Source organism: Heterodontus francisci, chromosome 17 (genome assembly GCF_036365525.1).
Source record: "Heterodontus francisci isolate sHetFra1 chromosome 17, sHetFra1.hap1, whole genome shotgun sequence".
Classification (NCBI taxonomy): Eukaryota; Metazoa; Chordata; class Chondrichthyes; order Heterodontiformes; family Heterodontidae; genus Heterodontus; species Heterodontus francisci.
Window position 1 is genome coordinate 4178781 of NC_090387.1, and position 251768 is coordinate 4430548.

The 251768-nt window shown below is 47.7% G+C and overlaps 1 protein-coding gene across 1 annotated transcript; it reads right to left on the minus strand.

Moving 5' to 3' along the window:
- Positions 1–13718: 13718 nt before the first annotated feature.
- On the minus strand, positions 13719–194292 carry pepd (peptidase D). Its single transcript, XM_068049026.1, has 15 exons — positions 194207–194292; positions 180761–180944; positions 172054–172181; positions 163012–163075; positions 148389–148436; positions 147652–147713; positions 128970–129014; positions 118673–118748; positions 112044–112090; positions 85087–85155; positions 78847–78924; positions 53615–53763; positions 28032–28216; positions 26098–26289; positions 13719–14784 (listed from the first exon to the last, which is right to left on the minus strand). The coding sequence occupies exons 1-15, from the start codon at positions 194290–194292 to the stop codon at positions 14635–14637; spliced, it is 1563 nt and encodes a 520-aa protein (XP_067905127.1). The 3' UTR covers positions 13719–14634.
- Between the last annotated feature and the right edge of the window lie 57476 nt (positions 194293–251768).

Below are 251768 nucleotides of genomic sequence, written 5' to 3' on the forward strand. Positions count from 1 at the left end.
CTTGGTTAAAGAAGTAGCTTTTAAGGTGTGTCTTTATGGAGAAGAGAGAGATAGTGAGGTTTGGGGAGGGAATTCCAGAGCTGAGGGCCCAGGCAGCTAAAGGCACAGCCACCAATGATGGAGCAATAGAAATCGGGTTTGTGCAAGGCCAGAATTAGTTGAGTGCAGAGATCTTGGAGGGTTGTGGGGCTGGAGGAGGTTGCAGATATAGGGAGGGGTGAGGCCATGGAGGGATTGAAAACTATAGGATGAGAATGTTAAAATTGGCATTGCTGGACCAGGCATCATTGTAGATCAGGGAGCACAGGGGTGATGGGACATAGTGTGAGTTAGGATATGGGTAGCAGAACTTTGGATGGGCTGTACAGAGGGTGGAAGATGGGAGGCTGGCCAGGTGGAGTCTGGAGGTAGTAGGTTTAGTAGGAGTGTGAGACTGGGAGATTAGTGTCTGCCTGAACAGTCGATATCCTTGCTCAAATCAGTGTTGATGACAATATCGTTCACAATGGGTGAAATCTAGGCCTCTCGTATGGCTCAGTTTGGTTTGCTGTTGGGAACTACAACCCAACCTATTTAATCACCTCCAGGAAACAGATGATCAGAAGTTTTTTTTTATTTGATCATGGAATGTAGACAAGGGAACATCTATTGCCCATCCTAAGTTTCCTTCAGGGGTTTGAGAGTCAACACCATAGTATGGAACTGGAGCTACACGCAGGCTAGATTGGGTATTCCCACACTGGTGAATCAGTAGGGTTCTTAGTTTCTTTATCTGATACTGTCCCACAAATAACCAATTTACTGAATTCTGTTTCACAGCTTCTTCTACTGAGATTTGAACTCATGACGCTCTGGTTTACTAATCCAGTACTATAAATACTATTCAGAGATAGAACCATAGAAAAGTTACAACACGGAAGGAGTTCATTCAGCTCATCGTCTCTGTGCCAGCTGAAAAAAATTGCTGCCCAATCTAATCCCACCTTCCAGCGCCTGGTCTGTAGCCTTGCAGGTACCTTTTTAAAATGATGAGATGAGAAGTCACTTGGAGCCTCCTTTCTGGAAGACTTCCCAATTCACAAGTCCTATTGTTGGATTTGGTTTATTTTGACTTGAGATGACAATGAGAAACCTTCTAGGGTGCAATCATGGATTCAATGGGCAGAGTGGCCTCTTTTTGTGTCGTAATGATTATTTACAATGTAGTGAAAACTGTAACGTGGATTTTAAAATCTGTAATATGGATAATAAAAGCACAAACTTGTTTCTTGTTCAGATAAACCTAAAACTATTTGAAAAATGTGAAGAATTCAGTGCAGGAGATAAAGTCTGTCTGTGTCGGGTACTATTCTATTTAAAAAATGATTTGCAATTTTATAGCACTTCTCCAGTACAGAGACTTGTGGACACTGAGCAGGAAGCAAAGGAATGTCGGAGGAGAAGATCGAAGACATAGTCAAGGAGCTGAGTTCTTAGGAGGCTCCGGATGCTGGTGAGAGGTAGCAAAGAATCAGTGGTTTTGGAAGAAAGTTTCAGTGGGACAAGACTGGAGCAACTAAGATTGCCCTCCAATGCTGGAAGGAGGTGTTTGAGACACCACAGGAGTAACCTGCATGATGTAGGCTGGGATGTCACACTGGAGATTACTCCACGAGGAATGGGATGAGGATCTGGGAGTCAACTTGCTGGGGCAGCTTGAGTTGGGAGGTGGATGAAGAAAGGTTCAGGAAAGGATTTGAGCCAGTGTTACAACTTTGCCAAGGTTTCTGAAGGATGGAGGTTGGAAGGTCAGAAGAACATTCAGAATGGTGATCCTTGAGGCAATGGTTGAGGCTTTAGTGGAGAGTGTAAGGGTGCAAGCAGACACTGTTCTGAAGATGGAAAGGGGTCATCCTGGAAATGGGCCAAATTTTGATGAAAAGCTTAACTCAGGACTGAAAGTATTTCACAGCCTGGGTGGGGATGATGGAGTAGTTGAGGTGCAAAACATAGATGCATTGAATGGGAAGGTGGAGAAACATGAGGGAGAAAGGAAGGATATGCTGATAAAGTGAGATGAACAGCGGTAGGAACAGGTTTATGTGAAGCATAAAGACCAGCAGAGATCAATCGGGCAGAATGGCCTGTTTCTAGGCTGTACTTTCTGTGGAATTTTCCCAAAGGAACAAGGCTAAGTTATCTTCCTTGATGTAACAACTTCTCCACTTGCCTGGATGGGTGCAGCTCCAACAACACTCAAGAAGCTCGACACCATCCAGGACAAAGCAGCCCGCTTGATTGGCACCCCATCTACAAACATTCACTCTCTCCACCACCGACGCACAGTGGCAGCAGTGTGTACCATCTACAAGATGCACTGCAGCAACTCACCAAAGCTCCTCAGACAGCACCTTCCAAACCCGCGACCTCTACCAACTAGAAGGCCAAGGGAAGCAAATGCATGGGAACACCACCACCTGCAAGTTCCCCTCCAAGCCACACACCATCCTGACTTGGAACTATATCGCTGTTCCTTCACTGTCGCTGGGTCAAAATCCTGGAACTCCCTTCCTAACAGCACTGTGGGTGTACCTACCCCACATGGACTGCAGCGGTTCAAGAAGGCAGCTCACCACCACCTTCTCAAGGGCAATTAGGGATGGGCAATAAATGCTGGCCTGGCCAGTGATGCCCACATCCCATGAATGAATAAAAAAAGGTAACTCATTCAAATCTTCTTTGGATCGTTTCTAAAACCTTACCCACCACTGATATTAAACTGATTGGCCTGTAGTTGCTAGGAATGTCCTTACACCCTTTCCTGAATAAGGGTTTGCCACTCTCCAATCCTCTGGCACCTCTCCCAGTACCTAGGGAAGATTGTGACAAGCCCTTCCGCTATCTCCACTCCCACTTCCTTTAGCATCCTGGGATGCAAGCCATCTGGATCAGGCGACTTATCCACTCTAAGCATAGCCAGCCTTTCCAGTACATCCGGCCTATTAATTTTCACACCATTCATTACCTCTACCAGCTCCTCTTCCTGAGTAAACACTGATACAAAGTATTCATTAAGTATTCTAGCCTTGCCCTGCGCCTCGAAGTATATATTACCCTCTTTGTCCCTAAAAGACTCCACTCCTCCTCTTACTACTCGTTTACTATTTACATGCCAGTTGAAGATTTTTGCATTCCCTTGTATGTTAACTGCCATTCTATGGGAAAATGGCATTGAGGTAGAAGATCAGCCATGATTGAGGGGCCGAATGGCCTACTCCTGTTCCTAGTTCCTATTATTTCTGGGGAGTCGGATGATGTTCTGTTTTACAAAGATGTATAACTATGTTTTCAGGTGGAGTGGTTAAGTAAACATGGGGTAACTGGCCATTTAAAAGTTTCAGACATCCTGGCTGGATGTACCCTTCACCACCACTGCCTCAAATTGGGCAACATAGTGGTGGCAATGGGGGAATATTGAGCAGAGAGATCTCCAGCTGTCTCCCGCTTGTTTTCTCCTCCTGCCGCTCCTCGCCCCAGCAGAGAAAGTTGCTGGCACATCCCCAATTTACAATCTGACAGGAGGTGGGTCACAGTCTCCCATCCAAGCTTCCAGGCCTCTGCCACTACTGGTGCCAACCCCAGCGATTTCCTCAGGCAGGGTCAGAACAGTCCCTAGGGATCAGCAGCAGGAATGAGCACCACTCTCTCACCTCAGGCCCTTAAACCTCACCAAACGTTTAGGCCTCGAGCCTGTAAAACACAATATGGTGACAGATCTGGGAGGGGGAGGGGGGGGGGGGTCTTCTGCCTCTTTAAAGGGGGTCCCATCTCTCTGGTGCTGTAGCATCAGCAGCTCTCCTCCTTGCTGACCCTGGAGCTCAGGAGGTCCTGGCTCTCAAACTATTTCTTGCAGAGCTGAGAACGGTGGAAGTGTTTGATAATGTTTCCGAGAAAGGAACAGCCAGTAAAAGGTTGTGTGAAACCTGGGCACCTTACTGTGGGTAAATAATGAAAGATGGAGGGCAAGTGGGGAATGACAGAAGAGAAAGCAGGATATTTACTGGAAAATCCAAGTGAGAAGAAGTAGGAATGTTCTTAAACTGAGGGCTATTAGACTGTGGGATCCTTCATCACATGGTTATTGAGATAGAGACTTAAACTTTGCTTCAAACAGAATGGGATTACATATTTCAAAAGGAGGAAAAGATCTTTGGAGAGATAATGGAGTTCCAGGTGTTAACGAGTGCTTCCATTCATTTTGTTACATTTTTTTTGAGACCTTGGGTTTTAAAATGATTCCATAGCTGCTGGAACTGTGTGTGTTTTTAAAACAGATCATCAGAAGGACTTTTGGACCAAGCTTGGTTTGAAAATAAACAATTACTGGAAGAATCAAGGAATGCTAAAAACAAGCCCTTACTAGAACATACAAACATATGAATTAGGAGCAGGAGTAGGCCACTCAGCCCTTCGAGCCTGCTCCACCATTCAATAAGTTCATGGCTGAACTGATTACTCCACATTTCCACCTACCCCCGATAACCTTCCACCCTCTTGCTTATCAAGAATCTATCTACCTCTGCCTTAAAAATATTTAAAGACTCTGCTTCTACCGCCTTTTGAGGAAGAGAATTCCGAAGACTCACAACCCTCAGAGAAAAAATTACTCCTCATCTCTGTCTTAAATGGGTGACCCCTTATTTTTAAACAGTTTTTAAAAAAAAAACCCAAGTCCAGCATCTATGGAATCTCTTCAGTCTTTCAAATGCATCAATTCCCACAATTTTTAAACAGAAGTCCTCAAAAAAATACTAAACAATGGAAGCACTTTCATAACACACACCAGTGCGAAAGATAAGGCAGAAGCATTTGCAACCATCTTCAGTCAGAAGTGCCGAGTTGATGATCCATCTCGGCCTCCTCCTGAGGACCCCAGCATCACAGATGCCAGACTTCAGCCAATTCAATTCACTTCACATGATGTCAAGAAATGGCTGAAAGTACTGGATACTGCAAAGACTATGGGCCTTGATAACATCCTGGCTGTAGTGCTGAAGACTTGTGCTGCAGAACTAACTGTGCCCTTAGCCAAGCTGTTCCAGTACAGCTACGACAATGGCATCTACCCTGCAATATGGGAAATTGCCCAGGTTTGTCCTGTCCATAAAAAGCAAGACAAATCCAATTCGTCCAATTACCGCCCCATCAGTCTACTCTCGCTCATCAGCAAAGTGATGGAAGGGGTCATCAACAGTGCTATCAAGTGGCACAAACTCACCAATAACTTGCTAACGGATGTATAGTTTGGGTTTCACCAGGGCCACTTGGCTTCAGACTCATTACAGCCTTTGTCCAAACATGGACAAAGAGCTGAACTCCAGAGGTGAGGTGAGAGTGACATCAAGGCAGCAACTGACTGAGTGTGGCAGCAAGGAGCCCTAGTACAATTGAAGTGAATGGGAATGAGGGGGAAAACTCTCCACTGTAGCGCAAAGGAAGATGGTTGTGGTTGTTGGAGGCCAATCATCTCAACTCCAGGACATCACTGCAGGAGTTCCTCAAGGTAGTGTCCTCGGCCCAACAATTCCATCAGGAGTGTGATGGAATACTCTCCACTTGCCTGGATGGGTGCAGCTCCAACAACACTCAAGAAGCTCGACACCATCCAGGACAAAGCAGCCCGCTTGATTGGCACCCCTACAAACATTCACTCCCTCCACCACCGACGCACAGTGGCAGCAGTGTGTACCATCTACAAGATGCACTGCAGCAATGCACCAAGGCTCCTCAGACAGCACCTTCCAAACCCGCGACCTCTACCAACTAGAAGGACGAGGGCAGCAAATACATGGGAACACCACCACCTGCAAGTTCCCCTCCAAGTCACACACCATCCCGACTTGGAACTATATCGTCGTTCCTTCACTGTCGCTGGGTCAAAATCCTGGAACTCCCTTCCTAACAGCACTGTGGGTGTACCTACCCCACACGGACTGCAGTGGTTCAAGAAGGCAGCTCACCACCACCTTCTCAAGGGCAATTAGGGATGGGCAATAAATGCTGAAATAATAACAGAAAATGCTGGAAATCCTCAGCATCTGTGGAGAGAGAAACAAAGTTAACATTTCAGATCTGTGACCTTTCATCAGAACTGGGAAAAGTTAGAAATTTAGTAGGTTTTAAGTAAGTGAAAGAGGTGGGGGGAGGGGGAGAACAAAAGGGAAGGTCTGTGATAGTGCAGAGGGAGGAGACATTCAATGAATAGCTGCCATTCAAAAGCATAAACAAGGGAAAAAGAGGGAAACAAACCAGCAAAGATAAAGGAACAAAATGGGGGCAGAAGTTATGATCTGAAATTGTTGAACTCAATGTTGAGTCTGGAAGGCTGCACAGTGCCCAGTTGAAAGATGAGGTGCTGTTTCTCGAGCTTGCGGTGAGCTTTATAGGAACACTGTATCAGACCAAGGACAGAAATGTCAGAGTGGGAGCAAGGTAGAGAATTGAAATGACAAGTGATCGGAAGCTCGGGGTCGTGCTTGCAGACTGAATGGAGATGTTCCACAGAACAGACACCCAGTCTGCGTTTGGTCTCCCCAGTGTAGAGGAGACCACATTGTGAGCAGCGAATACAGTATACTACATTGAAAGAAGTACAAGTAAATCGCTGCTTCACTTGAAAGGAGTGTTTGGAGCCCTGGACGGTGGGAAGGGAGGAGGTAAAAGGGCAGGTGTTGCATCTCCTGCGCTTGCGTGGAAAGGTGCCGTAGGAAAGGGTGGAGGTGTTGAGGGTAACTGAGGAGTGGACCAGAGTGTCATGGAGGGAAAGGTCTCTTCGGAATGCTGAAAGGGGAGGGATGGGGAATAAATACTGGCCTTGCCAGTGATACCCACATCCCATGAACCAGTGCATCTCAATCAATAACAATATGCAGAACTCTCCCTCCCTCCCTCCCCTTAGCCCCATGCCCCAGGGAGGGGGACAAGGCTGGGGGATGGGAGGAAGTGTTCAGTCCTGATACTCTGGTCAGTCTGTGTGAGGCTTGATGGGTCAGTTGTTCCTCATGTTCGTATCACCTCATTACTGGTGCAATGTCACAACTGCTTTGTACAGAGGAACCTGGCTCACTGCAATTAATTCAACACCGACATGAAACCATTGGCTGAGAATATTCCAGAACTGTCCCAGGATCAATTAGACAGGAACTAATTCTTGATTCTTACTTCAGGCAAGGTTTAAACCCTGGGGAATTTTATAAACTGTTCTAAGTCTAAAGTGCATGCTGGTTATAGAGAGCTGGATGTAGACAAGTGAGCTTGGCGTTCAAATACCCTCTCTAAGTCTATTTTCACCCCATTGCTCAGGATCCAAAATGTTTTGTGGGAGTCCTATCAAAACCAGCAATTACGCTTTTCAAGAGAGATGAAGAGGTTATTTTGCATCCATTGAAAGGAGAATAAAAAAAACAGATTGTTAAAGTATATAGGAAAGATGTGATTGCACTGGAGAGGGTGCAGAGGAGATTCACCAGGATGTTGCCTGGGCTGGAGCATTTCAGCTATGAAGAGAGACTGGATAGGCTAGGGTTGTTTTCCTTAGAGCAGAGAAGGCTGAGGGGGGACCTGATTGAGGTATACAAAATTATGAGGGGCATATATAGGGGAGATAGGAAGAAACTTTTTGCCTTAGCGGAAGTGTCAATAACCAGGGGGCACAGATTTAAGGTAAGGGGCAGGAGGTTTAGAGGGGACTTGAGGAAAAAAATTTTCACCCAGAAGGTGGTTGGAATCTGGAAAACACTGCCTGAAAGAGTGGTAGAGGCAGGAACCCTCACAACGTTTAAGAAGTATTTAGATGAGCACTTGAAACGCCATAGCATACAAGGCTACGGGCCAAGTGCTGGAAAATGGGATTAGGATAGATAGATGCTTGATGGCCGGCATGGACATGATGGGCCGAAGGGCCTGTTTCTGTGCTGTATAACTCTATGACTCTAAGTTTGTAAAATGGGAAGTGATTAGCAAAAGTAAACATGGGTCGCTTACAGGCAGTGACAGGAGAAATTATAATGGGGAATAAGGACATGGAAGAGATATTTGTATTTAGAGATACAGCACTGAAACAGGCCCTTCGGCCCACCCAGTCTGTGCCGACCAACAACCACCCATTTATACTAATCCTACATTAACCCCATATTCCCTACCACATCCCCACCTTCCCTCAATTCTCCTACCACCTACCTACACTAGGGGCAATTTATAATGGCCAATTTACCTATCAACCTGCAAGTCTTTGGCTGTGGGAGGAAACCGGAGCACCCGGCAGAAACCCACGCGGTCACAGGGAGAACTTGCAAACTCCGCACAGGCAGTACCCAGAACTGAACCTGGGTCCCTGGAGCTGTGAGGCTGCGGTGCTAACCACTGCGCCACCTCACATAGGGCACTTGCTTTTAGTGTGGCAGTAAAGCTCCCTCCACATTATTCCAACAACCTGCCTTGGCTGTAATCTTCGAGCCTTCACTTGTAAACCAGTGTAGCATTTCCAGGCTCTTGATTTTGATATATTGCCATTCATTTCAGCCCCTTGTACTGGACTAGTGCTAGCTCTCTCCTGCAGTCCCATTTCCCCACTCCTCACTGTGCAGCTCTGGGCGACTTGAGTTTTTGTGTCAAGTAGGACAAGAGTGAAGTTCCTGCATTGTCGGATCAGGAGCGATGCACAATTTTCATTCTCTTGGTCCATGATGAATTGAGATCCAGAGGTGAAATGTCAATGTGTGACCATCCAATTCCTCATTGGGAATAAACACAGCAGCCACATCCTGAGAACAAAATGCTAACAATAAATTCTGAATCTTTGGAGGTGAGATTGCTGCTGTACCTGGGTGGGGGGGGGGGGGGGCGTGGCATGGGGTGGGTCAGTACAGGTTAGGGGGTGGGGCAGTGCAGGTTGGGGGGCACAGTGAGAGGTGAGGGGTGTGGGGTGCAGAGTGAGGGAGGGGGTTTGGGTAGTAGAAACGGCCAAAGGTCCTTTGGAAAGCCCGGGGAGGGGGGCTGTGAGTGGGGGGGACAGCACCAGGCAGCCATGGATGAGTTACTGTGGAGGTCTGGAGCTACATATGGTCTCCTTGCCCCTCCCCCTCGCACACCCCACTCTCCTCCTCCCTCATGTCTCCACCCTCACAAACTCAATACCAAAATGGAATTAGGGATACAAGATTGTGGGGATTTGAGGAGCGAGGGAATGGAAGGGCATCAAGCTGCCTTCACAGGATTGGTCGCCTGGAGTCTTGGGCCTGCCCTGTGGGTCTGGGTGATGATTCCCTCTACCTCCCCTCCCCCAATACACTTCAATATTAGAGTTCAGTCTAAGGTTCTACTATTGAGAGTCCAAGTCTGCTGCTCATAAAAAAAATTAATAATTAACTTTGTTCTTTTAAGGTACATGGGAACAGTCACTCTGTAAACTGATATTTGCAGTGAAGGGTTTATTAGAGACTTGGATTAACCCCTTCAGGCTCATGTACTGTTGTTGAGTTGAAGCCCCTGAACTGCAGACTCCACATTCACATTACAAAGAGGATCCAGTCGTGGGCAGAAGCTGCAGTTTGGAAATAATGGAGGCCGTTTGTTTTCCCTTCCCCTTCCCCACTCAACCTAAATTGGGGAATTCACCTTTCAAACCTGCCCATCTACATGTGCTGGAACCCAGCGGAGATGCGGACAAACCATCAGCAGAGGTCTGGGATTCTGCCCTTCACAGAGACATGGAGCAGGAAGCCACATGGAGTCACCCTCAAAAAGTTGCTGGAGGGGTTCCTGAGAGCAGGAGAACAGCTCGAGTTGTAGTCGAGGGCTTCAGCCCTCAGGCCGCAATCTCCCGGAGCTGACTCAATCACTATTGGAGGTTCAGATAGGAAATTCCCAGAGTTTTACCATAAAGAGACAGAATTTTTTTGTGCTTCTCTCGGGAGATTCTGTGGCTGGGCGGTGGATTTGATGGAAGACAGAGGCTGCACCACGTTTGGACAGAGTTGCCAATTCTAGTTGGATTGATCATGTGACATTCTGACCATGTGACATTTGACATGATGCCCGCACTCAGGACATCTGATCATGTGACATCCTCAGATGTTGTTGCATTTACCTTGTAACGGTTCGGTCCCCTGTCGTTGAGAATTGTTGCTGTATTGTGTCAGCAGTTGTTGTACGAGAAGTTCAGAGAAACAGGAGACCTTTCCATGAGCATCAGGTGGGGAAACTGAGGCGAAAAACTGAGTACATTTTGTGCCCTTGATGAGTACTGACTCATCAGCCAAGGAGACGGTAGGTGGTAATTAGCAGGCGGTTTCCTTGCCCATGTTTGACCTGATGCCATGAGGATGTAACTAGTAGAATAGATAAGGGAGAACCAGTGGATGTGGTGTATTTGGACTTTCGGAAGGCTTCGATAAGGTCCCACATAAGAGATTAGCGTGCAAAATTAAAGCACATGGGATTGGGGGTAAGGTACTGACATGGATAGAGAACTGATTGGCAGACAGGAAACAAAGAGTAGGAATAAACGGGTCTTTTTCCGAGTGGCAGGCAGTGACTAGTGGGGTACCGCAGGGATCAGTGCTAGGACTCCAGCTATTCACAATATATATTAATGATATAGATGAAGGAATTAAATTAATGCATCCAAGTTTGCAGAAGACACAAAGCTGGATGGGAGTGTGAGCTGTGAGGAGGATGCAGAGAAGCTCCAGTGTGATTTGGACAGGTTGAGTGAGTGGGCAAATACATGGCAGATGCAGTATAATGTGGATAAATGTGAGGTTATCCACTTTGGTGGCAAAAACAGAAAGGCAGATTATTATCTGAACGTTGATAGATTGGGAAAGGGGGAGGTGCAGCAAGACCTGGGTGTCCTTGTGCACCAGTCGCTGAAAGTAAGCATGCAGGTGCAGCAGGCAGTTATGAAGGCAAATGGTATGTTGGCCTTCATAGCGTGAGGATTCAAGTACAGGAGCAAGGATGTCTTGCTGCAATTATACAAGACCTTGGTGAGACCACATCTGGAGTACTGTGTGCAGTTTTGGTCTCCTTATCTGAGGAAGAATGTTCTTGCTATGGAGGGAGTGCAGCGAAGGTTTATCAGACTGATTCCTGGGATGGCAGGACTGACGTATGAAGAGAGATTGGGTCGATTAGGCTTGTATTCACTAGAGTTTAGAAAAATGAGAGGGGATCTCGTAGAAACCTACAAAATTCCAACAGGACTGGACAGACTAGATGCAGGAAGGATGTTCCTGATGGCGGGGGAGTCCAGGACGAGGGGTCACAATCTAAGGATAAGGGTAAGCCATTTAGGACGGAGATGAGGAGAGATTTCTTCACCCAGAGAGTGGTGAGCCTGTGGAATTCTCTACCACGGAGAGCAATTGAGGCCAAATCATTAAATATATTCTAGAAAGAGTTAGATATAGTTCTTAGGGCTAAAGGGATCAAGGGATATGGGGAGAAAGTGGGAACAGGGTACTGATTTTGGATGATGAGCCATGATCGTATTGAATGGCGGTGCAGACTCGAAGGGCCTACTCCTGCTCCAATTTTTCTATGGGGTCTGGAGTCAATGTTGAGGACACCAAGGGCAACTCCCTCCTAACTGCATACCACTGTGCGGCCACCTCTGGTGGGTCTGTCCTGCTAGTGGGACGGGACATATTTGCAGTAATTCGGCCCATTGAGTCCATGCTGGCTCGCCGCTGACCAATTCAGTCAGTCCCACTCCCTTGCTCGATCCCCGTAGTCCTGCAAGTTTATTTCCTTCAAGCGGCCCCAGCCTATTTCTTTTTGAAGTCATTGATTGTTTTCACTACCTTTATAGGCAGCAGATTCCAGGTCCGTCCTGTTTTATTTTCGACTTTGCTGTAGCGGTTTTATACAATTGAATGGTTGGTCATTTCAGAGGGCAGTTAAGAGTCAACCACATTGCTGTGGGTCTGGAGTCACATGTAGGCCAGACCAGGTAAGGACAGCAGATTTCCTTCCCCAAAGGACATTAGTGAACCAGATGGGTTTTTTTACAACAATCTGATAGTGTGAAAATGATCGTCACTGATGCTCGCTTTGTCTGCCAGATTTATTACATTAACTGAATTTAAATACCCAAGTTGCCATGGTGGGATTTTAAACTCCTCTCTCTCTGGATCATTTGTCCAGGCCTCTGGATTACTAGCCCAATAACAAAACCACTATGTTACAACATGCAATTAAACAGCTAAATTGAGCAGTGATGGGAAGTTTAGGGCCCACCTGCACACGGATCAGGGAATGGCTTCACTCTACATTCATTGCATTTGAGAATTGCACAGCAGGACTGGGAAATCTATTTCCTATTTGTAATCCAAACATTTTAATTTTGAATTTGTTGATATTAGGGCAGTGAGAGGCTGATTTTCAGAGAGCGAATGTTGAAGTGGGCAGTGAGATTGACCCCAAACCCTGGGCAATAGCTCTGCCTTGGACCATTGAGTACTGGTACTGAAATTTTTGTGCAACATGAATAGCATTTACTCCCACCCTCTCTGGGCTTTCATTCCAGGGGCCACCTCCTCGTCTTCAACCTTCACTTGGAATCAGAACTGAATTCACTGGAGAATTACAGCAGAAATGATTCATACTGATACACAGGATGCACATAATGGGTACAGGAGACTTAACCCATCATTAGATAAGAAACCAGCTGCTCTCAAACCCTGCTCCAATATTGAACTGAGTACGCGAGTTAAGCCAGTGTTTACTGCCGCTGTACAGGAGCGGACATCAAGTTACAGGAGCTGTACAGTACCAGACAGGAGAGATGTTGCCTTTTGATCTGTTGCATACTGTATATATACAGAAACACACTAAGACAGTGTACAGTACAACAGTTCGCACCCCATGATCTGTACACAGTGCAGGAATTTGTTACCTCTAGACTTGACAATTCTAACGTTCTCCTGGCCTATCTCCCACCTTACACTCTCCATAAACCTGAACTTATCCAAAACTTTGCTACCCTTGTCCTAACTCACACCAAGTCCTATTCACCCAGCCCCCCTGTGCTCGCTGACCTACATTAGCTCCTGGCCCCGCAACGTCTCAATGTTAAAATCCCTTCATGGCCTCGCCCTCCCTATCTCAGTAACTTCCTTCAGTCCCACAACCCTGAGATCTCTGCACTCCTCCAATTTTGGCCTCCTGAGCATCCTCGATTTGAATCACTCCACCACTGGCGGCTGTGCCTTGCTCTGTTTGAGCCCCAATCTCCAGAATTCTCTATTCCCCTTTAAGATACTGCTCAAAACCTACCTCGGACCAAGCTTTTGATCATGTGATCTAATATCTCCTTATGTAGCTCAGTGTCATTTTTTTTATTGATAACGCTTTGGGATGTTTTACTACATTAAAGTTGCTATATAAATGCAAGAGGTTGTTTTGAGGCCAGGTTCTGCCTGAGGGTCGGGGTTTGCAGGTCAGGGGTCAGACTCCCTCCAAGCTCCGTGATGTCCTGTTTGAGCCCCAGTGAAAGTGATTTACAAACTGACCGATTGGCGTGGAGTCTGGGAATTTCACTCTCTTCCAGTAATTAACAGCCCCTCCCTCCCACCCACCCCATTGGACTTCGCCACCGTGTGATGTTACTTGTGAAGGACTTGAACCTCCGAACAGCCCCCTCCTCTCCCAACACAGACACACAGCAACACACTTGCTGAAAACAAAGCAGCTTTATTGCAGAAAGATACAAAAGAATTTACAGCAATTATCATTTTAAAGAGAATTTCTGCCTCATTTGTCAGACCCAGAAGAAGATTTCTGTCTGTGCTGATGTTTAGTTTGCAAGAGTGTGGACCTGATCGAGACCAGCCCGCTCCCCCTGTCTCTTTGACTTTCCCCATGCTAGGTCACCAATCTCAGTGAGTTATCTATCAAGAGGGCCCTCTAGCCAGCAGCACCCCCACCTCACACCCACCCCCTCCCCCCGCACAATCCTCAGGCACGAGCACGACAGTTATTGAACGAGGATTTACTCCTCGGAGGATGTTGTTACTGGGTTTACAGGCACAGGAAGTGATTGCTGGTGCTTGTTGCATTGGGTGGAGAGAAGATGAATGGAGAAGTGGAGGGGCCTGGGCTCACAGCTTCCCCTTAGCAAGGCTATGAGGCAAAGATCGGGAACAGCCTACGGCCGACAGACCCAATAAATGGAGAGCTGGGGTCCTAGTGTCAACATAACACAGACCAAAGCCGGTCCTGGATTTACATACAACTCAGTCACATACAGATCAGCCATTCTTTGTGTATGGGTATGTGTGTGCCTGCATGTCTGTGTACATGTGTGTGTGCCTGCGTGTCTGTGTACATGTCTGAGCACGAGTATACACTCATGTTTTTTTGATGAATCCGTTCCCTCTAACTGGAGCTGAGGTTTATCCTCACTGCCTCCACCATAGTCAGGAGCTCCCACTGATTGCTGCTCATTCCCCAACGGCAAAAGACCAGATTTTTGCAGCATAATTTGTGTGTACTTTGCGAGCACAAAGCTTGATTCATGTCTGAGATTCTAATCACGGAGCTACCCAGACACAGATTCAGGGCAGAATAATGCAGCCACAAGACAGCAGAGATTCAGGCTGTCTGACCTGAAAGCTGGTCAAACTGCTTGGTGGAGCCGGAACCTTCCGCCATAAAGGCCTCGATCTCCTCGACGGTGCGTGGTACACAGGTCAGTAATTCCATCCCGCTGGAGGTCACTGCAATATCGTCCTCAATACGCACCTGTGATTGGAGAAGGCAACATCAGCAAACAGCCCTGAGCTCAATCTCATCCACACAAAGCAGCTGAGTGACTGAACTCAAGACAACCTCAAAAACCACTATGTGCAGAGAAAGATTCCACAAGTAATTAAATAAATTGCCACCTATTCTATTTTCAATAGTATTAGAGGACTGAAATATTTGTCACTGCACTTTGAGAACACCTCTGCTCTTCCAATAGCACAACCACTGACCCTCCGACAGTGCGGCGCTCCCTCAGTACTGCCCCTCCGACAGTGCGGCGCTCCCTCAGTACTGCCCCTCCGACAGTGCGGCGCTCCCTCAGTACTGCCCCTCCGACAGTGCGGCGCTCCCTCAGTACTGCCCCTCCGACAGTGCGGCGCTCCCTCAGTACTGCCCCTCCGACAGTGCGGCGCTCCCTCAGTACTGCCCCTCCGACAGTGCGGCGCTCCCTCAGTACTGCCCCTCCGACAGTGCGGCGCTCCCTCAGTACTGCCCCTCCGACAGTGCGGCGCTCCCTCAGTACTGCCCCTCCGACAGTGCGGCGCTCCCTCAGTACTGCCCCTCCGACAGTGCGGCGCTCCCTCAGTACTGCCCCTCCGACAGTGCGGCGCTCCCTCAGTACTGCCCCTCCGACAGTGCGGCGCTCCCTCAGTACTGCCCCTCCGACAGTGCGGCGCTCCCTCAGTACTGCCCCTCCGACAGTGCGGCGCTCCCTCAGTACTGCCCCTCCGACAGTGCGGCGCTCCCTCAGTACTGCCCCTCCGACAGTGCGGCGCTCCCTCAGTACTGCCCCACCGACAGTGTGGCGCTCCCTCAGTACTGATCCTCCGACAGTGTGGCGCTCCCTCAGTACTGCCCCTCCGATAGCACGGCGCTCCCTCAGTACTGAACCTTGGAGGGATGGTGGTGATGACCAATGAGTGGCAAGGTTGAAGGGATGAGGGGCGAGGGGAGGAGGGGTTGGGAGGAGAGGGATGGCATGAGGAGAGAGAGGAGTGAGGGAGGGTGTGTGAGGAGGGGAAGGAGGGACCTTTGCTCCTCATCCTTCCCCCCCCTCCTGCTCAACCTTTCTAGACACAATGCTGTATCAGAGCCATCTCCACCTTCCCTGCCAACTTTAGTCCTGCACCATCTCTCTCTCTCCCTCTTAAAACTATCACTACCCCTTCAACAAGACCACCCTCAATCCATTCATTTGGGTTCCCGAAGAATCCTTCACTCACGGTAATTCCTCATCTACATGATTCCTCTTGATATCCCGGGGAAGCAGAGCTCTCTGACCCCATCACTTCCCTCAAGTGTATCTGTGATGTCCAGCTGCACGTCATGGTCAAAACCTCCCTGAACCCAACACTGGGGATAACAAAGTCTTCATGTTCATGCCTGTTTCTAAACTCCTTTCTCCAGCCACTGGATCCTCTCCCCCTTCCCCAGCTGCTCACTCCTTTCTCCAGCCACTGGATCCTCTCCCCCTTCCCCAGTTGCTCACTCAGGCTGTGGCCCAACCAGAATGGATCATTCACCAGGATTGCACATCTCCATCCCTGCTGCACCTAGCACCCCTTCTGTGGAGAAACCTGCGTACTCATCTGTCATCTCAGAGAAAGCTGGAGACTGCAGGAAGATATCAATGGACTAGTCAAGTGGGTAAATGGAGTTCAAACCAAAGAAGGAGGTGGTAATGCATTTGGAGAAGGCTAAGAAGGCAAAGGAATACACAATAAATGGTAGGATAGTAAGTATAGAGGGAACTTGGAGTGCATCTCCACAGATCCCTGAAGGTGGCTGAACAGGTAGATAAAGTGGTCAAGGTGGCATACAGGATACTTGTCTTTGTTAGCCGAGGCACAGAGTATAAAAACTGAGGGGTTATGCAGGAACTGTATTAAAGACTAGTTAGGTCACAGCAGGATTACTGTGTGCAGTTCTGGTAGCACACAATAGGAAAGATGTAATTGCACTAGAGAGGGTACAGAGGAGATTTATGAGGTTCCGAAGAAGGGTCACTGACCCGAAACGTTAACTCTGCTTCTCTTTCCACAGATGCTGCCAGACCTGCTGAGTGATTCCAGCATTTCTTGTTTTTGTTTCAGATTTCCAGCATCCGCAGTATTTTGCTTTTATATTAGATTTATGAGGATGTTGCCAGGACTGGAGATTTTTAGCTATGAGGAAAAGCTGGTTAGAGGACTGTTGTTTTCTTTGGAACAGAGGAGGCGGAGAGGAGATTTCACTGAAATGTATAAAATTGAGGGGGGACCAGGTAGAGTGGGTAGGAAAGCCCCTTGGTTGTGGGGTCCCTAACCAGGGGGCATAGATTTAGGGTAAGAGATAGATTTAGAGGGGATTCAAAGGGAAATTTTTCACCCAGAGGGTGGTGGGGATCTGGAGGCAGAAACCCTCATAACATTTTAGCACTTGGACATGCACTTGAATTGCTGTAACCCACAAGGCTACAGATCAAAGCTGGAAAGTGGGATTAGGTTGAATGGTTACTTGTAGGCTGGCACAGATACAATGGGCTGAATGGCCTTCGTCCGTGCTGAAAATTTCTGTGATTTCTATTGGTATCTCCAACGTCCTCCACACTCCATAGATTCCAACTCATTCAAAACTCATCCAATATCCCATTGTACACGAAGCCTGACCAACTCATCTCCGTATTCACCGGCTCCTCATATGCATATCCCATCACAGCATCACCCATCCTGCCTGCAACCTCTCCCAACGGAGTCTCCTCACACACCCTTTAATCCCCAACTCTCATCATCTGTCCACCCAATCACGGCCTTGCTCTCTGGAACATTCCCTCGTAAGATCCGTTCTCTCCAAAGCTTCTTACAATCCATATGTTTGTTCACTCTCCTGCCTCCACGCCAGTGCCTGCAACTTTCATATTTACCCTCTGGAACCTTTTCTGCACTAAAAGATACAAGAAACATAAATCTTCAAAAATAGCAGGGCAGATCGAGAAAGCTGTTAAAAAGCATTTCGGATCCTTGGTTTTATAAATTGAGGCACACAGTACAAAAGCAAAGAACAGCATTTAACTGAACAATCCTGAGTGTGCTAAGAATTACACTAACAACCAATTTAAGATTATGAGTCGGGCTCGCAATGTGGCTCACTTAGGCTTGCTAGAAGCTACATATATTCATACACAGGAACCTGTCCCCTGCAGCAAAAGGAAAATGTCCAGGCTTTGAGCCTTTTTTGAATTAAACAAAAGCATGGGGGACAATAGGTACCTGCTGCATTCTCCATAATGCCCTCAACCAGAGTTGACTTGGAAACTAATAGCACCCGTTTCTCACGTGGTATAAATTGTTGCTCCCTTTGAAGTTTAGCATTCTTGCGTCTGTCCTGATAAGTGCAAGACGTAAAGCTTCGACAGCATGTCTCTTTTTTCAACAATACAAAAGCAGAGAAGTTATGGTGATCCTTTATAAAACCCTGGTTCAGCAACAACTGTGTTCAATTTTGCAAACCACACTTTAGGAAGGATGGCAAGCCTTTGAGAGGGCATGGAGGAGATTTACTAGAATGGTTCCAGGGATGAGGGACTTCAGTGATGTGGTGTGACTGGAGAAGCTGGCGTTTTTCGCATTAGAGCACAGAAGGTTAAGGGGAGATTTAATGGAGGTTTTCAAAATAATGAAGGGTTTTGATGCAGTAAATTAGGAGAAACTTTCCAGAGACAGGAGGGTGAGTAACCAGAGGACAGATTAAAGATGATTGACAAACGAATCAGAGGCGACATAAGAAAACAATTGTTTACACAGGGAGGAGCTGTGATCTGGAACGCGCTGCCTGAAGGGCAGTGGAAGCAGATTCAATAGTAACTTTCAAAAGGGAATAGATAAATAACGAAAAAGGAAAAATATGCAGGGCTATGGGGAAAGAGCAGGGGGGTGGGATTAATTGTGCAGATAGTTCAAAGAGCTGGCACAGGTACAGTGGGCCGAATGGCCTCCTTCATTGCTGTAAGGGAAGTGGTTAGTGCTCATGGATTATTGTGACACTCTTATTGGGTTGCTCTGCGATTCCCCAGCCCCAGAATATTCCATCTACAAATGTGCTTCAGAGACTGGCACAGATAGAAAGGGGTTAAGTCTGCAGCTCCCAGTGACTGACACCATTTGCTGTTGCTCCTGCTGTTAACACTCATCGCAGCCAGGTCCAAATTAATATGTGATTCATTACACACCTCAACCTTCTTCAACATTATCTCCAAAAAAAAAACCCACTCACACTGATTTCATATCGTGGTATCTTATCAGCAGGTCTGTAACCAGTCACCAAGTGTTCAATAAACCTCCTATCTGATCAGGTGTAAATCCAACAGGCAGTAAAGGGGAGGTTACTCCCACGCGATTGCCGCTGTAATTATATCCTGACCTCGCACTACAGTCTGAGCAGAAATAGTCTGGGCATGCCTCACCCCACTGACCTGCTCAGTACCGACAAATTAAAACATGTCCTTGAGACACAGATGGTATCAACTCCCTTTAGTTTATATACATGACAACACTTCTATATATTTGAAAAGGTTGATGTCATCAAACACTCCCAGGACAGGTACAGTACGGGGTTAGATACAGAGTAAAACTCCCTCTACACTGTCCCCATCAAACACTCCCAGGACAGGGACAGCACTGGGATTGGCTGGGCAATTTGGAGCACTTCCTGCCTGCAATCAGGGGGAGCAGCTGCACCTGTGCTGCAGCAATTGCAGAGTGGAGAGTGCAGTAACTGGAGAGAGGTGAATGCAGAGTGGATTGAAACTATCAAGGAAGGCTGCAATTGTTTGGGAGAGGTGGGTGTCAGGGCATCTGAAGGACTCCAAGTTTGAACTATCTGGGGGAGGGAGAAGAGGCTGGAAGACTTGGGTGGGGCTGCCAAATCCAGTAGGGGCCCCTGTATTTGTATTGGTGCTTGCACACAGGGAGCTCCCTCCCCACCCCAACTGCCTGCTTGGGACAGCTGGAGTTGCCCGGGTGAAGACATTCTTGTTAAAAGCAGAAGAGGAGAGTACCGGGCGGCTCCAGCCGTCCCGGGTGAAGAAGCCCCCCCCAACTGGAATTCTACAAATAGTTTTGGACTAATTGTGATAAAGGTGCTCCAACTGGCAGTTGGAACAAACATCCTTCTCTCCCTTCCTCCACTCAGTCACCTATCCTTCCCTTTACTATCCTACCCCTATCCTCCTCTACTCCCACTCCATTTTGTTTAAAGTTTGTTTGTTTTGTTTCAATTGTGTAAATTTGCTTTGTTTCTTGGGGGTGGACGTGGCTCTTAGACCCCATGGCAAGCCCTCCTTCGCCGGTGGCGGGGCCTTCCTGTACATGTGCTGCTGCAGCTGCTGTAGCTGCACCTGTTGCCCCGTCACCGTTTGCATTAATAACATCGAAGCATGGGGTCAAGAGCTACGTCCACCCGAACATGACTATAGAGGCATGTGTGAAAGCAATGGCCGAGGTTGTCGGCCCTTCGGCCATTGTTGCAGCCTCTAAAATGTACGGGAAGGCAGTGTTTTTCCTGAGGACCGAGCGGGCGGTGTCCCTGGCTCTGAACAAGGGGCTCACCATGGGCGGGACCTTTCTGCCAGTGGATCACTGGAGGCCACTGCGCAAAGGCTCATTTTATCCAATGTCCCGCCCTTCATTCCTGGTGAGCTCCTCCTTCCCCACCTGCACCATCTGGGGGAGGTAAAGACGGGGCTCACCCCAGTCCCGCTCGGTCTTCGGGAGAACAGCCTCTGACACGTGTACTCCTTCCGCCGCCAGTTATTCATGCAGCTGGCACGGGAGGAGGTTACAGAGGGCCATTTCAATGTAGAGTTCCAGGGGACGGCCTACCGCGTCTTCTGGACCTTGGACGGGGTGCGGTGCCATGTCTAAGGGGGTGGGGCATGTTCGTAAGAACTGCCCCAACCTCCCGACTGCCAACTCCACGTCGGCAGCCCAGGTGGAGCCGCTGCACCTCCTCCCGCCCACCCCTACACCTCCACCAGATACCATTCAGTCGGTACCGGAGGCTGTGGTTTTCACGGCCTCCGGTGGGGAGGGGAGTGACCGTCCAAGTGGAAGGAAGGCGCATCCCCTGGACACCGTGACACTACCAGAGTCTGAGCTCAGCCCAAAGCCCGATCTCGGGGAGCCCACTTGCCCCAGGGCTGGGCTCAGGCCCAGGGTGAATAAAAAAAAAAACAGTGCGGAGGCGGAGGCCTCTGATGACATGGAGGTCTCTGAGCCTCCGCACCCAACGGGGAAAAAGAGGAGAAGGCACCCCTCCACCGATGTAACACAGGGTCCTGAGGAGAGGGGAGCTGTCTCCTGTTTCGGGTCCCCAGGTTTTCCCTACCACCACCACCAAAGCTACAAAATCTGGGCAGGAGCTCCCTATTCCTCAGGATGGAGGAGAGGGGGAGGCCCCCCCTGAAGGAGTAAGTGGGGCCCTGCCTGCGGTGGGGGAGCCTGGAGACGCCGCTCATTCTGCCACTGGGTCGGGTGCCCTGAGTGGAGGAGAGGGCGGGGCGGGGTCCCAAAGGGTCGGCCCTCCCTACCAGAGTCCTCCACTGACCAGGAGACACCTGACCCGGTTGCAATTGAAAATGTTGTCCCTGTGGGTGCTGGCGGAGCGGGAATGGCCTCCTCTCTCGGCACCGGCTGGATTTCCGGAGTCGGGAACTTCCGTCTCCCTTGGACCGCTCATTGGCCTGGGGACGGAGGTGGAGGGGGGTCCTGAACCGCTGGCGCCCACAGGCTCCAGTTTCAGTAGAACCCAGAGAGGACTCCTCCGCCAACGATCGTGGGAGTGGGATCGTGACGGAGGCGGTGCCAGCTGGCGCGGCCGGGACGTCCGCCCCAGTGTGTGGTGGGAGTGTCGGCCGCTGGCGGTGACGACCTGGAGGAGGATGGGTACTCTGTGTGGGGCACGGAGGATGATCTTGATTCCATCACCAGTGAGGTGGTGGAGTCCCTCGTGCCTCCCGAGTCTCCTCTCATCCCCAAGGCAGAACTCCAGGATTTCCTCGCGGCTTGCAGGGGTTGCCGCAATAAAGTTCAGCTGGCCCTCGGCCGTTGGTCGAGTCTGGCGCTGAACATCCAGTCCATCTGTGTCGCCCTCAAGAAAGCGGGCAAGGGCGCGGGCGTGAAACTGGTTGAGAGGCGCCGTTTTAATGTGTTCCTCAATGGGTTGCTGGGGGAGTGGAGGGCCAGGTGCACTTCCGCTCCCTCCTCACAGTGAGGTGTTGGTGACGGTTTTAAGTACCTTTGACAAGAAGATAACTATAGCCAGCCTCAACATCAACGGCAGCAGGGGGTCTCACTGCAGATTTCACAATCCCTCAGTCCTCAGGGAAGGGAGATACGCGGTGAGCTTTCTGCAGGAAACTCACACCGTTCCGGGAGACGAAGCCACCTGGCTCCTGGAGTGGCAGGGTGGGGTCTACATGAGTCACCTCACCGCTATTTCCAGTGGGGTGGCTATCTTGTTGGCCCCGACTTTTCAGCCGGAGATCTTGGGGGTCAAGGAGCTAGTGCCGGGCCCCTTGCTCCACCTCGCAGTTCGCCTGGGTAGCGTGCCGCTCCACTTTGTGAACGTGTACGCGCCCAGGCCCAGCGCGTTGCAAGCGCGCTTCTTTGAAGAAGTGTCCGCTCTCTTGAGCTCCATCGATAGCGGCGAGTGCATCAACCTCGGGGTGGATTTTAACTGTACCCTCGAGGTGGGGGATCGCTCCGGTCCCCAGCGCGGCCAAGCGCCAGTGGAGAAGTTGAGGGGACTGATCAGCTCCCTTAACTTGGTGGACGTCAGGCGGAATCTCCATCCCGACTCCAACACCTTCACATGGAGGTCTGGAGGAGGGGGGACCCGAATCGACCGCCTCTACTTTTCGCAGGCGTACGTCTCCCGCGTCTAGGCAGCCTCCATGCGGCTGGTGCCGTGCTCGGACCACCACCTGGTGTGGGCGGAGTTCATTCCGCTCCACACGCGGGCGGGGTCCGCGTACTGGCACTTTAACAACCGGCTGCTGGAGGACAAGCGATTCCGGGCCGACTGGAGAAGGAAGCAGGGGGGCTTCCCCTCCTTGAGGCTATGGTGGGATGTGGGCAAGACTCACATCCGCGTCTTCTGTCAGGAGTACGCGAAGGGGTCAACCAAGAGGCAGGAAGCCGAGATCGGGTGCCTAGAGAGGGAGGTGCTCGACTTGGAGTCCGGTCTCGGTCATGCTGTTGCGGACTCGGCCCTGTGGCAGGCGTATAAAGAGAAGGGCGCACTGAGGGACCTGCTGCTTATAGGGTCCTGAGGCGCATACGTGAGGTCGCGGATCCAGATCCTGGAAGATTTGGACCGCGCCTCACCCTTCTTCTACTCGCTGGAAAAATGGCGGGGGGTCCGTAAGCAGCTCGTTGAGCTGCTGGCTGACGACGGATCCTCCATCACGGATCCGGAGGGAATGGGCCTCCTGGTCCGTGCTTATTAGTGCGTTGTTCTCTCGGATCCGTCCAGCGAGGATGCACGCAGAGTTTTGTGGGAGGACCTGCGCAGGTCAGCCCGGAGGGCGCCGAAAGGTTGGAGGCTCCGCCGACATTGGCGGACCTGACCGGCACCCTCCACCAGCTCTCGAGGGGCAAATCCCCAGGGCTGGACAGGCTAACCTTGGAGTTCCTCAGGGCGTTCTGGGACGTCCTGGGGGATGATTACGCGCGGGTCCTGGGAGAAAGCCTGGCGACCGGGGAGATGCCCCTCTCGTGGCGCAGGGCGGTCATCGTCCTGCTGCCGAAGAGGGGCAATCTCCACCTGCTTAAAAACTGGCGCCCGGTCTCCCTCCTCAGCACGGATTATAAGATCTTTGCCCGGGCTATGTCTACTCGCCTGGGCTCCATGCTGGCCCACATGATCCACCCCGACCAGTCCTACACGGCCCCGGGCCGGTTCATCCAGGACAACATTCACCTGGCCCGGGACCTGATCCATCTTTCCCAAAGGACTGGTCAGTCGGTCGCCTTTCTCTCCCTCGATCAGGAGAAGGCGTTCGACAGGGTGGATCACGAATACCTTTTCGGGACTCTTTCGGATTCGGGCCGCATTTTGTGGCCCAGGTCCGACTTTTATACGCCGCCGCAGATTGTCTAGTCAAGGTTAACGGGTCCTTGACGGCGTCCCTTCGCTTTGGGAGAGGAGTGCGTCAGGGATGCCCCATGTCCGGCCGAATGTACACCATCTGCGTGGAGCCCTTCCTGTGCCTGCTTCGCAGGAGGTTGACGGGATTGGCTCTGCGTGAGCCGGCCATGCGGGTCATCCTCTCGGCTTACGCCGGCGACGTGCTCCTCGCGGTCACAGATCCCGTTGAATTGTGGAGGATGCGCGACTGCCAGCAGACCTTTTCTGCCGCGTCCTCCGCAAGGATCAATTGGGAGAAATGTTCCGGACTCCTGGTGGGTCAGTGGCGGGTGGACTCCCTGCCGGAGATGACACCTTTTGCGTAGAGCACCACGCACCTCCTCTATCTGGGAGTCCACCTTCGCCCCGCTGAGTAAGCCTGGCTGGCAAACTGGCAGGATTTGGAGGTGAAAGTCACCACTTGGCTGGGGCGCTGGACAGGACTGCTCCGAGTGCTTTCCAACAGGGGCCGAGCGCTGGTCATAAACCAACTGGTAGCCTCCATGCTGTGGTACCGGTTGGTCACTTTGGCCCCGCCCCCTGTATTTGCCACCAAGATCCAGAAGAAACACGTCGATTTCTTCTGGGGCAAGAGGAAACACTGGGTCTCTGCCGCGGTCCTGAGTCTCCCGATCGAGGAGGGCGGTCAGTCGCTGGTGTGCGTCCGCACCCAGGCTGCGACTCTCCGCCTTCGGACCCTGCAGAGATACATGTACGTCAAGCGTCCTCCCAGATGGTGTGCGCTGGCGACGTATTTTTTCCGCCAGTGTCACTGCCTTCAAGACGACACGCAGCTCCCGGTGGAGTCCGTTAGCCGCGCCTCTCTGAGGGAGTTGCCTGTCTTTTACCGGGATCTTTTCCGAGTCTGGAACATGGTCGCCTCCAGTCAAGGCGCTCCCCTGCCAGCGGAGGAGCGCGCCTCGGCTGTCCGGGCGGCCGACTCCAGGGACGGTCCGGCGGGCGGAGGAGTAGCCGAAACCCCCGGGACGTCCCTCACTGCGGGTGGCGAGGGGGCTCGGGAGTGCGGAGCGATCCCGGCCGAGCTGACCTCCGCTCGGCCGGAACTGCTCATCGGACCCAGGCCCCGAAACCCTCCTCGGGAGCCGGTCCCGCACAACCCGAGCCGCCTCTCGGAAATGCCCTCCGTGCCATTCCAATCGGCGCGGAGGGGTTTCCTGTACGGGCTGCTCCTGCACACTCTCCACTTCCTCGCCCTCGTCAGCCGGCCGGACACGCCCTGGCGGTCCGCGTTGCCATCTGGCGGCGAGGGGAAACCCCGATGGAGGTCTCTCTACGCGGGAGTCTTCCCCCTTTACATCGGGGACCTGGGGTGGAGGGTGCTGCACAGAGCAGTCCCGTGCAATAGGCTTTTAAGTAGGTTCACGGACTCCCAGGCCACCTGTACTTTCTGCGGCCTGGACGAGTCCGTGTTCCACATTTATACGGAGTGTGCGAGGTTGCAGCCCCTCTTTGAGTATCTGAAGGGGCTGCTCCTCAAATTCTGGCTGCACTTCAGTCCCACGCTCCTGATCTTTGGGCACCCGGTGCGGAGGGGCTTGGGCCGGGAGGAGGATCTCCTCGTCGGTCTGCTCCTGGGCCTGACCAAGGTGGCAATTCACAGGTCCAGGTTGCAGGCCGTCGGGGGGTCCGTCCTCCCCGATTGCCTGCCCCTCTTCCGCGGTTACGTTCGCGCCCGGGTGTCCCTGGAAAAGGAGCATGCGGTGTCCGCCGGTATGCTTGAGGCCTTCCGCGACCGGTGGGCACCGCAGGGACTGGAGTGCATCGTCGACGCCGAGAATGGCATTTTAATTTGAGTTTTTGTTTATTTATCTGGTTTTAATAAAGTTATTTTAAAAATATAAGTATTTATATAAAGGGGGCCTGAGGAATAAAGGCCCCCTCGACATAAAAAAGAAAAAAAAAAAAACGGGGTTAGATACAGAGTAAAGCTCCCTCTACACTGTCTCTATCATGAAGAAAATATATTCAGCCCTTTTCTCGGAATGAAAGGTAAGGTGACAAATATGATATACTTTCTTTTTGAAATAAAGACTTTGGTGTAACTATAGCACAGGCACGATGGGACGAACGGCTTCCTTCTGTGCTGTGTGATTCCATGGCCACCAACCATTAATGAGTACTCACCCCACCAAAGCCTCGGAATCGGGCCAGGACATCCTTATTGATGAAACAGGCCTGGGCTGGGTCTGCGAGTGCTTGGTCCAAGACATGGTCAATGAAGTAGATCCCTGGCTCGATGGTGAGTACCATCCCCTGCAGGAGGTTCCGGCTTGTGCGAAGGCTGCGCAAGCCCGGCTCATCAATACGGTCCACACCCTGGAACACACCCAACGGTCAGCAATCGAGGAGCTGGCAAAGTCACAGAGATCAGTGGAGCAACACTGGAGCGGGAAATGCCCCATTACACCCCCACTGCCCCATTACACCCCCACATTAAACCCCCCCCCTCACTGCACCACTACTAAGGGCGCCACAGTGGTGCAGTGGTTAGCACCGCAGCCTCACAGCTCCAGCGACCCGGGTTCAATTCTGGGTACTGCCTGTGTGGAGTTTGCAAGTTCTCCATGTGTCTGTGTGGGTTTCCTCCGGGTGCTCCGGTTTCCTCCCACAAGCCAAAGACTTGCAGTTTGATAGGTAAATTGGCCATTAGAAATTGCCCCTAGTATAGGTAGGTGGTAGGGAAATATAGGGACAGGTGGGGATGTGGTAGGAATATGGAATTAGTCTAGGATTAGTATAAATGGGTGGTTGATGGTCGGCACAGACTCGGTGGGCCAAAGGGCCTGTTTCAGTGCTGTATCTCTAAAACTACTCTGCCTCATTACAACCCCCGCTGCCCCAATACCCTTGCTATCCCGGTGGGGGGGGAATCCTGACCTCACTGGATTGATGTAAATACTCAGCTTGTGGTTGAGGATTTACATAAAATAAATTTACAAATACACACGACCCACTGAAACTCCAGAGGGCTAGTCCACCGGAAAATTCCTCAATGCTAAACTGCAACTGCCAAAATTAATCCTATTATAATTTATGAACTGGGAAGGATTTGTCTGTAACTTGGCATTTAATCAGCTGGAACTAAAGTTTAAAAATGAGATCTAACGCTGCTGATTATCTGAGATTTATGAATTACTGACACCCTGATCCCTTCATTCACATGGGAGTCACGGAGAGTGCAAGTGATTTACAGACTAGGGAGGGAAAGAGAGAGGACAGTGCGGAGAGGGAGGCACGGATGGGAGGGGGGTGGGCGGGGAGGGAGAGGGTGCGGGAATGTGGGGGGTGGAGGGGGGAGAGAAAGAGGTCTGTGGGAGAGAATGGGGAGGTGTTGGGAAGTGGTCAGGAGAGAGGGGGCAGGTGTGAGAAGGGGAGGGAGAGGTGGATGGACAGGACAGGGACGAGAGGGGGCAGAAGGGACAGAGGGAGTGAGAGGGTGTGTGTGAGCGCGGGACGGACGGTAAGGAGAGAGAGAAGATTCTATGGCTCCATTTGAACCAGGTCAATAATTTACCCGCAACCAACAGCAGTGAATCCAGGTGATCTGGGTATTTCTCTCACTGTGGGATCTTGCTGTCTCAAACTGGATGCCAAGTTTCCTACACTACAACACTGACTCCACTTCAAACAGTACGTCACTGGCTGTGAAACTCTTGAAATGCAAGTCTTTCTTTACTTTCTGTCCAACCTGATTTAGCAGAGCTGAGATCTACTCTTGTCCACATTGTGAGGACAATCAGCCAATGCTCCTGCTCACCATTTAAAGACCACTGCTGGTGTACAGACAAGATTTGGGCTCAGGTGTGATGCACACTGTGGTCAAACAGCTCACCAGCACTCACCGTTTTGGCTCACAAAGGATGATCACTTAGCAGAGGCACCAGCGGGCAAGCAGCCAGATTCAGTGCCTTCCAGAGAGATGGGGAGTGAGGGGGAGTGAGGAGGAGTGAGATGGTTTCTTTCTGAGAGCAGAGGCTGGGAGAGAGAGTTAAAGCTGGATTCTTTCCCCATTTTAAAACGAGGCTCCATGAGATTGAAAGAAACAAACCAGGACTGACCTCTGGGTACCCGCCAACATCATGCACATCACATCCCAGCAGATGACCCAGACCGTGAGGCATGAATATTGCTCCCAAATAGACCTTCATCATGTCCTCGACATTGCCTTTCAGAATGCCAATCCTTGTCAGCTCCTGCAGCTGTACTCTCTCAGCGAGACGATGCATGTCAGGCCAGGCAACCCCTTGTTCAAGCACAAACCAGGAGACATGTCAGGAATTCCAACAAAAATGCATGAAATAAATCTTTTGCTGAGCCTACAGTAAGTGGCAAAATCTTCACTGACACAATTCTTCCCTTCCCTCACCTCACCGTCACCCCTCATGCCCTCCAATTCCACTGCCCTCACCACCCCCCGTTCCGTTAACCCTCCCACACCCTCCATCTCCTACACCTTTCAGACTCAATTGTCCAATGGGATTGTTTTCTTTAAGGGTAGGAACTGAACACCTGGAGTGGTGGGGGGAGGGGGGAGAAAGCAAGGACGGGGAGAAGGAGGGGAGAAAGGGGGGAGTGGGATGGTTTGAAGAAAACTCCAGGGCCCAATGACATTTCTAAAACACATCTAAAACTCACAATTCCACCCCTGCAACCCAAGCCGAACCCCCCACACAGCCCCCCATGCCAACCCATCCCTCATCTCAACCCCCCACCACTGCCCAATAAGGAGAGTGCCTGATAACAATGAGAGAGAGGTTGTGGTGTGTACAGTGCCAGGATACAGAAACATCTAAGTCAATAATGTAAATATTCAGTGACATGGGCAGTTCAATCTGGAGTACAATCCCCGGGCAGCAGTGCTAACATCAGTAAACGAGCAAACTGAATTATAAAACCAGGCTAAGAAAGATCTGGGAGTTGGTAATCCAGGAGAAAAAAACTACTCACATCAGCCCCCGAATGAGAAAGGAAGGTGCAGACAGAGATCCTCCCTCTGGACCCTGGTGAAGCCCCACCCAGCCTGAAAGCCTCTCTTTTCAGATGCTGTGCATTTCTTAATTTCAATCCTCATTCTACCCGCTCCTTCAGCAGGTCATCGATCAGAGCAAGACAACAGGAATCCCAGAATGGGATAATTTACACCAGTGATTTGGAAGCTGAACAGGCAGTGGTCCCGGACACCCTATTCCCACATCAGTTCACACAGAGGCCCATAGCTGGCAGCACAACCAAACCTGGAAAATATACTCTCGAATCTCTCACTAAGGCTGAGACTGCCTGCAGAGTATGATTGTTTTTAGAGGAGCCTGTTGAGTGATGCTGATTGTAGAAGTAGGAGAGGTAATCTAATTGAAATTAAGGGGTTTAACAGGATATATGTTTCCCCTAGCTGGGGAATCTAGAACAATGGGGACACAGACTCAGGATAAGGGGTTCGGCCATTTAGGATAGAGAGGAGGAGGGTGTGAATCTGTGGAATTCTCTACTGCAGGGAGCTGTGGCTGTTCAGCCGTTGAGAATATTTAACACTGAGATCGATAGATTTTTGGGTACTAAGGGAATTAAGGGATATGGTGATGGGGCGAAAAGGTGGTGTTGAGGTAGATCAGCTATGATCTGGTTGAACAATGGAGCAGGTTCAAGGGGCTGAATGGCCTTCTCCAGCACCTAGTTCTGATGTTTTTATATATCTGAGGTAGCCGAAGTGTCCAAGGTGTGTGATGCACTGTGGGTGTACCTACCCAACATGGACTGTAGCGGATCAGGAAGGCAGCTCACTACCACCTTCTCAAGGGCAATTAGGGATGGGCAGTAAATGCTGGCCTGGCCAGTGACGCCCACATCCCACAAAACGAATTTAAAAAATCATACAAAACACCCAGAAATAAATTGGTGCAGCTAGATGTCCCTGACACTTTGAGCAGGCACTATCCTGTTGTATTTAAACAGCACATTAGAGACATCTGGAGGGCAGACTGGTATTGCAGCACCATCGCATTCCATTCTGAAGATTGGGTACAGCGGTTGGATGAACTCCTGATTTCAGAGTCCCAGATCTCAGCCTGGTATCGGACACCGGATCATAGGAACAGAAAATCAGCAACTTTCACAACCCCGGCTGCAAAACCAATCCCAAGTTTACTGAGTGCATTGTTCAGATGAATGCTGGAACATCTCTCCTGCTTTTCAGAGAAGGGAGCGCTCCCCAGCATCCTGCACCACTAGTCCTCTCTCAACCAACACCCAAAAACAGACTGGCTAGTCATTCATCTCATTACTGGTTATGGGATATCCCGGTGTGCAAATTCCCCATTGTACCTGCCCAGACAACAGTGACTAAAATTCAAAGAATTCAATGTTTTGAGATGTTAATGAGAAATACCAAGACTTTTTTATATTTTTAAAACTGTATACATTGAAAATCTAGTGCAACTTTTCAAGGGCTGCACAAGATGTTGTTAAAAACGGTAGTTGGATTCTCAGTACAGCTCACATATGAACCCAGGCAGGTGGGGCTTGTATTATGAGTTTTATGGTACCAGCGTTTCTGGATACTTTGGCAGTGCACTGGAGACTTGGTTTTACTTCACTATCAATGTCAGTCACCTGTAGAGACAGACAGGCACAGAGAGGAAACTACTTCTGTTCCAGGATCACACTGCCTGATCCCAATTTGCTTTTCGCTATCTATTTGTAACTTTTGCCTTTATTCTTTGAGCAGCTTTGTTTTTGAACACTGCGTTAAGTCCAGTAACACGGTGTCATGGTGTAAGGAGCTTATTGGCTGGATGGAGCATGGACCCTTTTGCTCAATAATAAAAACAGTAAATGCTGGAAATCCTTGTCAGGTCAAACAAGTCCATGACCTTTCATCAGAACTGTCAGACCTGAACATTTCCAGCAATTTTTGTTTTTATTTCAGATTTCCAACATTTGCAGTATTTTGCTTTTGTATTAGTATCCTTTCACTCAAAGAACAAAGAACAGTACAGCACAGGAACAGGCCATTCGGCCCTCCAAGCCTGCGCCGATCTTGATGCCTGTCTAAACTAAAACCTTCTGCACTTCCGGGGACCGTATCCCTCTATTCATGTATTTGTCAAGATGCCTCTTAAACGTCGCTATCGTACCTGCTTCCACCACCTCCCCCGGCAGCAAGTTCCAGGCACTCACCACCCTCTGTGTAAAGAACTTGCCTCACACATCCCCTCTAAACTTTGCCCCTCTCACCATAAACCTATGTCCCCTAGTAACTGACTCTTCCAATCAATCCCTGCTTTGGCCATTGTCTGAAACATTACAACCCCCAGCCCAGCATGAAGGAGAATTAAAGATTGAATCACCACCCTGTATACCTGATAACCAAGCAGAAACAGGGCAGAGGGAGGGAATAATGGAACGCGTGTAAGAAGAAAATGAGTGTGACAGGAATGGAAGGGAGAGTAAATCTATGGAACAGGCTCCCTCGGAAGACAGTGCAAACAGATAGAATTGATTCATTCAAATGAAACAGGAGATTTCTTTCAGCAAATAAGATTTTGTGATCCAGTATGTGAGGATTTTGAGACATGACCTGCAGTGACTGTAACATGCTTGGGTGGAACAGGTAACTTTGGGTCTATGGTTCCCCCCAGCTCCCCACCAGTGGCAGTTTCCTCACCTCAGGTTTGGGTCTATTATAGATTAATTGATAGAGATTGATCACTCTGATTAGTCAACAACCCCATTATAATTGTATCATGTGACTACCAAGATAGTAGTTAAACGAGATGGACCCGATTCGTCCAGCAATTTAGACATTCCGATGTCATTGAGTGTCATACATGACCTCAATCTTGTCTTCAGCTGCAATGAAACATACTGGAGTCTGATGAACATAAATCCCCTCACTAACCCACAGCTACTTGTCCCACCCTCACTCAGAGTGAGATCAGATAACTCACTCCAGACTGGCAGATCAAACCTAGTGTGTTCCAGGCCTCAAGAACTCCCTGGACAAACTCATCAAGGAGCTTGAGTCGCACAGGAATGCCTACCCTGACTAGTACCTGTTTGGCCCCTTGTGTTTATGATTAAACCGAGCCCCCCTACCCCATGCTCAGACATGAAGCACGTGCTACCTCTGAGCCATGGCCTCCTGTTCAGTGATTCCCACAGGGAGATTACAAAGATTTACATAGATGCTACAGACTCACTCCTAATCCAGGCTGACACTCCAGTGCTGAGGGAGTGCGCCCTGTCGGAGGGTCAGGGCTGAGGGAGCGCTCCCTGTCGGAGGGTCAGCGTTGAGGGAGTGCCGCGCTAGCGGAGGGTCAGTGCACAGGGAGCACCGCGCTAGCGGAGGGTCAGCAGAGAGGGAGCGCCGCGCTGTTGGAGGGTCAGTTCTGAGGGAACGCCGCGCTGTCGGAGGGTCAATGCTGAGGCCTGGAATATTGTTGGAGGGGCATTACTGAGGGAGTGCTGCACTGTCAGAGAGGCTGTCTTCCGGATGAGTGTTCAACCCCATTTGTCCTTTTGAATGGGGGCAAAAGATCCCATGGGGGATTTTTCCCAGGTGTCCTGGACAATATTTATCCCTCAACTAACATCACTAACATAAATTATCACGTCATTTTAACAGTAGAGTTTGTGGGAGCTTGCTGTGCCATATTTCCTACACTTCCAGCAGTGATTACACTTCAAAAAACCCATTTGGCTGTAAAGACCTTTGGGATAGCCTGAGGTTGTGAAAGGCACTATATAAATGCAAGTTGTTTCATTCAGATGTGCATATAACCCATGTAGGTTATTCCGTTATCTCAACTCCTTTCATAATTCCTGGAATTTGAGCTTGGCCTTTCACCTCAGTTTCAGAATTCAATAAGGATGGGAGCGTTGTGTCTAATGACATTTCTGGCATTTAAACTTACTGAACATACCCATTACAGAGGTGGCCTTTGGGGAGGAGGGGAGGTCTAGCCAGAATATCGATAAGGTGAGCTTGCCTCTCGCTTGTCGATAAAGGGCCCTGCATCATTAAACCTGGGGTTGGGGGAGGCAGAGCATTTTATTTAAAGTTGTGTACACGTTTTTAAACTCCAAGCTTCCTCTCGCTCTCTGGATTATGTGAGGTGACAATGCCTTGATCCCGCTGGAGAACGATAAGTGGTTCAGTTACACAGTAACCAGCTTTATCGGCCGCCCTGCTTACAGCTTATATGGCCATCTGACCTTGTCCGCAGTTTATTGGCGGGCAATGGTTAAATTATAACTGGCACATTCCCCGGCCAAGGGTTAGGTACATAAAGATCACTGCCTTTCTGCAGAGTAAGTGCGTATGGTGCTGCTCACCAATTGCTGACTGTGTGTCTGTGGCCAGTAACCTGTCCTTGACACTCAGCAGATCCCAGTACACAACTGGCCAGACGAACAACCCAACTGGCCTCCGGGCTGAGGGGGTGGATTCAAACCACAATTTCAGCACATTCAGAAGAGGGAGGCAGAGAGAGGGAGGGGGGGCAGGAGAGGGAGGGGGGGCAGGAGAGGGAGGGGGGGCAGGAGGGAGGTGGAGAGAGAGGGGAGGGGGGTAGGAGGGAGGTGGAGAGGGGGTAGGAGGGAGGTGGAGAGGGGGTAGGAGGGAGGTGGAGAGGGGGTAGGAGGGAGGTGGAGAGGGGGTAGGAGGGAGGTGGAGAGGGGGTAGGAGGGAGGTGGAGAGAGAGGGGTAGGAGGGAGGTGGAGGGGGGGTAGGAGGGAGGTGGAGGGGGGGTAGGAGGGAGGTGGAGGGGGGGTAGGAGGGAGGTGGAGGGGGGGTAGGAGGGAGGTGGAGAGAGAGGGGGGAGGTGGAGAGAGAGGGGGGAGGTGGAGAGAGAGGGGGGAGGTGGAGAGAGAGGGGGGAGGTGGAGAGAGAGGGGGGAGGTGGAGAGAGAGGGGGGAGGTGGAGAGAGAGGGGGGAGGTGGAGAGAGAGGGGGGAGGTGGAGAGAGAGGGGGGAGGTGGAGAGAGAGGGGGGAGGTGGAGAGAGAGGGGGGAGGTGGAGAGAGAGGGGGGAGGTGGAGAGAGAGGGGGGAGGTGGAGAGAGAGGGGGGAGGTGGAGAGAGAGGGGGGAGGTGGAGAGAGAGGGGGGAGGTGGAGAGAGAGGGGGGAGGTGGAGAGAGAGGGGGGAGGTGGAGAGAGAGGGGGGAGGTGGAGAGAGAGGGGGGAGGTGGAGAGAGAGGGGGGAGGTGGAGAGAGAGGGGGGAGGTGGAGAGAGAGGGGGGAGGTGGAGGGAGAGGGGGGAGGTGGAGGGAGAGGGGGGAGGTGGAGGGAGAGGGGGGAGGTGGAGGGAGAGGGGGGAGGTGGAGGGAGAGGGGGGAGGTGGAGGGAGAGGGGGGAGGTGGAGGGAGAGGGGGGAGGTGGAGGGAGAGGGGGGAGGTGGAGGGAGAGGGGGGAGGTGGAGAGAGAGGGGGGAGGTGGAGAGAGAGGGGGGAGGTGGAGAGAGAGGGGGGAGGTGGAGAGAGAGGGGGGAGGTGGAGAGAGAGGGGGGAGGTGGAGAGAGAGGGGGGAGGTGGAGAGAGAGGGGGGAGGTGGAGAGAGAGGGGGGAGGTGGAGAGAGAGGGGGGAGGTGGAGAGAGAGGGGGGAGGTGGAGAGAGAGGGGGGAGGTGGAGAGAGGGGGGGGAGGTGGAGAGAGGGGGGGGAGGTGGAGAGAGGGGGGGGAGGTGGAGAGAGGGGGGGGAGGTGGAGAGAGGGGGGGGAGGTGGAGAGAGGGAGGTGGAGAGAGGGAGGTGGAGAGAGGGAGGTGGAGAGAGGGAGGTGGAGGGGGGTAGGAGGGAGGTGGAGAGAGGGGAGGGGGGTAGGAGGGAGGTGGAGAGAGGGGAGGGGGGTAGGAGGGAGGTGGAGAGAGGGGAGGGGGGTAGGAGGGAGGTGGAGCGAGGGGAGGGGGGTAGGAGGGAGGTGGAGCGAGGGGAGGGGGGTAGGAGGGAGGTGGAGCGAGGGGAGGGGGGTAGGAGGGAGGTGGAGCGAGGGGAGGGGGGTAGGAGGGAGGTGGAGCGAGGGGAGGGGGGTAGGAGGGAGGGGGGTTAGGAGGGAGGTGGAGCGAGGGGAGGGGGGTAGGAGGGAGGTGGAGCGAGGGGAGGGGGGTAGGAGGGAGGTGGAGCGAGGGGAGGGGGGGTAGGAGGGAGGTGGAGCGAGGGGAGGGGGGGTAGGAGGGAGGTGGAGCGAGGGGAGGGGGGGTAGGAGGGAGGTGGAGCGAGGGGAGGGGGGTAGGAGGGAGGTGGAGCGAGGGGAGGGGGTAGGAGGGAGGTGGAGCGAGGGGAGGGGGTAGGAGGGAGGTGGAGCGAGGGGAGGGGGTAGGAGGGAGGTGGAGCGAGGGGAGGGGGTAGGAGGGAGGTGGAGCGAGGGGAGGGCGTAGGAGGGAGGTGGAGCGAGGGGAGGGGGGTAGGAGGGAGGTGGAGCGAGGGGAGGGGGGTAGGAGGGAGGTGGAGCGAGGGGAGGGGGGTAGGAGGGAGGTGGAGCGAGGGGAGGGGGGTAGGAGGGAGGTGGAGCGAGGGGAGGGGGGTAGGAGGGAGGTGGAGCGAGGGGAGGGGGGTAGGAGGGAGGTGGAGCGAGGGGAGGGGGTAGGAGGGAGGTGGAGCGAGGGGAGGGGGGTAGGAGGGAGGTGGAGCGAGGGGAGGGGGGTAGGAGGGAGGTGGAGCGAGGGGAGGGGGGTAGGAGGGAGGTGGAGCGAGGGGAGGGGGGTAGGAGGGAGGTGGAGCGAGGGGAGGGGGGGTAGGAGGGAGGTGGAGCGAGGGGAGGGGGGGTAGGAGGGAGGTGGAGCGAGGGGAGGGGGGTAGGAGGGAGGGGGGTAGGAGGGAGGTGGAGCGAGGGGAGGGGGGGTAGGAGGGAGGTGGAGCGAGGGGAGGGGGGGTAGGAGGGAGGTGGAGCGAGGGGAGGGGGGTAGGAGGGAGGTGGAGCGAGGGGAGGGGGGTAGGAGGGAGGTGGAGCGAGGGGAGGGGGGGTAGGAGGGAGGTGGAGCGAGGGGAGGGGGGGTAGGAGGGAGGTGGAGCGAGGGGAGGGGGGGTGGGGAGGGGGGGGTTAGGAAAGAAAGTTGGAGAGAGGGGAGGGGGGTAGGAGGGAGGTGAAGAGAGGGGAGGGGGGTAAGAGGGAGGTGAAGAGAGGGGAGGGGGGTAAGAGGGAGGTGAAGAGAGGGGAGGGGGGTAAGAGGGAGGTGAAGAGAGGGGAGGGGTAGGGGGGAGGTGGAGAGTGTGGAGGGGGTTAGGAGGGAGGTGGAGAGAGGGGAGGGGGGTAGGAGGGAGGTGGAGAGAGGGGAGGGGGGTAGGAGGGAGGTGGAGAAAGTGGAGAGAGGGGAGAGGGGGTAGGAGGGAGGTGGAGAAAGGGGAGGGGGGTAGGAGGGAGGTGGAGAGAGGGGGTAGGAGGGAACTGGGCAATGAAAGGGGATGGAGGGAAGGATTGGGAGGGGAAGATAAAGTGGCGAGGGGTGGTTGGAGGGACTGGGGAGGGGAAGGAGGAAGGAACTTCATAATTAATCTGTGGAAACATTTTCTATAGGTTACTGACTTGGATGATCAGTTATGATCATAATGAATGGCAGAGCAGGCTCGAAGGGCCGAATGGCCTATTCCTGCTATTATTTCATTGAGCGAGTGGTTAATCTGTGGACTGGGTCCTTCAGGAGATGGCGGAAGTAATGAATTAATTCATTCAAATGCAAATTAGATTTTTTTCCCCAGAAAAATAACATTTTGGGATCTACTGTGAGAGTAATTTGAGACACAGTGTACTGAATGGAGTGGATCGAGCTCGGGAGAAATAGGTGACTTTGGGTCCATGGTTTCCCCAGCTCTCCATCACTGGGGGGTTCTCGTCACCTCATGCCTGCGTCTGCTGTAGACTAATTGATAGAGATTGATCGCTGTAATTAGACACTACACCACTATTATTTGATTATGCAATGTCCAGCATGGTGGAGGGAAGAACTGGATGTGGTCTTTTTTCGAGCAATTGCTATGTTCTGATGAAATGGAGGGAGGACAGCAACAGTCGGAGAGAGGATGGGACTGGAATAGAGGGGAAGGAAGATGGGTCATGGGAAGGGATAGAGGCAGGTAGGAGTATAGCTAAGGAGGGGGGAGGGGTACAGAAGAATGGGTGAGGAGGGAGGGAGTGGGTGGGGATGGGAAGAGAGAGATTGGAAACAGATGGGGAGATTTCCTACTGTTATGCACTGTGCCAGTAGCTGAATAGCGGCAGTGAGATAACTCCTCCTAGAAACATAGGAGCAGAAGTAGGACATTCAGCCCATCGAGCCTGCCTCACCATTCAATACAATCATGGCCGATCATCCACTTCAATGCCCTTTTCCCCGCACTGAGTGACGGGGAACTCGTACAAACGCTGAAACCGGCTACAAATGCGCTGTGTTCATGTTTGAAGCTGCAATACATTTCCAGGCTTTGACCAACAAGTTCAATCCTCTTAGTTTCAAGACATTGATTGAATGTTGCATCTTAAATATATTCAAGAAAGAGTTAGATATTGTTCTTGGGGCTAAAGGGATCAAGGGATATGGGGAGAAAGCGGGAACAGGGTACTGAGTTTGGATGATCAGCCATGATCGTATTGAATGGTGGTGCAGGCTCGAAGGGCCGAATGGCCTACTCCTGCCCCTATTTTCTATGTTTCACTCCAAAGCCCAAGGTTTACTCTCCCCTCTGCTCCTCATCAGCTGTGTCACCGGCAACTGATAAAGACGGCCATGAAAATCATGCTTTTTTTCTCCTTTTCAATTTTTCTCTCTTGCCTCAGGCCTCCAGTACCTCACCCAAGTGGCCATCATAAGCCCAGCTTTGTAAAAACATTTCTCCATGTCGGGGGGCATTTATTGTCTATCCTAAGTTACCCTGAGATGTCGGTTCAGATCCTTCTCCTAGCAGGTAGTGAGTTGCATCACATCCAGGCTCCACCCCCTCCAGGCACTGGATAGTAACGGAGACTGGGAATCCTGGCTGGATGTCCCCCTCCCCAATCCAACTGTAGCAGCCCAAGCATCAACCAGGCCAGTCAGCCTCGACCGGGCCTGATACACCTTGCTCTCTTTTGTTATTTTCTGGGAAAAAATCTAATCTGCATTTGAATGAATTAATACTGTCTGCGCCATCTCCTGAAGGACTCATTCCAGAGATTAACCACTCACTCAATGAAATAATGCAGCAACAGTAAATTGCAATCCTGCAGAGTCTTTAACTTTAGTAAAACATCCATCCCATGGTGCTTGACAGGACTGAACACCGAGCTACAACTAGATATATTAGGACAGGTGACCAAAACCCTTGTCAAACAGGTAGGTTTTGAGGAGAGACATAAAGGACATGGGACAGGTTGCCAGGTTTAGAGAGGGAAATCCAGTGCTTGGATGGCTGAAGGCTTAGTTCTGGCGGCTGCCAAAGGTGGTGGGGAAAGGAAATCAGGGATTCGCAAAGGCCAGAGTTAGAGGAGTGCAGAACCGCGCGGCAGGTTGGGGGGGGGGGGGGGGGAGGGGGTGGTGTTGTAGGGCTGGAGGAAGTTACATCAAGTGGGGAAGGATTCTTTAATTCTTTAACATTGCATCAGGAGAGAGAGACTTTGTTTTTTTAAAGGGGTACAGAAACACTGTTGCAGTCCTCAAAGGGTTAACAACCAACCACTCATCTAGAAAGAATCCTTATAATGTAAACATCCTCTGCTGACTCCTGGGAATGTTGGAACTCGAAGGTTCGTCCTATGCGTTGACAGCAGCCAGGCAGTCCAACAGTTACAAACTCATTAATAATACAACCTCACAGTTACAACCAAACTATGGCACAGAAAGAGGCAATCGGCCCATTGCATTCAGTGAGGTTGCTAGCTCTTTAAATTCGGTCTATCGATTTACTGCCCTGTTTGCTCTCAATATAACTTATCCCACACAACTATCTGATAGTCTTTTAGAAGAATTTACAGACACTACTTGGGATTCTTTTATGCTAAAAATGCTTATATAAATACAAGTTGTTACACTTCAACAACAATCAGTGGCAGAGAATTCCACATTCTAACCTAGCTTTGCATTTAGAGAAAACTGAACTCCCCTTTAATTGCCTGTAAGTATGTTAAACATGCAACCGCACCAAGCGGCGGAGGAGTGTGTGGAGATAACGGGAGCAACAAGCAACTCATCTTCCTAAAATCCTCAGAAGCAGGAATGCAACGAAAGGACTGGTGGATGGTTCTCTAGTATAAGCTTCCCCCCCCCCCCCCAGTACTGCGGCCCACTCTTCTCAAAGGCCCCTCAACTGCTGCCCTCCTGTACAATTTCCTCTCACACCCTACACTTTTCACTAGTTAATCTGGGGGTGAACTATACCAAAAGTAAAGGTAAAAATTATTGACCCAGGTGTTGGGCGGAGCATTCAATATTGCTCAAGTCTCTGGGGTGGAAGGGAAGTTCTAAAGTAGCTGAGGAATAGCCAACATTCAGCTCACTGAAAGAATCTAATATCACAGCAAACTCATTTCACAAAGCATGTTAGTGAGACACAAGTACCAAGGAGGTTACACTGTGTCAGTCACAGCATTATTACAACCAAAGCATTGCTAGTTTATGATGGGCTGGGAGTTTCAGTGGTCTTAACAACCCGATTACAAAGACTTTACCAATGGGAAAACCCATTTGAAAAGTGTTAATATTTACCCCTAACTGATGCTGTAATCTGGCCACAAGACTGAGCCCAAAGACGCAGGAAAGGAGGTGGGGTCTTATCAGAGGCTCCCAATGTAGGATCTTTTCCCCCACAGAAAGGATTTGATTTTTTTTCCCTTCATAGGATGTGGGCATCACTGGCGAGGTCAGCATTTGTTGCCCATCCCTAATTGCCCTTGAGGAGGTGTTGATGACTCGGCTGCTTGGAATGTTGAAAGCATAGAGGTCAGGTACAACTGAGTGACTTGCTAGGCCAATTCACAGGGCAGTTAAGAGTCAACCACATTGCTGTGGGTCTGGAGTCTCATAGGCAAGACCGGGTAAGGACAGTCGATTCCTTCTCTGAAGGACATTAGAGAACCAGATGGGGTTTTACAACAATCTGGTAGTTTATGGTCACCATTACTGAGACTAGCTTTTCATTCCAGATTTATTTAATTTATTGAAATTAAATTTCCCAGCTGCCATGGTGGGATTTGACCTCATGTCACCAGATCATTAGTCTAGGCCTCTGGATTATGAGCCCAGTAACATTAAAAAAAAGGGTATGGTAGCATAGTGGTAAACAAGTACAATGAGTTTAAGAGAAAGGGTACTTAGATAAAAGGTGATTACTATGCTAAACACAGGATGCTTTCTCCAGATTAAATGTTATATGATTCATCGACTTGTGCAGTAGTAAAGATGCATGAAGGTTATCATGTCCATTGTATTAAAAAGCCCTTGGAATTTGTGAATAGAAATGAGAGAGAGGCTGGGAGTGTGTGTCTGGGAAACACAAAAGGTGCAAGAGCAGTAGGGTTTGTTAAGAGTTTAGAAATGCTAGAGATCGCTAGAAGCTCCCTTGTTCGAGTCACATAAGGCAATCTATCTTCTTTACTTTGTGTCATTGTGAAACTAGATCATATGTACTGACCTGAGTGAATCTGATGACAATTGGGGATTTGTAAGTTTACATGCTGTAAAATAAAGCAGTTTAATGAGGTTTGTCAATCCCCCTCCCTCCACAGCCAATGCATATACAGGACTTTCTATATCCACTGGTTGTAATATGTAGGTCTCAACTCCCACATGTTTTTACGCCTTCCCCCTACTGGCTGAATTTTGCAGCCATTGGGAAAAGCTCCTGGGAGTATTCCCCAAGTAGGGACAAAGTCAAAAGATCAGGAGTTCTCTGTCTCCCATCCCTTTACTGGGTCCATTACCCTTTTTCTGCCCTCTCACCCTGTGACATAAATACTGCTATTGGTCTCAAAGCCCCTATGAACAACACAATAGACCAACTGGTAATATGTTAAAAATCTTAATTCTACAGACACTTTTTGGCGGCACAGTGGTTAGCACCGCAGCCTCACAGCTCCAGCGACCCGGGTTCAATTCTGGGTACTGCCTGTGTGGAGTTTGCAAGTTCTCCCTGTGTCTGCTTGGGTTTTCTCCGAGTGCTCCGGTTTCCTCCCACATGCCAAAAGACTTGCAGGTTGGTAGGTAAATTGGCCATTATAAATTGCCCCTAGTATAGGTAGGTCGCAGGGAAATATAGGGACAGGTGGGGATGTGGTAGGAATATGGGATTAGTGTAGGATTAGTATAAATGGGTGGTTGATGGTCAGCACAGACTCGGTGGGCCGAAGGGCCTGTTTCAGTGCTGTATCTCTAAACTAAACTAAACACTTTTTGTCAACTTTTCCAAGTGTCGGAGATGAACCATGTAAAGGTGAGAAAAGGGTGGAACCGAGGATTCCCCCCCCAATGTGGTTGACAGGGCCAACTGTGTCCAACCCATTTACCACACCTCTACCCTCACCCCTTCCCCTCCCTCCCAGAACTGCGACAGGGTTCCCCTTGTCCTCACTTTCCACCCCACCAGCCCCCACATCCAGAGGATCATCCTCCGCTATTTCCTCCACCTCCAGCGTGATGCCACTACCAAACACATCTTCCCCTCCCCTCCCGCCAGCGTTCCAAAGGGATCGTTCCCTCTGCGACATCCTAGTCCACTCCTCCATTGCCCCCATCACTTCATCCCCTTCCCACAACACCTTCCCCTGCCCTTTTACCTCCTCTCTCCTCACTATCCAAGGCCCCAAACACTCCTTTCAGGTGAAGCAGTGATTTACTCGTACTTCTTTCAATGCAGTATACTGTATTCGCTGCTCATAATGTGGTCTCCTCCACATTGGGGAGACCAAACGCAGACTTGGTGACCGCTTTGCGGACACCTCTGCTCAGTCCGAAAGCAGGACCCTGAGTTTCCGGTTACTGGCCATTTCAACACTCCCCCCTGCTCTCCTGCTCACATCTCTGTCCTGGGATTGCTGTAGTGTTCCAGTGAACATCAACGCAAGCTCGAGGAACAGCATCTCATTTACCGATTAGGCACACTACAGCCTGCCGGACTGAACATTGAGTTCAATCATTTCAGAGCATGACAGGCTCCCCTTTTTATTTTTAGTTATTTTTTTCCTTTATGTGTTTATTTTATTTTAGTTGGTTTATACTGTGCCTACCCACTGTTTTTTTTCATGTTTGTGCTTGGGGCCAGGCTGTTCAGTTTTCTGTCCATTAACACCCTCTCTGTACTAATGCTTTATCTTTCAGCACACCATTAACATACCGTTTGCCTTTGCTCCATGACCTTCTGGTCAGTTATTCTGTGACCTTGTCCTATCAAAACCTTCTCTTTTGTTATGTCTTGCCTAACCCCGGTTTTACTTGCTTAAAACCTACTACATTTCTGGCTCTGCCAGTTCTGATGAAGGGTCACTGACCTGAAACGTTAACTCTGCTTCTCTTTCCACAGATGCTGCCAGACCTGCTGAGTATTTCCAGCATTTCTTATTTTTATTTCAGATTTCCAGCATCTGCAGTATTTTGCTTTTTTTTTTGATGGTGTTGATCAGGAGCCCAGGCTGACATGGTTCATAAAGACATTGCAGAGTCTTTAACGTTCACACCTCAACTGTGGCAGGGTAGGTGGATTCTCTGCTTAATATTGCAAAGGGCCACAATATCAACTCAGATCAGGATGCAAAAAAAGAGATGAGAGCTTTTATAAGTTTGCAAAAAGGAAGAGATTAGCAAAAGTAAACATAGGTTTACTATGGAAGGAGAAATTATAATGGGAAATAAGAAAATGGCAGAGAGGTTTAGCAAATATTTTGTATTCATAGTCGGAAACAAAGAACATATCTGAAATTGTGGGGAACCAAGGGGCTAATGAGAGTGAGGGGTGATCAAAGTTTTCAAAATATGAAGGAAAACAGATAGAGTAGATAGAGAGAAACTATGTCCACTGGTTGGGGAGTCTAGAGCTAGGGGACAGAGTCTAAAGATTAGAGCCAGACCTTCCAAGAGTGAAATTAGTAAATGCCTCTACGTACAAAATGTGGCCGAAGTTTTTTTTTATTCTTTCATGGGATGTGGGGCATCGCTGGCAAGGCCAGCATTTGTTGTCCACTCCTAATTGCCCTTGATACTGAGTGGCTTGCGAAACCATTTCAGAGGGCAGTTAAGAGTCAGCCATATTGCTGTGGGTCTGGAGTCACATGTAGGCCAGACCCGGTAAGGATGTCAGATTTCCTTGCCTAAAGGGCATTAGTGAACCAGATGGGTTTTTATGACAATTGTTGATAGTTTCTGGGCACCATTACTGAGGCTAGCTTTCAATTCCAGACTTTGTATTAATTAATCAGTGGTAGGGAAACTATTGGAAAAAATTCTGAGGGACAGGATTAAACTCCACTCAGAGGCAGGAATTAATCAGGGGTAGTCAGCATGGCTTTGTCAGGGGAGATCGTGCCTAATAAATTTGATTGAATTTTTCGAGGTGACTGAGTAGATGAGTGTAAAGCAGTGGATGTAGTATACATGGACTTCAGTAAGGCTTTTGATAAGGTCCCGCATGGGAGATTGGTCAAGAAGGTAAGAGCCCATGGGATCCAGGGCAATTTGGATCAAAAACTGGCTTACTGGCAGGAGGCAGAGGGTAATGGTCGAGGGTTGTTTTTGCGATTGGAAGCCTGTGACCAGTGGTATACCACAGGGATCGGTGCTGGGACCCTTGTTGTTTGTAGTGTACATGAATGATTTAGCTGTGAATATAGGAGGTATGATCAGTAAGTTCACAGATGACATGAAAATTGGTGGCGTCGTAAGTAGTGAGGAAGAAATGGATAACAGGATGATATAGATGGGCTGGTAAGATGGGCAGTGCAGTGGCAAATGGAATTTAATCCGGAGAAGCGTGAGGTGATTTTGGGAGGACTAACAAGGCAAGGGAATATACAATGGATGGTAGGACCCTAGGAAGTACAGAGGGTCAGAGGGACCTTGTGTATTTGTCCATAGATCACTGAAGGCAGCAGCACAGGTAGATAAGGTGGTTAGGAAGGCATATGAGATACTTGCCTTTATTAGCCGAGGCATAGAATATAAGAGCAGGGAGGTTATGATGGAGCTGTATAAAACACTGGTTAGGCCACAGCTGGAGTACTGTGTACAGTTCTGGGCACCACAATATAGGAAGGATGTGATTGTACTGGAGAGGGTGCAGAGGAGATTCACCAGGATGTTGCGTGGGCTGGAACATTTCAGCTATGGGGCGGGGGTGGGGGGGGGGGGGGGGTTGGTGGGGGAGACTGGTTAGGCTAGGGTTGTTTTCTCTGGAACAGAGAAGGCTGAAGGAGAACCTGATTGAGGTATACAAAATTATGAGGGGCATTGAAGATAGGAAGAAACCTTTTTCCCTTAGCAGAGGTGTCAATAACCAGGGGGCATATTTTAAGGTAAGGGGCAGGGGGTTTAGAGGGGATTTGAGGAGAAATCTTTTCACCCAGAGGGTAGTTGGAATCTGGAACACACTGCCTGAAGGGGTGGTAGAGGCAGGAACCCTCACAACATTTAAGAAGTATTTAGATGAACACTTGAAATGTCATAGCATACAAGGCTACGGGCCAAGTGCTGGAATATGGGATTAGAATAGATAGGTGCTTGATGGCCGGCATGGTCACGATGGGCCAGCTGCATGGTGGGATTTGAACCAGTGTCCCCAGGGCATTAGCCTGGACCTCTGAATTACTAGTCCAGTCTCCCCAGTAATCAATGACAGTAAAGAAAAAGTACTGGAGAAATTAATCGGAGTAAAAGCTGACAAATCCCCAGGACCTGATGGTGTACACCTAGAGTTCTAAAAGAAGTGGCTGCAGAGGCAGTGGATGCAATGGTTTTGATCTTTCAGAATTCCCTAGATTCTATGGATTTGAAGTTAGCAAACATAACCCTGCTATTCAAGAAAGGAGGGAGAGAAAACAGGGAACCACAGGTCAGTTAGCCTGACATCAGCAGTAGGGAAAATGCTAGAATCTATTATTAAGGAAGTGGTAACTTAGAAAATCACAATATAAATAGGCAAAGTCAACAGGGCTTTATGAAAGGGAAAGCTTATTTGACAAATCTATTAAGAGTTTTTTGAGAATGTAACTAGCAGAATGGATAAAGGGGAAATCAGTGGATGCAGGATATTTGGATTTCCAAAAGGAATTCGATAAGGTGCCACACAGGAGGTTATTACACAAGATTAGGGCTCATGGGATTGAAGATTGGTTAACAGACAGAAAACAGAAAGTAGGAATAAACGGATCATTTTCAGGGTGGCAGGGTATAAGGCAGTGGAGTGCTGCAAGGATCAGTACTTGGGCCTCAGTTATTTACACTCCATATTAATGACTTAGATGAGGAGATTGAGTGTAAAGTATCAAAGTTTGCTGATATAAAGCTAGATGGGAAAGTAAGCTGTGAGGAGGATGTAAAGAGGTTGCAAAGGATATAGAATGGTTGAGCGACTGGGCAAGAGGGTGGCAGATGAAGAATAAGGTGGGTAAGTTTGAAATTATCCACTTTGGTAGAAAGAATAGAAGCAAAGAATTTTTTTTTTTAAAAAGGTGAGACACTAGTAAATAGTAAAACATGCTGGTACATCAAGTAATTAGGAAGGCTGTTATCCTTCATTGCAAGGGGTTTGGAATACAAGAAGAAAGAAGTTTTGCCTCAATTCTATAGGATCTTGGCGAGACCCCTCCTGGAGTACTTTGTATAGTTTTGGTTTCCTTACCTAAGGAAGGATATACTTGCCTTAGAGGGAGTGCAAAGGTTCACTCGATTGACTCCTGGGATGAGAGGGCCATTCTATGAGGTGAAATTGAGGAGATTGCAATCTCTAGCATTTCATAGATTGAGTGGCTATCTCATTGAAACGTATAAAATTTATAAAGGGCTTGGCAGGGTAGCTGCTGAGAGGCTGTTACCCCTGTCTGGAGAGTCTAGAATTAGGGGAATAGTTTCAGGATAAGGGATCGGCCATTTAGGACTGAGATGAGGAAAAGTTTCTTCACTCAGAAGGTTGTGAATCTTTGTAATTCTCTGCTCCGGAGGACTTTGGATGCTCAGTCATTGCGTATTCAGGACAGAGATCAATAGACTTTTGGGTATCATGGGATATGGGGATTGTGTGGGAAGGTGGAGTTGAGATGATCAGCCATGATCTTATTGAATTGTGGAGCAGGCTTGAGGGGCCGAATGGTCAACTCCTGCTTCTGTTTTTTTTTTTAAGTTCTTATGTGCTCAAAGCTTAGAGCTTTGAACCTCAGTATGCAAGCTGAGGGGCGACAGGGAAGGTAAGAGTCCTGAATGGTCTCTAACTGTCCTGTAATTCCACCGCCCAATTATATTCATTTGTTTTAAATTCCATTTTGCCAAAGTTTAGAAGAGATAAAAGATGAATTAGCTTGTGTTTCTCGAATCTGGAACATTATTCATGTTTGCCTTCTAACACTGAGCAGCACTATTTAAAATGTAATTAAAGCACAAGTCAATCAGCAGTTAGAGGATGTGCTGCTGACAAGTTTTGATGTTTAAAGTCTGTCCGGCAGAGAGATCGCAGTGACAGCTCCAGTCTCAGCCAGTAGACACTCAAACTCTGCTACAATATGACACACTTAATTCAGCTCAGAGTACCAATTTATAGACTGATTATATCTTGGTGACAGCCACAGTATACAATGCTGCATTACACTACCCTTGGACTTCAGACACTTGGCCTCAGAGAAGCATGTCCACAACATAATCTGCTGATGAGTCTGCACTGTTCCCAGCTGCCTGCCAACTTGAGATACTAAACGAAAGTTAACCAATGTTACTGTAGCTCACTGGTTAATGTTAGTCCTAGGAGCTCCCCAGGGCTAAGCACAGGAAAATGTACATTTGTATTAAAAAGTGTCAGCGAGGGGCTCCTACTCGCTGTCTGAAGTGCGCAGGAACGCATCAGCTGACGACAGAATCCAGCTCAGCTGCCATATAAAGGAACAGTTCACCAACGCTCTATGTTTAAGGTCGCACAATGAATGTCTCCTTGGGCAAGGAGTAGTAGAAGCCTGAGGAACGATGCAGACCTTCGGAGAGAACACTTCAAAGTTAGCAGCTCGGTTAAGCAAGGCTTTACAGAACTACTCAACAGCAGATGCAGCGGAGGCCAGAGCTGATCAGGACATGCACATGTGTTTATATAGAGGCTACGTCTCCCAGCCAGCATAGAGACATCCTTAAATGAGGTTGAGTGGAGAACTTATAAGCAGGAGATACTCAATCAAATCTCTGTGCTGGAACAGAAAAAATATTTATAAACAAGGCAAAGTTCCCAACTAGGATCCTTCTCTTCCCCCAGTGAGAATTGGAAAAGTGAATGAAGTTGCTCTGATGTTCGCAATCCAGCTTCATACCCCATTCACAATGTTAGTATGTCAACAGACTCCTCCCTGTCCTCAGAGCTCAGTGAAGAAATCTAACAACTTGTATTTATATAAAACCTTGAACATAGTAAAATGTTCCAAGGAATGTAATCAGACAAACATTTGACAGAGGTAGATAGGAGATGTTAGGACAGGTGACTAAAAGCTTGGTCAAAGAAGTAGGTTTTAAGGAGTGACAAAGGAGAGAGAGGTAGAGAGGCGAAGAGGTTTAGGGAGGGAATTCCAGAGCTTAGGCCCAGGCAGTTGAAGGGCCGGCTAGCAGTGGTGGAATGATTAAAATTGGGGATGTGCAAGAGGCCAGACTTGGAGGGCACAGCGATCTCGGAGATAGGGAGGGGCGAGGCCATGGAGGGATTCGAAAACAAGGATGAAAATGTAAAAATCTACAAGTGTGTTTGGTACTCAACAAAACCTGCAGGGTTCCAAGTCCCAACTCCAAACTGTATTAATGGAGATCATCTCAGCCTGGAAGAATTTAAACCGAAAGCGGTTTTGAGAAGTGTCACACCGAGTCCACAGGAGATTTGCTGGGCCAAACCAGCTGTGGAACCGTGTGCTGTCAGTTTGGCTCCCACCCGAGAATGGAACCCCAAACAGAGAATTACATGAGCAGTCGCCTTGGGGGGTGGGGGTGGGGGGAGAAGGAGCAGGGAAGAAATGGCTCAGTTCTTGCTTGGGGTGAAGTAGAAAAGCAGCAGTCCAAATATGTCAGCTTTCGACTCAAACTATTTTATCCAACAGAAATCAAAATATAGTCACCTGGAATAAGAAAAATCTTGTAGAGTCATAGGCGGCCATTTGGTCCATCGTATCTGTGCATTTATGTAGTGCCTTTCGCAACCTCATGACGTCCCAAAACACGTTACTGTCAATGAAGCACTTTGGCAGCCAATTTGTGCACAATACGATCCCAAAAACAATGAAATAGACAACCTTATAACCTGTTTCAATGATGTTGGTTGAGGGATAAATATTGGTCAATATAAATATCCCAGTATGGATGGGTGGGCTGAATGGCCACCTGCTGTACCGTAAATGACTGACTCCCCTGCTCGTCTTCAAAGTAGTGCAATGTGATCTTTTAAGTCCACCTGATAAAGCAGCTGGGGCCTTGGTTTAATGTCACACCTGAAAGGCGGCTCCTCTGAAGTGCCGTACTCCCTCAATACTGCACAAATGTCAAACTGGATTATATGCTCAAGTCTTGAGGGGGACTTGAACCCACAACCGTTTGGCTCAGAGCTGAGAATGCTACCTACCGAGCCACAGCTGATACTACAATTACTTTAGGAATCTGAGTCCGAGATTACAGTTTCAAGGCCCACTCCACAATCGCAGCTGACACGACAGTTTAGTTCTATTCCTCGGATGAGACATTAAACTGAGGCAGTGTGCCCGCTCAGGTGGACGTGAAAGATCCATGGCAGCATTCTAAAATCAGGCCAGCGTTCCCAATGTTCTGGTCAACATTTGTCCCTCAAACACTATCACCAATATGACATTAACATATGCAGTTTGTGGGTCCTTGCTGTGTATTAGAATTGGCTTCATACTTTCCTTACTTAAAAGAACAGCCAAAGGTAACTCATTAGATGCAAAGAGCTTTGGGATGTGATGAAGTGCTGCAGAAATCTAAGTCTGATCTATTTTACTGAAGAGTTATTTTAGTTCCATTCCCAGTGGAGAGTCTAGACAAAGTGGGATTGTTCTTCACAGAGCAGAGAGGGGAGATTTAATACAAGTGTTCAAAATGGAAATGTTTTGATTCAGTAAATATAGAGAAACTATTTCCACTGTCAGAAGACACATATTTAAGATCATTAGAAGAATCAAATGGGATGCAAGAATGTTTTTTTATGCAGCAATTTATCATCTGGAATGCACTGCCTGAAAGGACAGTGGAAGCAGATTCAATAGTAACTTTACAAAGGAAACTGGATAAATACTTGAAAAGGAGAAATTTGCAGGACTATGTGAAAAGAGCAAGTGGAAGCAGAAATAACTGGATAGCTTTTTCAGAGAGCTGACACAGGCATGATGGACTGAATGGCCTCCTTCTGCACTGAAATTCTAAATCCTAGGAAACGGGGTGGCATCTCTATGGGAACCAGGCACAGGTACAAGATGAGTGACAGCAGCACCTCTACCGACACCAGAAAAATGACCCTCAGTTATATAATGTCCAAACATTGCTAGGTCACAAATGACCATCTCAGCTTTCTCCTCAAATAAACTGAGCAAGTTGCAGCTGGTGCAGTTGTCAAACACGGTTCTGTACACAACACATCCTGATACCTATTAAGTACAGATGATAACTATCAGTTTAGTGCAAACATTTTTAAAATCTGCCTGCACATGTATATATGAGATCAATCTTTCTCACCGTTTCCATTCTTATCAATCTAATTATAGCCAACAAATCACTTGCAATGTCTTCTCCTCCTGCTCCCACACCATTACCTCTGGTGTCCCCCAAGGATCTATCCTCAGTCCCCTCCTATTTCTCATCTACATGCTGTCCCTCGGGCGACATCATCCGAAAGCACAGTGTTAGTTTTCACATGTATGCTGATGACACTCAGCTCTACCTCACCACCACCTCTCAACTCCTTCACTGTCTCTAAATTATAAGACTGCTTATCCAATATCCAGTACTGGATGAGCTGAAATTTTCTCCAATTACATACTGGAAAGACTGAAACCATTGTTTTCAGTCTATGCTCCAAACTCTGTTCCCTTGCTACTGACTCCCATTCCTCTCCCGGCAACACTTCTGACCACATCACTAAGACCGCCTATTTCCATCTCTAACATTGCCCAACTTCGCCCCATCTCAGCCCATCTGCTGCTGAAATCTTCATTCATGCCTTTGTTACCTCTCGACTTGACTATTCCAACGCACTCCTGGCTGGTCTCCGATATTCTACCTTCGTAAACACAAGGTCATCCAAAACTCTGTTGCCTGTGTCTTAACTCGCATCCAGTCCCATTCCTCTATCACCCCTGTGCTCACTGACCTGCATTGGCTCCCGGTCAAGCAATGTCTTGATTTTAAAATTCTCATCCTTGTTTTCAAATCCATCCACAGCTTCGCCCCTCCCGATCTCTGTAATCTCCTCCAGCCCCACAACCTCCAAGATACCTACGCTCCTCTAATTCAGGCCTCTCGAGAATCTCTGATTTTAATCCCTCCACCATTGGCGGCCGTGCCTTCAACTACCTCGGTCCTAAGCGCTAGAAAACCCTCCCTACACTTCTCCACCTTGCTTTCCTCCTTTAAGGCACTCCTTAAAACCTACCACTTTGACCAAGCTTTGGGTCATCTGACCTATCTCCTTATGTGGCCCAGTGTCTCATTTTGTTTTATGATGCTCCTGTGAAGCACCTTGGCATGTGTTATTATGTTAACGGGGCGATGTTGATGCTGTTGAAACCCTTTCCCATCAAAAATCTATCCAGCTCAGACTTGAAAATTTTGCAAAACTGTCTGCAAAAGGCAAACCTGTTAAAGAGTCAGGGAAAGAAATGTAGGGAGCTCAGGGAGAAATATGGAGAGCACTTCCTTGTTCAATAAATGCACACAGACCTTTACTTTGCAGCTAGGAACAAAACATCAAAAGGCCAAGCAAAACTACATTTAAATTGTTCCTTACAAATCAGAAATGGCAGTCTTGGTCATGTTGCGTGCCATCTCGCTATAATCCAGCCCTTTAATTGGAATTTAGAGTCATTGAAAATGAGGCCTTGCAAGTTCGACCTCTTGATTTGCTAAGATGCAAGCAGATTCACAAAAAGAATGCTCAAAGTAAACCAGTCGCAACAGCAGTGAACTGCAATATAAAAACACCCAAAGCAAGTGTTCTGCTATTGGCACACATCACTGAACTGAAACAGCACAGATTAAACCTTTTGACTGAACGTCTTTTGTACGTTGCACGTTTGTTAAGTGACAAAAGCATTTTGCATGGATAGGAAACACTGGAGCTTTACAATCCTGGGGAGGCACTGCTGTCTGTGCTAAACTGGCCTGGTTTATGTCAGATACCCTGCGATTGGTCAAAGGGTTATGGGGAGCCACGTTAAAGAAAGAAGAAAATAAGTTATTTGGATCTCTGAGCTCATCCTACACGAGGTTTCCACGCTGCCGTTCACCAACCAACTGAATAAACCTCTAATTAAGGCAGTTGGGGCAAGGGCTGCATTTGCCTAGAGTCTGACTCTGAACCTGGGCCCTGGGCAGGTGAGAGTACGCAATCTGAGGGACTGAAAAAGTTGTGAAAAATGTCCAGACTCTTGTGGCCCTGCCAGAAGACTCAGGTGGGTGTCCTGACAAAAGCACTGAAGGTTGAAGGGCAAAAGTGAGGTTACATCTTAGTTATTGTCTGTCCCTCTCTTCTGCCCCTCCATATCTCATGAAGCTGAACTTATCAGATGCACAAGGACAGTCGCTGGCTCATTGTGTCAGCTTATTCAATTTCAGGAGACTCAAGTTGAAACAAAAGTCACTTTAAGCAGCGGTGGCCCCTGGGCCTGGGGTAATAATCCTGCTCGGACTCAGGGAACTACAATACAAACGGGGAAGTGAAGCATTCCTCTAGCCAGCAGACCATTCATGTGCAACTGGAGAAATCCTGGCCAGAGCACATTTACAGTGTGCACACAGATACACAACACCTTCCAGACCCTCTGCCCTGTCTGCATTTACAATTTGACACCGACATGAGACTGAAAATAAAACATCCGCTGGAAAGTATAAATCAAAATTCATTTTATTCAAATAAAATCCATAGAATTATACAGCAAAGGAGGCTGCCATTCGGCCCATCATGCCTATGCCGTCTCTTTGAAAGAGCTTTCCAATTAGTCTCACTCCCCCGCTCTTTCCCCATAGCCCTGCAGATATTTCATTTTGAACTATATATCCAATTCCCCTTTGAAAGTTACGAGTGAATCGGCTTCCACCGCCCTTTCAGGCAGTGTACAAGTTGTTTCTAGAATTTACCTTAAAAAACCCACAGCTTTTGTTCCGCTTGGATGAAATCAATGAATCAAAATTCTCCTAAATTCCAGTCACAGAGATAACATTTACAGGCAATTAATTGGTCTTCAGTTAGGCAGTCTATTGGTAAGATTCCTTTTGTGAAGAATCGAGTGTGGGATTAGGGGTCTGGGGCTTTCAATGTGTGTCTGGGTGGTGGGTGGGTCTCGTTTTTTGGGTGGGGAAGAGCTCAGGTTCTGCTTTAATTATAAGCCGTCCACCCACAGGCTGCAACACACCCCAGGGTAGGTACAGCACGGCCCCCAGCTAGAGAGCCAGTTTGTTCCCGTGCCTTGTAACCCCCACACAGAGTGGCTGCTTAGCGCCTGAAGGCTGTGGTTTGAGGTTGACACTAACCCAACTGGACAAAGCCTGGTGTTCAAGAGTTACAACAAAAGCAAATGCCCGACATGTGACCATACATCAGAATTTACTCCACAACCCAGAGATCTCTGCATTCCCTGATTTCCATCGTTTCAGCATTGGCAGCTGTGCCTACAGTAGCCCGGGCCCTAAGCTTCAGAATTCCCTCCCTGAACCTCTCCAGCTCTTTTCTCCTTTAAGATTCCTGCTTAAAACCTACCTCTAAGCAAGTTTTTGATTAACTTCCCTAATATATCAATTTGTGGCTCTGTAACGTTCAGTTTGAGAACATTCCTGTGAAACACCTTGGGCGTTTTACTACGTTGAAGGCGCTATATAAAAATAAGTTGCAAACCTACATACTAACAAAATAAAAGTATTTTTTAAATGCAGAAATGGATTGCTCAGCCACAGTGCAGGATAGGGTGAGTCAGAAGTGAGATTCAATAAAATGAAGCTTGGGTTTGAAAGCCTGCAGGCTGCGAAAGAGCAGGAGCTCACTGGGGACAGGGCAGGGAGTCATGGTCCAGGGAACAAAGGAGTTACACTGGGAGATGGCGTGAAGAGTGAAGATTCAGGAGGCTACAGGACAAAGGACTGGGAGCTTAAAAGGAAGAGAGACGACTCTGGAGGAACACTGACAACAGTGTCAATTAAAGAGGGGGAGAGGAGAGAGTGGGGGAGGACAAGGCGAGTGGAGGGGAGGGCAGAAGAGCTGGGGTGAGAGGAGAAGCAAATGTGAGGGCAAAAAGAGTGGGGGTTTCATACCTGGTCTGACAGCACTCATCACTGCTCGCGAGGCTTTCAGAACAGCCTGGTAGATGTCTCGCTGGTCAGCAGTGAATCTGCCATTGGCTGGAAATGAGCAGGTGATGTCAGAGCCATAGCAATAATATTCGCCACCCATATCGAAGAGGCTGAAAATATTAAATCAATATATTAATAAAAGATGATCACATAGCCCAGTGCTCATCCACAGGCCTACACACAGCAGGAGCTAAATACAGTGACAATTAACCATCCCAGATCAGGTACAGCACAGGATTAGATAGAGTAAAGCTCCCTCTACACTGTCCCACAAACACTCCCAGGACAGGTACAGCACGGGGTTAGATACAGAGTAAAGCTCCCTCTACACTGTCCCACAAACACTCCCAGGACAGGTACAGCACGGGGTTAGATACAGAGTAAAGCTCCCTATACACTGTCCCATCAAACACTCCCAGGACAGGTACAGCATGGGGTTAGATACAGAGTAAAGCTCCCTCTACACTGTCCCATCAAACACTCCCAGGACAGGTACAGCATGGGGTTAGATACAGAGTAAAGCTCCCTCTACACTGTCCCATCAAACACTCCCAGGACAGGTACAGCACGGGGTTAGATACAGAGTAAAGCTCCCTCTACACTGTCCCCATCAAACACTCCCAGGACAGGTACAGCACGGGGGTTAAATACAGAGTAAAGCTCCCTCTACACTGTCCCCATCAAACACTCCCAGGACAGGTACAGCACTGGGATTGGCTGCCCACTGATTTGGGAGCCTGAGTGCATCAACGAGGTGCAGCTGACAGTGCTGGTGGCAGTTGGAGGTTGCAGAGGTGGAGAGAGGTGCTACACTGAGCAAGGGAGAGCTTCTACAAACAAGCAGAGGAAAACTCCAACAACAATCACCTTTAAAAGAGAAGAAAGTGACATTCTTTTTTTGTTGGAAACAAGGCTTTGTCTGGAGGTGGGTGCTGAACACCAGTAATTTACTTTGGACTGTTGGGGGAGGAACAAGTGGCTGGAACAACAAGGGGTGGGGCTGCCAATTCAACAGGAATCTGTGCTGCTGCAAAAGCACACAGGAAAGCTCCCTCCCCACCCCAATTGCCAAGCCTGGGTCAGCTGAAGCTGCCCAGCTAAACAGACGGAAGGGGATAGATAGTGCCTGGGCAGCTTCAGCTGACCCAGGTGAAGACGACTCCCCCAACCAGAAGACCAACTTCAAAGACTGTTTTAAGTGTACTGTGAGCACCACCTCCAGAAAGCAAGTCATCCCTTCCAGCCTGCCCTTGCCTCTCCTCTATTACCTCAGCCTCTCCACTAATCTGTTGTTTGTTTGTTTGTCTTTACTACACATTCAATATTTTCAGTTAAATCGCTGATATTTGGTGTGCAAGTCCACAATTTGGGGTGGGTTTAGCTCTTGGACCCATGGCAAGCCCTTCATCACCGGTGGCGGGGCCCTCTACTACCTACGCAGCTGCAGCTTCTGTGGCTGCCCACGTGGCCCCGTCACCCTTTAAATTATTGACATGCAGCCATGGGGTGAAGAGCTATCCCCACCCCAACATGTCTATTGAGGCCTGCGTTAAGGCAATGGCCGTGGTTGTCGGCCCCTCGGCCATTGTTGCGGCCTCAAAAATGTATGGGAAGGCTGTGTTCTTTTTGAAGACCGAGCGGGCGGTGTCCCTGGCCCTGAGTAAAGGGCTCACTGTGGGGGGGACCTTCCTGCCAGTGGACCCTCTGGGGGCCACTGCGCATCGGATAATGTTGTCCAACGTCCCACCCTTCATTCCCAGTGAGCTCCTCCTCCACCACCTGCACCATCTGGGGGAGGTGAGGTCGGGGATCACCCCAGTCCGGCTTGGTCTTCGGGAGCACAGCCTCCAACATGTCTACTCCTTCCGCCGCCAGTTATTTATGCAGCTGGCGCGGGAGGAGGACACGGAGGGCCAATTTAATGTGGAGTTCCAGGGGACGGCCTACCGCGTCTTTTGGACCTCGGACGGGGCGCGGTGCCACGTCTGCAAGGGGGTGGGGCATGTTCGGAAGAACTGCCCCAACCTCCCGGCCGCCAGCTCCACCTCGGCGGCCCAGAGTGGTTCCACAGCAACTCCTCCCACTCCCCCCGCACATCCAACAGACACCGCTCAGTCGGTTCCGGAGGCTGTGGTTTTCACAGCCTCTGGCGGGGAGGGGAGCGTCCGTCCGAGCGGAAGGAAGACGCGGGGAAAAAAGAAACATCGTGAGGCGCGTCCCCTGGACACTTTGACTCAACCCGAGCCTGAGCTCAACCCAAAGCCCATTCCCATGGAATCCACCTGTCCCAGGGCTGGGCTCAGGCCCAGGGTGACTAAAAAAGGAAAAAAGGGTGCGGAGGCGGAGGCCTCTGATGACATGGAGGTCTCTGAGTCTCCGCGCCCAAGTGCGAAAAAGAGGAGAAGGCACCCCTCCACAGAAATAACACAGGGCCCTGAGGTGCAGGGCCCATCTGTTGGAGGGGAGCTGCCTCCTGTTTCTGGTCCTCAGGTGCCCCCTACCGCCACCACCAAGGCTGCTAAGTCCGGGCAGGTGCTCCCTATTCCTCAGGATGGAGGGGAGGGGATGGCCCCGGTACGTGAGGCCCCTCCTGAAGGAGTAAGTGGGGCCCTGCTTGTGGTGGGGGAGCCTGGGGAAACCGCCCATTCCGCCACTGCTACTGGGTCGGGTGTCCTGAATGAAGGGGAGGGCGAGGCCCCAGAGGGTCGGGCCTCCCAGCCGGAGTCCACCACCAACCAGGAGACACCCGACCCAGTTATAACTGAGAATGCTGCCCCATCTGCTGGGCCTGTGGGTGCTGGCGGAGCGGGAGATGGCCTCCTCTCGCCGCCTCCAGTCTCGGCTCCGGCTGGTTTCCCGGAGTCCGGAACTTCTGTCTCCCCTGGACCAGTCATTGGCCTGGGGATGGAGGTGGAGGGGGGTCCTGAACCGCTGGTGCCTACAGGCTCCAGTTTCACAATAGAACCCAGAGAGGACTCCTCCGCCATCGATCCTGGGGGTGGGATCGTGACGGAGGCGGGACCAGCTGGCGCGGCCGGGACGTCCGCCCCACAGTGTGTGGTGGATGTGTCGGCCGCTGGCGGTGACGACCCGGAGGAGGATGGGGATTCGGTGCGGGGCACGGAGGATGATCTTGATTCCATCGCCAGTGAGGTGGTGGAGTCCCTCGTGCCTCCCACCGAATCTCCTCTCATCCCCACGGCGGAACTCCGGGATTTCCTCGCGGCTTGCAGAGGTTGCCGCAATAAAGTTCAGCTGGCCCTCGACCGTTGGTCGAATCTGGCGCTGATCATCCAGTCCGTCCGTGCCGCCCTTAAGATAGCGGGCAAGCGCGCGGACGTGAAACTGGTTGAGAGGCGCCGTTTTAATGTGTTCCTCAATGGGTTGCTGGGGGAGTGGAGGGCCAGGTGCACTTCCACTCCCTCCTCACAGTGAGCTGTTGGTGACGGGTTTTACGTACCTTTGACATGAAGATAACCATAGCCAGCCTCAACATCAACGGCAGCAGAGGGGCTCACCGCAGATTTCACAATCTCTCAGTCCTTAGGGAAGGGAGATACGCGGTGAGCTTTCTGCAGGAAACCCACACCGTTCCGGGAGACGAAGCCACCTGGCTCCTGGAGTGGCAGGGTGGGGTCTACATGAGTCACCTCACCCCTATTTCTAGTGGGGTGGCTATCTTGTTGGCCCCGACTTTTCAGCCGGAGATCTTGGGGGTCAAGGAGCTAGTGCCGGGCCGCTTGCTCCACCTCGCCGTTCGCCTGGGTAGCGTGCCGCTCCACTTTGTGAACGTGTACGCGCCCAGGCCCGGCGCTTTGCAAGCGCGCTTCTTTGAAGAAGTGTCCGCTCTCTTGAGCTCCATCGATAGCGGCGAGTGCATCATCCTCGGGGGGGATTTTAACTGCACCCTCGAGGTGGGGGATCGCTCCGGTCCCCAGCGCGGCCAAGCGTCGGTGGAGAAGTTGAGGGGACTGATCAGCTCCCTTAACTTGGTGGACGTCTGGCGGAATCTCCATCCCGACTCCAGCGCCTTCACGTGGAGGTCTGGAGGAGGGGGGTCGCGAATCGACCGCCTCTACATTTCGCAGGCGTACGTCTCCCGCGTCTCGGCGGCCTCCATGCGGCTGGTGCCGTGCTCGGACCACCGCCTGGTGTGGGCGGAGTTCACTCCGCTCCGCACGCGGGCGGGGTCCGCGTACTGGCACTTTAACAACCGGCTGCTGGAGGACGTGCGATTTCGGGACTCGTTCTGTCGATTCTGGGCCGACTGGAGAAGGAAGCAGGGGGGCTTCCCCTCCTTGAGGCTATGGTGGGATGTGGGCAAGACTCACATCCGCGTCTTCTGTCAGGAGTACGCGAAGGGGTCGACCAAGAGGCGGGAAGCCGAGGTCGGGCGCCTTGAGAGGGAGGTGCTCGACTTGGAATCCCGCCTCGGTCATGCCGTCGCGGACCCGGCCCTGTGGCAGGCGTACAAAGAGAAGAAGGGCGCGCTGAGGAACCTGCAGCTCATAGGGTCCCGAGGCGCGTACGTGAGGTCGCGGATCCAGATCCTGGAAGATTTGGACCGCGCCTCACCCTTCTTCTACTCGCTGGAAAAATGGCGGGGGGTCCGTAAGCAGCTCGTCGAGCTGCTGGCCGACGACGGATCCTCCATCACGGATCCGGAGGGAATGGGCCTCCTGGTCCGGACGTATTACAGTGCGTTGTTCTCTCCGGATCCGTCCAGCGAGGATGCGCGCAGAGTTTTGTGGGAGGACCTGCCGCAGGTCAGCCCGGAGGGCGCCGAAGGATTGGAGGCTCCGCTCACGTTGGCGGAGCTGACTGGCGCCCTCCACCAGCTCTCGAGGGGCAAATCCCCAGGGCTGGATGGGTTGACCGTGGAGTTCCTCAGGGCGTTCTGGGACGTCCTGGGGGACGATTACGCGCGGGTCCTGGGGGAAAGCCTGGCGACCGGGGAGATGCCCCTCTCGTGGCGCAGGGCGGTCATCGTCCTGCTGCCGAAGAGGGGCGATCTCCGCCTGCTTAAAAACTGGCGTCCGGTCTCCCTCCTCAGCACGGATTATAAGATCTTTGCCCGGGCTATGTCTACCCGCCTGGGCTCCGTGCTGGCCCACATGATCCACCCCGACCAGTCCTACACGGTCCCGGGCCGGTCCATCCAGGACAACATCCACCTGGTCCGGGACCTGATCCATCTTTCCCAGAGGACTGGTCAGTCGGTCGCCTTTCTCTCCCTCGATCAGGAGAAGGCGTTCGACAGGGTGGATCACGATTACCTTTTCGGGACTCTGCGCGCTTTCGGACTCGGGCCGCATTTCGTGGCCCGGGTCCGACTTTTATACGCCGCCGCAGAGTGTCTAGTCAAAGTTAACGGGTCCTTGACGGCGCCCCTTCGATTTGGGAGAGGAGTGCGTCAGGGGTGCCCCATGTCCGGCCAACTGTATACCATCTGCGTGGAGCCCTTCCTGTGCCTGCTTCGCAGGAGGTTGACGGGATTGGCTCTGCCCGAGCCGGCCATGCGGGTCGTCCTCTCGGCTTACGCCGACGACGTGCTCCTCGCAATCACAGATCCCGTTGACTCGCGGAGGATGCGCGACTGCCAGCAGACCTTTTCTGCCGCGTCCTCCGCGAGGATCAATTGGGAGAAATGTTCCGGACTCCTGGTTGGTCAGTGGCGGGTGGACTCCCTGCCGGAGGAGATGACACCTTTTGCGTGGAGCACCACGCACCTCCTCTATCTGGGAGTCCACCTTAGCCCCGCTGAGGAAGCCTGGCCGGCAAACTGGCAGGAGTTGGAGGCGAAAGTCACCGCTCGGCTGGGGCGCTGGACAGGACTGCTCCGAGTGCTTTCCTACAGGGGCCGAGCGTTGGTCATAAACCAACTGGTGGCCTCCATGCTGTGGTACCGGTTGGTCACTTTGGCCCCGCCCCCTGTATTTGCCACCAAGATCCAGAAGAAACTCGTCGATTTCTTCTGGGGCAAGAGGAAACACTGGGTCTCTGCCGCGGTCCTGAGTCTCCCGATCGAGGAGGGCGGTCAGTCGCTGGTGTGCGTCCGCACCCAGGCTGCGACTCTCCGCCTTCGGACCCTGCAGAGATACCTGTACGTCGAGCGTCCTCCCAGATGGTGTGCGCTGGCGACGTATTTTTTCCGCCAGTGTCACTGCCTTCAAGACGACACGCAGCTCCCGGTGGAGTCCGTTAGCCGCGCCTCTCTGAGGGAGTTGCCTGTCTTTTACCGGGATCTTTTCCGAGTCTGGAACATGGTCGCCTCCAGTCAGGGCGCTCCCCCGCCGGCGGAGGAGAGCGCCTCGGCTGTCCGGGCGGCCGACTCCGGGGACGGTCCGGCGGGCGGAGGAGTAGCCGAAACCCCCGGGACGCCCCTCACTGCGGGTGGCGAGGGGGCTCGGGAGTGCGGAGCGCTCCCGGCCGAGCCGACCCCCGCTCGGCCGGAACTGCTCATCGGACCCAGGCCCCGAAACCCTCCTCGGGAGCCGGTCCCGCACAACCCGAGCCGCCTCTCGGAAATGCCCTCCGTGCCATTCCAATCGGCGCGGAGGGGTTTCCTGTACGGGCTGTTCCTGCACACTCTCCACTTCCTCGCCCTCGTCAGCCGGCCGGACACGCCCTGGCGGTCCGCGTTGCCATCTGGCGGCGAGGGGAAACCCCGATGGAGGTCTCTCTACGCGGGAGTCTTCCCCCTTTACATCGGGGACCTGGGGTGGAGGGTGCTGCACAGAGCAGTCCCGTGCAATAGGCTTTTAAGTAGGTTCACGGACTCCCAGGCCACCTGTACTTTCTGCGGCCTGGACGAGTCCGTGTTCCACATTTATACGGAGTGTGCGAGGTTGCAGCCCCTATTTGAGTATCTGAAGGGGCTGCTCCTCAAATTCTGGCTGCACTTCAGTCCCACGCTCCTGATCTTTGGGCACCCGGTGCGGAGGGGCTTGGGCCGGGAGGAGGATCTCCTCGTCGGTCTGCTCCTGGGCCTGGCCAAGGTGGCAATTCACAGGTCCAGGTTGCGGGCCGTCGGGGGGTCCGTCCTCCCCGATTGCCTGCCCCTCTTCCGCGGTTACGTTCGCGCCCGGGTGTCCCTGGAAAAGGAGCATGCGGTGTCCGCCGGTACGCTTGAGGCCTTCCGCGACCGGTGGGCACCGCAGGGACTGGAGTGCATTGTCAACGCCGAGAATGGCATTTTAATTTGAGTTTTTTGTTTATTTATCTGTTTTAATAAAGTTATTTTAAAACTGTAAATATGTACATAAAGGGGGCCTGAGGGATAAAGGCCCTCTCGATGTGAAAAAATATAAAAGGGGCCTGGGGTATAAAGGTCACCATAAAAAAAAAAAAAAAAAAAACAGGGTTAGACACAGAGTAAAGGTCTGGGAAGGGGAGCTGCCTTGGCCACAGTCGATTACTGTTGTTGCAGATGTCAGTGTGTTACAGGAGCTGAGTGTATCAGATTCTCAAAAATTAATGAAGTTGAGCTGATGCCAAATTGTTCCTGTAAATGTTCCCTTCCTTTGCTGAAGGCACAGAGTCATGCTGGGGCAGGAGAGGAGTCATATAGTGGGTATAAATGATTCAAACTCTAATTGGCATGTCCTCCGAAGTTTATCACATGGGGAGAAAGTCACACTCAGGAACACCTGCTCAAACAGAGGATTCTGGCTGAACTCAGACCCACATCCAGCTCACACTCCATCCTCAACAGGGTCAGCGAGTCTATGCTGACAGCATAGCACAATATCACTCAGTGAGGGACGGAGGAGGGGATGAGTGGGAGGGAGAGCAGGCACGGGATGAACCAGGAGTGAGCGTGACGGGGGATGCGAGAGAGCGGGCGAGAGGGAGAAACGCATGAACATACGAACGTGAGGAGGCCATTTAGCCCAACAAGCCTATTCACCACATTCCCACCTTTGCCCAATATCCCTTAATACCTTTAGATTAGATTAGAGATACAGCACTGAAACAGGCCCTTCGGCCCACCGAGTCTGTGCCGAACATCAACCACCCATTTATACTAATCCTACACTAATCCCATATTCCTATCAAACATCCCCACCTGTCTCTATATTTCCCTACCACCTACCTATACTAGTGACAATTTTATAATGGCCAATTTACCTATCAACCTGCAAGTCTTTTGGCTTGTGGGAGGAAACCGGAGCACCCGGAGAAAACCCACGCAGACACAGGGAGAACTTGCAAACTCCACACAGGCAGTACCCGGAATCGAACCTGGGTCCCTGGAGCTGTGAGGCTGCGGTGCTAACCACTGCGCTGCCCTAGTTCACAAAATTCTATCAATCTCAGATTTAAAATGTTCTTTTCATTCAGCATCAATTACCGATTTGCAGGGAGAGTTCCAAACTGCTATCCTCTGTTGCATTAAGGAGAATTTCCTAATTTCACTCCTGAAAGGTCTGACCTCCCCAACCAGTAGAAATAGTTTTTTCCTATCTGTTCGGCTTTATATCTTGAAAAGATCAAAACTGTACACAGTACTCTTAGGTGTGCTCTCACCAAAACCCAACATAATTGCAGCCAAAGTTCCTTATTCTTATACTCCAAGCGATTACAAGTTTAGTCTATGCAAGCTGTTCTGATAATTTAACCCTTAAAGCCCCAGTATATTTCTGGTGAATGTACGCTGCACCCCCTCCAAGGCCAACAGATCCATCCTGAGGTGGGGTGCCCAGAACTGAACCCACTTACTCCAGTTGAGGTCTGAGCAAGGCTCTGTAAAACTGATGCATCACATCCCCCGCCTTTGTATTCCAGCTCCCTTGACTTACACCGAGAGGGGTTAGACAAAGCCTCATTGTTGTAGCATGTGAGGGGTCTTTGGCAGTCAGAATTCCCACTAAAGCCCCTGTTGGCTAATGAAAACCAGGATCGTATCCAAACTCTTGCCCCGCTTCCATGAGGAAATACTGAGCTTGAGTGGGCAGCATTCCCTGTTTTCACACTGCGTCTGGCAACACAACTGAAATCAGGATTATATTCTCTGGTCAAGATTTCTAATAAATTCACAAACATGAAGACATTATTGCAGGCCAGAGAAACAGGCTCAAGAGGCTGAATGCCATCAACAACTCGCATTTATATAGTGCCTTTAACATAGGAGGAATATCCCCAGATGCTGCATAGGAACAATTATCTACCAAAATTTGACATCAAGTCGCATAAGGAGTGATTCGGTCAAGTTTGGTTGAAGAGGTAGGTTTTAAGGAATGTGTTAAAGGAGGAGAGGGGTGAAGAAGCTGAGAGGTTTAGGGAGGGAATTCCAAAGCTTAGGGCCTTGCTGGATGAAGGCACAGCCGCCAATGGTGGAGCGATGGAAATCAGGGAAACAGGGAAATGCAAGAGACCAGAAAAGGGGGAGTGCAGATATCTTGGAGGGCTGTAGATCTGGAAGGGGTTACAAAGATAGAGAGGGGCGAGGTCATGGAGCAGGAAGAAAACAAAGAGGAGAACTTTAAAACCGAGGTGTTGTGGACTGGGAGCCTGCGTAAATATGATTCAATATTCTGGGATGTCAGGACAATAGCTCTCTCCTCCCTGCACCATCTTGTTCTGTGAACACAGCGTGACATAATGAGTTATAGTTTATAGATACTGACTGATTGCACATTCAGCTGATACAGGCTGAAAGTAGATCAGTCAGGATACACCAAAAACTCCAGGTTTGTGGGAGAATGCTGTCAGTGTCGAATCACACGGTGACTCAGCTACAAAATGTACATATTGTACAAATCGAGGAGCCTGGAGCGCTGCCAGTCCCAGCCCTTTACAGAAAGGGTCAGAATTACCTACACTGATCTTTCATTCCAAACTCTTGCACACGTCATCATTCTGTTCTCTTACTAACCTGAGTCATTAACGTTTAAATGTTTTGAAGAACTCTCATTTCAGGGGAGGCCTAGCTATTTGCAGCCTGACATTGCTTACATCCCCCACTTGAATTGGATTTAACACCCGTGGACCTACAGGGGCTGGAGGTGTGAACTGAGTCCCAGCAAGATAACCTCAGGCTGTCTAACACACGGACCCGCCACTGTGCTTTTACAATCTCCCAACTAAGCTGGGAACTCCAGACAGATAGGATTCCCATTTGCCTAATACTGAGTGGGCAGTGTCACCCCATAGTGACACCCCGCTTCCCGAGTCGTTAGGCAGATCATCAGAGGCAAGGCTCAATGACCCCAGTGTGCCCAGGGGCACAGCTAGAGTTCAAGAAAGAGGGAACGTGCATTTATATAGCGCCTTTTACAACTTCAGGATGCTCCGAAGCATTTTACAGCCAATGAAGTACTTTTGAAGTGTAGTCACTGTTGTGATGTAGGAACATGGCCATTCAGCCTATCGTGTCTGTGCTGGCTTTTCTTGCAGTCTTGCAAATTTCTCCCATTCAAGTATTTATCCAATTCCCTTTTGAAAACTACCAAATCTGTTTCCACTGCCCTTTCAGACAGCATGTTCCAGATCACAACAACTCACTGCTTAAAAACACTTCCCATTGGTGATTTTTTGTTAACTCAGTGTCTACTGGTTATCATCACCTTGCAATTCTTCACATAGTGGCTGTGGGTTCTTTTACATCTACTTGAGGGCAGACCGGACCTTAGTTTAACATCTCATCTGAAAGACAGCACCTCGGACATTGCAGCACTCCCTCAGTACTGCACTGGAGAGTCAGCCTGGATTATGTGCTCAAGTCTCTGGAGAGGGATTCGAACCCATGATCTTTGACTCAGAAGCAAGTGCTACCACTGAGCCAAGCTACAGAATGCGAGGTAAACTTCATAGCGGAGCTGCCCAGCACACTATAGCAGAGTGCTGCCAGGTTATCTGGAGCCTGACCCTCAATGACAGTACTAAACCCATACCCGCCACAATGAAGCATCCCTCAGCCAGGCTGCCTGTGGTACTGCAGCCCTGCTTGCCTCAGTCCTGGTATAGTGTGTCTGGTATAGGATTCACTCGGCTGCACTCTCCCATTACCGGGCATGGCCTGCCAGCCAGCCCAGTCACACACCAATTCCCAGGAACACCCCTCCCCCACCTCCCAATAAAGTGCTCACCAGCAGATTCCAGGATGTCTCCCCACCTTACCCGCCACTCCCTCACCAAACACTGCATAGCACCAGAACACACCACAACATGTCTCCCTAACAGAATCTTGTGCTCTGATAGCTCATCTTATTGACCGAAGCGCTCAGGATAATGTAAAAAAATATTTGTCACACAAGGGCAGATGATAGTGCAAGTGATATCACCACTGGACTAGTAATCCAAAGGCCCAGGCTGATGTTCAAGGGACGTGGGTTCAAATCCTACCACGACAGCTGGTGGAGTTTAAATTCAATTAATTATTAAAAATCTGGAATTGAAAGCTAGTCTGAGCAACAGTGCCATGAAACTATCATCGATTGTTGTAAAACCACATCTGATCCACGAATGTCCTTTAGGGAAGGAAATCTGCTGTCCTTACCTGGTCTGGCCTACATTTGACTCCAGACCCACAGCAATGTGGTTGACTCTTAACCGCCCTCTGAAATGGCCTAGCAAGCCACTCAGTTGTCATGGACGATTAGGGATGGGCAACAAATGCTGACCTTGCCAGTGACACCCACATCCCATGAAAGAATCTAAAAGCGCATGTTGCAAATGGAACTTCCTGCTGTTGATGCACCAATCTGTGAAACCAGTGCACTCTACACACAATGGGGTGACTGTGGGAGCCATCATGGTATTACAGGCAATGCAAGGTCAAGAGGGGATGGTGATTGATGGAAGGGGATGCTCTGCTATTGGCACCTCAGACACAGTGCTAGGCCGCGGTGTTGCACTCCCCGAGTGGCGTACTTGCACTGGTGGCTATTCACCATCATCTACTCTATCGTATCATCCTTCCAAACTAAACACCCACTCACTGGACACAATTACAAAACACAACACCTATTGATAATAACTCATACGGGTCCAGCCTTTATCTGAATGCTCTCCTCCCTCAGGAACAACCCAGTAATCAGTCTACTCTCAATCAGCAGCAAAATGATGGAAGGTGTCATCAACAGTGCCATCAAGCAGCACTTGCTTAGCAATAACTTGCTCGGTGACACTCAGTTTGAGTTTCGACAGGGCCACTCAGCGCCTGACCTCATTAAAGCCTTGGTTCAAACATGGACAAAAGAGCTGAACTGAAGAGGTGAGGTGAGAGTGACTGCCCTTGACATCAAGGCAGCATTTGACCGAGTATGGCATCAAGGAGCCCTAGCAAAACCGAGGTCAATGGGAATCAGGGGAAAACCCTCCGCTGGCTAGAGTCATACCTAGTGCAAAGGAAGATGGTTGTGGTTGTTGGAGGTCAATCATCTGAGCTCCAGGACATCACTGCGGGAGTTCCTCAGGGTAGTGTCCTAGGCCCAACCATCTTCAGCTGCTTCATCAATGACCTTCCTTCAATCATGAGGTCAGAAGTGGGGATGTTCACTGATGATTGCACAATGTTCAGTACCATTCGTGACTCCTCAGATACTGAAGCAGTCCATGTAGAAATGCAGAAAGACCTGGACAATATCCAGGCTTGGGCTGATAAGAGGCAAGTAACATTCGCACCTTCCAAACATGTGACCTTTACCACCCAGAAAGACAAGGGCAGCAAATACATGGGATCATCACCTGCAAGTTCCCCTCCAAGTCACACACCATTCTGACTTGGAACGGTATCGCCATTCCTTCATTGTCGCTGGGTCAAGATCCTGGAACTCCCTTCCTAACAGCACTGTGAGTATACCTACCTCACATGAACTGCAGCAGTTCAAGAAAGCAGCTCACCACCACCTTCTCAAGGGTAATTAGGGATGGGCAATAAATGCTGGCCTGGCCAGTGACACCCACATCCCGGGAATGAATAAAAAAAAATACATCACTGCCTCCTTCCCATTCTCATCTGACAATGATCAAGCACCCAGGCTTCCCCTGCACCCTAAATCTGGCCAAGACCAATTGTAGAGGCCCAGCTGGCTGAGGTTAATGGTGAGGACAAATAGACTGGGCTTGTATTCTCGAGTTTACAAGATTCAGGGATAACGCAACTGAGATGTTTAAGATGACTCAAGGAGTTAATAGGGAGATAGCAGATAGAGAGAAACTATTCCCTCTGGTGGGGGGAGTCCAGGACAAGGGGGCAACACCTTAAAATTAGAGCCAGGCAATTCAGGGTGATATCAGGAAGCACTGCTTCAGAGGGTGGTGGAAACCCAGTACACTCTCCCCTAAAAGACTGCGGATGCTTGCAGACAATTAAAACATTCAAAACTGCAATGGATAGATTTTTGTTCGATAAAGGTCGAAAAGGATATGGGTCAATGTATATATCAGCCATGAATTGTCTCCTCCTGTTCCTAACCAACTCTGCACAGACCTGGGACGTTTCTGCTCAGACCCTCACAAGAGTATTTCCCCACTGACTCATCTAAGGTGGGGGAGAATTTATTTCTAACCAGTAATTGCCTTGTTCTCAGTCCAACCCCTTGTTATCAGAACAAACAGTGAGAAACAGGGAAGGTTTTCTGTCCCACTGAATGCTCCCTCCTAGATTTTTGTTGCTGATCAGTGATTGGAATGTTGCTCAGCCAGAGTGCAGTCATTAACCAAAACTGCCAGTAACCACAGCTCATGTGAGCAACTAGCAACTTCAGGTTTAACCCCTTCTCTGCCAGAAACTATTTCCAGCGTTGAAAGGGTTTCAGTTACTGAGACTGCCTGCGCCCGCTGGTCATGTCCCTGACCCCGTGAGTCTCTCTCTCTCCTGGTGCCATAGCTGCTCTCTCCACTCAGTATTTACATGAACAACTTCCAAAGCTCCTAGCTTGGACTCTGTGCCTTCTCGTCCTGTAGTTGCAATTTCACTCCATTATTACTACCTTATACGTGGTGATAATGGTCCTTTTTAGTCACTGCTGTCCCTAGGCTGAAGAACTTGAATCTCTCCCCATAACTCAGACCCGGCACGAGGGTTTGGACTGCAGGCTCTCCTCCGCTCTGCCCCAAGCATTTAGAGATCTCCCTCCATGGCCCAGCAGAGAGCAATGAGGTGCAGGGTAGCAAAGGAGGAAGCTGCTGACTGCAGAGGTTCTTCAGGCCTAGAGTGAGGAGTGAGGAGGGTAAGGGCGGGAGGGCAGGGGACAGGGGTGGGGCAGTGAGGGTGAGGAGCGGGGCTGGCGAAGCTGAGGAGCGGGGGCGGGGAGGGCACCACATCTCTGTCAGCGGCAGCTGCTTCTCCCCAGGGAAGGGGAAAGTGGCACATTAGGTTTGAGGCTGCCTGCAATACGGAACAGTAAAGTGACTGTGGGAGGGAGCATCACTGAGCTCAGGGCCCCAGTGACTCGCCCTTCACAGGGATGGGCGCGAGTTGCTCTAACGGCAGTACAGCACTGCCACCTCATGGACAGCAACATTACTCACACCATAGACAGTTTATACAGATTGTCTGAAAACAAAACAACTTGCATTTATGTAGTGCCATTAACACAGTAAAACATGGCTGCACAGGAGTGTATTCAGACGCAATTTGACACTGAGCCACAAAGAGTTAGGACAGGTGACCAAAGGCCTGGTCAAAGAGGTAGGTTTTAAGGAGGAGAGAGGCGCAGAGATGTTTAGGGAGGGAATTCCAGAGCCTGGGGTCCAAGGCAGCTGCAGGCCACGGATGGTTAAATAGGGTAGAGATCTCAGAGCATTACAGGACTGGGGGAGATTACAAAGATAAAAAAAAAATACAGACTTGCATTTATATAGTACCTTTCAAGACCTCAGATATCCAAAGCACTTTACAGCCAATGAAGGAGTTTTGATGTAGGAAACAGCAGCCAATTTGTGCACAGCAAGCTCCAACCAACAGCAATGTGATAACAATCAGATTATCTGTTTTTGTAATGTTGATTGAGGGATACATATATTGATCAAGACACCAGGGATAGGTCACCTGCTCCTCTTTGAAATAGTGCCAAGGGATCTTTTACATCCACCCAAGAAAGGCTTAAGGTCTCACATGCAAGACGGCACCTCCGACTGTGCTGCACTCCATCAGTACTACATTGGAATGTCGGCCTAGACGTTTATGATCCCCAGTGACTTGAGCCCAAAACTGTAACTCAGAGATGAGCGTGCTGCTAACTGATCCACAAGAGAACAGGTCATGGAAGCATTCGAAAACCAGGATGTGAATTTGGAAATTGAGGTGTTGCTGAATTAGGAGCCAATGTAGGTTACCAAGCATTGAAATAGTGTCGGCCATGGTTCAGTTGGTAACAAGCCTGGGTGATGATTACTAACGGGTATTTGACTATATGGGTGTAAGCCGAGTGGCGAATGTCCTTGCCCAATTGCCACGCCCTTGCACTCTGCGGCAAGCGTCACTAGTTTGTAATTACGGTCCCTTCCTGCCCAATGTTGTTCTCAGATCAGATTATAAGACCAGGTTGACGGATTTTTTTTATTTGTTCGTGGGATATGGACATCATTGCCAGGCCAGCATTTATTGCCCATTCCTAATTGCCCTTGAGAAGGTGGTGGTGAGCTGCTTTCTTGAACCACTGCAGTCCATGTGGGGTAGGTACACCCACAGTGCTGTTAGGAAGGGAGTTCCATGATTTTGGCCCAGCGACAGTGAAGGAATGGCGATATAGTTCCAAGTCAGGGTGGTGTGTGACTTGGAGGGGAACTTGCAAGTGGTGGTGTTCCCATGCATTTGCTGCCCTTGTCCTTCGAGGTGGTAGAATTCGTGGGTTTGGAAGGTGCTGTCTAAGGAGCCTTGGTGCGTTACTGCAGTGCATCTTGTAGATGGTACACACTGCTGCCACTGTGCGTCAGTGGTGGAGGGAGTGAATGTTTAAGGTGGTGGATGAGGTGCCCATCAAGCGGGCTGCTTTGTCCTGGATGGTGTCGAGCTTCTTGAGTGTTGTTGGAGCTGCACCCATCCAGGCAAGTGGAGAGTATTCCATCACACTCCTGACTTGTGCCATGTAGATGGTGGACAGGCATTGGGGAGTCAGGAGGTGAGTTACTTGCTGCAGAATTCCCAGCCTCTGGTCAATGGTAGCCCCTAGGATGTTGACAGTGGAGGATTCAGCGATGGTAATGCCATTGAACATCGAGGGGAGATGGTTCTCTTGTTGGAGATGGTCATTGCCTGGCACTTGTGTGGCACAATTGCTACTTGCCACTTATCAGCCCAAGCCTGGATATTGTCCAGGTCTTGCGGCATTTCTACATGGACTGCTTCAGTATCTGAGGAGTCCGAATGGTGAACATTGTGCAATCGTCAGCGAACATCCCCACTTCTGACCTTATGATTGAAGGAAGGTCATTGATGAAGCATTTGAAGATGGTTGGGCCTAGGACACTACCCTGAGGTACTCCTACAGTGATGCCCTGGAGCTGAGATGATTGACCTCCAACAACCACAGCCATCTTCCTTTGCGCTAGGTATGACTCCAACCAAAGGAGAGTTTTCCCCGATTCCCATTGACTCCAGTTTTGCTAGGGCTCCTTGATGCCATACTTGGTCAAATGCTGCCTTGATGTCAAGGGGACTCACCCTGACCTCACCTCTTTTGTCCATGTTTGAACCAAGGCTGTAATGAGGTCAGGAGCTGAGTGGCCCTGGCGGAACCCAAACTGAGTGTCAATGAGCAGGTTATTGCTGAACAAGTGCCACTTGATAACACTGTTGATGACCCCTTCCATCACTTTGCTCATGTTAGAGAGTAAACTGATGGGGTGGTAATTGGCCGGGTTGGATTTGTCCTGCTTTTTGTGTACAGGACATACTTGTCAATGTAGAAAATTGCCCAGGTAGATGCCAGTTTTGTAGCTGTACTGGAACAGCTTGGCTAGGGGCGCGGCTAGTTCTGGAGAACAGGTCTTCAGTACTACAGCCGGGATGTTGTCAGGACCCATAGCCTTTGCAGAATCCAGTGCCTTCAGTTGTTTCTTGATATCACCTGGAGTGAATCGAATTGGCTGAAGTCTGGCATCTGTGATGCTGGGGACTTCAGGAGGAGGCCGAGATGGATCATCAACTCAGCACTTCTGGCTGAAGATGGTTGCAAATGCGTCAGCCTTGTCTTTTGCACTGATGTGCTGGACTCCCCCCCACAGTTGAGGAACGGAATATTTGCAGAGCCTCCTCCTCCTGTTAGTTGTTTAAATTGTCCACCACCATTCATGACTGGATGTGGTAGGACTGCAGAACTTAGATCTGATCTGTTGGTTGTGGGATCACTTAGCCCTATCAGTTGCTACTTCCCTGTCTGACATGCAAGTAGTCCTGTGTTGTAGCTTCACCGGGCTGATACCTCATTTTGAGCTATGTCTGGTGCTTCCTGGCTTGCCCTCTTCATTGAACCAGGGTTGGTTCCTCAGTTCGATGGTAATGGCTCAGTGACAGATGCAATCACTACTGGAAGAGGAGCAGGGAGTTCCTGCCAGCATTCCTCACTCAAACACCATCACCAAGAAACTGGTCATTTCTCTACATGCTGCATGTGGGATCTTGCTATGTAACAGTCACTGCACTTTAAAAGTAATTTGGCGTTGATCATGTTACATGAATGATGCGATGTAAAGAAAATAAATTTCTCTTGCGCCTTTCACACACTCAGGACGTCCCAAAGTGCTTTACAGCCAATGAAGTACTTTTGAAGTGTAGTCACTGTTGTCATGTAAGAAACATGGCAGCTAATTTACACAGCAAGATCCCACAAACAGTAATGTAATAATGACCAGATAATCTATTTTAGTGATGTTGGTTAAGGGACAAATATTTGCCAGGACACCAGGGTGTACTCTCCTGCACCTCTTCAGACAGCGGCCTTTTATGCCCATCTGATAGGGCAAACGGGGCCTCAGTTTAACATCTCATCCGAAAGACAACACCTCCAACTGTGCAGTATTTCCCTCAGGTGCATCAGCCTAGATTTTCTCAAGTCTCCCTTGCAAGCAAAAACATGTCTACACTCAGTCTGTTCTGGCTGACATAAATCTAAACCTGCGTGGGTTTCGTGAGAATTCAGAGATTGCAGGGTTAGAGAAAATCCTGAATCACTCGTCAATCACATGCAAGATCACAAAGTGTGATTAAAAATGCAAACTGAACCAGTAAACACATGAGTGCCCCGAGGGAAGGCTGATAACCCTTTCCCTGGAAATGGGAAACAAGGAAATGACAGTCAAATGGACTGAAAATGGTTTCAATATTGGAAGTGAAACTCACTGCAGACTTGTCACAATAGGTTGCTGGATTCTTCCAGTCACGTAAACTCCCCCCACCCCGTCTCTTTAACACACAACCCCTCCCCATCCCACACACACCCCCACTCCAAACACAAACATCCCCATAGATATCCTCCTTCCCCAGTACACACACTGATCGAGATTGAAAACATCATGGAGATTCTTAACTCATGGAACCAAACAGAAAAGCCTGCATTTAGGACGTCCCAAAGCACCTTCTAGCCAATGAAGTACTTTTTTGAAGACTAGACACTGTTGTGATCTCAGAAATATGGCAACCAATTTGCACACAGCAAGCTCCCACAAACAGCAATATGATAATGACCATAGTATTACATAGTATTACAGCACAGAGGGAGGCCTTTCAGCCCATTAAGTCCATGCTGGCTCTCTGCAGAGTAATCCAATCAGTCCCAGTCCCTAGCTCAATCCTTTTGACATCATTCATCGTCTCTGCTTCCACCACCCTCACAGGCAGCAAGTTCCAGGTCATTATCACTCGCTGCAGTTCTTACCAAAAACTTTCAATCTGTGTCTCCCAGCCCTCGTACCATCAGTTAATGGGAACAGTTTTTCCTCGTCTACCCCATCCAAACTTGTCATCATCTTGCACACTTCTATCAAATCTCCCCTCAATCTCCTTTGCTTCAATGAGAACCACCCCAGCTTCTCCAACCTAACCTTGTAACTAAATTCTCTCATCCCTGGAACCATTCCGGTAAATCTCCTCTGTACCCTCTCGAGGACCCTCACATCCTTCTTGACGTTTGGTGACCAGAACTGAATGCAATATTATAGTTGTGGCCTAACCTGAGCTTTCTAAAGGTTCAGCATAACTTGCCTGCTTTTGTACTTAATGCCTCTATTTATGAAGCCCAAGATCCCATATGTTTTATTAACACCACTCTCATTACGTCCTGTCACTTTTGAAGATCGATGCATATGAACCGCCAGATCCCGCTGTTCCTGCACACTCTTTAGAACTGTGCCATTAAATCTATACTGCCTCTCCCTATTCCTTCTGCCTAAATGCATCACCTCACACTTTTCTGCATTAAATTCCATCTGCCACCTGTCTGCCCATTGCGATGATTGAAGGATAAATATTGGCTAGGACACTGGTCTGAACGTCCCTGCCCTTCTTCGAAATAGTACCATGAGATCTTTGACATGAACCTGAGGGGGCAGACGGGGACTCCGTTTAACGTCTCAGCTGAAGGATGGAAGCTCCAACAGGGCAGCTCTCCCTCAGTGCTGCACTGCACTGTCAGTTTGGATTACGAGTTAGAGTCTCTGGCGTGGGACTTGAATGTTCTGACCCAGAGGCGAGAGTTTTACCCACAGCCAAGGCTGACTCTAATGATTTGATTGCAGGCAGGGGTTGAAATGAGAACTTACCTGTCCCCAAAATACACTAGTTTAACCGGAACTGACCACGCTTAACATCACTGGCGGTGAAGGGGTTTGCTCTTTTACCAAATGTAACAGACTCTCCCCTTTTAGTCACTCACCAGTGGTGGTCAGGAGATTATCACAGACATCCACCAATGCAGCTGGAAGCCACTTGGACAGAGCCCTGAGATAGCTCCAGCAAAATCCTGTCTGTGTTGTTAGTAAGTCAGCAAAAGAAGAAATGGAGGGGCTGAGAAAGTTTTTATGAAAAGTTGTTAAGAGTTGGAATACTCAACCAGAAACAGTGAGAGCAGCAGAATCAATAGTAGCTTTTAAAAGGAAGTGGATAAATATTTAAAAAATACATTTAAATCAGAAACCCACCCCCTCCACGTCACACACCATCCTGACTTGGAACTATATCACCGTTCCTTCACTGTCGCTGGGTCAAATTCCTGGAACTCCCTTCCTAACAGCACTGTGGGTGTACCTACCCCACACGGACCGCAATGGTTCAAGAAGGCAGCTCACCACCATCTTCTCAAGGGCAATTAGGGATGGGCAATAAATGCTGGCCTGGCCAGCGATGCCCACATCCTGAGAATAAAGTTTAATAAAGGGGAGTGGGACTAACCTCTTTTAGAATGTAAAATCTGATGATCTAAAGTTATTGAGCGAAAGCTGTCTTTGCCTCTGCTTACTGCTTACCCACAGGCCTAAGGACAGGACTGTGTTAGTCTGGAATGGCAGGAGCCAAGTCCTATCCCGGGCTGTGACACAGCAAGGTCCCAGTGCTCAGACTGCATCGGTAGACAGTTATAAAGCTATCATGTTAAACCAGATTCTACCCTCACCTGATATCTGAGGAGACCGGGGCCTTCCTTTTTTTTTTATATTGTTCATTCTCATGTTGTGGGCATCGTTGGCAAGACCAGCATTTACTGTCCATCCCCAGTCACCCAGAGAAGATGGTGAGACTTCTTAGTGAATTGATGCCACCACAACTGGACGGAATAAACCGAATGGCTCACTCGGCCACTTCAGAGGATAGTTAATGAACCACCACATTGCTGTGGGACTGGAGTCACATTCAGGCCCAGACTGGGTAAGGACGGCAGGTTTCCTTCCCGAAAGGGCATTAAATGAATCATTTGGGTTTTTATGAAATTTGACAGGTTCGTGATCACTTTTACCGAGACCAGCTTTTTAATTTCCAAACTTTCTTAAACCATGCTGGGATTTGAACACCCATCCTCTGTACTGGTACAGATTCACTGCATTGGGAACCCTCAGGAACAGTACTTATACCTTGGAGGCCCAGTTTTAAGTTCTAAAGGAAAGTAATTCAGCAAGATACAAGCCTGTGTTTTACAGACAACAGGAACTTGGACTGTTTCCTTTGGAAAAGAGTTCTTGTAATGAAATAATTAAAGTTTTCAAGATTGTGACTTGTCAAAGTTAATCAAAAGAGACTGTTCCCTGTAGGGACAAGTTAAAAATGAGGATATTAGGAGTAAGAGGGGAAGACGCTGGGGAGCAAAGGGTAATCGAGTCATGAAATGATTAAGAAAGGAAATTAAAGCAGACAAGGTAATCTACAGATTGAGATATAGGGAGCTGGTAGGATTGAGGGATGGACGGGAGGTGGAGTTAGGGATTAGGTGAGAAAGTGGGTAGGTGGGTGTTGGGGGAGAGTGGGGTTTCAAGATATTTGGGTGCCTAAAATGCGCAGAATCCCTACACCATGATCAGTAGTTTCCAAATCAAACCTTGGAGAAAGCTGTGACCATCTGAACAAGCTGCTCAAGCTCCCGAGGCACCACACACAGCCCAGCTCACCATCGCATCACCGCAATCCCAACATGGGATCCTCATCACCCAAAGCACCACCTCACGGCTCATCACTTTTGAGTCCATCCTCGGCCAAACCCTTTATCCCTCTAGTCCCTACACCTCTCCTTCCTCTGACTGGCCTTCACTCTAACCCCTTCCAACTCTGCATTTTGGGCTACCCAGCTTTCAGCTGCCGTGAATCTACCTTCTGGCTCTCCTCCAGTTCCCAACCTCTTCACCCTCCACTTCTACCCTCTCCAATAAAACTCTTCTCATCAGCTTGGTCAGAAAGATGGCTTTCAGTTCTCCCTCCGAATCTCTCCTTCTACCGCTCAATTTGTTTTCCCCATTTCCAAAGCTGCTTGGGCATTGTTTATGTGGCTTCACCCTTCCCTATCTCTGAAACCTCCTCCAGCCCTAAATGCCTATGAGATTTCTGTACTTCTCCAATTCTGGCCTCTAGTATCTACTATGGACGACTGCTGCCAAGGCCCTAAGATCTGGAATTCCCTCTCCAAAACCTCTCCATCTCTCTCCCTCCTCCTTTAAGATGCTCTTTAAAACTTATCCCTTTGACCAAGCTTTTGGCTCCCTGACCTAATATCTCCCCTTATGTGGCTTGGTGTCAAATTTTGTTTGCTAACACTCCTGTGAAGCACCTTAGGATGTTTTGCTCAAATCATAGAAAGTTTAAGGCACAGAAAGAGCCCATTTGACCCATCGTGTCTGTGCCGGCTGAAAAATGATCCACCCATTCTAATCCCATCTTCCAGCATTTGGTCCGTAGCCCTGCAGATTACGACACTTGAGGTGCATATCCAGACACCTTTTGATTGAGTTGAGGGTCTCTGCCTCAAATACCCCTTCAGGCAGTGAGTTCCAGACCATCACCACCCTCTGGGTGAAAAAGCTTTTCCTCATCTCCCTTCTAATTTTTCTACCAATCACTTTAAATCTATGTCCCTCGTCACTGACCTCTCTGTTAAGGTGAATAGACCCTTCACCTCCACTCTATCTAGTCCCCTCAATACTCTGTACATTTCAATCAGATTTCCCCTCAGCCTTCTCTGTTCCAAGGAGAACAACCCCAGACTATCCAATCTTTCCTCATAGCTGCATTTTTCCAGTCCTGTTCATCAAGTTGGTCAAACAAGATCTTCCCTTAACAATTCCATGCTGACTATCCTTGATTAACCTGTGCCTTTCTAAGTGACAGTTTATCCTGTCCCTCAGAATAGATTCCAATAATTTGCCCACTACTGAGGTTAGACTGACTGGCCTGTAATTATTCAGTCTATCCTTCGCTCCCTTTTTAAACAGAGGGACAACGTTAGCAGTTCTCCAATCCTCCCGCACCACACCTGTATCCAGTCAGGACTGGAAAATGATGGTCAGACCTTCTGCTATTTCCTCTCTTGCTTCTTTTAACAGTCTAGGATACATTTCATCTGGCCCTGGTGATTTATCAACTTTCAAGGATGCTAATCCCATTAATACTTCCTATCTCCCTATGTTTATCACATCTAATACTACACATTCTTCCTCCTTTACTACAATATCTGCATTACCCCTCTCTGGCGAAGATATATGCAAAGTATTCATTAGGAATAATACAAATATCTTCCATTCCTACACATAGGTTACCTTTTTGGTCTTTTATGGGCCCTACTCTCTCCTTAGTTATCCTCTTACTTTTAATGCATTGATAAAACATCTTTGGTTTCACCTTGATTTTGCTTGCCAATATTCTTTCATGCCCTCTCTTTGCTTTCCTAATTTCCTCTTTGATTTCACCCCTCCACTTTCTATACTCCTCTCGGCTTTCTGTAGTATTGAGTTCTTGGTGTCGGACATCAGCTTTCCTTTTCTGACCCTGCAGGCTCCTTGACATCCATGGGGCTCTAGATTTGGCCCCCTCACCCTTTTTCTTTGTGGGAACATGTTTACTCTGAACCCCTTGAATCGCCCCTTTGAATGCCTCCCACTGTCCTGACACTGAGTTACCTTCAAGTAGCCGTTTCCAGTCCACTTTCACTAAATCACTCCTCAGTTTAGTAAAATTGGCCTTGTTCCAATTGAGAACTCTAACTCCTGTCTTTTTCCATAATTCTGTTAAAACTGACTGAATTATGATCACTACTACCAAAATGCTCTCCCACTGCCACTCCTTCCACCTGCCCAACTTCATTTCCTAAAACTAAGTCTAAAACTGCACCCTCTCTTGTTGGACTTGCTACATACTGGCCAAAAAAGGTTCTCCTGAATGCACCTCAAGAATTCTGCTCCCTCAATTCCTTTCACACTAAAACTTTCCCAGTTAATATTGGGGTAATTAAAATCCCCTATTACTGCCCTATTGTTCTTGCACTTCTCAGAGATTTGCCTACGAATCTGCTCTTCTATCTCCCTCTGACTGTTTGGGGGTCTATTGTACACTCCCAGCAGTGTGACTACCCCTTTTTTGTTCCTTAGCTCAATCCATATGGCCTCATTTGATGAACCTTCCAACATATCATCCCTCCTCACAGCTGTAATAGTTTCCTTGACCAAAATTGCCATTCTCCCTCCTTTCTTATCTCCCTCCCTATCGCATCTGAAAACCCTGTAACCAGGAACGTTCAGCTGTCATTCCTGTCCCTCCTTAAGCCATGTTTCTGTAATAGCTATGATATCATACTGCCACGTGTCTATCTGTGCCCTCAGCTCATCTGCTTTATTTGCTTTACTCCTTGCATTAAAATAGATACCCTTGAGCACTGCCAAACTCTCTCTCTTTTCTAACCCTCGTTTCCTCTGTCTTCCAGACTCATCCATTAATTTTCTGCCTTCCATTTTCATTTTTGATTTTGTCCCAGCTGAGTCTACCCTCAGGTCCCCATCCCCCTGCCAAATTAATTTAAACCCTCCCCAACAGCACTAGCAAGATGTCCTGCAGGGAAATAATTCCCAGCTCTGTTTAGGTGCAACCCATCCAGCCTGTACCACATTAAAGGTGCTATATAAATGCAAGTTGTTGTTGCTCAGTCCTTCCCAAATGGGAATGTTGAACTGAGGGAGGGCCCTGCTGATTAAATACACGCTCTATCAGTTTCAGACATGTACACACAAACACCCCAACTGTTTCACATCCTCTCCCGACCAGAAAGAATGTGTACAGAAGAGATTCACTCACAAATAGCGACCGTGTAGCCCAAGTCAATTCCAACAGCAGATCCACTAAAGGTAAAAGAGCGATAAATTGATTCTTCCTTTTTATCTACAATCGGTGTGCCATGGCAGATTAACTAGTCGTCTCCTCGGAGGAATGTGCAGGTGAACAAGCATGAACCTAGAGAGGCTGCAAAGGTATCATGGCCATCACTGGTCTATGCGCACTATGCCACTTTGAGCTGGGGCCTAATGACAGGAGCTTTGGGCATATACCCTGCTTCCAATCTTCCAGTCACCACAACACGACTCCTCCTGAGCAGGTGCGTGTCTGTCGAGCAAGAACGATATAGGGTTCGCCTATGAGACACCACATTCTGGCCTAGGGCTGAGGTAGCAGTGGGAGGGGCCATTGGGGAGTGGGGGGCACATGGTGGTCCTGGGACTGAACGCACCCCAATGAGAGGCTGCAGCTTCAAGGGGTAATAAAGAAGGAATAAAACATCTCTTACCACATATCCCCATCCCGTATGGTCTTGTCATTCGGAGCACCAGCGTGTCCATAATGCAGGATAGAAGAATTTAACCCACTGAAATGTAAAAGACAACACACTGACTGTAGTAAGGTTTTGACCGGTCTCTTATTAAGACTGATTATGGTAAACGACAGAACAAATCTGAAATTCTATGGAACCTTTCACAACCTTTAAGTTCCAAAACACTTCACAGTCAATGAAGTTTTATGTTACTGTTATAATGCAGGAAACGCAGAAGCAATTGGCACACAACAAAGCTTCCACAAACAGCAATACAGATCATCTGTATTTTTAGCAATGTTGGCCAGGACACCAGGGGAACTCGCTGGCACTTTGAAATAGTGCCATGGCATCTATTAAGCCACCTGAGTCACCAGACTGGGCCTCAGTTTAATGTCTCATCTGAAAGACGGCACCTCCATCAGCGCAGCCTCCCTCAGTACTGCACTAGAGTGTCAGCCTGGTTAGATATTGTGCTCAACTCCCTGGAGTGGGACTTGAACCCAAGACCCTCTGAGTCAGATGTGAGAGAATGCTACCCACTGAGTGACAGACACCATACAGTACTGACAGGATGTTATTAAACAACTATTAAAAAAGTGTGGTCAGTCTCCCTTTGCTGTGTGTGGGACTTGCTGCGCACAAATTGGATACCATGTTTCCTAAATTACAAACAGTGACGCACCTCAGGAGAAAAAAGGGCTTCATTGGTTGTAAAGCTCTTTTGGACTTGCTGGGGTTGTGAAAGGCGCTACAGAAATGCAAGTTCTTTCTTTTCACAAGTGTGACTCGAGTTCCCTCGGGCTAGCCCTTTATCTCCCCCTTCCTTATGCACTCTGATCTTGCCATCTGTTCAACCAAACCCAATGGCAGCAACAGCAACAGTATCTCAACTTTCTCCCACTGGCCTGAACACTGACTTTAGCGACTTCAGACTTGAGCTACATCCTATATTTCCTGTACAGTTGTGGGGAGCTGTGTTATGATCCAGGGGTACTGAGGAGTTAGCACTGCAGGGCGATGGAGAAAGAGCAGTAAGGGCGGCACAGTGGCGCAGTGGTTAGCACCGCAGCCTCACAGCTCCAGTGACCCGGGTTCGATTCTGGGTACTGCCTGTGCGGAGTTTGCAAGTTCTCGCTGTGACCGCGTGGGTTTCCTCCGGGTGCTCCGGTTTCTTCCCACAGCCAAAGACTTGCAGGTTGATAGGTAAATTGGCCATTATAAATTGCCCCTAGTGTAGGTAGGTGGTGGAAGAGTTGAGGGAAGGTGGGGATGTGGTAGGGAATATGGGATTAATGTAGGATTCGTATAAATGGGTGGTTGTTGGGCCAAAGGGCCTGTTTCAGTGCTGTATCTCTAAATAAATAAATAAAGGATATACTTGACATTACATCAGTGCAACACCAGGTGGCACCAAAGGACCACGAGTGTCAGCACAAAGCAGTGGATGTGAGCTGGAACACGGACAGAATCCCGGGACACGGGTCTACCCTTGTGGGGGAAGCAGGAGGTCAACCACATTGGATCTGACGAAGACAAGTCGGAAAAGCTTCTTAATGGCAAGAGACTAGGGTGTCCAGGTACACAAATCACTAAGCACAGCTACAAAAACTCAAAGGCTAATGGTTAGCCTGACCTCAAAAGGGTTGGAACGAAAAAGTGAGGAAGTTGTGCTTCAGTTGTACGGAGTCTTGGTCAGACTCCATCTGGAGCAGGGCACCTCAACAAGGACATAAAAGCAAAATACTGCAGATTCTGTAAATCTAAAATAAAGACAGAAAAATTGCTGGAAATACTCAGCAGGTCTGGCAGCATCTGTGCAGAGAAAAACACAGTTAATCTTTCAGGTCGATGACCTTTCATCAGAATTGGGAAAAGTTAGAAATGTCAGATTCTAAGCAAGTAGAGGGGCAGGGAAAGGGGAGGGTGGGGAGAACAAAAGGGAATGTCTGTGATAGGGTGGAAGGCAGGAGAGATTAAACACCAAAAGGAAATGGTAATGGGGAAATAAAGAAACAAAGACAATCGACAGGAGGTATGAATGGCAGATAATATCCGACAGAAATGGGAGTGACCATCTTGATGTAAAGTTGTTGAACTCAATGTTGAGCCCAGAATGCTATCAAGTGCCTGGTAGAAAGATGTTCCTCGAGCTTGGATTGAGATTCATTGGAGCAGAGCAGCAGGACAAGGACAGTTGGAGTAGGAGCGGAGTTTATAGAGTACAGATGATGACCATTCAGCCCATCATGCCTGTGCTAGCTCTGCGAAAGAGCTATATAATTAGTACCACTCCCCCCTGCTCTATCCGATAGCTGTTTTCAACTATTTCTCCAATTCCCTTTTGAAAGTTACTATTGAATCTGCTTCCACCGCCCTTTCAGGCAGCGCGTTCCAGATCACAACAACTCACTGAGTAAAAACATGTCACCTCATCTCTCCCTTGGTTCTTTTGCCAAAATGGGGATGACAAACTTTAGCCCAAATGCCAGACTCTATTTATAAGTCCATGTGAAATGAGTCTTAGAAAGGGGAGAGGATTTGCTGGAGCTCCTGCTGTCAGAGTCACAGATCATGACCTCAGCAGTAGTTTACTGCACTACAGTAAGCAGACCTACATTTCTATAGCCTCTTTCAGGATATCAAAATGGCCAAAGTGCATCACAGCCAGTGAACCATTTGTGCAGAGTAGCCACTGGTGCAATGTACGAAATGTGGCAGACAATTTACGCACAGCAAGCTCCCACAAAAGCAACGTGAGAATCGGTAGGTAATGTTTTAGTGACTGAAGGATAAATATTGGCTCCGAACACCAGGCAGAACTCCTCAGCACTTCTTCAAATAGTATTGATACTTTTACATCCACCTGAGAAAGCCTCCGTTGAATGTCTCATCCAAAGGACAGCACATCCGACAGTGCGGCGCTCCCTCAGCACTGACCCTCCGACAGTGCGGCGCTCCCTCAGCACTGACCCTCCGACAGTGCGGCGCTCCCTCAGCACTGACCCTCCGACAGTGCGGCGCTCCCTCAGCACTGACCCTCCGACAGTGCGGCGCTCCCTCAGCACTGACCCTCCGACAGTGCGGCGCTCCCTCAGCACTGACCCTCCGACAGTGCGGCGCTCCCTCAGCACTGACCCTCCGACAGTGCGGCGCTCCCTCAGCACTGACCCTCCGACAGTGCGGCGCTCCCTCAGCACTGACCCTCCGACAGTGCGGCGCTCCCTCAGCACTGACCCTCCGACAGTGCGGCGCTCCCTCAGCACTGACCCTCCGACAGTGCGGCGCTCCCTCAGCACTGACCCTCCGACAGTGCGGCGCTCCCTCAGCACTGACCCTCCGACAGTGCGGCGCTCCCTCAGCACTGACCCTCCGACAGTGCGGCGCTCCCTCAGCACTGACCCTCCGACAGTGCGGCGCTCCCTCAGCACTGACCCTCCGACAGTGCGGCGCTCCCTCAGCACTGACCCTCCGACAGTGCGGCGCTCCCTCAGCACTGACCCTCCGACAGTGCGGCGCTCCCTCAGCACTGACCCTCCGACAGTGCGGCGCTCCCTCAGCACTGACCCTCCGACAGTGCGGCGCTCCCTCAGCACTGACCCTCCGACAGTGCGGCGCTCCCTCAGCACTGACCCTCCGACAGTGCGGCGCTCCCTCAGCACTGACCCTCCGACAGTGCAGCGCTCCCTCAGCACTGACCCTCCGACAGTGCAGCGCTCCCTCAGCACTGACCCTCCGACAGTGCAGCGCTCCCTCAGCACTGACCCTCCGACAGTGCAGCGCTCCCTCAGCACTGACCCTCCGACAGTGCAGCGCTCCCTCAGCACTGACCCTCCGACAGTGCAGCGCTCCCTCAGCACTGACCCTCCGACAGTGCAGCGCTCCCTCAGCACTGACCCTCCGACAGTGCAGCGCTCCCTCAGCACTGACCCTCCGACAGTGCAGCGCTCCCTCAGCACTGACCCTCCGACAGTGCAGCGCTCCCTCAGCACTGACCCTCCGACAGTGCAGCGCTCCCTCAGCACTGACCCTCCGACAGTGCAGCGCTCCCTCAGCACTGACCCTCCGACAGTGCAGCGCTCCCTCAGCACTGACCCTCCGACAGTGCAGCGCTCCCTCAGCACTGACCCTCCGACAGTGCAGCGCTCCCTCAGCACTGACCCTCCGACAGTGCAGCGCTCCCTCAGCACTGACCCTCCGACAGTGCAGCGCTCCCTCAGCACTGACCCTCCGACAGTGCAGCGCTCCCTCAGCACTGACCCTCCGACAGTGCAGCGCTCCCTCAGCACTGACCCTCCGACAGTGCAGCGCTCCCTCAGCACTGACCCTCCGACAGTGCAGCGCTCCCTCAGCACTGACCCTCCGACAGTGCAGCGCTCCCTCAGCACTGACCCTCCGACAGTGCAGCGCTCCCTCAGCACTGACCCTCCGACAGTGCAGCGCTCCCTCAGCACTGACCCTCCGACAGTGCAGCGCTCCCTCAGCACTGACCCTCCGACAGTGCAGCGCTCCCTCAGCACTGACCCTCCGACAGTGCAGCGCTCCCTCAGCACTGACCCTCCGACAGTGCAGCGCTCCCTCAGCACTGACCCTCCGACAGTGCGGCGCTCCCTCAGCACTGACCCTCCGACAGTGCGGCGCTCCCTCAGCACTGACCCTCCGACAGTGCGGCGCTCCCTCAGCACTGACCCTCCGACAGTGCGGCGCTCCCTCAGCACTGACCCTCCGACAGTGCGGCGCTCCCTCAGCACTGACCCTCCGACAGTGCGGCGCTCCCTCAGCACTGACCCTCCGACAGTGCGGCGCTCCCTCAGCACTGACCCTCCGACAGTGCGGCGCTCCCTCAGCACTGACCCTCCGACAGTGCGGCGCTCCCTCAGCACTGACCCTCCGACAGTGCGGCGCTCCCTCAGCACTGACCCTCCGACAGTGCGGCGCTCCCTCAGCACTGACCCTCCGACAGTGCGGCGCTCCCTCAGCACTGACCCTCCGACAGTGCGGCGCTCCCTCAGCACTGACCCTCCGACAGTGCGGCGCTCCCTCAGCACTGACCCTCCGACAGTGCGGCGCTCCCTCAGCACTGACCCTCCGACAGTGCGGCGCTCCCTCAGCACTGACCCTCCGACAGTGCGGCGCTCCCTCAGCACTGACCCTCCGACAGTGCGGCGCTCCCTCAGCACTGACCCTCCGACAGTGCGGCGCTCCCTCAGCACTGACCCTCCGACAGTGCGGCGCTCCCTCAGCACTGACCCTCCGACAGTGCGGCGCTCCCTCAGCACTGACCCTCCGACAGTGCGGCGCTCCCTCAGCACTGACCCTCCGACAGTGCGGCGCTCCCTCAGCACTGACCCTCCGACAGTGCGGCGCTCCCTCAGCACTGACCCTCCGACAGTGCAGCGCTCCCTCAGCACTGACCCTCCGACAGTGCAGCGCTCCCTCAGCACTGACCCTCCGACAGTGCAGCGCTCCCTCAGCACTGACCCTCCGACAGTGCAGCGCTCCCTCAGCACTGACCCTCCGACAGTGCAGCGCTCCCTCAGCACTGACCCTCCGACAGTGCAGCGCTCCCTCAGCACTGACCCTCCGACAGTGCAGCGCTCCCTCAGCACTGACCCTCCGACAGTGCAGCGCTCCCTCAGCACTGACCCTCCGACAGTGCAGCGCTCCCTCAGCACTGACCCTCCGACAGTGCAGCGCTCCCTCAGCACTGACCCTCCGACAGTGCAGCGCTCCCTCAGCACTGACCCTCCGACAGTGCAGCGCTCCCTCAGCACTGACCCTCCGACAGTGCAGCGCTCCCTCAGCACTGACCCTCCGACAGTGCAGCGCTCCCTCAGCACTGACCCTCCGACAGTGCAGCGCTCCCTCAGCACTGACCCTCCGACAGTGCAGCGCTCCCTCAGCACTGACCCTCCGACAGTGCAGCGCTCCCTCAGCACTGACCCTCCGACAGTGCAGCGCTCCCTCAGCACTGACCCTCCGACAGTGCAGCGCTCCCTCAGCACTGACCCTCCGACAGTGCAGCGCTCCCTCAGCACTGACCCTCCGACAGTGCAGCGCTCCCTCAGCACTGACCCTCCGACAGTGCAGCACTCCCTCAGCACTGACCCTCCGACAGTGCAGCACTCCCTCAGTACTGCATCAACAGTGCTTGATCTGCACATTGAAAGACACAGGAACATTTCAAGAAACACAGAGCTAGAGAGAGGTTCTTACCTGCCACAAATACACGTGTATGAAGTGTGACGCATCCCTCCTTGTTTATAGCAATAGTGTTCGAACAGGCTGTAGGGAAACAGAAGAGCGATTCATTATCACTAAAATAACCTGGAAAGACCCTCCCTTCACTCACCCTTCCATAACCATACCCAGGATCATCAAACTTAGCATAGCCTGACTGTGGGGGGGTGTGCAGACTGACGGGTGGGTGGGGGGTTGGTGTGCGTGGCTTACCGCAGCACCTACTGGTACATGGCCTGGGCTGGTGGTCGACACCCGCGGAGTCTCCACCTCACTCATGGCCACAGGAGGCTCCTCTTTCCCAGTTTTCAATGCTTCCTTTCTCATTTACACTTGCCTGGATGCATCTTTTCTTTATCTGTCTTGTTATAAGAACAGAATAAGAGTAGGCCATTCAGCCCTTCGAGCCTGCTCTGCTATTGAGATCCTAGCTAATCTTCTACAGCAACTCCACTTTTCCACCTGATCCAGCCCATGATTTCCTTAAGAATCCTAAAATCTGTCCATCTCCGCCTTAAATATCCTCGACTGAGCACCCACAACCCTCTGCGGTAGACAATTGTGAAGATTCACAACCATATGAAGAAATGTTTCCTCATCTTTCAGTGCAGCAGCTTTTTCGGGAGCAGAGTGTGAGCGAGTGAGCAGCTGGGAAGGTCAGTTTGAAAGTAAATTTAATTTCCTTTTGTTTTTCGGCGGAGGCCAGGGGGCTGCTGGGTAAGTAAAACACTATATATTTGGGCGGTTTAAAATAACTTTCCTTTCAGTGCAGCAGCTTTTTCGGGAGCAGAGTGTGAGCGAGTGAGCAGCTGGGAAGGTCAGTTTGAAAGTAAATTTAATTTCCTTGTTTTTCGGCGGAGGCCAGGGGGCTGCTGGGTAAGTAAAACACTATATATTTGGGCGGTTTCTGAACCCGAAACACCACACTTGTAGTGTCTCCCACCCGCCCTCCTGCTCTAACCAAAAAAAAAAAAGGACTCGGTGGGGTGTTTATAAGGTAAGGCTTTTTCGATTTCTCTGGTTTATTGTGATTGGTAAAAACTTTTCGTTCCTTTTTCATTTAACTAAGTTAAGCTTAAGATTAAAAATGGCAGGAGATCTCAGACCCGTATCATGCGCCTCTTGCTCAATGTGGGAGCTCAGGGACATGGCTGATGTCCCTGACTCCTTCACGTGCAGGAAGTGTGTCCAACTGCAGCACTTGTTAGACCGCATGACGGCTCTCGAGCTGCGGATGGACTCACTTTGGAGCATGCGCGATGCTGAGGAGGTCGTGGATAGCACGTTTAGTGAATTGGTCACACCGCAGATTAGGATTGCTGAGGGAGAAAGGGAATGGGTGACCAAAAGGCAGAGAAAGAGCAGGAAGGCAGCGCAGGAGTCCCCTGCGGTCATCTCCCTCCAAAACAAGTATACCGTTTTGGATACTGTTGAGGGAGATGGCTCACCAGGGGAAGGCAGCAGTAGCCAGGTCCATGGCACCGTGGCTGGCTCTGCTGTTCAGAAGGGCGGGAAAAAAAGTGGAAGGGCTATAGTCGTAGGGGATTCGATTGTAAGGGGAGTAGATAGGCGGTTCTGTGGTCGAAAACGAGGCTCCCGAATGGTATGTTGCCTCCCAGGTGCACGGGTCAGGGACGTCTCAGATCGGCTGCAGAACATTCTAAAGGGGGAGGGTGAACAGCCAGTTGTCATTGTGCACATAGGCACTAATGATATAGGTAAAAAACGGGATGAGGTCCTACAAGCAGAATTTAGGGAGTTAGGAGCCAAGTTAAAATGTAGGACCTCAGAGGTAGTAATCTCAGGATTACTACCAGTGCCACGTGATAGTCAGAGTAAAAATGAAAGAATAGTCAGGATGAATGCGTGGCTTGAGAGATGGTGCAGGAGGGAGGGGTTCAGATTTTTGGGACATTGGGACCGGTTCTGGGGGAGGTGGGACTATTACAAATTGGACGGTCTACACCTGGGCCGGACTGGAACCAATGTCCTTGGAGGTGCTTTTGCTAACGCTGTTGGAGAGGGTTTAAACTAATGTGGCAGGGGGATGGGAACCAATTGAGGTCAGTTGACAGTAAGGAGGTAGTAACAAAAGCCTGTAAGGAACTAGATAATGAAGTCAGTGTGACTAAGGGGAAGAGCAGGCAGGGAGCAGATGATGAATATAAAGGGACTGGTGGTCTGAGGTGCATTTGTTTTAATGCAAGAAGTGTAGTAGGTAAGGCAGATGAACTTAGGGCTTGGATTAGTACCTGGGAGTATGATGTTATTGCTATTACTGAGACTTGGTTGAGGGAAGGGCATGATTGGCAACTAAATATCCCAGGATATCGATGCTTCAGGCGGGATAGAGAGGGAGGTAAAAGGGGTGGAGGAGTTGCATTACTGGTCAAAGAGGATATCACAGCTGTGCTGAAGGAGGGCACTATGGAGGACTCGAGCAGTGAGGCAATATGGACAGAACTCAGAAATAGGAAGGGTGCGGTAACAATGTTGGGGCTGTACTACAGGCCTCCCAACAGCGAGGGTGAGATAGAGGTACAAATATGTAAACAGATTATGGAAAGATGTAGGAGCAACAGGGTGGTGGTGATAGGAGATTTTAATTTTCCCAACATTGACTGGGATTCGCTTAGTGTTAGAGGTCCAGATGGAGCAGAATTTGTAAGGAGCATCCAGGAGGGTTTTCTAGAGCAGTATGTAAATAGTCCAACTCGGGAAGGGGCCATACTGGACCTGGTGTTGGGGAATGAGCCCGGCCAGGTTGTTGGAGTTTCAGTAGGGGACTACTTTGGGAATAGTGATCACAATTCCGTAAGCTTTACAATACTCATGGACAAAGACGAGAGTGGTCCTAAAGGAAGAGTGCTAAATTGGGGGAAGGCCAACTATACCAAAATTCGGCAGGAGCTGGGAAATGTAGATTGGGAGCAGCTGTTTGAAGGTAAATCCACATGTGATATGTGGGAGGCTTTTAAAGAGAGGTTGATTAGCGTTCAGGAGAGACATGTTCCTGTGAAAATGAGGGATAGAAATGGCAAGATTAGGGAACCATGGATGACAGGTGAAATTGTGAGACTAGCTAAGAGGAAAAAGGAAGCATACATAAGGTCTAGGCGGCTGATGAAAGACGAAGCTTTGAAAGAATATCGGGAATGTAGGACCAATCTGAAACGAGGAATTAAGAGGGCTAAAAGGGGTCATGAAATATCTTTAGCAAACAGGGTTAAGGAAAATCCCAAAGCCTTTTATTCATATATAAGGAGAAAGAGGGTAACTAGAGAAAGGATTGGCCCACTAAAGGACAAAGGAGGAATGTTATGCTTGGACTCAGAGAAAATGGGTGAGATTCTAAACGAGTACTTTGCATCGGTATTCACCGAGGAGAGGGACATGACGGATGTTGAGGTTAGGAACAGATGTTTGATTACTCTAGGTCAAGTCGGCATAAGGAGGGAGGAAGTGTTGGGTATTCTAAAGGGCATTAAGGTGGACAAGTCCCCAGGTCCGGATGGGATCTATCCCAGGTTACTGAGGGAAGCGAGAGAGGAAATAGCTGGGGCCTTAACAGATATCTTTGCAGCATCCTTAAACACGGGTGAGGTCCCGGAGGACAGGAGAATTGCTAATGTTGTCCCCTTGTTTAAGAAGGGTAGCAGGGATAATCCAGGTAATTATAGACCGGTGAGCCTGACGTCAGTGGTAGGGAAGCTGCTGGAGAAGATACTGAGGGATAGGATCTATTCCCATTTGGAAGAAAATGGGCTCATCAGTGATAGGTAACATGGTTTTGTGCAGGGAAGGTCATGTCTTACCAACTTAATAGAATTCTTTGAGGAAGTGACAAAGTTGATTGATGAGGGAAGGGCTGTCGATGTCATATACATGGACTTCAGTAAGGCGTTTGATAAGGTTCCCCATGGCAGGCTGATGGAGAAAGTGAAGGCGCTTGGGGTCCAAGGTGTACTAGCTAGATGGATAAAGAACTGGCTGGGCAACAGGAGAAAGAGAGTAGCAGTGGAAGGGAGTTTCTCAAAATGGAGACGTGTGACCAGTGGTGTTCCACAGGGATCCGTGCTGGGACCACTGTTGTTTGTGATATACATTAATGATTTGGAGGAAAGTATAGGTGGACTGATTAGCAAGTTTGCAGACGACACTAAGATTGGTGGAGTAGCAGATAGTGAAGGGGACTGTCAGAGAATACAGCAGAATATAGATAGATTGGAGAGTTGGGCAGAGAAATGGCAGATGGAGTTCAATCAGGGCAAATGCGAGGTGATGCATTTTGGAAGATCCAATTCAAGAGTGAACTATACAGTAAATGGAAAAGTCCTGGGGAAAATTGATGTCCAGAGAGATTTGGGTGTTCAGGTCCACTGTTCCCTGAAGGTGGCAACGCAGGTAAATAGAGTGGTCAAGAAGGCATACGGCATGCTTTCCTTCATCGGACGGGGCATTGAGTACAAGAGTTGGCAGGTCATGTTACAGTTGTATAGGACTTTGGTTCGGCCACATTTGGAATACTGCGTACAGTTCTGGTCGCCACATTATCAAAAGGATGTGGATGCTTTGGAGAGGGTGCAGAGGAGGTTCACCAGGATGTTGCCTGGTATGGAGGGCGCTAGCTATGAAGAGAGGTTGAGTAGATTAGGATTATTTTCATTAGAAAGACGGAGGTTGAGGGGGGACCTGATTGAGGTGTACAAAATCATGAGAGGTATAGACAGGGTGGATAGCAAGAGGCTTTTTCCCAGAGTGGGGGTTTCAATTACTAGAGGACACGAGTTCAAAGTGAAAGGGGAAAAGTTTAGGGGGGATATGCGTGGAAAGTTCTTTACGCAGAGGGTGGTGGGCACCTGGAACGCATTGCCAGCGGAGGTGGTAGATGCGGGCACGATGGAGTCTTTTAAGATGTATCTAGACAGATACATGAATGGGCAGGAAGAAAAGAGATACAGAACCTTAGAAAATAGGGGACAGGTTTAGAGAGAGGATCTGGATCGGCGCAGGCTTGGAGGGCCGAAGGGCCTGTTCCTGTGCTGTAATTATCTTTGTTCTTTGTTTTTGTTCTATCTCTGTCCTAAACGGCCAATCCCTTACCCAGAGACGATGCCCTCCAGTCCTAGACTCTCCAGCCCAGGCAACAGCCTCTCGTCAAGCCCCCGAGAATTTTATAGCCCTTTTCCCTTGAGCTAGCATCCCTTTTGTCAATTACTCCATCACAGACCTTCATTTCCTATCCGATCTTCCCTTAAAAAGTGTTCCTCTAGTTCTGATGAAGGGTCACTGATCTGAAACGTTAACTCTGTTTCTCTCTCCACAGATGCTGCCAGACCTGCTGAGTATTTCCAGCACTTTCTGTCATCTGGTAGATTTCGAGCATCTGCATTAATTAACACTGGGGCACAAGTGTGTCTGATTCACGTAACACACACCTACAGCTCACTGTCACTCTATGTACCCCAACAAATCCTTTTAACATTTTAAACAGCTTAAGTAAGTCACCCCTCAACCTTCTGAACTCATGGGGAGATAAGCCAAATCTATGCACCCCGACCAGTCACTCCCACCCATCTCCGACTTTAGACTGGGCTATAGATGGAAAACCCTTTGGCCGCAAGTTTTGAAGTTTGGAGATAATGAGATATCAGCACAAGCTGACCAGAACAGAATGGTCTTTAGCCCTCAGTGCATTACCATCAAATGTGGAAGGATTGGAAATAAAATCCTTAAGGAAAGGGCACCGGGAACTGGCTTGAAATCAGAGTTGTACCAAGTGCTTAAACACCTGAACAGTCAGTTACTAAACTACCAGATGACGGCATTAATGTTGCATGTTGGGTAGCCACTGATGGACCTCAAGAATACCAGACACTCCTGCCAACTCCCTTGCACACACGCATTTCCCAATTTTTATTAAAATTAAATATCTATTGATTCAAACATTTTTTTCCAAAAGAGTGAGAATACCTTACATAATGAACTCAGTGTCTTAGAGTGAGCTAAACTTGGGGAACTTGCACATTTCCAGCTTATAATGAACCTTGGAGGAGTGACAGCAGGTTACAAAAATTTGAATGATGCTTTTAATCTGGAACTGTGTATACAAGTGTTGAGACTGCCTAGCAGCCCGATCCATTTCATGGGCAGCAATATCCAGGTTGAGAATAGCAGCAAGGCACAGAGAGAGAAGCAAAACATAATAGGAGCAGGAGTAGGCCATTCGGCCCCTCACACCAGCTCCGCCATTCAGTAAAATCATGGCTGATCTGATTGTGGCCTGAAGTCCACTTTCCTGCCTGCCTCCCACGCCCCCCTCCTCCCCAACCCCCCCCCCCCCCCATAACCTTTGTCTCCCTTGTAGATTAAAAAAAAAATCTAATCCAGCTTTGAATATACTCAATGATCCAGCCTCTGCGGCTCTCTGGGGAAGAGAATTTCAAAGATCAACGACCCACTGAGAAGAAATTCCTCCTCATCTCCGTCTTAAAAAGGAGACACTTTATTTTGAAACTGCACCCATTTCTAGATTCCCCTACGAAGGGAAACATCCTCACAGCATCTACCCTGTCAAGTCCCCTCAGAATCATATACGTTTCAATAAGATCACCTCTCATTCTTCTAAACTCCAATGAGTATAGGACCAACCTGCTCAACCTTTCCTCATAAGACAACCCCTTCATCCCAGGAATCAGCCTCGTGAACCTTCTCTGAACTGATTCCAATGCAAGTATATTTCTCCTTAAGTAAGGAGACCAAAACTGTACACAGAACTCAAGGTGCAGTCTCACCAATGCCCTGTATAGTTGCAGCAAGACTTTCCTACTTTTATACTCCATCTCCCTTGCAAAAAAGATCCATATTCCATTTGCCGTCCTAACTACTTGCTGAACCTACATGCTAACTTTGTAATTCATGTACAAGGACACCCTGATCCCTCTGTATTGCAGTGCTCGGCAGTCTCTCTCCACATAAATAATGTTCTGCGTTTCTATTCCTCCTGCCAAAATGGACAACCTCACATTTTCCCACATTATACTCCATCTGCCAAATTTTTGCTCACTCACTTAACCTATCTATATTTCTGTAGACACTTTCTGTCCTCCTCACAACTTGCTTTCTGACCTATCTTTGTATCATCTGCAAATTTGGCTACAATACACTTGGTCCCTTCATCCAAGTCGCTAATATAGATCGTAAATAGATGAGGCCCCAGCACTGAACCCTGTGCACTCCACTAGTTAGTTTGCCAACCTGAAAATGCCCCATTTTCCGTTTCCTATGAGTTAGCCAATCCTCTATCCATGAAAATATATTACCCCCAGTACCATGAGCACTAATCTTGTGTAACCTTTTATGTGGCACCTTATCGAATGCCTTTTGGAAATCAAAATACACAACAACTACTAGTTCCCCTTTATCCACCCTGCTGTTTCATCCTCAAAGAACTCTAATAAATGTGCGAAACACGATTCCCTTTCATAAAACCATGTTGACTCTGCCTGATTGCATAATGATTTTCTAAATGTTCTGCTACTACTTCCTTAATAATGGATTGCAGCATTTTCCCAATGACAGATGTTAGACTAACTGGTTTACAGTTTCCTGTTTTGTTGTCCCCACCTCCCCTCCCCAACCCCTCTTCCTTGAATAGAGGTGTAATATTTGCGGTTTTCCAGTCCACTGGGACCTTTCCAGAATCTAGAGAATTTTGGATGATTACAACTAATGCATCCACCAACTCTGCAGCCACTTCTTTTAAGCCCCTAGGGTGCAGGCCATTAATGTCCAGGGGACTTGTCAGCCTATAGTACCGTTAGTTTTCTCGTGATAATGATTGCTTTAAGTTCCTCCCTTCCTTTTGCCTCTTGACTTTCTGCTATTCTTGGAATGCTTTTTGTGTCTTCTACTGTGAAGACTGATACAAAATACTTGTTCAAAGTCTCTGCCTTGTTTCCCATTATTAATTCCCCACATCATCCTCTAAGGGACCAACACTTACTTCAGCTACTCTCTTCCTTTTTATATATTTGTAGAAGCTTTTACTGTCTGTTTTTATATTTCTTGTTAGTTTACTCTCATACTCTAATTTCTTGCTTTTTTTTTTTAAGTCATCCTCTGCTGGTTTCTAAAAGTTTCCCAATCTTCTAGCCTACCCCTAATCTTTGCAGCATTGTACCAGGTCCTTCTCATGGCGACTACTCGATAGCAGTCTGACTCTACGCCTACGTTAACAACGGAGCAAGCGACACAGTGCGAGGGCAACATAAGGACGTACACAAGGATAGGCTCGGTAGAATCTTGGTGGGGCCACTGCAGTGGCCCCAGTCTGAGCTTTTGCGGGCAAGATCAATAATTTTGATTCTAAATGCTTCCTTAGAGGTTGCGTGCTTCAGTGCCCATTTCTCCAACTTCTCTTGCGGGCAGCCCTTCTGTGCAGTTACCTTCTTTCAGGGCCATTAACGTTTGTGTTGATCCCTCGGCATCCTTAAAACTTCCTAATTTCCATTGCTACCATGATTTTCTGTGGACACTGATAGAAGTTATCTGCAAATTCCCAATATTACCAAGGCCACCTATGTCCGGCTCCAACCCTGCTTTAACTCGTCTGCTGCCGAAACCTAGACTCGACTATTCCAATACTCTCCTGCCTGCCTCCCACCTTCCGTAAACTTCAGCTCATCCAACTTTGCTACCCATATCCTAATTTGCAGCCAGTCCCGTTCCCTACCATCCCTGTGCTCACTGACCTACACTGGTTCCTGGTCCAGCAACACCTTGATTTTAAAATTCGCATCCTGGTTTCCAAATCCCTCCATAGCCTCACCCCACCCTATCTCTGTCATCTCCTCCAGCTCCACAACAATTCCGTGATATCTGCACTCGCCACATTCTGGCCTCTTGACCATTCCTGCTTTTAATTGCTGCATCATTGTCAGAGTCATTTTAGCACAGAAGGAGGCCATTTGGCCATTGGCAGCTGTGCCTTCAGCTGCCGGCCCTAGGCTCTGGAATCCCCTTACTAAACTTCTCTGCCTCTCTACCTTTTTAATCCCCCTTTAATATACACCTTAAAACCAACCTCTGACGGAGTTTTGATCACCTAAATATCTCATGTGGCTTGGTGTCAAATTTTGCTCGATAATACCAGTGAAGTGCCTTGCGACATTGTATATTAAAGGCATTAAATAAATGCAAATTGTTGTGGCCCATCTTACAGACTGTAAGGCATCACTGACCCTCTGATAACTCTGCGCGTGCTCAGCCAAATCCCTACCTGCCTGTCTGTCAACTTTTTGAAGCTTTGGTTCAACGGGAGCACTCGGCCTCAGGAAGATCAGTCCACACTCCAGAGACCGAGGGAGCGCCGCACCGTCGGCACCGAGGGAGCGCCGCACCGTCGGCACCGAGGGAGCGCCGCACCGTCGGCACCGAGGGAGCGCCGCACCGTCGGCACCGAGGGAGCGCCGCACCGTCGGCACCGAGGGAGCGCCGCACCGTCGGCACCGAGGGAGCGCCGCACCGTCGGCACCGAGGGAGCGCCGCACCGTCGGCACCGAGGGAGCGCCGCACCGTCGGCACCGAGGGAGCGCCGCACCGTCGGCACCGAGGGAGCGCCGCACCGTCGGCACCGAGGGAGCGCCGCACCGTCGGCACCGAGGGAGCGCCGCACCGTCGGCACCGAGGGAGCGCCGCACCGTCGGCACCGAGGGAGCGCCGCACCGTCGGCACCGAGGGAGCGCCGCACCGTCGGCACCGAGGGAGCGCCGCACCGTCGGCACCGAGGGAGCGCCGCACCGTCGGCACCGAGGGAGCGCCGCACCGTCGGCACCGAGGGAGCGCCGCACCGTCGGCACCGAGGGAGCGCCGCACCGTCGGCACCGAGGGAGCGCCGCACCGTCGGCACCGAGGGAGCGCCGCACCGTCGGTACCGAGGGAGCGCCGCACCGTCGGTACCGAGGGAGCGCCGCACCGTCGGTACCGAGGGAGCGCCGCACCGTCGGTACCGAGGGAGCGCCGCACCGTCGGAGGGTCGGTACCGAGGGAGCGCCGCACCGTCGGAGGGTCGGTACCGAGGGAGCGCCGCACCGTCGGAGGGTCGGTACCGAGGGAGCGCCGCACCGTCGGAGGGTCGGTACCGAGGGAGCGCCGCACCGTCGGAGGGTCGGTACCGAGGGAGCGCCGCACTGTTGGAAGTGCCCTCATTCAGATCAGATAATAAATGTAAGTTCTGCCTGGCATTTAAGATCCCTGTGCCCTAAACTGAATTCAGTTTGAAGAATCAGGAATTAATAAAGAAATGTGTTTTGGGGCAGTTCCATTCCACTTACTGGGACAAGCATGCAGCACAAAGCAGCTTCTATAACTGAGCATCATTCAGAAAGCAGGCAGACATCAGACTGGTGCAAGTAGAGGGCACTGCTCTCCCACCAGACCACTTTATAAAATTGTACTTGCAGCTCTCATGATTATAGAGTGTGTTCTCAGCACCTTGCTGTCTGGCTGTGAAACATGAGCGACTTACAGCTACCAGGAAAAGCAGCTCAATAATTTTTATCTTTTCTGTCTGCGGCGCCATTATGGGTATATCCTGGCAGGACACAATCACAAATGTGGCAGTCCTCTCAAAGGCACTAATCAAACAGAGGTGGCTTCAGTGGATCAGACACGTCCATAGGATGCAAGACGGTGACATACCCAAGGACCTTCTGTATGGTGAGGTAGCCGGGCCAGACGACCAGAGGGGTGCCCAAAACACCGCTCCAATGATGCTCAACAGCGTGACATGAAGGCTCTAAATGTCGACAATCGCACCTGGAAGTCACTAGCTGGCAAAAGAGGGAAACGGCAACACATCCTGTGGACTGGTGTGCACTACCATGACGACAGCAGCTTGGCAACGGGGCCAACATCAAAAACAACTCACTGTCACTTGACAGCTTCACATGCAGGACTTGTGGCAGAACCTGCCTCTCAAGGATTGGCCTTCACAGCCATCAGCAAAGGTGCAGCAAGAGAAGAAACCCCCACGTAAATGGATTGTTTGCTTCGTGTCCATCATCTTTCGCAGATGGAAGGATACCAACCACTTCCAGCTGTGTAAGATATAGAGCTTGCCCAGCTATGACACAAAGAGGTCTGGTCTGTCTGCGTGCTTTCCACCATGATACCAGGGAGTTCAAAGGTACGCAGAGCACTTGCTGAGTGCCTGGCTGAGTCTCTGTGGGGCAGCCATCACTCAGGAGCCTAGTCATTGCTGCAAGATCTGCTTCAGATGACAGGACCTAAATTTGTATTGCACAGAAAGCAGAGCAAAAGATTGAGAGGGCAGTAAGCACAGGGGGGCGTGGTGCAAGACTGCGGGGTGGAGGCGAGTGGGGATAGGGGCATGATGGGGTGGTGCAGGGGCCGGGTGGGTAAGGGGGTAGCGAGAGCGCGGGGGGGGTGGAGAGTGAAAGTGCATGACAGGGTCACCATTCAAGAGCACAAAACATCTCAAACCAGTTTACTGTTAATAAAGTACTTTTGAAGGATTGTCACTGCTGTCATGTAGAGAAAAGTGTAAAGAACACAGAAAGAGGGTTGGGGATTAAAACAGCGCGTTCCCATTCACTGATTAGCCAGCAGGGGTGGAAATATCCTTTTAACGTTGAAGGGGTTTGGAACTTTGCTGCTTACAGCATTCAGTGCTGAGAGTCTAATGCAGCAGAGTAATTGCTCCCAGAGGGACCAGTTCCACAGATTACTATTATCCACACACACCGCTAAAGGAGAGGCTTGGACAAGACACATCGAATCTGCTCTCAGGCTCCAAACCATTCATGCTGCTCACACACCATTCTGCTGGTCCTTTTGAATTACCACTCCCGCACTTCAATTATTGACCAGATGTTGTGATGACCTCAAGCAATTTCAATATTCAAAAAGTTGGGCCCCCCAAAAAAATGTACCATTCAGTGTAAGGTATTGAGGACTTCACTAGCTGTATTTTTCATAATAAAATGTCAGCATACAATAGTGACACTGAGTTAAATTACCACTGCATCAACTCTCCCTCGCTTGGCACATTCATTTAACCAAGCATGTATCAGTGAAACGTAGACCCATTTATCAGCTATCTGCTGATCCTAACTACGCTAGCTCCAGAATTCCACTCAGCTCGTGGGGCTGCACTCATCAGAGTTGTGGGTTCAAGAGCCACTCTGAGGCTCGAGCCCATAATCCAGGCCAATGCTTCAGTGCAGCACAGAGGGAGGACAGGGTACTGGATGGTACTGATCCTTCATTCTCCTGCTGTTATGGTGGGTGGGACAAGCTTGATGGAGCAGTGGTCTTTACCTGCCTGCCAATTTTGTATGTTTTCAGTTACTCTCCCTCTCCCCAGCCAGCGGTGCTGCTTAAATTAACTGTGGCTATAACCGCAGGCTCATTAAATGCGCAGTGTTCCATGCTGTAGTTTCCACATACACAGGAAGGTCTTTAAACCACTAACACTTCTGCAGGCCCGTGCCGCAAAGGATGGAATGATCAACACTTCCAGTGCATGCCCCAGTTCCATTTCTACCCATCCCCTGCTGACTCCAGTACTGCAGTTATGGATACATTGGTGTAGTGGTTCTGTTGCTGAACTAGTAATCCTCAGAACACAAATTCAAACCTCACTAGGGCGGCTTGAGGATTTCAGCTTAAAGCTCAGCAAATAAAATTCCCCCATCAGTAAAAGTGGTCACGAAGCTGTCACAGACTGTCACAAAGATTGCTGTAAAAACCAAACTAGTTCATTAATACCCTTTCGAGAAGTATTTCTCAAACATGCTTTGCTTTGGAATTTAAGCCAAAGAGTGAATGCGGAGAAAAGGGGAAGCTTTTATCTCTGAACAAAATGAGTTGAGCGAGAGAATCAGGCGTCATTGTAAAGGGGAAGTTGCTAAGACACCACAAACCAAAGTCAGAGACAGCACAGATATTGCTACGGCAGTCAGAACTATGAAAACCTGCAAGGTCACTTGGCCTACGCATACCAGATTGTATAAACAAAGCTCGTATGAAGAGACGGAGGCCGAAACATTAGGGTGAACTCCTCAGCATACAGCTAAGGTAGATGAGTAGTATTAAGTTTGAGACACTTTCCCTCAAAATTAAAAGCACTCTCAGGACCGCCAGAAACAACCTGCGAGAGTTACAAGTCTGATCAGCTTGAACAAGACTTTGTGAAGGAAACCAGCTTTATGGATTATTTGCTATTTAATGGAAAGTTACAGAACAGGTGTCCAAGGTCTATACTGTTATTAGTTAACGTATAAAGATAATTGTTTAGAACCTTAGAAAAATTACAGCACAGGAGGCGGCCACTCAGCCCATCGTGTCCATGACGGCCGAGCTTTAATTCAGACATGAATCACGCAGAGGCCATTGTTGCAGGACTAACGATGCTTTGTCATGACGGTAACCATGGGAAACCTACCATCCTGATCAGGCCTAAGTGTGACTCCAGACCAACATGGTTGACTCTTAATTGCCCTCTGAAGTGACACGCAATTGTATCAAACACTTTGACAGGGTAATTAGGGATGGGTAATAAATGCCAGCCTTGTCAGTGATGCTCACATCCAGAGTATGAATTTTAAAGTTTGCTTTGTGCCTTCCTCAGAGCTGGGAGGTCCCCCAACCCACTCGCCAACCCCCACCCATTTCCAAATACACCCGACACTCACCCTCCAGATCCTGGGAAGGTCATGCCCCTGCACAATTACCCCAGCCCACACCTCGTCAGGACAAACTCCTTTCTCAACTCCAGCCTGACTGTGATCTAGACATCAACAGCGCTAAATGTAAGCATTCTTCAGTTTGGCCCTTCCTCAGCCCATCTGCGGCTGAAACTCTCATCTGTGCCTTTATTAGCTGGACGGGGAGGCAGCGGCATTGTGGTAATGTCACTGGATTAGTAATCCAGACGTGCAAGTTTGAATCCCACCACAGTGGGTGGTGAAATTTGAATTTGTTTCATGGGATGTGGGCGTCACTGGCCAGGCCAGCATTTATTGCTCATCCCTAATTGCCATAGAGAAGGTGGTGGTGAGCTGCCTTCTTGAACTGCTGCAGTTCATGTGAGGTAGGTACACCCACAGTGCTGTTAGGAAGGGAGTTCCAGGATTTTGACCCAGCGACAGTGAAGGAACGGCGATATAGTTCCAAGTCAGGATGGTGTGTGACTTGGAGGTGAACTTGCAGGTGGTGCTGTTCCCATGCATTTGCTGCCCTTGTCCTTCGAGTTGGTAGAGGTCGTGGGTTTGGAAGGTGCTGTCTAAGGAGCCTTGGTGCGTTACTGCAGTGCATCTTGTAGATGGTCCACACTGCTGCCACTGTGCGTCGGTGGTGGAGGGAGTGAATGTTTGTGGATGGTGTGCCAATCAAGCAGGCTGCTTCGTCTTGGATGGTGTCGAGCTTCTTGAGTGTTGTTGGAGCTGCACCCATCCAGGCAAGTGGAAAGTATTCCATCACACTCCTGACGTGTGCCTTGTAGATGGTGGACAAGCTTTGGGGAGTCAGGTGGTGAGTTGCTCACCGCAGAATTCCAGCCTCTGACCTGCTCTTGTAGCCACTGTATTTATGAGGCTGGTCGAGTTCAGTTTCTGGTCAATGGTGACCCCCAGAATGTTGATATTGGGGGACTCAGTGGTGGCAATGCAACTGAATGTCAAGGGGAGATTGTTAGATTCTCTCTTGTTGGAGATAGTCATTGCCTGGCACTCGTGTGGCACAAAGTTGACTTGCCACTTGTCAGCCCAAACCTGAATGTTGCCCAGGTCTTGCTGCATATGGACATTGATTGCTCAAAGATGTTGAAAGCAAGTTACAATTTTGAGTTTTCATCAAATGCTGAGGAATGGCATACTATACATTATCCCAACATCAGGTGCCAGGCACAGTGGCGCAATGGTTAGCACCGCGGCCTCACAGCTCCAGGGACCCGGGTTCGATTCTGGGTACTGCCTGTGCGGAGTTTGCAAGTTCTCCCTGTGACGGCGTGGGTTTTTGCCGGGTGCTCCGGTTTCCTCCCAGCCAAAGACTTGCAGGTGATAGGTAAATTGGCTGTTGTAAATTGCCCCTAGTGTAGGTAGGTGGTAGGGAATATGGGATTACTGTAGGGTTAGTATAAATGGGTGGTTGTTGGTCGGCACAGACTCGGTGGGGAGAAGGGCCTGTTTCAGTGCTGTATCTCCAAATAAATAAAATCAAACACTCCCAGGACAGGTACAGCACGGATTTAGACACAGAGTAAAGCTCCCTCCACACTGTCCCCATCAAACACTCCCAGGACAGGTACAGCATGGGGGTAGATAGGACAGGATAGAGGGAGCTTTACTCAATGAGCATCACAGACCACCTTTGCTACACCAGCTTTCCTCTCTCACCCCTAACTCCCATGCTGGCTTCAGTGTGAGATTGCTGCTTAATGCTGAATTAAGGGCAGTTGTGGCCCCAGGAGAGCCTATATTCTGACTGCCCAAACTCATTGCAAACAGAACCTTTAGAAACGAGAGGGGAGTTTCCTTCCATCAGTCTAGGATGAGTTTAACTCCAGGAGACAGCACCTGCAAGAGAAAGACACTCCCTCAAGGGACAGTCTCCATTAACACAAGCCTATCTCTTCCAGATGTTGTGTATTTGGAATATTGAGTGTTGTGTTTCTTACCAGGGGCTGTTTTATTGTTCACAGTACGGATTTACAAGGAAAATGATGGAATGTTCAGGGGCTCCGCCTGCACATTCTGGAGTTGGGGAGGGTAGTGAAGGGGGAAATTTGTAGCACAGCAAATGGTCAAAGAATTGAGGTCTAACTGACAAGTAGAAAAAGTTAATGCTTAAATGTGTAACACATCGGCTAGTCTGTGAAACAGGATAACACTTCAAGTGAGATGTTTTGTCAAAACCTGCATCACTGGTGTTCCAGTTCGTGACTGGTCAGCTGCAATGGTGTCAGCTTAGCTCAGTCAGTAATACTCTGTCGGTGAGAAGGTTCTGGGCTCCAGCAATTGAGCAGGTTGACACTTTTGGGGCAGCACCGAGGGAGCGCCGCACCGTCGGAGGGGCAGCACCGAGGGAGCGCCGCACCGTCGGAGGGGCAGCACCGAGGGAGCGCCGCACCGTCGGAGGGGCAGTCTTTCGGATGAAAGATTAAACTGAAGCCACAACTGCACTCTCAGGTTGGTGTGAAAGATCGCACGGCTATTATTCAAATAGCAGAGGAGTTCGTCCCAATGTCTGGGCCAATATTTATCCCTCAATCAACAGCACTGAGAAACAGATAATCTGGTTAGTCATCAACATGCTGCATAATGATCATTGTTTGTCGTTCCATGTATGTGAAACTATTGGGGTTGTTTAAGAGAAGTGGTAAGGCACTGCACAAATGCAAATCCTTTTTCCTTTTATTCCCAGCAGTCGTGGATTTTTACATTTCTTTTCTCCTTCACTGAAACAGGGTCGCCCATAAAAAATTTCTTCGCCTGACAGAGTTTAATGGAAGAACTGCAACAAGGAGCCTGTTGCCCGGCCATCCACCGAGGAAATGCCTCAACACCCACCCACACTGTGTGAAACATCCAGACATCCACTGACAAGGAGCCCCAGGTCAGTCTTACTTCAGATCCTTACCACACAGCTTTAAAAATAGTGCCACACACACTCCTGTGTACACTTGGAGTTGAGTCATTCCATTCCCTTAATTACGTCATCTGAACTTTACAATAACTGAGTCTTGGCAGACAAGAATCTAACACTGGACAGTTGAAGTCTGTTCAGGCTAAGGATTCCACTGGAGGTAGATCAGGGAGTCACTAGCAACCATCAACAAAAAACACCTTAATCATTCATTTCATTACTGTTTGTGGGATCATGCTTGCTAAGTAGCTGTCATACTTGTCTACAGAACAGTGGCTGCTCTTAAAAGTAATTCGACATGAAATGTTTTGAGGTTATGTGAATGCATTTGTCCATCTGGTTACTGATTACTCATGGTGTAACTGTACAAGAATCATTTTATTCGAACATACAAATGTATGCCCCTCGAGCCTGCTCTGCCATTCAGTAAGATCATGGCTGATCTGATTGTAACCTCAACTCCACATTCCCACCTTCCACCAATAACTCTCCCCCCACCACCCCACCCCCCAACACCCGCTCATCAAGAATCTATCTACCTCTGCCTTAAAAATATTCAAAGACTCTGCTTCCACTGCCTTTTGAGGAAGAGAATTCAAAAGACTCACTACCCTCAAAGAAAAAAAATTCTCATCTCTATCTTAAATGGGGGACCCTTATTCATTTTTTTTTAAACAGTAACCCCTAGTTCTAGATTCTTCCACAAGGGGAAACATCCTTTCCACATCCACCCTGTCAAGACCCCTCAGGATCTTATATGTTTCAAACAAGTCGCCTCTTACTCTTCTAAATTCCAGCGGATACAAGCCTAGCCTGTCCAACCTTTCCTCGTAAGACAACCCGTCCATTCCAGGTATTAGTCTTGTAAACCTTCACTGAACTGCTTCCAATGCATTTACATCCTTCCTTAAATAAGGAGACCAATACTATACACAATACTCCAGATGTGGTCTCACCAATGCCCTGTATAGCTGAAGCATAACCTCCCTACTTTTATATTCAATTCCCCTCACAATAAACTATAACATTCTATTAACTTTCCTAATTACGTGCTATATCTGCATACTAACCTTTTGTGATTCATGCACTAGGACACCCAGATCCCTCTGCATCTCAGAGCTCTGCAATCTCTCACCATTCAGATAATATGCTTTTTTATTCTCCCTGCCAAAATGGACAATTTCACATTTTCCCACATTATACTCCATTTGCCAGATCTTTGCCCACTCACTTAACCTATCTACATCCCTTTGTAGCTTCATGTCCTCTTCACATATTACTTTCCTGCCGATCTTTGTGTCATCAGCAAATTTAGCAACCATACCTTCGGTCCTTTCATCCAAGTCATTGAGATAAATTGTAAAAGGTTCAGCACTGATCCCTGTGACACACCACTGGTTACATCTTGCCAACCAGAAAATGACCCATTTATGCCTATTGTTTCCTGTTGGCTAGCTAATCTTCTATCCATGCCAAAATGTTACCCCCTACACCATGAGCTTCTATTTTCCACAATAGCCTTTTATGTGGCACCTTATCAATGCTTTCTGGAAATCTAGCTACAGTACATCCACCGGTTCCCCTTTATCCACAGCATGTTACTACTTTAAAGAACTCCAATAAAGTGGTTAAACATGATTTCCCTTTCACAAAACCATGTTGACTCTGCCGGATTACCTTGAATTTTTCTAAATGCCCTGCTATAACGTCTTTAATAATAGCTTCTAACATTTTCCCAATGGCAGATGTTAAGCTAACTGGCCTGTAGTTTTTTGCTTTCTGTCTCCCTCCCTTTTTGAATAAAGGAGTTACATTGGCTATTTCCCAATCTAATGGAACCTTCCCCAAATTTAGGGAATTTTGGAAAATCAAAACCAGGATAAGAATTCAGGGGAAGAATTACTTAGTGTAACTGTATAGTCACTGTTGAGTCAGAGTCATTTACTGTATAGTCACTGTTTAGAGTCAGTCATTTACTGCATTGAAGGTGGCCTTTTGGCCCATCAGGTCCATGCTAGCTCTCCGCAAGAAGGTGCTATCGAAGGAGGCATGGGGAGTTGCTGCAGTGCATCTTGCATATGGTACACACTGCTGCCTCTGTATGTCGGTGATGGAGGGAGTGAATGTTTAAGGTGGTGGGGTGCCAATTGCTTATTCAGCAGGGTAAAGGTTACTCATCGTAACTGTATAGTGTCACTTTATTCAGCAGGGTAAAGGTTACTCATTGTAACTGTATAGTGTCACTTTATTCAGCAGGGTAAAGGTTTAAAAATTCTCAACACTAATTGTTCTTACGAAGTTGAAATCACAGAATCTAATCCTCCCACAATATGCAAAACAATTGAGTAGAGAACAACAATTCAGTCGACTAAATTCAAATGAATTACAAGTCAGTAATGAGACACTGTCAATCATCCTTAAAAAGATTCTGACCTCAGCAGCCAGAATAATGACTGATGTTTGATTAATTATGTGGGTTAGCTGAGTGTGGTTAATGCATTCAATTAATTCTGTTCATCTGTCAACAAAATCCTCACCTCGATTCTAATAGGGTCACTGGTCCAAATCAAACATCACAACTCGCAGCTGAAATGCCAAAATATCATGGTGCGCTCTCCAGTACAGATTTCCATACCTTGATGCACACTCCAAGTCAGCAAAGTAAAATCAAACATGTCAATACCCAGCCGGAGCATTGTGCTCAATTCTGCACACCACACTTTAGGAAGGATGTTGTCTTGCAGAGGGTGCAGAAAGACTTACTCATTTGGTACCAGGGATGCAGGACTTCAGTTACGTGAAGAGACTAAAGAAGCTGGGCGTGTCCTCCTTAGAGAGAAGGTTAAAGGGGAGACTTAATCAAGAATGGTTTTGATGATAGTAAGTGGCAGGAGGGTCGTTACCAGAGAACACAGATTAAAAGGCACAGAAGAACAGAAAATGCTGGAAATGCTCAGCAGGTCAGGCAGCATATGAGGAGAGAGTGTAAATGGTTCAGTTGAGTTCTATTCCTCTCCCCACAGTTGCTGGCAAACCTGCTGAGCATTTCCAGCATCTGCAGTATTTTGCTTTTGTTACAGATTAAAGGAAATTGGCAAGAAAACCAGAGGGGACATGAGGAAACTTTTATTTTAAAACAGAGGGAGCTGTTGTGATCTGGAACGCGCTGCCTGAAAGGGCGGTGGAAGCAGATTCAATAGTAACTTTTAAAAGAGAATTGAATAAATACTCGAAGGGGAGAAAACAGCAGGGAAAGAGCAGGCAGTGAGCGAGACTTATTGAATAGCTTATATAACAGCTGGCACATGCACGAGGTGCTGAGTGGCCTCCTTCAGTGCTGGAACAGTCAATGATTGAGAGAGAAAGAAAAATGCAGCAAATCCATATCAGAACAAGTAACCAGAGGGCACAGATTTAAGGTGTTTGACAAAAGAACCAGAGGCAAGAGAAAAAAAACTATTTACACAAGGCTTAAGGTTTATGCTTAAGATTTGGAATGCACTGCCTGATAGCGTGATGGATGCAGATTCAATCACAGCCTTCAAAAGAGAATTGGAAAAATACTTAAAGGTGAAAAAAATTGCAGTGATATGGGGAAAGACAGGGGAGTGAGACTAACTGGACTGCTCACCAAAAGAGCTGACACAAACAAGATGGGCCAAGTGTCTTCCTGTACTGTATTGTTCACTCATTTCAGAGATAAGGCACCAGTTAACTTTTCATTACCACTCTGAATAAAAGTTGATGTGCTCAGGGGCTCTGATGAGCAAAGACTACAGATATGATTCTCCAAGGAACAGTGCAAAGATAGAAAAATAACTTCAAACAGCACTGACTAGCATTGTTGAGGCAAATGTGGCAGCCATTTTGATGACAAAAATAAAACAAAGGACAACAAAAAGTAACCAGATAAAATATTTTTGGCACTGTTGGTTATGCGAATATGTTTGTCAGGACAACTCTGTGCATTTGGTGAAGTAGTGCTATGGGATCTTTAAAATTCACCTGAACCAACAGTACAGGAAGGAGGTGCGACCTCTGAACACTGCTCCCTGGGCCCCGACCCTCCGACAGGGCGGCACTCCCTCGGCCCCGACCCTCCGACAGGGCGGCGCTCCCTCGGCCCCGGCGCTCCCTCGGCCCCGACCCTCCGACAGGGCGGCGCTCCCTCAGTACTGCACAGGGAATACTAGCCCAGATTTTGTGCTCAAGTCTGGACTGGGGCTGGAACCTACAACCTGACAGAAGCGAGAGTGCTACCCAGTGAGCAAAACTGGGACTCTTTCTTTTTTTTTCTTTCTTTTGGGCCTCCTTATCTCGAGAGACAATGGATACGCGCCTGGAGGTGGTCAGTGGTTTGTGAAGCAGCGCCTGGAGTGGCTATAAAGGCCAATTCTGGAGTGACAGGCTCTTCCACAGGTGCTGCAGAGAAATTTGTTTGTTGGGGCTGTTGCACAGTTGGCTCTCCCCTTGCGCCTCTGTCTTTTTTCCTGCCAACTACTAAGTCTCTTCGACTCGCCACAATTTAGCCCTGTCTTTATGGCTGCCCGCCAGCTCTGGCGAATGCTGGCAACTGACTCCCACGACTTGTGATCAATGTCACACGATTTCATGTCGCGTTTGCAGACGTCTTTATAACGGAGACATGGACGGCCGGTGGGTCTGATACCAGTGGCGAGCTCGCTGTACAATGTGTCTTTGGGGATCCTGCCATCTTCCATGCGGCTCACATGGCCAAGCCATCTCAAGCGCCGCTGACTCAGTAGTGTGTATAAGCTGGGGGTGTTGGCCGCTTCAAGGACTTCTGTGTTGGAGATATAGTCCTGCCACCTGATGCCAAGTATTCTCCGAAGGCAGCGAAGATGGAATGAATTGAGACGTCGCAAAACCAGGGGAATTACGCTTCTCAGCATCTACCCTGTCAAGCCCTCTAATGAGATCACTTCTCATTCTTCTTCTAAACCCTAGAGAGTATAGGCTCATTCTACTCAATCTCCTCATAGGACAGCCCTCAACCCAGAAACCAATCTAGTATCTAACCCCAACATTGCGATCAAACCTGCCGACAAGGGTGGTGCTGTTGTTGTCTGGCATACTGACCTCTACCTTGCAGAGGCTGAGCACCAACTCTCAGACACTTCTTCCTACCTCCCCCTGGACCATGACACGACCACCAAACATCAAGCTACTCTTACTCTCTACAGGACTGTCACTGACTTCATCTTCTCTGGAGATCTTCCCTCTACAGCTGCCAATCTCATAGTTCCACAACCCCGGACAGCCCGCTTCTACCTCCTTCCCAAAATCCACAAACAGGACTGTCCCGGCAGACCCATTGTTTCAGCCTCTTCCTGCCCCATTGAACTTATTTCTTCCCATCTTGACTCTATCTTTTTTCCGCTGGTCCAGTCTCTTCCCACCTCCATCCGAGACTCTTCTGACGCCCTACGTCATTTCAACAATTTCCAATTTCCTGGCTCCAACCGCCTCCTCTTCACTATGTACGTCCAATCTCGCTACACCTCCATCCCCCACCAGGATGGTTTGAGGGCTCTCCGCTTCTTCCTTGAACAGAGACTCAACCAGTCCCCATCCACCGCCACCCTCCTCCGCCTGGCTGAACTTGTTCTCATATTGAACAACTTCTCCTTCAACTCCACTCACTTCCTTCAAATAAAAGGTGTTGCTATGGAGACCCACATGGGCCCCAGTTATGCCCGTCTTTTTGTGGGATATGTCGAACATTCCTTATTCCAGTCCTACTCAGGCCCACTCCCCAACTCTTTTTCCAGTACATTGATGACAGCATCGGTGCCGTTTCCTGCTCCCTCCCCGAACTGGAAAACCTCATCAACTTTGCTTCCAATTTCCACCCTTTGCTCACCTTCACATGGTTCATCTCCGACGCTTCCCTTCCCTGACTTTTCTGTCTCCATCTCTGGGGATAGGCTGTCTAAGATTCATTATAAGCCCACTGACTCCCACAGCTACCTCGACTACATTTCCTCACACCCTGCCTCCTATAAGGACTCCATTCCAGTTTCTCGGTCTCCAACGCATTTGCTATGATGCAACCTTCCACGACAGTGCTTCTGATATGTCTTCCTTTTTCCTTAACCAAGGATTCCCCTCCCACTGTGGTTGACAGGGCCCTCAACCATGTCCAGCCCATTTCCCGCACGTCTACCTTCACCCCTTCCCACGGCACCTACTCATGAGGCGTAATACCTGCCCTTTTACCTCCTCTCTCCTCACTATCCAAGGGCCCAAACACTCCTTTCAGGTGAAGCAACGATTTACTTGTACTTGGTTCAATTTAGTATAGTTATTCGCTGCTCACAATGTGGTCTCCTCGACACTGGGGAGACCGCTTTGCGGAACACCTCTGCTCAGTCCGAAAGCACGGCCCCGAGCTTCCGGTTGCTGGCCATTTCAACCCCTACCCCCTGCTCTCATGCCTTTGGCCTGCTCCAGTGTTCCAGTGAACATCAACACAAGCTCAAGGAGAAGCACCTGATCTTTCGATTAGGGACGCTGCAGCCTCAGACTCAACCTCAAGTTCAACAATTTCAGAGCATGACTGGCCTTTTTTAATTTTTTTTTTTTACTATTTTACTTTTTAACCATGTGCCTGTTTCTTCATGTGAACAGAGCTGCTCATTATTCCACCGTGAACACTCTCTCTGGACTAATGCTTTGTCTTTCACCACACATTCTTTGCCTTTGTCCCAAGACAGCTGTGTTATTGAATCTCTCCTGCCCTCTGCCCTATCAAACACCTTCCTTTTTGTTCAGTGCCCCACCAAAACCACCCCCCCCCCCCTCCACCTCCGGCCGCACTTCACTTGCTTAAAACCTAATTCTTTTCTAACCATTGCCAGTTCTGATGAAAAGTCACAGACCTGAAATGTTAACTCTTTCACTCTCCACAGATGCTGCCAGACCTGAATATGTCCAGCACTTTGTTTTTATAACAAATCTAGTGAATGCTGTTGCCCCCGCCTCACCTTTAAGGTAGGTATACTGGTCTTTAAGAAAAAAAATTCCCGGTGTGGTCTCACCAAAGCCTTATACAACTGTAGCAAGACTTCCTTATTCTTGTACTCCAATTCCCTTGCAATAAAGGATAACAAACTATTTGCCTTCTGAACTGCTTGCTGTACCTGCATTTTAACTTCCCATGATTCACGTACAAGGACATACATACGAATCAGGAGCAGGAGTAGGCCACTCAGCCCCTCGAGCCTGCTCCGCCATTCAATAAGTTCATGGCTGAACTGATTACTCCACATTTCCACCTACCCCCGATAACCTTTCACCTCCTTGCTTATCAAGAATCTACCTACCTCGGCCTTAAACAAAATCAAACACTCTGCTTCCATCCAAATCCTTCTGCACAATATTTACTAGTCTCACCTTTTACAAAATATTCTGCTTTTCTTCCTACCAAAGTGGATTTTATTTTAGCAATGCAGCACTGAAACAGGCCCTTCGGCCTACCCGAGTCTGTGCCGACCATCAACCACCCATTTATACTAATCCTACATTAATCCCATATTCCTACCACATCCCCACCTTCTCTCAATTCCCCTACCACCTACCTATACTAGAGGCAACTTATAATGGCCAATTTACCTAGCAACCTGCAAGTCTTTGACTGTGGGAGGAAACCGGAGCACCCGGAGGAAACCCACGCGGTCACAGGGAGAACTTGCAAACTCCGCACAGGCAGTACCCAGAATCTAACCCGGGTCGCTGGAGCTGAGAGGCTGTGGTGCTAACCACTGCGCCTCCCACATTTCCCCAATCTATATTTCATTAACCCCCCTTCTTGTCCGATTACTAAACCTGTCTATATTCCTTTGCAGCCTTTGTGTTGTACTGTCTCAGAGGGACAATGTTCATTCAATTCCCTTGTGACAAACATCTCAGTTACTTCCTTCCAAATACATCAGCAGTCAACATTTAAATTCGAAATCAATAGAGCTGAAAAGCTGCAAATAAGAGACTTCAGCATCCGCTGTGTTGTAGGGAGGGAAATACCCTCTAAACTGGTTCTGCTGGGAGTAGTCCCAATTTTTATTCAAGGAACACAAGGAAATATACCACTGCAATCCACTTTCGCATCACAGCACTCAGCCAACTGGGTCCGTCAGTTACAAGAACTTGCTTTTCCATCTGTTTTAGTGATGTTGGTTGAGGTATAAATATTGGCCAGGAGACCAGGGATAACTTTCTTGTTCTTCTCCGAAAAAATGCCATGGATTCTTTTATCGCCACCTGATGGGGCAGACGGGGCCTCGATTTAACGTCGCATCCAAAAAAACGGCAGCTCTGACAGCACAGCACTCCCTCAGTGCTGCACAGGGAGTCAGTCTAAATCTGTGGGTTCAAGTTGCTGGAGTGGGTCTTGAACCCATGACCTTCTGACTCAGACAGAGCTAATGCTAAACAACAGCTGACACTTATCACGAATACCTGGGTCTGTGTTTAATGGTTACAACATTACACTCAAGCATCAGTCCTAGGACCCAGGCCGCATCGGACCCAAACGTAATCTAGAAAACTCCTCCCAGGCAAAGGCATCCAGCTCACACCAATTCCCCGTGGCTGAGCCACCTCAGGCTGAATGTCAACCAGAGTCACTACCTTCAGGAGAGAACACCAAAAACTTATCCTGATGCTCCTAATCATGTATCTATTGAATCCCATTACTAGGTGTTAAAGCAGACGTGTACTATAAAACGGAGCAGCCATTGCATTAATGGTAAGGCAATCAGCAGATCGTTGGGGGAAGGTGGGGGAGAAACTGTCTCTATGAAGGCGTCTGTGTTGTGATTCTATCTGCACTGGCTTTTTACTTAACTCGAGCAATCGAGTCACGTCTGGTGTTAACAAGCAGTACAAAGAAAAAACCAATGTTAGGAAATTATATATCATAACTGAAAAGCAGCACACACATAATCAGATACACAACCCAAGAAATAATAAACAGGGTTTCTGCTCACTCCCAGACACTGTACATAAGGGTCAGTGCACACAGTAGATCTCAGCCAATCATTGTAAGCTACAAAATGGCTCGACGCTCAGTCAGTGCCTGTTAAGGGCGACCTGGTATTTATAAAGCACCCTTCAGATGTCCTTCCTATTGAATACGTTTTGAAATATAGCCACTGTCATTATGTAGTCAAATGCGGCAGCCAATTTGGCTACAGCAAGATCCCACAATGACCCGATCTAGTGATAATGGTTGAAGGATCAATAACGGCCAGGACTTTGGGGAGAACTCCTATGCTCTTCCTCAAATAGTGACGAAGGATGCATCACAGACACCTCAATAGATAGGGGTTTACTTTAACGTCTCAACGAAAAGATGGCACCTATCAGTACGGCATTCCCTCTGTACTGCCCTGCAAGTGTCAGACTGGATTGGAGTGGGACTTGAAACCACAATCTTCTGGCTGGGAGCCAACAATGCGACCCACTGAGCCATGGCTAACACATTAGGGGGAAAAAGAGCTTCAGAGGCAGAGGCACACTGGCTGAAGCTGCCTGAATGGGAGGGGGGAGAATGATGGGGGCAGCACAGATGCAACATCAGAAATGTGATCTCAACACCACCAAAACCTGCTCTCATCAATCTATCCAACACAAACACATCATATTTCAACATCAAAACATGGGCATCAGGTGATAGTTGTGAACTGGCAACTGCAAACCAGTGGAAGCTTAAAATAAGTTATTGGTGGGTCCTTTCTGTAGCTGCAGCCCAGTTCATCTCCTAGATAATCAGTATCCCCTAGATAACAATAACGTCAAAGAATATGGGGATAACAAAGGAAAGTGGCATTGAGGTAGACTATCAGCCACAATCTAACTGAATGGCAGAGCAGGCTCGATGGGCTGAATGGCCTACTCCTGCTCTTATATTCATACTGTTGGCTGGTTAGATGGGTAAATAAAACTAAATGGCAATGTGAAAGGGCCTTTCTTACCAGCAACAAAAACAGGTCATTGACCTGAAACGTTTACTCTGCTTCTCTCTTCACAGATGCTGCCTGACCTGCTGAGTATTTCCAGCATTTTCTGCTTTTGTTTCAGATTTCCAGCACCTGCAGTATTTTGCTTTTGTATTAGTTTTCTCACCAGCAGCCTGGAGCTGCTCTGTAATGCTTCTTTAAGACAGTATTTCCAAACCAGGCGTGCAAAATAATAGAAAGGAAACATTTTAGTATTCCCTGAAAATAGAGGTGAAATGTCCTGACCTTTCCAACTCGTATTCCTTCATTCCCACTTGCACAGCCTTCATTACCTGGAGGATTGAGGGGAAAAATAAAACAGGTGTAAATCAGAACCTCCCAAAAGATTTCACAGCATTTCTGTATGAAAGACAAGGTGTTAACAGGATTACTAGCTTCTCTTTTTATTTTCACTAGTGATTTGAAGAGATGTTTCTACACTGCTCCTGTCAATCACTACCAACATCCAGCGACTGAAAACATCAACATACTAGGTTTAACAGTCAGCAGTGGGACTTCATCCCATTAAAGAGCTCTCTGCCTTTCATATTCTCAGGATGTCCTAAAGTGTTTTGAGGTCAATGGATTACTTCAGAGTAGCCGGCACCGCTTTCTAGGCTAATGTGAAGAATATTTTTGCATAGAGCAAACGAGATGAGGGTGCAGTGAATCCACGCTGTGTGTATTGCCCATCAGGGTACTACTGAGAGAAGCCCCTGCTCTTCGTCCACTAATACAGTTTTATATCCACCGGAGCTGGCAGGTGGGACCTCACCGGAATGCTTACGCTTAAATCCAGATTGATTTCAGACAGACTCAACAGTCTTGAAATCACAGTTCTAGATTTCTATGACCTCAGAATATCTCCCCCAAAAGGTTGTGCATGCTGGGATAAAGGCTAAGAATCGGAGGGGAGATCAGAATTAATTTTTTTTTTTTTTTACAGTGAGTTGTGATTATCTGGAATATGTTGCCGGAAGGAGAAGTTAAAACAGAATGACCAGTAACTTTCAAAAGGGAATCGGATAAATGTTTGAAGGCATAATATTTGCAGGGCTATGGGAAAGAGCAAGGGGATGGGACAAATTATGTAGCTTTAAGAGTCAGAACAGGCTCGATGGGCTGTATCAATCTACCATCCTGACAAACACATCCTGTATAGCTTCATCGTTGCTGGGTCTGAATCCTGAACACAGAAAGAGGCGGCTATTCAGCCCCTTGAATCTGTTCCACCATTCAGTTTGATCATGGCTAATCTGTACCCTTGCTCCATATACACGCCTGAGCTCCATAACCCTTTGACACCTTTACCCAACAAAACTCTATTGATCGCAGTCTTTAACATTTCAGTTCCCAGCAGCCCCAGCCCTTTGAGGGAAAAGTGTTCCAGATTTCCACTACCCTGTGTGTGAAGCGGCCAACACCATTGTGGGAGTGCCATTCACCGCACGGACTGCAGTGGTTCAAGATGACAACTCAACTCTACCTAATGAAGAAACGAGGATGGGCAATAAATAACAAACAATCTTGCCAGTGACACCCATCTCCACAGAATGTCGATGTCCAAATAATACTTGCGACATACATAGCAAATTTAATACATTACATTGGTTTTACTGAGTATTGGGGAGGGTCACACTGCATTCAACACCAATTGGACACAATCATCTGCCCAAATTCCTGTACAATAGAATGAATATCTGCATTACCCCAATATATGGAACTGATAGGCAGGAATTGAACATTTAAGACCAGCCCAGCTGGTTCACAGTCCCTGTATTTGCTCCATGTTCCACAACAAAGATAAGTGCCAAAGCTGTGATGGGGGACAGGGCACGAAGAGAGACAGTTATAAAACCCAACAGTGCATACCGCAATAAAGTGCAGATGGTGAGGTACACGTCCTACATAAAACACCTCAGGATTTCTGTTGAGTGCAAGATACTATCAGATTTCATATCTAGTGTCTCGGTTCCACACTTGACAGTTTTGATGAACGATTTCTGCAGGGAACTCTGCTGCTCATCATCTACAGGCAGGTGATGGTGGTAACTTCAAAGAACCTCCCACGAGGGAGGGAAACAGTTTATTTTGTAAAGGTGAAATGCATTTTACTCCCTGACTGTACAACCTAAATAATTTACAAGCTGTTTTCAAGTTTCAGAAATAGCCCGATTTCTCTCATGGATGGCAAGATGTCAGTTTGATTCGGCAGGGTTTGTGTACAGCTGCTCAGTGCACCATCTGAAACATAGATGCTGACTCAGCCATGCAGAATGAAGCAAATAAATCAACAGGACACCCGCCTGACAGTCAAGAGCAATCAAATCTCCTCCTTCTTTAAAGGGCTTGCTCTCCTGAAGTGTGGAGAAGGGACATGCTTACTGAGCCACAAAGAGGACAGTGTACATATTCTTTGCAACACTTTGCATACATCTTACATCAGAAGAAAATTGTTGCCTGGCTCAGACTTCTCAAACATCTCTCTGAAAGCATCAACATTTTTACTTGCAAGGGAATCCAAAACCAGAGGCCATAAATATATTACAGCCACTAAATAAATCCAGTGAGGAATTCAGGACGCATTTCTGTACCCAGAGATTGGTGAGAATGTGGAATTCACTACCACAGAAAGTTATGCTAACCTTTATTGAACACCAGCTCAGCTCCAGTTGGAGTATTGTGCTCAGTTCTGGTGCGACACTTTAGGAAGAATGTGAAGGCTTGAGAGGGTACAGAAGAGATTTACTAGAATGGTTCCAGGATGAGTGATTACAGTTATGTGGAGACAGAGAAGTTGGGATTGCTCTCCTTCAAGCTGAGAAGGAGAAGAGGAGATTTGATAGAGGTGTTTAAAATCATAAAGGGTTAGGTAGAGTCAACAAACAGAAACTGCTTCCAAAAGCTGAAGAGCTGATAACCAGTGGGCATGGGTTTCAGGTGATCAGCAAAAGAACCAGAGACATGAGGTTTGTAAAACATTTGTAAGCAGTAGTTGGTTAGGATTTGGAATGCTCTGCCTGATAGGGTGATGAATACAGATTCAGTAGTAGCCTTCAAAAAGGAACGAGATTTTTTAAAATGGCAGAATATGGGGAAAAAGCAGGGGAGTGGAACTAACTGGATTCCTCTTTGGAAGATCTGGCACACACTCAATGGGCCAATGACCTCCTGCCCTGCTGTACTATTCTATGAGTTTATTGAGCGTTTGAAGTGAATATCACAGATGTATTTAATTAGAAGTTAGAGAAACACGAGGGAGAAAGGAATAGAAGGATATGCTTATCGGGTGAGATGAAGTCAGCTGGGAGGAGGCTGGTATGGTGCACAAACACCAGCATAGACTTGTTGGGTCGAATGGTCTATTTCTGTGCTGTAAATTCTATGTAAACAGCTCATCAATCTCATCAGACTGGGCTATCAACATGTGGTATTAAATTATTATATAACAGGAGATTATATAACAGGTCGTCAGATACAGGAGAAATGCCGCGAACAACAGATGCCCCTCTACGTTGCTTTCATTGATCTCACCAAAGCCTCGTCAGCAGACGTGGTCTCTTCAGACTACTAGAAAAGATTGGATGTCCACCAAAGCTACTAAGTATCATCACCTCATTCCATGACAATATGAAAGGCACAATTCAACATGGTGGCACCTCATGAGACCCCTTTCCTATCCTGAGTGGCGTGAAACAGGGCTGTGTTCTCGCACCCACACTTTTTGGGATTTTTTTCTCCCTGCTGCTCTCACATGCGTTCAAGTCTTCAGAAGAAGGAATTTTCCTCCACACAAGATCAGGGGGCAAGTTGTTCAACCTTGCCCATCTAAGAGCGAAGTCCAAAGTACGGAAAGTCCTCATCAGGAAACTCCTCTTTGCTGGCGAGGCTGCTTTAACATCTCACACTGAAGAGTGCCTGCAGAGTCTCATCGACAGGTTTGCGGCTGCCTGCAATGAATTTGGCCTAACCATCAGCCTCAAGAAAACGAACATCATGGGGCAGGACGTCAGAAATGCTCCATCCATCAATATTGGCGATCACGCTCTGGAAGAGGTTCAAGAGTTCACCTACCTAGGCTCAACTATCACCAGTAACCTGTCTCTAGATGCAGAAATCAACAAGCACATGGGAAAGGCTTCCACTGCTATGTCCAGATTGCCCAAGAGAGAGTGGGAAAATGACGCACTGACACGGAACACAAAAGTCCGAGTGTATCAAGCCTGTGTCCTCAGTACCTTGCTCTCTGGCAGCGAGGCCTGGACAACATATGTCAGCCAAGAGCGACGTCTCAATTCATTCCATCTTCGCTGCCTCCGGAGACTACTTGGCATCAGGTGGCAGGACCATATCTCCAACACAGAAGTCCTCGAGGCGGCCAACATCCCCAGCTTATACACACTACTGAGTCAGCGGCGCTTGAGATGGCTTGGCCACGTGAGCCGCATGGAAGATGGCAGGATCCCCAAAGACACATTGTACAGCGAGCTCGTCACTGGTATCAGACCCACCAGCCGTCCATGTCTCCGTTTTAAAGACGTCTGCAAATGCGACATGAAGTCCTGTGACATTGATCACAAGTCGTGGGAGTCAGTTGCCAGCGTTCACCAGAGCTGGCGGGCAGCCATAAAGGCAGGGCTAAAGTGTGGTGAGTCGAAGAGACTTAGCAGTTGGCAGGAAAAAAGACAAAAGCGCAAGGGGAGAGCCAACTGTGTAACACCCCCGACAAACAAATTTTTCTGCAGCACCTGTGGAAGAGCCTGTCACTCTAGAATTGGCCTTTATAGCCACTCCAGGCGCTGCTCCACACACCACTGACCACCTCCAGGCGCTTACCCATTGTCTCTCGAGATAAGGAGGCCAAAGAGAGAATAATAATAACAGGAGATTCACCAGGATGTTGCCTGGGCTGGAGCATTTCAACTATGAAGAGAGACTGGATAGGCTAGGGTTGTTTTCCTTGGAGCAGAGAAGGCTGAGGGGGGACATGATTGAGGAATACAAAATTATGAGACGCATAGATAGGAAGAAACTTTTTCCCTTAGTGGAAGTGTCAATAACCAGGGGGCATAGATTTAAGGGAAGGGGCAGGAGGTTTAGAGGGGATTTGAGGAAAATATATTCACCCAGAGGGTGGTTGGAATCTGGAACACATTGTCTGAAGTGGTGGTAGAGGCAGGAACTCTCACCAACATTTAAGTAGTATTTAGATGAGCACTTGAAACGCCACAGCATACAAGGCTACAGGCCAAGTGCAGAAAATGGGATTAGAATAGATAGGTTCTTGATGGCCGGCACTGACACGATGAGCTGAAGGGTCTGTTTCTGTGCTGTATAACTCTGACTCTATGGTATACAGAATACCAATTGAAGGTGTCCTAGGCCCAACCATCTTCAGCTGCTTCAATGACATTCCCTCCATTATAAGATGAGAAATGGGAATGTTCACTGATGATTGTGCAGCATTCAACACCATTCGCTACTCCTCAGATATTGTGCCCACATGCAGCAAGACCTGGACAACATTCAGGCCTGGTCTGATAAGTGGCAAGTAATATGCACGCCACACAAGAGCCAGGCAATGACATCTCAAACAAGAGAGAGAGGACCTAACAATTGCCCCTAGACATTCAACAGCATTACCATCACTGAATTCCCCACTATCAACATCCTAAGAGTAACCATTGACAAGAAACTGAACTGGACCAGCCACATAAATACTGTGGTTACAAGAGCAGGTCAGAGGCTGGGAATTCTACGGCAAGTAACTCACCTCCTGACTTCCCAAAGCCTGTCCCTCTACAAGGCACAAATCAGAAGTTTGATGCAATAGTCTCTTGCCTGCATAAGTGCGGCTCCAACAACACTCAAGAAACTCAACACCATCCAGGACAAAGTAGCTGCTCATCCACCACCTTAAACACTCCCTTCATTACCAACACACAGTGGTAGCCGCATGTACCATCTACAAGATGCACTGCAGCAATTCACCAAGGCTCCTTCAACAGTACTTTCCAAACCCACGACCTCTACCACCTAGAAGGGCAGCAGATGCATGGGAACACCACCACCTGCAAGTTCCCCTCCAAGGGGACACTCCATCCTGACTTGGAACTATATCGTCGTTCCTTCACTGTCGCTGGGTCAAAATCCTGAAACTCCCTTCATAACAGCACTGTGGGTCTACCTACCCCACACTGACTGGCAGTTCAAGACAGCTCACCACCACCTTCTCAAGGTCCTTTAGGGATGGGCAATAAACGCTGGCCTAGCCAGCAACACCCACATCCCACAAAGGAATAAAAAAAAAGCAGAGTAATTTTAACCCATCTTACTGTGTGAGAAACTCTCAGGATTGGGTAGAACGCAGGATTTACACTCACCCAATACTGACCTCAGCAGAGTGTAAAATCGGGTGGTGCATAAACAGCAACATTGCACCCAACCCCGTCAATGTCGAGATTACACAGTAGTATAACATTGCATTTACAGCACAGAAAAAGGACATTGGGCCCAACTGGTCCATGCTGGTGTTTATGCTCCACAGCAGCCTCCTCTCACCCTCTTCATCGCACCCCATCAACATATCCATCTATTCCTTAATCCCTTGTGTTTATCTAGCTACTCCTTAAATGCACCTGCTAGCAGCATCAACTACTCCAGTGGTAGCGAGTTCCACATTCACATCACACTCTGGGTAAAGAAGTTTCTCCATAATTCCCTATTGGGAATATTAGTGACTATCTTATATTTATGACCTCTAGTTTTAGTCTCTCCCTGCAACTGGAAGCCACCTCTTTCAGGCAGGTTAGATTAAAAGCGCTCCCCAAGTTGATTAATATAATAAGAAAGCTGATTGCACATTTAAGGGTTACCTCCTTATGTGCTTCACTTGAGATGCGGTTAGTGTAGCGCAGAAGCTCCAGTTCCATGTCCGTCTTTATCACACGGCTTTTAAAGGCAGGAAAGAAGAGAAAACAGTCACCATATTTTAGTCACCCTGTGTCACCATGTAACATCACAGCTCCATAAAACATAGCATGTGCAGGGATATCATTCAATTATTCACACGAAAGCATCCTGAGGAATGTAACAAGGATAAATGCAAATATAGGAATGTATGGACATGATAAGACCTAGCTCCATCTAGTCCTCCATCTACTATCCTGGTAGATACAATGATTATGGAGTTGTTGACTACTCACAGCAATCAATCTTTACAACAGACCTAGACATGATGAGGAAAACCCCAATGGAGAGCTTACGGGGAACCATAGGTCCCAAGTTACCTGTACCATCCCAACATGCAACACTCACCATGTGTCTCAAATTACACACATACTGAATCAAATTGTTTTTTTCCTGAATGAAGCCCATCTAATTTGCATTTGAATGAAAAAACTGTTTGCTCCAACCGTATCCCTAGGGAGTCTGTTACATGGACAGTCACAGGAATAATCTTTTTAAATTATTAAACTTAGTTTGGTAGTACAGAACTAGAGTATTGTTGAAAATAGGGGCATGTTGTCAAAGCTTTTTATCTTGCATTCATCAGGACAATCCGCAAGAATACCAATGTATGGGAAAACAACAACTTTATACTATATGAGGAGTGTGTGCTGATTGGTTGGCAAGTGAACTCTGATTGGTAGAGGCATTGCCATGGAGAATGCACCAGCTTACGGTGACTGACAGTTAATTGCCAAGCTTGTTTGAAATTTAAACCAGGCAGCTTGACTCTGATTGGTCAAAGCATTGCTCTGAGGAATGAACAAGCGAATGGCTTTCACTTATTTTGTTTAGCTGAAACAGGTGCAATGTTTGCATATGTTCTTGCTGTCTGTAAACAGGGCCCTGAGTATTAATATATGTAGCTTCCAGTGTGCACAAATGCGCCACACTGCGAGCCCTACTGACAATCTTAAATTGGTTGTCAACGTAATTCTTAGCACACGGAGGATTATTTAGCAAATGTTGTCCAATGGCGGAATCACATCTAATGTTGGACACTGTTTTGAATTTTGCAAGCACGGTCTGGTTGGGTACAGCCTGTACCTTGCCTGTTGCGAACAGCGGAAGGGACATGTTGTATGATACATCAATCCACTTTTGTTGGTATCCATGAGAAACGTGTCTTTGAGGGAATGACACAGTGGCGCAGTGGTTAGCACCGCAGCCTCACAGCTCCAACGACCCAGGTTCAATTCTGGGTACTGCCTGTGTGGAGTTTGCAAGTTCTCCCCGTGTCTGCATGGGTTTCCTCCGGGTGCTCCGGTTTCCACCTGCCGCCAAAAGACTTGCAGGTTGATAGGTAAATTGGCCATTATAAATTGCCCCTAGTATAGGTAGGTGGTAGGGGAATAGAGGGACAGGTGGGGATGTGGTAGGAATATGGGATTAGTGTAGGATTAGTATAAATGGGTGGTTGATGGTCGGCACAGACTCGGTGGGCCGAAGGGCCTGTTTCAGTGCTGTATCTCTAAATAAATAAATTAAATAAATAAATAAACCTCCTTCCTCTTGCATATTTTCCATATGTAGATGATACGTTTGCTACATTTGAATCCGCAGCTACATGCAATAATTTCCTTACATGTCTTAATGGGCTTCATCCTGTGCTCAAATTCACCTCTGAAATGGGGCAGTTAAATGAGCTCCCTTTCCTTGACGTACTAGTTGAGAAATTTGCTAAGGGGTTCTCTAACACAGTCTACTGTAAACCTACCTTCACTACTCAATACATGCGTTGGGATTCTTACAGTTCCACGCACTATAAGATTAGCCTCGTCAGCAACCTCGTACATAGGGCCAGAGCCATTTGTTGACATGCAAGTTGATGCTGAAATAGGGCAAATCAAATACATCCTGCGTGACAATGGCTACCCTGATCAGATCATTTCTCACTGTATAATCACGCAAATTTATGAATGGGCCTAAGGCCATCATTCCCGGCCCTAAAAAGTGCCCAGTCTAAATCAAATTACCCTTCTAGGGTAATGTATCCCAAAAGTTTGAGCACAGGTGAAGCCAGCTGTTTCACGCTGCTATCTATGCAGTAGCAACACGTGTGAACATAAGAAATAGCAGGAGTAGGCCATTCGACCCTTCAAGCATGCCCCACCATTCAATAAGATCATGGCTGATCTGCCCCAGACCTCAACTCTTTTGTGCCAGCTTCTCAACCCATCTGGTTCACTAATGTCCTTTAGGGAAGGAAATCTGCTGTCCTTACCTGGTCTGGCCGACATGTGACTCCAGACCCACAGCAATGTGGCTGACTCTGACATGCTCTCTGAAATGGCCTAGCAAGCCACTCAGTTGTATCTAACCGCTACAAAGTCAATAAAAAGGAATGAAACAGGACGGACCACCCGGCATCGACCTAGGCACCGGAAACGACAACGGCAAAGGCAAACCCAGCCCTGTTGACCCTGAAAAGTCCTCCTCACTATCATCTGGGCACTTGTGCCAAAGTTAGGAGAGCTGTCCCACAGACTAGTCAAGCAACAGCCTGACAGTCATACTCACGGAATCATACCTGACAGACAATGTCCCCAACATTGCCATCACTATCCCTAGGTATGCCCTGTCCCACCGGCAGGACAGACCCAGCAGAGGTGGTGGCACAGTGGTCTACAGTAGGGAGGGAGCTGCCCTGGGAGTCCTCAACATCGACTCTGGACCCCATGAAGTCTCATGGCATCAGGTCAAACATGGACAAGGAATCCTCCAGCTGATTATCACCTACCACCCTCCCTCAGCTGATGAGTCAGTACTCCTCCATGTTGAGCAGCACTTGGAGGAAGCACCGAGGGCGGCAAGGGCGTAGAATGCACTCTGGGTGGGAGACTTCAATGTCCATCACCAAGAGTGGCTCAGTAGCACCACTACTGACCGAGCTGGCCAAACCCTAAAGGACATAGCTGCTAGACTGGGTCTGCGGCAGGTGGTGAGGGAACCAACACGAGGGAAAAACATACTTGACCTCGTCCTCACCAATCTGCCTGTCGCAGATGCATCTGTCTATGACAGTATTGGTAGGAGTGACCACCGCACAGTCCTTGTGGAGACGAAGTCCCGCCTTCACATTGAGGATACCGTCCATCGTGTTGTGTGGCACTACCACCGTTGCATTTGGGTGAGATTTCGAACAGATCGAGCAATGCAAAACTGGGCATCCATGAGGCGCTGTGGGCCATCAGCAGCAGCAGAATTGTACTTAACCACAATCTGTAACCTCATGGCCTGGCATATTCCCCACTCTACCATTACCATCAAGCCAGGAGACCAACCCTGGTTCAATGAAGAGTGCAGGAGGGCATGCCAGAAGTAGCACCAGGTATACCTCAAAATAAGGGGTCAATCTGGTGAATCTACAACACAAGACTACTTGCATGCCAAACTGCATAAGCAGCATACAATAGACAGAGCTAGGCGATCCCATAACCAACAGATCAGATCTAAGCCCTGCAGTCCTGCCACATCCAATCGTGAATGGTGGTGGACAATTAAACAACTAACTGGAGGAGTTGGCTCCACAAATATCCCCATCCTCAATGACTAGGGAGCCCAGCACATCAGTGTGAAAGATAAGGCTGAAGCATTTGCAACAATCTTCAACCAGAAGTGCCGGGTTGATGATTCATGTTGGCCTCCTCCTGAAGCCCCCAGCATCACAGATGTCAGATTTCAGCTAATTTGATTCACTCCGCGTGATATCAAAAAACGACTGAAGGCACTGGATACTGCAAAGGCTACGGGCCCTGACAATATTCCAGCAATAGTACTGATGATCTGTGCTCCAGAACTTGCCGCACCCCTAGCCAAGCTGTTCTACTACAGCTACAACACTGGCATCTACCCTGCAATGTGGAAGATTGCCCAGATATGTCCTGTACACAAAAAGCAGGACAAGTCCAACCCGGCCAATTGCCACCCCAGCAGTCTACTCTCAATCATCAGTAAAGTGATGGAAGGTGGCATCAACAGTGCCATCAAGCGGCACTTGCTTAGCAATAACCTGCTCAGTGATGCTCAGTTTGGGTTATGCCAAAATCACTCAGCTCCTGACCTCATTACAGCCTTGGTTTAAACATGGACAAAAGAGCTGAACTCAAGAGGTGAGGTGACAGTGACTGCCCTTGGCATCAAAGCAGCATTTGACAGAGTATGGCATCAAAGAGCCCTAGCAAAACTGAGGTCAATGGGAATCAGGGAGGAAACGCTCCGCTGGTTGGAGCCATACTTAACGCAAAGGAAGATGGTTGTGGTTGTTGGAGGTCAATCATCTCAGCTCCAGGAGTTCCTCAGGGTAGTGTCCTAGGCCCAACCATCTTCAGCTGCTTCATCAATGACCTTCCTTCAATCATAAGGTCAGAAGTGGGGATGTTCGCTGATGATTTCACAATGTTCCTCAGATACTGAAGTAGTCCATATAGAAATGCAGCAAGACCTGGACAATATCCAGGCTTGGGCTGATAAGTCGCAAGTAACATTCGTGCCACACAAGTGCCGGGCAATGGCCATCTCCAACAAGAGAGAATCTAACCATCTCCCCTTGACATTCAATGGCATTACAATCACTGAATCCCCCACTATCAATATCCTAGGGGCTTCCATTGACCAGAAACTGAACTGGAGTAGCCATATAAATACCATGGCTACAAGAGCAGGTCAGAGGCTAGGAATCCTGCAGTGAGTAACCCATCTCCTGACTCCCCAAAGCCTGTCCACCATCTACAAGGCACAAGTCAGGAGTGTGATGGAATACTCTCCACTTGCCTGGATGGGTGCAACCCCAACACTCAAGAAACTTGACACCACCCAGGACAAAGCAGCCCGCTTGATTGGAACCTCATCTACAAACATTCACTCCCTCCACCACTGATGCACAGTGGCAGCAGTGTGTACCATCTATAAGATGCACTGTGGCAATGCACTAAGGCTCCTTAGACATCACCTTCCAAACCCACGACCTCTACCAACTAGAAGGACAAGGGCAGCAAACGCACTTGGGCTGGTAAGTGGCAAGTAACATACATGCCTCAAGTGCCAAGCAACGACATCTCCAACAAGAGATTTTAAACAGTTCCCCTAGACGTTCAGCAGCATTACCATCACTGAATCCCCCACAATCACCATTCTGGGGTTTACCATTGATCAGAAACTGAACTGGACCAGCCATATAAATACCGTGGCTACAAGAGCAGATCTGGGAATTCTGCACCGAGTAACTCACCTCCTGACTCCCCAAAGCCTGTCCACCATCTGCAAGGCAAAAGTCAGGAGTGGGATGGAATACTCTCCACTTGCCTGGATGGGTGCAGCTCCAGTAACACTCAAGAAGCTCAACACCACGCAGGACAAAGCAGCCCGCTTGATTGGCGCCCCATCCACCACCAGCATACAGTAGCAGCAGTGTGCACCATCTGCAGCTACTCAACAAGCCTCCTTTGACAGCACCTTCCAAACCTGTGACCTCTACCAACTAGAAGGACAAGGGCAGCAGACTCATGGGACCACCACCACCTGCAAGTTCCCCTCCAAGTCACACACCATCCTGATTTGGAACTGTCGCTCAGTCAAAATCCTGGAACTCCCTTCCTAACAGCACTGTGGGTATACCTACCCCATATGGACTGCAGCGGTTCAAGAAGGCAGCCCACCGCTACCTTCTCAAGGGCAATTCGGGATGGGTAATAAATGCTGGCCTGGCCAGTGATGTTCACATCCCGTGAATAAAATAACTGAACAGATCAGGAGAAATAAATGCAGCGATAGATCTTCACAGTGAACTTGGTGGAGAAAGGAAACTTATTAATTCAGCTAGCCAAAAACCTGACCTGCTTTACTCAGTGTAGTTGGTAAACTGCAATCGCACATTGCCAAGTTTATCTGCTGGTTTGTCCTGAGTTAGCTGATCTCAGCAGTAGCGAGAGACAAGAAGTGGGCTGCTAAAATCAGCTTCAGCGACTCTGTGCTAGGAGAGGTGAGACGACGGAGTGGTGGAAAAGTCGCTTGTAGTCACTACTCAACGACTCCTGCTGGAAATGTGGCATGTAAGCACGCATACTGTACCTCACAACACCCTGCTGTTGAATAGCCAACATACATTTCCTCAACCAACGCACGAAATGCAGGTACTAGGACCCATGGAAGTGTAGCTCAGCAAGGAATCGGCAATTTCAGAGCAGGAGATGCAGTTAATAACACCATCTGAGTAGCTCTGTGTAACAGACACTCAGAACCAAGAATCAGAAAAAAGGAGTGTGGTCTCATTGCAAAAGAAGCAATAAACACGATCAACTGTCTCATATTTCACTGGCCTTCTCATTCTCCTGCATCGATGGTCCCATGACCCTCTCATTATTGGATAGGAGATAGCTCTTAAGGTTGCAATACCAGGTTGCATTATGTACGGTCAGAAACAATCTCAGCTACAGCATGGTCCCAATATTAAACTACGCTCATTTTGATTCAATCTCTTTCTTTCCAATCCCGAGCCCTATCCAAAGCCAGAAATATCCTCGAACGATGTGGCTGAGCTGAAATTTCATAGAGATACACCCAAATCAGATGCTGTTTGAGGAGTGTAAAGTGATGCCAGAACAGCAGAGATCAGTGTAAGAAACAGCATTGCTGGAAATCAAAAACAGAATGCTGGAAACACACAGCAAGTCACCAATTTAAAATTATCATTAAGAGCAAGGAGTGTGTTTCGGAGAAAATACTTTACCAAGGGTTGTTGGAGCATGGAATGCTTTGCTTCTGGAAGTGATTCAGACAGAGATCATTGCATCTTTTAAGAAAAAAAAAAGGATAATGGATCTGCAGCACAGCAATATACAGGGAGAGCCAGGGAGCAGTGGGATTGCATTTGGATTGTGTTGGCAAACTGCCAGCACTGACAGATGGGCTGAATGGTCACCTCCTGTGCTGGTTAGAGACCTATCATTCAGTCTGGACCCAGGTTTTCCCTTTCAGAGACCGACAAATGCAGCGTATGGTTTTGGGGAGACGTTTCTCGACACAGCTTTAACAGCTCATGGCTGTTACGGTGCACCACGGTTGTGTATTTGGTATTTGTTCCACCAGGCAATTGAAAGCCAATAAAAGTTTCTGGAACATCACCTCCCACTTTCTGTAAACTCTCACTTCAGGAAAAATACAGCACCGATGTTTAGTTACCAGTTTCCACAAAAAATCATCGTGCAGGCCAAACTCGAGGTCATCCAAAACTCTGCTGCTCGTAACATAACACACCCCTTGTCCCATTCACCCATCACCCGTGTTCACTGACCTACACTGGCTCCATCAACACTTTGAATATAAAATTTCCATTGTATTCAAATCCCTCCATGACCTCAATCCTACTGCCCTTCAACCTTCAAAGCAATCTGCATTCTTCCATGCTGGCCTCTTCATCAATTTTAACCACTCCGCCATTGGCACCATGTCATTAGCTGCCTGGGCCCCAAGCTCTGGAATTCACTCCATAAATCACTGCCTATTCACCTCCCCCTCTCTCTCTCTCAAGGGAATTAAGGGATATGGGGATAGTGCAGGAAGGTGGCGGTGAAGATGACGAGCCATGATCTTGTTGAATGGCAGAGCAGGTATGAGGGGCCAAATGGCCTAGTCCAACTCCTATTTAAGTTATCTTCTATTCTCCTTTAAGAAGCTCCTTAAAACCTACCTCTGACCAACCTTTAGGTCACCTGTCCTAATATCTTCTCTGATTGTCATCTTTTTGTCTGATTACACTCCTGTGAATCTCCTTTAAAGGGTATGGGGCTTCAACAAGAGTTTGGAATTAGACTAGGTGTGATTTAAATAATATCTGGAGTGAGTAGGAGAGCAGGATTAGACTGGGTGGGATATTAAAGGATACAGGGAGTGAGAAGAGAGGGGGGGTTATTAAAGACTATGAGGGAATGAGTAGGAGAGTGGGATAAGACTGAGTGGGTTATTAAAGGGTGTGGGGAATGAGCAGGATGTGAAATAAGAACATAAAATATAAGCAATGGGAGCAGGAGTCGGCCATATGGCCCCTCAAAGACTGCTCCAGCATTCAATAAAATCACAGCTGATCTCTGTCAGCTCCATTTTCCTGCCATATTCCCACATCCCTCGACTCCCAGTCTGAAAATCTATCGATCTCAGTACTGAATATACTCAATGACTGAGCATCCACAGCTCTCTGTGGTAGAGAATTCCAAAGCTTCACTACCGTCTGGGTGAAGGCCAAGCCCATCATCCTGACACCATGAGCCCTAAGCTCTAGATGGTCTGAATAGGCAGATTCTGTACGGGAACAATCTGCGATCATACTGCATGTTGAATTGTACAAAATACAAATACTCCTGAAAAATGGCAAACTACAATTGTTGTTTAGCACAGATTACAGCACCCTGAAATCGACCATTTCCACCTATTTCAAATGAACACAACACTGTGCTGTCAGATTCATTCAATTAATGACATTAAAGAGCCAATGAGAGTCAGCATTGGGAATTACACATGACATGTTCACTCTTTCAAGTGCTATTTATTGTATTTTTACTGCACTTTGGACCATCCCTCACTCTGATGAATCCCCTCTCTTGCTGTATTGTGGCAGTTCATGAAATATGCATGAATGTTTCATGGTAAATACAGTTTAAACTTTTCCCCAACTGAGACCATTTTTCAACAGTTGCACACTGTATAGACATTATTAACTCATCCATGTCCAGAATCTACACTTCACTGAAACAATCAGATGTAGCCCCAGAAACCCATTTGTGCTCTAATTGACAGGTGGGTCAGTAAGTGGTGCAGAATCCTTACTCCCCAGTTCACCATCCCAAGCAGCATGTTGGCTGCAGGGAGTCAGAGAAATGAATGCTAAAACAGTAAATGCCTAATCGCCGGGGGCGGGAGTAGGTTGCGGGGTGGGGGGGGCAGCGAGGCGTCTTGGTGGACAAGTTGATGCTGCAATTTTCTCTGGTTTCAGCTGTGCAAAGTGGGAGGAATCATCAGCAAGAGCTTGGAGACTCCCCCAAAGCAATGGAAAGTAGGTATCTCACACACCTCCAGCCATCTCGTTTCAAAGCAACGTTAGCAAAGGTCCAGAAGCAAGGTGCCTACACCTGTGGCACGTGGGAGGTGAGGAACAGAATGAGAACATACTTTATGTAAAAGACTTGCATTTATATAGCACCTTTCACAGCCTCAAGAGATTTTAAACCACTTCATAGCCAATTAAGTACTTTTTGACGTGCAGTCATTGTGACGTAGGATATCTACTGGCCAAATCCAAGAAGACGAACACAGAAATCCAATAATAAAAACTATGTGCGGGACTGGTGAATAGTACTAGCCCACTTTCAGAACCCTGCCAAATTAAGGTTCCAAAAGATATTAAATAGGATTTTTAAATTTATTTTTATTTGTTCTCAGGAAGTGGACACCACTGGCAAAACTGGCATTTGTTGCCCATCCTTAGTTGCCCTGGAAAGTTTTGATATAACTGAGTGACTTGCTAGGCCACTTCAGAGGACAGTTAAGAGTATGGGACTGGAGTCACACAGCCCAGATGAGGTTTCCTTCCCTAAAGATCAGGGAACCAGTTGGGATTTTAAGACAATCCAACAGCTTTATGGTCACTTTTACCAACACCAGGTTTTTATTTCCAGAATTTTTTAAATTCTCAAACCGCAATGGTGGGATTTGAACTCTCATTCTCTGGATTACAAGCTTACTAGACTGGTAATATAACCACTACAACACAGTATCCGAAAGATACACACAATAAAAAGGGTAGCATCAACATTCCCAATTTCCATCACTCCACCATTGTAGCTATGCCTTCAGCTGCCTAAGTTCTAGGATTCCCTCTCTAAGTCTCTCTACTGTTCTCTATTCCTTTAAGATGCTCTTTAAAACTTATCTCTGATCAAGCTTTTGCTTGCCTGTCTTAATATGTGACTCAATGGCAAATTTTGTTTGATAACACTCCTGTGAAGCGCCTTGGAATGTTTTATGTTAGACGCTAGAAATGCAAGTTGTTGTAACACAAAACAGAGGCAACAAGAGATTGATACAGTCCAGGAAATACAGCACACAAAGCATTTCATGCACCATGTTTCACCTGCACAGCTTGTACACATACGACTCTGAACAGATACTCACCATTCCATGATCACGGGGTGAAGCAAAGTGTTGTTCACGTTAAACCTGCAAACAACAAGAGAATCTATTTTACTTTCGTTTTTTTTTTTAAACTGAAATCTGCGGTGCAGTGTGTGCTCCTTTGATTGTCATTTACTATCTATCCTCACTATCCTTTCATTAAATAGAGCAAAAATGGATGGGAGATTGAAAAGTAGAGAGAATAATGCACAAGTAGCTGAGTCAGTCCTGTAAAGAGAAAAGGTGAGTTATGTCAGGTCTGGGTGATGGTGACTCTACACACCTGAAATGCTAATATCATACACTAACTGATTAAATACAACACTGACAATGAATAAAGGAACTGAAAATCCCTGCATTCCACCTGGCACTTCCCAGCCTGCAACACCAAAAAAGACAAGGAAATATATCGCCACTCCTGCACTGTCAACTGGGTCAAAATCCTGGAAACACATGGACTGAAGCAGTTCAAGGCAGCGGCTCACCACCACCTTCTCAAGGGCAATTAGGGATGGGCAAGCTGGCCTTGCCAGTGATGTCCACATCCATGAATGAAAAACAAACAGGGCACATGGCAAACTGAATGTAAAAGTTGGGAATGGGTGCAATATTGTGGCGGGGAGATTTGCTAATGTTGTTGAGGAGGGTTTAATCCAGCTCGGCAGGAGGGGGGAATCTGAGCGCAGATTCAGAACGAAAAGAAGTAAAACTGCAAATGGATGACAAAGTTAAGTATGGAAAGCAGAGGAAGCAATGGGTAGAAAGTAAACAAAGGAGTTGTTCAGTGATTAGTCGTATATACTTCAATGTAGTGAATAAGGCAGATGAGCTAAGGGCACAGATAGACACTCAGAAGTACATCATAGCTATTACTAAAACATGGCTTGAGAGAGAGCAGGAATAGAAGCTCAACGTTCCTGGTTACAGGGTTTTGAGACGTGATGGAGAGGGGCATAAAAAGGAGGGCCTGTTGCAATACTGGTTGAAAAAACAATTACAGCCATGGTTTTTAATGAATACTTTGCATCTATCTTTACAGAAGAGAGAGATTCAGACATTGTTATTGAGGAGGAATGTGAAATATTGGATAGTATAAACTGAGAGGGAGGAAATATTAGGGGATTAGCATCTTGGAAAGTAGATAAAGCACCAGGCATAGACGAAATGTATCCCAGGCTGCTAAGAGAAGCATGGGAAGCTCAGACCACATTTTCCAATCTTCTCTGCATACAGGCATGGTGCCACAGGAGTGCAATGTTGTACCATTGTTTAAAAAGGGAGGAAGGGATAGACTAAGTAATTACAGGCCAGTCAGCCCAACCTCAGATAAAAGAAAATTATTTTTTAAAATTCTGAGACACAGTATAAATCATTACTTAGAGGGACATGGATTAATCACGGATTAATCGAGGACAGTCAGCATGACTTTGTTAAGGGAAAGTTGTGCCTGACTAACGATTGAATTTTTTGATGAGGCAACAAGGAGAGTTGGTGAGGGCCGCACATTTGACGTAATCTACGCAGATTTTGGCAAGGCTTTTGACTAGGTTCCATATGGCAGATTGATCAAAAAATTAAAAGCCCTTGGGATCCAAGGGAAAGTGGCAAGCTAGATGCAAAATTGGCTCAGTGACAGGATGCACAGGGTAACAGTCAACAGGTGATTGTGTGACTGGAAGGCTGTTTCCAGTGGGGTTCCACAGGGTTCAGTACTCAGTCCCATGCTGCTCGTGGGGGATGTTTCAGGTACAGGCTAGACACATTCCAACAAGGGCAAAAGGTAGGGGAACCGAAAAAGGCGCCTTGGACAACAAGGGAGATAGAGATTATAATGAAACAAAGTGTGTATGATGCAATTCAGGTGAATTCTTGAAGAAAGAACCAGGCCAAACACATTAAGTTGAGAGGGGAGGTGAAGAGGAAAATAAAACTGGCAGAGAGAGAAAATGAGAATAGAATGGCAGTTAACATAAAAGGAACCCCAAAAATGATCTACCAGCATGTAAATAGTAAGTGAGTAGCAAGAGATGGAGTGAGGCCTATGAGGAACAAAGAGGGTAATATATACTTAGAGGCACAGGGCAAGGCTAGAATACTTAATGCATACTTTGTATTAGTACTTTGTATCAGTGTTTAATGAGGAAGAAGAATCTGACAAAATATCAGTAGAATCGGAGAGAGTACAGACAATGGAAAATTGAGAGGGAGGAGGCTGCCTATGCTTAGGTTTGCATGCCAGATTGCTAAAGGAAGTGGGAATGGAGATAGCAGAAGGGCTTGTCATAATCTTCCAATCTTCCCTAGATTCGGGGGAGATGTCAAAGGATTGGTGAGTGGCAAATGTCACACCCTTATTCAAGAAAGGGTGTAAGAACAGTCCTTGTAACTACAGGCCAGTAGTTTAACATTAGTGGCGGGTAAGTTTTTAGAAACAATAATCAGGGGAATAAAATCAAGCAGCACTTGGAGAGGTTTGAGTTAATTAAGGAGACAGCACAGATTTATAAAAGGCAGATCATGCTTGACTGATCTAACTGAATTTTTTTTTAAGTGAAAGAGAAGGTTGACGAAGGGAATGCGGTGGGTGTAGTCTATATGGATCTTAAGAAAGCGTTTGATAAAGTTCCACATAAAAGGCTGCTAAACAAAACTGAGGCTCGTGAATAGGAGGGTCAGTGTCAGCTTGGACTAAAAAATTGGCTTAAGGACAGAAAACAGCAAGTCCTGGTAAATGGCTGTTTTTCAGACTAGAGGATGGTAGACAGTGGTGTTCCCCAAGGGTCAGTGCTCAGACCATTGCTTTTTTGCTATATACAAATGATTTGATCTTGGAATACAGAGTAGAATTTCAAAATTTGCCAATGGTATCAAACCTGGAAGTGTGGCAAAGAGTCAGGATAAGAACCCCTGCAACAGGACATAGATGGGCTCGCAGAATTGGCAGACAAGTGGCAGATGGAGCGTGAGGTGATGCAGTTTGGCGTAAGGAATAGGGTGGGGCAATATAGACTTCACGGCATACTTCTAAAGAGAAACAGAGTGTCCTGGGGGCGCATGTGCATGGATCTTTGAAGGTGGCAGGACATATTGAGTGTGGTTAGCAAAGTATATGGGATCTTGGGCTTCATAAATAGAACTATGGAGTACAAAAGCAGGGAAGTTATGCTGAACCTTTATAAAGCTCTGGTTAGGCCCCAACTAGAGTACTATGTCCAGCTCTGGTCACTACACTTTAGGAAGGATGTGAGGGTCCTTGAGAGGGTGCAGAGGAGATTTATCAGAATGGTTCCAGGGATAAGGGATTTTATTTACAACGTTAGGTTGGAAAAGCTGGGGTTGTTCTCCTTGGAGCAAAGGAGATTGAGGGAAGATCTGATAGGGGTGCACAAGATGACGACAGGTTTGGATAGGGTAGACCAGGGAAAATACTGTTCCCATTAACAGATGGTACAAGGACTGGGGGGCAGGGGCACAGATTTAAAGTTTTGGGCAAGAGATTCCGGGGGCATGTGAGGAAGAACTGTTTTATGCAGCGAGTGGTAATGACCTGGAACTCTCGGCACACAAGGGTGTTGGAAGCGGAGACAATGAACGATTTCAAAAGGTAACTGGATGGGCACTTGAAGGAAATAAAATTTCAGGGCTACGGGGAGATGGTGGCGTAGTGGTAATGTCACTTAACAAGCAATCTGAGGCCCAGGCTAATGCCCTGGGGATATTTTCAAATCCCACCATGGCAGCTGGTAGAATTTAAATTCAATTAATTAGTTTTTTAAAATCTGGAATTGAAAGCTAGACTCAGTAATGGTGCCATGAAACTATTGATTGTTGTAAAAACCCATCTGATTCACTAATGCCCTTTATAAGGACTTAAGAAATAGGAGCAGGATCAGTAGGCCATTCGGCCCCTCAAGCCTGCCCCGCCATACAATAAGATCATGGCTGATCTGACCCAGACCTCAACTCCTCTTTTGTGCCAGCTCCTCATAGCCCTCAACTCCCCAATATTTCAAAAATCTATCTACCTCCTCTTTAAATACTTTCAGTGATCTAGCCTCCACAACTCTCTGGAGGTAGAGAATTCCAGATATTCACTACCCTCAGAAGAAATTCCTTCGAGGGGCGGCACAGTGGTGCAGTGGTTAGCACCGCAGCCTCACAGCTCCAGCGACCCGGGTTCAATTCTGGGTACTGCCTGTGTGGAGTTTGCAAGTTCTCCCTGTGTCTGCATGGGTTTCCTCCGGGTGCTCCGGTTTCCTCCCACATGCCAAAAGACTTGCAGGTTGACAGGTAAATTGGCCATTAGCAATTGCCCCTAGTATAGGTAGGTGGCAGGGAAATATAGGGACAGGTGGGGATGTGGTAGGAATATGGAATTAGTGTAGGATTAGCATAAATGGGTGGTTGATGGTCGGCACAGACTCGGTGGGCCGAAGGGCCTGCTTCAGTGCTGTATCTCTAAACTAAACTAAACATCTCAGTTTTAAATGAATGTCCCCTTATTCTGTAACTACGTCCCCAGTTCGAGATCCCCCACTAGTGGAAACATCTTCTCAACATCTACCCTGTCAAGCCCCCTCAGAATCTTGTACGTTTCAATAAGATCACCCCGCATTCTTCTAAACTCTAATGAATAAAGGCCTAACCTGTTTAGCCGTTCTTGATAAGACAACCCCTTCATCCCAGGAATCAGCCTAGTGAATCTCTTCTGAACTGTCTCCAATGCCATTATATCCTTCCTTAAATACGGGGACCAAAACTGTACACAGTACTCCAGGTGCGGCCTCACCAACACCCTGTAGTTGTAACAAGACTTCTCTATTTTTCAAATCCAACCCCCTAGCAATAAAGGCATAAATTCCATTGCCTTCTTAATTACTTGCTGCACCTGCATGTTAACTTTTTGTGTTTCCATGCACATGAACACCCAGATCCCTCTGTGCTGCACTTTTTTGGAGTCTCCTTCCATTTAAATAATCTGCCTTTTTATTCTTCCTACCAAAGTGGATGACCTCACACTTTCCTACATTAAACTCCATCTGCCAAGTTTTTGCCCACTCACTGAACCTATCTATATCCCCTTGCAGATACCTTATGTCCTCATCACAACATGCTCTCCCACCTATTTTTGTATCGTCAGCAAATTTAGCTATATTACACTCTGTCCCCTCCTCCAAGTCATTATTATAGATAGTAAATAATTGAGGCCCTAGGACTGATCCTTGTGGCACTCCACTAGTTACGTCTTTCCAACCGGAAAAAGACTCATTAATCCCGAATCTCTGTGTTCTGTGTGTTAATCAATCCTCAATCCATGCTAATACATTACCCCCAATACCGTGAACTCCTATCTTGTGCAATAATCTTTTATATTGGGAGAGCTGTCCCACAGACTAGTCAAGCAACAGCCTGACATATTCATTCTCACAGAATCATACCTTAACGACAATGTCCCAGACACTGCAATCACTATCCCTGGGTATGTTCTGTCCCACCTGCTCCCTCCCACAGCAAAAGACTTGCAGGTTGATAGGTAAATTGGCCATTGTAAATTGCCCCTAGTATAGGTAGGTGGTAGGGAATATGGGATTACTGCAGGGTTAGTATAAATGGGTGGTTGTTGGTCAGCACAGATTCGGTGGGCCAAAGGGCCTGTTTCAGTGCCGTATCTCCAAAAAAAAAAACAAATTTTATGAGGATGTTGCCAGGAATGGGGAATTTTAGCTATGAGAAAAGATTGGATAGGCTAGGATTGTTTACTTTGGAACAGAAGAGGCTGAAGGGAGATTTGATGGAGGTCTATAAAATTATGAGGGGCATTGAGAGGATAGGAAGGACCTATTTCCCTTAGCAGAGGGGTTAATAACCAGGGGCACAGATTTAAAGCAATTGGCAGATGGATTAGAGGGGAATTGAGAAATTGTTCACCCAGAGGGTGGTGGGGGTCCAGAACTCATTGCCTGAAAGGGTGGTCGAGGCAGAAACTCTCATCACATTTACCTGCATATGCACCTGCAGTGCCGTAACCTACAGGATTACCGACCAAGAGCTGGAAAGTGGGATTAGGCTGGATAGCTCTTTATCGGTTGGGACAGGCACGATGGGCCAAATGGCCTCTGCCCATGCTGTAAATTTTCAATGCTTCTATGACAGGACAAAGTCACATCCACGTCACACGTTTGATGCAATAGTGATGGTTCCTCAGTCCGAACACCTTCAAAACAGTTTCTCTCCACTCTAAAATGATAATCAACTCAGCAGCAAGCTCTCTGTAGACTGGACCTGGATCAGCTCATTTGCATAGCAATCCTGTAATCACTCCCTTAACAAGCACGTTCAGTGTCAACTCGCCCAGAACAACTCTGCTGCAGTTACATCTTAATTTGATAATCACCACATTTAATAAGTTTATCCACAGCCTGGGCAAAAGTGAGCTTTCAAAGTAAAATCCTACAATGGCCTTAGAAAGCTGCAAATCCAAGTACTTAAAATACTGTCATTAAATGGACAGAGCAAATATTCACATTACAGGATTGTCTGGAAGCTGCAGGAATGAAAGCTTAATCGCCTGGATGCTGCTATGAGGCACTGACCACTGTGTGGAATTACATAGAATATACAGAACAGCAAAGGCCATTCAGCCCAACCAGTCTGTGCTGGTGTTCATACTCCACACAAGTCTCCTCCCATTCCAACTGCCTTTCAACAATCTTTTTATTCCCTCTTCTCTCCTGTATTTGTCTACTTTCCTTTTGAAGCTATTCATCTCAAAAACTTCCTGTGGTAGTGAGTTTCACATTCTTGCTACTCTCTTGGTAAAGAAATTTCTCATTTCTCTATTGGATATATTCATAAATCAGAGTCTCAGCTCAGTCAGAACGTCCTGGGTTCAAGGTCCACTCCAGAGATTTAATCCCTCTAGTACTGAGGGAATGCTGTACTGTGGGAGGTGCTGTCTAGCAGATGAGACATTAAACTGAGACTGTGCCTGCCCTCTTAGATGAATAAATGGATCCTGTGGCATTATCCCAAGCCTGAACCAGACAGTTCACAACCTTTGTCAGATTTGACCCCGAAGCAACCTTCTGACCACATATCCCTGCCATCACTAAGATTATCCATTTTCACCACCATAACATTGTGCTGCCTCAACTCATCTGCTGCTGAAACCCTCATTCATGCCTTTGTTATCCCTGGATGTAACTATTCCAACGCACTCCAGGCTGGTCTCCCAACATTCCAGTCTCGGTAAAGATGTGGACATATCAAAGGATGTTCCGCTATCTTACACAGACAGAAAGACTAATGAGTAAGTTCTGAAAATGGCTGGAGAAAGAGAAAATTAGTGCATGACCTCAGAGAAAGATACAATACATGGGTCACATCATTAGAACAGAAGATAAACAGAGATCGACCAAAAACACTGGAAAGGGAAGCAGAGGAGAAAATGGATGGCAGATATAATGGACTGTTTAAAAAATTCATTCATGGGATGTGGGTGTCGCTGGCCAGGCCAGCATTTATTGCCCATCCCTAATTGACCTTGAGAAAGTGGTGGTGAGCTGCCTTCTTGAACCGCTACAGTCCATGTAGGTACACCCACAGTGCTGTTAGGAAGGGAGTTCCAGGATTTTGACCCAGTGACAGTGAAGGAACGGTGATATAGTTCCAAGTCAGGATGGTGTGTGGCTTGGAGGGGAACTTGCAGGTGGTGGTGTTCCCATGCATCTGCTGCTCTTGTCCTTCCAGGTGGTAGAGGTCATGGGTTTGCAAGGTGCTGCAGTGCATCTTGTAGATGGTACACACTGCTGCCACTGTGCGTCGGTGGTGGAGGGAGTGAATGTTTGTAGATGGTGTGCCAATCAAGCGGGCTGCTTTGTCCTGGATGGTTTAGATTTTAGATTTAGAGATACAGCACTGAAACAGGCCCTTCGGCCCACCGAGTCTGTGCCGACCATCAACCACCCACTTATACTAATCCTACACTAATCCCATATTCCTATCACATCCTCATCTGTCCCTATATTTCCCTACCACCTACCTATACTAGTGACAATTTATAATGGCCAATTTACCTATCAACCTGCAAGTCTTTTGGCTGTGGGAGGAAACCGGAGCACCCGGAGGAAACCCACGCAGACACAGGGAGAACTTGCAAACTCCACACAGGTAGTACCCAGAATTGAACCCAGGTCGCTGGAGCTGTGAGGCTGCGGTGCTAACCACTGCGCCGCCCAACTGGTGTTGAGCTTCTTGAATGTTGTTGGAGCTGCATCCATCCTAGCAGCTGATCTATGCAGAATGTGTAAGGACAGCACAGGAGAGACAGAGGTGGAGATCCACTGCAGTCAATCTTCTGGGAGGATGATGACACCAACGAATGAAAGAAATAAGTCATGCAAAACTCTGCTGCCCATGTCTTAACCTGCACCATTCCCCTGTCACGTCCATGTTGCTGACCTACACTGGCTCCGGGATTAGCAACACCACAATTTTAAAATTCTCATCTTTGTTTAAAATCCCCCCCATGGCCTTGCCCTTCCTTATCTCTAATTTCCTACAGTCCCTCCGAGATCCCTCAGTTCTCTAATCCTGGCCTCCTAAGCATTATCGATTTAAATTACTCCACCAGTGGCAGCTGTGCCTTTGGCTGCCATGGTCCTCCTTAAACCTCGTTGCCTCTCTACCTCGCTTTCCTCCTTTAAGACGTTCCTTAAAAGCTACCTCTTTGGCAAGCCTTTGGCAATCTGCTCTAATAAATCACATTTTTGTGGCTTGGTTTCAGACTTTGCTTTATAATGCTCCGGCAAAGCACCTTGGAACATTTTATCATGTTAAAGACGCCAAGTTATTGTTGCTGCAGCCCTACAACCCTGAGATCTCTGCACACCTTCAATTTTGGCCGGCTGAACATGCCCAATTTTAAATACTCTCAACATTGGTGGTCAAGGCCCTAATCTCCAGAATTCTCTCCCAAGGCCTCTCCATTTCTCTCCCGCTTTATGACACTCAAAAACCTGCCTCTGACCACACATTTGGTCATCTCATGTGGCTCAATGTCAAATTTCGATAACATTCCCGTGAAGTACTTTAGGAGATTTTACTATGTTGAAAGCACTACGTAAATGCAAGCTGCTATTGGAAGAATAGAGTTTATCCCAGTGTCCTGACCAATATTTATCTCTCAGTCAACATTAAAACTGATTTGGTAACCATCACTTTGTAGTTTGAGAGATCTTGCTGTGCAGAAATTGGCTGCCGTATTTCCTGCATTACAACAATGACTTAAAAAGTACTTTCTTGACTGTCCTTATTGGGATGTCCTGATGTGAAAGGTGGAGAAATGCAATTTTTATTTTTATTAGAGATACAGCACTGAAACAGGTCCTTCGGCCCACCGAGTCTGTGCCAACCATCAACCAACCATTTATACTAATCCTACATTAATCCCATATTCCTACCACATCCCCACCTTCCCTCAATTCCCCTACCACCTATCAATACTAGGGGCAATTTACAATGGCCAATTTACCAATCAACCTGCAAGTCTTTGGCTGTGGGAGGAAACCAGAGTACCCGGTGAAAACCCACGCGGTCACAGGGAGAACTCGCAAACTCCGCACAGGCAGTGCCCAGAACCTAACCCGGGTCGCTGGAGCTGTGAGGCTGCGGTGATAACCACTATGCTGCTTCGTTTAGTCAGGGATGAAGGCACTGCACGTTCAGGGGAGAGTGTACACAATGTACAGAGAACGGTGCGTTAACCAGGACTGAGTTAAAATGCTTTTCCCAACGTTGGCTTTAAGGTGGAGGTGACAGAGGGAAAGAGCCACAGCTTTTCTAGTTGGGGAATACCAATTAATAGATTACAGGGTTAAGGGAGAAGAGGGAGGGACAAGCTTATTCTAGAGAAGACAGATTTGGTAATACACAATCAAAAATACTGTCTAAATTTAGTATCTCTTCCAGCTTTAAATCTGAAAAGCTGGTTACTATCAACAGGTCTCAGTGAATACCTGGTTTCTAAATTAGATGTGTGAGTGAATGCAGCACACCTCAGCAGCAATCACTTCTTCACTAGATTGGAACAAGGGTCAACACCGGCCTTGTTAGCAGTTTTCAACTGCGCTTTATGAGCCTATTTATGAAATCTAATTTCACTGGAGGTAACAGGGCAAAGGATTAGCAGTCAATAAAACATTTCACAATGTGCATTTTTTGCAGGCTGGTTAACCTTTCAGTACAAAAGGCTTCCATTCTAATCAGGTTTTATTATCTCTGTATAAATATATTGGACATTCTGACTGCTCATTGATTTTTAGATGGTGCGTGTGACTGCACTACAGGATTTGCTGCATAATGTGTTCTGGAGGTTATAAACGGATCTCTCTCCATCTTCCTAATACATTTCCAGCATACACTTTTATTACCCTTTCAGCAAATTCCACATGAAAAAAAAGAGGTGGAATTAAATGTTTTGAAGAACTAACTCTGCACACATTCAGCCTGCCCCGAATTAGAATCACTCACTGAACAGCCTGGTCACCTGGAGGGTGAAGACTGTTCAATGCACTTTCCCTCCCAGAGGTTTATGAAACAAAGACTTGCATTTCGATAGCGCCTTTTATGACCTCAGGATGTCCCAAAAGACATTACAGCCAAATGAAGTACTTTTTGAAACACAGGCAATGCTGTAATATAGAAAACTGGGCAGCCAGTCTACACACAGCAAGATCCCACAAACAGCAATGCAATAATTGACAAATAATCTATTTTAATGTTAGCTGAGGGATAAATGTTGGCCAGGACACCAGTGACAACTCTCTCGTACTTCTCCAAATATCCCAGTGGGATCTTTTACATCAGTTCCGATGAAGGGTCACTGACCCGAAACGTTAACTCTGCTTCTCTTTCCACGGATGCTGCCAGACCTGCTGAGTGATTCCAGCATTTCTTGTTTTTATTTCAGATTTCCAGCATCCGCAGTATTTTGCTTTTATCTTTTACATCCCTACTTAGTTAACAGGCTATCAGTGCATGAATATTTATCGACAAGAAACCATGAGAGTTCAATATAGCATTTGAAAGGAATAAATGAAAAACAGCTAAGAATCTAGAATTAGGAAAGGCTGAGTTCAATGTAACGAGATGGAGACTGTCCACAGTAAACTGGGAAGTCTGTTAATGGGTAAAACAGAAAATCAGCAGCAGGTGCTCAAAAAAATTTAAGTGATACAGAACCAGTTTATACCCCTAAAGGGCAACAGCTCCACTTGCCAGAAAAGACAGCAAAGACAACAAGAGCAGAGACAACATAAAACAGAGAAAAGCAGACAAAAAAGGGAAAAAAAAGCACAAATCCTGGTAAATGGAAAAGATACAAAGGGCAAAGGGTGACAAAAAACTTGATACAAAAAGAGGGGCTAAAAAGAAACTTGCAAGGGATGTCAAAATCAACCCAAAACATTTTTACCGTTACATTAGGAAAAAAGAGGGCGGTCAGGAACATGGGCCCCTTGAAAACTGATGATATTTTCAATGAAAATAAGGAAATGGCAGACATGCTGAATAATTACTTTGCATCAGTATTTACAGTAGAGGAAGAGGTTAACGTGCCAGAAATCCCATGGAAACTGATGTTGAATCAGAGACTTACCAAAATTAACGTTAGCAAGATAACAGTAATAAAGAAATTAATGGGACTAAAGAGTGACAAATCCATAGGATTAGATGGTTTCCATTCCAGGGTTTAAAGGAAGTTGGAAGAACATTGCAGATGCTCTAACTATAATCCTCCAAAGTTCTATTGATTCAGGAACCATTCCTTTAGATTGGAAAATTGCACCTCTCACTCCGCTGGTTAGGAAAGATGGCAGGGAAACTAGGGAATTACAGATCAGTAAGCCTAACATCCAGTATGGATTTGTAAAGTGCAGGTCATGCCTGATGAATTTAATTACATTTTTTGAAGAGGTGGACAGGGACGTCTATGGATGTTATGCAGATTTCCAGAAGGCATTTGATAAAGTCCCTCATGACAGACTGTCAGCTAAAGTTAAAGCTGATAGAATTGAGGACAAATTATGGACCTGGTTAGGAAACTGGCTGATCGGCAAGAGACAGAATAGGGACAATGGGCAGAACTCTAATCGGCAGAACGTGACCAGTGTCCTGCAAGGATCAACTATTCACTATATTCATTAATGACTTAGATGATGGGATAGAAAGCCACATATCTAAATTTGCCAATGACAGATAGGTGGCATTATGAGTATTGTAGATGGAAGTGTAAAATTACAATTGTATAATTGATAAATTAAGTGAATAGGCAAAACTGTGGCAAATGGATTTCAATGAAGGCAAATGTGAGGTCATCCACTTTGGCCCTAGAAAGGATAGAACAGGGTACTTCCTAAATAGTGGAAAGCTACAAACAGTGAAGGTCCAAAGATTTGGGAGTCCAGGTACATAGATTATTAAAATGTCACGAACAGGTACAAAAAATAATCACAAAGGCTAATGGAATGCTGGCCTCTTTGTCTAGAGGTATAGAATATATAAGGGCGTAGAAGTCACACTTCAGCTATACAAAGCCCTGGTTAGACGTTAACTGGTGCACTGCATCAGTTCTGAGCACCACACCTTAGGAAGAGCATACTTGGTGAGCGTGCAGCTCCAGTTTACTAGAATGATACCTGGATCCCAAAAGGTCAAGTTACGAGTAGAGATTACATTACAAATTCCCTGGAATTAAGATGATTAGGGGTAATTTGATGGAAATTTTCAAGATAGTAAGGGGAACAGATAATGCAGATATTAACTATTTGCTAGAACTAAGGGGGCATAGTCTAAAAGTTAGAGCCAGACCTTTTGGGAGTGAAGTTAGGAAACACTTCTACACGCAAAGGGTGGTGGAAATTTGGGTTCTCCTCTGCAAACCAGCAACTGATGCGAAATGAATTTAGTTTTAAATCGTAGATTGGTCGAGTTTTGTTAGCCAAAGGTATTAAGGGATATGGGGAAAGGGTGACTATATGGAGTTAGGTCACAGATCAGCTACAATCTTACTGAATGGTGGAACAGACTCGAGGGAATAAATGGACTCCTCCTGTTCCTATGTTCACCTAAAGAGGCAGATGGAGTCTTGGTTTAATGCCTCTTACAAAAGAGATATAAATACAGGTTTTTTTCTCTCACATTGTTACTTATAGGATTATGTTGTGTGCAAATTAGCTCCTGCATTGCCCACATAACTGCAGTTTATTTTATTGGATCTGACACTCAGTGATGATAGAATTGCAAGTCTGTGTAATTACTGAACACTGTTCTTAAAAATCAGAGAAAATCTTTGCACTCCTCCTACTAAAGCAGCTTAGCATTTTCCTTAATGGCGTTGGATCAAGAGGACGATTCCAGCATTATTGTCGCGAATTAGTACCACCTGACAATATTATCCCCAGATAGTAAAATCCATCCTGCTTAAAGTTATCCCTTAATAAATCAAATTGGAGATGATTTCCACTGATGGAATGATCTCTCACTCTAGTTGGGGAAGTGAACATACAATAAAAGCAGCCATCAATCCTGTGCTTGTTTGTGATGCTCCCTTCAGGGGCTCAAATAAAACTTTTGTGACAAAGATGAATTACTTTGATATTACGTGCAGAGTAACTTCAAACCAAGGTTCAAGTTAGAAAAGCAGCAGCAAAAAGAATTGGGAGGAGGTTGGCATAATCACATCAGAATTTAATTTACAGCTCCTGGATTGAGCAGGTTCCTCCTTAATCTAAGAGAGATGTTAAAGAAGCTTAAAGCAGTTTGTAGCACAGATACTACATCCTCTTGACTAGCAATTGCCAAGCACTTCCAAGACCCCTGCAAATAAGGACACAATCCAAGGGAGCCCCTGCTGATGCTAGCCCTATATCAGTGTACACTTCCCCCAGACCCCACGCCTGAAAACACTGGTCTGCGCCCCAATCGCTTGCCCCAAAACCTCCACAAGTTAAAGAGTCGGCAACTCTGTACTGTCACTCCAGAGATAGGACGAGGGGAACAGGTGAATACAGTGCAGCCCAAATTAGAAATCCATTCCTACAAAACAAAACCAATTTGAACATTTCAGGCCACTGCACCTCGGGAAGGATATATTTGCCTTGGAGGGGGTACAGCGCAGATGCACCAGAATAATACCAGGGCTAAAAAGGGTGAAATTGAGGTCAGGTTGTATAAACTAGGCTTATATCCCCTTGAGTAGGATCATCCTATGCAACTAAGGATAAGGGATAAACCTTTCAGGACGGAGATGAGGAGAAATTTCTTCACCCAGAGTGGTGAGCTTGTGGAATTCGCTACCACAGAAAGCAGTTGAGGCCAAAACATTCTATGTTTTCAAGGAGGAGTTAGATATAGCTCTTGGGGTGAAAGGGATCAAAGGATATGGGGGCAAAGCGGGAACAGGTCACTGAGTTGGATGATCAGCCATGATGATAATGAATGGCGGAGCAGGCTCGAAGGGCCGATTGGCCTACTCCTGCTCCTATTTTCTATTTTTCTATCCCTTACTCTTTATTGAAATTAAGATAATTAGAGTTGCTAGGGTGGGTAGATAGAAACTATATCCTCTGGTGGGGGAGTCCAGAACAAGAGGATATAACAAAATTACAACTAGACTGTTCTGAGTGATGTCAGGAAGTAAAGGTAGTGGAAATCTGGAACTCTCCCCTCTAGAAGTTTGAGATTTTTGAGGTTGGTGTCAAACAAAAATTTCAAAACTGAGATTCATAGATTTTTGTTAGACAATGGTATTAAGAGTTATGGAACAAATGCTGTGGATGGAGCTGAGATATAGAACAGCAATGATTCAAATGAATAGTGCAACAGGCTCAAGATACTGAATGGCCTATTCCTCATAGAAAGGAGTGCAAGGCCCCACCTCAATCATTTCCCAGCCAGCTGCCTTAACCTCCCTTACTGTTCTACCACCTCCCCATCCCACCTTGTAGTTTTATAAACTCAAAAAGTTAATTTTTCAAAGGAGGTGGACATTGTAAACAAGGATCCAAGTTCCAAGGCTAATGAGTAATTAACAGGAGATTTTTTTTAAAAACAAGCTGTACAACCTTTGAACATTTGGGTTGATTATAAAGATCATGTCTGTGGTAAGAGATTCAATAACAGCTCTTACAATGAGCCAACTAAAGAAAAATTCAAAAGCTTAACAAATGTGAATTTATGATGTCTTCGAGATGTTCCAAAACACACTATATCCCACAAAATAATAGAATCACATGCGTTGGGAAATACCAATTTGCACAGCAAAATCCCTCAGTGAAATAAAGATCAGTTAACCTGTTGAATGTTTTGGCAGAGAGGGGAATGTTGGTTTTGACACAAAAACTCCTTGCTCTTTGAAAAATGCCATGGATCCTTTAACATTCGCCTGGGGCTTCTTTAGAAGCTGCACCTCTGACAGTGCAGCACTCCCTTATTACTCCTTCTTCTTTGGCCTCCTTATCTCGAGAGACAATGGGTAAGCGCCTGGAGGTGGTCAGTGGTTTGTGTAGCAGTGCCTGGAGTGGCTATAAAGGCCAATTCTAGAGTGACAGGCTCTTCCACAGGTGCTGCAGAAAAAATTGTTTGTCGGGGCTGTTGCACAGTTGGCTCTCCCCTTGCGCTTCTGTCTTTTTTCCTGCCAACTGCTAAGTCTCTTCGACTCGCCACTCTTTAGCCCCGCCTTTATGGCTGCCCGCCAGCTCTGGCGAACGCTGGCAACTGACTCCCACGACTTGTGATCAATGTCACAGGACTTCATGTCGCGTTTGCAGACGTCTTTAAAGCGAAGACATGGACGGCCGGTGGGTCTGATACCAGTGGCGAGCTCACTGTACAATGTGTCTTTGGGGATCCTGCCATCTTCCATGCGGCTCACATGGCCAAGCCATCTCAAGCGCCGCTGACTCAGTAGCGTGTATAAGCTGGGGATGTTGGCCGTCTCGAGGACTTCTGTGTTGGAGATACGGTCCTGCCACCTGATGCCAAGTATTCTCCGGAGGCAGCGAAGATGGAATGAATTGAGACGTCGCTCTTGGCTGACATAGAGCAAGGTACTGAGGACACAGGCTTGATACACTCGGACTTTTGTGTTCAGTGTCAGTGCGCCATTCTCCCACACTCTCTTGGCCAGTCTGGACATAGCAATGGAAGCCTTTCCCATGCGCTTGTTGATTTCTGCATCTAGAGACAGGTTACTGGTGATAGTTGAGCCTAGGTAGGTGAACTCTTGAACCACTTCCAGAGTGTGGTCGCCAATATTGATGGATGGAGCATTTCTGACGTCCTGTCCCATGATGTTCGTTTTCTTGAGGCTAATGGTTAGGCCAAATTCGTTGCAGGCAGCCGCAAACCTGTCGATGAGACTCTGCAGACACTCTTCAGTGTGAGATGTTAAAGCAGCGTCAGCAAAGAGGAGTTCCCTGATGAGGACTTTCCGTACTTTGGTCTTCGTTCTTAGAGGGGCAAGGTTGAGCAACTTGTCCCCTGATCTTGTGTGGAGGAAAATTCCTTCTTCTGAAGACTTGAACGCATGCGAGAGCAGCAGGGAGAAAAAAATCCCAAAAAGTGTGGGTGCGAGAACACAGCCCTGTTTCACTCAGGGTAGGAAAGGGGTCTCATGAGGAGCCACCATGTTGAATTGTGCCTTTCATATTGTCACGGAATGAGGTGATGATACTTAGTAGCTTTGGTGGACATCCGATCTTTTCTAGTAGTCTGAAGAGACCACGTCTGCTGACGAGGTCAAAGGCTTTGGTGAGATCAATGAAAGCAATGTAGAGGGGCATCTGTTGTTCACGGCATTTCTCCTGTATCTGACGAAGGGAGAGCAGCATGTCAATGGTCGATCTCTCTGCACGAAAGCCACACTGTGCCTCAGGGTAGACGCGCTCGGCCAGCTTCTGGAGCCTGTTTAAAGCGACTCGAGCAAAGACTTTCCCCACTATGCTAAGCAGGGAGATTCCACGGTAGTTGTTGCAGTCACCGCGGTCACCTTTGTTTTTATAGAGGGTGATGATACTGGCATCACGCATGTCCTGTGGTACTGCTCCCTCGTCCCAGCACAGGCAAAGCAGTTCGTAGAGTGCTGAGAATGAGGCAGGCTTGGCACTCTTGATTATTTCAGGGGTAATGCTGTCCTTCCCAGGGGCTTTTCCGCTGGCTAGAGAATCAATGGCATCACTGAGTTCCGATTTTGTTGGCTGTACGTACTACAACCTACAATATATGCACAAGTCTTAAGTGAGGGTTGAACCCACAACCTTCGGGAGTCAAGAATGCTACCATTGAGTGAAACTGATATTTTCCACACCTATACAATTGTTACGTCTGATCTATTAGACAGCTGGAAAGTGGCGTGGGTGGCTTCCACTTTTCACCTCCCAAATGACCACAGATAGCAGCTTGTTAAAAATGGTGTCCCAGAGTGTTTTAGACTCAAATAAACAGACAAATGACAGGTTTTCTCGGAGGTTAAAAATTGATAACTATATTTTTTAAACAGTTCCCAGAATGTTCGCAACCTCACTCACACAGCATTCACACACGCATGCACCTACAATAATTGATGGAGCAAAGGATAAGTTGCAATTAACGTGCATAACGTACAAGAGTCTATTGCTTAAAAAACTTGTATCTTTTGGGAGGAAACTTCATAACTGTGTTGCAGACCTGAATGTTCCTGGTCTTGGAGTTTCTGAAGCATTGTAGTCTTCTGTGGTTAAAATTCAGCCCAAAGTTGGTGGTATGAATCCTGGTTTACTTTCACAGATGGAGTGTCTCAAAGCCACCTCGTAATTTCTCTGTGCAGTGGTTGTTATTCAGCAGGGTTCTTCTGCTTAGCTGGACCGTATCTCTCAGTCTCTGGCTAGAACTGGTTTTCTGTGGTCTTTTGATCAACCCCCTGTCTCCAGGTAAAAATCCATCACATTTGAGTCTGTCAGGTGACAAAGGCCCCTCTCCTCTGGTGTGACTATTCAATGGTCCAGGATATGGAAACCATTTCTATCTTTGATGTCTGGATGGGGACCATTCTGTTACAATGGTGCTACTTCACACCTATTCATCTTGGTTTGGGCTGTGAAGTCAGTCTGTCTAGTGAACCTTTGTTAGTCCCATTCGTGTAGGTAGGAGTCATTAACTGAAATGGAAAGAAGCCTATTTCATATGTGTTTTCCCCAAAGCTAATTCAGACAGTTAATGAGTTTTGTCTTTCCAAGACGGGCTTGTTTATTGACAGTGCAGGAGGGGTTACCTGACCTCTCCATCTTATCTGTATCCTAAATGTGTCCATTTTCCTGTTGCTCAGTTTAAACTGTTGATTTTTGTTTCATAATTCCTCCAATTTATTTTATGTTTTATCACTGCTCCTCTGTGAGCCTAACAGATTAAAATCACAAGGCTCTGTACTGATCAGTTAAACTGACGATTTGGAGATGTGCCCTTAACACCATTAAGGACTGTATTATTGTCTCAACTGGGTAACTGGCTAGCTCCTGAGTGTAAAAGGAGTCAATCTGCAAGAGTTGGCAAACTAGCACTGTGCCAGTAATTAGCTTTAATCATTCAGTTATGCATTAGCAGACCTAACAATATAATGGAAGAGCAAAGACTTTTAAAGTGCACTTACTGGCTAATTCCATCAAATGAGGCTTCTCGGGTGGTGTGCCCGCTATCTGTGTTCACGCCACGCTGAAATTATAAAAATAAATATATGTCTAATTTCACATTTACTGAATACATCCACAGCTCAATAATCATAGGGGCAGGGGGAGGGTGAGGGGATAATTGAAGCCACTGGCTTCTTACTTTCATGTGGGAGATAAAAAGTAGAGTCTGTAAAAATAGAAATGTGGCATTTTGCATAATTAGGAAAGATTTATTTGGCCAGTAGCCCGGGATACAAACTATCCTCTATCAGCCACTGCATTACAATTCAGTAAACACCATTGGCCTCAGGTCCTGGTAACTACATCAAGATATCTCCATTCACACAGCAGTGCTGATCTCATCTACAAGTTCCCTCTGCAAACCCTTCATTATAATTCCATTAGTGGGATCCACATCCAAATTCAACAGACCCACATATAAAATGGCTGGCTGACAACAACATTACCCTGATTCAGACCCTCTCTTATATTTGAAGATTTATAGCTGCGATCTTTCTTGTAGGATCTGTCGAGACTGAAGGGCCACAGGATGAGCAGCTACCAGGAACTCAGTCCAAAGCAACACCACCTGGGCACAAGAGAAGCTCCTCGACAACTCCCAGAGGTGTTAACCGAACAAGGTAAATAGGCCCAAGCTCGACGGTAATCCACACTGACCCGTTGGTTATCCTGTTTGTCACACTGCACAGGTACGTACCAAGGTGAGGAGCACGTCTGGCTGCAGCTTCTTCAGCACCTCAGCTACCTGTAAACACAAAGCATTTCTGTTATGGCCCAGGTAGCACTGCTGAATATATGCAACAGCGGTCAAGAAAAGGCAGACTTGCATTTGTATAGCCCCTTTGACAACATGATATCCCAAAGCACTTTACAGTCAATGAAGTAATTGAGACCTGTAGTCACTGTTGTAATGTAGGAAATGCAGCAGCCAATATCTCACAAACAGCAATGTCGTAATGACCAGATAATGTTTTTTGAGATATTGAATGTGGGATAAACATTGGCCAGAACAAAATAGTGCCATGAGATCTTTACTCACTGAGGAGTAGGAGGGAGGGGGAGGGCTGGAGACTGAGGCGACGGTTACTGCAGCAACCACTAACTAGGGGATCTAAACAAAAAAAAGCTTTGCATTACAAACGACAGTTACAAAATGATATAAAACTGGAGTAGAAAACTGTACACAGAGATGCTACATCAACAAGTGCTGTTATTGAGATTGCCAATTAAATCAGCACGCCTCTTGTCTCCCTCACTCAGCCTCCTCCACATTTGGAATGTCTTCGAGATGTCAGGTTTTGGTATCGTAAAGGAAACCAACTCAGTCCAATGTGAAACAAAAACAAGAAATGCTGGAATCACTCAGCAGGTCTGGCAGCATCTGTGGAAAGAGAAGCAGAGTTAACGTTTCGGGTCAGTGACCCTTCTTCGGAACTGCCAGTTACTTGCCTCAGAATTTCCAGTCAACGGTAACTACCAGGATGTTGATAGTAGGGGATTCAGTGATGGTAATGCCATTGAATGTCAAGGGGAGATGGTCATTGCCTGGCACTCGTATGGCGCGAATGTTACTTGCCACTTATCAGCCCAAGCCTGAATGTTGTCCAGGTCTCGCTGCATATAGGCACAGACTGTTTAAGTATTTGAGGAGTTGCGAATGCAACTGAACACTGTGCAATCAATCAACGAACATCCCCACTTCTCGCTTTATGATAGAGGGAAGGTCATTGATGAAGCAGTTGAAGATGGTTGGGCCTAGACATCCGAGTGTGGGGGTCTGGAGGAGATTACAGAGATAGGGAGGGCCAAGGCCATGGAGGGAATTGAAAACAAGAATGAGAATTTTAAAACCAAGGTGCTGCTTGGCTAAGAGCCAATGGAGCTCACTGGGCACAGGAGTGTCCAGAGAACGGGACTTGGTACAAGTTATGACACAGGCAGCAGAGTTTTGGATGACCCCATGTTTACGGAAAGTAGTACAAGAGCGGCCACCCAGCAGTGCATTGGAATAGTCAACCCTGAAGGTCACAAAGGCATGAATGAGGGTTTCAGCAGATGAGCTGAGGCAGGGGTGAAGTCAGGCAATATTAGAGGTACTTTAATTCGACTTGGGGCCCTACACACTGTTCCATTGAACATTGACCATGTACTTGGGGAACCACTTACAACAGTTACTGATGATGGTGCGAGGGAGTCACATTGAGAAAGCACAGCCATTTAACCAGAGTGATTAGTAAGTCACTATTTTCAATTCAGCTACCTCGCACCATACAATCATAGAATGTTTAAGGCACAGAAAGAGGTCACTTGGCCCATCGTGTCTGTGCCAGCCGAAAAACGATCCACCTATTCTAATCCCACCTTCCAGCAGACTCAGTAATTGCTCTTCTGTTACACACACCCATTACCCAAGTCCCTGTCTTGTTCCACGGCTCCCAACTCTCCCCATTGTTCTCTGGTCCTTTTCATTACAAACCTTTTCCGACTCCAAGCAAATGCCCTGCATCCCACTGACTGTCTTGCTGCCCCAACCCACTCCATTAATGGCTGGTGTTAAATAACATGCCCCCATCCTCTTTCATCCTGATGCTAGCTACTTATGACTTCCTTCAAAAGCTTAATCACCTCTCATCAGTTTTCTTTAACCCCTCCTTGTGACTCTTGTCATTTTCATCTGAGAACATTTTCACTACTACCTTTGCTTACTCCAACTCATTACTTCCTAGGACCTCAAAACTCAAAGCTTCCACTTTCCCTTCCAAATATCTACAGGCTTTTAAATAAAACTCAAGTCTGACATCACCCAAACAGCGCTATTCCCTCCACACCCCATTACCTCTTTTTTCCCACTCTTAAAACTTGGCAATGATCCTTGGTTTGAGCTGAAAAATGAACCAGCAGTAACAGACTTGCATTTAGATTGTGCCTTTCACAAACTCAGGAAGCTTCAGAGTGCTTCACAGTCAATGAAGTACTTGTGAAGCTTAGACACTGCTGTCATGTAGGAAACATGACAGCCAATTTGCAACAAGCTCCCACAAACAGCAAGGACGACCAGATAATCTGTTAATGATGTTAGTTGAGGGGTAAATACTGGCTAGGACACTGGGGCAAACTCCCCTGTTCCTCGTTGCATAGTGATCTTTTGCATCCAACTGAGGGGCCTTGGTTTAACATCTCACTGAAAAGAGGAAGTGTAGCACTCCTTCAGTACTGTGTCTGACTTGGGTTCAGGCAGCAGGATCAGTGACTGGAAGTTGCTGCTGAGACGAAGCAGGAAACTTAACATCTTTAACAGTCCAGAGCAGCTGCCATAGCAGCTTTTGGACGTACAGTATGAGAAAAGTGCATCACTGAAACGTAGAAAAATAATCTTCCCTCCTTGGAAAATGGCACCAGTGTAATAACATCTTAAACGTTTAACATAGCATTATTTCAAGCAGCAGTGGGAGTGAATGGGAAGGGGGTTTGCTCAGTACGGATCAGCACAAAGGGCAGATTTCTACTTGAACACCTTTATTACCATAATAAAAACCAAAAAGTCTCAGACTGTCACAAAAACAAAATACTCTGGACGATGGAAATCTGAAACCAGAACAGAAAATGCTGGAAATACTCAGCAGGTCTGGCAGCATCTGTGGAGAGAGAAGTAAAGTTAACATTTCAGGTCAGGGACCCTTCATCAGAACTGGCAGGTGTAATACCTGCCCTTTTACCTCCTCGCTCATTATCCAAGGCCCCAAACACCCCTTTCAGGTGAAGTAGCGATTTACTTGTACTTCCTTGAATTTAGTAAACTGTATTGGCTGCTCACAATGTGGTCTCCTCTACACTGGGGAGACCAAACGCAGATTGGGTGACCGCTCTGCGGAACACCTCCGCTCAGTCCGAAAACATGACCCCGAGCTTCCAGTTGCTTGCCATTTCTTTCCCCCCCCCCCCCCCACATGCTTACATCTCTGTTCTGGGATTGCTGCAGTGTTCCAGTGAACATCAACGCAAGCTCGAGGAACAGCATCTCATTTACTGATTAGGCACACTACAGCCTGCCGGATTGAACAGTGAGTTCAATAATTTCAAAGCATGATGGGCCCCCTTTTTTTAGTTTTACTTTGTGTTTTTTATTTTTATTTCATTTTATTTTATTTTAGTTTGTTTCATCATTACACTTTTTTTAAAACCATGTGCCTGCCCACTTTTTTTGTTTTGCTTTCGGCTAGGGCTTTCATTATTGTCAGTTAACACCCTATCTGCACTAACACTGTCTTTCACCATGCCATTAACACACTTACACACTTTTTGTCTTCGCCCCATGACTTCCTTGTCAGTTATTCTCTGTGACCCCCTGTCCTGTCAACCTTCCCTTTTGTTCTCTTTTGCCCCACCCCCACTTTATTTGCTCAAAACCTTTTACATTTCTAACCTTTGTCAGTTCTGATGAAGGGTCACTGACCTGAAACGTTAGCATCTGTGGAGAGGGAAGCAAAGTTGAGTATTTCCAGCATTTTCTGTTCTGGTTTCAGATTTCCAGCATCCAGAGTATGTTGATTTTGTGACAATTCTTCCACCAGATTCCTGGGCTGCAAGAACTTGCTCCACTTTGCCAGCTTTTCACAGGTCCCTTTCTACTTCCCTACTCCCCACCCACCACTTCTATTCACACACTGTCTTGCACAGAGCAGTAATTTAAGTGCTACACATGGGAGCATGGAGCATGTTCCAACATCAGCACCTTAGAAACCTCTTTACTGTCACCAAGTTAAAAAAAATTCTCAAGATGCTGCGGGCTGGGGGGGGGGGGGGGGGGGGGGGTGTGAAAAGAGAACTGTATGGTCTGAAGAACAGTGGAGAATATTTAAAGAAACATTTAACGAAATACAGAGCAAGTATATACCCAAGAGCAAAGAGCTCCAATTTACAGAAAAAACAGCCATGGACAACTGAAGAGATTAGGGATAGCATAAAACAAAAGGCTTACAAAAATGCAAAACGCAGCACAGATCCGACCGAATGGGATCGATACAAAGACCAGCAAAGGGTCACAAAGCAGCTTATAAGAGCTACTAAAAGAGATTACAATAGGAAACTTGTAAGGGATATCAAAATCAATAAGAAATTTTATAGTTACATAAAGGGAAAACGGGTGGTCAAGAGTAATGTATTCCCACTAAAAGCTGAAAATGGAGATATTGTCATTGATAATGGGGAAATGGCAGACATGTTGAACAATTACTTTGCCTCAGTATTTACAGTTGAAAAGGAGAATAACTTGCCAGAAGTCCCGAAAAAATTAATAGCCGATCGGGGACAGGGACTTCATACAATTAATGTAAATGAAACATCAGTAACAAGGAAATTAATGGAATTAAAGAGTGAGAAATCATTCTCGAGTGTGTGAGGCACGCCAGAGACACCAGGGAGAGGGGGGGGGGGGACACACTAGCGAGCCAGGGAGCACTCATGCGCCAGAGAAAAAGGCTAACCTCCTCACCACCATCTCCAAGCTTACGCTGGCCTGCACACCCCACCCCTGTTACGTAGTTAACATAATTCCAAATTTTTCAACTCAATCTCAGTTTAATTAGTAGGTATAGAAGATTCTTATAAAATACAGACACATTCTAACAACCCATGAGCCTGATTACAGAGCAAAATGCCATACACCCAGAAGCAACTGATATTCAATGAGCTGTTAACCCACAGCAGTGAAAATATCCATTCAATCTGACCTGTTAAAGAGAAATCATTCAGTGATTAGCACACTGAATTAATACAGAGCTCTAAAATAATCCTTCTCGTTTAGGATTACTTGTGGAACGGAAGGCAGTGATTTATTAAGGTACCGACAGTGATATTTCTGAACATCTTTTTGGAGAAGGGCACATCTATAAGATCCAGCATCAGAATAAAAGGAGTAGTAAGAAATACTGCAGCTGCTGGAAATCTGAAAGAGAATGTTGGAAACACTCAGGTCAGGCAGGGCCTGTGGAAAGGGGAAATCCGTTAATGTTTTCAGGGCATTGAAACTTCACCAAAACCTAGCAATGTAACTGATGCATGGTTTATAAGGAGTAACAGAACCAGGGGACATGGGGCAGTGAAAAATGACACCCTCCCACCCCCACCCATTGGCAGATTGGGATTCACATCCCTATATACCTTCACGTGGATCGGACTCAAATTTTATCAGACTTTTGAACTATAGGAGAGTCAAGGGTAACGGGGAACAGGCAGGAAAGTGAAATGAGGACAAGATCAGATCAGCCATGATCTTATCCAATAGCGTAGCAGGCTTGAAAGGCCAAATGGCCTCCTACTGCTCCTATCGGGCCTGGTTACTTACCTTCCGGGAGCCGAGCAGAGTGGAGTGACCTGCAAGGAGAATCACCGACCAAGGAGAGGATAAACACAGACGGTCCAGGCGCGCCGGAGTGTTTGAAACAAACAACAACGCTGACATCACAGGAGATCATAGGGCGGCACAGTGGCGCAGTGGTTAGCACCGCAGCCTCACAGCTCCAGCGACCCGGGTTCAGTTCTGGGTACTGCCTGTGTGGAGTTTGCATGTTCTCCGTGACCGTGTGGGTTTCCTCCGGGTGCTCCAGTTTCCTCCCATAGCCAAAGACTTGTGGGTTGATAGGTAAATTGGCCATTGTAAAAACTGCCCATAGTGTACATAGGTGGTAGGAGAAATTGAGGTAAGGAGGGGATGTGAGGGGGAGAAAATGGGATTAATGTAGGATTTGTATAAATGGGTGGTTGATGGTCAGCACAGATTCGTTGGGTCGAAAAGCCTGTTTCGGTGCTGTATCTCTCTGACTCTATGAAAGCTGCAAGGTGATTGGTTGGTGAGTCACTGCTGTTAGGAAATAGCTCTAAATAGCTGGTTTAGTAACTAAGGTAAGAAAAGTCTAGTTTTTTTTCATATATAGTAAATAGTGTTTTTGAGGGAGTTCATTAGTAACAAGGACCAGGGAAGAAGGGCCCTAGAGTAATTGATATTAAGATCTTCCAAAAGGTTTAATTTAAAGGGTTAAATCATGGCAGGAGAGCTCAAAGCCGTGGTGTGCTCCTCGTGCTCTATGTGGGAAGCTGGGAACAATTCCAATGCCTGGGACCAGCATGTGTGCAGGAAGTGTCTCCAGCTGCAGCTCCTGGAAGCCCGGATTTCGGAGCTGGAGCGGCGGCTGGGGACACTGTGGAGCATCCACGAGGCGGAGAGTATCGTGGATAGCACGTATAGAAAGGTGGTCACACCGCAGGCTCAGACCTCACAGGCAGGAAGGGAATGGGTGACCACCAGGCAGAGCAAGAGGACTAGGCAGGCAGTGCAGGAATCTCCTGTGGCTATTCCCCTGCAAAACAGATATACTGCTTTGGATACTGTTGGGGGGAATGGCCTCAGGGGAAGGCAGCAACAGCCCAATTCGTTGCACCACGGTTGGCTCTGCTGCATAGGGGAGGAGTAAAAAGTGTGGGAATGCAATAGTTATAGGGGATTCAATTGTAAGGGGAATAGATAGGTGTTTCTGTGGCCGCAAACAAGACTCCAGGATGGTAAGTTGCCTTCCTGGTGCTAAGGTCAAGGATGTCTAGGAGCGGTTCCAGGGCATTCTGAAGGGGGAGGGTGAACAGCCAGTGGTCGTGGTACACATTGGGACAAACGACATAGGTTTAAAAAAAGGATGAGGTCCTAAAAGCAGAATATAGGGAGTTAGGAAGTAAGTTGAAAAGTAGGACCTCAAAGGTAGTGATCTCAGGATTACTACCAGTGCCACGTGCTAGTCAGAGTAGAAATAGCAGGATATATCTGATGAATACGTGGCTGAAGAGATGGTGTGAGGGGGAGGGTTTTAGATTCCTGGGACATTGGGACCGGTTCTGGGGGAGGTGGGACCAGTACAAACTGGACGGGTTACACCTGGGCAGGACCGGGATTGATGTCCTGGGGGAGTATTTGCTGGTGTGGTTGGGAAGGGTTTAAACTAAAATGGCAGGGGGATGGGAACCTTTGCAAGGAGTCAGAGGAGGGGGGAATCAAAGACAAGAACAAAAGACAGTAAGGGGAATAAGAAAAGTGATAGGCAGAGAAATCAAGGGCCAGAATCAAACAGGGCCACAATGAAAAATAGTGGGAAGGGAACAAGTAATGTTAAAAAGACAAGCCTTAGGGTTTTGTGCCTTAATGTGTGGAGTATTCACAATAAAGTGGATGAATTAATCGTGCAAATAGATGTAAACAGGTATGATATAGTCGGGATTAGAGAGACATGGCTGCAAGGTGACCAGGGATGGGAAATGAACATCCAGGGGTATTCAGTATTTAGGAAGGACAGACAAAAAGTAAAAGGTGGTGGAGTTGCATTGCTGGTTAAAGAGGAAATTAACGCAATAGTGAGGAAAGATATTAGCTCTGACAATGTGGAATCTGTATGGGTAGAGCTGAGAAACACTAAAGGACAAAAAACGTTACTGGGGGTTGTATATAGACCCCCAAACTGTAGTGGTGATGTTGGGAATGGCATTAAACAGGAAATTAGAGACGCATGCGATAAAGGAACATCTGTAATTATGGGTGACGTTAATCTGCATATAGATTGGGCAAATCAAATTAGTCACAATACCATAGAGGAGGAATTCATGGAGTGTATACGGGTTGGTTTTCTGGACCAATACGATGAGGAACCAACTAAAGAACAGGCCATCCTAGACTGAGTATTGTGTAATGAGAGGAGAATAACTGACAATCTAGTTGTGAGAGACCCCTTGGGGATGAGCAACCATAATATGATGGAACTCTCCATCAAGATGGAGAATGACGTAGTTGATTCTGAGACTAGGGTCCTGAATCTTAGTAAAGGAAACTACGAAGGGATGAGGCGCGAGTTGACTGTGATGGATTGGGAAACGTTACTTAAAGGGATGACGGTGGATAGGCAATGACAAACGTTCAAAGAGTGCATGGATGAACTGCAACAATTGTTTATTCCTGTCTGGCGCAAAAGTAAAATGGGAAAGGTAGCCAAACCATAGCTTACAAGGGAAATTAGAGATAGCATTAGATCCAAGAAAGAGGCATATAAATTTGCCAGAAAAAACAACAGACCTGAGGATTGGGAGCAGTTTGGAATACAGCAAAGGAGGACCAAGGGATTATTAAGAAGGGGAAAATAGAGTATGAGAGCAAGCTTGCGGGGAATGTAAAAACTCTCTGTAAAAGTTTCTATAGGTATGTGAAAAGAAAAAGATTGAAGACAAATGTAGGTCCCTTAGTCAGAAACAGGGGAATTTATTATGGGGGAACAAAAAAATGGCTGACCAACTAAATGCATACTTTGGTTGTCTTCACAAAGGAGGACACAAATAACATACCAGAAATGTTGGGGAACACAGGGTTTAGAGAGAGGGAGGAACTGAAGGAAATCAGTATGAGTAGAGAAATGGTGTTGGGGAAATTGATGGGATTGAAGACCGATAAATCCCCAGGGCCTGATAATCTACATCCCAGAGTACTTAAGGAAGTGGCCTAGAAATAGTGGATGCATTGGTGGTGATCTTCCAAGATTCTCTCGACTCTGGAACAGTTCCTACAGATTGGAGGGTAGCTAATTTAACCCCACTATTTAAAGAGGGAGGTAGAGAGAAAGCAGGGAATTATAGGCCAGTCAGCCTGATGTCAGTAGTGGGGAAAATTCTAGAGTCCATTCTAAAAGATTTTATAGCAGAGCACTTGGAGAACAGTGGTAGAATCGGACAGAGTCAGCATGAATTTACGAAAGGGAAATCATGCTTGACAAATCTACTAGAATTCCTCGAGGAATTAACTAGTAGAGTTGATGAGGGGGAGCCAGTGAATGTGGTTTATTTGGACTTTCAGAAGGCTTTCGACAAAGTCCCACATAAGAGATTAGCATGTAAAATTAAAGAGCATGGGATTGAGGGTAGTGTATTACGATGGTTAGAAAATTGGTTGGCAGACAGGAAACAAAGAGGAGGAATAAATGGCTCTTTTTCCGAATGGTAGGCAGGAACTAGTGGGGTACCAAAGGGATTGGTGCTAGGACCCCAGCTATTCACAATATATATTAATGATTTCGATGAGGGAACTAAATGTAATATTTCCAAATTTGCAGATGACACAAAACTGGGTGGGAGGGTGAGTTGTGAGGAGGATGCAGAGAGGCTTCAGGGTGATTTGGACAAGTTGAGTGAGTAAGTTGACCTGGGTGTTCTCGTACACCAATCGCTGAAGGTAAGCATGCGGGTCCAATAGGCAGTAAAAAAGGCAAATGGTATGTTGGCCTTCATAGTGAGAGGATTCACGTACAGGAGAAGGGATGGCTTGCTGCAATTATACAGGGCCTTGGTGAGGCCACACCTGGAATAGTGTGTAGTTTTGGTCTCCTTAACTGAGGAAGGATGTTCTTGCTACAGAGGGAGTGCAGCGAAGGTTTACCAGACTGACTTCTTGGATGGCAGGACTGACGTATGAGGAGAGATTGAGTCAGTTAGGATTATATTCGCTGGAGTTCAGAAAAGTGAGGGGGGGATCTCATAGAAACCTATAAAATTCTAACAAGACTTGACAGGGTAGATGCAGGAAGGATGTTCCCGATGGTGGGGTAGTCCAGAACCAGGGGTCATAGTGTAAGGATACGGGGTAAACCTTTCAGGACTGAGATGAGGAGAAATTTCTTCACCCAGAGAGTGGTGAGCCTGTGGAATTCGCTACCACAGAAAGCAGTTGAGGCCAAAACATTGTATGTTTTCAAGAAGGAGTATAGCTCTTGGGTCGAAAGGGATCAAAGGATATGGGGGGGGAAAGTGGGAACAGGTTACTGAGTTGGATGTTCAGCCATGATCATAATGAATGGCGGAGCAGGCTCGAAGGGCTGAATGGCCTACTCCTGCTCCTATTTTCTATGTTTCTATATTTCTGATGTTCTCATGTCTGTAATGTTCCTGTGAAGCACCTTGGGACATTACTATGCTAAAGGCTCTGGAAATGAAATAGAAAGATCTGTAAAAAGATTGTGTAAGTGGTGATGATTAAATGGTAGAAGTGATAACAGCACAAGACAAAAGGAGGCACAATGAGAGCAATAATGCATCCAGAGGGTGTGTGAATAGTTAAAATTTGGGGGTGGGTGCAGCATGGCGATACAGGCTCCAGTAGCCCAGGCAAAGAGTGAGAATGTCCAGAGTGTAGACTATCTTGCAAAACTTTGGACCCCAATCACCTGCTCACAATCTCCAGATTGTTTTTTTTTAATTTGCAGAAAAGGAGAAAAGAACCAAGGTAAACACATGGCAAAACAAGAAACACGGCCATTTATTTAAGAAAAAGTCAGGCACTGAACTTCCACTAATCCAGAGCTCATGATTTGATTTTAAACTCAGGTTCTCTGGAGACCTTCCGAGAATGAAGCTCTTTGATGCAGAATCACATACGCTCATTTGACAGAAGTCTGTACACCATCTGTCAGTTGTGTAGAATCATGAAAGATTTAATCTGACTCTGGAACACGTCTAGTGGGACTTGCAAGGCCTCAGGTTAGGTATTTGAAACTCTTATACAGCTTAGTTTCTGGGAGTTATAAAGTATAAAATCCCATGTTTAAAATAAATCAAGTTTGAAGAGACACTACTTACGTGTTTGGAAAATGCACAGAACTTTCCCAACTAACTCAATGAGCATCATTACATGACATATCAATGAAGTTTCAAGCAAGGTAATTTAGGCTATTTAGCCTGTCAATTTAATTCTCCATCCACTCCCACTTGGACCTCGACCTCCAACACTATTCCAACAAAGCTCAAGGAACAGCACCTCATCTTTCAATTGGTCACTTTACAACCTTCCAGACTCGCTGACTTCAACAATTTCAGATCACTGCCCCCATTTTTTCAGGCAGAAAGTGTTGATGATTTACACCTCCTCTCGACACATCTTTTGTTTTGTTACTTGCCCCATTAACATCTCCTTTTGCCTTACACCATCATCTCCTTTGTCATTTAATCTCTCCTGCCTTCCATCCTATCACAGACCTTCCCTTTTGTTCTTCACCTCCACCCCCCCCCCCCCCAAACCTTTTCCCTGCCTCTATACTTGTTTAAAACCTGCTGCTTCTTCCAGTTCTGATGAAAGGTCACTGATCTGAAGCATTAACTGTTTCTCTCTCCACAGATGCTGCCAGACCTGCTGAGTATTTCCAGCATTGTATTTTTATTTCAGATTTCCAGCATCTGCAGTATTTTACTGTTGTAAGGTGATTTAGGAGCTAGTCATAGCCGAATGGGCAGCACTCATCTTTAAGGCAGAAGGTCGTGGGTTCAAGTCTCACTCCAAACCCAAGAACATAATCCAGGCTGATAGTGCAACGTTCCCTCAGTATTGCACTGGGACTGTCAGAGGAGCCGTCTTTCAGAGGAGGCATTAAACTGAGGCCCTGTCTGCCCTCTCAGGAGGATGTAAAAGATCCCACAGCCACTATTTCAAAGAAGGGCAGAGGAGTTCATAAAGCATACAGTAACCTGAGCTTTATTAATAGGGTCATAGAGTACGAGAGAAAGGAGGTTATGTTGAACTTGTATACAACTAATTCGGCCTCAGCTGGAGTATTGCATCCAGTTCTGGGCACCGCACTTTAGGAAGGATGTGAAGGCACTGGAGAGAGTACAGAAAAGATTCATGAGAACAGTTTCAGGGATGAGGAACTTCTGTTATGAAGATAGATTAGAGAATGTGGGACGCTTTTCCTTAGAGAAAAGGCTGAGAGGTAATTTGATAGAGGTATTCAAAATCATGAGGGGTCTGGACAGAGTAGAGAGAAACTGTTCCCATTCATGAAAGGATCGAGAACGAGAGGGCACAGATTTAAAGTAATGGGTAAGAGAAGCAACAGTGGCATGAGGAAAAACATTGTCACCCAGCAAGTGGTTAGGGTCTGGAATGTGGTGTGGTGGAGGCAGGTTCAATTAAAGCATTAAAAGGGGAACTAGACTATTATATGAAAAGGAAGAATGTGCAGGGTTATGGGGAGAAGGCAGGGGAGCGGCATTCAGCGAATTGCTAGTTGAAGAGCCGGTGCAGCCACGATGGGCCGAATGGCCGCCTTCTGCGCTGTAACAATTCTTAGATTGAGTTCTCCCTGGCCTCCTGGGCAATAGTTAAGACTTGAACCAACATCCGCTGGGTCATTTATCTCATTGCTGCTTGAGAGAGCTTGCTGCGAGCCAATTGGCTGTCTACATTACAACAGTGAATTCAAAGTACTTTATTGGCTGTAAACAGCTTGAGACTGTTGTAGCTGTGAAAGGTTCTATATAAATTCAAGGTGTTTCTAATGCATTTTTACACACTGATGAAGTATTTGAATAACCCGAGGATAAGGAGTGACTGGTCAGGAATCAGTGTCAGTTCACCAGTTAGTGATGTACCAGTGTCAGCCATGTTGTCTCAACGATAGACGACACCCTCCATGGTAGAACAGACAAACACCTGATTTACAAGTGTGGAGAAGGATGTGTTAAGGCAGTTGGGAAAGTGAACAGATTTGGATGGACAGCTAGGGATGCAAACTTGGAGAGGCCATTCCTAAATTATATCCAGTCTTGGTCAGATCAGACTGGAGATTTGACTATTGTCACAGAAGGATATTAATAAAATGATTTCCAGTTACTCTAAAGGCAAAATCCATGAAACACAGACTCTGGGAAATGAGTTAGATTCAGACTAAATCAAGAGTGCTTGAGACAATGGAGGTTTGTTGAAAGCACTCTAGCCCATTGTGTTATGGTGCCCCTTCTACGAAAAGGCATTGAATAGGAGCCCCCACCGAAGAGGGCAGTAAGCAGTGTGATTGATAGCTCGCTGGCCAATCCCCAGACACCAAACTGGGAGTGGAGCAGAGGTCAAACCTCTAGTTTCATCTCCCCCCCCTTGCCCTACCATTGGCAGCACCCTGTAACTGTCTCCTCCTCAACCCCCCCACCTTCTCAGCTACACTGGGGGAAAACGAACATTGATTGGGTGATCACTTTGCTGAACGCCTTGTTCAATCCATAAGCGAGACCCGAAGCTTCCATTTAAATTTTCCACCCCATTCCCAGCTCTCTGCCTTCAGACTCCTACATTATCATTGACCTGAAATATTAACTGTTTCTCGCTCTCAGATGCTACCTGACCTGAGTATTTTCTGTTTCTATTTCAATTTCCAACATTCACAGTATTTTGTCTTTGTATTAATTATTTAGCGTTCACTCCTATGCTTTACTTCACACATAATCCAGAAGAAATCAGAGAAACACCAGGTTGCTAGGTGATGAATAAATCAGTAACACCCCCACACTTTTTCACAGCTGCAACTGAACTCAAGATCCTTTGAATTAAGTTCTCCTTACTTTGCTGCATTCAGTACTATCTGATGATAGCCGAATCTCTTCCATAAATGGATTGTTTTTAACGCTGTATACCTGCCCTCCATCTCTTCCTCCCCTCACCTCCAGTTAACTGCTCTCAGACTTCGGGATCCAACCAACTTGGATGAGGTGCCTGGTTCTGTCCCAGCAATGTCTCACTCCCCTGCCCCCATACCCCCAACACCCAACTCCTCGATAAAAAGCATCAACACTGTTCAGAACATCCCACAGTTGAGATGCAAGCTCAGCACTAAAGTGAGTGAGGAGAAAAGGGAAAGGACGCAAGTAGGAAGCCAAATCTTCTCTCCTCCCCCACACCCCCAACCCACAAACCCTACTCCATGGCACTTCAGAGTTGATGCTCAACATTGGGAAGGCGGAATATTACTGTACTCTCTGCACCAACTACATCTCCACCCAACTGTCGTCCCAGGCTGGATCCTTATTCAACACAGTTTGGTTTCTGATTCATTACCCGCTCAGCCACAAAGTCTGCCTACTTCTGTAACACAACCTTGTCTCTATGCCGCTCCCAAGCTGCTGAAACCCTCATCCATGCCTTTTGTCAGTTCCAAACTCAACAATTCTAATGCTGTCCTGACCAGCCTCCCATCCTCCACTCTGTAAACATCACTTCTGTCAAATCTCTAACTCACACCAAGTCCCATTCAACCATCACCCTTATGCTCTGACCTATACTGGCTCCCACCTCCTTAAAGCCTTGAATTTAAAACTCTCCCCCCTCGGTTTGTCTCTCCACGGCCACCCCCTGTGCTCTATTTGTAATCTCTTTCATCTCCCCTCCCCACCAAAAATTCCCCTTCTCTAACTCTAGCCTCTAGATCTTCTCTGAACAGAAACTTCAAAAGCTTTTGTCACCATTGGACATACAGACTTACATCACAAGCGTAGTGAACTTCATCCACGGAGTACTTCTTTTTGAAGTGATCACGGGAGTGAATCCTTTGAGAGAGAGAGAGAGAGAAGATTGAGAGTATTAAGTAATACCATTCCTTTAAAAGCATCTGAATTCTGCCCTCCTGCCCAATTCCTGTTCCCACAAGCTTCCTCCTTGGAGCTGAGACATTGGATCAGGTGTCGGCTTCCTGTTTCTCAGTGGGCACCTGTTCAGCTGTTGCAGTAGCTGCGGAAGAGGGGGGCAGCAGAATTTCACTCCACCCATAGGGCAGGCATTTCCCATTTGGAGCCTCTCTGGGAATGGTTTTCCTGGAGTATTTCCCCACTCGTCCACAGGTAGTTATAGGTGATGATCCCCAGCTGCTCCTGTGATCGAGCAGCTGCGGCAGTCCCAGCTGATTCCAAACCTGCATTCTGCTATTTCTCATCATAAAACCTTTCCATAAGACACCAGTAATCACATCTCCTAGTCTCTGTAAGGGACGCTTTTATTGAAATACAGGATTTTTAAAAAAAAGTCAAAGAGCCAAAGATTGCTTGTAAGAACATCCTTGCATAGAATATTATTAATTAGCTAAAGACACTTGCCAATTATTTTTGCAGAGTCATAGGGTTATACAGCACTGAAGCAGGCCCTTCGGCCCATCGTGTCTGTGCCGGCCATCACGCACCTAACTATTCTAATCCCATTTTCCAGCACTTGGCCCATAGACATGTATGCTATGGCGTTTCAAGTGCTCATCTAAATACTTCTTAAATGTTGAGGGTTCCTGCCTCTACCACCTCTTCAGGCAGTGCGTGCCAGATTCCAACCACCCTCTGGGTGAAATTTTTTTTCCTCAAATCCACTCTAAACCTCCTGCCCCTTACCTTGAATCTACGTCACTGGTTATTGACACCTCTGCTAAGGGAAAAAGTTTCTTCCTATCTAAGCTATCGATGCCCCTCAACTTTGTATACCTCAATCAGGTCCCCCCTCAGCCTTCGCTGCTCTAAGGAAAGCAACCCTAGCCTTTTCAGTCTCTCTTCATAGCTGAAATGCTCCAGCCCAGGCAACATCCTGATGAATCTCCTCCGCACCCTCTCCAGTGCAATCACATCCTTCCTATAGTGTGGTGACCAGAACTGTACACAGTACTCCAGCTGTGGCCTAACTAGTGTTTTATACAGCTCCATCATAACCTCCCTGCTCTTATATTCTATGCCTCGGCTAATAAAGGCAAGTATCCCATTATGCCTTCCTAACCACCTTATCTACCTGTGCTGCTGCCTTCAGTGATCTATGGACAAGTACACCAAGGTCCCTATGACCCTCTGTACTTCCTAGGGACCTACCATCCATTGTATATTCCCTTGCCTTGTTAGTCCTCCCAAAATGCATCGCGTCACACTTCTCAGGGTTAAATTCCATTTGCCATTGTTCCGCCCATCTATCATCCTGTAATAAGGCTTTCCTCTCCTTACTATTTACGACACCAATTTTCGTGTCATTCGCGAGCTTACTGATCATACCTCCTATATTGACGCCTAAATCATTAATGTACACTACAAACAGCAAGGGTCCCAGCACTAATCCCTGCGGTACACCACTGGTCACAGGCTTCCACTCGCAAAAACAACCCTCCACCATTACCCTCTGCCTCCTGCCACTAAGCCAATTTTGGATCCAATTTGCCAAATTGCCCTGGATCCCATGGGCTCTTACCTTCTTAACCAATCTCCCATGCAGGACCTTATCAAAAGCCTTACTGAAGTCCATGTAGACTACATCACCTGCTTTACCCTCATCTACATATCTAGTCACCTACTCAAAAAACTCAATCAAATTAGTTAGACACAATCTCCCCCTGACAAAGCCATGCTGACTATCCCTGATTATCCCTGCCTCTCCAAGTGAAGATTAATCCCGTCCCTCAGAATTTTTTCCAATAGTTTCCCTGCCACTGATGTTAGACTCACTGGTCTGTAATTACGTTGGTTTATCCCTACTACCCTTCTTGAATAATGGTACCACATTCGCTGTCCTCTAATCCTCTGGTACCTCTCCTGTGGCCAGAGAGGATTTGAAAATTTGTGTCAGAGTCCCTGCAATCTCCTCCCTTACCTCATATAACAGCCTGGGATACATCTCATCTGGGCCTGGGGATTTATCCACTTTTAAGCCTGCTGAAACAGCTAATACCTCCTCCCTTTCAATGCTAATATGTTCAAGTATATCGCAATCCCCCTCCCTGATCTCTACTCCTACATCGTCCTTTTCCATAGTGAAGGCAGATGAAAAGTAATCATTTAAAACCTCACCCATGTCCTCCAGCTCCACACACAGATTGCCACTTTGGTCCCTAATGGGCCCTACTCTTTCCCTGTTTATCCTCTTGCTCTTAATATACTTACAAAACACCTTAGGATTTTCCTTTATCTTGCCCGCCAGTGTTTTTTCACGTCCCCTCTTCGCTCTCCTAATTACTTTCTTTTTAAGTACCCCCCCCCCACCCCCTATACTCCTCTAGGGCCTCCACGGTTTTCAGCACTCTGAATCTGCTCTAAGCCTTTTCTTTTTAAACTGATCCAATCCTCTATATCCCTTGACATCCAGGGTTCCCTGGACTTGTTGGTCCTACCCTTCACCTTAATGGGTACATGTTGGCTCTGAACTCTCACTATTTCCTCTTTGAATGACTCCCACTGATCTGATGTAGACTTTCCTACAAGTAGCTGCTCCCAGTCCACTTTGGCCAGATCTTTTTTTATCATATTGAAATCACCCTTCTCCCAATTCAGTACCTTTATTTTCGGTCCATCTTTGTCCTTTTCCGTAACTATCTTAAATCTTGCAGTGTTATGGTCACTGTCCCCGAAATACTCTCCCACTGACACTTCTACCACTTGTCCGGCTTCATTCCCTAGGATTAGGTCCAGTACTGCCCCTTCTCTTGTAGGACTATCTACATACTGGCTCAAAAAGCTCTCCTGTATGCATTTTAAGAATTCCGCCCCCTTTAAGCCTTTTGCACTAAGACTATCCCAGTTGATATTGGGGAAGTTGAAATCCCCTATTATTTTTACAGGAATAGTATTACTGTAGGGTTTTGATAGAGTAAATAGGTAGAAAGAGTTTTCACAGGGGAAGGGTCAGTAACCAGAGGACACAGATTTAAGTAAGCCAGAGGGGAGAGAAGAATTATTTTCTTTAAAGCAGAGTTACGATCTGGAACTCACTGCCTGAAAGGGCAGTGGAAGCAAATTCAGTAACTTTCAAAAGCGAATTGTATAAATACTTGAAAACAGCTATGGGAATAGAGCAGTCGGACTAATTTGATAGCTCTTTCAAAGAGCTGGCACAGGAACGATGGGCTGAGTAGCCTCTTCCTGTGCTGAATGATTCTTCTGGGCTCCATGCAAGTCAGTGGGAGGGACTGTAACTACTCCCTGGTGTCTATCTAATGACAGCAGTGAAGCTATCTTGCTGTGAGGGGGAAGAAACATCACTGAGAGCCTAAATTACACACCACTCCTCACAGGAGTCAAAAAATATCAATAATCCCCAGAGTCAACTGCACAGAGAAGGAAACATTCATTTTTTTTTACCTAAAGTTATTGAAAGAATGGCATCTTCTAATTTGTTCCACTGTATGTAGATCAGTGCATCCTGAAGGCAACCATTTAATCAATATATTAATTAGCACTACAAATAATTGCAATCAAACAAGCAGCAGCTGTAGTTTAATTACAGAGGGAGATAGCAGAGGGCAGATAAACATTGACTCCCACTTCCAGTCTCGTCCCAGCACCAGGAGTAAATAACGGCTTCCGTCAATTAGCGTGTACGGCAAATTGGAGTAACAGATCCCAACCTCACTGTCCGTCCCCGTCCTCAGTGAAAAGCCATATGAGAAATCACAATACTGCAAGCCTCACTACGAAAACAAAAATCACTCAACAGAACGATTGGGAAAATAATCACGTCTCCAATTTTACTTCCTGCAGTTGTGGACTCTTGGAGGACAGGTGCCCTCCAGCAGCTCAACCATGTGGCTATTCTAGCTAGTGTCAGTGAGCTATTTGACTGTAGAGGGCATCACAGCCAAGCCCGAATCCAGCAACCACATACAGACATTTACAAGGAGGGGTTAAAGGATAGGAAAAAGTAGGGTCCTAGCTCAACCCCTCAATCATCAAGCCAAGGTGCAGCTCCCCCACTGCTGCACAAGCAGAACCACAGATTCAGACCTGGAACCTTCCTAGTCTGTGCAGCTCATTGGCAGGATATGACTAGTGTGTCCCGTAAGCATCTGTGTTGGGGCCTCAACTATTCACTGTTAATTAATGACTTAGTTGATGGGATAGAAAGCCATATATCCAAATTTACCAATGACACAAAGACAGAGGACATTGTAAGCAGTGTAGATGGAAACTTAAAATTGGGATATTAATAGATTAAGTGAATGGGAAAAACTGTGGCAAATGAATTTCAGTGTCAGAAAATGAGAGATCATCAACTTTGGACTTAATAAGGATAGAACATGGTACTTTCTAAACAGTGAAAAGCTAGAAACAGTAAATATCCAAAGAGACTTGGGGGTCTAGGTACATAGATTACAATGTCACAGACAGGTTCAAAAAATAATGGAAAAGGCTTCTTTACCTAGAGGACTAGAATACAAGGGGGTAGAAGGCATGCTTCAGCTGTACAAATCCTTGGTTAGATCACACCAGGAGTTACTGGGAGCAGTTCTGGGCACCACACCTTAGGAAGGATATATTGGCCTTGGAGGGAATGCAGTGTAGATTTACTAGAATGACACATGGACGCCAAGGGTTAAATTACAAAGAGGAATTACACAACTAGAGTTGTATTCCGTGAAATTTAGAAGGTTAAGGGGTGATTTGATCAACATTTTCAAAATATTAAGGGGTGCCGATAGGGTAAATAGAGAAACTATTTCTGCAGGTCAGGGACCAAGGGGCTTATTCTAAAAATTAGAACCAGACCTTTCAGGAGTGAAATTAGGGAACACTTCAGCATGCAAAGGGTGACAGAAGTTTAGAACTCTCTCCCGCAAACAACTGATGCTACATTAATAGTTACTTTTAAATCTGAGATTGCTAGATCGTTAGAGAGATATTAAGGGTTATGGGACAAACGTCAGTATATGGAGTTAAGTCACAGATCAGTCACAATCTCACTGAATGGCGGCGAACAGGCTCCATGACCACCTCCTGTTCCTGTTTCCACACACCAGCTGGCATGGGGAAGTGAGGAAAGTAGGGGGCAGGAGGGGGTGTTAATTGTTATTTTGTCGTTCAGGGGATGTCAGCATCACAGGTAAGACCAGTATCATCCCTAATTGCCCTTGGGAAGGTGGTGGTGAGCTGCCTTCCTGAACCGCTGCAGTCCATGTGGTGTAGGTACTCGGGGGAGACACTGGTGCAGTGGTAATGTTACTGGAATAATCCAGAGGCCCAGGCTAATGCCCTGGGGACATGGGTGCAGATCCTAACACGGTTCAAATCCCACCATGGCAGCTAGTGGAATTTAAATTCAATTAATTAAAAAATCTGGAATTAAAAAAAGCTAGTCTCAGTAATTGTGCCATGAAACTATCGATTGTTGTAAAAACCCATTTGCTTCACTAATGTCCTTTAGGGAAGGAAATCTGCTGTCCTTACCTGGTCTGACCTACATGTGACTCCAGACCCACAGCAATGTGGTTGATTCTTACGTGCCCTCTGAAATGGCCTAGCAAGCCACTCAGTTGTCAAGGGCAATTAGGGATGGGCAACAAATGCTGACCTTGCCAGCGACACCCACATCCCATGAAAGATTAAAAAAGTGCTGTTAGGGAGGGAGTTCCAGGATTTTGACCCAGCGACAGTGAAGGAACGGCGATATAGTTCCAAGTCAGGATGGTGTGTGACTTGGAGGGGAACTTGCAGGTGGTGGTGTTCCCAAGGTGGTAGAGGTCATGGGTTTGGAAGGTGCTGTCTAAGGAGGCTTGGTGAGTTGCTGCAGTGCATCATGTAGATGGTACACACTGCTGTCGCTGTGCATCGGTGGTGGAGGGTGAATGTTTGTGGATGGGGTGCCAATCAAGTAGACTGCTTTGTCCTGGATGGTGTCGAGCTTGCGTGTTGTTGGAGCTGCACCCATCCAGGCAAGGAGAGTATTCCATCATACTCCTGACTTGTGCCTTGTAGATGGTGGACAGGCTTTGGGGAGTCAGGTGGTGAGTTACTCGCCTCAGGATTCCTAGCCTCTGACCTGCTCTTGTAGCCACAGTATTTATATGGCTGTTCCAGTTCAGTTTCTGGTCAATGGTAACCCCCAGGCCACTATATCACCGCTCCTTCAATGTCGCTGGGTCAAAATGCTGGAACTCCCTCCCTAACAGGAGTGGAGGATTCAAGCAATGGTAATAACACAATGTCAAGGGGAGGTGGTTAGATTCTCTCTTGTTTGAAATGATCATTGCCTGGCACTTGTGTGGCATGAATGTTGCTCTCCACTTATCAGCACAAGCCTTAATTTTGCCCTGGTCTTGCTGCATGATGACAGACTGCTTCAGCTCGGAGCAGTTGCGAATGGTGAACACTGTGCAATCAGCAGACATCTCCACTTCTATCTTATGATGGAGGGAAGGTCATTGATGGTTGGGCCTAGGACACTATCCTGAACTCCTGCAGGGATGTCCTGGGACTGAGATGATTAGCATCAAACAACGACAACCATCTTTCTTTCTGCTAGGTATGACTCCAACCAGAGAGTTTTCCCCAATTCTCACTGACTCCAGTTTTGCTAGGGCTCCTTGATGCCACATTCAGTCAAATGCTGCCTTGATGTCAAGGGCAATCACTCTCACCTCGAGTTCAGCTCTTTAGTCCATGTTTGGACCAAGGCTGTAATGAGGTCAGGAGCTGAGTGGCCCTGGCAGAACCCAAACTGAGCATCACTGAGCAGGTTATTATTGTGCAAGTGCCGCTTGATAGCACTGTCAGCGACACCTTCCATCACTGAGTAAACTGATGGGACAACATTTCGCCAGATTGGATTTGTCCTGCTTTTTGTGGATAGGACATACCTGGGAAATGTCCCACATTGCCAGGTAGATGCCAGTGTTGTAGCTGTACTGGAACAGCTTGTCTAGGGGAGTGGCTAGTTCTGGAGCACAGCTCTTCAGTACTATTGCCGCAATGTTGCCAGGGCCCATGGCCTTTGCACTATCCAGTGCCTTCAGCTATTTCTCGATATCACGTGGAGTGAATCGAATTGTCTGAAGACTGGCACCTTTGATGCTGGGGACCTCAGGAAGTGGCTGAGATGGATCATCCACTCGGCACTTCTGGCTGACGATGGCTGCAAACGCTTCAGCCTTGTGTTTTGCACTGATGTGCTGGGCTCCCCCATCACTGAGGATGGGAATATTTGTGGAACCTCCTCCTCCACTTAGTAGTTTAATGGTCCACCACCATTCACGACTGGATTTGGCAGGACTGCAGAGCTTTGATCTGATCCATTAGTTATGGGATTGCTTAGCTCTGTCTATTGCATGTTGCTTCCACTGTTTGTACAGGAAGTCAAAACACAATGCTAGAGATCTCTGGTTGGTGGCAAACCCTGGGGTAATTCTGACATTCCCTCGTACCCTGTCCTGCCACTGCCGAAACTACAGTCCATTAGGTGTCAGAGCTAATGTGTTACTCATAAAGTCATCATTGGCGTATTTTAATACAGTCCCCACCACTTACAGCATGTCCATACGCGCACGATGGAACAATTTACAGATTTCATGGCAGGTGAGCCCCCCAAATAACAGCAGTTCCAACACATTTAATAAAACCTAAGTGTCAGGAATATCAGCAAGTTCCACGGACTAGAGAACATTGTGACACGTGTAAGCTACTTTGACTTGAAAGTCACTGGTCAATTCCTGAACTGCTGTTTGTGAATGTCTTTCAGAAATTAACATTTAATAAGCGGGTGATTCAAAAAGTAAAAGGTAAGCACAGCCTGAGAGCACAGAAGGAAGCCATTCAGCCCACTGAGTCTGTGCTAGCTCTTTGGTAGAGCTACTCAATTAGTCCCAATCCCCTTGCTCTTTCTCCACAGCCCTACAAATTTTTCCCATTCAAGTATCTATACATTTCCTTTTGAAAATTACTACTGAATCTACTGAAGGCAGTACATTCCAGAGCACAATTTGCTGCATAAAAACAATTACCACCCCCTTCTCCCCCATTGGAATTCTTCTGCAATTACCAAAAATCTGAGTCCTCTGGTCTGAAAGTCTCAAGTTCTCCAAAGGTAATCAATTATATTCTTTTTAAAAAACTGATGTGCATTAAACCACTGTTACAGGTTGAATGGGAGTGGGCAGCTGCGTGAACTACCCAAAATAGCTGGCCCCCTCAATACGTCATACAGTGCCTTTGTATTTCACACCTATGGTGGCAGCAACGCCATTTGTCCGATACAGGCACCAGGTGTCAGGGTCAGTGGGGATGGTGTAGGTACTGGGACAGTGCAGACCGAGAGCAGTGACAGCATTGGAATGATATGATCAAGCTCTAGGACTTCAATCATCCTAGGAAGAGGGTGCTGGGATGGGACAATAAAAGCAATTTGCCTTTAAAGTGACTTTACTGCAGTAAAACATGCCAAGGCACTTCACAGGAGCACTCAGACAAACCTTTACATATAAGGGGACAGGTGACCAAAAGTTTGAACAGAGATAGGTTTTGAGAGAGAGACAGAGCTTTAGGGAGGGGTCTTCAGAGTTTAGGGTCCAGGCAGCTAAAGGCACAGCCGCCAATGGTGGAGTGATTAAGATCAGGGTTGCACAAGAGGCCAGACCTGGAGGATTACAGAGATAGGGAGGTGCAATGCCATGAAGGGATTTCAACACAAGGATAAGTATAAATTGAGGTAGTCAGTCTGGGTGTCAATGTAGGTCAGGAACAGGGTGAACTAAGAGAGGGAATATAGGAGAATTTTGGAAAAGCACAAGAGATAGAAAGTGCCTTACGTCCCCATCCACACTGCGTAACTCTCCGGGAGCTTGGGTACAAACAGCAGTGACTTGCCAGTAGCAACTTCCACGGCACCATAGCAATCAGCCTCGGTCACTCCAAATGTCCAGTGGAAGTAAGATTCCTGCAACAAGAAACAAGCTTACTGTTAAACAGCTATCCACTTAGCCCCACTCCCCTCAGCTCTTTTCCGACAGACCTGCAAATCTTACACCTTCAGATATTTCTCCAATTCCCTTTTGAAAGTTACTACTGAATCGGCTTCCACTGCCCTTTCAGGCAGCGCGTTCCAGATCACAACAACTCACTGAGTAAAAAAATTCTCATCTATACTCATTCCAGATACCAATAGCTGAAATTCAGTGAACCATATCAAAGGCCTCAATGTAAAATACTGTCACAGCTACCTTTTTTCACTGGTAGCATGTGAGAATGCATAAACAATTAGGCAACGTATATCAACTACCAGCTCCTTTCCTACTGCAGATTCAACAGTTGTATGGCAGGTCACAGTGGGGAATCCCCTTTCACCACTTGTGCTCAGAGTCAGCTCCAACTCCGCAGTCTCTTCCTCTGGGGCAAGACCCCAGTCCCTTACCCCCCAATCGCACCCTGGGCTCCCCTCCCCTGGGGTGCAGACTCTGCAGGCTCCACTCTCTCAGGGAAGGATGCTCTGGTCTGTTTCACATCAGCTAGTTTTATTTTGTAATAAAAGCAAAATACTGCAGATGCTGGAAATCTGAAATAAAAACAAGAAATGCTGGAAATACTCAGCAGGTCTGGCAGCATCTGTGGAGAGAGAAACAGAGTTAACGTTTCAGGTCAGTGACCCTTCATCAGAACTGGCAGATATTAGTAATAGGTTTTAAGCAAGTCAAGTGGGGATGGGGCAAGAGATAACAAAAGAGAAGGTATCGATAGGACAAGGTCAGAAAATAACAGACCAGAAGGTCATGGAGCAAAGGCAAGCAATATGTTAATGGTGTGCTGAAAGACAAAGCATTAGTACAGAGAGGGTGTTAATTGACAGAAAACCGAACAGCCAGAAGCACAAACATGAAAAAAAAGTGGGTAGGCACAGTGGAAACAAACTAAAATAAAACAAATAAAAAGTAAAAATAAATAAAAATAAAAAGGGGGGCCAGTCATGCTCTGAATTTATTGAACTCATTGTTCAGTCCGGCAGGCTGTAACGTGCCTAATCAGTAAATGAAGTGCTATTCCTCGAGCTTGTGTTGATGTTCACTGGAACACTGCAGAAATCCCAGGAGAGAGATGTGAGCATGAGAGCAGGGGGGGGGAGTGTTGAAATGGCAAGCAACCGGAAGCTCAGGGTCCTGCTTTCAGACTGAGCGGAGGTATTCCACAAAGCGATCACCCAGTCTGCGTTTGGTCTCGCCAATGTATCGGAAACCACATTGTGAGCAGCGAATACATTATACTATATTGAAAGTACAAGCAAATCGCTGCTTCACCTGGAAGGAGTGTTTGGGGCCTTGGATAGTGAGGAGAGAGGAGGTAAATGGGCAGGTATTACACCTCCTGCAATTGCAGGGGAAGGTGCCGTGGGAAGGGGACGAGATGGTGGGGGTAATGGAAGAGTGGATTCGGCTGTCGTTGAGGGAACGATGCTTTCGGAACACTGACAGGGAAGGGGAGGGGAAGATGATTTTGGTAGTGGCATCACGCTGGAGGTGGCGGAAATGGCGGAGGATGATCCTTTGGATGTGGAGGCTGGTGGGGTGGAAAGTGAGGTAAAGGGGAACCCTTTCGCAGTTCTGGAAGGGAGGGGACGGGGTGAGGGTAGAGGTGCGGGAAATGGGCCGGACACAGTCGAGGGCCCTCTCAACCACAGTGGGGGGAATCCTCGGTTGAGGAAAAAGGAAGACATATCAGAAGCGCTGTTGTGGAAGGTAACATCAGAGCAGATGGGTCGGAGACAGAAAAACTGGGAGAATGTTTTATTTTGTAACTAGCTGTTTATAAATGGCTACACGTCGACTGGGGTTTTTTACGGCTGCTCTTTTTTGTGGGTGGGGGGCATGTAAGAAGCACTGCCAAGGTGAACCAAGAGTGAGCAAACCCCCAGACTCTCTCCAGGCTGAGTGGGAAGAAACGTGAGTTTCTGTGGCGAATGCAAGGATGTTTGATCGAAGTTAGGGATTCTGAACAGAACTAAAAGTTGATGAGGATAAATTGTGCAGGGATCTAACTAAAACTTTTAAAATCTTAAAGGGCTTGACAGGCGAGATGCCAAGAAAATGTTTCGCTTTGCTGAGAGATCAAGAATACAGTCTCAGAATAAGCAGTAGGCCATTTAGGACAGAGATGAGGAGAAATTTCTTCACTCAGAGGGTTGTGAATCTGTGGATATCTCTACTCCAGAGAGCTGGTGATGCTCAGTCATGGAGAATATTCTTGACAGAGGTTGACAGATTTTTAGGTACGAAGGAATTAAGGGATATGGGGATATTGGGGGAAGGCGGAATCAAGGTAGATCAGCCTTTACTTATTGAATGTTGAAACAGGCGCAAAGGGTCAAATGGCCTTATCCTGCTCCTATTTCTGACATTCTTATATTTTTTCCATCCACCTGGCCTCAGTTTAACATCTCATCTGACAATGCAGCACCTCCCTCAGTACAGCACTGACAGTGTCAGCCTGGATTACGCACTTGTCTCTGCCGTGGGCCTTAAATGCTTGAGCCTCGGACTCAGACTCAGAGGCTCCAGTGTTACCAACTGAGCCAAACTGGCACTCTCATATGGCAAAGAGGCGGCGAGAGGAGGCAATAGGCACAGTGGAATCATGTTCTAAAATCTTCCCCAGCCATGGTGGTGAAGCCTACACAATCAAATCCAGACAAGGTGGTAGCAGCTCGTGACTGAGTTCAGACAAAGTGTGGGAACTCGGGGCAGCAAGGAAGGAGGTGCTGCTCTGACCTTTTATAAAAGGTCATCAGTCTGAGAAAGGTGCAGTGGAGACCAGCAACAAGATGAGAGTGCTGAAGCTCGGAAGCATTAAATGAGGTGAGCAGGCAGCTAGAGCGACGGATTAGTAAAAAGCAGGCCTGTGAGGGGGGCAGAGACAGAATGGCGGACACTGTGTGGGTTCAGAGCTGACCAACAGCATTCTAAAGAAAACTAAGTGCGACATCACTGGCAATCAGGTAAGTGATTGGTTGTGAGTTTTTTCCCTTTTTACTTTTATTGTCTCTCCTCTCTCAAAACGCAGGTATTTATTAGTAGTAGCAAGGTTTATTATCTAATATAGAGGAATGGCAGGGCTGCTCCGACCGCTGGACTGCACATCCGATGCTACGTGGGAACTCTAGGACACTTCCCATCTCCTGGATAACTATACGTGCATGAAGTGTCATCAGTTGCAGCAGCTTGTGCTCCTGGTTTCAGAACTTGAGCAACAGCTGGTGTCACTACGGTACACCCGTGACGTTCAACACAAACATACTAATTAGGAGAAGTAGGCCATGTGGCCCTTCGAGTCTGCTCCACCATTTAATAAGATTATGGCTTATCTGCTTGTGTTTCGAATTCCACACTTCCATCTACCCCAATAACCCTCGATTTCCTTGCCGAACGAGAATCTATCTCCGCCTTAAAAATATTCAATGATCCTGTCTCTACCACCTTCTGAGGCAGAGCGTTCCGAAGTTGCATAACCCTCAGAAAAAAATTCTCCTCATCCCTGTCCTAAAAGGGCGACCTCTAATTTTAAAACAGTGCCCCCTAGTTCTGGACTCACAGACTAGAGGAAGCATCCTCTCCACATTCACTCTGTCAAGACCATTCAGGATCTTATAAACTTCAATCAAGTCTCCCCTCATTCTTTTAAACTCCAGTGAAAACAAGCCCAGTCTGTCCAACCTTTCCTCATAAGACAAGCTGCTCATTCCAGGTGTCAATCTCGTAAACCTCCTCTGAACCGCCTCCAACGCATTTACATCCTTCCTTAAGTAAGTAGTCCAAAACTGCACACAGTATTCAAGATGTGGTCGCACCAATGCCCTGTATAACTGAATAACATCCTTACTTTTATTTTCAATTCCTCTTGTAATAAAGGATTCCATTAGCCTTCTTTATTACCTGCTGTACCTGCATACTAACTTTTTGTGACACCCGATAGAGAGCTTTGTGGATAACGTGTGTATAGATGAGGTCACCCTGCAGCTTAAGTGTATGTAGGGAATGGGTGACCACCAGGCAGGTAGTGCAGGAGCCCAGTGTGCGTCTCACTCTCGCCAATATTCAAGTCTGAACACTGAGGAAAGTGCTGGCTCATCTGGGGAGTGAAGCCAGAGCTTAGTCCATGGCACCATGAGTGGCTCAGATGCACAGGGGGCAAAAAGACAACTGGAAGAGAAATAGTGATAGGAAATTCGATAGTTAGTGAACTAGACAGGTGTTTCTGTGGCCACAGATGTAAATACAGAACGGTGTGTTGCGTCCTGGTGCTAGGGTCAAGGATGTCACTAATGGCTGCAGAACCCTAAGTGGGGAGGATGAACAGCCAGCAGTACAAATGAAAGGAAGTTATGTTAAACTTGCATAGAACACTGGTTCGGCCTCAAGTGGAGTATTGTGTCCAGTTCTGGGTGCCACACTATAGGAAAGATGTGAAGGCATTAGGGAGAATGCAGAAATGATGCACGGGAATGATTCCAGGGATGAGGAACTTCAGTTACATGGATAGATTAGAGAAGTTGGGACCTTTTTTTGGAGAAAAGAAGGTTGAGAAGAGATTTGATAGGTGTTCAAAATCATGAGGGGTCTGAACAGGTTTGATAGGGAAAATCTGACGATTGGTGGAGGGATCAAGAAGAGGGTACAGATTTAAGGTAATTAGCAAAAGAAGCAATAGTGAAATGAGAAAAAAAAAACTTTCATGCAGTGAATGTTTAGAGTCTGGAATGCACTGCCTGACAGTGGTGGAGGCAGGTTCAGTCGAGGCATTCAAGAGGGAATTGGATGGCTACCATAAAAGGAAGAACGTGCAGGGCTACGGGGAGGTCGGGGAATGGTACTAGGTAAATTGCTCTTTCGGAGAGCCGGTGCAGACACAACAGGCCGAATGGCCACCCTCTGTGCTGTAACAATTCTATGAGATGCAGTGGCTCATTTGCTCTCATTACTGCAACATCAGTGCAGTTAGTGCTCATTTCTGCAGAGCAGCTATGGACACTAGGCAACTGCTGACAGTAATTAAATGCAGAATTCACTACCTGCTTACCCTGCACAGCGATACAACTTTATAACAATGCTTGCTGATTTAATTACTTGAGCTGTCCCAAACAGAAGGAATGGATTCAACTTTTTTCTAACTATTAGATTAATTATCCAACCCAGTGTGGGCCTACATAGAAAGGTCATATTTCACTTCCTGCACTTAACAGGTAGGTTTGTTTCGAATGCATTAAACAGATTGCTTCTAAATATCTTTAGTCAAACGTAACCCTTTATACAGAATTGGATGAGTTGCATTGTTCCTTTAACCCATTCGTGATATTGCTGTCTGTACTGTATATACAGTTCTGACAGATGCAGTGAATCTAGACATCACCCAATGTGTAACCCCAATGCCTGCATCCATAAAGAACAGAATAATCGTTTCTATTGAACACTTAACTTCCTGTTAACTGTGATATAGATATATACATATCTATGTATGTTTCAAATGGGAAGAATGAGGATAAAATTTTAAAGACTGAGGGTGATTGCATTAAAGACAGGAAACTAAATTCGTTCAGGAACGTCCTGTATCTTTGAAAAAGCCTTCGCTTCGTATCTGAGTCTTTCAATGCTGCACATAATGCAAGCACAGGTCCCGGGCAGAATGGAGATGATTGGGTAATTGCACTGTCAATCATGCGTCAAGCCCGCACTACTGGGATAATTTATATTATATAACTATCCTCCACTCACTGCAGTCTTCTGGAGGAATCATCTTGCTTTTATCAGGAGACATTGCTGTAGTTTCAGTGGAGTTCTGTTTGCTGTAGATCATTCTTTTGGGCCTCCTTATCTCGAGAGACAATGGATATGCGCCTGGAGGTGGTCAGTGGTTTGTGAAGCAGCGCCTGGAGTGGCTATAAAGGCCAATTCTGGAGTGACAGGCTCTTCCACAGGTGCTGCAGAGAAATTTGTTTGTCGGGGCTGTTGCACAGTTGGCTCTCCCCTTGCGCCTCTGTCTTTTTACCTGCCAACTACTAAGTCTCTTTGACTCGCCACAATTTAGCCCTGTCTTTATGGCTGCCCACCAGCTCTGGCGAATGCTGGCAACTGACTCCCACGACTTGTGATCAATGTCACACGATTTCATGTCGCGTTTGCAGACGTGTCTATAGCGGAGACATGGACGGCCGGTGGGTCTGATACTAGTGGCGAGCTCGCTGTACAATGTGTCTTTGGGGATCTTGCCATCTTCCATGCGGCTCACATGGCCAAGCCATCTCAAGCGCCGCTGACTCAGTAGTGTGTATAAGCTGGGGGTGTTGGCCGCTTCAAGGACTTCTGTGTTGGAGATATAGTCCTGCCACCTGATGCCAAGTATTCTCCGAAGGCAGCGAAGATGGAATGAATTGAGACGTCGCTCTTGGCTGGCATACGTTGTCCAGGCCTCGCTGCCGTAGAGCAAGGTACTGAGGACACAGGCCTGATACACTCGGACTTTTGTGTTCCGTGTCAGTGCGCCATTTTCCCACACTCTCTTGGCCAGTCTGGACATAGCAGTGGAAGCCTTACCCATGCGCTTGTTGATTTCTGCATCTCGAGACAGGTTACTGGTGATAGTTGAGCCTAGGTAGGTGAACTCTTGAACCACTTCCAGAGCGTGGTCGCCAATATTGATGGATGGAGCATTTCTGACGTCCTGCCCCATGATGTTCGTTTTCTTGAGGCTGATGGTTAGGCCAAATTCATTGCAGGCAGACGCAAACCTGTCGATGAGACTCTGCAGGCACTCTTCAGTGTGAGTCCAATAACAATGATCATAGAACCTGTTTAATTAGTTGCTGCTGAGTAAATAGACTCATCAGTCCTGACATTAGTCCCTCCCCACCTCCAACTAATTGGCTGACAGTCATGTCAATACTCAACTTTAAATCCCTATTCCTGGCAATGCCCATTTGTCTTGTGTTGCTGTGCCAACAGATCTCTCAGTTCTGATTTATCCATCCAACGAAGCAACAGAACCAATAGCAGCTCATTAGAAACCTCTCACCCACAGTATTCAAATAAGAGAAAGCAACAAGTAATCACAAATAAAACCATGCTGTCTGATTCAGGAGGATCACCCTCTTTATAAACTCAGGATACCAAGTGTAAGTGTATAAATGAGAAATGGGTGATTCATAAAACACTGACATATGCAGAGCACCATTCCCCCTTGGAACATACACGTTTAACCCATAACAATGAGGATTCTCCAAGCTGGTCCGTACAGGTTAAAGCAGCTTTCAACACGATGTGCCAAAGGGCCTGTTTCTGTGCTGTATAACTCTATGACTAACACTGGCTAACCAGATCGCCATGCTCAGCAACCATGCCACTTGAGCCAACACGGGCAGTTCCAAGCCAGCCAATTAGTATCATACAGTGTAATCCACTGGACATTCAGGGGTTTTGATACAACAAGTAGGGAGAAACTATTTCTTCCAGCATGGGGGTCTTTAACCAGAGGTCACAGATTTAAAATAATTGGTAGTTAGAGGGGAAATGAGAATTTGTTTTTATTCTTTCATGGGATGTGGGCATTGCTGGCAAAGCCAGCATTTGTTGCCCATCCCTAATTGCCCTTGACAACTGGGTGGCTTGCTAGGCCATTTCAGAGGACAGTTAAGAGTCAACCACATTGCTGTGGGTCTGGAGTCGCACGGAGGCCAGACCAGATAAGGAAGGCAGATTTCCTTCACTAAAGGAGATTAGTGAAGCAGATAGGTTTTTACAACAATGATAGTATTCATGGCACCATTACTGAGACTAGCTTTCAATTCCAGATGATCAATTAATTTAAATTCCACCAGCTGCTGTAGTGGGATTTGAACCTGTGTCCCAGGGACATTAGTCTGGGCCTCTGGATTACTAGTGCAGTGACATCGTGGTTAAGATCTGGAACTTGAAAGGGTAGTGGAATCAGATTCCACACGAACTTTCAAATGACAATTGGACATGTATTTGGACAGCTAATCTGCACGGTTAATGGGGAAAAATGCTGGGGATTGGGACTGACCAATAGCTCCTTCCAAGAGCTGGCACAAACATGATAAATGGCCTCCTGCTACTCTATTAGATTCGACAGAAGTCTCTCCTGATCGCTGTCCAGTCTGTCTTGCTGGAGGATCAGATACATTCAAATAGCTTGTCTGACCAATATGAATAATGGCCATTCGGGCAGGTCCTTGAGTGACTGAACCCTGCGAGACTGCACCCCCAGTATGAGGTAGCTCATTCAGGAGAAGAAAGACCAAAGCTAGCACCTTAGAGGGATACGTAGAAGGGGTCAGATGAAGGAGGGTGGGAGAAGGCTTATGTGGCACAAAGACTGGCATTGATCTGTTCACCAAGTGGCCAGTTTCTGTGCTGTACATTCTATGCAATTGCATGCCACCTGCATTAACACACCTACCTGTCAACAGACGTCCATTTGTCCCCACACCTGTCCCCTGGAGCATTAGAAATTGTTGCTCACCTGACGGAAGACAATATCAGTATCGGTGCAGTATCGCTGGGTCTGATCACCCCCCTGCAACACCACCACTGCTTTCTTTGGCACCTGTGTGTTCTTACGCAGTTGTTCACAAAGCCGGCGCCTGTTCAGGGCAAAGAGGGCCATAGGCACCCGGAGCGTCGCGTTGCCCAGTGAGAAGGAGGGCCTGAAATACAAGAGAAATGGATTACCAGCTATACTCCAAGAAGCAGCACCAAGTGAGACTTCTTAATAAGCAGAAACCAACTCAACACCTGCCCTTCCTTTCACCCACTCAAACTGTTGACTCTGAGTAGCACTCTCACCTGAGTCAGAAAGTCATGCAGTCCAGAGACTTGAGCACATAATCCAGCTTACACTCCCAGTACAGTACTGAAGGACTGCTGCACTGTCGGAGGCGCCATAGAGTTATACAGCACAGAAACAGGCCCATCGTGTCCGTGCCGGCCATCAAGCACCTATCTATTCTAATCTCATTTTCCAGCACTTGGCCTGTAGCCTTGTATGCTATGGCATTTCAAGTACTCATCTAAATACTTCTTAAATGTTGTGAGGCTTCCTGCCTCCACTACCCCTTCAGGCAGTGTGTTCCAGATTCCAACCACTCTCTGGGTGAATAAATTTTTCCTCAAATCCGCTCTAAACCTCCTGCCCCTTACCTTAAATCTATGCCCCCTGGTTATAGACACCTCTGCAAAGGGAAAAGTTTCTTCCTATCTAACCTATCAATGCCCCTCAATTTTGTTTACCTCAATCATGTCCCCCCTCAGCCTTCTGTGCTCCAAGGAAAACAACCCTAGCCTATCGTCTCTCTTCATAGCTGAAATGCTCCAGCCCAGGCAACATCCTGGTGAATCTCCTCTACACCCTCTCCAGTGCAATCACATCCTTCCTATAATGTGGTGCCCAGAACTGTACACAGTACTCCAGCTGTGGCCTAACTAGCGTTTTATATAGCTCCATCATAACCTCCCTGCTCTTATATTCTATGCCTCGATTAATAAAGGCAAGTATCCCATATGCCTTCCTAACCACCTTATCTACCTGCCTTCAGTGATCTATGGACAAGTACACCAAGATCCCCCTGACCCTCTGTACTTCGTAGGGTCCTACCATCCATTGTATATTCCCTTGCCTTGTCAGTCCTCCCAAAATGCATCACCTCACACTTCTCAGGATTAAATTCCATTTGCTACTGCCCCACCCATTTTACCAGCCCATCTATATCGTCCTGTAATCTAAGGCTTTCTCCTCATCTTTTAGATGAGATGCTAAATTAAGTTCCCAACTGTCCCCTCATATGGATGTAAAAAGATCCCACGACACAATGTTGAGTTCTCCGTGGTGTCCTGGTCAATATTTATCCCTTAACCACATTAAAATAAAAGATATTCTAGTCATTATATCATTGCTGTTGGTGAGTGCTTGCTGTGTACAAATTAGCTGCCAGCTTTCCTGTACTACAACAGTGAGAACACTTCAAAAAGAACTTCACTGTCTAAAGTGCTTTCAGACGTCCTAATCTCTTTCAGGCCTATGTTTCGGAAATCAAGGTTCTGTTGGCACTCCCAGATCCAACAGTCTAACGATATGACTTGATAAGAGTGGGTGGAGATATTATATCCCCACACAGTCAATACATGGCAGCAATCAACAAGGCAAAAAAGAATGTTGAACTATATAGCCAAAGCAACAGGGCATCGGGCCAAACATGGGCAAGGAAACCTCCTGATTAGCATCTACCGCTCTCCCTCAGCTGATGAATCAGTACTTCCCCATGTTGAACACCAACTGGAAGAAGCAGAGGGTCACAAGGGAACAGAATGTACTCTGTGTGGGGGACTTTAATGTCCATCACCAAGAGTGGCTCAGGAGCACCACTACTCAGCAAAAATATAGCGTAACGCTCAGCAAAAATTTATCTGGGTCAAAAAGGACTCGATGAGAAGTATGAACCAACCATGGTTAACAAAGGCAGTCAAGGACAGTATCCAATCAAAAACTAAGGCATACAAAGCGGCGAAAACTAGTGGTAGGCCAGAGGATCGGGAACCAATAGCAGATGACTAAAAAGCTAATAAAGAGGGAGAAAATTGACTACGAAAGTAAATTGGCAATAAATAGAACAGCAAGAGTTTCTACGGGTATATAAAAAGAGAGTAGTTAAAGTAATCCCTTGAAGGATGCGACTGGAGAATTGATAACGGGGAATTGGTAAATGGCAGATAATTTAAACCAATATTTTACATCGGTCTTCACGGTGGAGGACACTATAAACATCCCACAGATATCAGATAAGCAAGGAGCTAATGGGAGGAAAGATCTTGTAACAGTTTGTATCACGAGGGACAAAGTATTTGACAAGCTAATGGGACTAAAGGCAGACAAGTCGCCAGGACCTGATGGCCTGCATCCAAGGGTATTAAAGGAAGTGGCTGCAGAGATAGTGGAGGCATTGGTCGAAATATTCCAGAACACTCTGGATTCCAGGAGGGTCCCAGCGGATTGGAAAATCACTAATGTGACGCCCCTGTTCAAGAAGGGAGAGAGTCAAAAAGCAAGAAACTATAGGCCAGTCAGCCTAACATCGGTCATTGGGAAAATGCTAGAGTCTATTAAGGAAGAAATAAGGACATTTAGAAAAGCTTAACGCAATCAAACGGAGTCAACATGGTTTTGTGAAAGGGAAATTATGTTTGACAAATTTGCTAGAGTTCTTTGAGGATATAACAAGCAGAACTGATATAGTGTATTTGGATTTCCAGAAGGCATTCGATAAGAGGTGCCACATAAAAGATCATTGCACGAGATAGGAGTTCATGGTATTGGCGGTAATGTATTAGCATGGATCGAGGATTGGTTAACTCACAGGAGAGAGAGTCAGGATTAATGAGTCTTTTTCAGGTTGGAAAGACGTAACTAGTGGAGTGCCACACGATCAGTCCTCGGGCCTCAATTATTTACTATCTATATTAATGACTTGGAGGAAGGGGCAGAGTGTAATATATCCAAATTTGCCGACGATACAAAAATAGGTAGGAAGGCATGTTGTGATGAGGACACAGAATCTGCAAAGGGATATAGATAGGTTGAGTGAGTGAGCGAAAACTTGGCAGATGGAGTTTAATGTGGGAAAGTGTGAGGTTATGCACTTTGGTAGGAAGAATAAAAAGGCAGATTATTTAAATGGAAATGGACTTCAAAAAAGTGCAGCAGAGGGATCTGGGTGTTCTTGTGCATGAAACACAAAAAGTTAACATGCAGGTGCAGCAAGTAATTAAGAAGGCAAATGGAATTTATGCCTTTATTGCTAGGGGGCTGGAGTTTAAAAATAGGGAAGTCTTGTTACAGTTGTACAGGGTGTTGGTGAGGCTGCACCTGGAGTACTGTGTACAATTTTGGTCCCCATATTTAAGGAAGGATATAATGGCATTGGAGACAGTTCAAAAGAGATTCACTAGGCTGATTCCTGGAATGAAGGGGTTGACTTATCAAGAACGGCTAAACAGGTTAAGCCTTTATTCATTGGAGTTTAGAAGAATGAGAGGTGATCTTATTGAAACTTGCAAGATTCTGAGGGGGCTTGACAGGATAGATGTTAAGATGTTTCCACTAGTGGGGGAATCTCAAACTAGGGAACGTAGTTACAGAATAAGGGGACGCTCATTTATAACTGATACACGAAGAAATTTCTTCTCTGAGGGTAATGAATGCCTGGAATTCTCTACCCCAGAGAGTTGTGGAGACTAGACCACTGAAAGTATTTAAAGAGGAGGTAGATAGATTTTTGAAATATTGGGGAGTTGAGGGCTATGAGGAGCTGGCACGAAAGAGGAGTTGAGGTCTGGGGCAGATCAGCCATGATTTTACTGAATGGCGGGGCAGGCTTGAGGGGCCGAATGGCTTATTCCTGCTCCTATTTCTTATGTTCTTACTGACCGAGCTGGCTGAGTCCTGAAGGGATATAGCTGCTAGATTGAGCCTGTGGCAGAGAATCAGGAGGGAAAAATATACTAGACCTCGTCCTCACCAATCTACCTGTTGCAGATGCATCTGTTCGTGACAGTATTGGTAGGAGTGACCACTGCACAGTCCTTGTGGAGATGAAGTCCCGTCGCCACACTGAGGATACCCTCCATTGTGTTGTGTGGCACTATCACTGTGCTAAATGGGATAGATTCAGAACAGATCTAGCAGATCAAAACTGGGCATCCATGAGGCGCTGTGAGCCATCAGCAGCAGAATTATATTTCACTCGTAGTCATGGCCATCTCACAGCCTGGCATATCCCTCACCTTACCATTACCATCAAGTCAAAAGGACCAACCCTGGTTCAATAAAGAGTGCAGGAGAGCATGCCAGGAGGAACAGACATACCTAAATGTGAGGTGCCAACCTGGTGAAGCTACATCACAGGACTACATGCATGTTGAATGGCGTAAGCAGCATGCCGGAGGCAGAGCTAAGTGAGCCCACAACCAATGGGTCAGACCTAAACTCTGCAGCCCTGCCACATCCAGTCATGAATGGTGGTGGACAATTAAACTACTAACTGGAGAAGGAAATTCCCCCCCCCACCCGCAATGATGGAGGAGCCCAGCACATCAGTGCAAAAGGCTGAAGCATTTGCAACCTTCTTCAGCCAGAGGTACCGAGTGGATGATCCATCTCAGCCTCCTCCTGAGGTCCCCATCATAGATGCCAGTCTTCAGACAGTTCCATTCACAGTGTGTGTTATTAATAAACACCTGAGAGCACTGGATACAGCAAAGGCAATGGGCCCTGACAATAACCCAGCTATGGTGAAGACTTGTACTCCAGAACTAGCCACACCCCTAGCCAAGCTGTTCCAGTATAGCTACAACACTGGCATCTACCCTGCAATGTGGAAAATTGCCCAGGTATGTCCACAAAAAAAAAAAGAGACAAATCCAATCTGGCCAATTACTGCCTCTTCAGGCTTTCAGCAAAGTATGGAAGGGGTCATTGATAGTGCAATCTAGTGGCACTTGCTCCCCGATGCTCAATTTGGGTTTGACCAGGACCACTCAGCTCCACCTCATTATTTCCTTGGTCCAAACCTGGACCAAGTGGTGAGGCAAGAGTGACGGCCCTTGATATCAAGGCAGCATTTGATAGTGTAGCATCAAGGATCTCTAGCAAAACTGAAGTCAAGGGGGATCAGGGAAAAAACACTCCACTGATTGCAATCATACCTAACACAAAGGAAGATGGCTGTGGTTGTTGGAGGCCAATCATCTCAGCCCTTTGACATTGCTGCAGGAGTTCTTCAGGGTAGTGTCCGAGGCCCAACCATCTTCAATGACCTTCCCTCCATCGTAAGTGGGGACATTCACTGATGACTGCACAATGTTCAGCGCTATTCTCAAATCCCCAGATAATGGAGCAGTATGTGCCCACATGCAGCAAGACCTGGCCAACATCCAGGCTTGGGCTGATAAGTGACAGATATTCTCACCACACAAGTGCCAGGCAATGACCATTTCCAACAAGAGAGTCTAACCATCTCCCCTTGAAATTCAACAGGGTCACCAATGAATCCCCCACTATCAATATCTTGGGGTTGTCACTGACCAGAAACTGAACTGGACCAGCAACATAAATACTGTGGCTACAAAAGCAGGTCACAGACTGGGAATTCTGCGGCGAGTAACTCACCCCTCCCGTCTCCCCAATGCCAACTCACCATCAACAAGGCACAAATTAGGAGTATGATGCATTACTCTCCACTTGCCTGGATGAGTGCAGCTCTAATAACACAAGAAGCTTGATACTAAAGTAGCCCACTTGAATGGCACTCCCTCCACCACTGACACAGTGGCAGCAGTATGTACCATCTACAAGATGCACTGCAGCAACTCACCAAGGCTCCTTTGACAGCACATTCCAAACTCACAACCTCTACCAACTAGAAGGAGAAGGGCAGCAGGCGCATGGCAACCCCATCCTCCCTCCAAGTCACACACCATCCTGACTTGGAACTATATCACTGTTCCTTCACTATTGCTGGGTCAAAATCCTGGAACTCCCTTCCTAACAGCACTGTGGGTGTACCTACCCCACATGGACTGCAGTGGTTCAAGAAGGCAGCTCACCACCACCTTCTCAAGGGCAATTAGGGATGGACAATAAATGCTGGCTTTTCTAGCAAAGTTCACATCCCATCAACAAGAAATGTGCCATTAGATGAGACATTAAACCATAGAACGATAGAAAAGTTACGGCACAGAAAGAGGCCATTCAGCCCATCGTGTCTGCGCCGGCTGAGAATACTATCCGCCCAATCTCATCCCACCTTCCAGCACCTGGTCCGTAGCCTTGCAGGTTAAAGCACTTCAGGTGCCTTTTAAATGAATTGAAAGTTTCTGCCTCCACCACAGATCCAGGCAGCAAATTTCCGACAGCCACCACTCATAGGGTGAAAAAGATTTTCCCCATGTCCCCTCTAAATCGAGGCCCCGCCCACCCTCTCAGGCACATGTGAAAGATCCACAGCATTTTTTGAAGAGAAGGGCAGTTTTCCCCAGGGTCCAGGCCAAAGTTTATCCTTCAACATAAACATAGATCTTTTATCTTATTGCTGCTCGTGGGAACTTGCCGTGCACAAATCAGCTACCGTGTTTCCTGCATTAAAACAATGATTACACTTCAGAAGTACTTCATTGGTTGTAAAGTGCTTTGCATTATCTCAAGGTTATGAAAGAAGCTGGATGAATGCAGGTACTTTATGTATCCCAACATATAGATGCCTTCACTCGAAGACAGTCATTGCCTTGGACAGGCTATAGCAATGTGTACTTCTAAACAAGTTAACCTGCAGTCTCACCAATGCTTTCTTCATGCCTGCCTGGTTTCCATTCAGAACAATCATTGTGCTGTACTTTTCAATTTCAACACTCTCCACCCACCAACCCCTCCTCACATATAAACTCAGGAATGCCCCAACAGCTTAGCCGTGCCTCCCACTACGATCACCTCCATGCATCGTCTAACTCTACCCACTCTTTTACAGATAGCACTCGGCATGGACTGAGCTTTTATTTAAGATCTCACACCCTCCAGCCCTCTTGTAGTTGGGATACCCGTGTCACTTCATCTCAATAAACCTGCAGGCTGGTGAAATCCTACTTCCCTTTACTTATTCTCTGAAAAATGGGGCACAGATTCATCCTCTGATATTTTAGCAGATTCGCTTCTCCACCCCCCCCCCCCCCCCCACCCGCTGTTCTATTGTTATTCATAGGAAGACAATTTTCAATATAGAAATGGCCATTTGGCCCATTTAGTCCATGTCAGCACATTTACTCTCCATACAAGTAAATAATCCGAACCATGTACCTGCCCTATTCACATATCCTTTTGGGGTACTTTCCCCAAGAAGTGTCCTAAAGGAGGAAAGTGAGGCAGAGAGGTGTAAGGAGGCTATTCCAGAGTTGGGGCCTAGGCAATTGAAGGCCTGGCCACCAATGGAGTGATTAAAATGTGAATCATGTGGAACTCGCTACCACAGGGAGTGTTTGAGGGAAATGGAATGGATGCATTTAAGGAGAGTCTGAATAAACAAGGGAGAAAGGAATAGTGGGATGTGCTGACAAGGTCGGACAAAAAAGGTTGGGAGGAGGCTCGTGTAGAACGTAAACGCCAGCGGATAGCTGGAGTGAACAGCCTATTTCTGTGCTATAAATTCTGTTGAGCCTGGTATTAGCTTTGGTGCAACTAGTAGATTCTGAGCCAGATGAAATCGAAACACTTATCTATCTAGCTCCCAATGTGCCCGAGAGGGTCAATGATGCCCTGGAGTGGCAGGGAGCTTCACGGAGCTGGTTGTATCCTGTCGTATTGAGTTAGCTGCTCTGCCAGGATAGGATTGAGGATTCTACAGTCAACCTTTGGGACTAAGAAACATAGAAAATAGGAGCAGGAGTAGGCCATTCAGGCCTGCCCCACCATTCAAAAAAGATCATGGCTGATCGTCTAATAAGGAAGGTGGAAAATCAACCAACAGAAAAACAGATTACCCAGTCATTATCACTCTGCCGTTCTTGGGATCTTGCTGTGAAATTGTTTTATTTGTTCAGCAACTTGTATTTATATAGCTTCTTTAGCATAATAAAACTTCACAGGCGCATCATAAAATAAAATGACACTGAGCCACAGGAGATGTTAGGTCAGGTGAGCTTGTTCAAACACTCCCTGTGGTAGTGAGTTCCACATTCTCACTGTTCTCTAGGTAAAGAAGTTTCTCCTGAATTCCCAATTAGATTTATTGGCGATTTAGGACTCCTAGCTTTTGACTCCCCCCCATAAGTAGAAACAGCTTTGCCCTGTTTACCCTATCAAACCCCATAAGATTAAAGACCTTTATCAGGTCACCCCCACCCAACCCGGAAAGAATCCAGCTTATTCAGTTTTCCTGATTTGATGAGTTCAGACATTTCCCACAAGACATTTCACCTTTAATCCCGAGACAAAATACACAAGAACTCCCGCACAACTGGGTAGATCAGGCCACTGGTATGACACCCATTGGGGAGTGATCTGATGAGAGGAAAAGGAAGAAACAGACAGCACACAAGACCAAAACCCAAATTATTTGCAATGCACCAAATGCCAAGATAAACTCAATATCTAAAGGGTAATATGTCTACCCAAAATAGAACTCCATTTCAGCAAAGGAGTTGTTGAGTTTTATAGGACAGATATATTTAGAGTCAGAGTTATGCAGCACAGAAACAGGCCCTTCGGCCATCGTGTCCATGCTGGCCATCAAGCACCTATCTATTCTAATCCCAGCCTTGTATGCTATGGCGTTTCAAGTGCTCATCTAAATACTTAAATGTTGTGAGGGTTCCTGCCTCTACCACCCCTTCAGGCAGTATGTTCCAGATTCCAACCACCCTCTGGGTGAAAAAGTTTTTCCTCAAATCTCCTCTAAACTTCCTGCCCCTTACCTTAAATCTATGCCCCCCTGGTTAGTGACACCTCCGCTAAGGGAAAATGTTACTTCCTATCTACGCCCCTCATAATTTTGTATACCTCAATCAGGTCCCCCCTCAGCCTTCCAGGAAAAGCTAGATAAGTACGAGAGAAGGGTATCGAGGGTTAGGAAGGAACATAGGAGTAGACCATTCAGCCCATCGAGCCTGCTCTGCCATTCAATACGATCCTAGCTGATCATCCACTTCAATGTCTTTTTCCTACACTATCCCCATATTCCTGTCCTTGGTATTTAGAAATCTATCAATCTCTGCTCTAAACATACTCAATGACTGAGCTTCCACAGCCCTCTGGGGTAGAGAATTCCAAAAATTCACAACCCTCTGAGTAAGAAATTTCTCATTTCTGTCCTAAGCGGCTTCCCCCTTATTTTGAAATTCTCTCCCTTGGTTCTAGACTCCCCAGTCAGGGGGAACATCTTAGCTGCATCTACCCTGCATGTGGGGAGGCAGTGGTGTAGTGGTATTGTCACTGGACTAGTAACCCAGAGACCCAGGATATTGCTCTGGGAACATGGGTTCGAATCCCACCATGGCAGGTGGAGTTTGAATTCAATTAATAAATCTGGAACTAAAAGCTTAGTCTAATGATGGCCATGAAACCATTGTCGATAGTCATAAAAACCCATCTGGTTCACTAATGCCCTTTAGGGAAGGAAATCTGCCGTCCTTACCTGGTCTGGCCTACATGTGATTCCAGACCCACAGCAATGTGGTTGACTCTTAAATGCCCTCTGAAATGGCCTAGCAAGCGTCTCAGTTGTATCTAATCAAGAGCAATTAGAGATGGGCAACAAATGCTGGCCCAGCCAGCAATGTCCACATCTCATGAATGAATTTTTTAAAAACCTGTCTATCCCTTTCAGTATTCTGTAGGTTTCTAGAGAATACAGGCCCAGTTTCCCCAATCTCTCTTCATAGGACAGTCCCGCCATCCCAGGAACAAGTCTGGTGAATCCTCTGACGATAAAGGCCAACATACCATTAGCCTTCCTGACTGCTTGCTACACCTGCATGTTAGCGTTCAGTGACTTACTGATGAGGACACCCAGGTCCTTTTGTACATCTGCACTTTCTAATCTCTTAGCATTTAATACTCTGCACATCTGCTCCTCCTACCAAAGTGGATAATCTCACATTTTTCCACGATATTCCATCCACCACGTTCTTGCCCGCTCATTACGACTGAGGGTTATGCTGACAGTTAGATAAGGAAGGACGGGAGGAGGCTCGAGTGGACTGGATGGGCCGAACTTATCACTCCTGTGCTGCACATCCTTCGTAATTCCCAAATCTCCTTCTTCCTGACATGTTCATCACCAGCCTAACTGCACATGGTCAAGACAACTGATGTTGAAATATGCATTCAAATTAGGAAATTGGAAATACACAAGCAAGCAAACATCAAGAGTGAAATGGCAGGTTATGGTGTTTAGTTTTGACCCTTCAGAGTCTGAAGGAGGATACAGAAAAATGAAAAAGTCGCATTTCTACAGCGCCTTTCACAACCTCAGAACTTTACAAAATGCTTTACAGCCAATGAAGTACTTTTGAAGTGTAGCCACTGTTTTAATGTAAGAAATGGGGCTGCGGGGTGGTGGGGGTCACTATGACAACAAGAGCAGGTCAGAGGCTAGGAATCCTGAGGCGAGTACCTCACCTCCTGACTCCCCAAAGCCTGTCCACCATCTACAAGGCACAGTTCAGGGGTGTGTTGGAATACTCTCCACTTGCCTGGATGGGTGCAGCTCCAACAACACTCAAGCAGCTCAACACCACCCAGGACAAAGCAGCCCACTTGATTGGCACCCCATCCCCCACCTTCATCATTCACTCCCTCCACCACTGACGAACAGTGTGCATCATCTATAAGATGTACTGCAGCAACTCTCTGCCTCCTTCAACAGCACCTTTCAAACCCATGACCTCTACCAAATAGACAGACAAGGGCAGCATGGGACCACCAGCATCTGCAAGATTGCCTCCAAACTACACACTGTCCTGACTTGAAGCTATACCACCATTCCTTTACTGTCACTGGGTCAGAATCCTGGAACTTGCTAATCGCACTGTGGGTGTACCTACTCCACATGGACTGCAGTAGTTCAAGGCAGTGCCTCACCACCTTCTCGAGGGAAATTAGGAATGGGCAACAAATGCTGGCTTTGCCAGTGATGCTCATATCCCACAAACAAATTAAAAATTTGCACACATTTAGCAGCAAAGTGATAATGGCTGGGCAATCTGTTTTTCTGCTTTTGAAGGCTAAATATTAACCAGGACACTGGGAGAACTCCCCTGCTTTCTTCAAATAGTGCTTGTGGGATCCTTTCCACCTGAATGGGGCAGATCTGGCTCCAGTTTAACATCTCATCTGAATAACAGCATATCCAACAGCGATATAAATGCAAGTTAACTCAGTGAAACGTCCCAGGATTGAGTGTAAACGCAGTTCTCTCAGTGATGCAGCAGAGTTTCAGCCTACATTATGGGAGAGTGAGGGAACTCACCAGCACATCAGTTTGTACTTTCTCCTTTGCATATTTTATTATAATGTGGATTTATCTTTCAGTTGCAGTCTTGAGGGGGTGTTCTCTCCACGTAAGTGGACTAATCTGCAGTGTTTCTCCAGCATTTTCTGTTTTTCTTTCACTCCACCCTCTCTGGCTGCATTCTGCAGTTATATGGACCTCTAAATCCACAATCCCATTTAAAACCAACCCACCTCCTTTAAGAGCCCAGTTAGTCAATATAATTTTGTCATCTTTACTCTCTTGCCTCATGAAATTACCGACTCCAGCTGGGGTACATGTATCTCTCATTTCATGTGTGACTGGGAACTATTCCACCACCAGAAACTCCACAGCAGTGTCTGATTCGATCTTCACAACGGTATTTACTAACCTCTAAAGGAGAATCCCCGGCTGATTTTCCACTACACATAGTCCCAAAGGTTGACTGTAGAATCCTCAATCCCATCCTGACAGAACAGCTAACTCAATACGAGAGGATATAACCAGCTCCCTGAAGCTCCGTCATTCCAGGGCATCATTTTCCCTCTCGGTCACATAGGGAGCTAGACCAATGATGTCGGCAACTTGGCCGATTTACACAGAATTCCACGGAATTTACAGCACAGAAACAGGCTGCTCAGCCCAACTGCTATATGTTGATGTTTATGTTTTACATGAGCCTCCTCCCAACCTTCATCTCATCCTGTCAACATATCCCAGTATTCCTTTATCCCTTGTGTATTTATCCAGCTTCCCCTTAAATGCGTCCATGGTATTTGCCCCAGCCACTTCTTGTGGTAGTGGGTTCCACATACTCACCACTCTCTGGGTAAAGAGGTTTCTCCTGAATTCCCTATTGGATTTATTGGTGACTATCCATTATTTAGGACCCCTAGTTTTTGTACTCAGCCAAGTGGAAACATCGTCCTATAGTCTACTCTATAGTCTACTCTATAAAGACCTTGATCAGGTCATCCTCAGGAGAGTCCAGCTTATTCAGGTTTCCAAATTTATCAAGTTCAGACATTTCCTGCAATAAGTTTCACCTTTAACCCCAAGATAAATACACAAACTTTACACAGAAGAATTAGGTAATTAATTAATTGTGCACATGATAAAAAGCAATAAACTGTTCAATATCAAATTCAGATACATCACACCCTCCCAGATTCAAACCCCCTTCAGTGTCAGAACCTACAGCCTCTCCCCCTATCTCCACTCCTGGCCCCCTCCCATCCATCCAACCCCCAGCCCCCACCCATTCCCCCACTCCCCCCACCACCCTCCCTCTCTCGCACTCCCACCAGTTCCCTCCCCCCAAACCAGTCCCATCCATCCAACCACCCATCTCCCTCCCATTCCCCCAAACCTCCCTCCCATTCCCCCCACCCCCAGCTCCCTCCCATTGCCCCAAACCCCAGCTCCCTCCCATTGCCCCAAACCCCAGCTCCCTCCCATTCCCCCCACCCCCAGCTCCCTCCCATTGCCCCAAACCCCAGCTCCCTCCCATTGCCCCAAACCCCAGCTCCCTCCCATTGCCCCAAACCCCAGCTCCCTCCCATTCCCCCCACCCCCAGCTCCCTCCCATTGCCCCAAACCCCAGCTCCCTCCCATTGCCCCAAACCCCAGCTCCCTCCCATTGCCCCAAACCCCAGCTCCCTCCCATTCCCCCCACCCCCAGCTCTCTCCCACAGCCTCTCCCCTTCCTTCTTCCAAAGTTTCCCAGCTTAAATAACGTCCCCTTCGCCGATCCTCGACCGACACACATCCCCAGCTCTCTCCCCCGGTTCAGGCTTTGACCACCACCACCACCACCCTCCTTCCTTCACGCACACCGGGGAAGCCCCTCAGCCCCTCCTCCTATCCCCGACTCCCCCACAGCCCCTCCGCTCACTCACTCCTCTGTCGCCGCCATCTTGCTGCTCTTCACTCTAACGTTATTGCTCGTGACCGTTCCCCTCTCTGACCCCGCCCCTGCAGACATGGCCAATAGGCGAACAAGGGGCGGGGCCGAAACGAAGCACACTGGGGGTTGTAGTTCCGTCACTTCCCATTCAGATTGGACCGTGGTATAGCCACGCCCCCATAGTGACGCCATATAGCCCCGCCCCCCTAGCCCCGCCTCTCGGAATGTTTGTTTCAGGGCGGGTTTTTACTGGTTTGTGTTTTCTCTGTTTATGGGAGTTGGTGAACAATTTCCATCATGAACCAAACTGACAGCCAGTGCAGTACTGAGGGAGTGTCGGAGGGTCAGTACTGAGGGAGTGCTGCACTGTCGGAGGGTCAGTACTGAGGGAGTGCCGCACTGTCGGAGGGTCAGTACTGAGGGAGTGCTGCACTGTCGGAGGGTCAGTACTGAGGGAGTGCTGCACTGTCGGAGGGTCAGTACTGAGGGAGTGCCGCACTGTCGGAGGGTCAGTACTGAGGCAGTGCCGCACTGTCGGAGGGTCAGTACTGAGGGAGTGCTGCACTGTCGGAGGGTCAGTACTGAGGGAGTGCCGCACTGTCGGAGGGTCAGTACTGAGGGAGTGCCGCACTGTCGGAGGGTCAGTACTGAGGGAGTGTCGGAGGGTCAGTACTGAGGGAGTGTCGGAGGGTCAGTACTGAGGGAGTGCTGCACTGTCGGAGGGTCAGTACTGAGGGAGCGTCGGAGGGTCAGTACTGAGGGAGTGCTGCACTGTCAGAGGGTCAGTACTGAGGGAGTGCTGCACTGTTGGAGGGTCAGTACTGAGGGAGTGCTGCACTGTCGGAGGGTCAGTACTGAGGGAGTGTCGGAGGGTCAGTACTGAGGGAGTGCTGCACTGTTGGAGGGTCAGTACTGAGGGAGTGCTGCACTGTCGGAGGGTCAGTACTGAGGGAGTGCCGCACTGTCGGAGGGTCAGTACTGAGGGAGTGCTGCACTGTCGGAGGGTCAGTACTGAGGGAGTGCCGCACTGTCGGAGGGTCAGTACTGAGGGAGTGTCGGAGGGTCAGTACTGAGGGAGTGTCGGAGGGTCAGTACTGAGGGAGTGCTGCACTGTCGGAGGGTCAGTACTGAGGGAGCGTCGGAGGGTCAGTACTGAGGGAGTGCTGCACTGTCAGAGGGTCAGTACTGAGGGAGTGCTGCACTGTTGGAGGGTCAGTACTGAGGGAGTGCTGCACTGTCGGAGGGTCAGTACTGAGGGAGTGTCGGAGGGTCAGTACTGAGGGAGTGCTGCACTGTTGGAGGGTCAGTACTGAGGGAGTGCTGCACTGTCGGAGGGTCAGTACTGAGGGAGTGCCGCACTGTCGGAGGGTCAGTACTGAGGGAGTGCTGCACTGTCGGAGGGTCAGTACTGAGGGAGTGTCGGAGGGTCAGTACTGAGGGAGTGTCGGAGGGTCAGTACTGAGGGAGTGCTGCACTGTCGGAGGGTCAGTACTGAGGGAGTGTCGGAGGGTCAGTACTGAGGGAGTGCTGCACTGTCAGAGGGTCAGTACTGAGGGAGTGCTGCACTGTTGGAGGGTCAGTACTGAGGGAGTGCTGCACTGTCGGAGGGTCAGTACTGAGGGAGTGTCGGAGGGTCAGTACTGAGGGAGTGCTGCACTGTTGGAGGGTCAGTACTGAGGGAGTGCTGCACTGTCGGAGGGTCAGTACTGAGGGAGTGCCGCACTGTCGGAGGGTCAGTACTGAGGGAGCGCCGCACTGTCGGAGGGTCAGTACTGAGGGAGTGCCGCACTGTCGGAGGGTCAGTACTGAGGGAGTGCTGCACTGTCGGAGGGTCAGTACTGAGGGAGTGTCGGAGGGTCAGTACTGAGGGAGTGCCGCACTGTCGGAGGGTCAGTACTGAGGGAGTGCTGCACTGTCGGAGGGTCAGTACTGAGGCAGTGCCGCACTGTCGGAGGGTCAGTACTGAGGGAGTGCTGCACTGTCGGAGGGTCAGTACTGAGGGAGTGCCGCACTGTCGGAGGGTCAGTACTGAGGGAGTGCCGCACTGTCGGAGGGTCAGTACTGAGGCAGTGCCGCACTGTCGGAGGGTCAGTACTGAGGGAGTGCTGCACTGTCGGAGGGTCAGTACTGAGGGAGTGCCGCACTGTCGGAGGGTCAGTACTGAGGGAGTGCCGCACTGTCGGAGGGTCAGTACTGAGGGAGTGCCGCACTGTCGGAGGGTCAGTACTGAGGGAGTGCTGCACTGTCGGAGGGTCAGTACTGAGGGAGTGTCGGAGGGTCAGTACTGAGGGAGTGCTGCACTGTCGGAGGGTCAGTACTGAGGGAGTGTCGGAGGGTCAGTACTGAGGGAGTGCTGCACTGTCAGAGGGTCAGTACTGAGGGAGTGCTGCACTGTTGGAGGGTCAGTACTGAGGGAGTGCTGCACTGTCGGAGGGTCAGTACTGAGGGAGTGTCGGAGGGTCAGTACTGAGGGAGTGCTGCACTGTTGGAGGGTCAGTACTGAGGGAGTGCTGCACTGTCGGAGGGTCAGTACTGAGGGAGTGCCGCACTGTCGGAGGGTCAGTACTGAGGGAGCGCCGCACTGTCGGAGGGTCAGTACTGAGGGAGTGCCGCACTGTCGGAGGGTCAGTACTGAGGGAGTGCCGCACTGTCGGAGGGTCAGTACTGAGGGAGTGCCGCACTGTCGGAGGGTCAGTACTGAGGGAGTGCCGCACTGTTGGAGGGTCAGTACTGAGGGAGTGCCGCACTGTTGGAGGGTCAGTACTGAGGGAGTGCCGCACTGTCGGAGGGTCAGTACTGAGGGAGTGCCGCACTGTCGGAGGGTCAGTACTGAGGGAGTGCTGCACTGTCGGAGGGTCAGTACTGAGGGAGTGCTGCACTGTCGGAGGGTCAGTACTGAGGGAGTGCTGCACTGTTGGAGGGTCAGTACTGAGGGAGTGCCGCACTGTCGGAGGGTCAGTACTGAGGGAATGTCAGAGGGTCAGTACTGAGGGAGTGCCGCACTGTCGGAGGGTCAGTACTGAGGGAGTGTTGGAGGGTCAGTACTGAGGGAGTGCCGCACTGTCGGAGGGTCAGTACTGAGGGAGTGTTGGAGGGTCAGTACTGAGGGAGTGCCGCACTGTCGGAGGGTCAGTACTGAGGGAGTGTCGGAGGGTCAGTACTGAGGGAGTGCCGCACTGTCGGAGGGTCAGTACTGAGGGAGTGCTGCACTGTCGGAGGGTCAGTACTGAGGGAGTGCCGCACTGTCGGAGGGTCAGTACTGAGGGAGTGCTGCACTGTCGGAGGGTCAGTACTGAGGGAGTGTCGGAGGGTCAGTACTGAGGGAGTGCCGCACTGTCGGAGGGTCAGTACTGAGGGAGTGCTGCACTGTCGGAGGGTCAGTACTGAGGGAGTGCCGTACTGTCGGAGGGTCAGTACTGAGGGAGTGCCGCACTGTCGGAGGGTCAATACTGAGGGAGTGCCGCACTGTCGGAGGGTCAGTACTGAGGGAGTGCCGCACTGTCGGAGGGTCAGTACTGAGGGAGTGCCGCACTGTCGGAGGGTCAGTACTGAGGGAGTGCCGCACTGTCGGAGGGTCAGTACTGAGGGAGTGCCGCACTGTCGGAGGGTCAGTACTGAGGGAGTGCCGCACTGTCGGAGGGTCAGTACTGAGGGAGTGCCGCACTGTCGGAGGGTCAGTACTGAGGGAGTGCCGCACTGTCGGAGGGTCAGTACTGAGGGAGTGCCGCACTGTCGGAGGGTCAGTACTGAGGGAGCGCTGCACTGTCGGAGGGTCAGTACTGAGGGAGTGTCGGAGGGTCAGTACTGAGGGAGTGCTGCACTGTCGGAGGGTCAGTACTGAGGGAGTGTCGGAGGGTCAGTACTGAGGGAGTGCTGCACTGTCGGAGGGTCAGTACTGGGGAAGTGTCGCACTGTCGGAGGGTCAGTACTGAGGGAGTGCTGCACTGTCGGAGGGTCAGTACTGAGGGAGTGCTGCACTGTCGGAGGGTCAGTACTGAGGGAGTGCCGCACTGTCGGAGGGTCAGTACTGAGGGAGTGCTGCACTGTCGGAGGGTCAGTACTGAGGGAGTGCCGCACTGTCGGAGGGTCAGTACTGAGGGAGTGCAGCACTGTCGGAGGGTCAGTACTGAGGGAGTGCCGCACTGTCGGAGGGTCAGTACTGAGGGAGTGCTGCACTGTCGGAGGGTCAGTACTGAGGGAGTGCTGCACTGTCGGAGGGTCAGTACTGAGGGAGTGCTGCACTGTCGGAGGGTCAGTACTGAGGGAGTGCTGCACTGTCAGAGGGTCAGTACTGAGGGAGTGCTGCACTGTTGGAGTGTCAGTACTGAGGGAGTGTCGGAGGGTCAGTACTGAGGGAGTGCTGCACTGTCGGAGGGTCAGTACTGAGGGAGTGCCGCACTGTCGGAGGGTCAGTACTGAGGGAGTGCCGCACTGTCGGAGGGTCAGTACTGAGGGAGTGCCGCACTGTCGGAGGGTCAGTACTGAGGGAGTGCCGCACTGTCGGAGGGTCAGTACTGAGGGAGTGCTGCACTGTCGGAGGGTCAGTACTGAGGGAGTGTCGGAGGGTCAGTACTGAGGGAGTGCTGCACTGTCGGAGGGTCAGTACTGAGGGAGTGTCGGAGGGTCAGTACTGAGGGAGTGCTGCACTGTCAGAGGGTCAGTACTGAGGGAGTGCTGCACTGTTGGAGGGTCAGTACTGAGGGAGTGCTGCACTGTCGGAGGGTCAGTACTGAGGGAGTGTCGGAGGGTCAGTACTGAGGGAGTGCTGCACTGTTGGAGGGTCAGTACTGAGGGAGTGCTGCACTGTCGGAGGGTCAGTACTGAGGGAGTGCCGCACTGTCGGAGGGTCAGTACTGAGGGAGTGCCGCACTGTCGGAGGGTCAGTACTGAGGGAGTGCCGCACTGTCGGAGGGTCAGTACTGAGGGAGTGCCGCACTGTCGGAGGGTCAGTACTGAGGGAGTGCCGCACTGTCGGAGGGTCAGTACTGAGGGAGTGCCGCACTGTCGGAGGGTCAGTACTGAGGGAGTGCCGCACTGTCGGAGGGTCAGTACTGAGGGAGTGCTGCACTGTCGGAGGGTCAGTACTGAGGGAGTGCTGCACTGTTGGAGGGTCAGTACTGAGGGAGTGCCGCACTGTCGGAGGGTCAGTACTGAGGGAGTGTCAGAGGGTCAGTACTGAGGGAATGCCGCACTGTCGGAGGGTCAGTACTGAGGGAGTGTTGGAGGGTCAGTACTGAGGGAGTGCCGCACTGTCGGAGGGTCAGTACTGAGGGAGTGTTGGAGGGTCAGTACTGAGGGAGTGCCGCACTGTCGGAGGGTCAGTACTGAGGGAGTGTCGGAGGGTCAGTACTGGGGGAGTGCCGCACTGTCGGAGGGTCAGTACTGGGGGAGTGCCGCACTGTCGGAGGGTCAGTACTGGGGAAGTGCCGCACTGTCGGAGGGTCAGTACTGGGGAAGTGTCGCACTGTCGGAGGGTCAGTACTGAGGGACTGTCGGAGGGTCAGTACTGAGGGAGTGCTGCACTGTCGGAGGGTCAGTACTGAGGGAGTGCTGCACTGTCGGAGGGTCAGTACTGAGGGTGTGCTGCACTGTCGGAGGGTCAGTACTGAGGGAGTGCTGCACTGTCGGAGGGTCAGTACTGAGGGAGCGCCGCACTGTCGGAGGGTCAGTACTGAGGGAGTGCTGCACTGTCGGAGGGTCAGTACTGAGGGAGTGCCGCACTGTCGGAGGGTCAGTACTGAGGGAGTGCTGCACTGTCGGAGGGTCAGTACTGAGGGAGTGCTGCACTGTCGGAGGGTCAGTACTGAGGGAGTGCTGCACTGTTGGAGGGTCAGTACTGAGGGAGTGCCGCACTGTCGGAGGGTCAGTACTGAGGGAGTGCTGCACTGTTGGAGGGTCAGTACTGAGGGAGTGCTGCACTGTTGGAGGGTCAGTACTGAGGGAGTGCCGCACTGTCGGAGGGTCAGTACTGAGGGAGTGTCAGAGGGTCAGTACTGAGGGAGTGCCGCACTGTCGGAGGGTCAGTACTGAGGGAGTGTTGGAGGGTCAGTACTGAGGGAGTGCCGCACTGTCGGAGGGTCAGTACTGAGGGAGTGTTGGAGGGTCAGTACTGAGGGAGTGCCGCACTGTCGGAGGGTCAGTACTGAGGGAGTGTCGGAGGGTCAGTACTGAGGGAGTGCCGCACTGTCGGAGGGTCAGTACTGGGGAAGTGCCGCACTGTCGGAGGGTCAGTACTGGGGAAGTGTCGCACTGTCGGAGGGTCAGTACTGAGGGAGTGTCGGATGGTCAGTACTGAGGGAGTGCTGCACTGTCGGAGGGTCAGTACTGAGGGAGTGCTGCACTGTCGGAGGGTCAGTACTGAGGGAGTGCTGCACTGTCGGAGGGTCAGTACTGAGGGAGTGCTGCACTGTCGGAGGGTCAGTACTGAGGGAGCGCCGCATTGTCGGAGGGTCAGTACTGAGGGAGTGCCGCACTGTCGGAGGGTCAGTACTGAGGGAGCGCCGCACTGTCGGAGGGTCAGTACTGGGGGAGTGCCGCACTGTCAGAGGGTCAGTACTGAGGGAGTGCTGTGCCTTCTCAGGTACATATCCCATGGCACTATTCTGAAGAAGTCATGAGGACCTCTCCCTGGTGTCAATATTTGTGTCTCAACCAACATCGCTAAAACAGATTATCCGGACATTGTCACACTGCTGTTTGTGGGAGCTTGCTGTGCGCAAATTAGCTGCCATGTTTCTTACATTAAAACAGCAGCTGCACCTTAGAAATATTTAACGAGCTGTAAATTACTTTGGGACGACAGAATGATACAGCATAGAAGGAGACGATTCGTCCCATTGATTCTGCGCCATCTCTTTCGAAGAGCAATCCAGTTACTCCCCCTCTATCCCCATATATCCTTCTAGTATTTATCCAGTTCCTTTTTGAAAGTTACTGTGAATCTGCTTCCACCATCCTTTCAGGAAGTGCATTTCAAATCCTAAGCACCTGTTATGTAAAAAAGTATTTCCTCATGTTGCTTCTGGTTCTTTTGCCAATCACCTTAAATCTGTACCCTTGGGTTATCAACCCTTCATCTGGAGAATCATAATACACTAAAATTAGAACCATGTCATTCACGAGTGAAATCAGCAGGTTTTTTTCACACCAATAGTGGAAATCTGGAATTATCCCCTCACCAACCTGCAAAAGGTTGTGAAATGCTGGGGGTCAATTGAAAATTTCTAGACTGAGATATGGAGTACTTTGTTCAGTTCTGGGCAAGGATATATTAGCTTTGAAAGGGGTACAGCACAGATTCACCAGCATGGTTCCAGGGCTTAAAGAGTTAATTTGTGAGGAGAGGTTGCGTAAAACCTGGTCTGTATATTCTTGGACGATGATCTACATGAGGTGTATCAAATGATAAAAGGATTTAATGGGGTCACTAGAGAGAAACTATTTCCGCTGGTGGGGGTGGAGAGTCCACAACCAGGTGGCATCTCCTTAAAATCAGAGCTCGGCTGTTCAGAGTTCTGATGAAAGATCACAGATGTGAAACATTAACTCTGTTTCTCTCTCCAAAGATGCTGCCAGACCCGCTGAGCATTTTCTGAACTTTGTTTTTACTTCAGTTTTTCATAACTCTTCAGAGTTCGTCCATAGTTAGTAAGATCACACTTCCATCTGCAGGACACCACACATAAAAAGTGAAAAAAAAGAAGGAAACAAAAACAGTAAGAAAGTTTAGGGTAACACCTCTGTATCCATGCATTTCATTCACGCCTCCATCTTACAGCTGCTGCAGTTTTTTTATTCATTCATGGGATGTGGGCCTTGCTGGCCAGGCCAGCATTTATTGCCCATCCCTAATTGCCCTTGAGAAGGTGGTAGTGAGCTGCCTTCTTGAACCGCTACAGTCCATGTAGGTACACCCACAGTGCTGTCAGGAAGGGAGTTCCAGGATTTTGACCCAGCGACAGTGAAGGAACGGCGATATAGTTCCAAGTCAGGATGGTGTGTGACTTGGCGAGGAACTTGCAGATGGTGGTGTTCCCATGTATTTGCTGCCCTCATCCTTCTAGGTGGTAGAGGTCACGGGTTTGGAAGGTGCTGTCTAAGGAACCTTGGTGCATTGCTGCAGTGCATCTTGTAGATGGTACACACTGCTGCCACTGTGCATCAGTGAGTGAGGGAGTGAATGTTTGTAGATGGTGTGCCAATCAAATGGGCTGCTTTGTCCTGGATGGTGTCAAGCTTCTTGAGTGTTGTTGGAGCTGCACCCATCCAGGCAAGTGGAGAGATTTCCATCACACTCCTAACTTGTGCCTTGTAGATGGTGGACAGGCTTTGGAGAGTCAGGAGGTGAGTTACTCGCCTCAGGATTCCTAGCCTCTGACCTGCTCTTGTAGCCACGGTATTTATATGGCTACTCCAGTTCAGTTTCTGGTCAGAGGTGACCCCTGATAATGGGGGATTCAGTGATTGTAATGCCATTGAACATCAAGCGGAGATGGTTAGATTCTCTCTTGTTGGAGATGGTCATTGTTGGCACTTGTGTGGCGCAAATGTTACTTGCCACATATAAGCCCAAGCCTGATTGTTGTCCAGGTCTTGCTGCATGTAGACATGGGCTGCTTCAGTATCTGAGGAGTCACGAATGGTGCTGAACATTGCGCAATCATCAGCGAACATCCCCACTTCTGACCTTATGATTGAAGAAAGGTCATTGATGAAGCAGCTGAAGATGGTTGGGCCTAGGACACTACCCTGAGGAACTCCTGCAGTGATGTCTTGGAGCTCAGATGATTGTCCTCCAACAACCACAACCATCTTCCTTTGCGTTAGGTATGACTCCAACCAATGGAGAGTTTTCTCCTTGATTCCCATTGACTTCAGTTTTGCTAAGGCTCCTTGATGCCATACTTGGTCAAATGCTGCCTTAACTGGCTCTGGGGGAGATGGGACCTGTACAGACCGGATGGGTTGCACCTGAACAGAGCCGGGACTGAGTTCCTTTCGGGATGTTTTGCTAGTGCTGTTGGGGAGGGTTTAAACTAGTTTGGCAGGGGGATGGGGACCTGAGGGTAGACTCAGCTGGGACAAAATCAGGAATGAAAATGGAAGGCGGAAAATTAATGGGTGAGTCTGGAAGTCAGAGGAAACGAGGGTTAGAAAATAAAAGAGAGAGTTTGGCAGTGCTCAAGGGTATCTATTTTAATGCAAGGAGTAAAGCAAATAAAGCAGATGAGCTGAGGGCACAGATAGACACCTGGCAGTACGATATCACAGCTATTACAGAAACATGGCTTAAGGAGGGACAGGAATGGTAGCTCAACGTTCCTGGTTACAGGGCTTTCAGGCGCGATTGGGAGGGGGATAAGAAAGGAGAGGGAGTGGCAATTTTGGTCAAGGAAACTATTACATCAAGGAGGGATGATATGTTGGAAAGATCATCAAATGAGGCCATATGGATTGAGCTAAGGAACAAAAAAGGGGTAGTCACACTGCTGGGAGTTTACTATAGACCCCCAAACAGTCAGAGGGAGATCGAAGAGTAGATATGTAGGCAAATCTCTGAGAAGTGCAAGAACAATAGGGCAGTAATAGGGGATTTTAATTACCCCAATATTAACTGGGATAGTTTTCATGTGAAAGGAATTGAGAGAGCAGAATTCTTGAGGTGCATTCAGGAGAAATTTTTGGCCAGTATGTAGCAAGTCCAACAAGAGAGGGCACAGTTTTAGACTTAGTTTTAGAAGATAGGCAGGTGGAAGGAGTGGCAGTGGGAGAGCATCTTGGTGGTAGTGATCATAATTCAGTCAGTTTTAACATAATTATGGAAAAGGACAGAGATAGAACAGGAGTTAGAGTTCTCAATTGGGGCAAGGCCAATTTTACTAAACTGAGGAGTGATTTAGTGAAAGTGGACTGGAAACAGCTACTTGAAGGTAAATCAGTGTCAGAACAGTGGGAGGCATTCAAAGGGGCGATTCAAGGGGTTCAGAGTAAACATGTAAACAAAGAAAAAGGGTGAGGGGGCCAAATCTAGAGCCCCGTGGATGTCAAGGAGCCTACAGGGTAAGATAAGGCAGAAAAGGAAAGCTTACGTCCGACACCAAGAACTCAATACTACAGAAAGCCGAGAGGAGTATAGAATGTGGAGGGGTGAAATCAAAAAGGAAATTAGGAAAGCAAAGAGAGGGCATGCAAGCAAAATCAAGGTGAACCCAAAGATGGTTTATCAATATATTGAGAGTAAGAGGATAACTAAGGAGAGAGTAGGGCCCATAAAAGACCAAAAAGGTAACCTATGTGTAGGAGTGGAAGATATTGGTATGGTTCTTCATGAATACTTTGCGTCTGTCTTCACAAAAGAGGGGGACGATGCAGATAATGTAATTACGGAGGAAGAGTGTGAAGTCTTGGATGTGATAAACATAAAGAGGAAGTATTAATGGGATTAGCATCCTTGAAAGTTGATAAATCACCAGGGCCGGATGAAATGTATCCTAGACTGTTAAAAGAAGTAAGCAGGGTCTGACCATCATTTTCCAGTCCTCACTGGATACAGGTGTGGTGCCAGTGGATTGGAGAATTGCTAATGTTGTACCTCTGTTTAAAAAGGGAGCGAAGGATAAACCGAATAATTACAGACCAGTCAGTCTAACCTCAGTAGTGGGCAAATTATTGGAATCTATTCTGAAAAACAGGACAAACTGTCACTTAGAAAGGCACAGGTTAATCAAGGATAGTCAGCATGGATTTGTTCAGGGAAGATCTTGTTTGACCAACTTGATGGAATTTTTTGAAGCAGTAACAAGGAAAATGAGGGTAGTGCAGTTGATGTGGTCTACATGTATTTTAGCAAGGCTTTTGACAAGGTCCCACATGGCAGACTGGTTAAAAATATAAAATCCCAGGGGATCCAGGGAAATGCAGCAAGGTGGATACAAAATTGGCTCAGTGGCAGGAAACAAAGGGTAATTGTTGACGGGTGTTTTAACAACTGGAGGGCTGTTTCCAGTGGCGTTCCGCAGGGCACGGTACTAGGTCCCCTGCTTTTTGTGGTGTATATTAACAATTTGGACATAAATGTAGGGGGGCATGATCAAGAAGTTTGCGGATGACACAAAGATTGGCCGTTGATAGCGAGGAGAACAGTTGTAGGCTGTAGGAAGGTATTGATGGTCTGGTTAGATGGGCAGAAAAGTGGCAAATGGAATTCAACGTGGAGAAGTGTAAGGTGATGCATTTGGGGAGGTCAAGCAAGGCAAAGGAATACACGATTAATGGGAAAATACTGCGAAGTGTAGAGGAAGTGAGGGACCTTGGAGCGAATGTTCACAGATCCCTGAAGGTAGCAAGACCGGGCAATAAGTTGGTTAAGAAGGCATATGGAATCCTTTCCTTTATTAGCCAAGGTATAGAATATAAGAATATAACACTGTTTGGGATCTTCTTCTCACTGTTGCTCTCACATGCGTTCAAATCTTCAGAAGAAGGAATTTTCCTCCACACAAGATCAGATGGCAGGTTGTTCAACTTTGCCTGTCATAAAACGAAGACCAAAGTACGGAAGGTCCTCATCAGGGAACTCCTCTTTGCTGATGATGCTGCATTAACATCTCACACTTAACAGTGTCTGCAGAAACTCATCGACAGGATTGCGGCTGCCTGCAACGAATTTGGCCTAACCATCAGCCTCAAGAAAACGAACGTCATGGGACAGGACGTCAGAAATGCTCCATCCATTAATATCGGCGACCACGCTCTGGAAGTGATTCAAGAGTTCACCTACCTAGACTCAACTATCACCAGTAACCTGTCTCTCGATGCAGAAATCAACAAGCACGTGGGAAGGGCGTCCGTTGCTATATCCAGACTAGCCAAGAGGGTGTGGGAGAATGGCGCACTGACACGGAACACAAAAGTATGAGTGTTTCAAGCCTGTGTCCTCAGTACCTTGCTCTACGGCAGTGAGGCCTGGACAACGTATGTCAGCCAACAGCGACGTCTCAATTCATTCCATCGTCGCTGCCTCCGGAGAATCCCTGGCATCAGGTGGCAGGACCGTATCTCCAACACAGAAGTCCTCAAGGCGGCCAACATCCCCAGCATATACACCCTACTGAGCCAGCGGCGCTTGAGATGGCTTGGCCATGTGAACTTCATGGAAGATGGCAGGATCCCCAAGGACACATTGTACAGCGAGCTCGTCACTGGTATCAGACCCACCGGCCGTCCATGTCTCCGCTTTAAAGACGTCTCCAAACACGACATGAAGTCCTGTGACATTGATCACAAGTCGTGGGAGTCAGTTGCCAGTGATCGCCAGAGCTGGCGGGCAGCCATAAAGGCGGGGCTAAAGAGTGGCGAGTCGAAGAGACTTAGCAGTTGGCAGGAAAAAAGACAGAAGCGCAAGGGGAGAGCCAACTGTGTAACAGCCCTGACAACTAATTTTATCTGCAGCAACTGTGGAAGAGTCTGTCACTCTAGAATTGGCCTTTATAGCCACTCCAGGCGCAGCTTCACAATCCACTGACCACCTCCATGCACTTACCCATTGTCTCCTGAGACAAGGAGGCCAAAGAAGAAGAAGAATATAAGAGCAGGGAGGTTATGTTGGAACTGTATAACTCATTGGTTAGGCCACAACTTGAGTACTGTGTACAGTTCTGGTCACCTTATTACAGAAATGATGTAATTGCACTAGAGAGGGTACAGAGGAGATTTACGAGGATGTTGTCAGGACTGGAAATGTGCAGCTATGAGGAAAGATTGGATAGGCTGGGGTTGTTCTCCTTGGAACAGAGAAGGCTGAGGGGAGATCTGATTGAAATGTACAACATTTTGAGGGGCTTGGATAGAGTGGAGAGGTCAGTGATTGGTAGAAAAATTAGAGGGGAGATGAGGAACAACTTTTTCACCCAGAGGGTGGTGCGGGAACTCACTGCCTGAAAGGGTAGTTGAGGCAGAGACCCTCAACTCATTAAAAAGAAGTCTGGATATGCACCTCCAGTGCCGTAATGTGCAGGGGTACAGACCAAATGCTGGAAGGTGTGATTAGAATAGGTGGATCGTTTTTTGGCCGGCACAGACACCATGGGCCAAGTGGCCTCTTTCTGTGCCTTAAACTTTCTATGATTCTATGAAATGTACAGCCATGTTTTCAGCCACTGTTGTGGTCTTTTTAAACAAGTTATTTCAAGTCCAGTAACAGTTCAAAAATAATGTTCCATATGAGGCAATTAATATGTCCCATTTTTTGGCAGGTGAGGTTTCCGTCACAGTGCCCTCGCCACCCTCGGTGCTTCCTCCAAGTGCTGCTCAACATGGAAGGAGTACTGATTCATCAGCTGAGGGGGGCGGTAGGTGGTAATTAGCAGGAGGTTTCCCTGTATGTTTGACCTGATGCCATGAGACTTCATGGGGTCCGGTGTCAATGTTGAGCACTCTAAGGGCAACTCCCTCCCGACTTATACCACTGTGCCACCACCTCTACTAGGTTGGTCCTGCTGGTGGGACAGGATATACCTAGGATGGTAATGGTGGTGTCTGGGACATTGTCTGTAAGGTATGATTCCGTGAGTATGACTATGTCAGGCTATTGCTTGACTAGCCTGTGGGACAGCTCTCCCAGCTTTGGCACAAGCCCCCAGATGTTAGTGTGGAGACCTTTGCAGGGTCGACAGGGCTGGGTTTGTTGTTGTTGTTTCCGGTGCCTCGGTCGATGCCGGGTGGTCCGTCCAGTTTCATTCCTTATTGACTTCATAGGGGTTAGATACAACTGAATGGCTTGCTAGGCCATTTCAGAGTCAACCACATTGCTGTGAGTTTGGAGTCACATGTAGGCCAGACCAGGTAAGGATGGCAGATTTCCTTCCCTAAAGGACATTAGTGAACCAGACGGGTTTTTACAACAATTGACAATGGTTTTATGGTCATCATTAGACTAGCTTTTAATTGCAGATTTATTGATTGTATTCAAAGTCTACCTTCTGCTGTGGTGGAATTCAAACCCATGTCCAGAGAGCAGTACCCTGGGTCTTTGGGTTACTAGCCCAGTGACAATACTACCTCCCCCAATTATATCATTCCTGTAATGTGGTGACCCAGAACTGTACACAATACTCCAGCTGTGGCCTAACCAGTGTTTTATACAGTTCCAGCAATACATCCCTGCTTTTGAATTCTATACCTCGGCCAATAAAGGAAAGCATTCCATATGCCTTCTTCACCACTCTATCTACCTGTCCTGCCACCTTCAGGGACCTGTGGACATGCACTCCAAGGTCTCTCACTTCTTCTACCCCTCTCAATATCCTCCCGTTTATAGTGTATTCCCTCACTTTGTTTGCCCTCCCCAAATGCATTACCTCACGCTTCCCCGGATAGAATTCCATTTGCCACTTTTCCACCCACTCAGCCAAACCATTGATATCATTTTGGAGTCTACAGCCAATCTCTTCACTGTCAAATACATGGCAAATTTTTGTGTCATCAGCAAATTTCCCAATCATGTCTCCCATATTTATGTCCAGATCATTAACATACACCACAAACAGCAAGGGACCCTACACTGAAACAGAGCGAAGCTCCCTTGACAGTGTCCCATCAAACACTCCCAGGGCAGGTACAGCACTGGGATTGGCTGCTGCCTAATTGCGACTCCTGAGTGGATAACGAGGTTCAGCTGACTGTGTCTGTATGCTGGAGACTGGAAGCTGTGTGACTGCTGCAAGAGGAAGACTGAGACTAAAATGAAGGTTTTTCCATCTATCCCTGTCTACGACAGAGGAAAATACGAGGCCAAAAGAACTGACAGCTCTTGTGAGTTTGGCTTTTTGAAGACTGTTGTTGGGAGGGGGAAAGAAGAGACCTAATGAGCTTGGGTGGGGGCTGTTTTGTTTGAACAGGGAGCTTCTATGTTTCACAGCATTGAATAGGAGCTCCCTCCCCACCCCAACAAGCTAGCCTGGGATAGCTGGAGCTGCCCAGGTGAGGAGACTTTCTCTTTTCCCTCAAGACCGAAACCAATGCCTGGGCAGCTTACAGCAGTCCCCTGTGAAGAAATTGTTCCCCCCTCCCACCACCACCAACTGGAAGACCAGCGAAAGGACTGTCTTGAAGTAACAAGAACAAAGAACAGTCCAGCACAGGAACAGGCCATTCAGCCCTCCAAGCCTGCGCCGATCTTGATGCCTGCCTAAACTAAAACCTTCTGTACTTCTGGGGTCCGTATCCCTCTATTCCCATCCTATTCATAACATCTGCAAAGAGACTGATTACTCCTGACCTTCCTCACTTTCAGCCTCTCTCCCTTGCCATAACCTCCAGCAGAGTATTTGTGGGACAATGTATGACTATTATTTTTTTTCCTTACTCTCAAACGCTACGATTTTCTACGGTGGGTGTGACTGTTCTACCCCATGACTTCACAGTCCTCTCCAGTGGTGGGCCTTCCTAATCAGCAGCTGCTGCAGCTGCCACTGTACCCCTGTCACCATTTAAAATCTTGACATCAGATCATGGAGTGAAGAGTTACAGCCACCCAACTATGACTATTGAGGCTTGCATGAAGGCAATGGCTGAGGTTGTCGGCCCCTCGGTCATTGTCGCAGCCTCAAAGATGTAGGGAAAGGCAGTGTTTTTCCTGAAGACCGAGCAGGCGGAGGCGGTGGCCCTGACCAGGGGGCTCACCGTGGGCGGGACTTTCCTTCCAGTGGACCCTCTGGAGGCCACAGCACAGCATGTGATTCCATCGAACGTCCCGCCCTTTATTCCCAAAGAGCTCCTCCTCCCCCACCTGCACCAGCTAGGGGAGGTGAGGTCGGGGATCACTCCAGTCCCAGTCCGTCTTCGGGAGAAAAGCCTCTGGTATGTCGACTCTTTCCACTGCCAGCTATTCATGTGGTTGGCGTGGGAGGAGGTCTTGGAGGGCCACTTCAATGTTAGGTTCCAGGGGCAGCTTAACGCGTCTTCTGGACCTCGGACGGGGGCTGGTGTCATGCCTGCAAGGGGGCGGATCAGTTTGTAAGAACAGCCCCAACCTCCCGGCCGCCAGTTACACCTCGGCGTCCCAGGATTTCGCCACTGCACCTCCTCCCACTTCCCCGACACCTCCAACAGACACCGGTCAGGTAGTTCCGGAGGCCGTGGTTTTCACAGCCTCCGGCGGGGAAGGGAGTGCCCGTCTGCGCGGAAGGAAGACGGGGTGAAAGAATACACACAGGGAGGCGCGTCCCCTGGACGCCATGGCACAACCCGAGCCTGATCTCAGCCCAAAGTCCAATCCCGGGGAACCCACCTGCCCCAGGGTTCAGGCCCACGGTAACAAAGCAAAAGGAGGGTGCGGAGGCAGAGGCCTCTGATCACATGGAGGTCTCTGAGTCTCCACACCCTACTGGGAAAAAGAGAAGACACTGCTCCACAGAGGTAACGCAGGGCCTTGAGGTGCAGGGCCCATCTCTTTTTTTATTCATTCATGGGATGTGGGCGTCACTGGCTAAACCAGCATTTATTGCCCATCCCTAATTGCCCTTGAGAAGGTGGTGGTGAGCTGCCTTCTTGACCACTGCAGTCCATGTGGGATAGGTACACCCACAGTGCTGTTAGGAAGGGAGTTCCAGGATTTTGACCCAGCGACAGTGAAGGAACGGCGATATAGTTCCAAGTCAGGATGGTGTGTGACTTGGACGGGAACTTGCGGGTGGGGATGTTCCCATGCATCTGCTGCTCTTGTCCTTCTAGTTGGTAGAGGTCGCAGGTTTGGAAGGTGCTGTCTAAGGAGCCTTGGTGCGTTGCTGCAGTGCATCTTGTAGATGGTACACACTGCTGCTACTGTGCGTCGGTGGTGGAGGGAGTGAATGTTTGTAGATGGTGTGCCAATCAAGCGGGTTGCTTTGTCTTGGATGGTGTCGAGCTTCTTGAGTGTTGGAGCTGCACCCATCCAGGCAAGTGGAGAGGATTCCATCACACTCCTGACTTGTGCCTTGTAGATGGTGGACAGGTTTTGGGGAGTCAGGAGGTGAGTTACTCGCCTCAGGATTCCGAGCCTCTGACCTGCTCTTGTAGCCACGGTATTTATATGGTGCAAATGTTACTTGCCACTTATCAGCCCAAGCCTGGATATTGTCCAGGTCTTGCTGCATTTCTACACGGACTGCTTCAGTATCTGAGGAGTCACGAATGGTACCGAACATTGTGCAATCATCAGCGAACATCCCCACTTCTGACCTTATGTTTGAAGGAAGGTCATTGATGAAGCAGCTGAAGATGGTTGGGCCTCGGACACTACCCTGAGGTACTCCTGCAGTGATGTCTTGGAGCTCAGACGATTGACCTCCAACAACCACAACCATCTTCCTTCAGGGTTTTCCCCCTGATTCCCATTGACTCCAGTTTTGCTAGGGCTCCTTGATGCCATACTCGGTCAAATGCTGCCTTGATGTCAAGTGCAGTCACTCTCACCTCACCTCGAGTTCAGCTCTTTTGTCCATGTTTGAACCAAGGCTGTAATGAGGTCAGGAGCTGAGTGGCCCTGGCGGAACCCAAACTGAGCGTCACTGAGCAGGTTATTGCTAAACAAGTGTCGCTTGATGGCACTGTTGATGACACCTTCCATCACTTTTCTGATGATTGAGAGTAGGCTGATGGGGCGGTAATTGGCCGGATTGGACTTGTCCTGCTTTTTGGGTACAGGACATACCTGGGCAATTTTCCATATTGCAGGGTAGCAGTCTCCTGCTTCGGGTCCCCAGGTTCCCCCTGCCACCACCATCAAGGCTGTAAAGCCTGGGCAGGAGCTCCCTACCCTTCAGGATGGAGGGGAGTGGGTGACCCCTGTACATGTGGCCCCTCCTGAGGCAGCAAGTGGAGCCCTGCTTGTGGTGGGGGAGCCAGGGGACACTCCTGGAGAAGCCTCCCATTCTGCCACTGGGTCGGGTGCCCTGAGTGGAGGGGAGGGCAAGGCCCCAAAGGGTCGGCCCTCCCGGCCAAAATCCACTCCCGACCAGGATGTACCCAACCTGGTTCTGGGTGAAAATGCTGCCCCGTCTACTGGGCCTGTGGGTGCTGGTGGGGCTGGGGAGAGCTTCCTCTATTCGCCTCCAGTCCTGGCTCCGGCTGGATTTCCGGAGTTAGGAATTACCATATCCCATGGGCTGCTCATTGGCCTGGGGTCAAAGGTGGAGAGGGGTCTTGAACCGCTGGCACCCATAGGCTCCAGTTCCACAGAAGAACCCAGTGAGTACTCCTCTGCCATCAATCCTGGGGGTGGGATTGTGACGGAGATGGAACCAGCTGGCATGGCCGGAACGTCCACCCTACAGTGTGTGATAGGTGTGTCGGCTGCTGGTGGTGACGACGCGGAGGAGGATGGGGACTCAATGTGGGGCATGGAAGACAACCTTGAATCCATCACCAGTGAGGCGGTGGACTCCCTCGAGCCTCCCACCAAGTCTCCTCTGATCCACACGGCGGAACTCCGGGACTTCCTCGGCACATGCAGGGGTTGCCGCAGTAAAGTTCAGCTGGCCCTCACTGATCATTCAGTCCGTCCGTGCCGCCCTCAAGGAGGCGGGGAAGGACGCGGGTGTGAAACTGGTTGAGAGGCGCCAATTTAATACGTTCCTCAATGGGTTGCTGAGGGAGTGGAAGGCCAGGTGCACTTCCGCTCCCTCCTCACAGTGAGGTGTTGGTGACGGTTTTAAGTACCTTTGACATGAAGATAACCATAGCCAGCCTCAACATCAACGGCAGCAGGGGGTCTCACCGCAGATTTCACAATCTCTCAGTCCTCAGGGAAGGGAGATACGCGGCGAGCTTTCTGCAGGAAACCCACACCGTTCCGGGAGACGAAGCCACCTGGTTCCTGGAGTGGCAGGGTGGAGTCTACATGAGTCACCTCACCCCTATTTCTAGTGGGGTGGCTATCTTGTTGGCCCCGAGTTTTCAGCCAGAGATCTTGGGGGTCAAGGAGCTTGTGCTGGGCCACTTGCTCCACCTCGCCGTTCGCCTGGGTAGCGTGCCACTCCACTTTGTGAACGTGTACGCACCCAGGCCTGGCAAGTTGTAAGTGCGTTTCTTTGAAGAAGTGTCCACTCTCTTGAGCTCTATTGATAGCGGCGAGTGCATCATCCTCGGGGGGTGGGGGGGATTTTAACTGTACCCTCGAGGTGGGGGATCGCTCCGGTCCCCAACGCAGCCAAGCGTCGGTGGAGATGTTGAGGGGACTGATCAGCTCCCTCGACTTGGTGGATGTCTGGCGGAATCTCCATCCTGACTCCAGCGCCTTCACGTGGAGGTCTGGAGGAGGAGGGTCTCAAATCAACCACTTCTACATTTCGCAGGCGTACGTCTCCCGCATCTCGGCGGCCTCCATGCGACTGGTGCGCGGACCACCACCTCGTGTGGGCGGAGTTCACTCTGCTCCGTATGCAGACGGGGTCCGCGTACTGGCACTTTAACAACCGGCTGGTGGAGGATGAGTGATTTCGGGACTCGTTCCGTCGATTCTGGGCCAACTGGAGAAGGAAGCAGGGGGACTACCCCTCCTTGAGGCTATGGTGGGATGTGGGCAAGACTCGTATCCGTGTCTTCTGTCAGGAGTACGCGAAGAGGTCGACCAAGAGGCGGAAAGCCGTGATCGGGTGCCTAGAGAGGGAGGTGCTCGACTTAGAGTCCTGCCTCGGTCATGCTGTCGCGGACCCAGCCCTGTGGCAGGCGTACAAAGAGAAGAAGGGCGCGCTGAAGGACCTGCAGCTCATAGGGTCCTGAAGTGTGTATGTGAGGTCACGGATCCAGATCCTGGAAGATTTGGACCACGCCTCACCCTTCTACTCGCTGGAAAAATGGTGCGGAGTCTGTAAGCAGCTCGTTGAGCTGCTAGCTGATGATGGATCCTCCATCAAGGGAATGGGCCTCCTGGTTCGTACCTACGACGGCACGTTGTTCTCTCCGGATCCATCCAGGGAGGATGCACACAGAGTTTTGTGGGAGGACCTGCCGAAGGTCAGTCCGGAGGGCACCGAAGGATTGGAGGCTCCGCTCACATTGGCGGAGCTGACTGGCGCCCTCCACCATCTCTCGAGGGGAAATCCCCGGGGCTGGATGGGCAGACCGTGGAGTTCCTCAGGGCGTTCTGGGACATTCTGGGGGGCGATTATGCGCGGGTCCTGGGGGAAAGTCTGGCGACCGGGGAGATGCCCCTCTCATGGCGCAGGGCGGTCTTCATCCTGCTGCCCAAGAGTGGCGATCTCCGCCTGCTTAAGAACTGGCGTCTGGTCTCCGTCCTCAGATCTTTGCCCGGGCTATGTCTGCCCACCTGGGCTCCATGCTGGCCCACATGAACGATCACGAATATCTTTTCAGGACTCTGCGCGCATTTGGACTCGGGCTGCAGGCAGCACCCCTTCGCTTTGGGAGAGGAGTTTGTCAGGGATACCCCATGTCCGGCCGATACTATACCCATCTGCATGGAGCCGTTCCTGTGACCGCTTTGCAGGACCATCACAGGTTTGGCTCAGCCTGGGCCGGCCATGCGGGTCGTCCTCTCGGCTTAGTCCGATGACATTTCCTCGTGGTCACACATCCTGTTGACCTGCGGAGGATGCGCGACTACCAGCAGACCTTTTCTGCTGCATACTCCACGAGGATCAATTGGGAGAAATGTTTCAGACCCCTGTGTCAGTGGCGGGTGGACTCTCTGCCGGAGGATTTGACACCTTTTGCATGGAGCACCACGCACCTCCTCTATCTGGGAGTCCACCTTAGCCCCGCTGAGGAAGCCTGGCCGGCAAACTGGAGGCGAAAGTCACCACTCGGCTGGGGCGTTGGACAGGACTGCTCCGAGTGCTTTCCTACAGGGGCTGAGTGCTGGTCATAAACCAACTGGTGGCCTCGCTGCTGTGGTACCGGTTGGTCACTTTGGCCCCACCCCCTGCATTTGCCACCAAGATCCAGAAGAAACTCGTCGATTTCTTCTGGGGCAAGAGGAAACACTGGGTCTCTACCACGGCCCTGAGTCTCCCGATCGAGGAGGGCGGCCAGTCGCTGGTGAGCATCTGCACCCAGGCTGCGACTCTCCGCCTTCGGACCCTGCAGTACGTCGAGCATCCTCCCAGATGGTGTGCGCTGGCGACGTATTTTTTTCCACCAGTGTCACTGCCTTCAAGACGACACGCAGCTCCCGGCGGAGACCGTTAGCCGCGCCTCTCTGAGGAAGTTGCCTGTCTCTTACCAGGATCTATTCCGAGTCTGGAACATGGTCGCCTCCAGTCAGGGCGCTCCCCCGCCGGCGGAGAAGAGCGCCTCGGCTGTCCGGGTGGCCGGCTCCCCAGAGCCAGCCGAAGCCCCCGGGACGCCCCTCACTGCAGGTGCCGGGGTCTCAGGACTGCGGAGTGCTCCTGGCCGAGCAGTCTCCCGTTCGCCCAGAACTGCTCATCGGACCCAAGCCCCGAAACCCTCCTCAGGAGCCGGTCCCGCACAACCAGAGCCGCCTCTCGGAAATGCCCTCCGTGCCATTCCACACGGCGCTGAGGGGTTTCCTGTACGGGCTGCTCCTGCACACTCTCCACTTCCTCGCCCTCATCAGCCAGCCGGACACGCCCTGGCGGTCCGCGTTGCCATCTGGCGGCAAGGGGAAACCGCAGTGGTGGTCTCTCTATGCGGGAGTCTTCCCCCTTTACATCGGGGACCTGGGGTGGAGGGTGTTGCACAGGGCAGTCCTGTGCAATAGACTTTTAAAGTAGGTTCACGGACTCCCAGGCCGCCTGTACTTTCTGCGGCCTGGACGAGTCCGTGTTCCATGTATATATGGAGTGTTCAAGGATGCAGCCCCTGTTTGAGTATTTGAAAGGGCTGCTGCTCAGGTTTTGGTTGCAATTCAGTCCCACGCTCCTGATCTTTGGGCACCCGGTGAGGAGGGGCGTGGGCCGGGAGGAGGATCTCCTCGTCGGTCTGCTCCTGGGCCTGGCCAAGGTGGCAATTCACAGGTCCAGGCTGCGTGCCGTCGGGGGGTCCGTCCACCCTGATTGCCTGCCCCTCTTCCGAGGTTACGTTCGCGCCCGGGTGTCCCTGGAGAGGAGCATGCGGTGTCTGCCAGTATGCTTGAGGCGTTTCGCGACCGGTGGGCACCGCAGGGACTGGAGTGCATTGTCGATGCAGTCATTGTTGTTTTAATTTGAGTTTTTGTTTTATTTATCTGTTTTTGATAAAGTTATTTTAAAATGTATATAAAGGGGGCCTGGGGAATAAAGGCCACCTTATTTTAAAGAAAAGGGAGGGAAAAAAAACATTGTCAGATACGGAAAAAAAACATTTTAAGAGATAAAAGAAAAAAAAACTGTTAGATACAGAGTAAAGCTCCCTCTACACTGTCCCTGCCCATGAGGAACTGCATTGACACTGGTCAAACCCATTTTAAATCTGGAGCCTTGGAGACCTATTTAATACAAATATAATTATGCACTTTTTCATTATCATTCTCAGTGCTATTCTTTTTCTTCAATTATTCATTGGTGATTTAAACAAATTCCAGCCCTCTGAGCATTACATTAAAATTTAAAATTGTAGCTGATCCTCACAAGCTGACTGGGATTGAGCGTGAGTTTCCAGGCTGGTTATTTTATCATCGTATGCTACCAGCCTGTTACTCAGTAACTGCATTAAAACACGGGAATCTCTTGGAGTGAGGGGAATGGGGCCTCACCATTAAGACAGGAAATAGGGTGTTACCGTGGAGATATGACTTCTCAGAGTGACAGGGGTTCACCATGGAGACAGTGATGCCTTAGAGCAAGGAGTGGGGGTGGTTGGGGTCTCAGTGGGAAGGCATGGCGATCGTTCAGATTTCAAGTGGGTGGGTTCACAAAATGGAACGATGATCCCTCAGCATCGGAGAGGAGTCGATGTTTTGTGGCATAGTGATCGCAGGGGAAAGCCTGGTGCTGTCTCAGGGTGGCAGTGATCAGGCCTCAGTCTATTGATCCAAGAGTCAAGTCAGGACACAACGGGAGCGGAGGATCCCGGCTCTGACTCGGAGACGACTCTGATCAGCTTCTGAGTGAAGGTGCCTCCTACAGTCTTCCCTCAACTTACTCTGCACTCAAGTCCTCATCCAGAGAGTCTTACAGTATCACAGGATCAAACAGGTCCTCTCTCACTTCACCTCAGCAACAATTCAGTCTGAGCCTAGACCGTGACTGAGACACACAAAGATGGGAATTCTGGACTCTTGTGCATTCCCGATTTTAATACACCACTATTGGTGGCTGTGCCTTCAGCTGCCTGGGTCCCAAGCTCTGGAATTACCTCTAGAAACCTCTCCGGCCCCTTCTCTTCCTTTAAGACATTGCTTAAAACCTATCTCTTTGACCAAGCTTTTGGCCACCTGTCCTAATATCTCCTTCCACTGTAAAGAATCCCAAGGGTCGAACTCCTTTGTTTGATAATTGCTCCTGTGAAGCACCTTGGGACATTTTGCTGCATTCAAGGATCTATGCAACAATAGGGGCATCGCATTCCTTAGCATCATGGGGAAGGCCTTTGTATAACAGAACCATATTTATTTTCTCCTGAGATTAAAACAGTATGCCTTTAAGACCCTGTTAAAAACAATGCACCTTTAAGACAGAGAGAGAGAAGCTTCTGAATTTCTGAGGCACTTGTTAACCTAGGCAACAGCAGGAGAGAGGTCACATGGTATAATGTTTCGATTTGACTGTGTGTAAAACTGGCAAAAACCAATCTGAACCAATTTGTTTTGAGAGACACACCAGAAAGCGTGCTGAAAGAAAGAGCTGTCAATTCTCTCTCAGCAGAAATTCTACAAGGAGCTACAGGCGTAGATAATTGCCTAAAGAGAAAAAAGCCTTTTTTTTTAAGAGACCATTTGTGTTGCTTAAGGTAGCAAAACTCCTTTACTTCCAATCCAGGAAGTATCTGCTTCAAGATTGAATCTCTCTTGACTGATTGTGTCTGCTGGAATTCGAAGTAAAGTTTCAACTGAGAAACTGTCAGGTTTAAAATTCAAGTTGATCTATTGCTGTGCTCATCGTTGAAAGAACTGTTTGATGCCTGCTGCAGCTGAAGTGTTTTGAATGCCTATCAAGAACAGAGCTTTTCATCAAATCCATGTGGAGACTTCGAGTAATATTTGATTATTTTCACGTTAGAATACCTCACCTATTAAAAACGTAACCACAAAGACTTGCTTATTTATTTATTCTTAAGAAACAAATAATTTTTAAAAACATTTTTTTTAAAAAGAAACCGTTAACTGCGATTTTTGAGTGTGTGTGTGTGAATGGAGGTGTTAGATTAAAATAAAAAGTTATAAGGTCTTTAGACATAGGTATATCTTAATATTGTTTAAGATTTAGTTTTAATAAATAGTTAATTTGTTGTTGTCTAAAGATACCTGGTTTGGTCTGTTTATTCCAGGGGTTACTAGTGGGTTTAATTTGGCTGTTTTCTGGTTGGGTGGGGAAATGTTAATAATATGCTGCGACCTGTGGAGTGATGGGACTGAATTGACAGTGCATTGCTCCCGCCTCAGTCGTAACATTTACTAGGGTCATACTTAAAAGATTCCATTTACTTGCAGACCAAGTGTACCTTGAAGCACAGTGCAGTTTACGTGCTGATAGATCTCTGTGGATATGATCTCCATACTCCAGCTACAAGAGAAGTGTAGGGAGCAGGGTATACCCTTTTACCTTACTTTGTAGATCTCATTAAAGCATTAAGCACTGTCAGCAGAGCAGGATGCTACAAGATTTTGGGACAAATTGGCTGTCCACCGAAGCCCCTCAGTCTCATCTGCTCCTTCCATGATGACATGCACTGCACTGTACAGTTTGATGGCTGCATTTCTGACAGTTTCAGAGTGAAGAATGGAGTGAAACAGGGTTGTGTCCTAGCCCCCACTCTGGCATCATCTCCATGCTCCTGACCTTCACCTTCCCTGCAGATATGGAAGGAGTCTACGTGCACACTAGGTCAGACGGCAAGCTCTACAATCTATCAAGGCTGAAAGCGAAGACGAAAACACATTGCGTCCTGATCGGAGAACTCCTCTACACTGATGATGTTGCGCTAGTCGCCCAGCTATAAACTCAGCTACAAAGACTCACAGCCTGCAACTTGTTATCCTTGACTATACGTGTCAAGAAAACCGTGGTCATGGGACAAGGTGTTGCATCACCGTCTCTGATCACACTAAATAACACCCTACTGGAAGTGGTTAGCAGATTCTGGTACCTTGAGTCCACGGTGACAGACAATCTGTCCCTTGATGCAGAGCTCGATACACGTATAGGGAAAGCAGTTACCACCTTTGGCCGATTTGTGAAATGTCTATGGCATAACACCAAGCTGACCCTTAGGCCCAAGCTGATGGTTTATAAGGCCTGTGTTCTCAACACCTTGCTGTATGGCTGTGAAACATGGGTGACTTGCTACCCGGAAAAGAAGGTCAATGATTTCCATCTTGCCGTCTGCGGTGCATTATGGTATATCCTGGCAGGACACAATCACAAATGTGGCAGTCCTCTCAAAGTCAGAGCTCCCGAGTGTGCTGGCACTAATCAAACAGAGGTGGCTTTGGTGGATCGGACAGGTTCACAGGATGGAAGATGGCCGTGTACCCAAGGACCTTCTGTATGGTGAGGTAGCCGGGGCTAGGCTACCAGTGGGGTGTCCAAAGCTCCGTTTCAAGGATGCTTGCAAACGTGACACGAAGGCCCTAAATGTCGACAATCGCACCTGGGAGTCACTAGCTGGCAAAAGAGGGAAATGGCGACACATCCTGTGGACTGGTGTGCACTACCACGATGACCAGTCACTACAGCAGCTTGGCAACAGGTGCCAGTGTCAAAGACAATAACTCACTTGGCAGCTTCACGTGCGGCACTTGTGGCAGAACCTGCCTCTCAAGGATTTGCCTTCACAGCCATCAACAAAGGCACACCAAGAGAAGACACCCCCAAATGGATTATTTGCTTTGTGTCCATCCTCTTTCATAGATGGAAGGATGCCGACCAACCATACATGCAATTGGGAAATTACTGGAAGTCCTGTCAGCAGCTGAAAGGAGAGGTGGACAATGCGGAGCATTCACCAGTTGTAATGAAGTTTCCCCCTTGTAATATTGACCTGGTGGCTGTGTATTTCTGGCAGTTGCATATTTCCTTTTATCTGAGCATCCAAGTGTTGGCACTTGTGCTGAATGAGTCATGCCACACTGCCCATCTAATGTACCCTCACAGCTACTGTACGTTTCCTCACCATTTTTAATTGAAAGAAAGATTTGAAAGAAAGACATTTCTATAGTGCCTTTCATAACCTCAAGATGTTCCAAAGCACCTTACAGCCAATTAAAGAATTTTGAAGTGTAGTCACTGTTGTAATGTAGAAACTGCAGCAGCCAATTTGTGCACAGCATGATCCCACAAACTGCAATATGTTTTTTTTTTGGAAACAGATGTTTCAGCTCAATGACCTTTCACCAACCTGAAATGTTAACTCTGTTTATTTCTCCACCAATCTTGCCTGACCTACTGAATATTTCCTGCATCCACAGTATTTTGCTTTTGTATCTGTTTTTTAGGTGTTGGTTGAGGGATGAATATTGTCCAAGACCCTGGGAAGAGTTCCTCTTTGAAATAACGCAGTAGGATCTTTTTTACATCCACCTGAAGGGGCACCCGTAATGGTGCAGCGTTTAGTCAGTGCCGCCCTGGGTGTGTCAGCCTGGATTTTGTGTTCACGTCTCTGGAGTGAAAATTGAATCCACAACCTTCTGATTTGGAGGTGAGAGTGCCGTCAACAGAGCCATGGTGCTCTTCAATTTTCATTGAATTGGCAGCACCCAGCTAACACCTACTGGCACATCTTAAAATAAACCAGGAGAAACAGCCACAGTGGGAATCCTGTTCCCATAGCAACGATGTCATCATTGGGAACCATACACAGCCCCTCACATTTCAGTTTGTGATGGAAAGGTTGACAGTGTTAAGATGACAGAGAGGCAGTTTGGATTGTATGAAGTTCTCTATGTGCTGCCATGCATGCTGAAGGTGAGCATGGTGGAGAGTCTGTGCAGTGAGTGTCTCTGTTACGACCAGGTGAGAAAGAGGTCCAGGGGTTCCCTTTCAGCCTTCACCTGGTCTTACTGTAACAGGGTTTTATTTTTAAACACACCGTGTTTTTAGCTCCCCCTTGGTGAATCCTTGTTCACCGCTTTCCAATTATAAGGCAAAGAAACCAGCACAAACCGGCTTTCTTAGGTTTAAAGAAGAAAAGTTGAAATTTATTAAACTTAAACTCTAAGTTGGGTGACACCTACGGATACACGAAGCGCCCACGCTACCATGCTTACACAATACACATAAAAATAAAGTGGAAAAGTTTGAGGCAATATCTGAGGAGTTGTTGTTACGGTTCTTTGAGCTCACTGTAGAGTTCTTAATTGTAGGTAGATCTTACTTTTCGTTGGGGCCCAGTAATCATCTTAAACCTTGTTCGCTGTAGGAGACAATTCTCTCTTGGGGCTCATGTGTCTTCAGTGGATTCAGAGGCTTGTGAGAAAGAGATGGGAGCAGACAGGAGAGATCTTCTCAGTCCAGGAGCAAACAGCTTTCTGCCCAAACTGTTTGTACAAATTCAAAAAAACTCAGGTTGCCCAGCAGGTTAGTCATGTGACTAGCTGGTTTGACCATGTCCGTTTGTGTATTCTGAATACCCCCACCTGCCCTCCCTCACAACCCCAGCCTCCCGCACCTGCAACCTGGGAAGCTGTATTTTTCACAAGGGTCTTTAATCAGACACTGAGCCCCCAGTTTGCATACACGAAGGGCCAACACTATCTCTCTTTCTGCCTTTACCAATACGACAGGGGATATGCAATCTGGGATGCATGCACGCAAGCTGATAGGAAGATCGGAACATAGGAACAGGAGTAGGCCATTCAGTCCATCGAGCCTGCTCCACAATTCAATACGATCATGGCTGATCATCCACTTCAATGCCTTTTTTCCCACACTATCCCCTTATCCCTTTATGTCATTGGTATTTAGAAATCTGTCAATCTCTACTTTAAACATACTCAATGACTGAGCTTCCACAGCCCTCTGGGGTAGAGAATTCCAAAGATTCACAACCCTCTGAGTAAAGAAATTTCTCCTCCTCTCGGTCCTAAGTGGCTTCCCCCTTATTTTGAAATTGTGTCCCCTGGTTCTAGACTCCCCAACTAGGGGAAACATCTTGAAGTGATTTATGATTTACAGATTTTGTGGGGACCAGCCAGCAGAAAGAAGTGCAGCCATCAACACAAACAAGAACATGTTTATACCCCATTGATGGGGGAAATGGTCCAATGAAATCAACAAAAAATTTCTCCATTAATTTATTCGGTTTCACTGGAGCCAATGGTGGTGGTTTAATAAGTGATGATTTGTTGATCAAATTACATAGCTCACAATTTGCCACATATGTTTTACAGGCTTTAAGCATGACTGGCCACCAATGTAAAGGAGTCAATTTACAGAATGTCGTTCGGGCACCACTATGTGCCTGACCTATACCTTCGTGAGCTTCTTTTACAATCGTTAGTGATTCAGGGGTACCTCCCGGACAGCCTTGGGCAACTTAACCAGTACAATACCAGTCGGGGTCTCTGACTAGAAGTACCTTGATGGATATTCTTTTGGATTGTCTTTCATCGGGTCTAATAGCTGAATCAGTTCCTCATCCTGATTCTGCCCGAGTGATTACATTAACTATGGCAGGCCCCTCTCGAGGGAGTGTCATACAGACTGAATGTTTTGCCTTTGAATGTACTGAACCAGTGGTATGCCCGGGTACATGAATTACCTGATAATTATGTTTCTTTTTATGAGTTTACCTTTATGATCAGTAAAGCCTGTTTGCTCCCGGAGCAAAGGTCTTGGTTGTAAGCTAAACTAAACAATAGTCACTATTGTTACGAACAAGTGAAAAAGATGTCAAGGTACTGTTACTATCTTCACCTGCTCTTGGTGTAACAGGATGTAATTTTAAACACACTGTGTTTTGAGCTCCCCCTTTGTGAATTCTTGTTCACAACTTTCCAATTATAAGGCAAAGAAATGAGCACAAACAGGCTTTCTTTGGTTTGAAGAAGAAAGATGATATTTATTAAACCTTAAACTTAAACTCTAATACGGTTAACCCCTACAGATATATGACTTGCCCACGCTAGTATGCACACGCAATATACACATGCAAATAGGGACAGAAGAGAGAAGAAAAGATAAGTAGAACTGTTTGAGGTAATCTCTTGTTACTGTGCTTCAAGTTCACTGTAGTCCTTGATTGAAGATATGGTCTTGTGTTTCGTTGAGGCCCAGTGTTCCTTTTAAACCTTTCTCACGTAGGAGACTTTTCCTGTTTTTAAGTCTTCAATGGTTTCCGAAGCTGGTGAAAGTGAGTTGAGGGCAGAGAGTTCTTATCAAACCCTGAGCCAGGAGCTTTCTGAGTTTGAATCCTTTGTTGGAAGTTCAAATCTCAACAGTCAGCTAGTCATGTGGCTAAAACTGGTCTGACCACTTCTTCTGTGTATTGGGAAAGCAATGACTGGGTCCCTTTTGTTCCAACACTGCTAGTACTATGCAAATGTCCATGCAGTCAGGGTCTTGCAATTTGAAGTTTTAAATGTTCATGTGGCAAAATCATGTGTGCCTCAGTCTTGGCAGGTCGGTGGGGGGAGGGGGTTGCCTGACACTATCTGTACAAATTAATGCAAGCTTAATAGGTTCTGCCTTTTCTAAAGCATACAGTATTGCTGCAGCTTCAGCATATTGAAAATGTGTCAGGACCTAATCTCAACTAGGATTTAAAGTGAACTTTAAAGGAAATTTCTAAACCTCAAAAGCAGAATGAGGGAGTTCTGATTTAAGATCCACAAACCATGATCAAGAGTTTACCGTCTCTAGATTCTTAAATCGGGGTCTTAATAACACTGACAGAAAACATTCCTTCCATATTCACAAATCTAAAATAAACATTGAAGACTAACATATAAGTACAGGATTCTGTTAACAACAAGACCACGTTTTTGGGCACCAACTGAAGTGATTTATGACTTTAACCCCTTATAAAGACTAAACCAAATCAGGAGTACATCCCCAAGAATCTCCTTAATCAAGTTCAAAACAGACAAATTGTTAGACACTTATTTGGATCCAAAGAATTGAACTAGTTTTCCTTCAAAGAAAGAAAACTAACAAAGAACATTACCATAGGATAGCTAACTTTTAATAATTATGGTTAAATCTTAAATATCCCAGAAATAAGGGTCTGGGAAACTCTCTTCAATATGTATCTCTCCACTTAAAGAGACAAAGAGAGGGGGTTCTTGTAGTTGTATACAGAATACTACATGAGACGATTTATTAACATCTATATATTTATTAAAGAATTTAACATGCAATATACTTAAGTGGGTAAGCATATCACAATATCAAATATTACTGAGAGATGTAACATATAATCTTATTTCTAACATAGAATCCAAAAGTTTATCTTAGCTAATGTTACAACAAAATATCTTACAATATCCAGAATATCCATCAAAATTTAAAGGAAACTTTTACCTTAAATTCCCGGAGTAAGGCATAGGTGAGAAGTATTGTCTGAGGAATTCAACACTTCTACATTTTTGCTTCAGAACCTCTCATGTTTATACTGTTTCTTTTTCTTCTTCTTCTTCGACCTCCTTGTCTCGAGAGACAATGGGTAAGTGCCTGGAGGTGGTCAGTGGTTTGTGGAGCAGCGCCTGGAGTGGCTATAAAGGCCAATTCTAGAGTGACAGACTCTTCCACAGGTGCTGCAGATAAAATTGGTTGTCAGGGCTGTTACACAGTTGGCTCTCCCCTTGCGCTTCTGTCTTTTTTCCTGCCAACTGCTAAGTCTCTTCGACTCGCCACACTTTAGCCCCACCTTTATGGCTGCCCGCCAGCTCTGGCGATCGCTGGCAACTGACTCTCACGACTTGTGATCAATGTCACAGGATTTCATGTCGCGTTTGCAGACGTCTTTAAAGCGGAGACATGGACGGCCGGTGGGTCTGATACCAGTGGCAAGCTCGCTGTACAATGTGTTTCTAACATACTGTTTCTAAGGTGTCATGTAACCTCTTAACATATAGGTGTTACCTTTCTGTGTGTGTTTGTCTTGCTTTCAGGTTCCATATTTGGTAGCATCATTAACTAACTCTCCACATAATGTTTTACTGGAAATCCCCTGTTTTTGAAGTTGTGAGCATTTATTTGGTCAAAATGTTTATAATTGTGTTTACTTGACCTCTTGTTCCTGTAAGTCCATTCCATTTATTCTTTTCTTATCTATATTGCCTTTTTTATGGTACCTTAAAGCAACCTTTTGAGCCAATCTGTCTGCATCAACAATCCCATAAATTAGTTAAGTTTATTGCTACCTCTTACTGATGCCAAACAGGATATTTCAATGCGTGTGTTTATATTCCAAGCCCCTAGCGACAGACACACAAATGGTTTTCCCAACCTGTTTCTGTTTCACGATAGGGACCTTGAAATTTTTTAACTCTACGTTCTTAAAGGGGAATGTCAGTGAGTCCTGAAAACTGATCATTTATTCAATCTTTAGTTCTAAAAGGTATAATATATTAACCAAATCTAAATGCTACTTAATTAAGCCTATTATACCTATATTCCATCATAATCTTATCTGCATCTACCATGTCTATCCCTTTAAGTATCTTGTAGGTTTCAATATCACCTCTCATTCTTTGAAACTCTAGAGAATACAGGCCCAGTTTCCCCAATTGATGCACTCTCTCTATGGCAATAATATCCTTCCTAAGGTAAGGGGATCAAAACTGCACACAGTACTCCAGGTGCAGTCTAACCAAGGTTCTATACGATTGAAGCAAGACTTCACTACTCTTGTACTCAAATGCCCTTTGGAGGATTAGGAACCCATTTTGCATCTGTAAAACAGGCGCAATGCCAAGGAATTTCTAAACCTTATTCTTTGATTTGTTATTCTCTCTGTTGCCCACAGAGTACAAGGATAGAGGCAAAAACAAGAAATGCTGGATTCACTCAGCAGGTCTGGCAGCATCTGTGGAAAGAGAAGCAGAGTTAACGTTTCGGGTCAGTGACCCTTCTTCGGAACTGTTCCGAAGAAGGGTCACTGACCCGAAACGTTAACTCTGCTTCTCTTTCCACAGATGCTGCCAGACCTGCTGAGTGAATCCAGCATTTCTTGTTTTTGTTTCAGATTTCCAGCATCCACAGTATTTTGCTTTTACAAGGATAGAGGCGTTGGTGGCAGAGGAGGGGAGGCAAGGGGGTTTGGAGGGGGGGGGGGGGTGGGTTGCGGGAGCTCTTCTGTGGGGCAGAAAGGCTAAAATGTGGAGTGTGCCTATTCTGTTTTGGTGCACATTCCTTAATGGGGCCATTTGTTTTTGTGCAAACTCGTTACTTGGTGTCACAAAAAAAATGCAAAGCCTACCCAGGAATTCAGCAAACTCCCACAGCCAGTGAGAATGCAATGAGTTGTATCGAGCAGTTCCCAGCCATTGTGAACTGCCCGGGTCATGTGCTAGTCTTGACGATGGACCTTGGAGGTTATGTCTACAGCACATTTACAATACAGGTGAGCCCCAGCAGAGCAGAACAATGCACAGAACTGAGCTGAGAGACGCCACAGAGCTCCAGAGATAAATGTCAAAGCACGATCACAGGAAGACTTCTTGACAGCAGAACAATTAAAGGGCATCACAATGAGCAGAGCTGACATCGAATCAATGACTGGGTAGTAACTGTTTTCTGATTCTTCAATCATTGAGAGGTGCAGGGGAAAGGTCAAGTCTCATTGGCAGGGCATCACCAGGAGCAAAGACAGTAAAAGAGAAACAACAAATGCAAATGTCATAGAGTCATAGAGTTATACAGCACAGAAACAGGCCCTTCAGCCCACCGTGTCCGCGCCGGCCATCAAGCCTATCTATTCGAACCCCATTTTCCAGCACTTGGCCTGGTTCAAGTGTTCATCTAAATACTTCTTAAATGTTGTGAGGGTTCCTGCCTCTACCACCCCTTCAGGCAGTTTGTTCCAGATTCCAACCACCGTCTGGGTAAAAATGTTCTTCCTCAAATCCCCCCTGAAACTCCTGCTCCTTTCCTTAAATCTATGCCCCCTGGTTCTTGACCCCTCCGCTGAGGGAAAAAGTTTCCTCCTATCTAACCTATCAATGCCCCTCATAATTTTGTATACCTCAATCATATCTCCCCTCAGCCTTCTCTGCTCTAAGGAAAACAACCCTAGCCTAACCAGTCTCTCTTCTTAGCTCAAATGCTCCAGCCCAGGCAACATCCTGGTGAATCTCCTCTGCACCCTCTCCAGTGCAATCACATCCTTCCTATAGTGTGGTGACCAGAACTGTACACAGTACTCCAGCTGTGGCCTAACTAGCGTTTTATACAGCTTCATCATAACCTCCCTGCTCTTATATTCTATGCCTCGGCTAATAAAGGGAAGTATCCCATATGCCTTCCTAACCATCTTATCTACCTGTGCTGCTGCCTTCAGTGATCTATGGACAAGTACACCAATGTCCCTCTGACCCTCTGTACTTCCTAGGGTCCTACCATCCATTGTATATTCCCTTGCCTTGTTAGTCCTTCCACAATATGTTTCTACAAAGCCTTTCATTTGCTGTGCTTCTATGGCTCAGTTGCTAGCACCTGACTCACAAGGCTCTGGGCTCAAGTCCCACTCCAGGACTTCAGTACAAAAATCAAGGCTGACACTCCAGTGCAGTACTGAGTGAGTGCTGCATTGTCACAGCTGCCATTTCGTTGGAGGAGATGTTAAACTGAGGCCCCATCTACCTGCATGGGTGAATGTAAAAGTGCTGTTTTGAAGAAGAGCAGGGGAGTTTCCCTCGTGTCCTGGACAATATTTATCCCTCAATCAACATCACAAAAACAGATTATCTAGACATTGGCCAGAATTATACCCCCGCCCCCCCCCCCACCCCACTCCAATGAGCAGGGTAGTGGGAGCGTAAAATGGAGTGGGAGGCTTGGGGGGCCCTTCGACCAGCTGCTGCCTCCCCCGTCATTTTACGCGGCAGCAAGAAACAGCCCACCCACCCGAGACCAATCAAGACCCTTATGTGGCCAGTTAACAGCCATTTAACGGCCTCTGCCAGCCGCCATGGGGATTTTACCATTGGCAGGTGGGCAGCCCAGCCCTGAGAAAGGTCGCCTGACAAAAGTAGGCAGCCTACTGGGGGCCTGGGGGTGGGCCCTCCTGATCAGGCACCATGTTCCTGACAGAGGGCTGCCCCCGATGCCCCAACCACCCCAATGCCCAACACGACCCCCTGCACACCCCCAATCGACCCCCGCCCCCCTTGCCTCGCTGGGGCCTGACCGATCACCTCCGGCGAGGCCCCAAAAACTCATCTCTTCTCCGTTCCCTCCATCATCTTCATCCTGAACATCCTGAAGCTGGGTTGCAGTCCCAGCAGTGGCCACCACTCCCAGTGGAGCTGCTGAGACTAAGAGATGCTGGCCCGCTGATTGCCGACAGCTCCATTCGGCGGAACTTCCTGCCTCAATGAGGTGGAAGTCCCACCTAAGACCAATTAAGGGCCTGGGGACTGTAAAATCCGGTCTGGATCCCCAGGCCCGGTTTAGGCGGGATCGTCACTGACTTTTCAATTGGTGGATGGCTCCCGTCCAACAAGCGTAAAATTCCGGCTGTGATCACATTGCTGTTAGTGGGAGCTTGCTGTGTGCATACTGGCTGCTGTATTTCCTAACTTACAACAGTGAATACACTTAAAAAAGTACTTCATTGGCTGCAAAGCGCTTTGAGATGTCTGGTGAAAGGTGCCATCTAAAGGCAAGTCTTTCTTTCTGCTCAGGATGTCCCAGGGTACTTCACACTTCACAAGGAATATCAGGAGAACAACCTTCTCTTTATTGAATAGAACCATGGGACCTTTGCAAGGAAACTGAATGGGATAGGTTTTTATTTCAGATTTCCAGCATCTGCAGCATTTTGCTCTTGAATGGGAAGGGGTTTGATCCAGTGGGATTGTGTACAATGGGAGCGAATGGGAAGGGGTTTGATTAATTGGGATTGTTTACAATGGGAGTGAATGGGAAGGGGTTTGATTGATTGGGATTGTGTACAATGGGAGTGAATGGGAAGGGATTTGATTGATTGGGATTGTGTACAATGGGAGTGAATGGGAAGGAGTTTGATCCATTGGGATTGTTTACAATGGGAGTGAATGGGAAGGGATTTGATCGATTGGGATTGTTTAAAATGGGAGTGAATGGGAAGGAGTTTGATCCTTTGGGATTGTGTACAATGGGAATGAATGGGAAGGAGTTTGATTCAGTGAAATTCCATCTAATTTTCTCAGTTCCAGCTGTAATTTTCTGGCGAATAGATTGGAGAAGCTGTCTGTATCCTGTTTATATAACAGCTGTGGCAGATTCTATGGAATCTCTGGGGGACTTTCTGCAGTTTATGAAACCTTCAGTCAATGCGGAGGAGCTGCTGCATCACATCCCAGACCTGTGTAGGCAGCAGCTGCTCAATCAAATTTCAGGGACATCAAACCATTGTGCAGCTTGAATGGCCCCTCACCGTCCCCAGACACATTATAGCAGATTTCAACACAGAGGAATAAAAAGCCTCACAAGCACTCCCTCCCTTCCCAGTGCAGTGGACTGTGTTCTAGCAATGAAAAAAGGAAAGATTTGCATTTCTATAGTGCCTTTCACAACCACAGGATATCCCGCTTCGTTTTACAGCCAATGAAGTACTTTTGAAGTGTAGTCACTGTTGGAATGTAAGAAACATGGCAGCCAGGGGAGGTGGTGGCGTAGTGGTATTGTCATTGGACTAGTAATCCAGAGCCCAGGATAATGCTCCAGCGATATGGGTTCAAATCCCACCACAGCAGATGATGAAATTTGAATTCAATCAATAAATCTGGAATTAAAAAGCTAGTCTAACAGTGACCATGAAACCATTGTCGATTGTTGTAAAAACACATCTGGTTCACTAATGTCCTTTAGGGAAGGAAATCTGCCGTCCTTACCTGTTCTGACCTACATGTGACTCCAGACCCACAGCAATGTGGTTGACTTTTAACTGCCATCTGAAATGGCCACTCAGTTCAAGGGCAATTAGGGATCAGCAACAAATGCTGGCTTTGCCAGTGATGCCCACATCCCACAAACAAACAAAAAAGCTAATTTGCACACAGCAAGATCCCACAAATAGCAATGTGATAATGACCAGATAATCTGTTCTTGTGATGTTGATTGAGGGATAAATATTGGCCCCAAGACACTGAGGAGAACTCCCCTGCTCTGCTTCAAGATCTTTAACAGGAGGATCTTTAACAGCCACCTGAGAGGGCAGACAGGGTTGTTTTAACATTCACCCCAACATTTTCACTGACTTCTGAAGGTATTCAGACAATTTTCCCTTTGTTTCAAGCAAGAGCACAATCAAATGGTTAACAATTATAAGATAGTCCCTAATAAATCCCACAGGGAATTCAGGAGATACTTCTTTCCCCAGAGAGTGGTGAGAATGTGGAACTCACTACCACAGGGAGTGGTTAAGGTGAATAGTATCGATACATTTAAGGGGAAGCTGGATAAACACAAGGGAGAAAGGAATAGAAGGTGATGAGGTGAGGTGGAGAGGTAGGAGGAGGCTCGTGTGGAGCATAAACACTGACACACACCAGATCATTGACCTGTCCTAAATTCCATGTTGATATATCAAGAACAACAACAACTTATATTTATGCAGCACCTTTAACTGAATAAAACATCCCAAGGCTTCACAGGAGCATTATAAAACAACATATGACACTGAGCTGCATAAGGAGGTATTAGGTCAGGTGACCAAAAGCTTGATCAAAGAGGTTGGTTTTAAAGAGTGTCTTAAAGGAGGAATGTGAGGTAGAGAGGTGTAGGGAGGGTATTCCAGAGCTTAGGGCCTGGGCAACTGAAAGCATGGCCACCAATGATGGAGTAATTAAAATTGGGGATTCTCAAGAGGCCAGAATTAGAGGAGCACAGATATCTCAGAGGGTTGTGGGGCTGGAGGAGATTACAGAAGGAGTGAGGGCATGGAGGGATTTGAAAATAAGGATGAGAATTTTAAAATCAAGATGTTGCATGACCAGGAGCCAATGTAGGTCAGCGAGCTCAGGGGTGATAGGGGAACGGGACTTGGTGTGAGTTAACACACAGGTAGAGTTTTGGATGACCTCAAGTTTACAGAGAGTAGAATATCGGAGACCAGCCAGGAGTGCATTGGAATAGTCAAGTCTAGAGGTAACAAAGGCATTAACGAGGGTTTCAGCAGCAGATGAGCTGACAGGGGCGAAGTCAATCGATGTTATGGAGGTGGAAATAGGCAGTCTTAGTGCTGGCATGAATATGAGGTCAGAAGGTCATCTTGGGGTCAAATGTGACATGAAGGTTGCAAACAGACTGGTTTAATCTCAGACCGTTTCCAGGGAGAGGGATAGAGACGGTAGCTAGGGAATGGAGTTTGGAGCGGGGACCGAAAACAATGGCTTCAGTCTTCCCAATATTTAATTGGTGGAAATTTCTGCTTATCCAGTACCGGATGTCGGATAAGCAGTCTGGTAATTTAGCAACAGTGGAGGAGTCGAGCGAAGTGGTGCTGAGGTAGAGTTGAGTGTCGTCAGCATACATGTGAAAACTAACGCTGCTGAGGGGCAGCATGTGGATGAGAAATATGAGGTGGCCAAGGATAGATCCTTGGCGGGACACCAGAGGCAAAGATGGGAGGCAGGTCAGAAGATTGGACAGAATATAAAAAACAGCAAAGAATGACTAAATGATTGATAAGGAAGGTAAAATTAAAGTACGAGAGAAAGCTCGCTGGAAATATAAAGACAGATAGTAAGAGTTTCTATAGATATTTAAAAAAGAAAAGTTAAAAAAGTGAGCATTGATCCTATAGAAAGTGAGTCTGGGGAATTAATAATGGATAATAAAGAGATGACAGATGAATTGAACAGATATTTTGCATCAGTCTTCACTGTTGAGGATACAAGTAACATCCCAGTATTAGCTGTAAGTCAGGAAATGGAAGGGAGGGAGGAACTCAAGAAAATTACAATCACCAGGGAAGTGGTACTGAACAAATTGTTGGAGCTGCGGGCTGACAAGTCCACGGGTCCTGATGGACTTCATTCTAGGGTGTTAAAAGAAGTGGCTAGTGAGATAGTTGATGTGTTAGTTTTAATTTTCCAAAATTACCTAGATTTGGGGAAGGTTCCGTTAGATTGGAAAATAGCAAATATAACTCCTTTTTCAAAAAGGGAGGGAGACAGAAAGCAGGAAACTACAGGCCAGTTAGCTTAACATCTGTCTTAGAGAAAATGTTAGAAGCTATTATTAAAGACGTTATAGCAGGGCATTTAGAAAAATTCAAGGTAATCAAGCAGAGTCAACATGGTTTTGTGAAAGGGAAATCATGTTTCACCAATTTATTGGAGTTCTTTGAGGGAGTTACATGTGCTGTGGATGAAGGGGAACCGGTGGATGTACTGTACTTGGATTTCCAGAAACCATTTGATAAGGTGCCATATCAAAGGTTATTGCAGAAAATAAAAGCTCATGGTGTAGGGGGTCACATATTGGCATCAATAGAAGATTGGCTAGCCAACAGGAAACAGAGAGTAGGCATAAATGGGTCATTTTCTGGTTGGCAAGATGTAACGAGTGGTGTGCCACAGGGATCTGTGCTGGGGCCTCAACTTTTTACAATTTATATAAATGACTTCGATGAAGGGACCGAAGATATATGGTTGCTAAATTTGCTGATGACACAAAGATAGGTAGGAAAGTAAGTTGTGAAGAGGACATAAGGAGGCTACAGAGGGATATAGATAGGTTAAGTGAGTGGGCAAAGACCTGGCAAATGGATTATAATGTGGGAAAGTGGGAAATTGTCCACTTTGGCAGGAAGAATAAAAAAGAAGCATATTATCTAAATGGTGAGAGATTGCAGAGCTCTGAGATGCAGAGGGATCTGGGTGTCCTAGTGCATGAATTGCAAAAGGTTAGTATGCAGGTACAGCACGTAATTGGGAAAGCTAATAGAATGTTATCATTTATCACGAGGGAAATTGAAGACAAAAGTAGGGAGGTTATTCTTCAGCTATACAGGGTATTGGTGAGACCACATCTGGAATACTGTGTACAGTACTGGTCTCCTTATCTAAGAAAGCATGTAAATATGTTGGAAGCACTTCAGAGAAGGTTTACTAGACTAATACCTGGAATGGGCGGGCTGTCTTACGAGGAAAGATTGGACAGGCTAGGCTTGTATCCGCTGGAATTTAGAAGAGTAAGAGGGGTCTTGACAGGGTGGATGTGGAAAGGATGTTTCCCCTTGTGGGAGAATCTAGAACTCGGGGTCACTGTTTAAAAATAAAAGGTCACCCATTTAAGACAGAGATGAGGAGAAATTTCTTCTCTCAGTGGGTCGTAAGTCTTTGGAATTCTCTTCCTCAAAAGACAGTGGAAGCAGAGTCTTTGAATATATTTAAGGCAGAGGTAGATAGATTCTTGATAAGGAAAGGGGTGAAAGGTTATCGGGGGTAGGTGGAAATGTGGAGTAATCAATTCAGCCATGAACCTATTGAATGGCGGAGCAGGCTCGAGGGGCCGAGTGGCCTACTCCTAATTCGTATGTTCGTATGTATGTTTGTATGTTTTGTTGGGAGGGTAACTTCATTGAGTCCACTCCCAGAGCTTGGTTCTGAATGAGGGCGTGGGATTTCTCCGGGTGCTCCGGTTTCCTCCCACAAGCCAAAATACTTGCAGGTTGATATGTAAATTGGCCATTATAAATTGTCACTAGTATAGGTAGGTGGTAGGGAAATATAGGGACAGCTGGGGATGTTTGGTAGGAATATGGGATTAGTGTAGGATTAGTATAAATGGGTGGCTGATGTTCGGCACAGACTCGGTGGGCCGAAGGGCCTGTTTCAGTGCTGTATCTCTAATCTAATCTATCTCCGTTAGCACATCTGTTCCTTCGTCCATTGCTGGTGGGATCTGTTGCCTATTTCCAGCGACTCTCATTTTGATGGTAAGTTTCCACGACCTGTCCACCTGCAACAGTGCCACAGCCGTGAACTCACCGTACTCCTGTTACATCCAGTTTCCATTTGGAGGAGGGGGAAGAGGGAAACTGAGGGGAGGGATTGGAGGGAAGAGGGAAATCGAGGGAGTGGGAAATGGGCTAATCCAAGGGAGAGGGAAATTGAGGGAGGGGAAATGGGGTAATCAAGGGTGGGAAGAGGGCAAACTGAGGGAGAGGGAAGAGGGAAATCAAGGAATGTGGAAGAGGGAAACAAGAGGGGAAGAGGGAAACAAGAGGGGAAGAGGGAAATCGAGGGAAGAGGGAAAGAGGGAAATGAAGGAAGGGGGAAGAGGGAAATTGAGAGGGAGAGGTGAAACTGAGGGGGAGAAATCAAGGGAAGAAGAGGAGATAACAGCGGGGAAATTGAGGGAGGGGAAGGGCAGAAATGAGGGAGGGGCAGAGGGCAAATTGAGGGATGGGGAACTGAGGTGAGGAGTGAACTATAGATGAGGAGTCAGAGGTAGGATGAACATTGATTCGTCCAGTAACCAATAGTAACTCATTGAAAGTACATTTTACTCATGGTAATTAGCAGCTATATAGTCCATGCATAATTGGTATTAATAAGTGTAACACACTAATATCCTACCTGGAACTAGTAGTAATCTTAGAACCCAATGATACCCTAAAACTAAAGCCAGAATCCCTCTGTGCTGTACATAGTCTCGTCAGTCCCCAAGTTTAACTCAACCCTTTACTGGCTGCTCCCACTCTGCCTTACTGCAACTCTGCAGAATATACTGATCCTCACACCCACACTAATCCCCAATCTCTCTCTCTCCTTCAGCTTCCATTTCCCAACCCCCAGTCTCCTTCTCTCTCTGAACACCCCCCATTCCCTGACCCCCTAGTCTCCCTCCTTTTCCCCCCACAACCCAAATCCCCAATTCTCTTCCTCTGAACACACAATCCCTCTCCCTTTCTCCCGAAACCCCTATTTCACAATCTCCCTGATCCTCCATTCCCCTCAGTTTCCATTCCCTGAACTCTAGTCTCCTTCTCTCCACCACTCCTAAATTCCTAATTTCTTGAAACAAAGGTAGTTCAGTTCCTTTGATTGTTGTTCCTTTGATCGTTGTACCTGTGCTGTTGCATTCAGGAAATGTCAATTTAATTTGCTTTAGCAGTGATGCTCCAGGAAGGTTTTACAAGCCAGGTTTATAACTGTGCAAAACAGCAGCCTTTCATTTTAAACAATTACTTGTGTTTAGACACAAACTCGAACTGCTCACAGTCCACACCAGCTCCACCACGTGCTGTACCTACTCCTAGCTCCCAGCCTCACACATTCGGCACAACCTGGGAGCTGGTCCCTCCAACGTAAACTTCCAGATTTGGGGCAAGCTGCAGCATCAGCAGCAATGGGGGTAGGGGAGGGAACGGCTGACTGGCGGCTAGACCATTTCAAATGGTCAGCCCGGTGACCTTTGACTCTCTCTCCACTTAATAACTGAACAATAAACAAAAAAGTTCCTCTCCCAACGAGTATTTCCCTTGAGCTGCCAGCTGCAGCACTCAGGAGACTCATTAGTTTTGGGATGTTGGGGAACCCTGCCCCTCCATTGGGCTCTGCTGGAATGTGTGGCTGTCAGGACAGGGCAGAACAGGAACACAGGAGCAGTCTTGGACCATTCAGCCTGTCGAGGCTGCTCCACCATACAATTAGATCATAGCTGATCATCTACCTCAATGTCACTTTCCTGCGCTATCCCCATATCCCTTGATGTCATCAGTATCCAGAGATCTATCGATTTCTGTCTTGAATATTCTCAATGATTGAGCATCCAAAAGCACTTGCTGCACATGGACTGCAGCGGTTCAAGAAGGCAGCTCACTGCCCACCTTCTCAAGGGCAATTAGGGGTGGGCAATAAATGCTGGCCTGGCCAGCGATGCCCACATCCCATGAATGAATAAAAAAAACTCTATGGTCAACAATTCACTGCCCTCTGAGTAAAGAAATTCCTCTTCATCTCAGTTTTAAATGGCCCACCCCTTATTCTGAGACTATGTCCCGCGGTTCTAGACTCACCAGCCAGGGGAAACATCCTACCTACATCCACCCTGTCACGTCCTGTAAGAATTTTCCAAGTTTCAATGAGATCACCTCTCATTCTTCGAAACTCAAGAGAATACAGGCCCAGTTTCCGCAATCTCTCCTCATAAGACAACTCCTCCATCTCAGGGATTAGTCTAGTGAACATCCGTTGCACTCCCTCTATAGCGAGTATATTCTTCCTTAGATGAGGAGACCAAAACTGTACACAATACTCCAGGTGCGGTCTCACCAAGGCTCTATACAATTGCAGCAAGACTTCTTTACTCCTGTCCTCAAATCCCCTTGCAATGAAGGCCAACATACCATTTGCCTTCCTAAATGTTTGCTGCACCTGCATACTAGCTTCTTGTGACTCGTGAACAAGGACACCCAGGTCTCTTTGGACATCAACACTTCCCAATCTCTCACCATTTAAGAAATACTCTGTCTTTCTGTATTTTCTACCAAAGTGGATCATTTCACACTTATTCATATTATATTCCATCTGCCATATTCTTGCCCATTCACTTAGCCTGTCCAAGTCCCCTTGAAGCCTCCTTGTATCCTCTTCACAACTTATACTCCCTCGTAGTTTTGTGTCATCCGCAAATTTGGAAATATTACATTTGGTTCCGATATCCAAATCATTTTATATAAATTGTGAACAGCTGTGGCCCAAGTACTGATCCTTGCAGTACCCCACTAGTAACAACCTGCCATCCTGAGAATGACCAGTTTATTCCTACTCTCTGCTTTCTGTCTGTTAACCAATTCTCAATCCATTGCAGTATATGACCCCCAATCCCATGTGCTCTAATTTTATTTACTAACCTCCTGTGTGGGACCTTATCAAAAACCTTCTGAAAATCCAAATACACCACATCCACTGGTTCTCCTTTATCTATGCTACAAGTAACATCCTCAAAAAACTCCAACAGATTTGTCAAATATGATTTCCCTTTCATTAATCCATGTTGACTCTACCCAATCATCATTATTTTCTAAGTGTCTAGTATTATGACAATGCTTTCATTTTTTTGTTAAATTTTTTGAGGACTTGAGTTTTAAAACTGAAAAGAATTCCATAGATGCTGGACTTTGTTTTTTTTTTAAAAGAGGTCATCGGAAGGTCTTTTAGACTTGGTTTGTAAGGAACCCTTGCTCAAAGTCACCTGTCTTCAGATAAGTACCAAGCGGTACTTTTTGACCTGGGGAGGATGTTTACAGAGATGTAACAGGTCAAGATTTATAGGTGACAGAAGGCTTGATCTTGAGATATTGTTTTTGGTTTCACTTTGGACAGTGAGTGGGGGTGTGGACAGTGTTTTGAAAGGAGCTTAAAAATCAACCTGCCAAGGACAAAACCCCAGCTCAGCCTTTTCCATCTCTTTGAAAAGCCTGCCAGCGTTTCCATTTCTTTGAGCAGCTCTTAGAAGCGAGTGTAAGAAATGGAGAAATTGATGCCACATTTCTCCTGGAAAGCCCACCAAACTGATCTTCAATGTCACGTGAAAAGAACTGTTCTAGAAGGATCCCAGTGACAGCCGTCTACACATATTTGGGATGCCAGAATAAAGGGACAACTGACATCTTTCCATATCCCTTTTTTTCTTCAAGAATTAGCAAATACTTAGCCAAAGTATTCTTTTTTTGTCTATTTTTGTAACAGGGTTCTAAAGAGAAAATCTCTATGTTTTGGTTAACGTGTGTGTGTGTCAGTGTGCGTGTGTGCGTATGGTAAAAGGGAACTTTCATATTTCAATCTGTGTGTTTATGCTTTGCTTCATTACTCATTAAGTCTTGTTTTATAATAAACTGATAATTTTGTTGTTTTTTAAAGAAACCTGGTTGGTGTATTTTATTCTGGGATAAAAGTAGGGTAAATGATTGACTGTATCAGTAACTGGGTAAACATTTTAATATATGTTGTGACCTGTGGAGAAGTGCAACTAAAAAAAAAGTGCACTCCTCCCACCTCGGTCGTAACACTAGTTATCACATCCTTTATAATAGATTCTGACATTTTCCCTACTGCTGACATCAAACTAACAGGTCTGTAGTTCCCCATTTTCTCTGTCCCTCCTTTCTTAAATAGCAGGGTTACATTTGCTACTTTCCAGTCCGTAGGAATCTTTGCAAAATCTATAGAATTTTGAAAGATAACAACCAATGCATCCACTATCTCTACAGTCTCCTTCTTCAATACTCTGAGATGTAGCTTATCTGGTTCAGGGGATTTATCAACCTTCAATCCAGTTGTATTTTGAGTACAACCTTTATACTAATGTTAATTTCTTTCAGTTCCTCATTTTCATAAGTCCCTTAGTTCCCTAGTATTTCTGGAATATTTTCTGTATCTTCCTCCGTGAAGACAGACACAAATGGCTGGATTTTACAGTGGGCGGGGGGAGCTGTCAACTGGCCAAAATGTCAGTGGCGATCCCACCTCAGCCAGGCTTAGGGATCCAGACTGGATTTTATGGTCCCCAGGCCCTTAATTGGTCTTGGGTGGGACTTCCACCTCATTGAGGCAGGATGTCCCGCCTAATGGAGCTACCGGGAGCGGTGGCCACTGCTGGGACTGCAACCCAGCTTCAGGATGGAGCTGACGGACAGCACCAGAAAAGAGGTAATCTTTTTCAGCCTTGCCGGGATCAATCTGTCAGGCCTCGGTGAGGCAAGGGGGGGTTGGTTAGGGAGGCAGGGGGCATGTTGGGCGTTGGGGGCAGTTGGGGCTTTGTGGCGGCCCTCCATGGGGCACAGGGTGCCCGATCAGGAGGGCACCCCCTCAGGCCAGCAGAAGGCTGCCTAGTTTTATCAGGTGTCTTTTCTGAGGCCTCAGCCACCTGCCAAATGTAAAATCCCTGTGACAGTGGACGGAGTCCAAGTGACTGTCAATTGGCCGCCTAAGGGCCTTGTTTGGCCTGGGGCGGCGGACCGTTTGTCGTTGCCACCACCCCGCATAAATTGGCAGTGGAGGCGGGAGCAGGTCGGGAGGTGCTCCCCCCCTGCTCCCCCATTACCACCAGCCTGGTCTTTTGGGGGACATAAATTTCCGGCCAAAGTAATTGTTTAGCTTCTCCGCCATTCCCCTATTCTCCATTATAAATTCTCCTGTCTCCACCTATAATGGACCCATATTTGTCCTTGCTAATCTTTTCCTTTTCACACACCTAAAGGAGCTTTTACAGTGAACCTTTATGTTTCTCGCTAGCTTGCATTCATATTCTCTTTTCCCTTCATCAGTTTCTTGGTCATCCTTCGCTGGATTCCAAATTGCTCCCAATCCTCAGGCTTACCACGTTTTCTGGCAACCTTATAAGCCACTTCTTTAACTTCTTTTGTTAGCCATGGTTAATTAATCTTTCCTGTTGGGTTTTTGTGTCTTGGAGGAATGTATATTTGTTGTAGACCATTAATACTTCTTTAAATACTAGCCATTGCCTGTCTAATCCACCATAGCCAATTTGCCCCCAAACCTTCATAGATTCCTTTGTTCAGATTTAAGACCCGAGTTTCAGAATGAACGATATCATTTTCAAACTTAATGTAAAATTATATCATATTATGGTCACTATTTCCCAAAGGCTCCTTTACAGTATGGTTATTAATTAGCCCTTTCTCATTACATAATACTGAATCTAAAATAGCCCAATCCCAAGTTGGTTCTTTTGTTTTACTCATTTGTGGGATGTGGGTGTTGCTGGCTAGGTCAACATTTATTATTCATCCCTAATTTCCCTTGAACTGAGTAGCTTGCTTGGCCATTTCAGAAGGCATTTAAGAGTCAACCACATTGCTGTGGATCCAGAGTCACATGTAGGCCAGACCAGGTAAGGATGGCAGATTTCCTTCCCTAAAGGACATTCGTGAACCAGATGGGTTTTTAACAACAATCGACAATGGCTTCATGGTCATCATTAGATTAGCTTGTTAATTCCAGATTTATTAATTGAATTCAAATTTCACCATCTGCTGTGGTGAGATTCAAACCCCTGTCCCAGAGCATTAGCCTGGGCTTTGGATTACTAGGCCAGTGACATTACCACTATGCCACCGCCTCCCCCAACTTCAACGTACTGCTCCAGAAACCTATCTTATACATACTCCAGGAATTCATCCTCCACAGCATTAATGTTGATTAGGGTTACCCAGTCTATATGTAAATTGAATTTGCCCATTATTACAGTATGACCCACGTTACATACACCTCAAAGTTCCTGGTTTATACTGTGCCTAACATTACCACTACTGTTTGGTGGCCTATAAACCACTCCCATCAATGTTTGCTCCTCCTTACTGTTTCTTAGCTCCACCCAAATTGATTCCACATCTTAATCCTTCGATCTAAGATCCTCTCTCACTAATGTACTGATCTCATCCCTTATTAAGAGCTCTACCCCACCTCTTTTTCCAGTGTGAAACCCTCCATAGTAACTCACGGTCTGGGCTCCAGCAGAGAGGATTCCCACTTGATCAAGGTACTGGAGAGTGACTGAGGAACCTGTACCCCAGACAGAGTCAACGCCTTCAAGAAAGGAGTGAAAGAATTCAGGAGGAGGAAGTGTTTCATCTTGGAAGAAAACGAAACAGATTGGATACAGCAGGCAATTGTGTTGCTCAATACTCCCTGGTGCCCTTGTGTGTGAGTGCTCATATCTTTCACACACATTAGCAAAGTATGGAACTTTGAAACAATAGTGAGCAGAGTCCTGTGCACTCGCAATTGTGCAAACAGCAACTTCATCACTTTTGTCTGTTTGTCCAGTTGTGCGACTGAGTTGTACGCTGGAGAGATACTAGAACCATGTGTGTTAAACAGAAAGAGAGAGATGCATTGTAATGGAGAAGGCAGGTGTTTGTACTTTACAGAGACAGGGCAGAGAAAGGATGATGATGAAAGATTATTTGAGCTTAGCCTGCTCACTGATTCAATTAATATAATTGAATGGTGCTCGCTCGATATTAAAGACTCAACAAAGCTGTTGGAAAATGTGATTTATTTTTAGTATCAGAATAAAGCGGGGATATTTTTTAAAACCCTTTACTATCACGTTCTGTGTTCAGTTTGTCTGTGTTTGTAGTCTCTGAGTTCTCATTATTGCTTTTGTATTTATTCTTTGCTCATTGCACTGTGGGTCTTCTCACCTCCCTCAGTCTCCCCTCCTTTTAAAACTTTAACAGTACAGGAAATGAACCGAAGCCACCCACTCAGCAGGGAGTTGTGGTTGAAGGGGTTGTGGGGTAGGTAGGGGGCGGAGCAACGAATTTACCCCAGGAAGTTGAATCATTGAGGAGCTGAGCCCCGCCTCGGTCCGCAGACCACACTGGCAGCTCGAAATTTAACAGTTAGCCACAGATGGACATGTCGACCAGTGACTTTGACCCTGCTCACTGTCTGAGCACAGATGTTGGAAACGTACACAAGTGTGAACAGATGTTGAAGACAGAATTGTGTAATTTCTCTTTTCCTTTACCAATCCTTTGGGAACTGCAATTCCAGCAGAGTCTACACCTTCCAAACAGCAGGGAATTGGTCTAGAAAACAGACTTAGAGGTGACCTGGTAGAGGTCTTTAAAATGATGAAAGGGTTTTGATAGGATAGATATAGAGAAGAGGTTTCCACTTCTGGGCTAGACCAGAAATATAGGCTATAAATATAAAAAATAACCAGTGATGTTGTTTAAAGGATCAATATTGCCCATGACATCACCTTGGATTCTTCACCATTCTGAGATGCTTGGACTTGCTACAGTGCATTGTTCAAAACTGACAGAATAGGACTGCTGCACACCGTCCCCATCAAACACTCCCAGGACAGGTACAGAGTAAAGCTCCCTCTACACCGTCCCCATCAAACACTCCCAGGACAGGTACAGAGTAAAGCTCCCTCTACACCGTCCCCATCAAACACTCCCAGGACAGGTACAGAGTAAAGCTCCCTCTACACCGTCCCCATCAAACACTCCCAGGACAGGTGCAGAGTAAAGCTCCCTCTACACTGTCCCCATCAAACACTCCCAGGACAGGTACAGCACGGGGTTAGATACAGAGTAAAGCTCCCTCTACACTGTCCCCATCAAACACTCCCAGGACAGGTACAGCACGGGTTGGAATCTAATCGAAGGGTTCAGGGGTTTATATATTGAATAACAGAAAACCGGGTGTGAGTTACAGCCTGGAATCTAATTGAGGGATTCAGGTGGTTTGGTCAACATAAAAAGGGAAGTCAAAGATCTTCTCCCAGCATGTAAATAATAAGCGAGTAGTAAGAGGTGACGTGGGGCCTATTAGGGACAGAGAGGGTGATATCTGCTTAGAGACACAGGGCAAGGCTAATATTCTTAATGAGTACTTTGTATCAGTGTTTACCATGGAAATGGAAGCTGACAAAATATCGGTAGAAGCAGAGAGAATAGAGACAATGGATCAGGTAAAGATTGGGAAGGGGAAGGTACTAAAAAGGCTGACTATGCTCAGAGTGGATAAGTCACCTGGTCCAGATTGCTTGCATCCCAGGTTGCTAAAGGAAGCAGGGGGGTGGGGTGGGGGCTAGAGATAGCAGAAGGGCTTGCTATAATCTGCCAATCTTCCCTGGATATGGGGGAGGTGCCAGAGGATTGGAGAGTGGCAAATGTGACACCCTCATTCAAGAAAGGGTGTAAGGACAGTCCCAGCAACTACAGGCCGGTTAGTTTAACATCAGTGGTGGGTAATGTTTTAGAAACAATAATCAGGGGAAAAATATCAACTGGCACTTATCGAGGTTTGAGTTAATTAAGGAGAGTCTGTACGGATTTGTGAAAGGTAGATCATACTTGTCTAATCTAATTGAATTTTTTCATGAGGTAATAGAAAAGGTTGATGAAGGGAAAGCGATGGATGTTGTCTATATGGATTTTAAGAAAGTGTTTGACAAAGTACCACATAAAAGGCTGGTTAATAAAATTGAGGCTTGTGGAATAGGAGGGTGAGTGTCAGTTGGTTGTTTTTCAGACTGGAGGATGGTAGACAGTGAGTGTTCCCCATGTGTTAGTGCTGGGACTACTGCTTTTTCTGCTATTTGCAAATGAATACAAGTAGAATTTCAAAATTTGCTGATGATACCAAACTTGGAGATGTGGCAAACAGTGAGGATGATATAAACCACCTGCAACAGGACATAGGTCGGCTAGCAGAATGGGCAGACAGGTAGCAGATGGAATTTAGTGCTGACAAGTGTGAGGTTATGCATTTTGGCAGAAGGGATGGGTAGAGGCAATATATATATTGATGGTACAGTTCTAAAGAGTGTGCAGGAATAGATGGACCTGGGGGTGTATGTGCATCAATCTTTGAAGGTGGCTGGACATATTGAGAGAGTGGTTAGTAAAGCATATGGGATCTGGGGCTTCATAATTAGAGACATTGAGTACAAGAGCAGGGAAGTTATCCTGAACCTTTATAAAGCCCTGGTTAGGCCCCAACTATAGAATTGTGTCCAGTTCACTGTTCTAGTAATCAGGAAGCTCTGGCAACATGGGTTCAAATCCCACCACGGCAGCTGGTGGAATTTAAATTCAATTAATTAATAAAAGTCTGGAATTGAAAGCTAGTCTCAGTAATGGTGCTATGAAACTATCTTTAGATTGTCATAAAAACCCATCTGGTTCATTAATGTCCTTTAGGGAAGGAAATCTTCCGTCCTTACCTGGTCTGGTCTACATGTGACTCCAGACCCACATCAATGTGGTTGACTTTTAACTGCCTCTGAAATGGCCACTCACTTGTCGAGAGCAATTAGGGATGGGTAGTGTAGGGGAGTGCATTTGGGAGGGGGGAAAGGTCACAGTTTTTGGCAGGTGGTGGGGTTATGGGTTTAAATGTGCAGGTCAGGCAGCCCTTTAACAATGGCGCCTGTGCCTGCGCAGAGGCAGCTGATGCTGTTGTTGGTGTCTCCGAGCCCACTCCCGCCACGTGCCTGCAGGGACGGCCTGACTGGCACAAGCAGATGAGCAGCTGCGTGCTGGATCATGACAGTGTGGTGGCACGAGGCCCGCCCATGGAAACCACCATTATTCACACCCGCCACCGCTCACAGCTCATAAACACACACACTTACACAGTCACACACACTCTTACATTTACACACACACACACTCTTACACTTACACACACACAGACTCTTACATATTCTCACACACACACACACACGTACACACACACACACTCTTACACGTACACACACACACACTCTTACACGTACACACACACACACTCTTACACTTACACACACAGACACACACTCTTACATTTACACACACACACGTACAACACACACTTACACGTACACACACTCACACACACGTACACACACACACTTACACGTACAGCACACACTTACACGTACACACACTCACACACACATACACACACTCACTTACACGTACACACACACACACTTACTCTTACATTTACACACACACACTTACACGTACACACACACACGTACACACTTACACACGTACACACTTACACACACACACACTTACACACACACACGTACACACTTACACACACATTTACACTTACACACACACACACTCTTACACTTACACACACACACGTACACCACACACTTACACGTACACACACTCACACACACGTACACCACACACTTACACGTACACACACTCACACACACGTACACCACACACTTACACGTACACACACTCACACACACGTACACACACACACTTACACGTACACACACACACTTACACGTATACTACACATTTACACGTACACACACTCACACACACATACACACACACACTTACATGTACACACACACACTTACACGTACACACACACACACTCTTACACTTACACACACACGTACACCACACACTTACACGTACACACACTCACACACACGTACACACACACTTACACGTACACCACACACTTACACACACTCACACACACATACACACACACACTTACATGTACACACACACGCACACACACACACTTACATGTACACACACACGCACACACACACACTTACACGTTACACGTACACACACTCACTTACACGTACACACTTACACGTACACACACTCACTTACACGTACACACACACACACACTCTTACACTTACACACACACACACACTCTTACACTTACACACACTCTTACACTTACACACACGTACACCACACACTTACACGTACACACACTCACACACACACTTACACGTACACGTACACACACTCACACACTTACACGTACACGTACACACACTCACACACACATACACACACACACACTTACACGTACACACACACTTACACGTACACACACACTTACACGTACACACACACGTACACACACACACTCTTACACACACTCTTACACGTACACACACACGTACACACACACACTCTTACACACACTCTTACACGTACACACACACACACTCTTACACGTACACACACACTCTTACACGTACACACACACAGACTCTTACATATTCACACACACACACTCTTACACTTACACACACACACACACTCTTACACTTACACACACACTCTTACACTTACACACACAGACACACACTCTTACACTTACACACACACACGTACACCACACACTTACACGTACACACACACACTTACACGTACACCACACACTTACACGTACACACACTCACACACACATACACACACTCACTTACACGTACACACACACACTTACTCTTACACACACTCTTACATTTACACACACACACTTACACGTACACACACACTCTTACACACACACGTACACACAGACACTCTTACACACACACGTACACACACACACACGTACACACTTACACACACACACACTTACACACACATTTACACTTACACACACACACTCTTACACTTACACACACGTACACACACACTCTTACACTTACACACACACACTCTTACACTTACACACACACGTACACCACACACCTTTACACTTACACACACACACGTACACCACACACCTACACGTACACACACTCACACACACGTACACACACTCACACACACGTACACACACACTTACACGTACACACACACACTTACACGTACACTACACACTTACACATACACACACACACTTACACGTACACACACACACACTTACACGTACACACACACACTTACACGTACACTACACACTTACACGTACACACACTCACACACACGTACACCACACACTTACACGTACACACACTCACACACACGTACACACACACACTTACACGTACACACACACACTTACACGTACACTACACATTTACACGTACACACACTCACACACACATACACACACACACACACTTACATGTACACACACACACTTACACGTACACACACACACACACTCTTACACTTACACACACACGTACACCACACACTTACACGTACACACACTCACACACACGTACACACACACTTACACGTACACCACACACTTACACACACTCACACACACACGCACACACACACACTTACACGTACACACACACACACACACGTACACACACACGTACACACACACACTTACACGTACACACACACACACACTCTTACACTTACACACACTCTTACACTCACACACACATACACCACACACTTACACGTACACACACTCACACACACACTTACACGTACACACACTCACACACACATACACACACACACACACACTTACACGTACACACACTCACACACACATACACACACACACACACACTTACACGTACACACACACTTACACGTACACACACACACACACGTACACACACACACTCTTACACACACTCTTACACGTACACACACACACACTCTTACACGTACACACACACAGACTCTTACATATTCACACACACACACTCTTACACTTACACACACACACACACTCTTACACTTACACACACACACACACACTCTTACACTTACACACACACACACGTACACCACACACTTACACGTACACACACTCACACACACGTACACACACACACTTACACGTACACCACACACTTACACGTACACACACTCACACACACATACACACACTCACTTACACGTACACACACACACTTACTCTTACACACACTCTTACATTTACACACACACACTTACACGTACACACACACACTCTTACACACACACGTACACACACACACTCTTACACACACACGTACACACACACACGTACACACTTACACACACACACACACTTACACACACATTTACACTTACACACACACACTCTTACACTTACACACACACTCTTACACTTACACACACACACTCTTACACTTACACACACACGTACACACACACACTTACACGTACACACACACACTTACACGTACACTACACACTTACACATACACACACACACTTACACGTACACACACACACACTTACACGTACACACACACACTTACACGTACACTACACACTTACACGTACATACACTCACACACACATACACACACACACTTACACGTACACACACACACTTACACGTACACACACACACACACACTCTTACACTTACACACACACACACTTACACGTACACACACTCACACACACGTACACACACACTTACACGTACACCACACACTTACACACACTCACACGCACACACACACACTTACACGTACACACACACGCACACACACACACTTACACGTACACACACACACACACTTACACGTACACACACTCACACACTTACACGTACACACACTCACACACTTACACGTACACACACACGTACACCACACACTTACACGTACACACACTCACACACACACACTTACACGTACACACACACACTCACTTACACGTACACACACACACTCTTACACTTGCACACACACACATACTCTTACACTTGCACACACACACATACTCTTACACTTACACACACACACGTACACCACACACTTACACGTACACACACACATACACACACACGCACACACACACATACACACACACGCACACACACACACACACACACACACTCTTACATTTACACACACACATACACACACACGCACACACACACTCTTACATTTACACACACACACTTACACGTACACACACACACTTACACGTACACACACACACACGTACACACACTCTTAGACTTACACGTACACACACACACACACACACTTACACGTACCACACACACACACACTTACACGCACACACACACACTTACACTTACTAACTTACACGTACCACACACACACACACTTAAACGCACACACACTTACACTTACACACTTACACGTACACACACTCACTTACACACTTACACGTACACACACACTTACACACTTACACGTACACACACTTACACGTACACACACACTTACACGTACACACACACACTTACACACTCACTTACACGTACACACACACACACTCACTTACACTTATACACACACACTCTTACACCTACACACACGTACACACACACTCACACATGCTCATTCACTCATACATTCACACACTCACCCTCGTACATTCACACATTCTCATACACTCACACACACACACACTCATTCTCATACACTCACACATACACTCACTCTCATTCTCATACACTCACATTCTCATATACACTCACACATACACTCACTCTCATTCTCATACACTCACACACTCACATTCTCATATACACTCACACACACACTCACTCATTCTCATACACACTCACTCATACACTCACACACACTCATTCTCATACACACTCACACTCACTCACTCATTCTCATACACACTCTCACGCACACACTCATTCTCATACACACTCACTCACTCATTCTCATACACACTCACTCACTCACTCTCATACACACTCACTCACTCACTCTCATACACACTCTCACTCACTCACTCATTCTCATACACACTCACACACTCACTCACTCATTCTCATACACACTCACACACTCATTCTCATACACACTCACACACTCACTCACTCATTCTCATACACACTCACACACTCACTCATTCTCATACACACTCACACACTCACTCACTCATTCTCATACACTCACACACTCACTCACTCATTCTCATACTCACTCACTCACATTCTCATATATACTCACACACACACACTCACTCACTCATTCTCATACACACTCACTCACTCACTCTCATACACACTCACTCACTCACTCTCATACACACTCTCACTCACTCACTCATTCTCATACACACTCACACACTCACTCACTCATTCTCATACACACTCACACACTCATTCTCATACACACTCACACACTCACTCACTCATTCTCATACACACTCACACACTCACTCATTCTCATACACACTCACACACTCACTCACTCATTCTCATACACTCACACACTCACTCACTCATTCTCATACTCACTCACTCACATTCTCATATATACTCACACACACACACTCACTCACTCATTCTCATACACTCACACACACTCACTCATTCTCACACTCACTCATTCTCATAGTCATTCTCACACTCACTCACTCATTCTCAGTCATTCTCACACTCACTCACTCATTCTCAGTCATTCTCACACTCACTCAGTCATTCTCACACTCACTCACTCATTCTCATACAGTCATTCTCACACTCACTCACTCATTCTCAGTCATTCTCACACTCACTCACTCTCATGCATAGTCATTCTCACACTCACTCACTCATACATAGTCACACACTCACTCACTCATTCTCATACTCTCACACACTCACACACTCACTCACTCATTCTCATACACTCACACACTCACATTCTCATATACTCACACACACACACTCACTCACCCATTCTCATACACACTCTCACACACTCACTCACTCATTCTCATACACACTCTCACTCACTCACTCATTCTCATACACACTCTCACTCACTTACTCACTCATTCTCATACACACTCACTCACTCATTCTCATACACACTCTCACACACTCACTCACTCATTCTCATACTCACTCTCACACACTCACTCACTCATTCTCATACTCACTCTCACACACTCACTCACTCATTCTCATACACACTCTCACTCACTCACTCATTCTCATACACACTCTCACTCACTTACTCACTCATTCTCATACACACTCACTCACTCATTCTCATACACACTCTCACACACTCACTCACCCATTCTCATACACACTCTCACACACTCACTCACTCATTCTCATACACTCACACACTCATTCTCACACTCACTCATTCTCATAGTCATTCTCACACTCACTCACTCATTCTCAGTCATTCTCACACTCACTCACTCATTCTCATAGTCATTCTCACACTCACTCACTCACTCTCATACATACTCACACACTCACTCACTCTCATACATACTCACACACTCACTCACTCATTCTCATACATACTCACACACTCACTCACTCATTCTCATACATACTCACACACTCACTCACTCATTCTCATACACTCACACACTCACTCATTCTCATACATACTCACACACTCACTCACTCATTCTCATACACTCACACACTCACTCATTCTCATACACTCACACACTCACTCACTCATTCTCATACACTCACACACTCATTCTCATACACTCACACACTCACATTCTCATATATACTCACACACACACACTCACTCACTCATTCTCATACACACTCTCACACACTCACTCACTCATTCTCATACACTCACACACTCACTCATTCTCACACTCACTCATTCTCATAGTCATTCTCACACTCACTCACTCACTCTCATACATACTCACACACTCACTCACTCATTCTCACACTCACACACTCACTCATTCTCATACACTCACACACTCACTCACTCATTCTCATACACTCACACACTCACTCACTCATTCTCATACACTCACACACTCACTCACTCATTCTCATACACTCACACACTCACTCATTCTCATACACTCACACACTCACTCACTCATTCTCATACACTCACACACTCACTCATTCTCATACACTCACACACTCACTCACTCATTCTCATACACTCACACACTCACATTCTCATATATACTCACACACACACACTCACTCACTCATTCTCATACACACTCTCACACACTCACTCATTCTCACACACTCACTCATTCTCATACACTCACACACTCACTCATTCTCACACTCACTCATTCTCAGTCATTCTCACACTCACTCACTCATTCACACA

Bases quoted from the DNA above. Each gene is read 5' to 3' on its own strand.
- pepd (XM_068049026.1), bottom strand. From the start codon at position 194,292: ATGTCTGCAGGGGCGGGGTCAGAGAGGGGAACGGTCACGAGCAATAAC. The intron at 180,945-194,206 runs GTGAGTGAGCGG...CTTGTATTTCAG, and splicing joins AAGATGGCGGCGACAGAGGA to GCCCTCCTTCTCACTGGGCA. The intron at 26,290-28,031 runs GTCAGTCCTGGT...GGTGTGTTCCAG, and splicing joins ATGTTGGCGGGTACCCAGAG to GGTGTGGACCGTATTGATGA.